The sequence below is a fragment of the Homo sapiens genome, chromosome 2, assembly GCF_000001405.40.
Source record: "Homo sapiens chromosome 2, GRCh38.p14 Primary Assembly".
In the NCBI taxonomy this organism is placed as follows: Eukaryota; Metazoa; Chordata; class Mammalia; order Primates; family Hominidae; genus Homo; species Homo sapiens.
In genome coordinates, this window is record NC_000002.12 from 207063289 (window position 1) to 207326608 (window position 263320).

At 41.0% G+C, this 263320-nt stretch overlaps 1 protein-coding gene, 4 long non-coding RNA genes and 3 other non-coding genes across 23 annotated transcripts, besides 20 other annotated features; 3 read left to right on the forward strand and 5 right to left on the reverse strand.

Annotated features, from left to right (window-relative positions):
• Window positions 8635–8704: an enhancer, noted in NCBI's record as "active region_17029". NCBI's record gives its function as "activates an Ori minimal core promoter by ATAC-STARR-seq in GM12878 lymphoblastoid cells {active_cell/tissue: GM12878}" and the evidence as "EXISTENCE:reporter gene assay evidence [ECO:0000049][PMID:35858748]".
• On the reverse strand, window positions 10849–110563 carry KLF7 (KLF transcription factor 7). Of its 16 annotated transcripts, XM_047446147.1 has the most exons (6): window positions 103706–103958; window positions 103469–103545; window positions 102179–102418; window positions 60486–61116; window positions 25170–25293; window positions 10849–17976 (listed from the first exon to the last, which is right to left on the reverse strand). In XM_047446147.1, the coding sequence occupies exons 3-6, from the start codon at window positions 102278–102280 to the stop codon at window positions 17925–17927; spliced, it is 909 nt and encodes a 302-aa protein (XP_047302103.1). In that variant the 5' UTR covers window positions 102281–102418; window positions 103469–103545; window positions 103706–103958; the 3' UTR covers window positions 10849–17924. The 16 variants fall into 16 exon arrangements, 14 of the variants coding, with proteins under 14 accessions (XP_047302103.1, XP_047302105.1, XP_047302102.1 ...); NR_073108.2 differs by lacking the exons at window positions 103469–103545; window positions 103706–103958 and adding an exon at window positions 102625–102660 and having other exon boundaries at window positions 61056–61116; XM_047446149.1 differs by lacking the exons at window positions 102179–102418; window positions 103469–103545 and adding an exon at window positions 110514–110563 and having other exon boundaries at window positions 103852–103918.
• MIR2355 (microRNA 2355) lies at window positions 46699–46785 on the reverse strand. The gene has a single exon (NR_036227.1). It is a non-coding gene; the product is annotated as a microRNA 2355 (primary transcript).
• Window positions 63417–63711: a silencer, noted in NCBI's record as "tiled region #11101; K562 Repressive non-DNase unmatched - State 24:Quies". NCBI's record gives its function as "represses a minimal TATA promoter and a strong SV40 promoter by Sharpr-MPRA in K562 cells {active_cell/tissue: K562}" and the evidence as "EXISTENCE:reporter gene assay evidence [ECO:0000049][PMID:27701403]".
• Window positions 78994–79495: an enhancer, noted in NCBI's record as "NANOG hESC enhancer chr2:208007006-208007507 (GRCh37/hg19 assembly coordinates)". NCBI's record gives its function as "activates a minimal SCP1, AML or CMV promoter by ChIP-STARR-seq in naive H9 embryonic stem cells {active_cell/tissue: H9 hESC(naive)}" and the evidence as "EXISTENCE:reporter gene assay evidence [ECO:0000049][PMID:30033119]".
• Window positions 85837–86338: an enhancer, noted in NCBI's record as "H3K27ac hESC enhancer chr2:208013849-208014350 (GRCh37/hg19 assembly coordinates)". NCBI's record gives its function as "activates a minimal SCP1, AML or CMV promoter by ChIP-STARR-seq in primed H9 embryonic stem cells {active_cell/tissue: H9 hESC(primed)}" and the evidence as "EXISTENCE:reporter gene assay evidence [ECO:0000049][PMID:30033119]".
• Window positions 93682–93861: a silencer, noted in NCBI's record as "silent region_12271". NCBI's record gives its function as "represses an Ori minimal core promoter by ATAC-STARR-seq in GM12878 lymphoblastoid cells {active_cell/tissue: GM12878}" and the evidence as "EXISTENCE:reporter gene assay evidence [ECO:0000049][PMID:35858748]".
• Window positions 100253–100961: an enhancer, noted in NCBI's record as "H3K27ac hESC enhancer chr2:208028265-208028973 (GRCh37/hg19 assembly coordinates)". NCBI's record gives its function as "activates a minimal SCP1, AML or CMV promoter by ChIP-STARR-seq in naive H9 embryonic stem cells {active_cell/tissue: H9 hESC(naive)}" and the evidence as "EXISTENCE:reporter gene assay evidence [ECO:0000049][PMID:30033119]".
• Window positions 100962–101670: an enhancer, noted in NCBI's record as "H3K27ac hESC enhancer chr2:208028974-208029682 (GRCh37/hg19 assembly coordinates)". NCBI's record gives its function as "activates a minimal SCP1, AML or CMV promoter by ChIP-STARR-seq in naive H9 embryonic stem cells {active_cell/tissue: H9 hESC(naive)}" and the evidence as "EXISTENCE:reporter gene assay evidence [ECO:0000049][PMID:30033119]".
• Window positions 102272–102371: an enhancer, noted in NCBI's record as "active region_17030". NCBI's record gives its function as "activates an Ori minimal core promoter by ATAC-STARR-seq in GM12878 lymphoblastoid cells {active_cell/tissue: GM12878}" and the evidence as "EXISTENCE:reporter gene assay evidence [ECO:0000049][PMID:35858748]".
• Window positions 102379–103087: an enhancer, noted in NCBI's record as "NANOG-H3K27ac-H3K4me1 hESC enhancer chr2:208030391-208031099 (GRCh37/hg19 assembly coordinates)". NCBI's record gives its function as "activates a minimal SCP1, AML or CMV promoter by ChIP-STARR-seq in primed H9 embryonic stem cells {active_cell/tissue: H9 hESC(primed)}" and the evidence as "EXISTENCE:reporter gene assay evidence [ECO:0000049][PMID:30033119]".
• Window positions 102379–103795: a biological region, named in NCBI's record as "NANOG-H3K27ac-H3K4me1 hESC enhancers GRCh37_chr2:208030391-208031099 and GRCh37_chr2:208031100-208031807".
• Window positions 102862–103501: a silencer, noted in NCBI's record as "silent region_12272". NCBI's record gives its function as "represses an Ori minimal core promoter by ATAC-STARR-seq in GM12878 lymphoblastoid cells {active_cell/tissue: GM12878}" and the evidence as "EXISTENCE:reporter gene assay evidence [ECO:0000049][PMID:35858748]".
• Window positions 103088–103795: an enhancer, noted in NCBI's record as "NANOG-H3K27ac-H3K4me1 hESC enhancer chr2:208031100-208031807 (GRCh37/hg19 assembly coordinates)". NCBI's record gives its function as "activates a minimal SCP1, AML or CMV promoter by ChIP-STARR-seq in naive H9 embryonic stem cells {active_cell/tissue: H9 hESC(naive)}" and the evidence as "EXISTENCE:reporter gene assay evidence [ECO:0000049][PMID:30033119]".
• Window positions 103112–103210, forward strand: MIR7845 (microRNA 7845). Its single transcript, NR_106999.1, has one exon. It is a non-coding gene; the product is annotated as a microRNA 7845 (primary transcript).
• Window positions 103796–104504: an enhancer, noted in NCBI's record as "NANOG-H3K27ac-H3K4me1 hESC enhancer chr2:208031808-208032516 (GRCh37/hg19 assembly coordinates)". NCBI's record gives its function as "activates a minimal SCP1, AML or CMV promoter by ChIP-STARR-seq in naive H9 embryonic stem cells {active_cell/tissue: H9 hESC(naive)}" and the evidence as "EXISTENCE:reporter gene assay evidence [ECO:0000049][PMID:30033119]".
• Window positions 104122–104171: a silencer, noted in NCBI's record as "silent region_12273". NCBI's record gives its function as "represses an Ori minimal core promoter by ATAC-STARR-seq in GM12878 lymphoblastoid cells {active_cell/tissue: GM12878}" and the evidence as "EXISTENCE:reporter gene assay evidence [ECO:0000049][PMID:35858748]".
• Window positions 123402–191028, reverse strand: MYOSLID-AS1 (MYOSLID antisense RNA 1). The gene is made up of 4 exons (NR_110283.1): window positions 190901–191028; window positions 176989–177050; window positions 174532–174643; window positions 123402–123700 (listed from the first exon to the last, which is right to left on the reverse strand). It is a non-coding gene; the product is annotated as an MYOSLID antisense RNA 1 (long non-coding RNA).
• Window positions 136802–137380: an enhancer, noted in NCBI's record as "NANOG hESC enhancer chr2:208064814-208065392 (GRCh37/hg19 assembly coordinates)". NCBI's record gives its function as "activates a minimal SCP1, AML or CMV promoter by ChIP-STARR-seq in naive H9 embryonic stem cells {active_cell/tissue: H9 hESC(naive)}" and the evidence as "EXISTENCE:reporter gene assay evidence [ECO:0000049][PMID:30033119]".
• Window positions 139494–139694: a silencer, noted in NCBI's record as "peak4025 fragment used in MPRA reporter construct". NCBI's record gives its function as "represses an SCP1 promoter by STARR-seq MPRAs in K562 erythroleukemia cells {active_cell/tissue: K562}" and the evidence as "EXISTENCE:reporter gene assay evidence [ECO:0000049][PMID:32103011]".
• LOC124907971 (uncharacterized) lies at window positions 155762–158949 on the reverse strand. Its single transcript, XR_007088061.1, has 2 exons — window positions 156811–158949; window positions 155762–156700 (listed from the first exon to the last, which is right to left on the reverse strand). It is a non-coding gene; the product is annotated as an uncharacterized LOC124907971 (long non-coding RNA).
• Window positions 162398–162507: an enhancer, noted in NCBI's record as "active region_17031". NCBI's record gives its function as "activates an Ori minimal core promoter by ATAC-STARR-seq in GM12878 lymphoblastoid cells {active_cell/tissue: GM12878}" and the evidence as "EXISTENCE:reporter gene assay evidence [ECO:0000049][PMID:35858748]".
• Window positions 162628–162737: an enhancer, noted in NCBI's record as "active region_17032". NCBI's record gives its function as "activates an Ori minimal core promoter by ATAC-STARR-seq in GM12878 lymphoblastoid cells {active_cell/tissue: GM12878}" and the evidence as "EXISTENCE:reporter gene assay evidence [ECO:0000049][PMID:35858748]".
• MYOSLID (myocardin-induced smooth muscle lncRNA, inducer of differentiation) lies at window positions 176523–182599 on the forward strand. Its single transcript, NR_146555.1, has 3 exons — window positions 176523–176798; window positions 176913–177011; window positions 182001–182599. It is a non-coding gene; the product is annotated as a myocardin-induced smooth muscle lncRNA, inducer of differentiation (long non-coding RNA).
• Window positions 191029–197156: 6128 nt separating the features above from the next.
• LINC01802 (long intergenic non-protein coding RNA 1802) lies at window positions 197157–207776 on the forward strand. The gene is made up of 3 exons (NR_146973.1): window positions 197157–197279; window positions 205413–205605; window positions 207196–207776. It is a non-coding gene; the product is annotated as a long intergenic non-protein coding RNA 1802 (long non-coding RNA).
• MIR1302-4 (microRNA 1302-4) lies at window positions 205987–206136 on the reverse strand. Its single transcript, NR_031633.1, has one exon. It is a non-coding gene; the product is annotated as a microRNA 1302-4 (primary transcript).
• Window positions 222165–222224: a silencer, noted in NCBI's record as "silent region_12274". NCBI's record gives its function as "represses an Ori minimal core promoter by ATAC-STARR-seq in GM12878 lymphoblastoid cells {active_cell/tissue: GM12878}" and the evidence as "EXISTENCE:reporter gene assay evidence [ECO:0000049][PMID:35858748]".
• Window positions 247068–247817: an enhancer, noted in NCBI's record as "H3K4me1 hESC enhancer chr2:208175080-208175829 (GRCh37/hg19 assembly coordinates)". NCBI's record gives its function as "activates a minimal SCP1, AML or CMV promoter by ChIP-STARR-seq in naive H9 embryonic stem cells {active_cell/tissue: H9 hESC(naive)}" and the evidence as "EXISTENCE:reporter gene assay evidence [ECO:0000049][PMID:30033119]".

Here is a 263320-nt window from a genome sequence, read left to right on the forward strand (position 1 = left end):
CACTAGTTAAATTAGTAAATTAATTAATCCTAATCCCAATTCCTGTGTCATACAGTTTTTACAATACTAAACAGAAATGCCTGACCTTATAAGTGACCAAACACAAAAATGTAGTTGTGTTTTTAGCTTTAAAAATGGACTTAAAAATATATTTCAACTTACCCTCTGAAAAAACCTTCAGGATATTTATAACTCAATTATAAATATAAGCATCTATTAAGTGAACCGAATATTTGGACATCCCATTACAGTAGGGTAAAAATTGCTTAATGAAATGCTGGTAGCACACAGTGGGTGAGAAAGAGAATGGACAGGAGAGTGATGTTTTGACCTTAGCCTTATAGCTTAGGACTGCTGGGACTGAACCTCCCTGGGCTTCAGTTTCCTCACTCAAAAAACAAAGAACAGATAAGATAGGGAGTTGGGCTTAGAGAAAATCTACCCTCCTGACCTCACAGATTTATTATGACTCTTAAATGAGGTAAGATGTTAAAGATCTTGGAGAGCTGTAACATAACAACCAAAATGGGTATAGCTTTCACTATTAATAGTTCACCATTATTGTCCTAGCTTTGCTAGTAATTACTTTGATAAATTGTTTTCTCTTTATTTTATGCCTGTTAGAGCTGTTATTAAAAATCTAAATAACCAAGTCAAATCAACCCAATCAGCTTTACTATTATAGTACTAGAAGTACTACCACCCGTGATTGGTTTGTGACAACCAATATAAAGGTCCCCTTAGAGAGAGATGGGGGACGGGTGGAAGAATGGCTCAGAATATTCTGCTGAAACACTCTTCGGTACCTTTCCCTTTTCTCTCAGCTTCTCTCTCTTTTCTTCAACTCTCACTGAGTGCTATTTCCCAAGACAGAAGTCTTTTATTATAATAATAGTATGTTAGACTTTCCTGATATTTTATTTTGAAGGAAATCCAAGTCATTGAACAAGCAAGTGTTGTCTCCTTTAAACGGCTGAAGAAACTGGCCCAGGGAGGCGATGCCCCCGGAAAGTCACACGGCTGGTGAGTGACAGAACCGAGGGGAAAGAGCTGAATCTTCTGCTCAGACCATCTAGAATACATGAACAATGCCATTGTTCTCTCTATACCAAAATAACTGAGGCAGGGAGGCCTAAATGGTCTTTGTTGCTGTTGGGAAGGAAAGGGGACAGAAATGAGCGGGCGCTTAATCACTGCGCCGCTGGCCCAATTTCCTCACCCTTCTTCCTCCCAGTGCTCTCCAAGAATTGCAGGAAATCAGACCTCTAATATGGAAAAACTAACACTTAGCAAAGAAAATGGCAAACATTCCCACCGGGGTTCTGTTTTCTGAGAGTGCATTGATTAGCTTTTCAAGGATGAAGTCTCCGGACAAAGAGCAGGATGGAACCTGGGAAACACCTGCCCCAGGCTCGCTGAGGATCCCCCTGTTAAGGGGCATCTTGGCTCTGTGTGGAGTGGGGGACACGGCACTTGGGGGGCTGCAGAAGAGGAAGGGAAAGAGAGAGGCCAAGTGCCACAAATGGAGATCCCCACCATTGTCTTTCTTGTCCTGAACCCCAAAGCTGAGGCCACAGTCCAAGCTTCGGGCTGAGCGTGAGCAGTGTGCGCATTTCTCCAAGAACCATGATTACCTTCAGATCCAGAAACACCCCGCCCCCGCCCCAGAATGATGAGAATTTCTGTTAGTAAAGATAATGACAGCCAGCACTTATCAAGCATGTTACATGTGCCAGGCCTGACTTCCCTCATTGTCCATGAATCAAATCGTGTAATTCTTAAAATCATCTCCAGGAGCTAATTAATACAGCTTGGATGGAAAACATGGCGGATAATTCATAATTAGTGTCTGGTTGTGCTTCACCATGTTTTTACATTTATCTTGCAATATAGGGCTTCTGATGTTTTTGGAAGTTATTCTAAACCAGAAGAGGAAGTCCTGTTGGAAAGATCTGACACAGAAGGATATGGAAAAGAGGCCCAGTGTCTCTCTCCAGCCATGTCCATGTTTCTCTGCAGCAGTTAGGGTGTTAGGGTTTCCAAGGGCTTCCCCAGGAGACTGAAGTCTGCAGTCACTTAGGGCAAGAAAAAGAGAAGCCACATGTCATCAGTTTTGTAGGAGAAAGCAGCATTAAATGTAAAACGAAGGCTTACCCCGGAGATACTACAATGTAGATGATAAAGATTTTCCTTCATGTGCTCAATTGTGCATTCTGTGGAAGATTGTATCTGTTGTCATTTGTGTACTCAGAGCCTAGCACAGAGATTGCCAGCATGTAAAACAGTCCTAATAAATATTTGTTGAATGAATGAAAAGAACGATGGAAAAGATAAACAGTTCTCTGGGACCATTCAAATTATTTTGCTGTTCTATAATTTTTATGTCAAATATTTCTGGAAATTATATTATCACAGAATTTATGAATAGAACTTTAAAATTCAGTTAATCCATTCTTTTTATGTTTTAGGAAAGAAAGAATGGGGCCCAGAAAGGCTAAGCAATGTGCCTCAGGTCACAAAGCTCACCAGAGGCACAGCTAGAGCTAGGACAATGCTTCCTGACTCCTCATCCACCATCATTTCTGCCTGTACACCATGTTGCCTCACACCTGGCAATAAGAAAACTCATCTTTGTCCTCACTGTAATGGAATAATGTGGGGTTTTTTCTTCATTATGCAGCTTTCCTCTTGATTTTCCTCTTAGTTCTCCTCTTGATTCTCTCTTGATTCACTGTCTTGAAAAGTGCTCTGAATTTTTTTACCCCTTAAGACTTTTGCAAGAAGATGCAGCAGAAGTATGGATGAGGAACAATTGGTAGTTCTGGAAAAGTGAGTGGGTCAATGCAAGAGTTGGCGTACACTGTAAATTATAAACACACAAAATAGAACTATTTGCAAGGCTGTGTTGAATATTCTGAGGGAGTTGACCCCAAAATAAATAGGAAGCCTCTTGCATTGCACTGAGGAAGCACACCTGAGCTGCCCATCTTTTCCTTCTTGCCTATGGTTCAGCCTTGGTTCTGGAAGGATAAACACATGTGCCTTGGCCTTGTCCCAGAGCAACAGCCAATTCAGCCACCTGGGAGCCTGGCCAATTAAATTCTTTCTCATGGGAAATTGGAATGGGGACCCAGAGACCGTGTCAGTGGGGAGCCAGGTAACAGGTTCTGTAGAGCCTGGGACTAAGGAAGTTTAGAGGCAGCTATGATAGAAGTGACATTAGGCCATATGCAATGGGTGAGGAGGCAAGGAAGTTCGTTTGTGGAAGGAAGAGAAAATATATAAAGAAAAGGAGAAATGAAATGAGAGAGAGGGAGAGGCCTGATAACTCTCAAATTCCCACAGCGATGATTTTTCCAACAGGGTTTCATCTAATCCCTCTACATCTTTTTTATTAATCTTTTTACCTTGATACAATTGTAGTACATTTTTGTTCTTTGCAAGGAGATGTTGACGTCTGAGTTGGAGCAGCCAATAGAGCAGAGGATACATTTTGCTTTTAAAGTGAACTGCTGCTGGAAAAGGAATGCAATTTTGAGAATGAGGATAGAAGAGAATAGAGCTGGCAGAAACAGGAAAGGGGACCCAAGAAGAACGAGGCATGGAGAATGCCACAGCAATGAGCCTGGGGAGGCTGAGGGGTGTGGGTGAATTGGCTGTCTTCCAGACACCCCGTTGACTTGGTGCCCAACCATTCACATTTTCTGTCCCCAAGAGCCAATCAGCTGCTCATCAGCACAGCACAGGGAAAGCATCAAAGGGATTTAATAATGGTTGGCAAATGTCAAATTACATTGAATCTAAACCAAATTCCAGACATTTAGGGCTGTGCAGTCATTAACAATCAATTAGTGCACTTGCTTTTCAGTCAAAGCATTTTTAATACCCTCTCCTTTCCATGACAAGGAGACACATGCTTCGCCTCCTTCTCCCCTCAGCAGCTGAGCAATGGATCCCTCCTCTAGCTTAGTCAGTAAAGGAACAATTTAGTTGCTGTTCTCATTGTGGTTTTCTCTCCTTGTTTGCACTTTCAGGAGTGGAAGGAAATGTTAAGTGGCATTTATACAGCCCATCCTGCAAATGTGGGCTAAGGAAGGAGAAATTGGTCATTTTTCTCTTTCTTAGGAATCATGAAATAATAAAAGTAAAGATGATGTAGAGAATCATCCAAAACCTTTTCTCTAGTCGGAATCATGAGACCATGGACTCTGGTACTCAGAGGAATGATGTATACCAACTATACAGGGAGGATGTTACGTGAACTCATTTCACCTCTAATAGCCCATGTTCTGATGCAGCAGGATTACATTCCAGCAACAGAGCCAGTAAACATTTACCACAAAACAAGACATCGTTCTATTGATTGCTGCGTATCTGCTCCATCCTTCCCTTTCCAAATTAGCTCAGATTTATGGCAATTCCCTTCCTGTTCCAAGAGCCAACCACATCCTCTCTGGGGTGCTGCAGGTCAGAGGAAGGAGATAAGCAGGGATCTGTCTCTGAGCATTCTCAGGAAGAGATTTCACAGGCGTTTTGAGAATTCCTCTTTTGCTCATATTTTTCCCTGCTAGGTCTTCCACAGGCCTATTCTTAGAATAACTTTCTCAGAATACACAAAAGCCCATTTTTGCAAACTGTGACATATATTCCTTCCTCCAATTTTGTTGATTAAAAAAATCTGGACATACAACTGGGCTTAGCTCAAAATGCTTTGTTGACAGACAACAGACTCATATGGGGTCTTCAAGCTCTCTCTCTCTCTCTCTCTCTCTCTCTCTCTCTCTCTCTCTCTCTCTCTCTCGGGGTCCTCAAGCTCTTAGTCCCAGGGAGCTTCTGCTTAAAAGCTGAGCTTCAGTGGCAAAAAATGGCAGTGAGGAAGAAGGCAAAATTTTAAAAAACGAAGAGGACTTGCAACGTAGACGGTGCCCATGGCTTCTGAGAAGCCAAGGGTAAGACACAGACTGTATAGTCTTACATCTTAAAGCAGGCAAGTTCTTCAGTCTTGGTAACAGGTATTTCTCTTCTTTTTCTTTTCTTTTCCTTTTCTTTTATCTTTTCTTTTTTTTTTTTTTAGACAGGAACTCGCTCTGTCTCCCAGGCTAGAGTACAGTGGTGCGATCTTGGCTCACTGCAACTTCTGCCTCCCAGGTTCAAGCGATTCTCCTGCCTCAGCCTCCTGAGTAGCTGGGATTACAGGCGTGCGCTACCACACCCAGTTAATTTGTATATTTTTCATAGAGATGGGGTTTTGCCATGCTGGACAGGCTGGTCTCGAACTCCTGGTCTCAAGTGATCCGCCCGCCTTGGCCTCCCAAATTACTGGGATTACAGACATGAGCCACTGCGCCTGGCCAGTAACAGATATTTCTATGCTCGGTTTGGGGCCTGGGCCAGAGATTATCTCAGCAAAGGGCGTGAGATGCCAAGTCCATATAAGAGGACTGAATCAAACCCAACCAAATACAAACTACTATCCCCAAAGAGTTACCACCATAGATGTCTTTTCTGGGAAAAGACCCAGGGATAGTCGATTTCAGTACATTTTCAAGAGTGGGTTCCTGGAACTTTACCTGAACAGCTGCCTTCTTGGAAGTCACCCCATAGTGACTGGTGGTAGCGCAGTTTTCTTTGTGACAGATCCCAAACATATGCAGTGCAATGAACAGACATACCATACTTTAAGCAAATCATAAGTACAGATGTTTAAAAATCCATATTTTTCAGAAAACTAGAGAAGGCTTATTTTCTTTGTAAAAATGTTGCTTTGCTTTGCTTCACAGAATGATCCTTCTCCCAAAGTGTTTCTGAGACTGAGGTGGTCTGGGATGACCCTGAGAGAGCCTGTTAAAATGCAGATGTCCAAGCCCCACCCTGCAGAGGGTATGATTCAGGTTTGGGGTGAAACTCAGAAAACTGAATTTTTTTAAAAACACCCTTGATGATTCTGATGCAGGTGGTCTTGGCCCACACATTAAGAAACATTGCACATAGTGGGTTTCTGCATGCATTTAAACAGAAGTCCATTTCTGTTTGGAAAATTATTATGTTGTGTAACTCGAAGCCCACCTTTATTGTAATGGAAAAGACTGGAACTAAGGGAGAAGGTTTATATTTGGTATTTTACAATCCTAACTCTCTAAGATTCATAAGATAGCTATTTTATTATTATAATTTTTTATTGCTCATGCGTCTTGTTAAGAAACATTCAAATTTGTAAGTATGTGATTAACACACCTTATACAACATGCATTCCTATGCTGACCTACTGTCTGGCATATCACAGTGTTTAACAAATAGACATGTGTTGGAATCCTCCATGTTAGCCTGCAGTTTCCTGTTTCTAATTCTCCCTAGGGGGATCAGCAAAACAACCCAAATCATTCTCTCAGTAGCACCATTCTAAATTAGGCTGAAAAATGAACACCCTCCAACTGGGAGATAATGACTTTATAAAGGTACAGAGGAAGAGGGGAGGAGGAAGAAGGATGACCTAGGGGAGATGGGGCCATGTCATTGGGGTGACACTAGAGAAGGAAGCCCAATGTGGGTTTGGGAGATGGTTTATCATTGTGATTTTTTTTTTTTTTTTTTTTTTTTTTTTTTTTTTTTGCAGCTATCAGAAGGTAGAGAGGCGAGAGAAAGGCAAAACGGGAAAAGAGAATAAATGGGAAGAAAAATGAAAACAAAGAAACCAAGATTGGGAACAGAAAGGCGTTACCAGCTCTCAGCATCAAAGACAAGATTTACATTTTGGCCATTCATTAATATTGTCATCATGTACTATATGTGCATTGGAGTATAGTTAGATATTTCTAAGGAAAGAGAGAAAATAATTTTTTACAAGTTTGAGACAGCATCAGTTCATTTAAGGTTTCCAGTGGTAAATCTTTTGGTTTTTGTTTCCATGAGTTCAGCAAACCATGTAAATAAGATCAGAGTTTTAAATTTTCTAATAGTCTGGGTGCTTTGACTAGCAATCCTATAATCCTAGTTCATGTACTTCTCAGAACAGTCTGCTGCAAACTTAACCCCAAGAACAGAATGTTGTCGAGCTGCAAAAAGGGTGTCATCATTGCTTAGGTTCTGATGTTAGAGTTCACAAATGATGTCCTTTAAATATACCCCCCAGTGACTCAAACACATCCTCGTTTTTATGAAGGACTGTTGACTTTCTGCTCACAGCAAAATAAGGATGCTGAAAGTTGTTGATTTAAAGAACAGAAGCAAGGCCAGCAAGTAGGGATGTGTAATTGCCATTATTATCTGACAAGAAGCTGCCCACTTGCTTCTTGGGTCTGCCCTGCAGACCCAGGTTCCTGTAGACTCTCATTTTGGTCATGTAGGAGACTTTGCCTGCCAGAGAATATTGCTTCAGTTCCTTTATGAAATGGCATGACTATCCTGGAGTTCTGCAGTGATGGGCAAAAAACTGCCTGCCTGATTACTTACACTTCCCACCTCCTGAATCCCCAAATTGGGCACTTGCTTCTATTTTTTTTCTATCCATTATCTCCCTACCTCTCATCCTCCTTGCACTTAAAAACTTTTCATATGAACGGATGGAATAAACGCATTAACTTTAAGGTCCATATGATAGATAGGGCATAAAGAATGATGTGTTCCTGATTAGTTGTAATTTAAAAATAAGGAAACTCTTAGGCTAAAACAATAAACATTTAATAGTAGAATATCAAGTGTTTGGGAGCTGGTTGGAAAAATATTTTGGGGGCTGAGTTGTGTGTTCATGTGCATGTATAGGCAGTGGCCTGGGCATCTCAGAACTGTGCCACGAAGGTGAGCACATTTTGAAGCTGTGCCTCACAGCATGCATTAGTTTCTGGGCATTGACTGTTGATTGGGAAACCTGGGGAAAGGCACAGTCAAGATCTAATGCTCAGGGCTCCAACCCCAGAACAATGGCAGGACGTGGCCACGAGCCCACCCACCGAAAGCGCCTGTACCTGAGGGAATGGGTGTTCCAAGCAGGGGAAAACGAGGCAGAGTATGTGCGTTCACTCCACTCACAGGCCACATTATCTTTTTCCTCTTAGGGGATCTCTGCATCCTTAAGTAACTTCCCAGTCATCAAATCAGTCTTTATTAAATTTTCACATGCACTTAGTTTTCGATTCAATTTGAAATGTGCTCCGAGGAGCATCATATGGACTAAATAATTAGCTAAAGAGAAATGGTACAGCATAGATTTTAGAGAATGGCACAGAACAGTGCCTCTTAAATACCACCAGTAGTAACTGAGGGCTTTTATGTAACACAAAGATGTGTACTTTTATTTTGAGTTATTTATTTTCATTTTTATTTAAAGGAAAAAATGGCTTATCAGACCAGTAGTTTTGGGGATATTTTTGCTGAGAACAAAGCTAAAACAGGTATTTGGGTTTTAAAAAGTGTGTCAATTTAAAAAACGATTGAAGAAGTAATAAATAGTGCAAGGATAATAAAAGAATCTTGAAGGCTGTGCTCAAGTAACTGCAGTTTAAGAAACACTGCCAAGTCCAGGAGAGCATCACCGCATATCAATAGCCCTGGATTTACTCCTGTTGTGCAAAGGACGTACTATATGACCCTGGACAAGTTGGAACCTCTCTGAACCTCAGTTGACTGAAGTAGAACGGTGACATTGAAGGAGATTGCCAAGATCGCCTCCCATGGTAGCATGTGGTGATGCTATTGATATTACAGGTTACCTTCTGTGTCTAGTGAGGTGGAAATGGGGAAATGATGTCAATCGTGATACTATGTCTGGAGACATCATGTACATAAGCATCAAGTTGACTCCTCCTCACCCTGAAGCAGTGAGGTATAGAGAAAAGTCTGCCACTTACTGTGTTCCCTGGGCCTTGATCAAGTCACTTACTCTCTTTGAAGCCCAGTTTCTCTACTTGTTTTTTGAATTATGTTTTTAATTGACAAATAAAAATCATATATATTTATTGTAAACAACCTGTTTTAAAATGTGTATACATTGTGGAATGGCTCAGTCAAGCCATAATTAACATATGCATTACCTCATATACTTACCATTTTTGTGGTGAGAACATTTAAAATTTATTCTCTTAGTGATTTTTGCACAAATACATTTCCAGTGATTATAGTGACCATGTAGTACAATAGATCCTTGTATTCCTCCTGTAGAACTGAAATTTTACATCCTTTGACCAACATCTCCCCAACCCCTCCTCACTTCAAAGCCCCTGGTAACCACGATTCTACTCTCTATGAGTTCAACTTTTTTAGATTCTGCATATAAGTGAGATAATGCAATATTTGTCTTTCTGTGCCCCCAGTTTTACCATTTGTGAGAGCAAATGGTCATGGTGATGAATAATACCTATTCAGTGTATGCAGTCTTATTGGACTACTCAAATGCAGTGTACGTAAAATGAAAAATTTCAGAAACATAAGTAAATGTTTATAAAACAAACATAAATTTTGTTCTTCCACCCTCCTGTAACTTTGTCATCACTTCCTCATTTTTAAATATAGTGTTGTTGTATGTATAGCTATATCATGATCAGGCAAAAAAGTTAATAGGTTAAGTTCAAGCCAGTAACTGTTGATAGTTTTTAAACTCTCAGATAAAATATTTAATGTTGGAGAAGGAATTAGGAATTGGCTCATGGATAAAACAGAAAACCATCACCTGCCAGTGACCTCAAAATCTTATTTTAGCTAAAAGTTTTAACCATCTCCTCTTCTAAACCTGTAAGTGGAAAATGAGCTACAAATAATAAATTATTTATCAATTCCACTGAACTCTGCTTTTTATGAGACTTCTTTCCATTACCCCAGCATTCCCAACTCCATATACAACCACAGATTATAGCTGGTACGCACCTTCTTCCCCCTAGGACATGCAGGTTACACTTTCAGACTACTGCCTGTTGGATTCAAATTATAGTTGTTTTTGCACTTAAGAATTCTTGTTACCAAGCTTGCCTAGTTGATCGTCTAGTTGACTAGGAGATAAATATTTCTAGAAGATGACACACAAAGAACTTGCAACTTCTAAATAGGGAGAACACAGAAGAGAAAGTAGAATCACCCAATATAAAGTATAGAGTCATTTTGTGCCAGGGCAAGCAACCCGGCAGTCTGGAGTCATCCCTGAATTTATATTATATTGTAAAAATGGATGCTCAAAAAGGTTGTAAAGTGGGCAATATATATATTTAGACCAGTCTTAAGCAAAAATTTCATTTCTAAATATGTAAGCTTAAGTCTTTTAGCATATTCACTTATGTAAACCATCTCATTTCCTTATGGCAGATAGATTAGACTTACCACCCTCTTGTCTGAACATTTCAGTACAGTGCAATTTGTCCTTCACCTAAAATGTTCAATGTGATATCTTTTTGTAAGTCAGGGAGTGGAATAATGAGCCTTCTTCTAGGTAATATTGCCAAGCTATCTTATCCTTCCTCACTCAGAGAAATTTCCAGGTAAATGATTTTGGTTATCAGAATGAAATTACTCATCTAGTCCCAGAGCTACTGAAGACACAGGGAGTAGGAGGCAGGTCTTCAGACTCCAGGGGCTGTGTTTTCCCCACTACACATGTGGTTTCTTCTCAGTCAGCTTTGAGCTGCCGTGTTGCCCAGCTCACTTGCCTGTTCGGGAGATGTGGCAGCTGATGCTTAACACTTCAAAACCATTTTCCCGGCCCCTGCAGCACCTACTGTTCTCTTCACCTTGAGTTTTATGAGAGCAAGAACTTGATCACTCAGCTTCCCTTCCAAACCCGCTGTTACACTCCTGACACCTGTTTCCTGTTCAGGGACATGAGAAATGTCTGTGTCCATGCAGCAAATTCAGTCACACTAGCCACGGTTTCTAAAGTAAACATTTATTGGAAAGTTTCTTGTCAGATTCATTTGATTAGGGATAGAGGTTATTCACCACCGTATCCACTTCTGTAAGTCCAAAGAATGCAAAGAAAGCTTGACTACTGCTGTGTCCCATGTGACAAATGTGTTTTACTGCTGTTTCCTGTGAATGACACCACTTCTCTCGGGGAATCGCTGAGCTCGGGATGCTGAGGCGACACCACCAGCTGGGTTCTCTACCTTCCTCCTTACTGGTGATGCTCTTTCCTGGAAGTCGTGTGTGGCAGAGATTTTAGTACTTTTCTTTTCAGTTCTGAGAATTTTCCCTGGGGCTTTCATCTCCCTCTCTTCTCTGGGTCTGAAGCTGCTTGTATTTCCATCTAGTTTTTTGTACTCTCCACAGCCAGCTGGATTTCCTGGCTTCCGGTTACCCATTTCCTCCCCACTCCAACCACCTCCTGTCATTTTACTGCCCCCTACCCCTCACCTAAATTATTCCCTCTGATCTTTACCCTTCCTCCTTCACAGACTGCTTCAAAGATCCTTTCCCAATAGGTTCCTATTAAACACCATCCCAGAACAAACTGCCTCCTTCTCTCGCCAAATAAACCGCTTTCAATAAGCCTCTCCCAACCCCCTAAACAAATAACATCTTGTAATCTCTATCATTCTAAAATATTGCTTTTCATAATCTCCAACAATTGGCTCCCTTTTTCCCCTTGAAGAAATAAACTCAGTGACCCTTATTTGGGCATTGAGCTGCCTCAATGAAACTATAAAATACACACATACGCACACACACACACAACTTCCCAAACGAAGATAACCTAATACAACCTTTTGCTTTCCCTTTCTCCAAGAAAGAAAACTTTCACGAAGTATGTAAGTACCCACTTGCGTCTTTCGAAGATTTTTTTCCCCAGTGAAACAAGCTAAGGAGAAATACAGTAAAGTATTCCAAGGCCAAACACATTCTACTGTTTATTACACATATTACATTCTTAAATAAAAATGCGTCACATAACATTTTTTGCATAGATATCTTACAATATACCAATTTAAAAAAGAATTATGAAACAGACCAGTAACAAAAATAAATTTTTTCTTCATTAATAATTTTGTAACATTAACATACCACCATCATATAATACAAATAATAGTTTTAAATCTTAAGACTTTTGTACAGCAAAAAAACTTGACAAAGTAATATATTTATATATATATATATATAAAAAGCTTAAAAAAAATAAAATGTCAAAAAAAGGCATAACCGAGGGCTATAAGACTGGGTACTTCTGTGATATATTATAAATACCAGAGAAGGCCTGAGAGAATGTGACGGGGGGAGGCGGGGAAGGAGACGGGGCTGGGAGTAGGTCTCTCCAAACACACTTGTTAGACACATCTGGCAAAAAGAAAATGTATAGTGCAAAAATAAATTTATTCAAGCAACTGTTAAGAGGATAATAGAGATTTGAAAGAAAAGTTTCAGTGGCTGGGAAGTTGTGTGGGAGTAGGAAGTGGGAGAAGGAGCTTGACGCGGGGGCGGGTGGGGGCTTGTGGAAAGGAAGGGGAGGCTTCAAAAACATTAGACATTTATTTTTGCCTCTGTGTTAGCAAGGAGATCTTGGCCATTAACAGGTGTATTTTTCCTCCCTGGAATGAAGCAGAAGTGAAAGATAAGGAAATTAAACTAAGTCTGGGTTTAGATAGGAAATGCATGCTGGGAAGAAAAAACAAAAAGGTTGAGAACCAGCCAATAAGCCCCAAAGCCTTCAGGACCTAGGTTTGCAGAAATCGTTCTGCCTCCAGTCCAAAGGCCTAGGTTTAAAATGTCCCCTCTGCCCACCCCCAACCCCTCCCCGCTATGTGGAACTCCCAGTGTGGTTTCGATATACTGGCAATTATAAGCATCCATCCCCCCCAAAAGATATTAGGCACTGGTGGCTACTCCTCCGAAACGTCAGTAGCCTGTTTTCCTTCCGTGAAGGTACGACAGGTACATATGCGCATGTCTAGGTGCGAGCATATATACCACCCTCATTATGCTGACGTGGGGTCCATCTTATGGCAGTAGACAGAAGCTGGACTCACAGCAAGTTACGATTCCAAAGCTCACAGTTGAAAAAAAATTGTATAAACAGTCCCCAACAAAGAACATTATCAACCTTCCCTCATGACCACTGAGAGGGAGCCCTGTTTGAAAAGAATATCTTGTTTGGGATATTTGTGAAGTGATGGCCCAGGATTTCTCTCTCTGTTTTTGACACCTGTTTCCCGAGGACTTTTATGTTAAATGCAAAACACCTGAAAAATACAGTACTCTATTGGAAGGATGCACATAAGAAAGTTAACTGCAGCTTTATTTTTCCCTTTTCTGGGATCTATTAGGAACCAACAGAGGAGATTTAAGAGTGTTAAAAGCAAGAAAAAACCCTGAAGCCTCAGGCAGTTCGTCGTGGGAGGTCACGTTATTTACAAGAAGTTTCTGCTTCCTTTCACACATTTCTGTTGTTCCATCTCAAGTATTCCCAAAGATCCTCACTGAGGAAAGTAGGCCATCAAAGAGACATTGATGTATACTCAGGATAGGCCCTCTAGTTTTCAAACTGAGATATCACCATGTTCACCGAAATTTAATCCAGACACCCTGAATTTGAGTCCTCCCCTCCTGCCCCCCAACTCTTGCGCTTGGCAGGTGGCCACTTCCCGAAAATGCAAAGGAAAGCTTCCAGGAGTAAATTTCAATCAGGTTCTATTTACTGAATGTTCATTTTGGCAATGTTCTGGGTGCAAAATTGTAGCCAGAAATGCTGGCCCTCTTAAGATTTCAAAAAAATTCTAATAAACTAAAAAATGAACCTGATTTTTGTAGTTAAATGTGTTGCATCTTTATCTTACTTTGCCTACCTTCTTCCTGCTCCTAAAAGCAACTCATGCAAAAGAGAAGACAGAAGCACTTCCCACTTTTTACTTAACATTTTATGAAGTGACTTCCATAAAGGAAACCATTTTGAACCATCAAAACGAGTCACTGGGTTTTGTTCTTGCAACTTGAGTTTCTTTTGGCTTTGCCATAAAATGCAGGAATAAAGGCAAGAGGCAATGTTCCGAATGCACTGGAAGAGCCATCCAAAAGCCCCATTTCTTTCCCCTTTGATGCAAATAGACATGGATAATCTGGAAAGCTTATCCCAAACAAAAGTCCTTATAAAATCTTCTCTGAAGCCAGAGAAGATTTTTTAAAACTAGGATTCAGTTCTGCTAATCAGGCATGAGGTTGGCTGTCCTTTTACCCTGTTATCATCAGGCAATCAAAGATGTACAAAGGGCACAAGAGGTGCAGGTGGAGAGGAGATGGCGTCGAGAGAAGAGGATATTTGAAGGGCTTTGCAAGGGAAAGCACACAGAGAGGAGGAAATGGTCAGCATGAAGTTCATTTTGGGGTCTCCAATATTTTTACAAAAATGCAGCTTTGTCATGGAATCTGAACATCTCTTTTTCTGGACATAATACTCATTACCACCAGGCATTGAGCTGAGCCATTAACCATGGGTGGGGCAGGAGGCCAGTAGCTAGGAGCAGCATTATAATTTCAGGTTTCCATGTCTATGACTTACAGTCATGTGGCAGGAGAAAGAAGTATAATTTGAAATTACAAAAAAAAAAAATTGTCAGTGGCTTAGAAACTCTTTTTCTACATGAACAAATCTGAACCCTGGATAAAAGCGTGCTTGTTAGGACACCACCAGAAACACCAGGCCGGGTTTTTCCTTTCAAATTTGGGATCCCCTGGAGGGTTAGGAGGTAACAACTGAAATGAGAAAGGGGTTTAATGTGTTTCAAATGTCCATTAATGCACTGTTTTAAATAACCAGTCCTCTTGGGAGCAAAATGTCTTCAGGTTACTTCTTGGAAAACCTGCTCGCTCTAGCGGCTCTTAGTAACCATCTCTGCCACTGCAGAGGTGATGGACGTTTTATTACAAATCCATTTCCAAAATGATCAGGACTGGTCATCATTCACAGGTGTCAACTCGGCTAAAGAAGAACAGTTTCAAAGCCATCCACTTAGCACCCACCAAATTCTTAGGCCAATTCTCACAGTCAACAAATGACTCTGAAGCAAGCAAGCACCACCATTGAGTTTCAATGCACCCTGCTCCAAGAAAGGTCAGGAGCAGATTACAAAGGACCTCACTGATACAAAAGAGAGAGAAATTACTGAACATTTCAGACACTGATGAGGACCAAAGGGCCTTTGTTCTGCCACATTCAAATGAGACCACAGATGAAAATAGGGAGCAAACAAGCAATGATTACTCTTTTGCATTTTTTAAACTTTCTTTTTAATAGAGCCTTGCATTGGTCAGTTCGAAAATTAAATTAAGTATTATAAACCCTTAATAATAGCATTCGAGAGGCAAGAGCAGCTCCAGCTTGGGAGAGAACATTTGCAAATCGTGGTGGCCATGGCTTAATGCCATCACTGGCGTGTGCGTGCATTCATGCTGGAGGCTGCTACATAAAGGAAAAGAAAGGAACCAACAGAATTCAGGGTGTCTAAAAGTTTCATCTAGTGCACTGACTGGAGGCGCTACAGTTTAATACAGCTGAGGTTCAAGGTCCCTCACACATCCTTCATCCAGGAAGGATGCACCACACATTCAAATATAATCCCATGGTACGCCCTGATGGACTGGCCACAAAATGCACTCAAATGCAGCAGAGAACTACGAGATTGTCAGCAAGCAGTGCTCCAGAAATTGTTTTTAAGTCATGTCTAGTTTTAAATCTTTGGAATAAAACTGATTTTTAATACCCTCCAACTAACATACATACAATTGCCTCCGGCAAATGGACAGATTTTGTGTGTGTGTGCGCGTGTGTGTTAACGGGTGTTCTTTCTTTTTTTTTCGTTTTGTATTATTTTGTTTTTTTTTTTGTTTTTGTTTTTGTTTTTTTTGGTCTAAATAGAAAAAAGGAAAAGGAGAAAGTAAATTCTTAGGGCCAGACCTCGAAATGCCCCAAGTGTCCAATTGGCAGCTATAGCATTTGTGAGGAGGTTCCTTTGCCCTCAGACGAGTAGTTTCAACATTTCAGTGAAAACAAAGGTTGCAGAAAGCTGAAAACCCAGATCTTGAAGGTTGCTGTCATATATGTGTTTGTGTTTCTTATATTATTTCCTTTTGACTTCAGTTTTGCATCCCAAATATGTATGGGGTGGCATTTTAACAGTCAATGAGTCAAACAGTCAAAGGAGGACAGGAGGGGAGCCAGCTGGTAGGAGGGAGCAGCAACCGTGTGTGGACCAAGCGCCATTTTTGTTTTATAGACGTGTCTTGAAGGGATGGTCCCAGAATATACAAAATATACAATCTGTCCTAATAACCACCCCGCTTGCTTGCATAGGCCATTTGATGGTCCTAAAGGCAGTCTTTGGAGTTGAGGCCAGTGCCAGCTAGCTAGGAATGCGGGTAGATAGAGACCACTACTGGATGTGTGAGTGTGGCATGACAAGTAAGGACTGTAGACTCCTTTGGAGTCAGCTTGCAGAGTAAATGTGAGGCCTCTGTTAATCCTGGGGGTTCTAGGTCACAAGTCATGGTGGGCCTAGCCAAAAAAAAAAGGAAAGAAAGAAACGTGTCTCTCCTTTTAGACAGCCCATGAGAGAAACACCTCAACCTTTTCCTTAAATGTCAACCCTTCACTCCCACAATGGCGTTTTAAATTGTGTATTGTAACACGTAGGGGAATAGGAGCTCAGTGGGCATGACAGAGAAGACAGGATGATCTTTTGTGAAGCCACTAGACTTGGGAGGCATCCTCAGTTTTCCCCACTCCTGGAAAGAGTGATATTTTTGGCTTTTTGTCAGGTCATAAACCAGAGTTAAATTAAATACGCAGCTGCCCTCTGAGACTAGCGACATCTATGCTGTAACTGGTTATGGGGTAGCAATGACACACAGCACAACGGTTGATCACTATGAGCTGAGGTCATCATGCCTCAAGGAGGATGAGAGAACTGTGATGTCCCATCTGACTGGCTGCTTCGAGAGCTGGACATCCAGGTGCCGAGAGAGTCCTGGAGAGGTTTAGTCCATGGAGAAAAGATAAAACATTTAAGCTTCCAAATAAGCTTTTCAAGTTTTCGTTAGCAAAAACGGAGAGATTAAAAAGAAAAAATCTAGCACTGGCAATAAGGTGAGGCTCAAGGGATATACTGTGATTTATCATCAAGGACTTTATTCTCTTGGCCACTTTGCAGTCATGCTAGAAGTTTCCAGAATCCCTAGTGCATATGGTGTGCAAAAGTCAAAACGTAAGAAAAGAAAACTCCTCCCTTGAGAGTGAAGTCTACAGAAATGCAGGCCAGAAAGGTGTAAGGTGTTATTCCAGTCTGCCGCCGCTAAGGCCGTTGGGATCGACGCGAAAGATCTCAATAGTACTAAGAACCAAAACCAGTCAACAGTTCTGTGAGGAAGTCTGACGCACGGAATAGTAGGACTTTTCACACACAAAGGACAAATAAACCAAGAGTTAATTTTGGCTACCAAACTGCAATTTGGTTTTCTAGGTCATTTTCCCCCAACTATTTAAAAAGAAACATTAGTGCTACACATATGCAACTTTAAGATGCTGGATTCTCCTATCAAGTTGCACTGAGAAGCAAGTGAAATAAGCCCCTCGGACTGCCGTCCACCTGCACAGACGTCACATCCATTTTCTTTGATTTCCATTGGCAACAGCGGGAAATAATTCCAATAGTGCTGAAGTAAGCAGCCAGTCTGCCTTGCTGAGTTCACCTGGTTTCCTTCTTCATCTTCTTCCATCTGGCTAGGGCAAGGCATAAAGAATAGACGTATATATTTTAAATATAGTTGAGTGCATGACAGTGTGTATGTGTGTGGGTCTGTGAGTGTGTGTATATGTGTGTGTGTGTGTGTGTGTGTACAGAGGTTTATAAGTGAGAACTTTCTTCTGCGAGGCAATGGGTCCCCGCCTGAAGTCCAGCCCCCTGCCTCATGGCGTTTCCTTTAGACACTAGCCGATGCCATGGCAACTCTGGCCTTTCGGTTTTTTAGATATGTCTCTTCATGTGGAGGGCAAGATGGTCAGACCTGGAAAAACACCTAGGAGATATAAACAACAAGGATATTAGAGAACTCCCAGCAAACAGCTTGACTTGCATCACTCCTTAGGAAATGATTTCCCTTACTTTAAACAGAGACAGTGCACATGCATTGAGAAACAGGGCCATGTGTTGGGAAGGTAAGTTTAAGGGACAAAATGTTTGGGTTTAAATCCTATCTCTTCCAATAGCTGTGTGACTCGGAGCACATTAACCTGTCTGTACTTTAATTCCTCCTCAGTAGAGTGGGGATAATTATAGCATTTACCTCATAGGTGGGTTGTGAGGATTAAATGAGATGATCTATGCAAGGTACTTAGAATACGGACTGGCACATCGTAGGATCTCAGTGCATGTTAACTGTTATGATCATAATTGTGATTATTAAAGAAGAATGGGAAAGTGCTTTTGAAACCTGTGTCATGCCTGCATACTGTAAATATAATAAAGAATAATTAGTCTATATCATCAAAGGGTGGAACTTTGAAATTTCAACACCCAGATTTCAACCCTAAACTTTACAATGAAAGCCTAGAAATACTGCTTGTGATACTACTTACAGGCTTATCAGACACTCTATATTCAAGTCAAAAAAAAAAAAAAAAAAGGATGAAGAAGGGTGCTCACAGTTATTGAGTATGTTACGATATGTAGGCACTATGCTAAGGGTTTTCCCAATATCACGCCATCCTCACCAACCCTCCATGGTAAGTATTCTCACGCTTTGTGTGTGTGTGTGTTGGGGGCAGAAAGGAGGGGGGTGAAGGAAACTGAGGCTAAGGTGTTTCTTGGAACCTAAGGCCCATAACTGAGTGCCTTCTTCATGTCAGAGTGGATCCAGTGGTCATCTTCTTTCCTCTTTCCTCTAACACCAGCTATTTGATATTCTCTTGGGTACCAACCCTTCTGCATTCTCATTTGTGTGAGGCTGAAGTTGTGGCCACAGTACTCTGCTAAACAACAGCCATGTGACCTGTAAAGGCCAATGAGAACCAGCCCTGGGACATCTGCTGAAATTATTGGAAGAGAGAAGCTCTCTTTCCACTGGGATCCTGGAGTGACTGGTGTCTATACTGCCCTTGTGGTAAAGAGTTGGCTGGAGAATGAAGTCAACAGAGAAAAAGGGGTTCTGGGGGATAGAAAGAGTCCAGATGATAATATCAGAGAAGCTGGATCCAACGAAGCCTAAAGACAAATCTAATTCTGTTCTTCTTAGTTACCTGAGCGCATAAATACCCTTGGAGGCTAACTGCAGTCTATAACATACAGAAACCTGACAGTATGGGTGTTTCCAAATCCCTGCAGGCTTCAATCTCAGGTTCTGAATGAAATCCCAGTGAAGTCAGCCTACATGACAGCAGTCATTCTGAGCTCTGAGTGTATGCTCTCCCCCTGGATCATTCGCCTGAAACTAGCTGCTTTCTAACCTATGAGAAAGTTCCCAGGCTCCCTGAAGCCTGAGACACCCCTACAGTCCAAAACTCCTGTCAGAATGTTAGCAAGCTACACTGTTCAGGTTAGCAGGGTTTCCTGTTCAGGGCAGGATTTCCCTATGTTTGTTCATTCTTAAAACAAACAAAAAATATCCACCCTTTCCCTTGACCGCAACATTCTCCACACCCCCTGTTTGTGTCCATTCCTTAAATAGGCACATGTGTAGGATAGAACTCCAAGGGAATGAAGTGAAATGGGACAAGAGTAAAACGAAAACCACATAAAAATGCGAAAAGTACAACTGAAAACAATCTAATCCAATAACATGCTGCATAATAACAATTCCAATTATACCCACTTACTTCCAGCCCTGACTTTGTATGAGGAAGATATTTAGATAATCCCTTAGCGATGCCTCTAAAGGGGGTTTGGTTTGCAATAAAACAGTGTCACTAAGTTTTCTTTAAAAACTAGTACTCCATGTCACTGGTACACAGAAAAATCAATACAGCCCGCAGGGAATTTAGCGTCTAACTGGCATAATTCATGTCCTGAGGGTACAACTCAGTATTGCCCACTGCCTGTTCTCTTTCCCTCTCTCCCTCTCTTTCTCCCTGCCTTCTTTCTTCCTTCTTTTTCTCTCTTTCCCTCCTTCTTTTATCCCAACAACCTGGAGAAAGAAGATCCAAGTTGGGACATTCTGTTTGTAGGTATTTCTTTTTTAAATGTAACATCCTTATAAGATCCCTATAAAGAAGGTACCATTCTTATTCCCACTACCAGATGAAACATTCATCAGAAAGAGGATTTGAACACAGGCAGTCTGACGCCAGAGCCCACACTCTTAGTCACATCTGCTTAACCACATTGAGGAGAAGAGAGAACTGGGCTGTCAATTTAAGGAGCTTCTGGTAGGCAGAATAATGCTCCCTCCAAAATGTCTACACTTCATGCCCAGACACTAGGACTATGTTTGGTTACATGATAAAGAATTAAAGTTGTGGATGGAATTAACTTATGAATCAGCTGACATTAAACAGGGAGATTATTCTGGATTGTCTGGTTGGGCTCAATGCCATCACAACGGTTCTTAAAAGTGGGAGAAGGAATTGATAGAACCAGAGAGATGTCAGCATGAGAAGGACTCAACAGCTTTAATGATGGAGGAATAGCATCATGAGCCAAGGAATGTGGGCAGCTTCTAGAAGCTGGAAAAGGAAAGGAAATGGATATTCCCCTAGAGCCTCCAGAACAAAAATGCAGCTCTGCCAAAACCTTGAGTTTAGCCCAGTGAGACTTGTGTTGGACTTCTAACCTAGAAGTTTCTAACCTACAGAACTGTAAGACCATAAACTTGAAAAGTATATAAACATGATACTAAATTTGTGGCAAGTGGTCAAGGCAGCAACTAGAAAATTAATCCTGAGGTTAGGCTGGTCAGGCCTGAGGAGGATGTACCTGTGAGAAGCAACAACGCAGACACCCAGAAGCCTGCCTGTCCAAGAGGAATGCTGGGATTTGAGATGGTAAGGAGTGAAGAGAGGGCCTGGCAGTGGGAAACCCCTTTCCTTTCCTTTCTATATCCTGGGAACTCTCGGGAAATGAGTATTCTTGATACAGAACTTTATTTGAAAGAACCATTCAGTAATATATGTGTTCGGCTTTATATCTGCCTTTACCAATTACTGGGTATTTAGCAATATATGTATAAGCATCTCCCTTTATCCTTCAAATTCAGGGAAAAAAAAGTGGAAAAAAGTAAACCAAACCTTTAACATGGTAGGAAATGTAACTGCACCCCTACTGAATCAAATGAGCATCATTATTTGTTCAAATTCCAAAAAAAAAATGTATGATGCTCAGGATTAGACCAGGTCCCTTACTATTGAGGTTTTTATTTAAATTCAATACCCCAGCAAGGTACTTAGTCATGATTAACTTATACTTATTAATTTATACTTACTGAATTCCACATAGGAATAGTAAAAGGTAATAGATAAACTTGGCATCTAGAAGTGCAGAATCAAATAATTTTAAGAGTAATATACCCCTAGAGGGTATTTATAACTTTACAGCAGCCAGGTGACCTTAAATAAGAAGGTCCTTAATTACTGAAATTTGTACATAATGGAGAACTAGTCAACCCCACAGTCATTTCTCTCGTTTATGAAAAAGGCACACTAGGCCAGGCGTCGTGGCTCGCGCCTGTAATCCCAGCACTTTGGGAGGCTGAGGTGGGTGGATCACTTGAGGTCAGGAGTTCAAGACCAGCCTGACCAACATGGCAAAACTCTGTCTTTACTAAAACTACAAAATTAGCCAGGCATGGTGGCAGGTACCTGTAATCCCAGCTTCTTAGGAGGCTGAGGCAGGAGAATCGCCTGAACCCCGGAGGCAGAGGTTGCAGTGAGCCGAGATCGCACCACTGCACTCCAGCCTGGGCAACAAAGCCAGACTGTCTCAAATGAAAAAAAAAAAAAAAAAAAAAAAAAAAAAGGCACACTAACGTCACATAGGGATTAAGTCAACAGCAATCTCCTAGGTGACCAAGAGGCTAAGATACGGGCTGGTATTTCTTACCACTTATAAGTGGGCTGACATAAAGATCAAAATGCACCCTCTAAACTGCCCAAGAACTGGAATGTACTATGCTAGTAGCTGTCTCCCTGGATTATAACTGCACTGAGTCAGTCGGTAGAATGAGGGCCTGCATGTTACCACTGATGGAAACTGAGCCCTATCTACCACCATCAGCAGCCTCCAACTCTGTGGGTTGAAAAACCACTTATCCCTCTAGCCACTGGTCACTCAGGGGGGCTGCACTGTCCAGTCAGATGGTGAAGAAATGGCACTACTACTGTGCTTTCTTTCCTAACCCAAACATGAAGCCAGAAGTCACAAAACCCAGTGTCTGCAAGGCCAGGCAGATAAAGTATGTGCCGTGGGTCAAGTGTAAGAAACACAGCACTCTTGGGCTATCTGTTTCCACTTCCGATAAGGCATGGATACAAAGAAGTATAGCTCTTCTTGTAAGAAGAAACAACAGAAAGCGGGACAATACTTGGCAACCAATGGCTTGCCTTTGAGTTGTGGAGCCACAGGGAGTGATGGGAACAGTGGAAACATAGTCATCACATGGCTATGGCAAATGGGTAATGATTGCTCTTCAGCTACATCCAATTACAGCCACATGGGAATGTGAGCCCACTGTGGCCAGATCTGATTTTTCCAGACAAAGCCAGAAATACAAACTTTTTTGTGTGACATTTAACGATTTTAAATGTTGGCCAAAAAAAAAAAAAAAACCAAACCAAAAACGTCATGAATTTTTTAAAACTACCCTATAGGCAAAATAAAAGCATACGTTAGACTTGGTACATGCTTAAGGAAAGGAAGTCTAAACCCTACTTAACTTCTAAATAGGGCAGTGTAATTGTTCAAATTTTAAGAGACAAGAGGTGGTGCACTCATATATACTGCGGTACCAACAGGATGCCATGTCCTGCCAAGGGCTACAGATGCCCTCTGTTTCTGAAGGTAAACATCTTCTAAGGAATGCCAACTCCCGGTCACTCCAGGCTTTCCTTTCATCTGCTTTGGGACCACTCCAGTTCCCCATGTTGCCTCCCAGGCCTGGCTATTCTTAGCACAGTCACCGTAATTGAAACGCCAAGGTGCTGCCTGTCATGAGACACTAATGGGAATACAAACTCTCATTTATGATGCTGTCGAAAATGCACTATTGGCCTGTGTCGCGGGACGCTGATCTACTCAATCTCCCACAAATACCATGTTGCAGAATTTGTACCATCTGCTCAGCAAATTTCTAGCTCCAGAAACTGTAGTGTATTTTAAAGAAGAAAACAAAGCAAAAGACTAACCAAATCACCCATCTCTGACATCTCTTTCAGTGAAATAACCAATCGGTTTGGAACATTTCTCCACGTAAATCATACAAAAGACCAGATTAAATCCAAATACATCAACTGCTGGAAGGTTGTAAATCAATAAGTCAGTTGATTTGAAGAGTGGAATACTAACTTTGGCAATTTCCCCATAAGAACTCTTTGTCCACATCCAATAATTACGGCTACCCATAATGCTCACAATCTCCAAGTAACAGCCTCCACACCCTTCAGAGCTGGGCAACTTGTGTGTACACGCTACCATCACACTCTGACCACTCACAAAGAATTCACCTTGGTCCCAGTTGATGTAACAGAACACTCTCCTTCAAAAGACTATGGACAGAGAGTCACCATCTGCAGGGCTTCTTTATTAGCCAGAGTGAGAGAGGCACAAAGCAGAGAAACTTGAGATGGAAATAGAAGGAAGATGGGGAATAAGGAGAAACTCTCCTGGAGCATACTCTGTAGAAGACAGCTGCTGATTCATGTAAATACAGGAGGACTTCTAGGTAATGGATGGAAATGTAATAATAACTTGTATTCTTGGGTAGCAGAACAGAGTTCCAAGGGAATGGGAGACAATAACTGCATAAAGTACACTTCCTCAGCCCTGGAGTGGGAGGTTATCTCTGGGCTCCAGGACGCATGGGGTCTTTATTTAGTACTTAGAGAATGAAGATAAGAGGAAAATAGCTTCCCAGGAAGAAGGAAAAAAAAAGGAAGAAAAACATAACTGCTCCTTTATAAGCATCCTAAGGGAGCACTAAGCCAACGTGACCAGTCTGGACACCCCTTCCCTATTCACCAAACACTACTACAGAGGAAGCCCTGGTGAGGGGGAGGTGTGGGACACAGGGACTGGGGGAGACAGGATGCAAAAGCGATCCCATTTCCTCCCAAGAAAAGCCAGGCCCCTGCTGCCATCCTGCAAGCTGGGGAACCCTGAGGCTTTCAGGGGCTTTTATCGTATTAGAAGCATTTTTCTCATCATAACCGAGACCTTTAGTATTGCATTAAAAAGATGGTTAATTTTCTTAAGCTTCCTTTTAAACACAGAAATAGGATTAGAAGGATAACACGCTCAGATGCAAGCCCATTATTTGATTATGTCTAAACCTAATCCTGCCTTCACCTTGGCCTGCAGAGTCTCCATTTTGGGGTTTATTGGTTGATAATGCCAGGGCTGTCAGATACTATTACTTGGGTAGTATCTGTTGCTACGTGCTCTTTCTTCTACTATTGAATGCAGAAGGCTTAAAATTGAATTACAGGAGGAGTTCTCAAAACCTTGTCATTTTTTGCACCCTTGTACCTATTTTCAAGGAAGAAAGAATGATCTGGGCCCCCAAAGAATGGGAACTCTGTTCAGTACAATTCATTTCCAATAATGGGTTCAGAGAAAAGCCTTATAGTGATAGGAACCCTAACCTTCCTTCCATTAAGCAAGCTTTCTACTCTTTCTTATTACTATAGATGAGGGAAAGTGGTACTGACATTGATACAAAGATCAGAAGTCCCTACAGATGACCATTCTCTGTCTCACTACTTTTCATATTATACTAAAGTTATCTGTCACATCTTGTTGATACCGAGTGATTAACACCATTTCTGGCTCAAAGCTAGTGTTCTGTAAATGCTTGTGTAACTGAACCAAGAATTCACACCACCTCTTGATTTCATGCAAGAGGGCACCCCCTCTTCTCACTGGTCCTCTCCATGGAGAAAAGGCATTCCCAGGTCCAAGTGTCTGTGAGTCAGACCTGTGATAAGTCCAAGCACACGGGTGCTGCTCACCCTCCAACCCACTTCCCCATCTCTCCTCCCTAGCCCATCAACTTCTACTTCTCTTTACCTGTCGCAGTGGTTGCATTTGAAGGGCTTTGCACCTGTGTGTTTCCTGTAGTGCCTCGTGAGCTCATCGCTTCGTGCAAAACGCCACTCACATCCCTCCCATGAGCACTTATAAGGCTTCTCACCTGCAAGAAGAGATGGAAGGACCGTGGTCAGCAGCAGGAACAAAAGGGATTACACCCAACCAGCCTGTGCTGCCTGCTGGTCAGGCTTGGGAAAGGGCTGTTTAACTCATTCCTGAAAGACTAGATTTCCTAACATAGTATACCACTGTCTTTTGGGTTTTTTTTCCAAATCTCCTGGTGTTTTGTTTTTTGTTTTCTTTTTTGTTAACCTTCAAAAGTGGTTTCACCAGATCCTCAAATCTGGAGCTGTCATTTTAGTTCCCAGAGTCAGAGCATTTCCTCTGACTGGTGAAGGATCAATTTTTATTTATTTTCGATTCCCCGGAGCACTTTCACCCCCACAGTCCAGGCAGAAAGGAAATGTGCTATTTTCATCTGAACCACAAATGCTTCTAATTCTATTTTTCTCCAGAACCTACACTCATTTGCCATTTCAGGCTTTTTAGTCTTCTCCCTCCCCTTCCCTCCTACCACAAGCTGCAGCCAGGTAGCTGACTGACAAAGCAAACAGCTTAGGTCTCCCAGAGCCACCGTTCCTTCCAGTAAATGTGATGGATGGACAATGAGGAGAAAGGTCTACAATTTCAGAGTAAAACAAAAATCACTTGACAATCCCTGGCATTTATGGAAAATACTATCACAAAAGTCTGAGTTAGGAAGCTCATAGCTTAACAACTGCAGAGTGTTCTTATTAGAGAATAATATACATTATTGTAAAATATTTTCAAAATCAATTTGGAGAGCAAGGTTTTAGCCACAGGGAAGCTGCTTATAAGCATGAAATTCAAACACTTGTGCTCAAGTGACCTTTTCACACAGTAAATACAGATGGAAGGATATGTAAGAGCAAGTACATGACTTTGCCTTAGACCTTTTTTTTAACTCATCATGTCTGTCACCAAACATGACAAATATTTACCCTTCCAACTGTATGGTGGACTGGTTCTAATTAAAAAGAAAAATAATCTTTGGAAACCTGTGAAATCATGAAGCTGAGTTACTGAGCCCCGTCACTGAGAGGCAGGTTAGTATGTGGTTAAGAGCTTTGAAGCCAAACTTCTTGGGATCAGCTTCTAGTTCTGTCCTTAATTGTCTGACCTTGGGCAGGTTAACAAACCTCTGTGTGTCTCTGTTTTCTTAGAGATAATAATAATAGGTACCTCAAAGGGTTTAGAGAAGATAAATCAATACACATGCATATTATATATTAATTAGAACAATGCCTGGCATATGTAAGAGTCACATAACTAATAAACATTAAAAACCGCCAAACTCAAAGTTTCAGGATACCTAGGTGCCAAAGTACTATGGCATCCCATTATTTCCCCAGTTTTAAAAGCTAAATCTTTACTAGGCAGCCCTGAAGGAGACATTACCCAGGTACTATACTTGACCTACTTTCTTCTTTCCACCTTTCCCCTTCCCTTTAAACCTGACTACAAAGCATTCACAATTCTTTATTTGTATCACCTAGAATCAAACCAAACATGCTTGAAAATTTTATTTCATTAAATTGGTGCCCTAGTGAGCCACTGCTCTGTAAGACCCACAGAGAAGGGGAACGAGAAACACGGGCATTTCTTTTAAAGGGAACCAAGAGGACATGAAGGAGGGCTGGAGGCACAGGAGGAAACCCATTCAGTTTTGGAAACCAGGAAAAAAAGAGGATGAATCACTGAGCAGTGTTAAAAGTTCACCTTCTGGCTCCTTTAAGCCAAAAGTTTAGAAAAGATGTGCTGGCTGAAGAAAAGGTAGCCAAGTGGAGGTGCCACATAACCTTTGGAGTCAGCCTACTTGGGATCTTGCTGCGTTCATTCCAGACTCTAGAACTCAGTGTATTTGTCTGTTAAACGAGGGTGAGCTTATTAATAAATCCATGTTTATAGTGAGGTTTCAATCAGTTGTGCGTAAGAAACGTTTGTTCAGCCTTGCATGCAGTCAGTATTCAGTTCCTGTCTCAACTCCCTTTCCTCTGCCTGTGTTCACAGAGGTTACTAGGAAGACAGGCCCTGAAATCGCTGTCAATAAAATCCTTCAGAGCTCATGGCTCCAGAAAGCCAAGTCTACAGACATGCTGGGTATCTGAAATATTAGAAACAGAGAGTCTTTTAAGTATTTTCTCAGCATATTGATGGAGAATGAATCCAAAACAGGGAGTGTTCTTTAGGACTGCTCTGAATGAGTAGGACACACAAAGGGAAGTAAGAGATCCCAGCACCCTGCAGGAGAGACATGTTAGCATCATGTATTTAATGCTGCTGATCACCCACTAGGCTCTGTTATCTCAAGGGGAAATCTGGCACAAACAAAAAAAGGAGAATGAGGCACCTAAGACTTTGGAAATTCAAAACGCCCTCCACCCATGAAGGCCTTCGAATGTAGTTAAAACTGGAGGTTCCTGGAACCTTGGGGACCAAACACACTTCCAATGCAATGAGGCACCTAGGAAATTCCATGAAATTCTACAGCAACAAGCAGAGACATCTAGTTCCCAGAATCAATCCCAAAATCGAACTGACTTGTCTATCACAGGCAACCACATTCTGAAGGACACAGGAAGGGCAGATAAAATGAAGAAGACTGAAGTGGACGTCTTTGGATATTTTTTCCCATTTCAAACTGTTTGCTTTTCCCCTTGCTGAATTCCTTTAACTAGTTTCATTTTGACAAATAATATCAAGGATATAGTTCTTTTCCAGAAAATGATAAGACTCTTAGTTACTTCCCAGTACAAACCAACTCTCCAACCCAGGAGCTATTTCAGTGTCCTCGTGGCTGTGTCCACTATTGAGAAACTGCAGATAGCTTGACTTAGCTCTGAATCTTATCACCTGACATTGTTTCCTGCTTGCGGCAAACACTACTCAGAATAATACTGAGGACAGGCTCCTTTGTGCCCTGATATTTTAGCCATGTTACTATTATAGTGATTTATCAAGCTATTTTTCCACCATCTGGCTAGTTTACTGACAAGTTGCCATTCCTGCAAATACTAATAAAAAATTTAAAATAATCAAGAATGCCCAATGAAGGAGCAGTGCCTGAAGGCAGAACTCAGAAATCAGAGAAGCAGAAAAAATATATATAAAGAATTGGGAATATGACTTTATATTTAGGGCACAGGAATTGTGGAGTTAGACTGGCCTTGTTTCCAGGTTCTATACCCACCTCTATAAACCAATTCCTACTGGAAAGGCAGGTCAGGGAAATTCTTCTGTCAGTATTTTCAGCATGGCCAAGACTGCATCTCCCTAAACACCAACAGCCACAGCTTGATCTTGGAGGGTGGACATATCTGTAGCCATGATACATTTGTTTTCATCCTTAAAAGCCTACCTGAAGATTTCTGCTCATTTCATCAAAGGCTGAATTTCTTTCTTTATAAAAGAAAAAAAGAAAGGCTTTCTTTATGAGAGAGAGGAAAACTGCACGTCAGTGGTACCAGAGCAGGTTTCATGCAAAATCAGCTCTTCTCTTTCACTCTCCCTTCTTTCACTTTCCCTTCTCTCCTTCCTCCACTCCAGATACTTCTCCTGGGTATAAAACAGAAACTGTCATGGCCTTGCACAACACTATGCTGTATCGCACTTGGAATGATGCACACTGTTCAGCTCACTGCACCTCTAGAGTGAACAAAAATGCTCAAGAGTGGTCTATGTGAGACAGGTAGATGGAAGAGAGACTTAAAAACCCAGGACTCCAGTCCAGGAAGGGCATGTGAGTGAAGGCAAGGACACCACCCAGAGGGTGGGTGAGGCAGTGAGGCTGTGCCCCCACAGCTCACAATGCTGGAGGCAGAGGACACCCTCAGGACCTCCTAAATGTCAGGGTGAATATCAAGAACCACTTTCTCTGTCTGGCAACAACCCTAGGATACTTGTTTCCCTGGGGGAGTAGTATATGCCACCTCAGAAGTGAGAGTAAGTCTCATGAGGTGAAAACAGACTTATAGCCAGATGAGGGCTCGTAAGGAGAGGTAAGGGTGCTTGAGAAACAGGACTGACATTTAGAGAGGTTAAATCACGTCAAGAACTCGCGTTCTCCCACAAAATTCATCTGAAATGAAATGTGGTCTAAACCAGTGTGGCATTTTGTTAGTTTCTTACAGGGTCACTCTCCCTATATCGTGATCATCAGAATTGACTGATCAAAAAACACTGCCATAAATACTTTTTGAGCATGCATCTATGATATATGTAGGCTTATTCATGAACCATACAGATGTACTAATGTTCTATTAGGATATTATAAAATATATATTCAATAGACCAATTAAAAATGAGAATAAATTAAATATAAATAGAAGTCATACATATTTCTTCTTGCCTTCAAAAAGACTGTGTTGCACAACCCTACTTCTGGCCACTGCCCTGTAGGATAAATAAAAATAGCTTTGCTCTCAGCCCCACCATCTCACTGGTCTTAGGCCTTCCATTCATGGCTCCTACAGTCTATTCTACTTATAACAGTCAAAGCAATCCTTTGAAAATGTAAATCAGAGCATAAGTGACTCTTACAGGGGGCCTTAGTCTATATATTTCCATATAAATGGTCTCTTTGACATCCACTGGATTTTATGCATTTAAAAACATTATTCTGCAAAGGGTTCCACAGGTTTTGCCAGACTGCCAAAGACATTCACCCAAAAAAAGGTTAAGATGAAATTAAAGTGTAAAAGTTCCAATGGTTTTCTATCGTTCTCAGAAAAAAAGTCAAAAGCCAGGCAAGGCTCTACAGTACAGCCTGCATGATCTGGCTCCTGGCTACCTCTCCAATATCATCTCCTACGCTCCCCTCCCCGATTCACCACATTGCTGCCCTGCCTGCAGGCTCCCACCTCGAGGCCTTTGCACTGGCTCCTCGCTCTGCCTGGAACACTCTTGCTCCCTCACTTCATTCCGGTCTCTGCCTGAATGTCTCCTCCTCTTAGAGAACTTCCTTCACTATCCTCTGTAAAACAGCAGATTCTGTCACTTTCTCCATAGCACTTAATTACTTTGAAATGCAGTTGCACATTGTTTGAGTGTATTATAGTCTGTTTCCCTCACCAGAGCATAAGCTTCATGCAGACATCCATTTTGTTCACTGTGATACCAACAGCACTAAAGCAGTGCTTGGCTCAATCCCGTCCGATACATTAGGTGAATTTAACAAAGCATCCTGATTTGCAACAAAAACCTGAATACACCTAGAGGGGCAGAACAGCCTGTGTGATTTCCAGTCCCTCACTTTCTAGGTATTAAACTGGTTTACGAGGGGAAATGTTTGCTTGGTTGCTTAAATCTGATATCCTTCTTTGACAAGGACTAAAATGTGGTAAGTTTTCCTTTACCATTAAATATCACTTCTACTTCTTCCCTATCTTCCACAGCCTAAAAGACGAGGATCCTGAAAACTTCCTGTAACTTAATCTCACACATAGGAACCTATCCTCCTGAGCAATATCCCCTCTGGGAAGCAAAGTGCGTCATTTTATGAAACTCATTTGTAATGTTTATCTCTGAAGATGTATTTGAGACAGCATAAGTGATATGTCAAATGTACTGTGCTATAAATTTGCCTTTAAGATAGAGAGTGTAGCATAAAATATGAACACGTGGCAGAATCTTGCACTCAAGGTTTAAAATCTGTTGAAAATAAACTCACTAATACAAATGTTCTGCATTCATTTCCTGATCTGCAAAATTTCAAATTCTTAATGCAAGTTCTAAAGAGATTAGGATTTTGACCTGCCTAGATTTCTGTTAAGACTAATTTTACCTGTTTCCTTTTATTTATTTATTTTTTTAATGTGGTTCTAGACATTTAGGTATGTCAAGGTCCTAGTCTCTTGAGGACTTGGATTAAGAATTTGGAAACTCTGCAGATCAGGAAATGGAAAAGAAAACTGGAAAAGAGGAATACTTTGCAATGAGTTAATACTGCTGCCTAATACATCTCGAAGAAATCAGCAAAGACCCATCAATTGCTTTCACATCACACTCAGTCGCACTAGAGAATTTAAGCAAGCTGGAGAATAAAGACATTGTAGAGAAAGTGTCACTAAGCTTTCTCAGCAATGGAAACAGAGTAACCGGTGAATTTCACTCCATAGCTTGTCAATGTCTTCTCAACCTGTAGGTGATGCAACTAAAAAATACCTATGCTAAGTCACTGTATCTGCTTTGGAAAATTGTCTCAGAGCCCCTCTTAGATTCCAGCTGGGTCTTAAATATTTTTTTTCAAGGTTTTTTGCGTATCTGATTGATGGAAAATAAAAATTCTTTTATAGAATTCCCAAAACATTTATAATAACTACTACATAAATTAAAATGTACTCATTGATGATCCATGTGGCTTTTTCATTCATCCATTACTTGCTTACTCAAACGAGGTCCAAGTACCTGAGTTTACACAGTGCACCAGTCACTTTACAGAGCATGCAAACATTTGCCCTATTTGTTTTTATTCTTTTTTTTTTTTTTTTTTTTTTTTTCTGAGACGGAGTCTCGCTCTGTTGCCCAGGCTGGAGTGCAGTGGCGCGATCTCGGCTCACTGCAAGCTCCGCCTCCTGGGTTCACGCCATTCTCCTGCCTCAGCCTCCCAAGTACCGAGTAGCTGGGACTACAGGCTCCAGCCACCACGTCCAGCTAATTTTTTTGTAATTTTAGTGGAGACAGGGTTTCACCGTGGTAGCCAGGATGGTCTTGATCTCCTGACCTCGTGATCCGCCCGCCTCGGCCTCCCAAAGTGCTGGGATTACAGGCGTGAGCCACCACGCCCGGCCTGTTTTTGTTCTTAAAACAACTAAAAAACAATAACTGGTCCTGGGTTAGGTTTACTCCTCACCACCTTAAAATGTTTGTTCAAAAATCTGTAATCCAAAATTTAAACCATATCCTCAATGAGGTACAGCTCCTACTTCAGAATACGGAGAGAGGTGAGAAAAGATTTTGACTGAATACTGCAACTGCTGACAACAATTGTGTTTGTGTTCAATATAGTAGCCAGTAGCCACACATAGCAACGAGCGCTTGAAATGTTGCTGAGGTAACTAAAAAACTGAACTTTTAATTTAACCTTGATTAAAATTCAGATTAAAAAATTGAAGCAGTGTAAAAATATTTCACACTCTTATTTTGGTAGAACTGCATTTAACTTTCACCATTGAAAATTTAGCATGAGATACCCTGGAAACATACAATACACACTGGATCTCAAGGAATTAGTATTAAAAAAGAATGTAAAATATTTCTCACTAATAACTGTTTAAATATTGATTTTATGTTGAAATGATTATATTTTAGATATATTAATTTAGGTAAAACATATTAAAATTAATTTTACCTTTTATTTAACTTTTTTAAAAATGAGATTACTAGAAAATTTAAAGTTACATATGTGGTTTGCATATATTTCTATTTTGGACAGCACTGGCTTAAAATATATTTTCTACGTAGAAACCCCATCGACTCAAGCTTAAAAGCTCATCCTTCCCGTATTTTTCTCCATGTCCAGCCCATAGCCTAGAATCCCAGTGTTCCCATTTTTACATTCCAACCCGTGGTAGAAGCACTCTCCCAGGCTCAAAATCTTAGAGTTATTTTTAACTGTGAGAAAGCTAGGGGAGGAAGGACTCAGTAAACAAGTCCAAGTACTCCACCTTTGTGGAATCTCTCCTCCCCACCCCTGGCTTTTATTCTCATTACTACCAACCTTGTCGTGTACAAGACCCTGAATGCTTCACCAAATGCAACCAACAGCAGCCCTTCTCTGTTTCGAGGGATCTCCTCCCTGTTGCTGCATCGCATCAGGATCACCTGAGGCACTTATTAAAAATGCAGATTCCGAGTTCCCATCTCAGACCTTGCGTATCAGAATCTGTTTTTAGCATCTCTGTTTATGGGTTCAGGAATCTGAAGAAATGACATTTAAGCTGAGATACGAAGGAGGAGTTAACCAGGTGCAGTGGGAAGAAAGCTCTGCAGATTTAAAAAGCAGCACATACCAAGGCCCTGGGAGCAGAAGCAGCTTGGTGCTTTTCAGAAACAGTCATAAAACCAAAAGGCTCAAAGAAGCCTTCTTCTCTGATCCCCACCCCACCCCCAAACTTAATAGAACGTTTGGAGCCTCTCTCACTGGCCAGGATGTGAATTTTGTGAGGGCAGGGGCCACATTTGACTTGTTCGCCACTTTATCCACAGTGGCTAGCACAAACGTTATACACAGTAGATGCTCAGATAATACACTTATTTACATATAGGACCCATAAAAGTGCCATTAAGAAACACAAAATAATATTTCTCTTTAAATTGTTCTCATCCCCTATATCCATCTCTCTTTCCATAAGCAGTCCTCTAGCAACAGTGGTTCTCAAACTTATTAGAATTCCCTAAAGGGCTTGTTTAAAACACAGGTTAGTGAACCCCACCCTGAGAAGTTCTGATTCAGTAGGTCTGATTCACAAGGGGAGGGCCCAAGAATCTGCATTTCTAACAAATTCCCAGCTGATGCTGATGCTGCTGCTCCAGAGACCATACCTCAAGAACCATTGCTGTAGTGGGGAAATAAAATGAACTCAGCATCAAAAAATAGATTATTCTAGTTCTGGCTCTGCCACATAATAGCAATGTGGCCTTGTAAAGGTATTTAATAACTTCTTTGGGGACTTATGGCTCTTAACTGTGTGGGGAAGGAATTAAAAAAAAAAAACTGTCCCACTTCCCTATACTCATGAAGATTCGATGGAACCTAGTACCTGAAAGTGACTGGTCAGTTACAAAGTCCCAAATGAATAAAAAGTGTTATTAACGGTGTTTGTTATTAAAGTTGCTATTCATAGTGGTGATATCAACAGGGAGTTTACAGACACACAGGAAGCCAGAGAGAGATGTGGAAACAGAGAACTTTGTCACCTGTATGTCCAGGGCAAAGGCACAGGGCTTCTCTATAAGACTCAAACTGGAGCCCAGCCTGCCCCGTGGAGCACAGCCATGGAAATACACGGGACTAAAGAAATCCTTTGGGGTCATGTGCCATTTTTAACAACTGTTAACTTTTTCTAAAATGTTTCTTTTGAGACAAAGTGTTAGATTCTTGGTGAATTTGTTTGAAATGTTGGAGGAAGACTGTGTTGGTCATGAAAATTACTTACCAACCCAGATGCTGAAACAAATTTAGCTGTTGAAAATTAAAGAATTTTTGTAATGTGTAATTTGTTATTCCAATACATGTGTTTTCAAATACTGTACCATGTTTCTCATAACCCAAGGAATGCCATAAAATTATTTTTTATTTAATTAAAAATGTATGCAGTCTTCTAGTAGTTTCTAGTGGGCTGAGTGAGGTTTAGCCAACAAACACCACTGCTCCCCACCACCCCGACACAAGGCAAAACAAAAACTCATAACTGTTTAGGTATTACTATAATTTTCAAAAGACTGTAAACTCACTTAAGAATTTAGACCTCAACAACACTTATACCTGAAGCTGTATGTTCTCAAGTTTTGAAACAGGTAAGCATGATCATTTGGGGAAACTATATTTATTATTTTTTTTAAGCAACAAGTTTAATTTGCTTGCCTTTTTTGTCCATTTTACTTTGTTTTTGTTCTTTTTGTTTTTCAAGGTTAACTTCAAAAATTATTTTTATCAGCTTTTTTGGAGTTAAATCCAAATAAAACTTAATGTCATCTTGGAAATTTAAATATATTTTGGTGATTACCAGTTACAATAAAGTTAAAAGCTAGGTATATACTAAATTTGAAGAAAAATGTTATTAAAACATTAATCTTTCCCTTTCAAGATGACAACTACACCAAGTGAATCTGTTTGAAACTCATTTGTAGAACATTTTCTTTCCATTTAGCAGCAATGTTATCACTCTGTAAGTCAAGTTCTCACAATTCAATTTGATGTATTAAATAGAAATTTGATTATTAAAAAACGTCAATTTTAAACTCACCTTTGGTCAACCTTTGCTTTTTGTTTTCAAATGTAAAGATCACCATACAGCAGAGAACGTATACAGGAACAGACTCTTACTACAATGACCAAGCTATTATTATTATTATTATTTTCCTTAGAGACAGAGTCTCACTCTGTTGCCCAGACTGGAGTGCAGGGGTGCAATCACAACTCACTGCAACTTTGAACTCCTGAGTTCAGCCTCCCAAAGTAGCTGGGACTACAGGCTCTGGTGCCACCACACTTGGCTAATTTTTTTTTTTTTTTTTTTTTTGTAGAGACGATGCCTCCCAATGCTGCACAGGCCGGTCTTGAACTCCTGGCCTGAAGTGATCCCCCGACCTCAGCCTCCCAAAGCACTAAGATTACAGATATGAGCCACTGTGTCTATTCCCAAACTATTAATTTTTGAATCACCTTAAAAGATTTTCAGAATGAAGAGAAAAAAAATCACTTTTACTCCAAACAACACGTTCCAAGCATGGGTAATATCAAGGCATCACTCTGAAAGTGATACCACTAAATCAGAAGTATACCCTGTAGAAGTAAACCAACAGAGAAAAGGAAACTTCCCCTAAAAATGCAGTCAATTCCAGAGGTTGGCAAAAGGTGTACAACTCCTAGTGAGTATAGCCAAGGAATTCATTTTTCTTGCAAGGAGGGTGGTACTAAGAAAAAGATAATCAGAGAGCACACAGCTTTGAGGGAGGGTAGGTCTGCATGACACCCTACTGGGGAGGCTTTTGGAAAGCCTGAGGGCAGGTGAGAGGACTGTGTGTCTGTGAACCACAGAAAATGCAGAGACATGGAGGGCCAGGACAGGTGGGGAGGGGAGACTAAACTAGGCCTTATCAGATCAGGGACCCATGGTGGTCACCCATTGGTACGTATCACATTAGTTGACAATGTCTAATTTACTTTCCTGGATACACTAAATTTTGCTTTTTTGCTAACCAAAAATTTAGAAAATATACACCTAAACCATTTATTATTTGGATAAAAGTTAACTTTCTGCTACATATGCGATATATATATATATATATATATGAAAAGAGATAGATCAATGGTATTAAAAAAAAAACCATAAGAAAGGATAATCCAAAAACCACCTAAGATCTGCTTCTGGAAGCTATAAAGTAAGTGGCTTCAGCATCCTAAATTTGTTTTAATTAAGCTAATGATAACAAAAATTGATATTCCTTGATGATATAAATACAGATGGTAGAGAAGTAGCTTAAGCATATCACTAGTTCATATGGTAATTTTCTCTAAACTTAAAAAAATAAAGGCAATGTTATCAATCTTCAAGAAGCCCAAATGAGATCAGATGTGGTGGCTCACACCTGTAATCCCAGCACTTTGGGAGGCCATAGCAGGCAGATCACCTGAGCCCAGGAGTTTGAGACCAGCCCAGGCAATGTGGTAGGTCCCTGTCTCTACAAAAAATTAAAAAATTAGCTGGGCATGGTGGTGCACGCCTGTAGTCCCAGCTACTTGGGAGACTGAGGTGAGAGGATCACTTGAGCAGGGGAGGCTGAGGCTGCAGTAAGCAGTAAGCTGTGGTTGCACCACTGCACTCTAGCCTGGGTGACAGAGCGAGACCATGTCTCAAAAAAAAGAAGAGCCCAAATTAGATAATTTATATCCAGATCATGGAGAGAAGGGCCCTCCCTGGGCCAGCTACCATTCATGTTGAATAGATATTAATCCGTTTTTTAGAGCTTTTTAGAGGCAAATTTCAAATCAGTGAAGATTTAAAACATCAATATGTCTACATAATTCTCTTCCAAGATGATTAAACATTTTTTTAGAGACTAAATTTCCCCATTAGCTAAAGCAACCCAAATATGTACCTTACTCAAATATAAAGTCTAAGAGTAACCCCAAAAGAAAATTTTCATTTGTTTGTTGTTTTGACACATAATAATCTAGGATAGACGCTCTTCACATACCACTGCCTATGTACTCAGGAAAAGATGTACACAAAGCCATGTCACTTATTTTTCTACCTTATCACCCATCACTTCTTACATAACCCTCTAGTCTCCAACATCCCTAGACAGCCCCCGCTCCCCAACTCCCGCCCAAGCCTTTCTCACTCGCTGGGATGTCCCCTGCTCAGAATGTGCCTATTCTCCACATGTCACCCCATCCGCAAGGATTTCTCCTCCTCAGAAAACTATACCCTTATCTAAGTTTTCACTCTTTGGCCAGTTATTTACTATTTCCTGTAGATATTTATCTTTTTATGCCTTGATCCCTTGCCCTGCTTCTCCCCACACACATTAAATGAAAAGTGCTTTTAAAACAAGGACACCTTATACCCCCAGTGGAATAAATGCTGATTAAATATCTAGTGTATGTCCAGGCACTGGGCTAGATGCTTTCTCATTGGCCTCTTTGTAATCACGCACAAAGTCTAGCACAGGCTCAGACACACTGTAACATGCACTGAATACAATGTTTGCTAACTGAGACATCAGACCATCAAAATCCAACAGCACGAAAAGTTTTGTTACCACCTTACCTTCCAGATTCATAAACCCTAACATGCATTATCTCCGAAACACTTCATCTCTGTCCATGGGTAAACAGGAAAAGTCAAATGCTTAGACTTCTGGTCTAACTCACCGGCAATGAAAGAAATAGTCTCTTCAGTGTGACAAGTTAGATTCAACCAGCATTAATTGTTGGTTCAAATATATGCCAACCAATGACACTGCTAGAGATTAAAGCTAAATGGAAAGGCTCTTCACGTTAGAGCTCAGCTCCCAGTTAGGAAAGCACCATGCATACATACAAAGAACATGAGACTCAATATGTTTGATAGATGTGTGTAATGTGGACATGTGAAACAGAAAATCCCTAAGACTTGGTAAGACTATTAGAGCAGGTGTCCCAGAGATGATCAGCCCCCCTGAAACTTGAAGGACACTAAGGACAAGGGCAAGAAGTATTTCCTGGAGAAGGAACAGCATGCACAAAGGCCCAGAGATAAGAGACAGTGGTTTATCATCCTGAGGTCAAGGGTAAGTATGTGAGGAGGACCCTTAAGAATGGACTGAAGAGGTGGTAATGCCAAACCCTGAGGAACCTTGATGACAAACTATCCCCTCAAGAGACTGACTCCCTTGAGGCCAGACCCCACATCTGTGCATAGTTGTGTCCTCAGGGCCTGGCACAATGTGTGGTCCTAGTACTTCCAAAGCATGTCCTGTGGGAAGTGGCTCTAGATGGACTCTGATAGAGTTGGGCACTCCTTTCTTCTGCTCGCCTAACTTCCTCTAGAAGAGACTATCATATTGTTTGAGTAAATTGTTTACATTCTATGTAGCTCCACAAAACCAAATGGTCCCTTTAAGGGCAGAGGCCAGGCTTATTCACCTTAGTATTCCCAAGACTTAGAATGCTGGACACATGTCAAAGACCCTCAATTAACCTGGCTGAATGAACATACCCATATACTATTGGTCCATCTCCATACCTTCCTTTAAGCAGTTACCTAGATCTTCCTACATCTTCTTTCTGCTGCTCCCTAATAGGAATCATTGGGAAGAAAACACAATGACTGAAACCACCCGTGAAAGCTACATTCACATTCACACACACACACACACACACACACACACACACCCTGCCCTCCCCCCCAATCTGCAAACAACTCAGCACAAACATATTGACACCCACATATGTAGAAACACCCCCACACAATCTGTCATCCTATATACCTCTAACCTCAAACAGCCTTAATTTTTGTCTGTACTGAACTCACAGCTACAAAATAATTTCTCTTCATTCTTCTACTGAAGAATGAAGGCATTCTGGGAGGAAAATGTCAATGTAATGTGACTTTATACTTTGGAAGGGGGAAAAAGAGGTGCAAGAAATATTAAGATGCAGTTAATTTGACTCCATATGCTTTTGTGCTTAAGTTATTAATTTCCCAGTCACTTCATATTACTCCAGTAATGTAATGTTCTCATGAAATGCAAAATGTAAATTATGTTTCCATTCAGAACTTAAGCCATTCCACAGAAACCTAGTTTTCATGCAATTATTTTGATCTTGCAATATGCCACAAACTACAATGTACTAGGATGTTACCCTTACCATTTCATACATTTAGAATTTCAGAACTCAAGTTTTCTGTTAAAATGTCTGCATTAAAGGCTTTTTAAAAAGAATTATTAAGACTAAAAGCATAGCAGCAACCGCCAGTTGTCCTCTATATTCATTCTCCCCTTATCCCTAGGTAAGAGTATCCCTTGGTTTTTGTTGAGCTTATGGCCACCCAGAACAAAGACTGTATTTCCAATCTCCTTTGCAATTGCTTGTTGACATATGACCAAGTTCTGGCTGATGAGACGTAAGTGGCAGTGGCAAGTGCAATGTCAAGCTGTACTTTTATTTATTTATTTTTGAGACAGAGTCTCGCTCTGTCACCCAGGTTGGAGTGCAGTGGCGTGATCTTAGCTCACCGCAACCTCCCCTCCCTGGTTCAAGTGATTCTCCTGCCTCAGCCTCCTGAGTAGCTGGGATTACAGGTGCCCGCCACCACACCCAGCTAATTTTTGTATTTTTAGTAGAGACAGGGTTTCACTATGTTGACCAGGCTGGTCTCAAACTCCTGACCTCAGGTGATCCACCTGTCTTGGCCTCCCAAACTGCTGGGATTACAGGTGTGAGCCATCACGGCCAATCAAGCTGTACTTTTAAAGGTAGGGACATCCCCTCCCCTTTTCACTTTCGAAATATCTGCATGAAAACTAGATTCCTGGAAAGCAGGCCTGGTGGCAGCCATCTTGAATTGCAGGGACCTGAGCAATACCTCAGGAATGGAAATCCTAGGGATAGGTGACCAACAGAACAAAAGGAGTTTGGGCTTCTGACAGTTCTCAGTGCAGACTTTATATTAAAGAGAAAAAAGAAATCTTACATCTTTAAGCTCCTGTTAGCTTGGGTCTTTGTCACAAAAGCTTCATTTAGGATCTAATTAATTCAAAGCTTAACATACATGAACAAAGGAAATCTCGCTTCTTTTCTCCAGAAAGGTTGTCAGAGTTCTGGAGATGTTGCCCCATGTGTACAAGTACAGTTTACGGGAAAACAGACACACACACACAACTCACCATCAGGAGACCTGTGCTCTAGTCCTAGCTGTTACCACTTATGATGTGCCCTCAGGAAAGTTACCTACTCTTTAAGTCTCACTTTCCTCCTCTGCAAAATAGAGCTAATCCCTTCTTCAGCACAGCCCTCGCAGGATTATCGTGAAATGTGAAGAGAGATGCTTTCTGTGCAGATGCTTCATATGCTGCAAAGCACCACACAGGCAGCGTAATTATTAAAACATTTTATCCCAAAATCCTTCTTTATGCAACGTGGGTCTTATTAACACCCAGTACCTGAATATACCTTTCTGGTGAATAAAGAGCCTGCAATCACCTGATTCTAGCTAAGATGGTTAGAGATCAGTTTGAGATGTTAGGAGCAGACCACCTCCAGAGGCTGGTGTTTCATTCAACCATCAAAGACGTCAAGCCCCAACTCCTCAACTTAAATGTGGCATTGATTAGAAAGTCAAAGGGTTTTACCCAAACAGTACAAACCCAATACCACATGGAGAGAAACTGCCCAGAGCCCATATACTACTAAAATATGGTGCATATCTTACTACATCTCATATCTCATCTGCTGTGATATATGTGGCTTTTTCTATTAGATGTATGAATATACGAGTGGCAGAATCAATCTCTGATGAAATGTCTATATTTTCCTTCCTCGTGTAGATACACATATAGCAGAAAACTAAGTGTAGGGGAAAGGTACAAAATGTTATACGTAAACAAACTAGACAATACATGCATCTCTGTGGAGAAAACACCTCAAATCATCAACATCAGCCAAGACTTGTGGTCCAATTCCACCCACCTTCAATGGGTGATAGGGTTTTTTAAATCCAAGTAAAATTAGCTGTTGGCTAGTATTTACTGGGCCCTCACTATATGCTGGGCACTACAGAACCTAAGGGCTTTATGTATATTCTGTCCTCTAATTCTCTCAATAGCCCTAATGCTATTATCCCTCCCCATTTTCTAGATGAGGAAATAGAGGGTTGGAGAAATAAAGCTGTTCCCCAAGTTCACCCAACTTATATGTGGTACAGTCAAGATTGAAACTCAGGCCATCTTACCTTCAGAATTCACATGCTTAACCACTACCTCACTCTGCCTTTCATATAAGCAGCAACAATTAAAGTGGAATCAATGCTCATATTCCCTTTGGAAATATTTTCTGATAAAACAAATGTTTCAACTGGAAAGAATGTCAGAACTATTTAGATGCACCTATATAATAGCTGTTCTAACTCTTTAAAAAGGAATAAGCAAAGGAATCGAATCTACTGAGACAGGAAGCCAGGAGTGCGAACTACAACTCATCTACCCTCCCCTAGAACCCATGGTCTCATTTTCAGCTCACAGAATGGTACTACTGACTACTAGAACTTAGTGTGGGTAGAAAAATTTTTTTTCAGAGAATACCTCATATTAACAACTTTACCAGCATTTTCATTTCATTCCGTCACCTTCTCAAAAAAATCGGTGTCACTTAACAAGTTCTACATAAACCAAAAATGGAAACCCCGAAGGCCAACAGCAAAGCAAGGATTTCATTCTTAACCCGCACCTCAGTGTGAGATGAGCTGAAGCTTCATTTCTACCTGCCGCCCCTTTCTGAAGGGTAGGTACTGACTGGGCTGGAGTGAAGGAGAAACACCAGGTGATAACATCACTGTTCCTGGCATGTTCTTTATGTATCAGGCAGCCCGATGGTGCTTTACCTGTGCTATTTCACAGAAGGCTTGCAAGGTAGGTGGTGATGTTTCCATCTTAGGGAGGGGAACATGGAAGCCCAGGGATAGACACCCAGCTAATAAGTGGCTGAGATGACTTTTTAAGTCTGGGTCTGACTCCAAAGCCTGTTCTCCTGCAGCATCATGCTGGGGTTTTCTAGAAGCCAAGAAAGGGACACAGAAGCAAAAGACCCCACCCTTCTTCCATCACAGTCCATCCTATTTGCTGTGCCAGAAAGCCCTGAAGAAGGGTAGAATGTGGATGGCTCCATGTTGGGCTGTTTCCTCCAATTCATTAGCAGGGGTGAGGTCCTCTCATCCCTCTGCTACATTCTCTCCCACACCTCACCAAGAAGCTGATCAAAGAGGAGTATCAGTTTGTGTGCTCTGCAGGGACTGAGAGAACAGGCAGTGGCCAGACTGTGAAAGGACTTAAACAGACCTGCACGATCCAGTCTCCTAGACCCTAGCACAGGTGGCTACTGAGTACCCAAAATGTGAGCACTCTGAACTGAATGTGCTCTAAGTGTAAAATACGCACCAGATTTTGAAGGCTTTCCAATAGAAGAAAGAGATAAGGAAATGTAAAACAGCTCATTAATAATTGTTTATCAATTATTTACATGTTGAAATGAGAATGTTTTGGATATTTTGAGCTAAATAAAATACAGTATTAGAACTAATTAGTATGATTAATTACTTTTTAAATGTGCATGCTAGAAAATATAAAATTATATATGTGGCTCACATTACATTTCTATTGGAAAGTGGTCTTAAGAGATCATGTTCAAGAATTTGTACTTTAAGAACAATGGCAGCCATTGTGAGCTTTTAAACGGGGGCATAACATGATCAGAATTGAACTTTAAAACATTACTCTAGCTACAAAATGGAGAATGGGCTGCCAAAGGCAATGAGCCAATGTGGGGAGAGTTCTACAACTTCTACGAGGTTCTACAACTGCCAAGGAGAAAGAAGATAGTGCCTGAAACACAAATGACTCTGCTTATTGCAGCAGAGATGGAGAAAAGCAAACAAATGTAAAACATATTTAGAAAGCAGTGCCCATGAGATGAAAAAAAATTGATTGAAAGGACATCTATCACAGATGCCTCCCAGGGTTTTGCTATGAGCTGAGTGGATGGGCCATTCAGCATTCATCGTCTGGTATTTATGCATCTACGAAAAAAAATGGTCAATCAAGTATCCTAGGGTCACAACAGCCTTTCTCCATGAAGTTCCCCTGCAAGAAGCGTGAATCATACATGCTCTGGGGACTTTGGAACTCGTGCATGCTGTTCCAAAGTGCTTTCCTTCTGAAGAGCTCCCAGAAGAAGTGCCTCAAGATTTTGCCAAGTCAAGAAACACTTTGGAAAGCTGTCGGAAATGATGGTAATGGATGCTAAGACCCGGAAATAGGCTGAAAGCACAGAGAGTGGGATGGAGTGGGGTGGAAGAAGGGTGGGGTCTGCTCCACTGTCCCTTTCTTGGCCTTTTCTCTAGGAAATGCCAGCATAATGCTGCAGGGGACAGGCTTTGGAGTCAGACCCAGACTCAAAAGCCAGCTTGGTCACTTATAAGCTGGGCATGTCTACTCTTGGGATCTTCTAGGCTTCCACGTTCTCATGCCTAAGATGGGAAAATCACCACCTACCTTGTAAGGATTTCACGAAATGGCTGTTATCATTCAGGCTTTCTCTTCCACTCCAGCCACGTCAATACCTGCCCCGTAGGAAGGGATATCGGGTGTAAACAAAACTTCAGGGCATCTCACCTCTCACAGGTGAAAGCATGACAAATCTCAAGAAAGACTAGGTGGGTTGTTTTGGTGTTAACTGCACAGAGAACCAAACAGCACCCCACAGCTGCTGTGGCATCGGAGGCCTGCTCCTTCCAGGGCAAGCATTATCATGAATAATTAAAGCCAAGCTCTGCTTATCAAAATAAATGAACAAAGGACGCCTCTGACACAGCAGTTCCCCCACCCCAATCTTTTTTGTTTTAGGAGCCACTTTTTCTCAGCTACTGCTCCTACCAATCTGATGATCTTCAGCGGCATCCCTATCAATTTGGGTAAATTAGCAAGCTTCTCCTCCATATGGAGCTGCGGCCGTAAATCACAAATATGAGTGTGTGTAAAATTATATAGCATAGGCCCAGTGTAATAATAAACACATTTATATTTTATAACTGCTGTTTTCTCCACCTTCAAGCCGCATCATTGCCTGGGCCCCAGAGGTTCCTAAGCACTCCCCACCGGCTCCTGTGTGCAGCCGTCTTGCTTTGTGTGCAATTTCCTTCCCCCTCGTCACAGACCGCTATCTGCCAAATGCCAGCCGGCTCTTCTTTGTGCTGCGGTGGGCAAGGAACCATACCAGCTCACAGTTCTCTCTGCAGCAGAACACAGACACAAATGAGCAGGTGACCTCTCAAACCGTGTCAAAACGGACCCTTGACCCAGAGACCTCAAAACTTCAGTGGGTTCGCTGTCTAAATCACCCAACTAAAAAGACCTATGTTTGCACAACGTGATTGTGTTTACACAAAGATTTAACGCCTCAATAGAGCAAAAGCTGTTCAGTTAATTTTAATTATTGCTTTACTCTTCTCGCAACAGATTTTTAAAAAAATGCTTAACGGTGAGCTTGTGGTAATTGATCCCACAAGCTTTGTACCTATGGTCCTTGTAGCTCATACAATGACAGGAGTGGGAAGGATGTATGAAAAGTTTTCCCTGGCTGCAAAGGATTCTTTCTGGCTTTGCTCATTAACTATTCTTTTTGGATAAGGTGCACACCAGGAAAACCACAAAAACAAAAATAAAAACAAAAACAAAAACTTTAACATCTAACCATGAGAGGGGGGAGAAAGATACACAGGTGGATTTGAAAGCATTCTAAATGCTTAGTAGCCAATTATCAGCAAGGAAAAGGCTATTATCAAATTGGGTTGGGGGCCCCGCCAATTCTAACGACTTATTAAGATTATTTCCACGGCAGGTAGAATGAAATAAAAAGGGGAAGTTTGAAAATACAAAGATGTACAGGAACACAGGATCACACACAAAAATATCTACAGACAAACAATCCTCAAAAGAGTGGAGCCCTCAGGGGTAATGTGTGTTATTCCTTCAGCCTTCCAGGAATTTGTCTTTTGGTGTTAATACCTTTTCTTTCCTCAGATCTCTGGATATAATATAAATGCCCATCACTCTGAGGTTCCTGTAGATCCTTTTGGCAGAATGCTAGAAAGCAGCTATTCTTCTTCACTGTGTGCTTTTCTGAATTCAGAGGAGAGACTGCTGCACATAACAAGCAAAATCATAACCTGAGTTTGGGATCTTTGCCAATGAATAGATTTACAATTCCTGTATTTACCAAGGGTTTTTATTCTTACGACTTCTAACCCATTATAAATATCCTCAACTGGGCAAAAACAAAGATAAAATAAAATTATCCTGAATTCCACACTTATCATACAAACAAAAATAAAGGCACATAAATCATTTCTTCAACCTCACCTAGCAAAGCTCTGGTGTAACTGAGAGGAGCATACAACTCATACACCAAGATCCACCCATCCATAGATTCCTTTGAATTCTTTAAGGCATCTCCATTTGGGTTTTCCAGCTTAGTAATAAAGAGGATTGCTAAGATGCATTCTTTCAAGGGGTTCAGAGAAAAGTTTCTATTTGCTATTTCTCATCAAGAATTATCTAAAATATGCAAATGCAGTAGTACTGAGATACCACTTCAAGAATCAATACCTTGCGTTTGTTTGCATCTTCAAAACCAGCTTTCTTTCTTAAAATAGGGGAAAACCAACTAAGATCAAGGATTCTTAAGTTCAACCAAAATAGACAGAATGTAGGAATATACAAGATAATCACTCAGTTTTCTTAGCTATTCTGAATTAGTAGTTATACTGAACAAGTAAAATAACAACAAATAGCCATTTATTTTTCTGAACCATAAACAAAACTGAATTCATTTATATTGTTTCAACTTAGGCCCCCAAAAGAAATAACTGATCTCTAAAGGAAAAACAGAGTAGGGCAGGCTCTGTGATGGTTCAGCAGTGAAATCTTTGAAAAATGATTCTTTCAGCCTCAGTTCCCTTATTTGTACAATGGGTATAATGAGAAGACTTACCTCATCGGTAAGTGAAGGTTAAATGGAAGGATGTATGTGAAACACTTGGCAACTGTAAAGATCAATACAAGTGATATTATTATTGCTTACTTGGGTAATGCACTAACATAGAAGCAGCCATTCCCAGGCTTGGTACCCAATTGCCTTCTTACTCCCAAAGCTGATCTGAGTAGGAACGCCTCAGCTTACCCTTTCTTTAGCACATCTGCTCTGGGAAGCTGACTAAGTAACCCACTGCATCTTCAGGCCATCAAGATAATATTACTAATTCCCTACTGGATCTAAAACTAAGGTCCGATAACAACTGTGATCCAAAACATGGCACTTAGCATGACCCCACAAGGCCAGCTCACTAATGGCAATCTCTTCAAGTGGCAAGGGATAAGCTAATACATGTAAAAGCCACAGATGTCACGTGCTCCCTACAGCCACATTCACATGTATGAGAGGAATAAAGTCAGCAGTATTATCTCCAAACAGCAAGGACAATGCCATACGATTATAATAGCATATTGTCCATTGTATCTGGGGATGACACGTCTGACAATGTTATTTTCTATGCACGTGAATGTAGCTGAAAGGGCCAATGCATAATTCACAGCTCCTGACAAAATGCAGACATAAAGTATGTGTCCATTAGATAAGGCAATTTAAATCCTTTTACCTGAAATAGCACCTTTCTCCCTAAGAACTCAGAAAGCTTCCAGTATGCTCCTCATGGTGCTGGTGCGAACCAGAACAGTGAATAGTAGGAAATGTACTGAGGCAGCAAATGCCAGCGCAATATACAGTTTTACCAATAAAAGTTTTATTTTCCCACGGAAAGCACGTCACTCTTATTTCTTCACTAACAGTTAATCTTCTTTTTGGTAACGAGGAAGCAACTGTTACATTTCAGCAAGGCCACTGTACCCAGGGGGAGAATGACAATACCATATGATGGTGTGGCTCTTCAGTGCGTGGTCAGCTAGGCCCATTTCCTGGCAAAGCACCTCCCTCCCACGTACCAGCCTGGCAGCTGATGTGATCAGACCTCTGCCTCAGCAAAATCTCAAATTATTACAGGTCAGGAGCCTTCTGCAAAAGGGGAGGGCATGAGGCTCAGGAAGAGTCACAATCACGAATCTTCAATCTAGAAGGTTAAGCATTTAGTGGAGGTAGGGAGATTTCTTTCTTACCATAAGGGGAAAAGCGGCACATCATCTAAATCCTGACAGAAATAATAAATAATGCAATATTTCCATTTAGTCAATATTGTTAAAGATCATAAAAGGGAAGAAGGCAAGACCTGGTGGGTAGGTCATCTTAAAAGGATTAGGAAACGTTTTGCAAGTGGATCAGAGCAACCTACAGAGAAGAAGACAGCTAAGGTTGCATTAGGCCAGGGTTTCTCAACCTTGGCACTGTTGACCCTTGGGCCCACATGATCCTTTGCTGTGGAAGTTGTCCTGGGCATTGTAGGATACTTAGCAGTATCCCTGCCCTCTACTTCCCAGATGCCAGTAGCATACCCCCAACCCCACATATGACCATGAAAAATGTCTCCAGACATTGCTAAATGTTCCCTGAGGGAAAAAATCTCCCCTGGTTGAGAACCACCACATTAGGCAACTAATGATCTCACATTTTGGGAGAGTGGCTGGACCAAAAGATTTGCTGTCACACATAATGGCCTCTTCAGACATTGACAGGATGTCCCGATACCCTCCTTGAACCATTGTGTGACTCTCCCATTCCTGCTATGCCCTTCTTAGCCTCAGAAGTTCTTAAAAGTTCAGGGAAGGCCCATCTGTGTGGAATGCTCTCCCAGTGCGCACAGGCCACATAAGGTTTTGAGCACAGGGTGTCCAGCTACAGGCTGAGAGGGGCTGAATCTGGCTCTGCTCCTCAAGCACAGGGAAGCTGCCCCACGCAAAGGGTACTTTTTCTAATTCACACAAAAGCATATTGTGGCTTAGCAGCAGCCCTGCTGGGGGACTAGCAGCCATCAGATTCGTCCTTTCCAATTCTGTCAACCGGTTTGCTTGATGTCAAAGCTAGCAGTTTTGTGTGGCCATGAGAATTAGCAAAGCAGGTTTTCAGGACTGAGGAGAACCAGGGGTTGAAGCAACTCCATGGAATACCTCCTTTCTTCATTCCCCAAAGCATGCTTGCTTGTATGCCTGCACTCTCACTATTGTTTTAAACATGGAGACATCAAAAGAAAAAAGATCTGCTCTCCAAGAAGAGTACGATGAGAGGAAGCCTCGGAAGTATGCACTGATGTTCATTTATCACTGGGTTAATAACCATGACCACCTTCAGTCTTCAAAGACCCCTGCCCTGGGTTTCCAGGGTCTTGCCAGACCACAGTGAGGCCGTATAACCACATCCAATCAACCGGTGAAGAGGGCTGGGTAAGACAAACTCCCCAGACTTCTTTGAACTTTTCAATCTGTATCCTGCTTAAGTCAAATAGGGACTATGCATAATATACTTGCAAAGTTGTTATTCTGACAGTCTGCTGTCAACAAAGATGAAATACTCAAACAAAACCACCTCCCTCTCAAAGTCAGAATATAAAACTTGTCAAGTGACAAAGGGATATTCTGACTTCTGATGGTTCTTCATAAGTAAATGGCTAATTCATTTAATGGGCAAATGCTTTTGAGTGATTAACAACTGGTCCTTTTAACAGAGATAGCAGAAATAATATTATACCCTCTCTGTAAGTTTTTCTTTGATAACAAGATTTTCTTTTGCAATTTGAGCACTACTAACGGCTAGCTGGTTTCCTTTAGACAGGTGTTAACACTGCGATCTTCTCGCGATCACCTAGCCTGGCTGGAGGCCTTCTGCCTATGCTAAGGGTACTTTAAGTAGAAATGATTCCATAAAGCCTGAATTTATCTTATGGTGGAAGGGCTTGTAGCTCAGCCTAGGCCTCCTCCTGCTTCAATTGTGATAGGGTATGGTGGATCTCATTAGTATGGGAAACCAGTAACAGCCATTAGTGTCAAATAAGAGTTGCCTTTGCTAACTATTTCTGTGCACAGTCACACAACATGCTCTGAGTTTTCTCAATAAAACAGCTCCTTCCCAGGGGAATAAAGCTGCCTCTTCAAGGGGCCCCAATTTACATACACTTTCTCAACCATTTAAAGTGAAATCTCCTTGGAGCATCACTTCACTTCTAAAGAATCTTCCTTGTCGCACTTCCAGTGAGAATTTCAATAATGATGAAACGGAAACTTCTACTTCAACAAGAGAGGACAACAATATATAAAGTAATTACCTTTTTACCTGTTTTTTAAATCACAAAATTGATTTTAGATTTTGCATCACATTTGTTCATTTGCCATGAGGAAAGCAGCTATGGTGCAAAATGTGTTATTGCCATGTAAATGCTATGTCCCAGTGAAAAGCACCAGGGCATGTGCTGTGCACATCAAAGGAATAAAACCCATAATAGGAAAGTCAAGGGTCTACAAGCCTCCCTTTACTCCTTCATAATAAAACAATCGGGAAAATCCCATAATGCGTTTAGTCCATTCTATTTCCTACTTTATACTCTGATATCAAGAAGAATGGCTACACAATAATTTGGTCCATTTAAGAAATAAGGTGGCACTATCCTTAAGATGTTAAAGATGCTGTCTTGTTATAAAGTATTTTTAATATCTGCACAAATTCTATTACTACTCATATCAAAATATAGGTATGTAATATTTTGCCAGTTTTTTTTTCCTGAAGACCAAAGCTGTCATTTGAGTTATGTCTTCAAATGTCTTGTTTCCTTTAAACTATATTTATAAAGTATGCCGAGAAAGAAAGATTTGAAGACTTTAATGTGTTTCCATAGCTAAAGGATTTAGTTGAGAAGGCAGGATGAGGGGCCGCAGGTGCCAGACATTGTGTAGAATTTGCACTTATGCTCCATTAATTGCCAGCATATCTTCCTCTCCCTTTTCCTCCCCTCCCCACTGACTAAATCCCTCTGGAAAACAGCAGAGCAGCAGGCCCAGACTGGTACCCAGCAGCAACACCAGGAGCAGAAGTAGCCAATTACCCTCCAGAATACAAAGTGGAATGGGGGGTGGGGGGGGGGGGGAAATGATGCAGTTACCTAGCAACCAGAAAGAGCAGAAACAGCTGTGTAGCAGGCCCAGGCTGGTACCCAGGAAGAAACAGGATAGCCAATTAGCACACTGTATTTAATGCTGATGTGGTTTCCTAGTAACAAGATGTACAAGTCTGTCTGTTGCATTTTCCCCCTCCCCTTCTCACATTTTCCTCAATCATGCACAGTATTACTATTTGCCCTAATTACTGTTTCTCCACTGCTTCCAGCGACCATTATTTTATCCCCAGAGAAATTGGAGGAACTCAGGAAAAATCTTCTGTAATGACAGTATTTAGTTTCAAATTCAGTTTAGTTGTAAGCCTTGAGACACTAAACAACAACAAAGAATGAAAAAAACAAAAAGCCAGCAAATTGCCCTCTGCCTAAATTTTTAAGTAGCCTATGATACCTTTTCTAAACGCTAATATTTACGTGCAAGTGAAACAAAAAAATTTAATACATACCGTCATTTTGCCACACATTACATTTTCAAATAGGGTGAATCCTCTGTGTACTTGAATTTATTCATATTGATTTTCTGACATTCTCTCCCGAACACTAGGAACATAAAATGTCTTATTACCTATATCAAGGAAGGAAGATGTATCTTTTGTTGCTCTTTTTAAAATACCAATACTAGTTTCAACAGGCTCATGACCAATTGAGAATTCAATATGAGGGATCATTATTTCCTTTCTGCAACAGAAGTTCAGTACAGGTGAAGGATGTTGCATATCCCATAGTAAGGGGATTCCAAACACCATGTGATAAGTTCATAACCAAGCAACGAATTCCATGAGATGACATTAAACTACATAAACACACGAAATGAAGACAGAAACCTTTTAAACAGGACTACTGCACAGTTATTCTAAAATATTTCCTACCATATCTTGGTGCTCTTCTACACTCAAATATGTACCAGAGTCAAGCTTTTTCTTGGTTCTATTCATTAAGACACAGATAGAATCCTGCATTTTTTAGGGCAACTGCTAGACTCCTAGAACCACTCTCATTTAACATTGGCTTCAATATTAGAGCAAACTATAGTCCTTATTACAAAACATCCCTGCTAGGAAAATAGCAAGGTCTCCAGAGAAAGATATTAGATACCCTAAGACACCTAACTAGGCAATACTCTACCATGGAGGTCAAGTTCTTTCTCAGCTAAGGATGGCTTCTGGTTTCCTGCCTGCAACAAAATGATTGATAGCTTTTATCATTTTTAGCTCATCTAGTGAAACAGATAAAACTATGCAGACCCAACAAAGTTGGGATTAAAACATCTTTTTACATTATTTGCCTGAAAACAATATGTACCACTTTACTGAATTCCATACATGTTATAGTAATGGAAACGGATACATTTTAAAGGCAGAAACAACAAAATAAGCCTAAGTATATGTTTTATAATACCAGATGAGTAGTTTAGAATATAAAAGGAGTTTTAATCTGTAAATGTATTTTATTTTGCAAACAAAATAAAAGGGGTCTTACATGAATGCAGATAACTTTTGAAGGGAAGAAAAAAAAAGATGTCAGTTGCAAAAAAAAAAAGGGGGGGTATGCCAAGGAAGTTTGGTTTAGGACAAAGCTGGACTGAGGCTCCATAAGGAACCAGCAATGGGGCATTCTGATCTTTCCTCCCCTACAAGATTATGGGGTCCAATCCCGGGTCAGTCCCCAGCTCACCTAGCTCCATAAACATACATGTTGAAGGAGAAGGTAGGGTGAACAGAAATATGGAACAAAGCATGCTAAGCTTATTCTCATTGCAGACATCCTTAAATAATTGAAGTGCTTTCACCTCCATTATTTCACCACCCATTGGTGACTGAACATGGGGACACTGCAGGAGTGAGAAGTAACTCCATCAGTGGTTGGCTGAATAACCAGCACATTAAAAAGTCACCAACTTTTAATTATTTTAAGTGATCTTGCCTCGACCAACATTTAGCTTAATAATGTCATGTCAATACATTAACAAATTGTTGAAAGGAAGCCACTTTTAGAAAATGTAGAAAATCCAGTAGCAGAGGAGGGGTAGATGGGATGGTGCTGGAGTAAAGTGGGGGAATGCCATCCCAGTTCCCAACACTCCCCCATCATGTCTCCCTACCTGTTTACAGACTACTGAAATTCTATTAAGTTTCCCCTAATTGAAGGTTAAAAAACTAATAATAGAAGATTAAAGTGTTATACACTGGTGGATGGACGTATAATCCACTGACCACAACAGTCTACAGTGTACCAACCACAACAGTCTACAGTGTATTGCTACCAGATCCTTTCTGCTGTGAAGGATAGAGGAAAGCTGCAGGGCAGAAAGTGACAGAGTACAGGAAGGGATCAGATATTAGGTACTTAGGTAGGGAATGCAGAAGAAAAAAACCCCATATTTTAGAAAACAAGTTTGGCCAGGGCTATCCAGTTTGCCTCCATCAGGGTGAAGACAAATAGAAACTGCCTGCCTGGAAAGGGTTAGGCGTTCTCCATTCGGTACCGGAGTCGTGCAGCAGAGCTTAGTGTCATCTGACACATTCTGCCCCTGGTGGACCAGATTCCCAAACAGCTGCATTTACTCATCAGAACTAATTTCCTTATATGAAGTTTGTTTCCTGAGGATCCGTTATCAAGGTTTCAACTGTAATTTCTACTACATTCAAGCTGAATATTTTTCAAAGAAAGACAGGTCACCTTACAATTATTTTTCATCTGTCCTTATATTTTAATTTTTTTAAAAAGAGGACCATTCAAAACCAATTTGTTTAAAAAAATTAACACGTGAGTTTCTTAAACTCCATTTCTTTCTAATTCAAACACAATCACTACATTATTATTTCAACTTCAGGAAACATAGAAAATCCCTGCCTACCATCAATTCTTATAACGTCATCTTAGCCTTCACTCTTTACAAAGCTCCACATAGCTTTCCTTGAACCTTCCTATATTATATGTACAGGATAACCATGATCATGACGGTAATTAACACTCATATTATAATAGAAACAGCCTCTGTACATTATCAATTTATTAAAAGGAACAGTTTTTCTAAAAGTTTACACTTGGCCTTCTCAATGTCATTTTTTCATTTACACAGACTTCTCATGACCCTCTTCTTTTCTTCTCTATCAAACAGAACTCGCCCACCCTTGAAACCTTTGAATTTATAAAATTCTATTACTTTCACTGCCTTTTCTGAAATGAGATTCCTCTTTTCTCTTCTCCTTCCTCCCAGTTCCCCCACATCCCCCATCCAAACTATATTCTGAGATCAAGTTCCAAATATAATGATTTTATGAAACCATATTTCAGGCTTTTGTGTCAAAAAGCGAGGTCCTCGGCAATAAAGAGGGACTAGTGTATGTACAGTGGGTGTTCGAAAATATTGTTTATGATGAAATACTCATTAATTTCATGCTTTTCTTTCTCCTCGATTCTTATTTTAACATACTTATTTGCTTTGTGACTATCAATTATCCATTAAAAGGACATCTGGAATAGGCGTCCCACAAAGCCTATATTTATTATCATAGTATAATGATAAAATAAATGTGCTTGCTGTGTATATGCTGAGTTTAGGCCATGCTTCCCAATATATGTTTACATTAATTTATCTTCATAAATGTTAGGAGTTATCATATTGCTAAATTACCATGTGGTAAAGTTTTAAGATTTTACTGAATCAGAAAATTCTCCCAGCGATTGTTTTTCACCACCTCATTTCATACCCTTTCTTTTCAAACTTCTCTTAAGCTCTTGAATATGCTAAATCCAAATTATCAAACCCTCCTATTCAGCTCTCTCCACCTTGTGAACTGAACATTTAACCCTTATTCTTGTTTCCATCCCATAATCGGGGTTTAATGAGTTTCTGCCTCAACACATGGATAAACTTCATTAGCAGCCATGTGTCTCGGCATATTAAAGGCCCTTTAATGTCTTAAAATCGCCCCATTTCAGTTGCTATTGTATAAATTCAAAGAATTCTTATCTATGGCACTAGCAGGTTGAAAGTGGTTGATGAACCCCCTACAGTTCCACACTGAGGTATTAAATTTTATCCTGCTGATATGCCTGACCTTGAATTAGGGCTTCTATTTATATAAATTACTATACTATCACATTGACATCATTTAAAAAGATGAACAGCATCAATAAACACTCTGTCCAGAAGGAGAGAAGCGACTTGTTATCTCCAAATCTTCCATGCTGCCTCTGACTGCTGCTGCAAGCCCCTGCTTTCATTTACTGCCCCATCACCACCCTTCAGCACTCCTTCCCAAATGGACCACCCTGTTCTCCTTTGCTGGTCACTCCATGGTACAGTGCCTGACATCTATGGGCACTTAATACCTGTTCGCAGAAAGACTGAAGAACACATACAGTAAATAAGAAGCAAAACAATCTACTGAGTAGGATGTAAGCCTATAGGTCAGGAGACATGGGTCCAATTTAATTTCTAACAACAGGGACTTGCATAGCCTGAACCAAGTTACTTTTTTGTTGTTGTGGTTCCTCAGTTTCTCCCATGTTGTGATAATACTGACCTTTCTTATTTGATAGGGACAGAATATTAACATTTGTCATTTTAATGCGTGAACTGAGACTGGCATGTCTCTCTTTAACACTAACATTAAAAAAAGTGAAAATAGTAACAACCATAAAATAGTAGCTTTATCAGTAACGATAATAGGCCTGGAAATGGAAGACCATTTCTTTGTAATTTCCTTGTACTGCTTCTCAGTCACCTGATGAGGCAATATGTTTAAGGACCCTCCTAATTCTCACCTATTTAGAGAGGATATTTAGTTTTCATCGTCCATTTGCATTTAAACTATACGTCTTTAATTTCCTCTTAATAACAGGTTACTTTTAAAAAATTCATTTGACTTGTTTCCCCTTTATTAGTAAGCTTGGAAGTTAAGAGAGCTCCCACTGGAGCAATACTGTTTGGTGCAAATCCTTGCCCAACCATCTATGATGAGCTGTGTGACGCCAGGCAAATTACTTGACTTCTCTGGGTCTCATTTTCCTCATCTATAAAATAAGATGGTACCTATGTCATTGGGTTAGTATAAGGATTAAAAGGGTTAATATTTGTAAAACATTTAGAACAATGTCTGGGACATAGCAAGTGCTTTATATGTATTTGTTGAATAAGTAAAATAAACTGTATTTCAAACTTTAAAGGCCTTTCATTACATGTGTGACATAACACTTCTGTTTGCCTTTTGAATGCTACACTGGTCTTTTTGTTTGTAGTATTTTTAGCCACCTTTTCATTTGAAAATAAACTATTTCCCTAAATTCTGATTAAACTTACAGATTGTGCCACTTTCTGATTCAATAAGATGGGCCCCAAAGAAAATGTAAAATGCTAAGCAAATTGCACACTTGTATTACTTTTCCACCTGAAACGTATCCTGTTATATTGTTCGGGACAAAATCTAGAGAATGCTTATCACCACCCATGGTTTAGGTGACAGCAACTTCAGTCTATAGAGAGAGTCCTCCAAGCAGCACGTTCAGAGAACATGGCTTCTTCACATCTCCCTTCACTGCAAACAAGAATCAAAGATCTAATGACAGGCCATTGTCCTGACTTCACCAATATGACTCACTCATAATAACATAAATGTGGACGTACCTTTATATGGATTTTCAAATTTGAAAAGTCTGTTTACTTAGCACAAAGCACCATTTCAATGAAAGGTTTTTTATCTCTTCTCAGAAGTAATTAAGAAGAAATGTAGAAAATCCTTCTTTTTTTACATAGAAACTATTAAGATTTTTAAAAATTGATTTTTGCTGAGAATGAGCATAGTTTTTTTTTTAATATTGGAAGTGAAGGTTACTTTTCATCAAAATATAAGGATTATTTAGCTGACTCAAGAAGATGAATACAACTATGATCATAATGGTAGAATTTGTGAGAAAGAAAAATATATGAAGACCAGAACACAGAGTAGGAGAGAAAGGTCTGCAATGACTTGGCTGCTAAGAACATTTTTACACTCATGCCAACACTAGGTGCTCTTCCCAATGAATAAACCATATGTCCATTTTTTTTAATTTTTATTGTTTTTGAGACGGTGTCTCACTCTGTCACCCAGGCTGGAGTGCAGTGACGCAATCTCGGCGCACTGCAACCTCCGCCTCCTGGGGTCAAGCGATTCTCCTGCCTCAGCCTCCTGAGTAGCTGGGACTACAGGCACGCGCCACACGCCCAGCTAATTTTTGTACTTTTAGTAGAGACGGGTGTTGGTCAGGCTGGTCTCGAACTCCTGACCTCAGGTGATCCACCTGCCTAGGCCTCCCAAAGTGCTAGGATTAGGGGCGTGAGCCACCGCACCTGGCCCTTATGTCCATTTTTATATGCTTCCTTTCACTAAATCCTGCTACTTCATAATATTCCCTTTGTCCCATTCCTCGCCTCGTTATCCTGCACCTCCAGCTCAGTACCCCCATCTCTAACTTTACTTCCTTGGGCAACCTGCGTTTGTGCCCTAGCTACCAATGTGAACATCTGCTACCTTAAAAAATAATAAATAAAAAATCACCTCATTGCCTAATATCCTCCAGGGCAAAAATTTTGAAGGATTCAGCATCCTCAAAAAACAGCCACAGAAGGAAAAAAATGCATATCTTTTTCAGCTCAGTAAATTCTGTCTATATAAAGATTAAATGAATAACACCTTAAAAATTCTTCAATGCAAGCAAATCCATGTTACCAACATGTATTGTCTTCCTTTATGCATATGAGAGGAAGACACACACATTTTATTTTACTTCATTTCTTCACTGTATCTCCTTTGCAATGTATTACCATATAGAAGAGATACAGCATATATCTGCAACTCTAGAGAACAAAATGCAAATACTTCTCTTCTTTCTCTGGGATGGTATTCTTATCTCCCTTTTTTTCCTGTCCCAAAACACCTCCCCAACTGGAAGATAAGAAATATTTTGACTGAATTAAAGTGAGTCCTGGGTTAAAATAGCTTGCCTGAATCCAACCAGCGCCCATTTTTAAAAAATCTTCATTTCCACATTTGGTCAGCAGCTCTCCCAACTCCAGTCCTTGTATCAGCAGCCTCTTTCCAACCTGAATTCCCATCTCCATACACCTTTGCCCTCGAGCTTTTACCAGTCCATTTCCTTTATATGTTTGCACTTAATTTGATTCCATCCTTCATGCTGTTTTCATTATTCTTAGTTCATCTACACCACATAAATTATCACCTTTGTTTTCAGTTCCCCATGTGCTCCAATTCACACCAATTCCAAATAAATACTTCTGATTCTCATCCATTTAATCCAAATTAATTCATATTCTCCCCACCCTCCATCCCTGTCTCTACCTCCCCTTTTATCTGTTTCTCTTTCTTGTAGCACCTACTTTCCGTGCATGTCTCTGAGGAAGGTTTTACAGGCAAAATGCTTCTGTGGATGCAAGGTAACTGCTTTCTATGTTGTGGGAGGAAAGCCATGATCTTTCTGCCTTATTGCCAACTTCTATGGGCTAATGCTTGCATGTCTGGTTTATCCTCCACAACTTGTATCCACAGGTGTCATCACCCCACATCCCATTGATCAACCACTGGGAGCGAGAGGGAAAAAGCTTCTTGCTGTTTTGTGGTAGTTAACTTTGGCTAACTGGCTTGTTTCTGGTTTACAAAGCTGTTTTATCACTCAGTCATCACTAATATCAACAACAACAGTAATAGCTACAATCAACCCCACTACTATCGGTAATGAGTTCTTACTATCTATCAGGTATTTGTTTTATCTTTTTTACAAGTATTTTACAAGTATCTGCTCATTTAATATTCAAAACAATCTAGGAGGTAGACACAATTGTCTCTACTTTAGAAATGAGGAAACTGAGGTCATAAATCTAGGAAGCGACAGTGCGAGGACATAAACCCAAGTCCACCCGATCACAAGGCTCAGCTCTTAAGTGCTCTGCGATACTGCTTTTCTAACAATGCCTGGTGCCTCCCTGAGTGAATTCCCAATAGGAGTCTTTCCACTTTAGTCCAACATGAGGCAAGTAGTTGCAGGTGCCAGGTAACATAATGAGCTCCACCTTGGTAATCACTCTGAGTAGACAATGCTCAAAAAAACAGAGCACCACATAATGTATCAACCCTAACAGTCACCCTTCTGACATCTCTATTGGAAAGAGGGGATAAGAAAGAAGAAAAAAATGCTCTGGACTCCCTAAAAAGAATCTCTGCTTTCCCAGAGCTGTCCAGCCTCCATGCTAAGCAGGATGTGCCCTTAGTGCCAATAATTCAGAAAGTGTCCATAATCATGAACTCCACAGCCCAAAGACAACACAACATTCTTGCCCTTTTCTGCCTTCTCCGGTTTCCTGGAGGGGCCAGGAGATGAGTCATGCACTCCAGCCTGGGAGCACTGCAATGTCTTTCCAATGTCTTGCCATAACTTTACTCATTGACTTTAGAAAGAAAGAAGTATCAATAAAAACTACCTTCAGAACAATATCAAAGAAGCAAAAACTGACAATAGCATGAATCATTAGCCTTGGTGTGTGTATGTGGAGTGGTGAACTGGAACCCAAATTCTGATGGGAAACCATGAGTGGGTCTCTATGCCTGAGCCACGGGATATAAACATTATGTTAGGAGACCGTCCCATGAACCAAGCAAGAGCCACACAGGAAATTAAGTTCAGAATTAGAGCAGTACAGGCCCAAGTCCTGGTGTGCAAGGAAGCAATGTCAGTCTTCATCCTCCCATGGGAATAACTCTAAGGTTCATAACAGTGATTTCCTCTGTCATATATTATATATTCGAACTTCAGGAAAGTTCTTCTCTACTACACAAAAACAGTTCATGGACCTCCAGAACACTAGAATTGAAAGGGGCCCTAAGAGCCAGATTGTTCAACAGATGTGGAAAATGAGGCCTGGTGAGGTAAAGGAACAGGCTCAAGGTCACAGAGCTGGATAGTGGCAGAGTTAGAACTAAAGCCCAGGTTGTTCTGATTTTCCAGCCAGCAATCTCTCCCCTGCACACTTCTTTGGAGGCACAGCCCAGAAGGCCCCCCAGAGCACCAAACACTTTTCCTAGCTCATATGCTATCACTGATTTCTCTCCAAGAATGCTTTTATACTTCCACTTACACCTTTGGGGATTTTCCCTATTCAGCTCGCAGTGTGCAAACAGTATGCAAAAACCATACAGGTAGCACACTGTTGGAGACTCACTTAAAAACCACCAATCACAGTAATTGCTACTAGCATCCTAGTAGCCCAGGAAGAGACACCACCCCTAAGCTCCAATCTCAAAGCAGAGAACAAAGACCAGTTCCAAGAAAAATAAGAGTTTCACGCTTTTCTGTGTAAACCCCACTTTTCCAAATTATCCCATTGCTCAAAAGATCAGTATGACTGGAACTTAGGGATGGTGTCTCTTCCTGGGCTACTAGGATGCCCTGAGTAAAATACACAATCCCCATCCCTCCCCCACCCGCTCTTGCCACACACATAGCAATGTAATCACTTTAGCAACTTCTCAGTAACAAGCTCATTAAAAAGCAATTCTGCCATCTCTCCATAAAGCACGCGCCAGAGAACAATGCAAAAGAGGAGATGCCAATTAATTATAGAATGATCACATCTAATGAACTCTGAAACCCTCCTGCTGTTGGTGACTTTGATGAAAAATCAGGATGCTGGGAAAAGAGTGAATAGGGACACCCTAGCTACCTTGTTTAACTGTGAATGCTTTCAAATGCATCCTCAGCTCCCAGTGTTGATCAAAACTGTGGAGCTACACTCATAAAACAATGCAAAGTGTCAGGAAAGCGACAAGTGTCTGTGTCACAAACAGCTATGAGTCACTGCCAGGGCCCCCTTCAGCCATCCTCAGAATTGTATGATTCTATGCTGTGGTTGGCACTGTAGGGACAAACCCGTCTGTGCTTGGGACATCTTGAGATCTTAAGGTAACAAGTGAGTCATTCTTTGTCCCTACCTGGGGCCTCCCGCCTGTCTATCACCTCCTCATCAGCAGGGGTGCCACTCCTCAGAACAAAGAGGAGCCCTCCCACATGACGAGGCTACAGGAGGGGAAAGAAGAAACCACGTGCGGCCAACTTGTACCACTACCTGTGTGAGTCCTCTGGTGGGCCTTTAAGTGGGAGCTTTTTGTATAAACTTTCCGGCACCCGTTAAACTGACAGCGGTGAACCCTCTTCTTGTTTTCGGGACATGCTTCAGCCCCCAGCCCTCCTTGGTCACTGTCGCTCTGTCCACTCTTAACGGCCCCCGCAGCCGTCACGGCTGCTGCAGCTGTTGCGACCCCTCCCACCTTTACGGAGCTGAGAGCAGCCTTCTTGGCCACCAGTTTCAACGTCACCGTGCCATCCACGGCAGAGAGAGTTTGTGAGGTTTTGACCAGATGGCGGCTGAGCTCAGGGGACGATGGGGGCGTTAATGAGGTCACTGCGTTGAGCTGGGCCTGGTTGACGGCTGTGTAGCTGTCTAGAGAAGAGCTGGCCGGCTGGAGGCTGAGGCAGGTCTCAGATAGCAACTTGTCCCGAGAGAGCAAGATGTCCACTGCCGAGCTCTTCTCACAGATGGCCGCTTCCACGGGGAGCAGCAGGGGGTCTAAGCGACGGAAGCTTTCCTCAATGCACGGGGGAGGGGAAGCGTGGAGGAAACAGTCCAAGTCCTCACCAAAGGTCTCTGAGATCCTCCGGGGCTCCGTCTGTAGGTAGCGTTCCAATTCAAGGCATGTCTGCAAGAGGAAGAAGGAGGGAGAGAAACAGCCATCAGAGGCACAGAACACCATGAGGCCACACGTTGACAGGCAGAGGGGGAAGGTGCAGAGAGAATGGTGTCATGGCTTGTATCAGAAATGCCTTAGTAGAAGGTCTGACCTTGTTATTTATTCTCTGAATACCTCTGAAAGGTTCATAAGGGTCACATCAGATGATTTCAATTACTCTAGCTGAAGGAGAACAAGAGCCCCAGAAGGACTATCTCATACCTTCGAGATTCCAGAGAACATCAAATGATGATCTCTTGCCCCTCAATCCAATTCAGCAGGTAAGATGCTCCAATTTCCCCTCTAGAAATTATCATGCAAGCAAGAAGCAAATAGAAACAGATAAGGTTTTCATACTAAGACAAGACTTCCCAGAGTCCAACTTCATTATTCAAAACAGACTTGAGCACATCACACAAGTAAGTCAGTTTTCCCACTTGCTCTGAAGAACAAGCCATGTTCACTCAAACTAAGAGGTGACCTCAGTAACAATCAAACAACAGCAAGCCCTGCCTTGGGGATGGATTCCATAACCAGCAGGAAAGAATACTGTTCTAAAGAATGTCTACCATAAAACTTTTGAGGCACAAGACAAAACCCTTGTTGTTTATAGCAAGTCATTTAAAATACAATGCTATATTACTTTGTGGCAAGGGGCATAAATCCCATTTCAATGGTTTAGCATCTCTGACTACATGATAAAAATAAATTCAAACATAGCTATTTAGACCACTTAAAGATAGGACCCAATATATTTCAACATAAAATTTTCACCCGATAAAGAAACAGGGGAGAAGAACAAAAAAGTTTAGTTTCAACAAATCTTCATCCATGGCACTCATAAGTTTTTGTAAGATGGGGGAGTGCTTTTATGGCAAAAGTCGATATTTAAGAAGTTTGTTCTAAAGCCCTCCTCACTCAAAAATCCTACAATTCCAGAATCTTGTATAAAACTATGTTGCTAACTTGCACTATCAGCTCAATTTGCTCTATCTTCTGGATTCAACAAAGACCCACTGATGGCAAATTTAAAATGTGACTAGTTCCAAATTTACTGCCCCCGTAAAGCTCCTATGTTTTCAACTGATGTTCTGATTCTAGGCATTTATTCTGTTAAGAATATATTTTAATGATATACCTAGTAGTGTTGTATCTGTCAAGGATTTTATTTTGGTGACATTTCAAAAGACTGGTTTTTAATCACACTTCTGGTAAAACTCTGCATTACTGAATAAGAAAATCAGATTTTTAACTATGAATCAGCTTTGGGTCTCACTGTTGATTTTCAATGGTAAGAACTAATGAATGGTTCCAGTCTTCATTCAACACTCATGTCACAAGTGTTCATGCAACTACTGTGCTCACAGCAAGGTACAAGGCTTTGTATGTGGTAGATGGAGAAGATATAGCAGTAGGTCCACATGATGCAGGTATAGAATAAACAACCACAAGCTAAAAATTACATAAACTCACATAGAAATGTGATACCAAAAAATAGTATAAAATGTGTTGATAAGTTCTTAGGGGCTGAGTGGACACCTAATTCTATACTCTATTAATGTAGTATTAATCAAGGAAAGCTTAGTGAAAAAGTAAGTTTTGATTCTGTTTTACTTATTGATTAAATAATAGCTCTGACTCAGTAGCTTCCCACTACTCTACATTAGAAACCAGTATGATGACCTTCTCAGGTCTAGAAATATGAATTATCCTCACTTGCTTCTTTTCTGAACTCCACTTCTCAAAAATTTCCCCTTCCTTATTCCATCTCATTGCTAGAAATTATCACTTACATCTCTCCAATATTGAAGCCCTCAGTCTTGGCTCCATTCAATTGATTTCTGAATTATAAGATTCTACTCCTGAAACCTCCCTTAAATTTCTTCTTCCCTTTCTGAATCATCACCTACCAAGCACAGTGCCTGGCACCTAACAGGTACATAATGTCTGTCAAAGACAAAGCCCACTTTATACTATTACTTTGATCATTCTACCTCTTCTACTCTTCAATAGCCATCTTTGAAACCCTACCCTGTACCATGCTGAGGGGGCAATTTTGGAAATGACCACTAATACATATCTCTGGGAATACAATTGCAATGCTTCTTGAGCTTTGCCCAAAGAGCAGTACCAGATCTTTGAGACACAGATATGTTTTAGGTAAAAATCAGTATGCCTGGGCAACACAAGACCCTGTCTCCACAAAAACTAAAAGAAAATTTGCCGGGCGCAGTGGCTTGTGCCTGTTATCCCAGCTACTCTGATGGCTGAGGCGGGAGAATCACTTAAGCCCGGGAGTTCAAGGTTGCAGTGAGCTATGGTCGTACCACTGCACTCCAGCCCTCTGGGCAAGACAGCGAGACCCTGTTTCTACCAAAAAAAAAAAAAAAAATCAGCTGACTCATGGGGTATCAGATGTCCTTGAGGTAGTTCTCTGCCTCCTCTACAATGACTTTCACATACTCAATCATCACTGCCTGTGAATAGAGTTTTTGTATGCCATTTATTTACATACTATCCAGCCCAAAGACTGAAAAGTCACTAAGATATTGTGATTATTAGAAGGCTCAGATCTCTTCATATTCAGAAGAGATCTGAATGCAGGGCTGAGATATTCTAAATACATTTACACACTCTTCTGGGAGGATTAAGTAACTTATGCAGTATGCCCTGGTGTGAACTGCAGGAGCACATGAGTCATATTTATGATCTAAAGATGAGAGACATCTGATCACTAAAATGTGGAAAAATCTGGACCATTTCAGAGTGGCTATAATTTGCAATCCTAATACAGGGCATTTTTACTCCTCCTGAAAATTGAAGAAGCATAAGTACCCATCGGGATGTGCTGGGACAGTCCTGTCAAATCATTATGAAATGATTGCTGTCTTAGGAAATACACTTCTTATATCTGCTGGAGATGAAGTTAAGGTAGAGGAGAAGATTTTGTCAATTCGAAACCCCAGTGAGGGGGTTAAAGACTTTTCTCATCAGGAGTATGGAGATTAAAATGTTAAGGATGAGGAGGATTCTAATATTAGATTATTTCCAAGCCAATGAGAACATTTACTTCCAACATTGTTTGTAAATGATTATGAGAACTCTCATAAGAAATGTCCATGACAGGCCGGGTGCAGTGGCTCATGCCTGTAATCCTAACACTTTGGGAGGTTGAGGCAGATGGATCAATTGAGGTCAGGAGTTTGAAACCAGCCTGGCCAATATGATGAAACCCCATCTCTACTAAAAATACAAAAAATTAGCCAGGTGTGGTGGTGCGCACCTGTAATCCCAGCTACTCGGGAGGCTGAGGCAGAAGAATCACTTGAACCCAGGAGGTGGAGGTTGCAGTGAGCCAAGATTGCACCACTGCACTCCAGCCTGGGTGACAGAGCAAGATTCTGTGTCAAAAAAAAAAATCCCTATGATGTTTGATGGGAACTGAGGTATTAGTATTTCCTCATGGATTTTAATATACACACACATACATACATAGAGAAATAAATGTGTATATCCATGTGTGAGTATACATACATATATTTCCTAACTCCATCCACTGAAAGAAGCTACAGGCAAAGATAACCCCAGGAGCAATGAGCACACTTAGCCCAGGGATCTTGGTTTCTAAATATCATTATCCAATAAAGGGAACCAGGACTCCCTAGAGAAATAGTTGTTGGAAGGGCTGGAACAATGAAAATAAAAGTTGAGCCTAGAATATCATTGTGGTACCAAAAGATAAGGAAGTGCTCATAAAGTGATGAAGTCATGTCAGAAAGACTCAGAAGCCAACTTAAAGGAGCTGTCAATGGCCAAATGAATAATAATAGGTTATAATTCATAAAATAAATATCCCTGAATCCATACTGATATAAATAAATGACTGAATAAATTAAAAGATGGAAGGAAAGGGTCAGCTCCTCATTACAGTAAAATTATGATTCAAAAACACAGAAGGAATGATGGAAATAGAAAATCACCATAGGCAAACAGCAAAGTAATAATGATTACAAGTTAAGAATTACCAATGGATGCTAAAACTAGTAGAAAGATCTATGATGAGAAACAAGGTATCTGCCTAGTTTCAAAGTATCCACCGAACAAAATATTTATTTGTTAATTATGAAGATAAAATATAATAACTCTACAGTGGAGAAACCTGGAAGAAACCACCTTAGCCATATGATCAAAATTAGCAGCACAAGGAACAAGTAATATTGATCACATGTACCCCTGATATGATAAGCTGACAAGGATACAATATTATTCTATGATATTTCTGTCAAAATGGTTAACCTCAATCTAATCATGAGAAAACAGACAAATTTAAATTGAGGACTATTCTACAAAGCAAATAGCCAGTTATTCTTTAAGTGCTGGGTCACAAAGAACAAAGAAAGACTGAGAAGTTGTCACAGACTGGAGAAGAATAAGGAGATATGGCAACTAAATGCAATGGATCCTGGCCTGGGTCCTGAACCAGTAAAAGGACTGGTGGAAAAAAATAATGTAATTCAAAGGAAGTGTTTAGATTAGTTAATGGTATTATATCAATGATAATTTCCTGGTTCTTATAATTGAACTATGGTTGCGTAACATTAGGGGAAGCTGGACAAACAATATTTGGTAACTCTATGTATGGTTTTTGCAACATTTCTGTAAGTCTAAACTAACTTCAAAAAACAGGGAGAGACGAAGACCATCAGCAGGCTAAAAGTGTCCCTAAACTGTAAATTTGGATAGAGAGTTCAAATGTTTTTCCACTAGAACCAGAGATTTTCTCTGTTCAAATGATACTCTTGCCAGCAAACTCCAAATCGGAGTCAGCGAATGTCAGTTTAATGACACAAATTATGCCTGTCTGGCACTCACCTCGGAGGTACAAGGCTTCCCTCAGCCTGACCTAACCATACAACTTAAGGCTTGAGCCACTGGATCAACCCCCAACCCCTAAAAAATTCATTACAGTCAGCAATGGGAAGAAAATATTCCCGAGTGCAAAGTGATTTTCCTCTATATTGATGAGTCACAGATGAGCTTTGTGAAGATTCTCTTGATATCTCAACTTTGAAATGCATGGCTTCTCCTAGCTTCCTAATAAATATCACCTGAAATTCATATTGAACTGCTCATCTTGAAACCTTTTTTAATACTCTCTTCATGCTTTTCATAGCATTCTCACTTGTTGCAACACACTTATTAAAAGTAATAATCCAAGACCTAGTTAAAAAATAATAGACTTTAAACCTATTACTGCCTACTACATCTATGATAATTTTCCTACAAGGAGGACCTGACTTTTCCTCTCCATGTTTATTTATTCAATCATTTGTTTGTATCAGTATGAATTCATTTTTATTTTATCCTATGGATTGTAATCCACTATTATCATTATTCATTTTTTGTTGCTCAGAGGCAGAATTTTCCAGAGACAGAAGTTGAAAGAAAACAGGATAATTCAAGTTTTGTGGCACATATTAAGTTTATCAAAAGCTCTCTGCTGCTGACAAGAGGTAGTTACTTTCACAGCCTTGAGAACAATATAAGACATTTGGTTATATATGGGCATGGTGCCAAGGTTACCAAATGGCTTCTGTTTAACCTGTCTTTATCTCATCACCAATTACGTGGAACTTGCCAGTCAGGATTGCACACATCTCCTGTCACATTGACTATTTCCCCTACGACCCTTACCTAAAGGGTTTCTTTCCTTCACCTATTTTTCTTGTCCTTACTTTCCCATGCCCATATGCTCGAAACAATCTTCCTTTCGCCTTCCCTCCCACTCATCATTCTTTCATTCAAAGTTCAACATAAAGTCTATCCCCTTCAGGGAGCCCAACCTAGAAAAAGATGGAGTCAAGAAAATACGCTGACTGTCAAGTGTTGAAAGACACTCCTCTTCAACCCTGGACAATTAAACGGTATTTCCAAAATGAATCTTAGAGTCCACAGATTGGTGGGATGTCTGGTTTATTAAGATCATGATTTTAAAAGCAATGATATTTCTTATACCATACGTTCCTAAACAGTAAAGTTAAGTGATTAGAGCTAAACCTGTACCTCTGTTTTCTCATATGGCAGATATGTCTAAGTGTTTGAAGTGATGGAGAGTTGGAAGAGCTAGAACTTTCTGAAAAAATGAGCTAGAATCGTCTCACAACTCCCATCCATTGCAACCACTATAACTACAACCATGTTTAGTTGGGGCAGACTGTAGTCCAGCCTCTTCAATACCATCACTTTTCAAACAAATCACCTGGAACATAAAAGGTTCAGTTTTTATTTCTGTGTCTTTTAATTTGAACATAAGACAAAACCATTGGTGCAATATTTTTGCTACTACCCAATAACTATGCCACTTTGGGTAATTATTGGGAGTCTCTGGATCCATGTATACTCAAGTTAGTAAGTAAAAAAACAAATTTAAAGAAATAAAGAAATTGCAATTTTCTAATGACTTTTTCTGGTACAGAGTCAACGAAATAAAAGGCCACCAACTACACTCAATGTTTCTAATCAATTTTCAGTCATTTGTGGTCCTTTAGCCAGCTGCCCTTAATCTCAGTCATTCCACCTATCTCGCCTAAAAGGGCCAAGAGTTAAAAGTACAAAGAGATTAAACAAATTGGGGACAGAATGTAGATATAAAAGCATGGGAAAGTGCAGCTTTCCACCATGTGGAAACTTGCAAAGTCATGCTTCCTCTGAGATCAGATCTGGATCTGAAGGATGATGATGATGGTGGTGAGAAGGATGATGCTTCTGGCGAGGAAGGGACAGACTTTGGTTCCCAGAAAGAATGTTCACCTAAGTAATTGCACAAGCAGGTAAACTGCACTTGGCTGCCCATGGGAGCCCTTTCTGACATTTATTGTGTGGTTTTTGTCACATGCTATTAACCATGGTGTCACAGTCCCCAAAGAGTTTCAAGTAAAGAAAGAGAGAAACAAACCCCTTGCCTTTCTCCTGGGAGGGTCCCAAAGTTTAATTAGCTTTTTTGTGCTTTGAAATCTTCAAACATCCCAGAATGGAAATTCAGAGTGACACAAAACAAGCTACTGTTAGGAGGGAAATGTGTGGCCTTCTTTCTTCAAGCCACCCTCTAAAATACTCATTCTTTTCTAACTTACTAGACGTGTTTACATATCACTTTTTAGCAAAAAAGGCAGATTCTCTGACTCCAGAAACCAACTTGAAAATCTGGATTGCAAAGACTGATACTGATGGGAACTTTGTGACTCTCTTTCTCTTCAAAGAATAATATGATGTAATGATTCTGACACATTCCTAGGCTTTCAAAATTAAGTCAGAATTGAAAGACAGGAAAAGATGTGGGAAGCATGGCCAGGGAGATCTGGTACATTTTTGACAGGAGTTGGAGGAGGAGGAAAAAGATGTACTATGCTTAATAAACTCAGGAAGTCCATGAGACAATCTCAGATGCCAAGCATCTGAACCTTGTTGCCTGCCTTCCTGGGTTTCAACATTATAAATAGGCTTGAGGAAGAAGACGGTAACACTGAATCTACCTCGTGGCAGAAAGGATGCATGAACCAGTGCAAGCATCCACCTTGGGAGACCTAGAGAGTGATTCCTAACAAGATATTAAGCATATGTTCACTTTTTCTTGCCTTTCATGACCAGGAAATATTAGGAGAGAAAGAATTTCATCTAGAAAATGTGGATAATCAAGTAGACAGTATGAGTGAAAATCTTACTGCATTTTTTTTAAGCTATTAGGTTAAAAGAAAACCCACAACAATAGCACACCCCAGAGGTACAATAGCATTACACATTACTGTCAGGATTGCTGAACTCCATGAAATAACCAGGGGACTACAACAAATGTTAAGACTGCATTGCTTTCCACTGTTTCTCACATCTACTGGTTGCTAGAGCTGAAACCAAGTTATATATTTCCCTCTGGTAATTTGTAAATTTTGAGAGACAATGCTGTGAAAACTAATTTAAATCTAAACAAACATGAAAGCTGAAAAATTTCTATCAAAACCTCTTCCATGTTTCTCTTCTCCTATTTTCAACAAACAAAGAAAATATTTGTTTGCATATGTTTCCTTGGGGAGGTGGGTGGTGAGGATGTTGGAGGGGGAGAAAGGAGACAAGATTAAAGGCCTGGGGAGAGGGTGATGTCTTTGAAATTACTTTCCCCAGGCACATGATGCAAAGCAGCCTCAAATACCCCTTTCATCTTCCAAGGATTCCTTAGTTGCAGTGCATAAAAGAAATTCCCAAAACAACTCAAATCTAAATTAACCATCAAAGTGAGCTTTAAAGTCACATAACCTGGGCAGAGCTGGTAGCTATGGCCCAGGCCTCACACCGCTTGAAGGAAGGCACTGGGTTCCCCTACACTTCCAACAACTTGGAAATGCATTTTCCTCATTCATTATGTCTGTGATCCTCAAAATTCAATGCGACCATTAGGGACATGATGGCCCATGCACAGAGAGGCTTCTCTAACTTGGTTTAGAGTTGTTTTTCCAGATGTTACTCTGCAGGACATACTGACTGGGAGTCTGTTGGCCTGGCCTCTACCCACAGTTGCAGAGAGCCCTTAAGAAGAATTGCTCACTATTACTTGGCCACTGGACTATAACTAAATTACAGCTTCTGAATAGTCAAGAGACAACACTGCTTATGCAGAGCTGGGGCCTAGAAGATGCTCCTGTATGCTATCCCCTCATCTCCTATGCCCTCATCTCCCAACCAGGCCCCTATTCAGGTTGGCACTCACTGGTGGAAATCCCACTTGTTACATACAGATTGAAAGCAAGTTCCATTAGATGGCCCTGCTTTGGTCATTACACTTCCACGGACAAAATGAAATTCACATCTTAAAGAGTCAATAAAAATAATCCTACCCATACTACTGGGAAGTGCAAAGGGCTGGATCTGCACTGAAAGTGAGATTTAAGAATGAGAAAATGCAGGAGAGACACTCCAATGGGAAAAACCCATCACATCCCATGACAATGGCAACCAGTCGGTCCCTGCTCCAAAAGGAGAGGACTCTAAGCAGTTCGTCAAGAGCCCAAGGACGTGGGAGGAGGCCTCTTTTCAGAGGAGTGATGGCTTCCTAAGAACAACAATGGCCCTGTCGCTTTTTCAGCTTCCCATTAATTTTCCATAAAGAGCAGTTTTCTTGACGAGCGCTTGTGTCAGGCAGGGCCTGATGCTTCAGAAACCTGTAATTATTCTTGGCTCCCCACCCCCTACAGCCTCTGCACCTGTGTCAGTTCAAGGCACCAGCTGGCCATGTCTTGCCTCCTGCCTCTTAAGAGGGGGAGGGGGGGAGCCATCATTGAAAACCCAAACTCACATTACTCGCCTCTTCTTCCAAAATGCAACAACAAAACAAAAATTTTAAACTCACCAATCTCATTCCTCCCCCCAGTGGATCTTGCCAAAGGAAACAAATAAACATTAATTGGCTAGAGAGCCCTCATTCAAACCAAAATTACTGAAAAACACAGTAACAGGGAAAGGTCTGACAAGGCATTATTAATCCTGTTTTACAGCCCGCTCTTATGCACCCCCACCCGCTCCTGTTAACTTTGCACACACACTCACACACCCTCCTCAAACTCCCTGGGCCCCTTTACACTCACTGGCCAAGACGGGAACATGCCGAACCAGTTACATCATCTCCCCTTCCTCTCCCAAATCACTTGCACAGGCTGACTCGGGCTACTGGGATTTTTTTTTTTTTTTTTTTTTAAAGCAAACTCATTTCATTGGCTCCTTCCTGGAACACAGTCATCTCCTTCTCAGTTGGGTTAATTAATATACCCTTCCCCTACCCCCATAAAAAACACACAGACACATACGATTACTTCTTGTACTCCAAAGCACAGCTGCACACGTGTACAACGTTCTCTCTCTCCCTCGCAGCTTGAATTTCCCAAGAATAACAGGTTCAAAGCCCATTGGGCCCTCGGTGGCAGATGCAATTTAGTGGCTGGTAATCATAGAGGATGCTTTCAAAACGGAGAGCTTTGAGGAACTTCCACTGCGGAATGTTAAAGACAAGGTGGGGGCGCTAGGAGGAATGTTTCTTCTACTCAGAATGCATAAAATGGCAGCCAAAACCATAATGAAGTCAAGCCCTAAGCTGTTTTTCCTGATATGGATTGTTGTACTGTTACTTGAGATACTTGGACTTGATTTCCCACAATGTTTAAGGTGGCTGTGTGGGTGTGCCAAGTGCCACTCACTCCAATTAAAGAAACAGACTGGCCATTCGCATACTGAGAGGCAGAAGAACAGGGACCCAAGCATTGGCCCTGGAGCCAGACTGCCTGGGTCCAATATCAGGTTACACTACTCACTAGCTCAATCCCCCTGGGAGAAGTTAACCCCTCTGTGCCTCAGTTTCCTCACCTGTAAAATGGGGTAATAGTAGTACCTACAACGCAGAAGCATTGTGAGAGTTCAATCAATTGACATGCCAAGTACTTGGAAGGGCTGGGCATGCACACTCTGTATGTTGTAGCTATTCAATAACTAGTGTTATTTTTCATTACACTTCCAGACAGACATAAAGAAACCTATCGAGGGCATGGAGATGGAAAATAAAAAATACCAAATAAGTTTCCAGGGGAAGTAAACCTGTTGGATATAAAAGTTTAAGTAAGCAGGGGACTCTGAGTTGGGAAGATCAACCCTGACTAGCTGGGTGACTTTAACTTCAATGGGCTCAGTTTTCTCATCTACCAGCTGAACTTCCAGGGGCCCACTAATCTGGAATTCTATGAGGAAGCAAAACAGTAATAGGAGAGTGAAGACTGAACAGTAAGAAAAGCTCATTCAGAACAAGTTCAGAGGAACTGATAGATAGCTCTGCTGTCATTGAGTGGTTAAAAAAAAAAAGGGTTTGGAGAACCTGGAAGAAAGTGGTCTTTGAACCCTCCTCTGACAGGGACCTCAAGGCCTTTATTAAAAGCCCTAAGACACTCAATAATCCATGTTTACAGGATGCTATGAAGGTTTAATTTCCTGCTTCACCATGGATACAAGCCTCACAACATCTAAAACGTAAACTTCACAAGAATGTGACTCTTCAAAGATACCAGACCTGTGCCTGACTTGCAGCCTGCCTCAAGCATTTGTCAAATGAATGAATGAATGAATGAGTAATTGAATCAACTCCCAAACAATCAAAGTGAAAGTCAACAGTGATCACAATCCTGGGTAGGAAGAGATTCAAGAGTATCATGAAAGCCAGAAATTCTTCCTTCTTCACCAAAGGAACATCAGAAGCAGTGTGCATGTGTTTATTACCAACATTTCTGGTAGAACACGTCAGTATTTTCAGATTTAACTATAGGTGTTATTTACTTGTCTCTAACGTTTTTCATTTGGAAAAAAAAAAAATTAAATGCTTACTGTCTGGGACAGATCCGGATTTCTAAACAGAGAGGCCAATTTAGCTTCACGGGGTAGCCCTGAGAGTATGCACCTGTGTTGGAAGTAAAAGCTGTCTCCTTGCCCTGGAGAATGCCCTCTCCCTCTGCCACTTCCTCTTTTCTCCTCTGGCCTCCAGAAACCACCAGGAAGAGAAGCAATTAGGATGAGTGAACAAAACGCTATTTTCAACTGTCATTTTTTATTGGTGAAAAGAACTCTGGCCTGGGAATCAGGTTCAGCGCCTGCCTTTCCCACACCACCCCTTCCCTTTCCAGCAAACTACTGAATCTGAGTAGAGAATTCACTTCCTTCCCTGAAAAAAATGGATGAACCACACTCTCAAAGACTCTTTCTGGCTCAAACTTCTTGCTGATAATCCTTCAGTGGCCTGTTGTCACTCTCAGTTCCTTACCACAGCAAACCAGACTCTACATGATCTGACCTTACTCTTTTCTACTCCTCTGCTTCTCCCCTTCAGACAGGACACTTCTCGCATAAATGCCCCCAGTTCATCCCTCTCTCAGAGCCCTAGTAACTCCGTCCGCATCCCAGAACGCAGACTCCCCAGGTCACTGCACATCTGTTTCCTTTTCATCGATTATGTCTTAGCTTCATTGTCACCTACTCAGAGAATCCTTCTTTGACCTGCCTAGAGAAACTAGGCCAAACAGCCCATTCATTCTTCATCATACTACCTCATTTTATTTGCTTTTTAGAACTTACCAAGTCCTGGAAAGGTCTAAATTATTTGCTTGCATGTTTATCGTTTATCTTTCCCTATTAACATAGAAGTTTCAGGAGAACAGGGATTTAGTGTATGTACCAGTGAATCCCCAGCACCCAGCACAGTACCTGGAAAAGACATCCAAAACATACTAGTTGAATCAATCAGTGAACCAATGAAGCCACTAATCAATCCCGGAATTCCAGGGAACACGTGAGCTGGTGTCTCCAGTCAGAAAATCTATCCTAAAATGCTCACCTTATTAGGTCAAAAGGCTCCCTCATCATTTCTCCTCAGTGCGAGTTTTTACACTGAGAAGGCACTTGCTGCTTCGTACTCATCAGACAGAAGCCAAATGGAGCCTCTTTTCAAGGTGGAGAGGTCAGTTGTGGGTGCTTGTGGCTGCCCATTTCAAATAGACACAAAGAGGGCTTTTCTCCTCAGCAGTCCATATTGCATCATGCATTCACTAACATGAACAAAACCCACCCCTCCCCTCTCCTCACCTGCATAATGACTGCTTATTAACTGGTATCCTGGGTGAACAGATCAAAGAGACAGGCTCAGCCCACTTTATTCCCATTTCTGTCACCTAACAGGATGTCCCTGAGAAAGGCAACTCCAGCCACCAGTCTCTGAAGCACTTGAGGGTCACAGGAATTCATTCCCTGACATTAGCAGCCCCACTTCTATCAGTCCTTACATGAAAGGTCCTTAAATGAAGAGGTCCATTCAAACCTAGCAGTTGGCGAGGACTCGTGTTTTCTGTAAGCCCCACACACCACTTACACAGGTGAGGTCCTTTAAAATTCCTATGTGGGCCCATCCTGGTATCTTTGCCATAAATTCCTAAACACAGAAGCTTTTCCTTCCCTCCCACTCCCTTTAAGAATTTTACATGAAAAGGTATCTCTACTGAGAAGTGCTATTTATTTCAGGATCATTATTTCACAGATACAGAACCCTCGAACACTGAACCTGGAAGTGAGCCAAAATCCAATTAAGAGGGTATGGAGTTTGAACTAGGCAAGAGTGGAGGATGGAAATATGGAATATAAGCAGTACAGGGTTCCTATGAGTGTGAGTGTGTGTGTGCATTCACATGTGCATAGTGTGCCACTGTTAATGAAGTGTAGATTCTCTTTAATGTATTTTGGATGCCTCTCTCTCTAAATCTTTCGTTGTCCCTAGAGTCACAAAGATGTTCTTTCTCTTATTCATTATGTCAGGCAATAGGAATCTTTCCCATCCTGGCTGGGGAAAGATGAGGGAGAGGGGAAGAGTTGATGTTCCATCATGTAAAGAAAAGTAAAATTGTGCTTTGCCCAATTCTGAACCCCATTGCAATGTTGCAGATTTCAAATTAACAATTCAACCCAACATGACAGGGAAAAAAATCAAGTGCTGAGACCCTGAAGTTTGGATTCCAGTAGCTCTGGCACCTCACTTAACCTTAGGTGGCTTGACTGATACCGAATGACATGCACTTTCAGGCACACCAGACTCTCATTGAGGAAGAGACATTAATTTGAATCATCACTGCCATCCCCTCTCCCCTTTGTTCCTGTCTGAACCAATTTCCATATAGTTTCAAAGAAATCATCAGCCCATGCAAAGGAGAAATCCCAGTGGAGCAAGAACTACATTAGCAGCATAAGGGGGAAAATCTAATTTCCAATCCAGTTGCTTTGTTGTTTCAACCTCCAAGGAAGGTTGCTACATATGCACAACACAAATTAAGTTTTAAAACACCATCATGATTTAAAATTAATAAACACTCTCATGGGAAAAAGGTGGTCCTTGATACAAATCTTCTCATACAATGAAGGTCAACTCCACCAGAGCTTGTGGGTGGTCTGGGTCTTTGAGGTCTCAATCATCTCAGCCAAAAAAATATTTAAGAACAGCATATATTCATTGAAACCACTGCATCTGCTACTTATAGTTAATGGTGAGTTCATTCTTAGTCTAAGGCAGTATCCACATTAAGAATTCTTAAACTACCTTGTTGACAGATCCCATGGAAATGTATTTTAGTGGTCCAAATTAAGAATTCTTTTTTGGCATGACAAGATATGCCAATACAATTTCCTAGTGCCCTACTTACTAGAATAAAACTCATGGCAAGACACCAGTGTGACTACATCATTAATTAACCTGAACCACATACCGGAACACTGCTGCTAATAAAACTCCTCTATAAAGAAAACATGTTTTCTCTGCTGAGAATCCTGGAATGTAGGCCCCAGCAGAGCTGCTGCCTTAAATAAGGAGATATTTCGATGTTTGTGTCTGTGTCTGCGATTGCCACGAAATTTGGTCATTTATTTGGCTTGATCTTCAATAACTTGAGTTCTTCCTTGCGTGTGCTTTTTTGGAAAAGAAAATGAAAATGGCGCCTACACTATCAGGATTTGCTAACAACTATGTGAATGAGAGGATCCTTTTTGCGAAGGTAGGGGATGCTTTATCCTCACTCTTTTGAAAGCACGCCCTGAGCTTTCAGCCCACGAGGTACTGAATCAGAGACCTGTAGAAACCATCCATCTTCTCTAGAAAACAGGCTGACAGAAACAGGAGCAAAGCTGTAACAGCTCTAACTCCCAGGTGAAACTGGGATTTTTCCAATCCATTCCATATGAAATGACATACATTTCTTTTTTCTTTTACAGAGAATTCTTTTGGGAAAAGCATCTGAAAATGCTTATCGATACTTATCTGGTAATCTTGTAACCTTGGAGTCCCCCTGTGAGACTGTAATAGGCAGCAAAGATTAAAATCCCCATCCTATTTATGGGGAACCTAACTTAGTAAAGAAAACTGAGTTTTTCACTGTTCTGTAACCATACTACCAAAAAGACCAGAAACAGAACGAAAAGTTTCTTGGCCACTAACAATTAGGTTTTTTTTTTTCTGGTCCAACCCTGAACTTTCCACCAAGGATCTCAAAACATTCTAAAAATCCAACAAACCATTATCTCTTAGTACCTTGGAAAAACAAGGATTCCTGATGAAGATTTTGGATCTTCTCAAGTTGGAAACCATCAGATCCCAAACTTCATTTCATAAGCTTTTCAACTACATTTCTCTACGTAATCTCTCCTGGTGAGACTGGGGCAAATAGTCTTGGTTTTGACAACACCCTTAATTATGCAATTTCCGAGTTCTCTCTGGTCATTGCAAGTCTTGGTTGAATTGTTAAAAGCAAATGGGATTTCAGACATTTCAACCTGTCAACATCAAGTGTAGTCATTGAGAGGAAAACAGATAGAATTAGAATCATTTTTTAAGATCTTTTTTTTCTTTTCTGAGACAAGAGTCTTTCTTTTTTGAGACAGTCGCCAGGCTGGAGTGCAGTGGCGCAATCTCAGTTCACTGCAACCTCTGCCTCCCAGGTTCAAGCGATTCTCCTGCCTCAGCCTTCCGAATAGCTGGGACTATAGGTGCCCGCCATCACACCCAGCTAATTTTTGTATTTTTAGTAGAGATGGGGTTTCACCATGTTGGCCAAGATGGTCTCAATCTCTTGACCTCGTGGTCCGCCCACCTCGGCCTCCCAAAGTGCTGGGATTACAGGCATGAGCCACTGGGCCTGGCCTGTTTTTTTAAGATTTGAATTGAGAAAACTTATAAACACAATTTATTGAAGACCTTATTTTGGTTATTTGATTAATACCAAATACATAGAAACTCAAATTTATATAATTTTTAAAGGGGGGATTTGAACCTGCTATCCAACATTTTAAAAAACATTTTCTAATTTTAATAAATATGAAAATACAAATTGGACTAAATAAGTCAACATTTTTCTCCCAGTCCTTAGAGACTAATGCATTTTCCAACACCAGTATCATATATCACCCATCCCTTTTGTTCAAAACAGAAAATGCAGTGAGGAAAAAAAAGCATGTAAGAAATAGAAGCAACAAGAGGAGTAAAAATAGGAGCAATGGAAAACAGATGAACAGTAAGCATCTCATTCTTGTATAAAAATCTTGGATGCCAGTAGCTGCTCCCATCAGTAACACACCTCTAACCAAGAGGATCATCAAACTCTGGGAAGCAGATCACCTCAAGGGCACAATTTACACTTGGCCCTGCTCCCTACATGGAGCCTAAACATTAAAGTAGTTGTGTCTATAATCACCTGTTAGTAACAGACTAAAAAGAAGGGTGGGCCAGTGGGTGAGGAAGACTATTGTGATTCAGAAATGTATGCTGGTAGAAGACCATCTCTGTTAAAAGCAGGCAATTAAGTATCTCATTGTAAAGGGTACCTGATCCGTCTTGGACACCAAATCCTTCAACTTTGAGACTTTTTGTAAGTATGTAAAATAAAAGACAATGTGGAGTCATGGAGAGAACACAGACAAAAGTCAGGATGACTTCTGCCTGCTCCTTCTACATAATTAGCTCTATGCGTTTCCTCAAGTCATCTCATCTTCAGTCTCTGGTTTCTTTATCAAGAAACCAAAAGTATTAGTATATATATAGAGATATATAAAATGGACTATATATATATCCTTCCCAATGGTATGAAAATCCTCCGTGAATATAATAAATTTCTCATGACCAAATCTTGTTTGCTTAGGGAACCAGGGTATGAGGAAAATGGAATTCCCTACTCTGATCCCTCTGCTTATAGCAGTGCCATGCTCCAGGTATCTCAATTTCAGACTCTGGACTGCAGTTTCTGCTCAGTCTCCTAGACAAGGTCCCATGATACAAGACCACATACTTGTCCTTAGGGTGCTGCAGTAGGTAGATGCTATTTCTGAGGATGCTTTCCTCTAAAAGGTAACACATCTTCCCATAAATCTAGGTTAGGAATCAAACTCAAACACATTCAGGGACTAGGAGCATAACATACATTAGTGAAACAGTCAAGGAATATGACAATAATGAGGGGTGGGGACTGTGGTAAACTGGATAGCACATGCCATCTAAAAGGGGAAGTTGGTACATAGCACCAGCTCATCGATATCATGTAGAAAACAGAGGTCCAGAGTTGGCAAGTGTTTTTAAAGGAAGCCCAAATCTTTTGGGGTTTATGTGGAATCTCTCCAATTGTTTCAATGTTGGCAATGAGTATTAAAAAGTTAGAGTGCGTGAGACAAGCAAAGGGCCCACAGCTGCCAGTCTGAGCCTTCTGTTTCAAATGAAAGCAGAGGCAAAAGAAAAAAACAGAGGCATATTTGGGCAGTTCTTTCTTCCCTGTGGATCCAAATTATGGTATAACTGTCTCTTAGGGTAGTTATCAGCTGGAGAACCTTAAGCCTCACGTCCCACAGTTTCCCTAAGAAATCCCTTATTTGAGGAGAGACCCAGCTGAAGGAAATAATGATGAGCTGCACTTTCATTCGGCCCTGCTCAGCTCCTCCTGCCCCGCAGTACTCGGCTGGAATCCCTGCTCTCAATAAGAATCTTGTCACAAGAATGAGAAATCTGTAGAGAAGGCACCATGAAATGTCAAGCAGGAAGAGGCAAGAGCTCTGACAAATCCAATGAGCCTTGAGGTCTGGCACCAAGCTTTAAACTTCTTTTGGGCATAATCAATAGCTGCTCAATAAATACTTCTTCAATGAATTTTTTAAAAATCTTGATTAGGAGCTACTATTATTTTTCATTGCATGCTCTTCACTGAGGTGACTGGGAGATTGGTAGATTTTGCCCAATAAGATAATGAATGCCTGGGGAGAAAAAGCTCTGCTAAGATAAACAGGTGACACCTGTTTGAACTCTGATGGCCTTTCAGGGCAGGGTCTGTTATCTTGTACTTCTTTCAAATTAATTCAACAGTTATTTACTGAGCTTCCACTTTATATAGGACATTGTGCTGGAGACTTCAAGCGATTCTAGAGCTCAATATCTGCCTACAAGGTGCTCATGGTATCACAGGAAGAGAGGGATAGAAATACATGCAATTCAAGATAACACAGCACATGCGACTAAGCACTAGGCTGAATGAAGTGGTATGGCAACACAGAGAAGGAACCCACTCACTCTCCCTGCAGAGGTCAGTGAAGGCCTTGTGAAGAAGTCACATTTGAAACAGACCTTGGCAAATGAGTGAACTTTTGCCAAGTGGAGAAAGGGAACAATGACATTCTAAAAAGTGCACACAGTGTGAGCAAGGGTGTAGAGAGGTGAAAGCCCCACTGTGTGTCTGGAAAAGGATGAGCAGTCTAGGATTCTGATGAATGGGGTACACATTACGGAGGAGCAAGAAATGCATGCCCTCGGGCCTAAAAAATGTCTTCTATTTTTGGCTGACAATTACATTGGTGGTTTGCTCTGGGTTAAGCTTTGCCAACGCACTTCTAAAAGGCAGTAGCTGTTTCTCTAGATCTTCAGTGATAACTCAGGGAAAGATTAAAGAGCTCAAAAGATATTAGTGAAACCCAGTAGCCGTATTAATGTTGCCCAGTGATATTCCTGAACCTAAATGTCAAAGAAATCATTCAAGGCATTTTCTTTTTCAGACTGATACTCCCAATTTAGAAAACAACACAACAACAAAAACATAACAAATCAAAATGAGGACAAAACCCAAAAAGATGGAAATAAATACTATCAAAAAAAATCTTAGCTAAAATACAATGCCACTGGATTAAGCACAGAATTAAACTCATCTCTGATTTGCCTGGTAGCTGAAGCAAAAAGATCAACAATGAGTTAGGAAATTCTCATCATCAAATAAAAGAAACGTCAGTTCCTCAGAGATCAGTTGATCTTCACACGTAAAGTTTAAAGTAAAAGGAGGAGGAGGAGAAGAAAATGAGGAAGAGGAACAAAAGAAATGACATGAAAAAAAAAAATCCCTCCATTTACCAAAAAAAAAAAAAAGTTAAACTGTTTCTATTTAAAACCCTCAAGTATTTTGTCAGTTGAGGGAACTGAAGGTTCGGAGTCTGGGTATGTTTTTCTGCTTTGTAGCCTCTCTCTGTTGATGTTTTTCTGGCTTTCTAAGCAAAAAGGAAACCTCACCCATTCCTGTAGACATGCATTTATGACCACATTCTCCTGGCCAGTAACCCTCAGTGGCTCGTGGAGGCTCTCTCAAGGGTGGCATGTCAGGCAAATGGATTTGGCTATGGAGCTACTGCTTCTGTGGCTACTACTCAGATTCAACGCAGGCGCCTTCAGCGAGGGCTCCAGGGCAAGGCTCACTCATTAAGGACAAAATGTGCAGGCACATTTGACCTTTGGAAATCCAGCCCTGGTCTGAAGCTTCCAGATTCAAAACAAAAGCTTCAGGGCCGGAAAGAGAGTTAGAGGAGGCACACTTCCTAGCTTGGGGCCCATCCCCCACACATTCCCCCTGTGACTGAGAGGCTCACAAAACCAATAGAGCAGCATTATTAACTCTGCAATATCATAAGAGAGGGCTTCGCTCTCTGCCTTGGTGGAGAGAGAGAGGCCAGGGGAGGGGCAGGCTGGCTCCAGGGGAAAGCATGCTTCATTAGAGTCTTAACTCAAGGGAGGCAACTGCTTGTGTAAGCGCAACAGATGAACGCAATGTAGAGAGGCTCCCATAAAAACCCTGGCCCTGGTCTAGGAGTCGTCACAGCGGGGGGGAGAAAAAAAAAAAAAAGCATAGCTAGACTGAGCAAAGGCTGGGTGGCAGAGAGCTGTCATTTGGCATAGACTTCCAAAATGCCAGCAAGTGAAAAGTCATGTCAAGGGACTAACCTAAGGCAGAAGTTTTAAATGTGTCATACAAATGGGATGCTCCTTCATCTGCAGTCACAAATTTTAAAGCATCCACTGTCAATCATTTTTCACTCTGTTTTCTTGGGTTACCGACAAGTACCCAAATGAACACTTATACATTTTTTCACCAGAACGAAATAATAGCTCTACTTCATGAAAATGACACCACCAACCCTATCCTTGTGTTCCTTCTGATTTGCCTAGGACTCCCACCCAGCTGGGTCACTGTTTCCCTCTCATAGGTCATATGACCCAAGCCAACTGCCTCTATCACCAACTCCCATGATACCCAATGAACACAGGGTGGCTCAGTCTTCCCCTTTCTTTGAAGATCTGTGCTGGTCTTTCGGTCATCCTGCCACTATCCCCAAGCAGCTTCCATATCTGTCATTTCAGGGCAGCAAATCTGCTGACATTAAAAGTAAACCAACTAAGTTTTCAAACACATCTTAGTCCCCAAATCCTTCCTCCAGTCATGCAGATCAAGTAAATGTCTTATCTTTATGAAGTCGTGGTTGGCTTCAGCTTCTCCAATTCTGGCGTTTGATTCTAGATAGAAGGTTAAGTACCCCCTGTTGCACATCAGACTTGCATCAATTCAATCCATTTGCTGTTAAAGAAGCATCACACTTCCCAGAAAGGTTTTTTTCCCCTTTAGCCACATACCAAGCCAGAATCAGACAAATGCAGCCTGAAGTATTTTTAGTTATTATTCACATTTGTCAACAGGGACAGTGACAACTCACCAGTCCGTTCTGGGGCAGAACTTAAGGAATGGAACTCTCGTATCTATATTGTAAAAACGAATTGCCACCACTGATGACCATAACTACCTGCTGCTTACATGTATACAGACTTTGTTAGGAAATACTGTGCAGTAACGTATCATTAAGACCTTACTGGCAGGCTCAGTCAAAATCTCTTATTTGACATGATTTAATATGTAACATGGAAAGACCCAATAACTTTTCCTATTCTTCACTCATTTTTTTCCAATGGAAGAAATACTACAAATACACTAAGAAAGAAGTTGAGAGTTTCTTTTAATGAACCTTTAAACAATAATACATCTATTCAACACTGGCAATATACCTACTATATAAAGTATGACAACTTTTTTGCTTAGCAAGATGAAAATTACAGGTAGATACATGGATGGGAAGTTATCAAACCCAAAAAGAGACTAATCATAAATGAAATACAGGTGTCAGTTGTAAGTGTTCTCAATGTCTGTTCCATTTTAGATTCCTTTTGAGTGGTAACTGTAAACTTTCAGGAAAAGTTTTTGAGAAGAATATTTTTGGGAAGATGAGTAGAAATATTCCTTCATTATGTCAGATGTGACTGTGAATGTCACTAAGGAGTATTCTTTCCTGGCACCCTAATCTTTCCCTTATTTCCCAATCACAATTTAAACTTCTGTGCCTATTTATCTTCCAGGTCCACCTCTAGACTTTAAGTTCCACAAGAGCATGGGCAATGTCAGGTTCACCACTGCATCCTCAGCACCTAGCACAGTGTGGGGCACACAGAAGGACCCCAGGAAAGGAAGAAAGAGATAAGGAATGAGGAAAGGAAGGAGAAGGGTGGAGAAATTAAGTGAATGAACTAAAGAAAGAGAACCAAAAAATCACCAAAGAGAAATAAATTATAGCGATGAAATTGAGCATTCTCTACTTCCTTCTCAAGAGTTGCAATGGTTTATTATGAACGAGTGTGACCATTCTAATGTCTTCATCCCTTGCTGATGGGTGATGGACCCTGCTCCAGCAAGGGCCAGTCAACTGCAGGACTACAAGTAAATAACATTCTGATATAAAGTGACCAACAGGCAAGTGGACAGGTGAATACATAAAGCACAAAGCCCTCTATGCAGCCAGGGTGTTTTTGAGATTCTCCTGTTCTCATCTCTTCATACATATCACCCTTCCTTCCATTGAAGCTACCATGTATATTCCCCACATTCTCTCCATTTTCTCTTGCAGGTTACTTTGGGGGAATTCAAGACACACTAGAATTAAGCATATCTTAGATCACTCCCCTCCCCTGAGGACTCCCAGTCACTTTCTGGCCTATGCTCTTCAAGTACCAAGGCCTGGAACAATATGGATTTGCCCCCTTCCCCTGAGTCAGACCAATATAAAGCTGTCACTGCTGCTTCCCGTCTTGCTTTCTGCACCAGACCCCTTTCCCTTGCTTTATGGGATCCTCCCCTTTACCTCCTCTGGAATATTCCCTTCTCTCAGTCTTCCTTCTCCTTAGGGGACCCTTTCTGTTGTCCTGTGTTTCCCTTGGGGATCTCCACTCCCACAAGTAAGTATCTTCCAGGATATCCTGGAAGTAAGGCTTCTGGACTTCCTTTCTTCCTTTTACTTATTCCTGCTCAAGAGAGAAAGTGGTAGCATTGGAAGAAAAAACAAAAAGAAGAAAAAAAAACCAGAAAAACGGAAGAAAGAGAAAACAGTGCATGGCCCATTTGTCTCTCATCCGGCCTCTTTCCTGGAGGGCTTTACTCTGCCCTCTTCCATGGGGGAAGCAGCTTGGGGCCAGAACATGAATGCCCCACTGATGCCCAGATAGGACAGGTAGGGCACGGACATTCCTGGCAACCTGCTATTCTATGCAACATATACTTTCCCATGGTATAAGTCAGCCCATGGGCTAGAAGGGGTTGGGCACAGGGAAGTATGGGGAAGCTAAATTGAGACTGCACTTGCCAATTGGGTATAAATCCAGTTTCATTAATAATAAAGCTGATATTTGACCTCTGTCTGGTTCCTATACCTATCTTCTCAAATAGGTTAAGAGAGGGGTGAAGTGTGGCAAATTTGTTGCTCCCATTAAAAGAACAGCAATTGTACTGTAATTATAGACAGTGGTTAGTGGTCCAAATTATTGGTCCTCTTAAGATGCCTGCTGTTTTTTCAGTTAACAAATAAAATTTCAAAAAACAGAAACACAGGATAACATAAGTGGTCCACCATTCCATCACCTAAATTGCTCTTAAAAAAATTAAAAGCAATGATCATATATGAAGGTCAAAAACATTGAAACAGAACAGAAAAGGTATAAAAAGTAAAAATCTGACTTTCTTTGCCCCCAGCACTCTCCCCTCCTTCTCCCTCAATTTGTCAAGTGCTTATATATCCTTTTATTTGAAGTGTTATGCATATCAGCATACATAATAGACACTTTTATTCCTTCTTTTTTTCCCTCATTTACAGAAGATAATTGGCTTTTCATTTTAACAGCTGAAAGGCCCCAGGTGCAGAGTGGCTGGGGCGGAGGAGTCTGAAGGCTTCTATCCCCCACTCCACCCTCTGCCATGGCTCCCCTGGCCCCATAAAGGTTTCACCCCTATTTTCTAGGTGTTCTTACGACCACACCCACCCAATTCCCTCTGAGAAAGTGGCTCAAAATAAAATACGTCTTAGGATAGCTACATGAGATGGCGCCATTGGGAGAAGCTGGCGAAGCTCCTGTGTAACACGATATGCCGGATACTAACACCAGCCCCTCGCCTCGGTGGCTTCGATGGGTTCTGCTGGCCAAAGTTGTAACATCAGCCAGTTCTTGAAATGTTTTAGGAAGCGTTTGATTTTCTTTAAAAGACAAAACCATGTTTTCCAATAAAGCTAACTGCAGTGAACTTGGAATGTTACCACTTGATCTGAAGCATTTTTTTTTTAATAGTTAAGCTTCTACCCGCTTTTTAAAAATCAAAACTAAACCTTAAAAGTACATAAATATTTAATTTCACAGAGAAAGGTATGGCTCTCCAGATGGGGAGTCTGTCCAATTCATGATCTCAAGCATTTTATGGCAACACTTCCCTGTAAATCAAATTGGTGGCAAAAATCCAGCTGCATACTCAAGTGTTTTGTCACATTCCTGATCCCAGAATTTAATTTCTCATGTGGAAGTTTGAGCCAAAGGTATGTCCCAACAAATCCCTACAGAGGTTGGTTGAGAGGCTGACATTCCTGTCCCTCTTCACCTTCACTTACTCATGGAAGTCTGGGGCCAGGGCAAATGGAAGCTGTGAGCTTCAGGGACCCGCTCGACTTGACCTAGGGTCTACCCAGTCAGGCACAGCAAGAGAGGCTCCTCCCAAGCCACCATGCGGTACTGCTTCCCATGGTCATTCTACATGCAAGCTTTTGCTTTGAATGGATGTATAAAGACAAAGCTACTCAACCCAAAAAGATAGTAATGAGCAAAAATCCTGGTAGCCTAGTGATCAGATCCAGCCCACAATGGTTTTTTGACATATATACTACTTTCATTTTGCCCATATTTTTTTAAAATCAGGGGACTTCAAATAAAAATTCAGATTTCTAGCTTCTCTTGAAAAACCAAAAGATCTGGCGACAGGTTCTGCAACTCTCTTGAGCAGTATTTGGCTGGAGATGAATGGCAACTGCCCCTTCAGATAGGGTCTATACTTTCTATGTCACCACAGTTCCCACCACTCTCTAGTGCCTTATACTGTGCCTTCCTCACTCACTGACATTACCAGGCTGACTCCCCGGGGCCATCTTTATGACTCCTGCTCTCTGACTTTTCCTTTGCCAACATCTGCTTTGGGGGCAGGGATCTCCTATCACCCCTCCACCCTCACCTGATTCCCCATTCTCTAAATTCTTGGTGCCCTTAATATATGATATACCCAGTCATTACCTGTGTCATCTACTGTCCTTCCTTTTGTTCAAGACAACAAAAACAAAGGAATGTCTCCTTACAGCCAACTCTGTGTTCCACCTAAAGGATGCAGTTTCCATCAGCTCTTAGGGACTGATAAATCTGTCTTTTCCCCAGTCCCACCCAGTCATGTTGATTTCATAGTCAATAATAAGAAACTGGTGTGTTTTCTTTTTGGAGATGATCTTCAATAATTTTCTGAGGAGAAAAAATTAAAAATCTGTTAAAAGCAACACCCCCACTCAGCGCTGTCACTCTCTCTCCAGGAGGCTCTGCCTTTGTCTTCTAGACTAGCCATACATTTTTCTAGCACTTATCACTGCTGAGGTTCAGCAGGGGTGCCAGACTAACATAGAGAAAGGGGCCTCCTGGGCCCATATCCCAGGCTTGCCCATATCTGCTCTACTGGCAGCACTGTTAGTAGTCCAAGAAATCTCTGATGATCCATCCCGGCTGACTCCTGTGCTCACACTCTGCTCAGCGGTGGTGCTGTCCACTGTTGATAAGGCACTCCTGCCACAGTTTTGGCAACAGGAAGACATCGGGAGAGCCTCTCACAGACAGAGCTGCAGATATGCCTTCATTTCAACCAGTACTCTAGGTAAGGCAGTATGAGAGTGCAGCTTTGTACCTGACACCTGGGCTCCCCAATCCTTGTCAGTATGGCACCTGTCTTAAGCAGGATGTAAATCTCAACATATTCATTTGAAGAGTTCACAGGGGCTTGGCCAACACAGTCAATGTGGTCCTCGGGTCTGAGTTCAACCTTCCTTCCAAGCTGCAGTAACCTTCTACCAACTTTATCCTGGGCTAGGACAAGAGTCTGCATCTCCAAGAGCAACATACTGCTCTGTCATTCTGACCCCAGTGTGCCATAAACTAGGAGGCTTCCATGGACGTAGACATATAGGTAAGTCCAGGACTTCCTATCCAGGTAAGTCCCCGTCTTCTTATTATCTAACAACATGTGACAGTGTATTGTTAATGAGTCACTGTAGCCACACAGATGTCTACTTTCAGAAGCAAATAGTCCCCAGAATTCTCAGTTTTACCCAAAACCCAGACTTCCTTCATCCCTGAATACCACTACCACCCTCCCCCACAACCACACACACATACAGACATATACAAATGCACATGATTGTTTCATGAATGTGGTAAAATACAATTGTTAAGAATGTATTTTAAAAACTAAAGAGAAGCATATTATATCTATCCAATAGTTATACAATACTGTATTCCACAGACTAAGTTTACTTTGCAAAATTTAGCTTAAAGCAAACACACATGAATACACACGAAATAAATTACAAAGTTTTACGTCCCCATTTAGACAACCAGTAGGAAATTTTTCAAAGTACCACAATTAAGGTTCAAGTAACAGCCCCACTGGAACAAATAAAAAGTCACTAAGTTCCTGCTCGGAAAACTGAATAGAAATCATAAAGAGGAAGAAAGCCAACAAGAAGCGATAGTTTAAGGCTTGAAACAAAAGCCTCCCCCACTGCAGAATAGAAAACAATTACACCGTACAGCATGTAACAGTTTACAAAGCACTCTCACATCCATATAGCATTTGATTAGAGCAATCCTACTATCATAAGCCCTGCACTTCATATGGGAAATATAATTTAATAATTTGCTTTGTTTTATACTGATAAAGTCAGGACTAAATTCCAGGTTTTCTGATGCCAAATCCCTTGAATTTTCCACGACACCGGTATTTTTCAAACTTCAATTTCATTTCACCTTCACGGATTTTTACCAAATCAGCATTCCATCTGTACAATCATTCCCCTATTGTTTTCATTTTTACTTGCCTCACTAAGGCATTATATATTAAGGCTGCATGTGTTTTAAATTCTTTTCCTGCAAATGTTCATTAATAGAAGATAATCATAAAATTAAAAACAACAAAATCAAAACAATATTACAAACTTTCAACTGGAGGTTTGCCTGTCAAAAGCTCTGAGTGTAAGACCTGTTCTCTTTATTAAAAAAAAAAAAAAAAAAAGGAAGAAAGGAAGGGAGGGAGGGAGGGTGAAAAGGAGGGGTGAGGAGAGTTTACCAAGCCTTAGAGAGGCGTTAAAGACATGGCACCTCAAAGCTGACTGTCTCCTTGAGTTAAAAGGACTGAAAGAAAACAGCAATGGGAATAAAACTGCCTCCCGAGGTAATTCTGTGTTATCAACACTGCGCTTATGAAGCCCTGTGGAACTCAGCCCACCCTTCGAGAAGCAGTTCCCTCAGCCATGTTGCACCATGCCTTGTGTTAACATGTGAATATGTTTAAAATATTGCAAGGAGGCTCACAATTCTTGAGGGTCCAATACTGGCTTGGGCTTAAATAATGATCTCTGAAGCTCAGGCCAGTTATCCGCAAATTGAGGAGGGCAGGGGGGAGGGATCGGAAAGAGATGTCTAATACTCCTCAAGTTCTGGTATTTGTGAAGTCCTAGTCTCTATAAATATGGGGCATAAAAAAGAGCTCCTGGGTGCAAAAGCTGGAGGAAAAAGGCAGGCGCATCTTGGGTAGGAGGACAACTGGTTTGCATTCTGGTTCTCTTTTGCAGGGAAAACTGTGCAAGGACATTCTATGACCACATAATGTCTGCCTTTCCCTTTCTTTTTCTCTCTCTTCCTTTTTAGAAATATTTTTCAGAAATATTTTAATAGTAGCTAATTCACACAGTCAAATAGTCATTGGTTTTGAAAAATTTTACACACACACACACACACACACACACACAAAATAGTAATAATCTTGGGCCTTTATTTGGCACTCAAAATTTTTTAAAAAGAAAAAAAAGTAATCGGAGATTGGAAAAATGGAGGAACACCCAGCAGCAAGTAATTTTTTTAAATGGCTTTTTTTAATCAGGAAAAGAATGACCCTAAAAATCACCATCTGGTCAACCTAAATGATATCCTTAGTAATGTAAGAAAGCCAATATAAAAGAAAACACTTTTTAAAAACACCCCTAATGTAGAATAGCATCCTAAAAGCATTAGAAAAGGAAGGCCAAGTGCCTTGCTGGCAGTATTTGAGTGCCAAGGGTAGGAAGAAAACACATTACTTGATTCTCAGGAAAGTACTTTATTATAATACCCTGGACTTTTTCACACAAAAAGCATCACTTCCTCAGTGAAACAAGTCATATAAAATCCACTTCCACAAAAAAATAAGCAGTTACAGCGGTTAATGGAATTCTCTACAACATGCTTCTATGTCAGACTAAGAAAACTAAGAACTGGTTACATGTTTTTCTTACACACACACACACACACACACACACACACACACACACGGAGTTTTTACTACAACTGACCAGCTGGGTCTCTGGGAGTGGCAAAAGAAACTGTGACAATAGCAGGCTTTTTTGTTAATGAGGGATGTCTGATGGGAAAAAAAAATTGTTTGGTATTGTCTCATTTTACTCCCACTTAGACCAAGAGGCTGCATGCTCAGGAAAATCAGTCAGTTTCCAAATTGGAAAATGTTACAAATACCAATAAGGAATGAACATGCTCTAGAGCAACTGCTAAGCCCAGGCAGGGGGAGGGGTGAACCAGATGGTCTTTTCCATCCCAGATTTCGATGATCTACAACAGAACCTGAATGACTAGGAAAAAGTGAGATGCGATTTGGAAATTGCTTTATAAAATAGAATCCCAAACAAAGACACTCAACAAGGCAGAGAAATCTAAAAGGAAATGAAAATGGTTCTGGGTGAGAGCAGAAAGCAAGCCAGTTTGAGACTGTGATTGATAAATAAAGCTTGTCCCCAAATCAGAACATTTTGGAGCGGAAGGTGCCTTAGAGAGATGCTAGTCACAAGCCCAAATGCATGCTCACTGGGCCAGAGATCAGAAATTAAGCGAGGTGGAAATAGTGGGGACAGGGTTAATTGAAGAGTGCACGATCTGTCTAAAAGCATTCAAATTAAAGGGAATTGAAATATGCATGCCGGCCAAATAAAACACATCTTCAAGCCAGTTCAGTCTAGGAGCTTACTGTTTGTATGTCTGATAATCTCACTGTTCCTAAATCTACCTACACTGTTCACATGAGGAAACTGAGGACTAGAGAAGTCACATCATTTGATGATAACCACAGAGCAGCGAGTGTATACAGCAAAGCCAAAGTGCTAGGATTATGTTACACACCGAGATGATGTTAAACAACAGCAAAAATAAAAATGACATTAACCCAAAGTCCTCCGCACACCTTTGGTTCAGGTATACTCAGTTCACATGGTTTATTCTTTTAAGAACAAATTAAATTATCATCTAGTTAAACACAAAGCTAGTGAGAACTGGGGGAAGAAATAGAGGGAGGTCGTACTAAAAAAGAAAAAACAACAACAATGAAAGGTTCAGAGTCAGACATTTTGTTTCTCAAAAACAATAGTTAAATTTATAGTTAAATTTACTGCCCTGAGTCAGACATGGCAAACAGAGCTGATTTTACAGAGAGGTAAAGTGAGACACTTACCATGGCTGTGTCATGGTTTATTTTGTAATATATTTTTTAAAGTTAGGTGTTCAAGTTTCCTTCTAGATGCTTCTCAAAGAGCAAAGTGAGAAAAATAACTTCCATTCCTGGTATTGGCTATTAAGAATCTTTTTTTTTTTCTTAAGTGTAATTCCAGGGGAAAAAAAAACCTCAGTGAGATATATCAAGTAGTGGAAAATCTTTGCAGGAAAATCATGAAGTAGAGAGAAAGATGAGAACATCCTCCCTTGGGGCAGCTGGAAAGAGACTAGACAAAGAACTGAAAAGTTCCTTTGGGGAGCCCACCTCCTGCTAGCCAATGGGACTTTCCTTCCCTGGTTTCTCTGTAGCTAAGAAAACACAAATATATAATCTACAGAAGGAGAGAATGCAGCCTTCACACAGGGCTGGCATCTCTGAAATAAATCTCTCCATAGGTGCTAGGCTAAACCTTAAATATGAAGATATAATCTTTTGAGTTTTATAGCAGCATATGCATGATTCTTCCCCTCCCCCATAAAACTCTCAACAGGAACAACCACATCAAATTATTGCTTTTCAGAGGCCAATTCAAAAACACCCTACTTTATCACAGAAAGAATATTCCTTATGTATGTGAGTGCTTCCATTATGTCTTATTTGAAGGGGGAAAATGAAATAAAAATCCGATCTGAGATATTTATAGATCTCATAAAACCTGATTCACTCTCATAAGCTGCAGTAAGCTCAGTCATCAGGTAAGGCAGAAATGGCAGGTGTAGTAACCGGCACTGTATTATGTTATATATGCCTAATTCTGGCTCTTAAAAAAAATAACTGCATGCTAGAAAAACATAAGATACGTAAGTCATAAGTCAGACTGGACAGAAAGAAAGGGGAAGAGATTGGACATTTGCATGAACAAGCCAAGCAAATTCCAAGGATGTCAAACTAGGCCCAGTTTCCGGGCACAAAGGGTATTGCTAGTCCTCCCCCAGTTCCAAGCACAAATTACTTAATGAAAGTTTCCCTTGTGGATGGATAAAAGGTATACCATATCCAATGCCCAGCATTCCGCTTTCCCCTGCCTTCCATCATTTATTGTCTCTTGGGCATTCCAGGCTCACTGGGATCTTCAAGACACGAAAGACACCACTGAGAGAAAGAGCATTGTGCCTCTGTGTATTATTATTGAGAGGAAAATGGGGAAGGAAAGAGCATTTGTTGAGTGGATGTTATGTGCCAGACACTAGGTCAGAGAGCTGATTCTTATCAGGAATTAAGAACTCCACAAATGACAAACAAGACTCAGAGATGTTAAGTGACTTTCTCAAGGTTCCACCTCTGCTTGATTTCAAATCCTTCATGTAATTTGTCTACTATGAAACACTGTGACCTTAAAAGTGCCTCGCACAGTCCAGTCCTTTTACAGATAAGAAAACCAAAGCCCAGAAAGAAGACAGACCAATGAACTACTGGAATCCATACTGGGCCACTGACTGCCAGGTCACGACCTTTGGCTTCTGCCCTAATGTCCCCTACCTAAAGAGCAGTCAGTATAGATGTAACAATTAAGAGTGCTGGGCCCTGCTGAGGCTTGGATCCCAGCTCAAATACTTCCAAGTTGTATGATTTTAAGCAAGCCATTCAATACCTCAAATCTCAGCTTTTCCATCTGTAAAATGGGGATAAATAGAATACGCATTTCATAGAGCTGTTGTGAGCATTCATTGAAATGATGGATACAGGTGCTCAAATGAGATCATCTTTAGGAAGTGTCTGATACATATGAGACAGTACTATGATGGTTATTTTTATGACAGGAAGATTAGCCAAGTGGAAAGAGGGAAGAGAAAATTTATTCCACCAATGGTTTTTTGCAACTCATTTGCTTTGCAGCCACAGTAAGACAACTTGCTTAAGCTTCCTGTGCCCCATTTTCTCACCCCTGAATGGGAAATTCTGTAATATCTGTCTGCTCCCTAGTTAAAGAAAGAATGTGCCAATGACAAAAGACCAGGAGCAAAACACCCTGAGCCCTTCAGAACAAAGGCTCAACACAGATGTTTGTTACATTCTCATATGCAAACATAAAAAGACCCATCACAGAGGAAATCATCTCTTGATCCGTATTAAAGAAAAGCAAGAACCTTGAGAAGGGGAGGAGAATGTACAAATTAGGGCTGAACAATCTTGGAAGAAATGAAGTCGACTCAGGTCTGACCTTAAGCAGCATCTCATCACTCTCAGGGGAATCAGTTCTGCATAGGGCCTCACAGAAGACATCCTTCAACACCATAGTCAGAAGCTGCACTTCACTAACATGGTCTGTAGTGCCCATATGAACAAAGGCTAAAAGCTCAAAAGGCAGGGGGTGTTGGGGTGGAAAGAATCTATTTCCACTCCTTTGTATGCTGAGCAAATTTGCCGCCTCTCCAAAAATAAGCACCAATGTTATGACCACTCCATTGAATTCCTGCTAACTCGGCTCTGGAAGGTGAATGTGAGAACGGCGTCAAGAGCAGGTGGGCACTCCCTTGCAGGGCAATTGCTCCACGGCTAATTGCCGTTTTCACAGCTGGGTTGAGCTTTCCAAAAGGCATCCTTCAACCCTGAGCTCTGAGCTCCTCTCCTGATGTTCTCTCTTGCCAACCATACCCCCATCAAAGACAGTTTACAGATGAAAGGATGTAGCTACAGGACATACAATTTTGCAAACATCACAGTTTGAAAAAGAGGCGTTTCTAAGGCTTCTTTGTGAAGATCACCACACGCCCACAGTCATTACCACAGGAGCTAAGCCTTCTATGGGTGTGAAGGCAGCCTCCTTGCCGGAATGTCCTCAGCAGCAATTCTTCCACAGTTTATTTTTGCTCCTCTTACTAGAAAGATGGATCCTCTGAAATTCTTTATAAACAGAGTCTACTTCCAAACACTGTGGTTGGTCAGTAAGAAAATGGAGAGCTGCTACCTAATGCCTCTCCAGCATCATCCAACAGATGTACATGCATGCATCCAGCCCTTTCAAACCATGGAGCAGGCTGAGGTGAGTGGAAAATCATGGCCAAGGGCCTACTGAGAATGAATTGTTTGAAACCCAGCAAGGCTGGAGTTTAAAGCCCAACACCACAAAGTTTCCAAATATGGAATTTGACCAGGTTAAGCAAATTCCTGATGGGTCACAGGAAATGTGAGCCAAACAGACTGCCTTAGACACTTTAGGGTGAGGGAAAGCAAAGCAAGAAGGATGAAACAACACTTGGGCAGCTGCTATTAACAAAAGTGCCAGATGAAGCACATCCACCAGCATGATCCTGTTTTACTATAAACCTCTGGTCCGTGTGGATTCCAAATTACACAAGTCATTAAATATTTCAATATAAGAAGCAGGTAACCCCAACTCTGACATATCATTAAACCCTCTATACACCAATGGCTCAATGCCTTGGCTGCATACTGGAATTGCCTGAAAGCTTTACAAACACTGATGCCCGGGTCCTTCCCAAAGAGATACTGATTTTATTGGTCTGGGGTGCAGCCACGATTGAGAACCACTGAAAAAGGCATAGTCAAATCTTAAGTCATAGTCATAACATGCTCCTCAAATAACTATCGAGTGCCCACAGTGTGCAAAGCTTTCTAAGAAGCAGGTGATACATTAAAAGTTGACTACCAAAACTATACGCAAGGCATCAACTCCTTAAAGCATAAACTTAACAAGAAAAATGACACAACAGAAAAGTAAAAAAAAAAAAAAAAAAAAAAGAAAAGCTTTATTATAACTCAAAACTGTAAAGCATCACGGGGAAGTAAAAAGCTCTGCACAAGAGTATGGAAATCATAGCAGTTACAGTTGGCTGGTAGCAAGGGAGGGAGTTTGGCACCCATTTGAAAGTTAAGGAATGGGTGGAACTTGGACAAAGAAAATCAGGAAGGGGAGAGGGAGGAAGAGGAAAAAGGCTAAAGGAAACAACAAAAATAAAGACAGAAGCAGGAAAAGCATAGTCACTTAATTTGGATGGCATTTACTACATGTGAAAAGGGGGGAACTTGCAAATATTGTGTAGACCCAGTCTTGGAACACCCTGACTCTTGGAAGTTTGGCCTCATGCTATGTATAAGAGGGAGCCATGAACAGTTTGAAAGCAGGCCACCTGGGGTGATGGTGGCAAAAAGGCAAGTCCAGGGAGGTGACAGGGATTGTGGCAAGGCAATGGCCAAGGGTGCCATCCATGACAGGCTGATGCTAAAGCACCTCAGAAGCCAAGTCAGTGGGATTTTTCAACTAATTTTAGACTTCCGCTAATTAGATCTTTTCACCTAATTTTTTATTAGATTCAAGAAAAAGAAAGGAGTTACAATGACTAGAATGTCAAACCTAGATCATGAGACGAATAATCACATTATTAAAAGAAATAGGGAAGCCAGGAAAAAGGAAGCAGTCCGTGGAAGAAGTTGATGAGTTAGGGGTTTAGGACATATTCAGCTGAAGTGATGGTAGAACAACCCCAAAGCCCATCTTGCTTGTTGCTTATTTCTGGTTAGAAAAAAATGAGGGCCTGAAACCCAGGGAAATATCTGGAGGTGGAGATGTAGAGTATAGCTGTGAGGAGATGAAGAAGCCCTGAACTGGGAAGGAGATTTTAACCTCTAAGATGTTAGAGGTGAAAGAGATCTGTGAGACACATTCTGGGAGAGAACTTTCACCATCATAACTACCAATTCAAGGAGGTAGGGAAGGGCAAAAAGTAACTGGGGAAAAACTGGGGCAAAAAAGTCAAGTGAGCCTTCCATTTTCCTTTCCTCATTAGGGACAATGGTAAAAATTAGGCCTACTTCATCCATCAGACCTCAAAAGACTTTTTGAAAAACCTCTCAGAGGTTGAGTTTCTTCACTACTGCTTATTACAACCCTCTCAAGAATTTAAAAACATTTAAAAAGATTTTCATCAACTGGTACATGGGTTGCTGGTAAAGTTTCGGGCACTCTCTTTGTTGGTGAGGTGCCAGAAACAAAGCAATTTCACGTTTGTTGCTTTCTACTTCCATCTAGTTCTATATTCCATCCAACCCCCTACCACATATGCCCCACTGCACACCCTTCATACTCCCACTCCATTTGTTATTATTTAAATGACAATAATTTTTATAAGACTCGAGTTATAATCTGGGGCTATTTTTTCGGTACAGTGTATATTTTCCAATTTAGCACACATTAAAAGTGGAAAAAGAATCAAATTACACAAGTAAGCCTTCTCCAAAATATTCGATAACTTGTTCTAGAACCTAGCCAATCCCAAAATTCCATGAACCAGTAGTCTTAAAAGTAAAAAGGGAATTTTCTTGCCTCCTTTGAAGGCAAAAAAGAAAGAGAAAAGAATCAGAAGTGAGTCAAGGTATATTCAGGTGACAGAAAGCAAGTAAACTGGTCTGGGCATCTGAGAGTCCTGGGCCCTGAAACCATCAGTGTTAATAAGCTGTGTGACCTTGGAGAGTGCAATGCCTCATCTGGCTTTAACAATCACTTAGTTCAACCCAGTATTTTAGAGTTGAGGAAACCAAGACCCTTTCAAGATTTGAAATTCTGAGATTCTATGTTCCTCGCTTTGGTACAAGGCTGAGAACCTGACTTTCAAAATGACCCTCAGGAAATGTCAATACACCCACATTCAAAAATAGATATCGCATATGGCTCTACGTTATTTTAATTACCTCTAATCATTTCCGAATGGCACAGACATGGGCACTGTTTCCTGGCCATTATGGATATGTGTATTCACATTGTATACTCATCTGCCCTAAAAGTATCCAGCCCACAACATGACATTGGCTGAAAGCTTTTTCACAACAGAACTTAGTAAATCTCAAGTATGTTTTATAAACAAGGTTGGAACTATGTGGGTAATACAGATAGGCACAGGTCAGTGTTCCAACACAGAACTGAATGTTTCTTTCTTTCTTTCCTTCTTTCTGGCACTCATGCTCTATTCTGTTTAACTTAATTTTGAACATGCTTTCTCTGCCTTACTACAGTCAAGCTCCTAGAGGGCAGATTCTATATCCAATTCAATTTTGCATTGCCCAAATACAGTATTATGCACATAAAAAGGGCTTAAGGAATGAAGTATTTACTGTGGAATATTTTCTATACTTGAATATAAACAACAAAAATCCCACAAAGTGTGACTAGGTCCATCTACCAGCTCAATGAAGAATGGTATCCCCCTGAAATCAGAAGTCACTCGCACCTCATTTGGGCTGATACTAGACTCAGATCTCAAGGCTACTGCAAACGCTCAGCTGTAACATTTATATATCAAGCATGTGGTACTGCTCGAATGGAGGGGGGATGGACATGAGTCGTTTAAACGGGACCAAGTTCTTAGGGTCACACCAAATACCCCGAGAAGGAAAACTAAAGGGATGTAGGGTGGTAGAAATAATTCTGCCAATTAGCAGGAACTAATCTGGGCAAGGTGGGGCACAGCAAAATCACAAACAATCTTAGGTAAAAGCATGTCCCAGTAATGGCAACATTTTGTTTATTTGGGGAATTTTAGATAGAATAAGGATATGTATATTCTACAATGAGTATACAGAGAGGAGTGTTTTTTAACTTGTCAATGTTACATGTAACATGAATAATTAGACACTATAATTTGTTTCACCAACTTTAACACCATTAGTAGTTGAGTTTTCTAATCACTGTACTTGGTAAGATTCGGCATTTTGGGGTTAAAACATTCCGCCCCCCTACCCCCAATCGTTTATGCTAAGCAAGCAGTCAGTTGATTTGGGAGAACAAAGGGACTACTGGACAGAGGAAATCTCTGCCCCTCACCCTCTGGCACCATTCAAGTTAAGTTGGGGAGCTGTCCTAAACTTTCAGCAAATCGCAGTTCTAACACATAGGCTAACTGATATATCGAGTGAACTGGAATCACAGAGCGATTTTCTGCATTTGCCAGTCGTGGGGTCCAGCAAAGATAATTAAAAGCCCATTGCACAATACTATAAAATGAAAAGATAAGGGGTATCCACCGACCCCGTCTGGAATCAGACCAGCTATCCTATCAACTTGAGCCAGATGGGACTGGCCAGAGGAAATTGTATTCTTCTTTCCTCAACAGGCACAGAGAGCAATTAAAGAAGATTGCAATGTCTTCTTGTACTCCAAAAGTTAAAACGCAAGAATTCTCTGAAGAGAGTACAATGTGAAGATTCATAAAAGAATGGCTATTAAAGGCCCCATTAGGACCCTCTCTGAACTATCTCCATTTAAGTAGAGAGGCAAATTAGCCCCCACTGGCATTTATGTTTAGAATGGGCTGGCAGAAAGAAGCAGCCCACATTTGGATGCTTAAGGTCTCTGACACACCCATACATAAATCATTTCAGGGCAAGGCTGTCATCTTGCATCTTCTGCTCTGCCTTTTAAATGGATGGGACCCCAACATCCCATTCTCCTCAGGGTAAGGAGTGGGGGTGGGAAGTTCATGGAGAACAAAGAATAGTGACCTCCTTTTCCCCCTACTAAGGACAGATGTAGTAAAAAATAACTGCATTATAATGTTTGCCCACTTTAAAATACCAAACTGCAAACAGGTAGACTGAATGATAATGTTTGAAGCCCCTAAATCTACACAAAGATGTGTCTGTTAAAGGAACATGGAAATGAATCTATTAAAGGCTAAGTGTGTGATTGATTGCAGTCACATGTGCTTTCATTTGTAGAGTTACATCTATTTAGTGATTGCATCTTCATAAAGATAAATTCTGGGTAACGGGCAGTTATATTTTTATTTCATCTACCAAGTTGCTGTTTCAAATAAAGAAACAGATTTACAGTAACTGAAGAACACACAAATCACATACCAAAAAAAAACAGTTATTTTATCCTTTCAGTGTGGCTAGCAAGGCTCCTTTGTGTCTACAAATTTCCCTGGGTGGTGCTGTTGCCAAGAAATTCTAATTCATGACAAGGCTATCTGCGAATTGGGGACTGAGGCAAACCTACGGATGGACAGACCCTACAGTTTGCTTTGTTTTCCTGGCTGATATAGCACCTGGCAGCCCAGGCCTGCAGAAGGAAGTGCAAAGGCAAGATCTTCACATAAAAGGAGAAGCAATGTGGCTCACAGACCAAATCCCATCCCTGGTACCATGAGGCTGTTCTTGGAATGCAACCATTTCTGTACGTTTTCCCCTAGAGATTCCTTATACCAAAGGCCCTCATAAAAAGTGTTTCAGGGTGCCTGAAACCAAGATGAAATTGCAGTGTTATGGGGACACTTTAGTCCTTACAGTAGCCAAGTATGCCATTAGTTTAAAACAATAGGGGAATGGGGGAGGAGAGAAGAATGTTCTATGATTTATTTATTTGTTTCCAGTAGCAGTGGAAAATTTTCTCTGAGCAAAGAGAGGCCTGAAACTGACCCCATCTGCCAATTATGAATCAGCATTAACAACAAACATAATTCCATAAGACTTTTCAAGCAAACATGCGATGCTCCTCAATGACACGACGCAAAGCTAAGTCCAAATAAGACTTAGATCATCACTGCTTGACCTGCACTCATGAAATAGCAGACTAGAGATAAAACATATAAAAGTTCTAAAAGTCTTTGTATATTCAAGAAGAAAATAAAAGCATTGTATCAAATTCTTTTTATTTTCCAAGTCAGCAGTGTGTCTAAAAAAAAAGATTATGATTTCTATTGGCAAAAAAAGTCATGAATGAGTTTCCCTTTACTCATAATCAAGTGGTACCCCATAAGAAACTCTGGTTTCTGTCCTACCCTTGACCTTTTCCTACTTTTGCTCAGACAGCTCTTGGAAATTTTCCTACAAGTTTTCAAAGCGCTTAAGGCTGGTAGTCTTAAGAATTGCGCGTCAGCTGAATTCTATAAAATAATAGACCACATAAGCACAGTGTAATTTACAGTTATATGACAGGCAGAAAGATGATGTTACTTGGGCCGAGTGCTTAAGTATGCAGTCAGAGCCCAGGAATGGAGAGCTGTTAATGTGTGATGTCCATTTGGATTTCAGAATTATACCAGCAACGATTATTTTCAGACTTGGAGCTATGTGGCTAAGGCATCATTGCCAGAAAATCCAATGTCAAAACGAGGATCTCCGTGACGAGAGGGAGCCCTGCCACAGTCAGTGACTTTGTCACAGGCTCACTGACTATTAAGCAGGACAATTATCCCATATCCTAAGTTTAAAATAAAATCCCCAAATTGTTTATCTTCAATTTTCAAACGTAAAAATGTTCTTGAGTTTATCATCGAAGCCACTCTTTCTCTAGAAACCAAGTCAGATTATCAGAGTCTCCACATTTTGCTCATCTCCATGAGCCCAGGTACATTGTTCACTTTAAGAAGAACATCTAATAATTACTCCTCATTTGACCTCTAAAATCTGATTACCCCAGAGCATAAAGAAACTTCTTCCTGTCTGGGGTTCTTTGCAGAAACCCTGTTGAGCTGTTTTGAGCAAAAGAGTCTCAAAATTTCATTATCCGATAGTTGATTTGGAACTAACAGTTGCATATCACCATCACCACCCCTTATACTCAGAAGCAGCAAGACGGTTTTGGGAGGGGGAAGAAGGAAGGGCTAGAGGTTAAAGGTTTTGTCATCAGTGTAAACCTATGGTCCTAGTCGCCTTTATATAGAGCAGTTGTGATTACGGAGTCCAGAACATAAAGCTCACTGGAGTGATATATTGTTTATTAGTGCTTCCCCACAAGCTATGCATCAGCATTGGCTATAAGCATGACGCTGAATAAGTTGGCTAAGGGTTTTAAGGTGAGAGTGGCTGGCAGTTGGAGAGGGTTAAGGCAAAAAATGAGGGGGTTCCGAGGGGTGAAAAATCCTTTGCCTGTAGAAACTAAACTAGAGCTTCCCTGAATGGGGAGGAGGCAGAGGAGCAGGGGGAGGAGGGGAGAAGGAAGAGCAGAGATGGCTTCTTAGGAAACAATAGATCTAATACATCCTCTAGTTGTCAAACCGATGATGTTTCTTTGCAGATCTAGAGTTTGTCCTGGATGGTCTAGCCAGATCTAGAAAAGCAGGTTTCCTGTGAAGAGACCTTCCTCCAAATCTGGCTTTACTACTCTGAAAACTTGAACCAAAACAAAGTTGCATGATTCATCAGTAGGGAACGTTCTAACAAATAAAGCCAACTTTCTTCCTTCTAACACTGCTTAACAGTTAGTCACAAACAAGGGCTGCCTTGGGCAGGCTGACTAAATCAACAGATTCCCTTCTCTAACCTGTCTAGACAGTTGTTAATATGCAACCGATTCCATACCAGTGGGCTGACAGTGTGAAATGAAGGCTATTTCAGAAGATTTTGGTTTAATTAGCATTGGAAATAAAAGGAAGAAAAAGATCCAGTGAGACCCTTCATGAGACACACTCTCGTTAAGGATAAGGAAAAGGATGCATTGAAGAAAGACTTTATTCTAAAAATATGTGAACTGTGTATGTGTTTACAGAGAGACAGAGTCAAGCATCTGCTAGCGTCCTTGGACAAGAATGCATGTGTGGACACAGAGACACCAGACGCCAATACCTGGAGGAAAACTCACAGCCTCTGACCAGAAGTGAACTAGCAACAATGGTACAGTTAAAGGATCCGCCTTGCCACTCGGCTCCTTATACCAAAAGCCAAACCTCTTTTGCTAAAGCAGAGACTGTTACATCTCAGCCTCAAGCTGGCAAATCCTGCTTTGGATCCCGGCAGAGGAAATTCAGCCGTTCATTAGCCTTAACAAGCTGCTGTCACTAAGCGAAGAAATTACACGAGCAGCCACACACCGAGCCTCTCACAGCCCTCCCCCCAAGGGCAAGCGGGTTTCTCCAGGACGGACTGTACAAGTTCACACTTCCTATGTGCAAATCCGGACTGTCTTCTTGGACTTTCCATGGTGCACACTGTACAATTTTTAAATACCCGTGTCCCCCCGCCCCCACCCACCATCTTTCCTGCAGAATGTCCCCTCAGCAGCTCCTAATCGCTGCTGAAAAAAACCACTGTTTCCGCAGCAGAGCCAGCACTTTCCACTGACCAGCACTTTCTTTATTCCACTTCACAAAGCCCAGTGAACTTGTCACCAGCCCCACTTCATCCTCCCTGGGACGGCTAGCCAACTTGGCATCGGTGCCCTTCAGCATCCTGGGAGTTTCTTAACTAGTCCTCTAAGACAAAGTCAAAGGCATGGAAGCACACATCAGCCTTTGTCCGAGGTTGTGCTGCCTAACTAGAGAAGGACCCTAAACAAAAAAGAGAAACAAGGACACGCATAGAGGGTGTTCTCTTTCTGGAGGGATCACACTGGGAAAACCTACAATTCATTGTCAGCCTCAGCTACATCTTCCCGTCCTCCTTGAGTATCTTTTGTCAGTGGGCTCTTCTCTCTTTTGCCTACCTTCTAATCTCAAAATCAAGCTCCTATTCTTTATTGACACTCGCTAATTACTGAAAAACACTCCGCTTTGCTCCTGCCCACCCTCCCCCGCCCCCCATCCGATGGTCATAAGCACCAGTTGAAACAGATGAACCTGATTTCAGGTATCAAGTGGGTAGAGCTCATGCATGCGAGAACGTGGTCCCTGTCAGCAATCGCTCCTAACACCCCAAACCACCTTCCCACCCGGCTCCTCCGAACCCCAGAAGTTCGGCAGGTCTCTGATAGGGGACAGCAAACCCGACAACGTGTGCGCAGGGATGTGTGTTGGCGACTGAAACGCAGGCAGCTCGCACCGGCTGCTCAGCTCGGCACTCTACGAGGTTAGGGGTGGGTGGAGAGGTAAGCGCAGATGACTGTTTCAGAAAACATTTTCAACAACAGACAGCCAAAAAGGAAGAAAAAAAAGTCAAACAAACAAACAAAAATTTCAACCCAGAGCCCACACCAACGCAGCCCCTGCGTCTCCGCCGCCACCACACGATTTACACAAGTAATTTAAATCATTCACCTGCTGCCAGGTCTCCTCCAGGGATGGTAAAGCTGAGAAGTAGCCGGTGTCGTGGACAAGTTGTAGCTCCTGGAATATACTATAACTAGCCAACACGTCCATGCTGCTGCTGCCGGGCAAAACGGGAGGCGAAACCCTCCCCCGAACACAGTTGGGGCTGTTTGTTTGTCAGTCTGTCTGGCTCACCCCCCAAGAAGGCAGACATCCAGTGGCCCTTTTGTTTTGTTTTGTTTCAGTCAACTAAAAAGGAAAAAAAAAAATCAATGCAGGAGAGGGAGAGAGGAGGTGAGAGAGGAGCGAGTGAGTGGGGTGGATGGAGAGAGGCATCCAGCGTGTACAGTGCAGACGACTGCCAGGAAAAGGGGACTTCTCCACGGGAGTAACAATTCCCTTCCAGGGCTCTAATCACTCCAGCTCGTGGATCAGGAAGGGGGATGCAAACTCACTGACACGAAGCTGCCATCTATTTCTGCAGCGCTGTTCGCTCCTAATGCAATCTTTGCTCTTTATTTTGGGAGGTTGCATTTTTTTCTCTCGCGATCGCTTCTCTTCCCCCCCCTTCCCTTCCCTCCCCACCCCCCACCCCATCCTTGCTAGTTTGTAGTCTTCCCCCTCCCTTTTCTCCTCCTCCTGCTCTTCCCCCTCCCCAAACTCCCTCCCTCCGTTCGGTTCTCCGCGCAGCCGTGGGATCTCGAGGAGGGCGTCCATTAGGCCGCGTGTGACCATGTAAGGTAAACAGGGGGCTCATGAAGTCACTGAGGACCAATGGGGAGCCCGGAGCAGAGCCTGGGGCGGGGCTTGGCCCTGGCGGCGGGCGCGGATTGGCACGCTGCGGATCTCCCTGCTGCCTTACAAGGCGGTGCGAGGCGAGCTATTTTTAGAGGGCTATATAAGGGGGCTGAGGCGGCCGCCCGGCGGCCGGGCAGCGCGAGCGCAAGGGACAGGGAGGGTCGTGGCGACACTCGCGCCAGCTCCCGGGACGGCTGGGCTCGGGCTGGTCGCCGACCTCCGACCCTCCACTAGATGCCTGGCAGAGCCCGGCGCGTCCGGAGCCCGCGCCCCTCAGAGGGAAGGGGTCGCGCGTCGCCGCGGCGGCCCTGAGGCTGACGGTCGGGAGGTGAAAGGCCGGAGTGCGGGGTCAGGACGCCTCCTGGAGGGGGCGCGGCGCAGGGGGCCGCGGGGAAGCCGCCGAGGGCGCGGAGCGGGAAGGAAGGACAGTGGCCACCCCGCCTCCGCCTGGGCACGGGGCAGGGACCCGCGCGAGGCGGTGCCGGGGAGGTCCTCACGTACTCAAAAACAAGCAGAAAAGGCATCCAGGGCCCCTTCCCGAACTCCCCACGGGCTGCCAGGGTGCAGAGAAGAAGCGCCTGAGGAGGAAGTGCCACACAATGGGAGAGAACAAAGGGGAGCGGAGCGAGACCGCGGCCTGCGCCCGCCCCCCGCTTGCGCACAGTCCCCGCCCCGCCCCGCGGGCGCCGCCGCCGCCGCCCTCCCTCCCGCGCCTCCTTCTGACCCCGAGCGAGAGACCTGGTCGGGAGTCCGGCGGCTAGAGTTGATTGCAAGGGGCCTGTTGCTCGACTGTGCGTTAAAGAGGCTAGAGGGAGCCTAGGTAGACGTGGGGCGCAAGCTGGAGCCGGCAGCTTGCGAGGGGGCCTTTACGTGATGAGGCTCACCATGGGGTCTCCAGCGAGGTGTCTGCAGAGCTTCGATGGTGAGAGGAGGAACTCGATTTCTCGTTTTCTGGAGTTGGGATGTAGACATAGAGAGATCTGTTACATCTGAGATGAAAACCCTGCACAATTCACGTTAGGGTTGGCCAATTGTTTGCTTGACCTTAAATGGTTAGTGTGGTTTAAGCTTCCCCAAAATGCGCTGTGAGCTGAGCTTCCACTTTTGGAATGATTGCAGAATTCGGTGCTTAAGAGATGAGAAACTTCGTTCTACCAGTAATGGAAGAAACGCTTCACCTTAATCACCCTCCTTGTCTTTCCCCTCCCTTTGACTATGTAGGACTCGATAACACAACATTTGAAAGATTCTACTCTATGAAATAAGCACAGATTGAAATTCAGTATTTGCCAAGGAATATTAAACATGAATTACTGGGATTGAGGAAAGCCTGATTTATTTACTTGTTAGTGTCTGGAATTCTGTTGGCCAGATTCATAGCATTCATTGTATGAGTATAATTGGAACATTTACTCTAATGTAGATGCAGATGCATCTGCAATTAGATGTGCAAGGACGCTGCCAGCTAACTAGCTGCACGACTTTGAGCGAATTACTGGGTCAGAACTTGTATCTACCCATCTCAGAAACAGAAATAGTGGGATCCGCGTTGTCTAGTTGTTATGAAGAGTCAAAATATCTTTGGTAACTCACCTAGCATAGTATCTGACACTATTAGGTGAATACTAAATATTAGCTATCATTGTCTCCCCACTTGAGCTATGTAAACTAATAGGACCTTTAGGAGAATATACTATTAATAGAATCTTGGAGATAGAGGAAAGGTAGAAACCCCTTGCTAGTTTGTTACAAGGTCTCCCCTTCTCCATGCTCTCCCCTGACCCCCATGCTATTTCAACTGGGGGGATGGGCAGGAACCATTGAGAAACACTAGGGCAAAAAACATGTTCATGAATAATAGGGGAAGGAAAGGAACTTGGGTATAGAAAACTAGAGGCAAAAGGTGAGGCAAGACCAACCATATAATTTGGTACTTGAGACTCAAGTGAACTTATTTTGTGTGTGTTACATTATAACAATTTTTGAATAAAATAGGACATATCGGTTAACGTGAGTTTGAAGATTTTACAAATAATAGTTCCCATTTATTAAGCACTTCGAATGTGCCGTATGCGCATAAACACTTTATATGCAATGTCTCATTTAATCTTAAGGACAGCCCCAAAGTATCCCCAACTTTATGGATGAAGATACCCACGCTTGGAAATACTAAGTAAGTTGGTCAAGGTCTCACAACCTGGAAGTGGTCAAGCAGGGGTTCAAATCCAAGAGCATCTGACTCCCCACACTGTTCTGTACTGAGCTTTGTATGGTGAAAAATGGGGTTCCTCAGCTTTAAGTCAGTGTGTGTTTACAAAAATTGCTTGGGTGGGGCCGGAGGAGGAGGCTTCCATTGAGACTTTTCCTATGTAACTATCAGCCGTCTGACTTGCAAAAGGACTCAACCAAAATTTTACAAAGCAAATACTGCAAACCTCATTATGGTCTTTGCTCCAAGCTTTGTAGAATATTTTAGATTCATTTTAAGAGATTTATGCAGCAAGGCATTCTGAAAGGCACATTTTCAATATTAGTTATATTTAGCTACTTTTTATACCCTAGAGACCCAAGATTCACATTGCAAAACACATGCAAGGTATCCAGATGTACAAAGTAATCAACAAATTAAGATCACAAGAGAACTTTGGCAGTTCAGCAAACCAAAATAAACTGCACTGTTGTAACTACCACTTACTGGTTGATTACCTTCTTTGTACCTAGCATTTTACACATACCTCTGATCTCCACAATCCTGTGAGGGAACTCTTAGTGCTCCATTTTTATAGATGAAGATACTGAAGTTTAGAGAGTGCATGTAATTTGCTCATTACCATGTGTCCAGTAAGTGGGTAAAAGCAGATTAGAATACAGGTCTGCCTCCAAATCGACTCCAAAATCTGTCTTCTCCACAAGTATTGCCTTGGGAGGTGTTCATTTTACTTCTAATAATGTCAATCTTTGGAAGTAATCCTATAGAAAACACCCTAGAGTAAATAATAAATTATCCCCCCACCCGGGGGGAGCTTAGAAATAAATGAGGATATTTTAAGAATAAAATAGTAAAAATTTAATATGTGAATACACACATTAAAGGCATCAGGCTGTTTCCACCAGTAAAGTTTTGCTTCATTAGTGTAGGAAGTCTTTATTATCCCAGTGTGATTAGTACTCCTCAAAGTAAATCTACTTAAAGCTGGGACCAAATTTCAGACCAATCAGTGAAGAAAGCTTTGCTTAAGACTTTATTTGAAAATAAAACTAAATGTTATTAAAATACATTCATTCTGTCCTATATGGGCATACCTCATTTTATTGTACATAGCTTTATTATGCCTTGCAGATACTGCTTTTTTATACAAATCGAAGGTTTGTGGCAACCCTGCTTGGAACAAGTCTTATCAGCACAATTTTCCCAACAACATGTACCCACTTTATGTCTCTGTGTAACATTTTGGTAATCCTCACAATAGTTCAAACTTTTTTTGTTATTATATCTGATATGGTGATCTGTGATCAGTTATTTCGGTTTTACCATTGTAATTGTTTTAAGGCACCATGAACTGTGCCCAAATAAGACATAGAACTTAACTAGTGTGTGTGTGCGTGCTAATTACTCCACCGACTGGCTCTTCCCCTCCTCTCCTCAGGCCTCCCTATTCGTTAAGACACAACAATAATGAAATTAGGCCAGTTAATATCCCCACTATGGCCTCTAAGTGTGCAAGTGAAAGGAAGAGTGACATATCTCTTTAAATCAAAATCTAGACATAAGCTTAGTGAAGAAGGTATATCAAACACCGAGATAGACCAAAAGCTAGGCCTTTACACCAAACAGTTGGCCACTCTGTGAATGGAAAGAAAAAGTTATTGAAGGAAATTAAAAATGCTACTCCAATAAACACACAGATGATAAGAAAGCAAAACAGCTTTATTGCTGATATGGAGAACGTTTTAGTGGTGTGGATGGAAGATCAAACCAGCAACAACATTCTTTTAAGCTAAAACCTAATCCAGAGCAAAACCCTGACTCTCTTCAATATTACGAAGGATGAGAGAGGTGAGGAAGTTGCAGAAGAAAAGTTGGAAGATAGCAGAGGTCGATTTATGAGGTTTAAGGGAAAAAGTCATCTCCATGACATTAAAGTACAAGGGAAGGAGCAAGTAGTAATGTAGAAGATGCAGCAAATTATCCAAAAGACTGAGCTAAAATCATTGATAAGGGTAGATGATGCAGCCTTCCATTGAAAGAAGATGCTCTCTAGGACTTTCATAGCTAGAGGAAGAAAGCAATGTCTGGCTTCAAAACTTCAAAGGACAGGTTGATTCTCTTGTTAGGATCTAATGCACCTGGTTCCTTTAACTTGAAGGCAATGCTCATTTACCATTTTGAAAGTTGTAGGGCCCTTAAGAATTATACTACATCTACTCTACCTGTGTTCTATAAATAGAAGAACAAAGCACATCTGTTTATATGATGGTTTACTAATATTTTAAGCTCACTGTTGAGACCTACTCTTTAGGAAAAAAGATTCCTTTCAAAATGTTACTGCTCATTGACAATGCACCTGGCCATCCAAGAGTTCTAATGGAGATATATAAGGAGTTGTACATGTTGTTGTCATGCCTAGCTAACACAACATCCATTATGCAGCCTGTGGATCAAGGAATAATTTCAGCTTTTAAATCTTATTATTAAGGAAATACATTTCATAAGACTATAATTGCCATAGATAGTGATTTTCTGATGGATCTGGGCAAAGTAAATTAACAACCTTCTGAAAAGAATTCACCATACTAGATGCTATTGAGAACATTTGTGATTCATTTGTGGAAGAGGTCAGAATATCAACATTAACAGGAGTTTAGAAGAAGTTGATCCCAACCCTTCTGGGTGACTTTGAGGGGTTCAAGACTTCAGTGGAGAAAGTAACTGCAGATCGGGTGAGAATAGCAAAAGAACTAGAAGTAGAGCCCAAAGAGGTGACAAAAATGCTGCAATCTCATGATAAAAATTACATGAATGAGGAGTTGCTTCTTACGGATTAGCAAAGAAAGTTCTTTTCTGAGATGGAATCTACTTCTGGTGAAGATGCTATGAACATTGTTGAAATAACAAACTACTTAGAATATTATTATACATAAAATGAGTTGATAAGGTAATCACAGGGTTTGAGAGGATTGACTCTAATTTTGAAAGAAGCTGTACTTTTGGTAACATGCTATCAAACAGCATTGCATGCTACAGAGAAACCTGTCATGAAAGGAAGCATCAGTGTGACCAAATTTATTGTTGTCTTTTTCTAAGAAATTGCCACAGCCCCTCCAGCCTTCAGCAACCCACTCTGATCAGTCAGCAGCCATTGACATTGAGGAAAGACCTTCTACCAGGAAAAAGATTATGACTTGCTGAAGGCTCAGATGATAGTTACCAATTTTTAGTAGCAAAATATTTTAAAATTAAGGTATGTACATTGTTTTTTCTTAGACACAATGCTATTGCACACTTACTATAGAGTATAGGGTAAATATAACTCATATGCACTGGGAAACAAAAAACTTGCATGACCCACTTTATTGTGATATTTGCTTTATTGCAGTGGGCTGTAACCAAAGTCAGCAATATTTTCATAGTATGCCTGTATTTAACAATATTTACGTTGTTAGTATGACTATGTGCTAATTGTAAAATGAATAAATCAAGAAAGTGATTGTTGGTTTAATTTTTCTACAAAAGGTAAAGCACCGGTTGGGGCCCAGAACACAATACCCCAATATGTATGGCACCCTGACATACTGAGTATTTTGAGCCAAAGGAGATTGGGAGAGCCACTAAAGCAGGAATTTCTCTCTGACCTTCCCCTACTCCTATTTTCTCTCCTGAAACAGATCATAGAAACTGAAATTTCTCTCCCTCAAAGCAAGCCATAAAACCTAAGAAGGTCACTCTCTGACCTCCTCCCTTTTGCCCTGAAGACCTTCGTGTGACAGGTGTTCTGCCCCTCCCTAGAGGCCAAAGAGAATCTGAACAAACAGGCCTTGTTAAGTTTCCAGTTTATTAACTTTAGGCCATACCTCCTTTTTATCCAATCCCACTTCAACACGACTGTTCATCCTTTATCCCACCTAAGCACTAAAATACAGTTTTCCCTGGGTCTTTGTGTCTTCATTTTTGAAGGCTCCCATGTCATGTAAAACTTTGATTAAATAGATTTGTGATACTTATCTCTTGTTAAACTGTCTTTTGTTATAGGAGTGTCAGCCATAAACCTTGTGATAAGGGAGGAAAAGTTATTACTTTTTCTCCCCAACTCAACTTACAATATGCCTTATTTCATATTTGACTTTTACAGGATAATCAAAAAGAGGGTCATTTTGTAAAAATGTTAGAGGGCTTCATCAGTTTCCCCAAGGGTCTCTATTAGTTTTTTGTATTCAAAGTATTCTCTTCTGAATCAGCAATATAGTCACCCTCCCTGTTGATTTTTACCTTCACTTGTTAGTTTAACTCTACAAATCTCTATTTGCCAGTGGCCTTATCAACCTTACTTTCATTGACATCATAAAATCTAACACTTTTGGCACGATTTGCAATTTTACTTTGCAGTATAATTGAATATATTGCATTGTATTGTAAATGTTTGCCACTATGAGAGCAGGAGAGAAGATTGTTAAGAAGGGATGTTTGAGTGGGGGACTAATTTATAAGTGGTCCTATCATTAATAAATATTTTTGTGTACTGACTTTTTCTTCCCTTCACCATCTTACTACAGTGGAGGAAAGTGTGAACTTGGGTTGTGTCGTAGAAAATGTGAGTGTCAGAGAGGCGGAGGTTGGTAAACAAGACTGCCTGAGAAACATGGTTTGAATTTGGAAGAACATGAGAACATGTATGTGGCCACTTGTGAGAGCTGTTTCATAATTGAGAAAAATGAAATGGTGGTCTCATCAGGCCTCTAGTGTCCTGGATAAAAATATTTCTTGAAAATACGTCTCTCTGTCTTCATTCTGTGCTCACTTTCTGCCCATAATTTGACTTCCCGCTTGTTCTGCCTACAGGAAAAAATGAACTGGTTACAACCACAGGAGCCTGGTCACCGCGGCAGTACTATTGCTATTGTCAATGCAAACATCCAAAGACATTTTAGTTAATATGTGTGTTTTTTGTGAGTTTAATTAGCATGGGTCTGACTTCCTAGGTTTGTTTAATTTTAAGACACTAACATATTGAGATTTCTAGACATGATATACTTTAAAAAATGGTCTCGGTGAATTAACCAAGAACTCTTATTATCTTCTTCAGAAGACATCCCAATCTTGCCACTAGCTTTTAGAATTCTGTGGGCATATTACAGTTTAACAAAACATTTATTTTTAAATAAAATGCCAAAGCCAACCCTGAATGTTACATCTTACATTGCAAGGGGTCATACAAAATGGATAAAAGAGGGACCTGGTAGATTGTGAGTTATGGGCGTGTGACCCAGGAGACAATTTGCTGCTTCCTTCTAACTCAGGTGATCTATTGCTTAACAAAAATTCACCTACCATCATGATAAAGGTAAGGAATTCACAAGTCCAGCAAAAGTTCACTGTCAAGAATGCTCTGTCCAACCTTAGAATGTTGGACTTTGAATGTCATTATGACCTGTGTTACAGGATTCCTGTGGAGATAAATATTAGTAGTCACTTTTCTAGCTTGAGCTGTCAGCACCTAAAGTGTCAGTATCCTCTATGAAGAACAAAATCATCATTTGAATTCAATCAGTCATTCAACATATATTATGTAAACCAGTCATTTAACATATATTATGCAAAGGACTTAGGTTGAAAATAAAATGGTAAACACAGACATATTACCAATATCAATTTCTGAGAGAGTAGTACTGTGTCTCAGAAGTTAGAAAAGGCATTTGAAGTGTCTAGTCCAACCTTCATCAGATCTACTGCTTCCCTTTGCAACACTGCTTTTCAGGAGATGCCCAGTTCCTCCAATGGTAGGGAGATCCCAGCAAGCACTAGGATAAGCTGCTATGATTGAACCTGATTGGATGATTTTCCCCATCTAAGAATAGCATCACAAGCTATTCAGGGGTCTCTGGACAAAGATTTTGGAAAAGAAGCCAGTAGGAAATGAGAAAAAAATTTAAAAAATAGTAAAAAGAATTAATTTTGCTGTGCAATGACGCAAATGCCCAGATAGTTGTGAAGCCAGTGAGAAATCAAGTTGCTAATGTTTTAGAGATTCTTAGCTTTTGTGGCATGTGAGGCACAATTTGTAAGAGTGTTGTGTTTCAACCTAAGCATTTTTTGTTGTGACATGTTGAATACAACAGTGTAATTATTAATATGTTAAATATCACTCTCAATGTTTTATCAGAATATTATCATTTTTCTTTTAAAAGTGCCATTTCCAAAGGGCTTGGTATGCAGTTAATGGGATTTAACAGCAGAATGCATCTTGGATTTTGTAATGGAAATCAATGGGAGAATAAGATTGATTTGATGGAAAGTCTCTGTACTGCAAACTTTGCTGACAATGACCATTCCTTTAAGTGAGAGATACCTATTCCACAAGTGCTCAATGATGAGTTTTTATGTATATGATAGATCTAGATAGTTTGGAAAATTAATAATGTCAGAAGCAGGTTTTGTTTTGTTTTGCTTTTTTTCTGACTAGTCTCTCATTTGAATCTGACTAAATTTCCTTTACCAGAAGGATGCTTACTTGAGTGCTTTGAAAACTCAGCTGAGTCATAGTTTTTAATGCTGGTCCCTGCTCTTCTCAGGAGTAAGTTATCACATGCTTTAAAATCCTCCATTTGGGCCGGCCGCGGTGGCTCACGCCTGTAGTCCCAGCACTTTGGGAGGCCGAGGCAGGCAGATCACGAGATCAGGAGATCGAGACCATCCTGGCTGACACGGTGAAACCCCGTCTCTACTAAAAAATGCAAAAAAAGTAGCCGGGCGTGGTGGCGGGCGCCTGTAGTCCCAGCTACTCCGGAGGCTGAGGCAGGAGAATGGCATGAACCCGGGAGGCGGAGCTTGCAGTGAGCCGAGATCGCACCAGTGTACTCCAGCCTGGGCGACAGAGCGAGACTCCGCCTCAAAAAAAAAAAAAAAAAAAAAAAAAAAAAAATTCCTCCATTTGTGCCATCTAAATGGGAGAAATAATGCTTCAATGCCCCTCTCAGAATGCTTCACAATTCCCCTAACTCTCTTCTCCTCCCGCTTTGCAATGCTCAAAGATTGTTTGAAGCAAATGTGGTCATGCTTTATACTGTGTCATTTCATTTTGGCTTCTCCCAAACTGGGCATCGTGGAAGGTATGCCCTTAGCTGCTCTGCCTCCCTTTGGTCATTATTTGGGAAGCCAGTGCAATCTCATTTGATGAAGACCAAAAGGTAGCATAACTCAGAGAGGCTTACTCCTCTTACCCAATTTGTCCAAATGGGAAATTCCACCCAGCTCTCGTTGTGCCACATATAAGCCCCAATCCTTTCCTTTTCTGTGATATCAATTTTCAATCTTTGAGGAATATTCATGTTAAAGCAATCCTCTTTTGTTTTGTCCTTTCTACATGTTCAAAACTATTATTTTAAAAAACAATTTATTAAAGAACATACAAAATATCTTTAATAAAATTTTAAAATAATATTGCTTTCTATAGTATTGTTTGGACACCATATTGTTCGTGCTGGATTCTGTCAGCTTGGCCTAAACAGGAGCAGATGATATTAGCTCAAATGATATCAAATGTGCTTGAAAGAATATAGAAGTTCTAACGCACGTAGAAAAATTTTCATAATTAAAATTACCAAAATCTACCCAAAGAATATGAGATGTTCTCAAAGAACCCACTTTACAGAGGGATTTAGAGTAATATATTTTTCAGAATTTAAGGCACTTCTCAATCTATTAAGAAACAGTTACTGTTACATTTATCACATTTTAAGGGAAACTATAATCTTGAATATTGTAACATTTCAAAAGGTGATATAATAACAGGCCTTTTTGTGAACTAGTAACAGCATTAGCCAAAGGAAAGCTAAAGAGTAAGGACTGGTTAAATATAACTTTCTTCCACACTGCCCTGGGGTAACTGTTGTCCTAAGTGACCTTTAAAGATAATTTAGAATGGAAACAGATCTACTTTAGTAGCTTTACTAAGTATTTGACAACCTAGAATTTCCCCTTTTTGATTTGTCTTTACCATAGCAACCTTCTGATCTGTGATTTCCTCTTTTGAATGAACTGACTTATATGAGATTTCCCTTTGTAAACACATAGTATCTATTTTTATTTATTTACATACTTGTTTCTTATTTCTTTTATTCCAGAGAGGAAGTATGAACAAATACAATAAAATACAGGAACTACAATACAAAAAAAAAGTATTAAATAAAAGACAGAAGTCAAATACCAGAGGATAAGGGAGAAAGAAATATAGTAGATATACATTGTTATTCTAGCTCCTTGTAACTTTGCTTAGTGTGAATCAATGCCCCTAGAGCACAGAATCTCACCTATTTATGGTTATTTACTGGAAAAAATTTTCAACATTGCTATATGTTTAAAAAGTTGATGATAAATTGTTAAAAAAATTAACTTTGAAGTCATAGAGAAAAGAGGTGGAGGAGGCAGCAGATAAAGGGGAGAAGGAGGAAAGGGAAAAGAAGTGTGAAAGTAAGACCAGTTTTGAGTGAGGGTGTGTGTGTGTGTGTGTGTGTGTCTGTGTGTCCACACAAATGAACCTTCTTTTCTCATTTTGATGTTCCTTCTGCAGGTATTGAAGGAAGCTAGTTTAGAATAATTTATTGAATGCTCACTAAGTGCTGAGTGCTGTACTAAATGCTCTTACATGATTCTCTCATTTAATCCTCCAAACAACATCAGGAAATAGATATTATTGGCATCATCCTTATTTTATTAAGCGGTTAAGTAAATTGCTCAAAATTACAGAGCACAGAAGGAGTACAGCCTGGATTTGAACCCAATGAGCCTGGATTTCAAATTTTAGAGTCCTAACTTTTAAGCTGAAACTAACAATAAGGGCAAAAGTAACAAGGTCCTCAGAACATGTCTGTGTTTTTTACTCCTTTTTTGCATCCCCTAAAACCTGGCACCATGCTTGACACAGAATACTTAATACACACTTATTACATGATCATATGTCACAGAAAGAAACAATAGTACTCATTTGGTTACATTTTTCTCTATGTTCTCCATCCTTCCTGCATGATTTCTATCCATTTGTCCATCCATCCATCAATAAATACAATGCAAGGATCCATGATGACTTATGAAGAATGGAACGGGTTCAAAGATTAGGGAGATATCAGCAAGAACCATATATATTTAGAACATGTAGATTGCAACCAAAATTCAAATAAAATTTTTTAATGTTTTTTGCTCCTTAATGTAGACTTAGCTTTAAACATTTGCTATGTCAGTGTTTTCTAAAACTTGCAGTTATTCTGTAACACATCCCCAGTCTCTACATGTATCTGAATTTTACCCACACTTCCACAGATTTAACTAATTTCTCCTAATGTTTGCAGGACAAAACTAAGGAAATGTCTAGACCCTCAGGGTAAGGGAAGCCCCTAGAGACCGGCATGTGAATCACAAACTCAAATGCTTATGGACCAGACAGGTAACCTCAATGAGTAAGGTGGGCCAGGTGAGGATGTTGGATAATTGGAGGACGCACATTCCATTTAAAGGTGATGGCTACTGCTCAACTCCAGCCATCTGTGACAATACAGATCCACCATGTGCTGCTAGATCATCTTATCTTTCAAAGAAAGCAAAAAAAAAGAAAAAGAATTTTTTTTGTGTGAAATCTCCTGATTTTTAAATTTTGACAAGGAATCCAGATATACAAGAAAAAAAAAATATTTCACATAGAACAAAAACTACACAATAGCAGACCAAATTTGGCCAATGGGCAACCAACATGTGACTTCTGTGGGAGTACCTACCCCTTCCTCAAAGCAGTAGGGATGCCTACTTGTTGGTCTGCTTGGCAACATCCTTCACCACGAATTATCCCACCAGCTATGGCTTAAGCATTTAGGTGAGCAGGGGCCCCCATGCAACCCACCTGAAGGAGGCCATTCCATTTCCAGGTGGCTCATAGTCATCTAAGACTGAGCTGTAGTCCAGCAGACCTCTACTTTATTCATATTGGGGATGTTCTGTCTTCTGTAGCATCCCCAAAATACATCTCTTTTCTTTTTCATATACCAGCCCTTAAAGAACGTGAAGGCAATTATCAATTTTCAGGGGCTGCTGTGAGGAATACTAGAAGGAAATCTATTATTTCAAGTGTGGTCCAACCAGTGCAGAGACAGAGTTGGGTTCTATTTTCCTTTGTTTCCAATACTGTGTTTCTATCAAGGCAACCTAAATCTAATTTTGTTTTGTAAGTGCATCTCATGGTTAACTTATATTAAATTTATAATAAACTAAAAACCTATAGGCCTCCCTCATTCTTGCTATTTTACCCCAAGACAGGACCTTTATGTGTACTTATTAAACTTCATCTTTTTATATTTGGCTCATTTCCTTTCTGTCAAAATCTTTTTTAGATTCTTGATTTTATGGTCTAAAACATTTGCTATCCTTCTCGATTCCATATCACTTATAAATTGGATAGGCCTGATAATAACAGCTAACATATATAAAGTTTGCTATGTGCCAGGCACTGTTCTGAATGCTTTACATATATTATTTCATGCTCACAACTGTCTCATTTAGCTACTAATCATATACCTATTATACACATATAAGAAAACTGTGGCACAGAGATGTTAAGTAACTGATCCTGGACCACACAACATCTAAGTGATAGGAACAGGTGAGGTGACTCCAAAGCCTGCAAGCTTAGTTGGTATCCTTTGCTTTACCCCATCAGATCTCAGAGGGCAGTGTAGATAGACAACACTAGAATGATAAACCCTTTTAAAAACTGCCCTCCTGTAATCCCAGCACTTTTGGAAGCCAAGGTGGGAGGATCACAACGTCAGGAGTTTGAGACCAGCCTGGCCAATATGGTGAAACCCCATCTCTACTAAAAATACAAAAATTAGCTGGGCGTGGTGGCAGGCACATATAGTCCCAGCTACTCATGAGGCTGAGGCAGGAGAATCACTTGAACCTGGGAGGCGGAGGTTGCAGTGAGCCAAGACTGTGCCACTGCACTCCAGCCTGGGCAACAGAGTGAGACTCCATCTCAAAAAAAAAAAAAAAAAAAAAAAAAAAAACCAAAAATAATAAAAATTGGCCGGGCACGGTGGCTCACATCTGTAATCCCAGCACTTTGAGAGGCCAAGGCAGGTGGATTACGAGGTCAAGAGATCGAGACTGTCGTGGCTAACATGATGAAACCCCGTCTCTACTAAAAATACAAAAATTAGCTGGGTATGGTGATGCGTGCCTGTAGTCTCAGCTACTCGGGAGGCTGAGGCAGGAGAACTGCTTGAATCCAGGAGGTGGAGGTTGCAGTGAGCCGAGATCGTGCCACTGCACTCCAGCCTGGTGACAGAGTGAGACTCCGTCTGGAAAAAAAAAAAAAAAAAAAAAAAAAAGCTCTATTAAAATGCTAAGAGCATAGATTATTAATCCCATTTATCAGATTAAAAAAGCTGAGGCTTGGAGGTTAAAGCAACTTGTGTGAAACCACGTAGGAAGTTGCGGCAAAGTGAGTGCTAGTCCCCAAACCCCTTGCACTCTTTCTACTGCCTAACTTTATCCCCAACATGCTGTTACTTCAAATCTGATTAGTGTTGGAGGGAGAGCTACCCATCCTGTGGCCACTCATTAAGTGCAAGCGTTTTCTCCCTGGTGGAAAATGCTCTTGATTATTTACGCCCTTCCCCCACTTTTTTTCTTTGCTACCAGAATCCTAATGCTCTGATTGAAATATGTTCAGTTAAATATATACTTGCCTGGCCTCCCTTGTAGTCAGGGAAGCCAGGGGCACAGTTCTGGCTAATAATGTATGAAAACAAGTCTTCTGGTATGCATTAGTTTTCTGGGGCTGCCATTGCAAAGTACCAAAACCTGGGTGGCTTCTGGAAAGGCAATGTATTGTCCCATAGTTCTGGAGGCTAGAAGTCTGAAATCAAGATGTTTGTAAGCTTGGCTCTGAGGGAAGGATCTACTCCAGGCCTCTCTCCCTGGCTTGTAGATGCATGCTTCTCATTCACATGGTTCTCTCCTAGTATGCATGTCTCTGTGTCCACATTTCCCTTTTTTATATTGGGTTAGGGTCCACCCCAATGACCGTCACCCTTTTAATTTGATTACCTCTGTAAAGACCTATCTCCAAGTAAGTTCAGATTCACAAAGAACAAAAACTATGCTGATTCAGAGGTACTGGAGGTTGGGAAAAACATATCTGGCTTTGGAGAGGACAACACTCAACCCATAATGAGGGGGGCTGGTATGGGTTGCTGGGGAAGCTTTTGCTTTCTTTGTAAAAGGGGACAACCATGGTGTGCCTTCCTTCCACTGCCCCTCCTTCTCTCTGCCTTATATACTGCCTCAGTAGTTGGAGCTACCCAGCCATGTCATTATTATGAGAGAATGACCCAGAGAACTAAGGAACTGAACCTATACCAGAAACTGCCTGAGTCTGGATATCTTGTTACATAAGAAAAATAAACCCCTATGCTAAAAGTCATGTAGTTGGGTTTTCTGTTACTCATAGCCAAACACATTCCTAACATATTACCATTCTCAAAAATCTAGCTTTGTATGATTTTATCAAATAATACCAATTAATCCAAAGTAATTATCAGGCTATGTTTACAAATGATTTAGATGGAGAATGGGGTTGAGCAAATCAAGCAATGAAATGTTTTGAAAACAATGTCTAAGAAAAATATGTTCACTGTGAAATACTATACAGCCATAAAAAGAATGCAATCATGTCTTTTACAACAACATAGATGCTGCTGGAGGCCACTATCCTAAGCAAGTTAATGCAGGAACAGAAAACCAAATACCACATGTTCTCACTTATAAGGGGGAGCTAAACATTGGCTGCTCATAGACTAAAGAGGGCAACAATAGTCAGTAGGGACTACTCGAATGGAGAGGAAGGGAGTGGAACAAGGGTTAAAAACAACCACCAATTGGCAACTATGCTCAGTACCTGGGTGATGGGATCAATCGTACCGCAAACCTCAGCATCATGCAATATACCCATGTAACAAACCCACACATGTACCTCCTAAATCTAAAATTTTTAAGTTGAAATTATTTTTTAAAAAGTGTGTATGTTGAAAGCTGTGCACCAACAGCTTCAAGCTTCCTATTGTTGCTTGTTTTTGAAGGTGACTGGTGTCTTCCAGGCCCCAATGTTGTTCTTGAAAAGCCAATAAAAAAGATCCTGTTTGCTATTCTTAGCATTTATATATACTAAGGCTGGTGTGAGAAAGAATAAGGTCATGGGTTGTTACCCTCAACGGTGGACATTTTAGCAAGTCCCTCTGTGTATTTTGATGATTGAACATGAAATCATCTCTGCGGTTAAATTTTATTGCTTTCAATGCACCTCGGTTTCCCTTCTCATGCTGGGTCCTGTAATGATCTTTCTGGAGTTTGTTTGGAAAGTCAAAGAAGTCTGACAATGGTGGCTGTTTTGTCTCCAGGTATTGCGAGTGTGAAAGAAACCATTGGGGACGGGGCAAGATATCCTGCCAATGAGCCAGGTAGGATGTCCTTTGAACAGGACAGGGCCTAGGGTAGGGCATGGAGTCGCACTCTCAGTGTTGTGCAAGCTCAGGCTTAGTGCCTGCAGGCCCTGAAGCTGGGTGCCTCTTAAGTGTTCACCCTGGATGCTTCTCTTGCCTCTCCCTAGTCCTAGCCCTGCCTCTGAGTAAGAATAATCTCTAATGGACACCATTATCCTCTTGCACTCATTTTAGTCGTTGTATGTCTGCTTCTAGGTTCTAACCTGGAAGTTTTAATTAGTTTTAGTTGAACAGCTATTTTTTAAAGCCATAATCCCGAGAACACATTGAGAGAGGAAGAGATTTTCATTCTTTCATACCCAGGCATTTAATATTTTACAATGGTAACTCTAAATAACTGAGTACCTAGGTTTGAGGCACTGTACTCATATTGCATAGGTGTGTTGCATATATAATGTGCAAAACTCACTAAGAAATTCTGCAACCTAGGCATTCATAGCCCAACCGAGAGATGAAATGCCAGGCCCAGGCCCCACAGAGGAGAGGGCCACTCTCCAACATAAGACTATCTTGCTCCACGTCGACTTGCTGCCTGTTTGACTCCCCTCCCTTCGGGCCTCAAAATCTCTGCTTTCTAAACTTTTCTGGTATTAACTGCCTCAATCACCACAAATACTATCTCTGTATCTCCTGGTCAAATTTTTCTTACTTGACTAAAAGATTTTATTATTGCTTTGCTTCTGTGGTTTCTTTCTCTTTTCCACTCAAAAAAAAGAAAATCATTGAGTTGAGAGTAGATCAGTATGTCAAGTTTTCTCAAAACATTCTTTAAAGCCATTTTCTGACTTAAATGTCTAGAAGGCAAAGCTAAATGGGGCCACCAGGTAAGAAAGCAGGACAGCTCCACACACTTAGGGGAATGAGGAGGGAGAAAATGGAAAGAAAAAATATCTTATTAGGTTTTGTAGGTCAGGGAAATCCTTTCTAGCCTGGATTTTAAAACTTCTGAATTTTAATTGAAAGTATTTCTCCAGGGTATTTACTTTAACATGACTGTGCACTCTCAAAAAAAATTCCCTATCCATGTAAGAAAAATAGTACAAATTCCAGGAAGGCAAAATTGCATTAGAAGGAAGAATTTGATGATGTGCCCTTTCTGCTTCGGACAGTAACCATGAAATTGCTGGCAGCCGCAAAAGCTTCCAGACTTCTATTGAGCATCTCTGCTGGGAAAAACATAATGCTTCAGGGTATGATACATGACTCCATACTCCCACCTAGGAATCACCATTAATTCTTAAAAGAAGTGAGCAATATTCCCCTCAAGATTTATGACCATCCACTAAAGAAAATGTCCCCAAATTTGACAGTAGAAGATTGGTTTAATCTGGGGGCTGTTGTTAGAAAGGTATGAAAGTTAATGAACAAAACTTGACGTCTCCCTGATTTCTCCAGTTTTGACCTCAAATGCAAAATAATGCTTGTTCCCTGTATAACACACACACACACACACACACACACACACACACACACACTCTCTCTCTCTCTCTCTCTCTCTCTCCAAAAGATAGAAATTCTCAGTTGCTCACTTATAACAAGCACAGAATCAAATGCTAAGTGTTAACCACTCATCTTTTAAAAATTCATGTCTACAGAGTACATCTTGGCCCAAACTAGAAATTACTTTATTCTCTTCTTTCTGCATGTTGACTTTTTATCATAACTGTTAACATCATTCTTAGTAATAATGAGGATTATAAGAATACACTGGTTTAAATAGTGTTATCTGTCTTTCTGACTCAATGTATATTTTTATATTGTATCTCCTTATCTTCATTGCATTCCTATAAAGCAGGTTGCTTATCATTTCTGATTTATAGATGTAAAAACCAGGGCATTGCAAAGCAAGATGATATGAAGTCAAATAGTAATGAAAAAATTGGTCCTTTTACCCACTCTCTATATTAGAATTAATTCACTCCCCCTGAAATTCAGGAAATGGGCTGGGGTGCGGTGGCTCACGCCTGTAATCCCAGCACTTTGGGAGGCCGAGGGAGGCAGATCACCTGAGGTCAGGAGTTCAAGAGCAGCCTGGCCAACATGACGAAACCCCATCTCTACTAAAAATACAAAAAGTCGCTGGGTGTGGTGGTGGGCGCCTATAATCCCAGCTACTCAGGAGGCTGAGGCAAGAGAATTGCTTGAACCTGGGAGGCAGAGGTGGCAGTGAGCCTAGATCGCGCCACTACACTCTAGCCTGGGGACAGAGCGAGACTCTGTCTCAAAAAAAAAAAAAAAAGAAAGAAAAAGAAAAAAGAAACAAATAACAACAACAACAAAAAACACAAGACAGAAAATGGAGTGTAACAATACATAAAAAAGAATTTTCAGTTGAAAAAGTGATTTAGCCTTAGCACATGTTTCCAAATTAGGGGTCTTTCTTTCAAATTGCCTTTAAACATAGTACAGAAAACGGGGTAATTTGGGTGCTTTCAAAGCTGACCCACCTGAACCAGGGCATTTTAGGACAACCTTGTAGGAACTCTGAGTCAAATTCTTGTGATGCTATGACTAAGTATCATGCTTTGGCTGCTTTCCCCCACCTCTTACTCAGATTCCCCCAGCCCCCTTCTTAAGGAGAATCCCTTTAACCCCTCCTAGGAAATATCCCTTCCCATAGCACTTCAGAGTCTTTGCGGCAACTCTGCTGCAATGTCCCCACTTGACACTGTGCTCCTTGTTGTGGTGTTAGGGCTAAGTTTCCCTTTCATGGGACTCCAAGCTAGAAGTTGGTCTCAGCACTAATGAAAGATGCACAGTATGTCCATTGCTCAGTCAGCCGTTCTGATCCACTGCTGAGGTTGCAGGTGTTCCTTGTCTCCAGGTTGCTGCTTGATTCGTGGGAACCACCCCCAATCCCCCTCCCACTTTCCACTCAGGTTCTGTTCTACAAGTCTCAGGGATCTCTGCACCACAGGAGACTCAGAGACAACAGGATATGGGTATGGTCATAACCTTCCACTGTCAGCATGTAGAACATAGGATGATTCAGCTCCACCATGAAATGAGAAGATAGAGGGAGGGAAACCATCCACTGTCTGCAACCTGAGAGACTGTTCACCTCCCCCCTCAGCAGCGGTAGGGTAGAAGTGGCACTAACCGATCTAATATTCAGGTAGTCAGGGTTCTAATTCTAGCTCGGGCACTTTCTTTGCCTCAATTTTTACATTTAGACCTAACAACTTTTTTTTCCTGGTAATGACTGTCCATCAGCCACATGTTCCTAGATTTTAGTATAATATTTTTACTGGGCAGTTATTGGATTTTGGTCATCTAGCATCTGTAACTGCTTGCTTTGATAACTGTACTCTGACTTTCCTCTGAGAACTCCGTCTGCTCTAGTCACAGCCCATGAGCTCCAGGATGGAGTTGATGTCTTCTCAGCTCCAGGTATGAAGCATGTGAACCGACCCTGACCCATCAGCAGTTCCTATTTCCTTGGGTTACGTGGTTGATTCAGAGATGGGCAGCCAATCAGAGTGAATTTCAGAACTTTCCTAGACGCTGCCTGAAGAGACTTGCTCTAGCTCCATCAATCTGAGTGTTGGGTGTTGTCATGCTTGGAGCCTAAAGCCACTGAACCATATCACGTACAGTCTGAGAATGAGCCAGCCTATGAGAAGCAATGAAGCAGAGCCAAGAAATGGATCCTGGTGGCTTTGTTGAGGGCTGAATCACACTGACCCGAAGCTGTACCTGTTCTTGTACCTTTAGAAACAAAACCCTTTTGCCAGGTGCGGTGGCTCACACCTGTAATCCCAGCAGTTTGGGAGGCTGAGGCAGGTGGATCACCTGAGGTCAGGAGTTTGAGACTAGCCTGGCCAACATGGTGAAACTCCATCTCTACTAAAAATACAAAAAATTAGCCGGACGCGGTGGCAGGCACCTGTGTTTCCAGCTACTCGGGAGGCTGAGGCAGGAGAATCACTTGAACCCAGGGGGCGGAGGTTGCAGTGAGCCGAGATCGTGCCATTGCACTCCAGCCTGGGCAACAAGAGCAAAACTCTGTCTCAAAAAAAAAAAAAAAAAAAAAAAAGCCAGTTTAAGTTGTGTCCTCTGTCACAATGTCCATAAAAAAATCTACTAACTGACATACTATCTTACTTTTTCTCACTGCTTATATTTTCATAAAAACTGGCTTAGCCAATACACAGTTTTACTGTGAACAGCAAATAAGATAATGCATACGAAGGAAATTTCAAGAAATTTGAAAGCATGAAAGATTAGTGTCATTCCACCATAAAGGTAAACTCCTCTTGCTGTTTTTTTTCTCTTCAGTTATGATATTTAAAATCTGATTCCTGTGAAGAAGTTGTGCAAACTGACTTATGAAAGAAGACTTAGTCCATTAAAGGTTATTTGGCTGGATTTTTCTTTCCTTCCTTTTGGAATTGACCTCAGTAAAACATAAGCCCAACTGAATGAGCCTCTCATCCTAAATTCCTGCTAGTCCCTAACTGCCCCACCTCCTATCACCAAGTTCTATCAAATACTTTTTAAATGTCCAGTTAATCCATTCATTTCTTGCCACTACCTTAAATAAGGTTCTCGTTTTTTCCTGAACTTGGATTGTAGTGTAGGCCACTGAGGGAGGAAATGCAGGAGGCATTTCAGCTTTAGTTGGAATATTGGTTATATAATTGCTGCATAACAAATTACCCCTAAACTTAGTGGCCCAAAATAACAATAAACATATATTATTTCACAGTTTATGTGGGGTAGAGTTTGAGAGTGGCTTAGAGGGTTCTGGTTCAGGGTCTTTTATGAGGTTATAGTCAGTATATTGGCTGAGGTTACTGTCATCTGAAGGCTTGATTGGGGCTGAAGATCTGCTTTCAGTTTAGCTTGTTCACATGCTTGGCAAGTTGGGGCTGGTTGTTGGCAGAAGGTATCTTTCATGCCACATAGTCCTCTGCACAGGGCTGTTGAGGGTCCTCATGACATAGCTGCAGGCTTCCCCTAGAGCAAATGCTGCAAGAAAGAACAAGAAAGAAGCCACAATGTCTTTATGAACAAGCCTCAGAAGACATGCTTCATCATTTCCACAATGTTCTTTTGGTTACACTGATCAGCCCCATCTAATATAGGAAGGGGTACACAAGGGCATAAATACCAAGAGACAGGGATGTCATCTTGGCTACCACAGTTAGGAAGTGGCTACCAAGACAAGTGTCATCTTGGCTACCACAGTTAGGAAGAATGAAAATGTCAGTTTGGGATGTTCAGTTTTGGATATAAACTAGTTCAACAGTGTCAAGGTAGAGATGGACAGTAAAGAGCTGGATTGATGGGTTGTAGTTCAGAAGAAAGATAGGCATTGGTGAAACCATGCCCCGGAGAGTTAAAGAAACCAACTAACTGACAGAAATTTTTGAGTTTGAGGGATGGCAGATAAGAAAAGAAACAACTTGTTGAAACACAGAAACTTCTTCCATTTATGAAATTTTAAAAACTGACTGAAATTCGGTTGAAACCAATATGGCCAACTGTACTGTGCACAGAACAAGCTTGCTGATGTTGCAGCCCAAATTTCCATTGCATGTTTCATACTAACTCCCCCCAAATTTGCACATGCAACCCACGAGGTAGCATAAAGAGATAACTGCACATGCCCCAGGACTTTCCAAACGTCCCCCTTCCTTCCAAAAATCACTCATGAATCCTAGAATCCACCCCTAGACCTTTTCTACTAAACATACTGCTTTAAACCAGCACAAGAAGACAGATTTGAGGCTGGACTCCTATCTCCTTATTGGTTGACCTGTGGTAAAAACTTTTCTTTTCTCACAAATCTGGTACCATAATTTTGGCTTCTAGTGTATCATGCAGTGAGCCCCTTGTGCTTGGTAACATGAGGATTCATCAGCACAAGGATAGCAGCTGAAGCCATGGGAGTGAGTAAGATCACCTGGGAAGAGTGAGAACATGAAGGACTGAATTATCAATATCTAAGGATGGATAGGGAAAGAAGAGCCTGCCCAGAAGACTAAGAACTATGTAGGGGTGGAGGGAAAGCCAATATACAGCAATATCATGGAAGGAAGGAAAATCTCCAAGTTCCCACTGAACTCTAGAATTCTATGATCCCAGTTGTCATCTATAATGATAGTGGGTTTTGCTAAGGGACCGATACAATTAAAATAAAATGGGGGAAAAAAACAAAGGTCCTTAAAAGTTGATATCTACTGGATTAAATGTCTCATTGTCTTTGAAACACAAATGGAGAATTATTTCATTTTTGGTGGAGGTGATAGATTTTGTTTTTTGTTTTTCTTCTTTTGCAAGTTGAATGTTTTGTTTCTCTATACATTCTTTCCATATATTTCCTCCAAATCTTTTCTGGTCATTAAAAGAATACTGATTATTATCTGAAATATCAGACTTGGTTATCAACCTGTCATACTTTCCTCCTGTCTGTTGAGGCAGTAATCATTCAATTATGTCCTCTGAGATTTTGAAGGTTCCAGAGTCTCTAGACCACCATGGGGTTTAGGGCACCAGGGAATAGCATAGTTTATAAGAATTCTTCCAGGCTTAGAGTTTTGGGTTGGTTGATTGGTGCTTTGGTGAGCTCTAATTGTGAAAATAAAGCTTTAGGAAACACACATTTAATAGAAATATGAATGAGTCACAAATACATTAGATTTTTTGTTTTGTTTGTTTTTTGCCTTTGAAAGCCTTCAGGTTGGGTCTGTGTGGCTTAGAGATTTGTTTTGTTTTGTTTAGGACTATTTTAGTCAGTCTGTGAGCTATTTATCCAGCACCTGACCAAATATATTTGCTCTGACCCATTTCATAGACAGCTGTTTTCTATTTACTTTCCAGGAAGAAAAGTGCTTGGTCAGCCAAGAAAAATACTGCAAATGTTAGCAAGGGAATCTGTGTGACAGCTTAGCAAACCAATTGTATTTTGACCCTCTTCTCTATATGCTGAAGGGTTCAAGTTCAAGTCCCTTCAGGTGGGATTGAATCGGGAGGAAAATAAACTAAATTTATGTTACTATATAAATCAAATTTTTTCCATGTAAATGAGACCTACAAATGGGATTAAAACTTGCACTCCTGAATATCTTATAATGGTAATTGACAATACTAGTATCACCAATTTTCTTCCCTCTCCTTCCTTCATTACTGAAAAGGCACAGGAAACACTTCATTCATTTCTGGAATATAGCCACCTCTGTCATGGAAAGCAACAAATGTTATTTAACAGCTACACAATAAAGCATTTCACAATAGTGTACAAAGATAGTCGAGGCCAAAGGAAGCTACTGTCCCATGTGAATTTATCTGACGCTTAGCTGAAATGCTGTTAGGATGGCTGTGCATTCATCACCTTGGGGAATGCCCTATTTATGGCTTGAATTGTACTCATGTCCCCCCACAACAAAATTTGTATGTCGAAGTCCTAACCCCCTAATGCCTCAGAATGTGACTATATTTGGGGATAGAGTTTTAAAAGAGGTAACTAAGTTAAAATGAGGTTATTAGGGTGGGCCCTAATTCAACGTGACTGGTGTCCTAATAAGAGATTAGGATACACACACACAGAGGGAAGATCATGTGAAGAAACAGGGAGAAGGTGACCATCTACAAGAAAGAGAGAAGGCTCAGAAAAAAACAACCCCACCAACACCTGGAACTCAGACTAATACAATTCTGTTGTTGAAGCCACCCAGTCTGTGGTACTTTCTTATGCCAGCCCCAGCAGAGTAATGCAGCTGCAATGTAAGGCAGAAAGAGCTCTGCTGCCTGGATTTATGACATGATTGGATCTCTAAGTCTCAGGAACCCAAGGTACATCGGGCAATGTGACTCCCTCCACTTCTGCCCTTGTCAGCCGATCAGCCCTCTACCCCTGAGTCTCATCTAAATCCGTTCTTGGATTTAGCTACTTTTTTAATCCAGGTGCAACATGTTGCAATCTAAATTAGCCCCAACAATAAGTAGCTAGAGAGCTTCATTCCTTTCAGTGCATGCACACACATGCAAACACACTTTCTGTGTTAATAACTAATAAATATTCTAATAAGTGTTCTAATGGCCACAAGAGGCAAATTCTTAGCAAGCCAAGGTACTCTTGTAAATGAGCTACATGGGAGAAATTCAGAGCCCATTTATGTTATGTCCCTTCAGCCATATATTAAGACACGAGGATTTAAAATGAATCTGTCAGGTGTGTAGTGAAAAGCCCCCTCTTAGACGGTTTTTTTTTTTTGGCTTCTTAATTTAATTTAGAATATATATTTGGGAGTATGCCCACAAACATGAATTAAACAAAGGAGATGGAGACCATTAACATAGGAAGTAAAATAAGTGCTAAAAAATCATTTTTAAAATCTGAATTACATTATCCTAATTAATGCATAATGTTTATGGAATTTTTGCTCTTTAGGGCAACACTGTTTTCTCTGGATCTCCTAACTTCCCTGGAAGGGAGGCAACAGAAAGAGAGGGGACAGGAGCTTCAGTTTACAAACGGAAAGGCAAAGGCACAGAGAAAAATCCCGTCAGGCTCTGCATCACCATTTAATGCAGGGGTTCTCAGTCTTGCCTGGGCACTCTTCCCTCTAAGAACATCTTATGCACACACCCTCAAAGTACATCTTTACTCATTTCTTTGTAAATGGTATACTTGTACTACTGTATAATGCAGCATGGACATTAAAAAGCATACACCAAAAATAGTGACTTTGTAAGGATGAGTTTAAAATTCATTTTCCTCTCGTGGATTATCTTGTGTTATCATTCTGCTTTGGAAATCACTGAATTATTAAAAAGGGTGTGGGAATGGAGGCAGATCCTTGGGCTTCCTCAAACACATGTATTTGATCATCCTGCCTCTCCAGCTTTAAAAAGTAAGTAATCTTGTGTGTGCAAAGGAGCATGTGCCATGCACTGCTTATACTCAGGGCCACAATATCATCTCTTTAGAAACTCCCTGTGGATCATACATGAAGCAGAAACATATGGTCTTTTTTTCTTTTCTGTTGGCAGTCCCTATGGCCATGGTATCATTGGTCCAAATACTCAAGTTTACCTGGAATTATACTCTAAGGTATGGTCATATGTTGCAATTAAACATCACAATGGAAGAAAACAATAGGGTGATGAGAATTAGCTGAGCACATTAAAGATTTTAGTCTCTTTGTCACTGTAAGTGAAGACAAATATGTAGGATAAATTAAGGCAAGCGTCTTCTCCCGGCAACAGATACGTGGAATCAAGCACTTATTTTAAGCCAGGCAATTTCTTTTGTTTTATTTCAACTTATTTTTCTTTGTATTAAGTTTGAGTTAAATTAAAATCCACTCTTATTGTTTAAAGCAGTGTGACATTACCTAGTATAATAAAAACATTTCTAGTTATCTAATCTCTCTTAAAGCAGCTTTTTCTGGGCAGTCAATGATTATGTCTGGGTTGTGGGATACAGTGTGGTTTTTGTTTGCTTGCTTTGTTTTTACTTCCTGCCTTTACTCTTCCATATTCAAAGTATCTTAGCCATGTAAATATATATATATAGAGAGAGACAGTTGAGAGTACAAAAACTATAAAGTAATTTTCCTTTTAAAAAAAGTCAGATATTTACATCTAAAGGAATGAATAAATAAATCTGAAAAGTTGTTTGCCTGCAATGTTGAAAGACTTTGTAGATCAGAGCAAAACAGAAGATATAGTTCTCTGGGGGTTAACTGCATATGTTGTCCCTATGGAAATGAAAATGTGGCCAGCTTTGATGTCCCTCCCACACTCCCGTCAAGTAGAGACAGGTTACACATCCCCACCTCTCCTGCACTGTCTATTTCATGATCAAAGGTACCCCCATCTGCAAGATAACTGGTTAGACTTTCAAGACACTACCTCAGCCCTAAAACCAATGTTTATATTTAGCTGAATAAATTATAAAAGTCCCAAGTCACAGGAACTTGAGATTTTAAAGCTGGATGATATTTCAGAAATCATCTAGTGATTCAGTCCCTGAACTTTCCAGCTGAAGACATCACAGCCCAGAGAAATGAAGTGTCTTACTCAAATTCACCAACATGTTAGGGACAGAGACTGGACTTGACCTTGTGCTTTTTTTTTTAACTTTTATTTTAAGTTCAGGGGTACATGTGCAGGATATGCAGGTTTGTTACATAGGTAAGCATGTGTCATGGGGGTTGTTGTACAGATTATTTCATCACCCAGGTATTAAGCCTAGTATTCATTAGTTATTTTTCCTGATTGTCTTCCTCCTCCCACCCTCCACCCTCCAACAAGCCTCAGTGTTTGTTGTTCCCCTCTATGTGTGTCTATGTCTTCTCTTCATTTAGCTCCCCCTTATAAGTGAGAACATGTGGTATTTGGTTTTCTGTTCCTGCATTAATTTCTAAGGGTAATGGGCTCCAGCTCCATTTATGTTCCTGAAAAGGACATGATTTCATTTTTTATGGCTGCATAGTATTCTATGGTATATATATTTCACATTTTCTTTATCCAGTCTATCATTGATGGGCATTTGGGTTGACTCCATGTCTTTGCTATTGTGAATAGTGCTGCAGTGAACATATGCATGCATGTGTCTAAGTGGCAAAGGACATGAACAGACACTTCTCAAAAGAAGACATATATGCAGCCAACACGCATATGCAAAAAAGCTCATCACTGATCATTAGAGAAATGAAAATCAAAACCACAATGAGATATCATCTCACACCAGTCAGAATGGCTATTATTAAAAAGTTAAAAAATAACAGATGCTGGTGAGGTTGTAGAGAAAAAGGAACGCTTATACATTGTTGGTGGGAGTGTAAATTAGTTCAAATATTGTGGAAGACGGTGTGGTGATTCCTCAAAGACCTAAAGACAGAAATATCATTCCACCCAGCAATCCTATTACTGGGTATATATCCAAAGTAATATAAGCCTTGTAATTCTTACTTGAAGCTCAACAACAGCCACTGTGTTGATCCTGGGCTTGGCACATTTCTGGTTCTCATTTCATTTGTCCTGGCTTATGACTTCTTTTTATGGCTTTATTATTGTTTTAGTATTCTTAAGTGGTCTCACACTATTTGGATAAGAGATGGAGGACTATATATTTATATTGTAAAGGTCAGGAGAGCTCTCCTAACTCCCAATCTAGTGCTCTTTCCAAAGAGGGAAAGGAGGACTGTGGACTTATTATTGTTCCTTCACTGTCGCTGACAATATCTGCTGTGTCTGTGGAGCCACGAAGGCTCGAAGTAGCAAGCAGCATATCATGCACACTCACAGACTTCCTTCCTAAGTGGAAATTCCTAAAAAGTGATTTTAAAATACGTTTGCAGGTAATAGAGAAAATTTACGTATCTATTCAATAACTTTTCTCATAATCATGAATATTCCATCTTTACCAAAGGTGAAAATAGAAATCCTTGTTAGAAATCTTTACAATGGAGAGCTTTAAAATGTAAAATAAGTGTCTATTTGGGAGAATTTAAATTTGTGCAAAGTAGTTTTGTATTTACTTAACGAACCAAGAGATAAAAGCTAAGAAAAGAAACATTTGTAAAGAATAGTTTGAGACAGCAACAGCAATAGATGTAGCAGTAGATGACGCTTAGAAGGTGAAAGATATTCTTTTCTGGGAAATACAGTTGATCTTCTATTACACTTCCTTTTCCATAGAAATACACTAGGGATGATGTCAGAAAGACAATGATGTGGAAAATCTTAAGGTCTTTGACTGACTACAGAATCAACGATTAAAATCTATTGTTTTAAAAAAGTATCTACGTAACATTTGAGTGATACAGGGAATAGGGAAAAAATGCATTGAATTTTTCTGACTTTGAAAACACAGCTAATTAGCAGTAATGCTGAAAGGAACAGTAAGTTGAGCTTCCAGGTCCAGTAGGAAATTAAATTAACAATGACTTTTAAAATTCAGTTATAATTCAATAACTTACCTCATGCTAGATGATTGCTCATGATTCTTGTCAATAACCTTTTAACAAAATCAAATCGTAAGGAGAAAATCACCTATTACATTACTATTTCATTCATTTATATTTTTATAATCTATCCATTTCCACTCTTTGTTTGACAAATTCATAACTAAGGTTGTGGATTTTATATCTTCTATAGAACATTATCATCCTCATAGAGAATGGTGGCCATTCTTTGAACAATCTGCCTTTAACTTACTGGTCTTCAATCGAGGCTGTCAATCATTGTTGGAACAAGACAGGGTGAGTCTGATGCAGTGAACACACATCCATCAAATTCAACTTAAGGAATATATACTCTATGAGGGTTTATATTCTGTTCTGAAACATCATACAAACCCCTCCATGGTCAAACACGGAAGCAGAGCTCTTAATTATTCACTCTCCTGGGGATGGGTTGAGGGGGTTACATACTATGGAAATTAGATGTGAAGAAATGCCAAATTCCAAAGCAAAACTTTTTAGACATAAGATTACATCAGGGAGTAGCCTAGTACCAGCTTTATTTTCTAGATTAATACAGAGAGGTATCCATCATCTTGTTTGAGGAATAAAAGCCAAATATGTAAATGTGTACTGATTTTATCTCAATAACAAGATTGATAGTAAAAATAATAATTAGGTAGCTGTGACATAAAAAATTAAAGGTTTTATATCCTGTTTATGTTAATGATAATAAAACCTCAAGGTATAGCAATAAAGAATTAACTTATTTTAAAACAATTATGTAGGAGGCAGCTAATAAAATTACATTGATGTTATATACACTTGTTCTTCCACGAGAACCACAGCAATCACATAAAATTAAATTTAAAATAATGCACTAAAATACTCACTACCCAAAGGTGATCAACAGATCTTCCTTAAGCATCTAACTGTGATAATTAGGAAGGGAATGTTTGATTTGCCCATAAAACTCATTATTTCTTTTTCTATTCCTGGGATTCATTTATCTCACTTACCTGTGACCTGTTTAGTATGGATCTGGGTCACTTTTAAATTAAAGATTATGCATTTTGGGGTAATAAGAAGGCCACAAAAGAATAGTGGATATAAATAAAATGCAGGCATTCCCTAAGTTACAAACAACCAACTTAAAATACATATACATGTGAGCCCAGCCCTGGAGAATGAAAAGTATAACCAGTCTTGCCAATCCTGATACCTCCAGGACCATGCAAGTAACATAAATGAATAGAGTGACCATGTGAATGGGAGGCAAACAACCACTACCAGGTCACTGAATTACTGCCACATAGGAATAAGGAGCAGCACATAATAACATTTCTGAATGTTTAAATGTTTGGACACACCAACTCAAAATTTTAAAAAATACTTCAGAGGTATGAGCCTGCTTCAGTGTAAACCCTCTGAATATTAAAGAGGGATAATTTGTAGACCTTCTTTATTCAAAATTTGTAAATCCAGTCTCCTGGGATTTTTTTTTTTTTTTTTTGAGACTGAGTCTCGCTCTTATTGCCCATGCTGGAGTGCAGTGGTGCAATTTTGGCTCACTGCAACCTCCGCCTCCGACTCCCTCTCCCAGGTTCAAGCCATTCTCCTGCCTCAGCCTCCTGAGTAGCTGGGATTATAGGTGCATGCCACCACACCCAGCTAATTTTTGTATTTTTAGTAGAGACAGGGTTTCGCCATGTTGGCCAGGCTAATCTCGAACTCCTGACCTTAGGTGATCCACCCGCCTAGGCCTCCCAAAGTGCTGGGATTACAGGCGTGAGCCACCGTGCCCAGCCTTCTAAACATGTTTCTAAAATGTGAAATAGCTCATCTATGATTGGTAAACAAGAGGAAGATGTTAATAGAACATAAATGACACACTGGTTCCCACAGTTTTTTTTGCCAGCACATTAGTGTTTGGTGTCTTGTAGTAATGGCTGCTGGATGCAAAGTACATTAGCCCAGCTCAATGCAGCAAACCACAGGGGAATACAGTATTGTCCTATTCATTCTGTTCTGTCTTAGAAGTGATTATTTACAGTTTCCCCCCAATCTTTGTGCATTTTGGCCTTGTCTCAATAATCTGCAGACACAATCTGTTATTTTTTAAACATTCCTTTAATCAAGCTACCTTCATTTTAAGTTTTCTATGTACTACAGTATATATTTAGTAAGAAATTAATATGACTTTGATTTCTAAACTACTAGAATTTAATTAAAATATTGTTTTTATTGATGCTGTATTTGCAGTGTTGCCTCAGTGTTAATTAGTCTGTCTCAATCTTATTTTTCCCAAAAGCACTGTTATTTTTGGCATAGGCTTTTGCAGAACACAATGTTTTGGGGTTTTTTTTCCCCCAGGAATACATTTATCACACTATAGCTAAAATGTTGCCACTTATTGAGATATGTATGTAGGGTTTCAAATTAGATCTGTTTACTAATTTGTTAGTATCCTTAAGCCAGCCTTTCAATATGTGGGATTCAATTTTAGCTAAGCCCTTTCCTTATATTATTTCATTTAAATTTCTCAACAACCTTATTCAATTAGCAGCATGTATTGATTGGAAGCTGGGTGCAAGGCAGCCTGCTAGACTCTGGGAATATAGTGGTGGACCAGACAGATCTGGCCCTTACGCTCATAGAGCTAAGCTCCTTTATCAAGTAGATACTCTAATAATCGCTATTATAAATTATCACTTGCTGTGGACTTCAGGGTTGCCTATGTCAATGGAGCATTCTAGTTCTTTGAGGCTGAGAAAGTGAGAGGAAGCCTCTTGTCACTGGATTCCCTGCCACTGCTCTCAGGAGGCAGCAGGTAGGTTCTCCCACACCACATACCTGCCAATCCACCCCTACCCCACCACCACCAAAGGAAGCCGGGAGCTCCCAGGGGCTCTTCATTGCTGACCTATTCTTGTCCCACTCTCAACTCTCAGCCACGTGACCCTGGCCCTCTGACTTCAGAACTTGTTGAGATTTAGTCTTTCTGGGGCTGGAACCTCAGCTTTCCCTGCAACTTTCTAGCTGAAATTGTTTCTCTGCTCAGGTTCTCAGCTTTCAGTCTTACCTGAGACAGCTATCTTCTATTCCTTCTCAGCCCTGCAGAACCAATATCCAATCATTTGGCCAACCTGGCTTCCCACAACGGGGGTTTGGATATTGGGCTCCATTCTTGCCATGTCTGGGACTTTTGCACAAACATTCTTCAATTCTCTATAATCTCTCCTTGCCACTCTGTGGAAACTACTGTCCCATGGAAACAACTTGTCTACATGTCCAGCTAGTTCTTTCAATAATATTCAATTTATGATCTAAAAAACTACAACTGTACTTAAAAGTCTCAATGGTGGCCCAGCATGGTGGCTCACACCTGTAATCCCAGCACTTTGGGAGGCCGAGGTGGGTGAATCACAAGGTCAAGAGATCGAGACCATCCTGGCCAACATGGTGAAACCCCATCTCTAATAAAAATACAAAAATTAGCCCGGTGTGGTGGTGCATGCCTGTAGTAACAGAGCAAGACTCCATCTCAAAAAAAAAAAAAAAAAAGTCTCAATGGCTTCCCATCACCTTTAAATTAAATCTGGACTCCTCTCAGAGGCCAAAGTCCTGTGTGACCTGGTATTTGCCTCCTCAAATCTTAGTTCTTGCCACCATCTCTCTTTACTTTCATGTTTACGCCACACTAGCCTTCTAGGCTCTTGAGCATAGCAAGTTATTTTCTATCTTAGGACTTTTTCACACTTGGTTCCTTCTGTCTGGTGCTCTTCCACTCTGCCCAAATGATTCTTTCCCATATTTTAAAGTCAGTATAAATGTCACCTCCTCACGGAAGCCTTCTGTGATCATCGCGTTACTTCCTATCCCTGCTTGCTGTAATTTACCTCTACAGCACGTATTTCCTAAAGAGGGTCCATATTTCACCACCATACACCCTGTGTTGGCTCAGGAAAAGTCCATAATACATAAAATTTGAATGAATAAGCTACTTACAGCATTATTAGGAATGATACAACAATAATATTAACTTAATGGGACTAATGCTATAGTATAAGCAAATAGACATTTGAAGGCTTGACAAGGAGCTTAAGCACCATTTTAAATTTTGTTCCTAAGGAAACAGTTCCAAATCTAAAATGTCAACTTAAAATATTTTAGAAAATATTCATGATTAGTTGGTGGTTGCCTGTAACTACTTTCAGGTTCAATAACAATACTGTATTCTGGTTGCTGTCAGGGGTGGAGTAGGGACAGGAACAGGTAAAAGAAATAGAAAAATGGCCCCTGTTACTAAGACCTTGCAATATAATTGAAGAACAAAACCCAGATGTAAAACACTTTATGTATGATTAGATGAACAAGTTCTATACTGACAAAAGAATACACTGTAAGGGTCACATTAAAATGTGAAGAAAGAAAGAATGATGCATTAAGGAACATATCCTAGAAAAGATAAATTTGAAGCTATGCTTTGCAGGATGTGGCTTGGATGAGTCCCTGGAGCTCTTTGTTGAGTGGGCCTTTTGAGCATTGGGGTATCTCATAGAAAACCACAGAAGCAGAATGAATGGCTTTTTCTTAGGAGATAGCAGAGAGTACAAAGGAAGGAGAAATGCTGGTGATAAAAGAGATTGAAAGAGGGGTTCGGTTGCAGTGAGAGGGAGTTTGTGAGGGACCTGGTCTTAGAGTGAAAAATTTTTACCTGAATTACCTATTTGAAACAATAGGTTTCCCACAGTTGAATTATCTGCTGGTTTGCACACAGTCGAATTATCTGCTGGTTTTAGAATGGATTGGACCAAAGAGAGATGAAAATTAGAACAATCATCTGAGAGGCTGCTGATATCTCTAGCTAGCTAGCTATCCATCCATCCATCTATCATCTATTAATCAATTTATCTGACAAAGAGAACTCAAACAAGCAGGGAACTATGGGAACTAAAAGGAGCTATAAATTCAAGGGACATCTTAAGGGATTTTAGGAAGGAATTAGACAGAAATTTGTCCGTCTAGATTATTACACCATCTTCAGAATGGAGACCTCAGTCTAGTAAACGTCCCAGCATTATCTGCCATTTTGAAGACATTCAGAGAGGAGTCACAGGGACAAAAGAATTGCCACAATGAACAAGACCCTCGGGCTCTTCCACTCATGTGCCACTGGCCACAGTAACCCTGGATGCCCTGAGAGTACCTGCTTCTCCTCCAGGAGTTCAGACACAGTATCAGAGGACCACCAAGCATCTATCTGTACACAAAAAGTCTCAGGCTATACAGCTGTAGAATGCAGGCTATGTCAGAATGCAGTTCAGAAAGGCATGTAAAATAAAGGACTCACATACCAGTGACAAAACTCCACCTGCAAATCACATAAATGTCTTTGCATCAGCTCTGTCTATGTTGAGCAGCACCCTTTCGGGAAGAAAATGGAGACCTGATTCTATGAGCTTGTGGGAAGATTGGTCCTCGCTGAAATCACTACCAATTCCTTTCACTTTCAGCATCTCATCCAAAATTCAATTAATCTAGAAAACTTTCTACGGTTACCACTAAACTTGTTGTTTTTCCAGTAGCCCAAAGTATCTAACCCACTTAAAGGGAAAGAATGTTCACAAAATTTAGAATCTTTAATATCAACAAATTAGACTATACAAGAAATCACTATTTACTTTATAAATAGCTAATTTTTTCAGTGCTTCACAAGATTCAGCCCTCACTCATCTTTTCAAGAACACAGCTATTGCACTAAGTGGCACACCTGTGTATTAATTTGGTACTTCCTGTTGTTTTATAATTATATTCTTTAATCATTTTTATGAGTGTCTTCTGTCTAACTATATTATAAACCTGGAGGTACAAACCTAATGTATTAAGTTTTTGGTATCGTCCTGTAGGTCCCACTGCTGTTTCTTTATACACAGTGGAAATTCAATAAATGCCCTTCCCATCAGACTGAGTTGTTAAGTCAGAAGAGAGGTCAATGTTTTATAGTTAGGTCTAAATCTTTTGTGACTGGAGAAGAAAGGAAATGGGCAGGTATTTTAGCCTTAAAATGGCATGGGAAATTTTTTTTTTTTCTCTGTAACAATTCGAGTAGATTACATTGGATTTACCATGTAGCAGGGATCATGGAAGCGCAATACAAAACTCAGATGACAGTATGAAATGTATTTTGTGTGTATTCACAAAATTCCACAGAATCAATCACCATCCCTTTGACCGAGTTAATATGAACTCCAGTGGCAGTAACCCACGGACCTCTAATAGAATTCACCGATGGGAAATAGTAACAGTTCCCGTGGAGGCATTACCTTCACTGCCAACTGTGATCTATGGATGACAGCCTCCCAGAAAACACATTGACACAATAGGCTGTAATGGCTCAGATGGGGCCTTTATGTGATATCAGGCCAGTGATCCGCAGACAATGTCTCGCCGGGAGGTTTCTCAATTGCCTTCACCAAGGCTTTCCCTCCTGCTTTCTGGCCTGTCCGGGTACTTTCCTGAGCTCAGGGATGTTTGCCTGTGCTCTCAGGCTATAGAAGCTTGCCTCACAGCATCTCCATTACACAAATGAGCCACTAAAAAGCCAATGAGAAAATGAAGAATACCTACAGATAAAATATTTTATTCAATCTGCAATGATGTTGGTGCAGATGCATTTGTTTATGAAGTGTAATCCAGCTCCCACAGCGAGATTTGGACTTTATTCCTTATCAAGCTCTGTTGACCAGTTTGAAAGCTCCTTTGTCCACAATAAAGAGGCTCTGCCACCCATGAACCAGTCAATCAGTCAATAAGTATCTGGTGAATATACTCATAATTGTACAATGGATTGTTGTATTTGTCAGAGAATAATTGGCTTCTGCCCTTAAGGAGTTTCTAATAGAGTTAAAAAAAAGGTGAAACTGACCCACGTGAACTCCCATGTAATTATGGGCTAAATTGCTAGGTTGGTGAGCTCTGTGTTCTGTGTTACTTGATGATTGTGCATTTAAAGATGTCTAATAACACCTAGTCTTCACACATCATTGTTTTAATTCAGTGACACAATGGGTACATGACTTGGCAATGGGCAATAACTCAGACAGTACAAGGAGAGGAAAGAGTGCATTCATCAGCAGATGCTGAAAAGGCTTGAATCTTACATTCTAGAATAAGTCAAGGGCATCTAGAAAGAAAAATTGGGAAGTAGGAGAGAGATAGGTGATTATTAACATTTGCAAATACTTATGCCCCAGACACTTGACAAGTGACCTCATTTTATCTTAACAACTGCCACAAGAGATAGAGATTAGCATCATTTTATACTTGAAGAAATAGAAGCTCAGAGAGATTTACTTGTCTTGCCTAGGTAATACAACCAGGAAATGACCCAGCCAGGCCTCAAACCCAGATCTGTCTGCTCCAAAGCCCATTCTCTTTCTACTGCACCATCCTAACTCCCTATCACACCTTCTATCTTCTTGAACAAAGCACATAGATAATGACTATCTCTTCTGTCCTGCCATGTGAATTGTCTTCATAATGTCCCCTTTAGGGTTGGGTAGGAAAAGAGAGATAGGAAAAGAGAGAAATCAAGCAAAAGACAACAAAAGTGAAGAACAGATTTAAGAGCGTGCCTTCTGCCAATTCACAAAGCCAAGGCCAGAGTTGATATTCTGCCAGGGTGCCCCAGTCCAGCATACCAACCAGCATCCATCCGGACTGGTCAGTGCAAAAGCCATGTAAGATGTGACATATTTTTAAAATATCATCTCCCATAATGTCCTTACTGGATCTCTGAAATTTGGGGATATTGACTATTGGTTTTGAGAAGAATAATGTCAAATGCAGCTCTAAGGTCAAAGGAAGGCCTATGAATTACATTTATTGCTGAGAGAAAATTTACACTGGGAAAAAAGCAGTTCTTTCAGTTATACATTTTACTTTTTTTTTCCAAATCTTAAGAGTGTGGGAAAGCAAGCACAAGGTCTTGTTTAAAGTTTTAAATACATATTATAATTGTTTGCTTTGGTCTAAAATTATGATACAGAAGAGATTTTATTTATTGTATAGATATTCAAAAGACATAATAATGATTATTCTAATTACCCAATCCATCTTCAATATTTAACTCCTCAGAGATAAGCACTTTCAACAATTTAGCATGTATCTAGCTGTTTTCTATCCATAGAGGAACATAAAATATATTTGAAATACATGTTTATTTTACAAAATTAAGTCACATAACCTACTCTGCAGCTTACTTCTTACACATAATGCATCAAGGGCATCTTTCCTCATCAATACATATAGATCCATTTTGTTCTTTTCAATAACTACATGGTATTTTGTGTATGGATATACCATAACTTCAAGTCTTATTGATATATACTTAGAGTGTTTTCAATATTTTGATATCTTAAATATGCTACCATAACATCTTTGTGCATTTTTGCACACTTGCATAAATATATTGGTAAGAAAAAGGTATCTTTTTAAATACATTGGTCTCCTTTTAGCAAATTGATGTCAGGTATTCATCTGTGTCTATTTTTTAGAAATTAATGCATATATTTATAATTACTCTATATAATTTACTCATGCGTCATCATACCAATATAATATGTTGGTATTAGAATTATATATTTCATGCATTCTTGATTAGATGCACTCCCCACATATAACATTGCATTGATAGTTTCATAGCAATTCACTTTCAGTCACAGTTGATAAGCCCCCGTTGCAGTGCAAATCAGGCACCATCCCAACAGGTTTTAAAGCACATTCAGAACCTCAGAATAGTAACTCAGTAAGGACCGGGATAATCAGAGAAGATTTCTTGAAAGAGCTCAAACTTCAGCTATGCCTTGAAAGGCATTAAGGCATAAGGAAGATTTGGATAGGCTAAAAGACAGAGACCCGATAATGTGAACCCAAGAAGTCAGGACCACGGACAGAGCAGAGGTAGACTGGATGGAAAAGTGCACTTTGAGAGGAGTCCTGAGGGAAAGAGTAGGAGACACAAAGTGAAGCTTTATAATGAAGGTTTTGAAAAACAGGTCAGAAGGTCTAGATCTGATATAGAACCAGATAAGGGCTAGTGAGCAATTTGAGAGAGTATTTAACAAAGCTGGAAACTATGTAAAGTAGGGCAACCTCACAAACAAAAATAGAAAATTAAGTGAGACATTCCACAGAAAAGATTAACATGGTCCACAATAACAGCTACTACCTATTTAGAGTTTACTCTGTGACAGGTCCCGTGATAAGTGCTTGGATTACACCATCTCAGTTAATCCTCCTCATGACCACTCTTTGAGCCTGTATGATTATTAATCTCATGAGTGAGATATGCTTAGGCTCAGAGAGGTTAAATGGCTTGCCCAACTTCACATAGCTTACCAATGACAGAGTTTGGATCCCAACCCATGTCCAAAGCCAGGAACCAGAGCTGAAATGCAGTTTTATATCACAAACATTATGGAGATTACATTTCACATGAACTCACAGCTTCCAAAAGGAAATGTTCCTTCCTTTTCCACTGTTTCCCTCCTTCCATGGAAAAGTATAAAAAGACAGTTTTATAAAAAAAATTACTGAGTTCAAATCACCCCTGTGATAGTTCCATCCAAGCTTATAAAGTCTTTGAGAAGTAAAGTGAGCTAAACCCTAATATTGTTTGTCAGCTCACTGAGTTACTTCACACAATGTCACCTAACCTCTAGGAATCTCACTCTCTTCACTCACAGTGAGGTAGAAGAGAGGATATTACAGATGCCTCCTAGATCCTAAATTACATGATGCTCTTAGTCTTTGCATTTTGATGCCAAATGATGCTGATTAAAGGAGGACTTAGCTAACAAAATCTAAATCTTACTTGGTCCCAAGAACTAGATTATAATCTCTTGTAATTTTCATATGCATTCATTAATTTGATCATTTATAAATACTTCTTGAGTACCTACTATATACCTACTTTTTTGGAAGATGTCCTACATTCCTTTGTGTGATTTAAGTTTTAAGCCATTTAATCTCTACACCAACCATATTAAATATTTTCTCATAAGAATGATACACAGATTAAGTCATCTGCCCTAGATTACACAGCTCTATAGCAGAATCAGGATTTAAACCCAGAGAGGCCCCAGAGCCCCAACTCAATCTTAATGCTTTGCTCAATAATCATTGCACCCTGTCTCCCAGGAAGTATCGCACTGCCTGATAGTAGAGTTAGTACTTGGCTGAGGCTGAAAAAATGAAGGCCTTTAAGAGAGGTTGTAGAACTCTATAGCTTGTGCTTTGAAATTATAAGACGAAGTTTGAATTCTAGTTTTAGTGCATGCTGAGTGATCTTACTTTTTCTGAACATTTTCTCATCTATAACATGGGGATAAAAATAGCGCCAAAAATTAGGTGGGCATGGTGGCAGTCGCCTGTAATCCCTGGAATACTTGGAAGGCTGAGGCAGGTGAATTGCTTGAACCCGGGAGGCGGAGGTTGCAGTGAGCCAAGATGACGCCATTGCACTCCAGCCTGGGCGACAGACCGCAACTCTGCCTCGAGAAAAAAAAAAAAATAGTGCCTATTCCATAGGGTTGCCATGAAGCATAAAGACAATGTCTAGTGCCACAAAAGGAGTCAGAAAAACACCTGAATTCCTTTAAGAAAATGTTCTAGAACTTTGGATATTGGGAGGCATTTATAAATACAGAATCCATCTTTACTGCAGCTACCTGATTAACTACTTTGAAGAAGCCACTAGAGTCTAAGATTTGCTAATTCAGAACTGCAGACATTTAAACATTAGAGTGCATTTTCACAGAAAACTAAATTCTTAGGGTTACCCATGTTTCCTACAAATAATCACTAGGAACGAGAGTGGACAATCACTGTGCAAAACCATGGCGCATTCCAGGAATACTCATACTGAAAGGAGGGTACATTTCCTCTCTGATGGGGGTATGCTTAATATTAAAGATGCCTTGTGTTTTGTTTACCATTGGTTGTATAATGGCATTCAACACCTCAGGATCATTGTGTTAGCACCAGAATAGCTCCACAAGGGAGATTAGCAGGACTGTTTGTATTCAATTGATTCCTTGATACATTTCCTAAATGAGGCCATTATTTGCATTTTCCATTTTCCAGATAGCTAATCCAAATGTAGAGCTTCTAGTAATTGCCATAAGATACATAATGAGTTTGTGGTTTTGAAAAGTAAAAAAAAAAAGAGTAATCACAATACCCATTCCCACTTCTCTAAGTATTAAACTCCTTTCTCTTCTGAATAACTGTGCCTACATAAATAATAAATATCTGAGCTCATGGACCTGTAATTTTAGAGTATGACAAAAATGCAACTAACCATACATGAAAAAGGTTATAGATGAGATATACTGAAAACTCATCATACTAGAATTATACAGTGCAAGGCAGAACCTAAATCACAGACATGACTAACACCTATAACTTAGTTTTTTAGTAATACAGGATTCAGAGTCAGCAGATTAGGGTTCAAGTCCATACTTCTTCACTTACTAACTGGAGAAATAACTTTAGCAAATTTCTTCTCCAACACTCAGTGTTTTAATCTGTAAAACAGGGAATAAAAATACTACTTACCTCACTGGGCAATTATAAGAATCAAATTATATAATGCATGTAAGCTGCTTAACATGTGGTCTGGAAGATAATAAGAACTCAATAAATGTGTTCTTACTGCAATTTCAAGGCACCTTGTACACATTGTTTCTGATCTTTTAAACAACCCTTCAAAATAAATGGCATTAACTCCATTGTACTGATAGGGCAGTGCAGCCTCAGACAAGCTATGTGACTTGTACCAAATTAAATAACTGCTAAGTGGCAGAGCCTGGTCTTTCTGACCCAGAGCTCAGGCATTTTGATCTGCTCCATTCTGCCCTTCAAAGTCACCTTTGTCCCCAAACAAACCACCATCCTGACTGAAATGTTAAAGCTACTCCATCCTAAGTCAGCTTCCCTGGCTGGCCCAGTACTCAAATCCAAGCACAATATTCCAGCAAGGCTCACCAACTAGACAAAGAAATGCCAACAAGAACATATTTACGATATGCCTTTCACCATAGAAACTGCACACTTTGACAGGCATATGTTAGCAGGAAACAAGGTAGCTTGCTTTCCAAAGTGCTAGCTCTTGCATCTCATAACCAAAGGAGTAGAGCAGCATCTTTTTTTTATTGGCCCATAAACTTTCAGTTGTGTGAGTTTGGCACAAAATAACAGTTGTTAACACAGCAGGCCACCTCTTGGCATTCCAGTGATGGCTATATTAGTGCCACCACAGGGCCCAGGGCTGCCATAAGCCTTTCATGAATCCAAGTGCCACTAATTTTCCCCTTATAAAAACCACAAGATGGTATTCAGGCTGTGCCTTACAATTGATATCGTTGCCATACAGCGAAAAGATCATTAATTTTAAATGCCTACTGTGATTTGGTCTTGTAACTGCACCATGGGCCCAATGCCATGACTAGGATAGTGGTGCAAAGTAAGCGTAATAGTATTTTTACAGTGAAATCTGATTGCAATGAATCCCAAGGACTGAGGAGAAATACAATTAAGGATTATCATTAAATACTAATTCCCCCTTTTCAGCCCTGCACTCACCCTAGCCTCTTGTACATTATATAAATTTTATCTTACAGGACTTAGAATAGGGCTAAAACAAGCATCTTACTGCCTTTCATAGATGCTGGTAATGAAGGGGAGAGATAGTGGGGATAAGATAGAGGAGAAAGAAAGGATAAAGAGCTGAAGGCCAGTGTTGATTGTAGCTTCATTAATAATTCATAATCTCCTCTCCGAAACAGAGTTTTCTCCTAAATTTCTTTCTCAACTGATGTTGCCATAATTCTCCTTTGACGTCCAGCCTCGAAGTTACAAAACCAGATCTTTGACTTGTCCTTGCTTTTTTGCTCACACTCAGTCACTAGGTCTGTGACAATATCTCTCACAACCAACCTCCATTTCCATTCCCACTGCTTTCATCCTAACAGAGTTCTTTAAATCTAAAAATGGAATTATTGCAACCATCAGTTTATCAGAAAGTATATAAGGAGAATTATTTTTATAGAGATAGGGTCTTGCCATGTTGGCCAGGCTGGTCTCAAACTCCTGGCCTCAAGAAATCCTCCTGCCTTGGCCTCCCAAAGTGCTGAAATCACAGGCATAAGCCACCATGCCCAGCCCAGAAAGTAGACAAAAATTCAACTCTAGCTGCAAACAAATCTAGGTTTAAGTTCTGGATCAGATATGTGCTAGCTATGTGACCTTGGACAAATTACTTAATATTTCCAAGCCTCATCTGAAAAACAGAGATAACAATAAGTAACTACCTCTAGGATGTTATAATGATCAAGATAATGCACGTCAAGTGCCATACTTTTTAAACTGTTTTTCATAATCAATTTCTTCCCTCTTTACTTCACTCTATACCTCTTTCAAGTTTCTCTTACTAAAGTAAAGCAACTATAAGAGTATCTTCTGTCCCCAAACATACACTAGGTCTCCAGTGTATAAGACAAATACCGAAATCCCTGGCCTCTTATTCAAGGCCTTTTACTATCAGACCCTAAGTTACCATCCCGACCTACCTCCCCCAACACTGCTCCTTGATAGGAATCCTCCCCGCACTACCAACGAAAGGCTTATGGCAGGATATAAGGATTTGTCCTCTCCTTATATACTTTCCAATAAACTGATGATTGCAATAATTCAGTTTTTAGATTTAAAGAACTCTGTTAAAGTGATAGTGAAATTTACCATTTCATCACTGTCACAGTTCATATTATTTTTCCACTTCATCTCCATCTCATCTCCATCATCTAGACATACACACATTTTAAGGCCTATGTCAAACTTAGCACCCTTTAGAAATGTCTTCTTGACACTTCAACCTGAACTACACTCCGTTCGCCACCAAACCCTGTAGTTTATACCTATTTCCTATGTCATTTATGTTACAAATCACACACTGCCAAACTTAAACTCCTTATTTCATGTATATGTTTTATTTTTGTAATTGAGGATGTTCTTTGGTTCCAAGCCAAGGAACCACCTTATGAGTGAAATTGCCTCAGAAGAAAGCCTTTTCATTCTTCAGTAACTACCTTCTTTTGGATGCAGTCCAAAATGTACACATCTTAAATGATACCTAGATTGACAACTTTTGGAAGATGGTGATTTTTAAACAATGAGAGCTTGGACCCAGAAAGGAATGAGAAAACAGCATCCCTGATGCTGGCTTGGTTGTAGCTGAAGTGAAGCCAATGGTATCTTAGATAGAGGCTCTTATTCAGTGCAGAGGAGGGGTCTTCCCCCAGATGCTTGAGGCAGGTACCTGGAAAGAGGGAAAGGGTTCCTTGGGCTACAGCTATATGTCAATGGATGGAGATAGAATCCTCGTCTCATGGGGCAGAGACCAAGGAGCCATAGACCACCCACCTGTGGAGGGATTCAGAGGAGGGAACCCATCCCAGATAACATCCATAGGTCTCCCATAGCATTCCTGTTTCTGACCATGGAATTCATACCACAAAGCCTGCTGTTTGAAAGGAGCTGTTTTATATACAAACAATCATAATAAATAAGAAATAAATAAGGTGCCAGTGTGTGAATGGATTCTACTTCACAAGGAGATAAATTGTCCTCACCCTCAGTGTCCTTCCATCCTTACTAAGCCAGCCAACTGTTTCTCCCAGCCAAATTGAACCACAAAGTGTTGGTCCTGATTCATTTGACAAGTATAAAGTCAAGTTTCTCATTCCCAGAAGCCAGTAATGGTTGAGCCCAGAGTACCAGAGGGTGAGCAAAATCAAAATCATGGGTGTATAGGCAGGTCAGTACCGGAAACTGGGAGAAAGTGTCAGGTGGCTCTCAGAAACTGTGTCACGATACAGGGTGGTCACGGGGAGATACAGATGCCAAATATCAAGAATTAAGTACCATAACCAGAAGAAAGGAGCAAGCTAATGACAGGCAAAGGTTTTGGGATTATCACCATCTTCATTACCATCTTCACGATCATCATCATTATCATTGGTTTAAAGCCCCTTCTCTGGACCCCTTTGCCCTAGATATGTTTTAGAATTCAGAATTTTGGGACTTCAAGTACACTAATTAAATCTGTCTTAATGCATTAATATCTCTGCAGCAAATTATGCTAAGTGGAGTTAGAGCCATTAAATAGCTTCTCATTGGTTCAAGTCAGGCTTTGCCACTGAATAAATTTTGACACCAACTTACAAACAAATGAAACAATTTTGTTATTTCAAATTTGGGGCATTTTAGAATTACAAATGAGGGACTATGGACTAAGAAAAGACTTATGAAGTGCCAGGCACTGTGTGAGGGCCTCCACATACCTGTTTGATTAAACCTTGGACAACAGGCATCATCTCTACTATGAAATGAGGAAACTAAGACCCCTGGAAGTTAACAGCTTTCTCACAGCCATCTGATAACTTGATTATAACCTGCAAACCACAAGTATAGGAAGGTGTAGGATTTGGCCATACAAGAATCAATGAAACCAAAAGTTTGTACTTTGAAAGGATAAACAAGATTGATAGACCACTAGCTAGATTACAAAAAAAAAAAAAAGACAGACGATCCAAATAAGCACAATCACAAATGACAAAGGTGACATTACAACCAATCCCACAGAAATACAAAAGATCCACAAAGACAATTATGAATACCTCTGTGCACACAAGCTAAACAGCTAGAGAAAATGGGTAAATTCCTAGAAACATAGTCTCCTAAGATTGAATCAGGAAGAAATCAAAACCCTGAGCAGACCAATATCGAGTTCCAAAATTGAACCAATAATTAAAAAACCGACCAACCAAAAAAAAAAAAGCCCCGGACCAGATGGCTCCACAGCCAAATTCTACCAGTCATACAAAGAAAAGATGGTACCAATTATACTGTAACTATTCCAACAAATCAAGGAGGAAGGACTCCTCCCTAACTCATTCTATGAAGCCAGCATCACCCTGATACCAAAACTTGGCAAAGACACAATGAAAAAAGAAAACTACAAGCCAATATCTCAGATGAACATATGCAAAAATCCTCAACAAAATACTAGCAAACTGAATCCAGCATTGCATCAAAAAGTCAATTCACCTTGATCAGGTAGGCTTCATTCCTAGGATACAAGCTTGGTTCAACATACACAAATCAATAAATGTGATTCACCACATAAACATAATTCAAAACAAAAATCACATGATCGTCTCAATAAATGTGGAAAAAGCTTTTTATAAAATACAATATCCTTTCATGATAAAAACCTTCAAGTAAGTAGGCACTGAAGTAACGTACCTCAAAATAATAACAGCCACTATGAAAATTCCAGAGCCAACATCATACTAAACAGGCCAAAACTGGAATGATTTCCCTTGAGAAATGGAACAAGACAAGGATGCCCACTCTCACCACTCCTATTCTACACAGTACTGGAAGTTCTTGCCAGAACTATCAGGCAAGAGAAAGAAATAAAAGCCATCAAAATAGGTAAAGAAGAACTACCTCTCTTTATTGACAATATGATTCTATACCTAGAAGACCCTAAATACTCCACCAAAAAGCTCCTGGAGCTAATCAATGACTTCAGTAAAGTTTCAATGCCTAGGTACATATATAACTAAAGAGGTGAAAGATCTCTACTAGTAGAACTGCAAAATACTGCTGGAAGAAATTATAGGTGACATCATACAACAAATGGAATAACATTCCATGCTCATGGATTAGAAGAATCAATATCATTAAAATGGCCATACTTCCCAAAGCAATCTACAGATTCAGTGCTATTCCTATCAAGCTACCAGCATCGTTTTTCACAGAATTATAAAAAAACTATTCTAAAATTCATATGGAAACAAAAAAGAGTCCAAATAGCCAAAACAATCCTAAGCAAAAAGAACAAAGCCAGAGACACCACATTACCTGACTTCAAACTACCCTATAAGGCTACAGTAACCAAAACAGTATAGTATTGGTACAAAAACAGACACATAGACCAATGGCAGAGAATAGAGAACCCAGAAATAAAGCTGCACACCTATAGCCATCTGATCTTTGACAAAGTTGACAAAAATAAACAATGAGTAAAAGATCCCCTGTTCAATAAATGGTGCTGGGATATCTGACTAGCCATATGCAGAAGAATGAAGTTTTTGTACCCCTACCTTTCACCATATACAAAAATGAACGGAAAATGAGCTAAAGATTTAAATCTAAGACCTTAAACTATATGAATCCTAGAAGAAAACCTAGGAGACACCATTCTGGACATTGGCCTTGGGAAATAATATATGACAAAGTCCTTAAAAGTAATTGCAATGAAAATAAAAATTGACAAGTGAGACCTAATTAAACTAAAGAGCTTCTGCACAGCAAAAGAAACTATTAACAGAGTAAACAGACAACTTACAGAATGGGAGGAAATATATGCAAACTATGCATTGACAAAGTCAAGAACCCCATTTAAAAAATGGGCAAAAGACTTGAGCAGATATTTCTCAAAAGAAGACATACAAGTGGCCAAGAAACATGAAAAAATGCTCAACATTGCTAATCATCAGAGAAATGTAAATCAAAACCACAATGAGATATCATTTCACACCAGTCAGAATGGCTATCCTAAACATGTCAAAAAACACCAGGCCAGGTGCAGGCTGTAAACCCACCACTTTGGGAGGCTGACGTGGGAGGATGGCTTGAAACCAGGAGTTTGAGATCAGCCTGGGCAACATAGTAAGATCCTGTCTCTACAAAAATAAAAAAATAAAAACAAAAACAGATGCTGCGAGGCTGCAGAAAAAAGGGAATGCTTTTAAGTGTTGGTGGGAATGTAAATTAGTTCAGCCACTGTAGAAAGCAGTTTGGAGATTTCTCAAAGAACTTAAAACAGAACTACCATTTGGCCCAGCAATCCCATTGCTGAGTATATATCCAAAAGAAAATAAATTGTTCTACCAAAAAGACACATGTACTCTTATATTTATTGCAGCACTATTCACAGTAGCAAAGATGTGGGATCAATCTAGGTGCCCATCAATGGTGGACTGGTTAAAGAAAATGTTGTACATATATAATTCATGGAATACTATGCAGCCATAAAGAAGAATGAAATCATGTCCTTTGCAGCAACTTGGATGTAGCTGGAGGCCATAATCCTAAGCAAGTTAACACAGGAACAGAAAATCAAATACCACATGTTCTCACTTATAAGTGGGAGCTAAAGAGTGAGTACTGTTTAAATGGTTCTGAATGGTTCCTGGTTACAGTTGTGAGGATTACAGAAGCGAGGGTGTCAAGGAGATGGTCCAAGGAGCTCAGTGAGTACATAAAGAAGGCAACAATAAACACTGGGGATTACTAGAGGGGAGAGGAAAGGGAGAAAAGGTTGAAAAATGAACTATTGGGTACCATGCTCAGTACCTGGGTGTTGGGATCAATTGTACCCTAAACCTCAGCATTACACAATGTATCCAGGAAACAAATCTCCATATGTACCCCCAAATCTAAAATAAAAGTTGAAATTGTTTTAAAAATATAAAATACAAAATAAAAATTAGCTGCGTATGGTGACAACTCCCTGTAGTCTCAGCTACTCAGGAGGCTAAAGTGGGAGGATCCCTTGAGCCCAGGAGGTTGCAGTGAGCTATGATTGCATAGCTCACTCTGGCCTGGTGATAGAGTGAGGCCCTGTCTAAAAAAGAGAGAGAGAGAATTATAAGCGAAGCCATGGACAGTTGGCAGGGAACCTAGATTTCTAAGAAAATTTCAATTTGATATGGATCTAATTTAACTATATTCTGGAGTCTATATTCATCTTATATTGCTGTTTTATTGAATACTCCCTTGATGAGTTTGGCTTGTATTGGAGTAAATTGGGCCCCTTACTCTGATATTGATCATTCACACCAATGACTCATTTTTCTTCTAATGACCAATTGACCAATTTAGGGAGTATATCTAAGTTTATTTTAAAAGTTATTTTGATTCCACAATATCACTAGCAATTACCTGGACCTGTGGTATCATGAGATCTGCAAGAGATAATATTATCTTTAAAAACTAGTTTTTTATTTAAAAAAAAAAAAAAAAACAGTACGAGTGAAGAAGAAAAAGAGATCATGTTATCCTCCCTTTGGTCTGTAGATCATACTTATGCGTAACTACAGAAGTAAAATCAGACATGACTACCCAGTGATGTAGGGGACAGCCTTCCCAACAAACATCTGTGTCCCTGGACATTGGCCCTGATCTTTCATCTGATACTCCCACCTGCAGCCACTCTCTAGGCAGGGTGCAGTTCCAAATTAGAAGCTCTTCTCTGTGGAGTTGTTAGGTCAGCGGCATTGGCTCCCACTCCCAGCACATCCTCCATTGTGCCTCTCATCCAGTCATTCTGTCATGATGACCAAGTGAGCTGGAACCATTTGGGAGGGACAAGAGAGCAGATAGAGGGGAAGCAGAAACCACCCACCTTCCCTACTTTTTCCCATGTGCCACCTTTTCTGAGCTCCTTGGACCATCTCCTTGACACCCTCGCTTCTGTAATCCTCACAACTGTAACCAGGAACCATTCAGAACCATTTAAACAGCAGTGATTCCTTGAGGATTTATCATCCAGAAACTTCTCCAAGTTCCAGGTGCCCAAACTCCCTCTCTCAAGTAGACAGACCCTTTTGGGAAATAAATAATATTCTTTGGCATTTGTTTTCCTCAAGCGTTGGTTTTCCAGAACATAGTTAAGTCACTTGCCACATTTATTTCCCTCTGGACTTTGGTGCCCTGGGAAATAAGGTGGTTTTTCATATTGAACCTGCTAAAATGCAGTTTGGAGCAAGTGAAGTGTAGTTAGGCTGGGAGAAGAAGGAGGAGTTCTCTAGCTAATGCATGTGAGGATTTTTACTTGACTCCTATTAATACTAATGCACAGGGATCTGCCAAAATCCCTGTACACAGAGATGAAAATATATGCTTTGGTGTAGAGATTTCCTGTTACACTGTTGATAATTCATTGTATGATGTGATCAACTTATACTATAAAAATGGCACTTATACATCACACTTTGAAGATGCTTTTTATTGACTTAATGTGAATATTATTGCCATCGTTTATTATAGAGAAGTATCTTGTAGTAATTGAAATACAACATGGTGTCATTAATCATTCTGAATACAAAATGTTAACTTTAAACTGGTCACACTGTATTAAATGCTCCTCTAACCATAAAGCAATTTGATTTGCAAGCCTGTAAAAAGCTGGATATTTGGGATGTCGTGTAACTAGCACTTACAACACATATCTGTATTAGATTTTTCAGCAGTTTGCTTTAACTGAAATCATATTGTTTTGTTTGGGTAGATCTTCTCTTTCAATGTGTATTTACTAAATAAAATGATTGTCTGAAGTCATTTTCACACAACCAGAGAGTAGGACTGTTTTCCTCATCTCTGTGTTGACTTTGAAAACTATTTTTAACTATCTTACCCATATTTCCAATATTTATCTTAATTAAAGATAAACTGGTATCCTAAATAAAGTGGTACTGTCAGACCAAAAAAAAAAGAAAACCCACTGAAAATGAGATGAAGGGCTGATGACAGCTTTCTGCCCACACGTCATTCTGTTCTGTGCTGTTCCAGAAGTCCCAGTTGTTATCAAGTAGAGACTGAGATTTTATAGGTCAAATTATTTTGGGGTCTTGTGTTTCTTCTCATGCAGCTGAATATGACTAATTACAAAAATCGCTTCTAACTTGCAAACCACAGGTACAGATAGAAAATTTTCTTTTCTCTATTTGGGCTGAGAGATATACGAAAGAAGAGTTATTCAGTTTGGGATATAATACTAACCATGTAGTGAAGAAAAATTTAAGTCTATCTTTAATCCATCTTTTATATCAGAAAATAATTCTTGGGCATATGACAGTTTATCTACATTCTTACATAGTTCAACTTTAAGAAGCTGCTTTCTTTATCTCAGTCATTTATAAAAATAACGCACTGGGTGGTATTTTCATATTTAAAACATTTATGCAATAATTTCACTTTTGTTAAAATAGTCTCCTTTTTGACTATAGAAGTAATACATGCTCATAACAGATAATCCTTAAAACACAAAGAAGAAATTAAGTCAACCATAATGCCTCAAGGCAATATTTTCAAAGGCTCACGTAACCATTTTAAATGATGCAGGGAAGTTTAAAACACTCATTGGAGACATTTCCTTTTCTTTTCATTTGGGATAAACTGATTAGCAATTTAGAACCCTTGATGTGATAGGTAACACAGTGATTCTATGTCATTTCAAATTCAACTTTTGTCAGTAGCATTTCTCTTCATAAGCACATTTATTTTTGCCCATTTTGCAAAGAAATTAAAATGAAAATGTATGAAGAGTCCCAGAAGGTAGTCTCTTTTGAAAAGCTGTTTACTTGCCTTGGGCATGGTTTGGGAGGGTAAAGGTCAAGGATGGGTCACAAGAGAGCCCCACAGGCTGTCCATTCAGACACGCTCAATACTCTTTCATCTCTTTCTGTTTTTGTTGACACCAGCTGTGCCTACCTTAATCCTCCCTGTGAGTTTACATCTTTTTTCTTAATAATCTATAAGCAAACCATAGAAAAGGGGCATGTGCTGACTAGAAAGTAATGGTTGGGGAGCAGGCGATGGAAAGAAAAGGCAAAGGAAAAAGAAGTGTAATGGGGAACAAATTCCTTTTATAAATGTCAGAAAACCAACAGTGGATTTGACAAGATTTGATTTGACTCAGAGCATCAGCGGAAGCTGTAATTCTTAAACATTATCCAACACCTGAAACAAAGGAATAATAATATGCTACATTTCTTACAAGAATCTCAAAATGCTTTCCACAAATAATCTTTTTTGAAAAGTATAATAGGCGACAAGTACATTTCATGATTTTGAAGATTTTGACAATCAGAAATGTTCAATACAACTAGCATTATAGATGATATGTAATGCTTGTATTTTGCATGTATGTTTCTAATAAGTAACACTACCTAAGTGAGATGCTATCCCTTAGTCACCCCCTTTCCTAAAACATAAAGATGGGGGTGAAGTGAGGTCTTAATGGATTTCTGAAACTCTCAGTGTGTGAAGAAAGGGAAGCAGGTGGTAGAAGGAAAATCAGTGCACCTTAGTCAAATTTATTGGCCAAAAAGAATATGAAAATGCATTGATTAGATAAGAGAGAAAGATTTTAGAAAGAAAAACAAGAACAATGAAAGTCCTGGAAATACACTGTGATGGCTACTATCTGCAAAATCCAATTAAGAACATGTTAATTGTTTGATGTTTATATTGCTACACTCATTGTTTGACAATGCCCAATTGTGACCCCACCTGTGGAGGGCCACAGGTTGGAACTGCGTGTTGACACTTACAGAAGAAGTGGTGCTGATGCTGTGATCTATGAGGAAAAATAGGAGGCAACAAAGGAATCAAAGGCAGATAATACCTTATGAAACATCTAGGGAATTTTTAGCATATTTATTACTTTGTTTCTGTTGAAAAGGAAAAAAAAATCTAATATGAACCACAAACGTGGGGGTGGAGTGGGAAAAGGAAGGAAGGAAGGGTCATCTCTTCAGAGAGATGGGAGCCCAGGCTGGATGTGATGGGTAAGGCTGAGATGCTAAGTGCCCTGCAGTAACCCGTGGCAACAGCCATTCCCAGAACAGCTGTCAAGCAGTGACTTAAATGGATGACCCAAGTGCTGGGTTTGTTTTTATTTGGTTGCTTGTTTTTTAACCCTGATGTATGGCTTTGAACACCTAGGGACTCTCTTTTGGAAGAAACAAGCTGGCAAATATTTGAGGTTCAGAATACATCTTTTCTTAAATACCCAAGGGAAACAACTTCACTGCCATGAACACCAAAGAACTGGTAAATATATTACCCTTAAAAGCCCAATTCCAAAATTTAGTGCATGCCTTGTACAAATTACTGTCATTCTAATTAATGCTTTCTGCTGGTTTTAAGAAAATAGTCCCACAAATGGAATTTCTTTCCTCCTATCCTATCGGAGTCAGAATACCCGGATCCAAACCCTAACTCTTCCACCATTCATTAGTGTGTAATGTAAGGCAACACTCCACACTTAGTTTATACTTCTACAAAATGAGGGTAACAATAGGACTTACCTCCTCACAATGCTTTGAGAACTAAATCAGTCGGCTCAGGTAAAGCATTTAGCACAGTGCATGGCGCATCATTAATGTCCAGAAAAAAGTTAGCTAGCCATTATTACTGTATTTTAGTAAATATAAAATGCTATCGATTGTATGATACATCATTATTTTATGTATCACTAAGAAAAATTTATGCCAATCAACTATAACACAATGCTTTCTTACTGGCAGTTTCTTATTTTATGCTTTGGTGAAAGTTCTTTTAAACTTACTACATATGTATTTTTTAATCATATATTATTCTTGTGTATACATTAAAAAAGAAATATCAGTTAAATAATTTATTCCTAAAACTTGTTAGAATTAGAGCCTGATTCTACTGATTTTTTTTTTTTTTTTTTTTGAGGTATCAAAGCTCTGTACCAAAACCACCAGGGAAAACTGCTGATCACAGAAAAACTGGGTTTATTAAACTTGCTGAGCAAAAGAAAGCACCACCTTAAGAGTTTCAGTATTCTCAAAAGGCGAGTCAGGGAAAGGTACTGCTCATGTTCCATGAGGTGTAGGGGTTGTCACAAGGTGATCTGGGGCAGAAATTATTAAGTCGGTGCAAAAGTAATTGGGGTTTTTGCAATAACTGCAAAAACCCCAATTACTTTTGCACCAACCTGGTAGTAAGTGAGAGCTGGGCAGGGATAGGTTGAAATTTGTAATGAGAAGTCAGTGGTCTTATCTTGGAACATATTAGTCTTAACCAGCTGGTATCAAAACCCCTTATGTTTAGTTTGCTATGCATGTCATGGTTTGTACAGTTTATCTGACCCATTGCCATCAACATCCACATTTTTCCACCCAACATCATGCTCTGTGCCATTAAGAGCATTGTTGATGCCCTGCTTCCATTGCCTACAGTTTTCCTTTGCAGTAGCTGGCTCCCATTTTGAAAGTTTCAACGTCCATGTGTGGTACATCATGACTGCTGCTTGGCTGATGGTGATTTTGATATGCCTCATGATTTCAGAATTGACAGAATGTGAAAAAATTGTGCAATTTAGAATCAATAAAATAGAGTAATAATTTGATAACAATAAAGTCTAATTCTCATCTCGGAGAGTAGAACCAATCAAATGTTTAAACTCCCATTAGAGAAGTAGTTAATTCTGGGAGATAAGTAAAAAAAGTATCATAAAACTACAGTGCAAAAATATTTACCCCCTTGTAGACAGATCCTGACGACCCCTCTTCAAACCTAAAGGGCAGTTTTTATTGTTTGTTTTGCTCTGATCCTTATAATTGTAGCATTAATTTTATTTCCTCAACTTAACAATTAACTACTTTTTCAAGTCTTTTTCTACTGGGAAAGTATCTTGTTCCCAAAGAAATAATCTAAACCATGTAAAGAGACAAAGCCTGAAGTGTTTTGCCTGTAGAATTGCTGTGCCACGGGATGAAATTAGAAAGGATTAAGATACTCAAAGGTACATTTTTAATTGGATTTTTTAATTGGATGGATTTGAACTTGGCTCCATTGTAACTTGCCCAATAAGCATAATGGTAGCTCCCAAGAAGTCAAGTCCAGCAGCAATCAGGACTGTGACTTTTGGACTCACTGATTTCCCAGAAATGGTGTGTGTGCCTATTCACATACTGTGTGGGGATGCGGAGGGAGAGAACCGAAAATCTATTTATATTGTTAATATTATGCTTTCCTCTGAAAGATTACCCAAAATGTCAGGCTTACAGATAATGGCCACATTGCCTTATGACTAGAATGGGTGAAGGAAGAAATTTCATATATTACCAGGCAAATGAAGAGTTTTAGAAGCCCCATACGGTGAACAGATGTTAGGGCTCCATTCCCTCTTGTGCCTGATAGTAATTCAAATTAAAATAATACTAAGTCAGAAAATGAGCTTTTATTTCTCCAACAACATTCTGATTTCTCCATGACTATTTTGACACTTTTTTTTTTGAGATATGAAAAATCTTGTTTCTTCTTTTTGAACAAAAGAAATGTCAGCCACCTGGCATTGCTAATGTCCTGAACATATGCTTTGTCTGCCTGCTGGGTAATCCACACTGGGTGGCATCTTGGTTTGCTTCTGGATCAGGAAATGCTCTCAGCTTTAGGCTGTGCAGAATGGAGACATTTGAATAAAATCATGAACGTTTTTTGTGTTCATTTGTGAGCAAAATCCCTCCCGTACCCCTTCCCTAACCCAGCATCAAATGGGTTGTTTCTCAAAGTACAATTCAGATTTTCTTTACTGCAGATTATTCACTCTGCTGGGTTTCTTTATCTGAAATTATCCTGGGGAACCTTTGTGTTTGAAGCTCAAAATGATATGAAAAGTCAAGTTAAAAAAAAAAAAAGGCAAACCTAAAAGCCGAAGGCGTGTGTTGGAAGCAGGAAAATCATTCCTTGAACTCCCCAGGAGTTGATCAAAGAGACAGCCATAAATTGCAACAAAGGCAGAGATCTACTCTGCTCTGAAAGCCAGCCAGAAACACTGGAAATGTTTCATTATTTATTTCATTAATTCTGTGATAGCAATCTCTACTGACAAGATTTGCAAATCTAATCATTTATTAATGAAACGTGTCTAGTAGATTGTGCCAAAGATCTTCCTGAGGTCCCAGCCTCTGAATGGCGGCAGCCCTTTGCGAACTACCAGCTTGCTCTCTTGCCACAATGTCACACGGAGGTTTCCAGGATCCTCACTAGAGGTATGTCTCTCCCTCTGAGCTCAGAGGATATTCAAAGATGGCTCCCAGGCACAGCCTGCTCTAAGGACCAGCAGGATGGCCACTTTCCAGGATGAGTATAGCAAACATGGTTTCTATTCAAAGAGAACATTTTCTGAGAATCACAACATGGTATGTATGGTTTTAAGTCATGGTACAGACAGGAATGGATCTTTTAAGCTGTATTTCCATTGTTCTTACTCACCTTGATGCAGATAAGGTTAACCTGACTCTTGACTAAGACATTGATTTTTTTCTGGAAATTTTTTCTGTGGTTTCAGATATTTCCAAAATCTCAGCCTGTTTCCTTGGCGACTGTCTAAGGCTTTATTCCCTATAAACCAATGTGGCATGATTCATCAGTAAACAGTGAAGCAGCAGCCACCCAACTTACAGGCTTCCTAAAGATTTCCTGGAAAGCGATCCCTGCCCTGAGCTATTTCGCAGGCTCTGTTGTTGATATTTCACAGAGCGCAGCTAAAAAAATAATAAAAGTCCTATAACCGTGTGCATGGGGAACAACAGCGTTTATGGAGCTAATGAAATGCAGAAATGAAAACCCCTCAGCAAAGCCCCTTTAGATGTGCCTAAGCTCTGTTCATTAATCTGTGATAATTAGACTTATTTGCAAAGGTTAACAGCAGTGGCACATGGTAATTAAGCACTCCTTCTCTACCAGAGGGATCGAAAATGCTTCTCATGTGACACGTTTCCAGTCTTCAGGACATTTTATGTCTACTTTATAGCTCAGGTTTCCTATAGGAGAAAGAAGTTTTCTATACAGCCATGACCACATATCACTTTCTATAGTGAGAGGTAAAATCATATTTTACTTGTAGATTCTGAACTGAGAGTAACCTAGGGTGAGAATCATCACCTCCCTCACTGACTGCTATGTGACCTTGGGCAAGTTATTGAATTCTTTTTGCCTCAGTTTCCTCATCTGTAAAATGGGGATGATAATGCCTTCTTCAGAGTGTTGTGATAATTTAACAATGACAATGATAATAGCTAACGTTCACTGAGCAATTAATATGCCATGTACTGTTCTAAGTCCCTCATATACACCCATTAAGTCTCATTTTAAAGTTGAGGAAATTCACACACAAGAGATTGAATAGCTTGCCCAAGACCAAGCTTTGGAAGCAAATAATTTAATTCACTTTAAGACATTCAAGTCCCTTGGGAGCAAACTTCCAGAAAGTGAGCACAGATTTACTGCTTTGAAGACGACATCTCCCACTTGCCTCTAGAATACAAATAATATTTACACATTGAAACAACCTTATCCTTGGCAGTAGTCATCATCTGGGCTTGGGCTAGGTATAGTGGCATATCTATGAAGGAATATTAATGAAGAATTACTGAAATACAGAAAGGAGAAGTTCCACTTTTCTTCAGTTTTAATAATTGCATTAAATGTGGTAATATATGCAGAGCTCATAGCACAATGCTCGGTGCATACTGAATGCTCAATAAATAGTAGCTATTATTATTATGATAGACATGAATGCGCAGAAAAGCTGCACAAAGGGTGCAGCTTGTCTCTAGACATACTCTAGACGCACATGTCTCTAGACATACTCAAGATTGCACTCATCCGGATTTTGATCCATTTCAGTCAAAAATAGCTAGGTAGTTTATTGTATTAAAAAGAAGGGAGGAAAAAGGGAAAGAAGGGAGGGAGGCGAGACGAAGTGAGGAAAGAATAGGAAACTTATTCTAAAAAGTAACCATACTTGCCAGTTCTTAAATCTTGGAAAGCAAGATTTAAAAGGTCATAGGTCCTAAAAAGAAGAAGGTAGTTTTGCTTGTATTTTAAGATGTTACCAGACCAAGTCAGGAAATAATAATGGGATACAATTGGCTTGCTCCAAGACAGTGCTCATTTTTAACTCATATTCCAGGAGAACCTCACTTTTATTAGTCTTGCTCTCTGTTCACATTGTGGTTGAAGCCATGCTCATGTTTCTCACAGGCAGTCTAGAGTCAGGATCTCAGCAGAGAAATGAAAGCCCAAAGCCTGAGCTTGGCTGATTTTTCATACACAGTTGGTACGTTCATTAGCAGTTCCTGACTCCTCTCTGCATGGGTGTGCAAATGGGCAGGATGGCACTTGGTTTTCAAGTCCTCTTTTTACTTTTTCTTGGGGGGTGGCAGGCGTGGGGGTGGTGCTTTTGAAAGACAAGCATTGACACTTTCCACAAAAAAAGAAAAATCCCTTGCAGCACCAAGGAAAGAATTAAAGGAGCTCTAAGCAATGATCTGGGAAGTTCCACCAGTGCTCATTCACATGGGGAATCATTCCCACGCCTTCCTGCAGCTGGGAGGAACACAAGGCAATCTCTAGTTTATTCTTGCATTTCCCGTATCTCACCTTTGTCAGTTCTGACCTGAATTTCCTCTGCAGGATCAACCTTTCCTTCAGCTTGTGGCATGCAGATACCGTTTTACGAGAGAGCATCCCTGAAACCAACACAGCTCTGTTTGCTTCAGCTTTCTTTTTGGAAGGGTGGGGAGGCTTCTAATTGGGCTAACTGGCAACAAATGGCATATTTTGGTGGAGTTTTCCATTCATATGTTAAAAGAAGACACAAGATTTAACCAAGTAATTGTTCAGGAGGAGGCACTCTGTTGCCACCATTCTGTGGTATTGAATGAACTCAACGTAGTGGAGCTTTAAAAAAAAAATGTGTAAATATCTTTAGGTTGTCCAGTTTGCAGCACCTGCAGTATTCTTTCCATTTTCCCTTCATTAATTGAACCAGACAGAATATGAGTCTGGTCTTTACCTGCCCTCTCTAACTCTTCTTCTCATTTAATAACCCTTTTACTTAAGATTTCTTTTTCCCTTAGCTTATGACAGTGGATCTGATGACGCAAAATAAGAGATCTCTGCACACTGAGCCTCAGAGATAAAGTTCAAAGTGTAATTATTGAAGTAGCTGTGTATCTTGGATTTGAATTCAGAGAAACTGAGCTTGAACGACGAAGATGGAAAGAGATAGAAAAAGATTCCTCTTGTTAAAGTAAATTAATTAGTTGGATTTATATGAGGAGACAGAAGGGAAGAAGTCAGGCTGTGTCCCATATTAATAACTCACTTGGGAGAAGCCAGATTGGATTGAAAGCAAAAGACAAAGAGGGAGGGGGCTATTGTGCTACCTTATAAAAGAAGTAGCCTCAGTTTTCCTGTCTTTGCACTCTATAACCCGTACATAGACAAACACACATCCTCATTCCTGACATGAAAATGATGTCATCTTTCTTTTTGACTCACCAACCAGACTACATTAATCCCCTGCAGCGTGTGGGCCAGCAGGAGGCTGCTTAAGGGACTTCAGGCCTGTGAATAAATGATGACCCAGTGGTTAGGGGCGGCAGCCTAGATACATTCAGGATGCATTAAAGCAATTAGCTGGAAGAGGAGTGAGAGCACAATTTCCAATCCCCAAGAAGGACCAGACCATGCTTGGAACAGGGTGAGGAACTCTACAGCCTACAGCTGGTAAGAGCCACTTAGCAAAATGGCTGCACATGAAAGGAGTTTACAGTCTCAGCCCCTTGGCCTTGTTTGATACTAGTGCCATTAAGGGGGCATTTCAGGATCATGGGAGCCATGAAGCTGATTACTTTTGCAAATCACTGCATTAGAACCAGGCTTGTCAGAGAGGTTTCCAAATCATGGTTTGTAGACTGGTGTCCCACTGGTTGAATCTGGCTCATGGCTGCTTTTTGCCTGGCCAGACCATCTACGTTGGGCCAATATTTTAAAAAATTAAGAGATTTCACAAAAATATGAATTTCTAGATTATCTCAAAAACCCAGCCCTGTGTGACACCAATCTGCTGAAGCTGAGTTCTAGTTTTTCTCTTGAACTGGCTGTATGCTCTCCACTTAGCCCCCATCCCTACTGCTTCCCATTACCTTACTCCCATCCCACTTCACTCATTTTCTTCAGTCATTGACATCTACCTGGGCCTCTGTAGGTATCTGAGTTTGTGACCTCTCTCTTTTTTTTTTTTTTTTTTTTTTTGAGACAGAGTCTTGCTCTGTCCCCAGGCTGGAGTGCAGTGGTGCGATCTTGGCTCACTGCAAGCTCCGCCTCCCAGGTTCAAGCGATTCTCCTGCCTCAGCCTCCCGAGTAGCTGGGACTACAGGCACACAGCACCAGGCCTGGCTAATTTTTGTATTTTTAGTAGAGACAGGGTTTCACCATGTTGGCCAGGATGGTCTCAATCTCCTGACCTCGTAATCCACCAATCTTGGCCTCCCAAAGTGCTGAGATTAAAGGCATGAGCCACCGTACCCGGCCGTGACCTGTACTTTAAATGGCTTCTGAGTTAGATTCAACCAGAAACATAAGGTTGCATTCTAGAACCGCCAAGCACATTTTGTGCATGGATACATCTCAGTTCCTGCATCTGAAAGGTTTACCACTAGCCTTGCATGGCAGCCTGCTGTAAACATGGCCACAACTCTTTGTGAGGCTTCCACCCTCACAAATGCAGAGATGCAGCACTGGAATATACACACTCCACTATTTCAACCTGGTCAGGGATGATGGCCATGGAGTAGTTATTAGAACAAAGGAGTAGTCTGAACATGAATTTCAATCCAACAGATTTGGGCAGTGTTGATGCCCACCAGAATAAGAACAGCCAAGAATGTCACAAGCTAAACAAAATGCCAGCCAAAGCAGCCTGAGATCCAGAAACTGCTTGGCATATTTTGTGATACTCACTTCACAGTGGGATGAGAGGCGAGAAATAGCCTCTAATATACAAGAACAACCTAGCCAAGGTCCACAGTTCTGATTTCTCTTAATATGTACTAGAATCTTTCTATGATGTTCCCTGCCTCTTTAAATCAATAGAGCTTTGTCTCTTTTTCTCTTGTTCAGATGAATTTCCAATTGGAAATGTCATTTAAAGACAAAGAAAGAGCTCTGATGACTTAAGGAAACCAAATCACGCCTCTTCTATGAAACTTCCTCCTCCTTCCTGCCCTCCTCCAAACCCTTAGATGCTTTTCTCACTTCTTGCTTTTAATCTTTCCTCTCCTCCTGCCCAATCACTTAGCGTAAATGGGATGGAAGTGCTAAGTGGCTGCTCCCTCCCTCCTCTCAGCTGTACCACATTTGGGTGCTCCTAAAAGGCATCTCCCAGGCTGCTGTTGGCACCAAAGTCCTATGTTCGCAACCCTTTGCTTAAAACTAAAAGACAAAGCATGTGTTTAAAAGATGGCTGAGACACATGTGTGACTACTCTGCCCCCAAAGAGACTATAGCAGTAAAAAGTACCTGGTACAGGGTCAGAAAATGAATAATTCAAACTTTCCTCACATGCTGAATTAACCTTGACTTATTTCATGCCTCCCCGCCCCCATCACACCGATTTTGCTTCTCTCTGGGCTGGAGTGGGCTGGAGTCATTCAGGTGTACATTTTAATCCCTCCTGGAAACTTCTGCTCTATTTGAATCACAGAAAGTGAGAGCGATTGAATAAGTGTGAGCTCACTGCCCTGCAGGAAGGGGTGTCGTGTGGAAGCCCACAGTGACCAGTGCTTGGGGCTTTAGCCACACCCGTGTAAAATGACCAGGGATGTCCTTTCACTAATATTGCCGGCCAGAGGCTAAGGTGACTTGGGATTTAGGAAATGTCCCTCTTTTCACAACACTCATTTTTCTTTAAAAAGTCTTTTTCCCAATTTCCTTATATTACCCCCAATAATAAAAACTGCCTCCTTCATTGCACCAAGAAAATAAAAACTCTTTTCTGACCCAGCTCTTGGAAGGCAGGCAGAGTAGGCACTCTTATCTGTTTTAAAGTCATCTCATATTCCACAATACAATTACAGAATGTGGTGGTATGTTTCTCCCTTTATGTTAGGCACAAAGCCATCCAGGGGAGCAAGGTCTATGAAATAGGAAAGCCCAATTTGCACCCACATTGTTTTCGTAGGGTCTTCCCCCGACCTGCTTGGCAGGGGGCGTAGAAGCTGGTCAGAAGACACATGTACAAGACCAGCTGAAAGGGGGATGTGAACACACCTGGGTACATAGTGTGGTTTTCTTGGTTAGGCTATGAAATAAATACTGTGTGTCTTAAAGGCAACGTCTTTAAAAGAAGACGACGCACTCTGAGGTGAAAGGAAATCTGGGTTTTGCTTTAAGAAGCTTGTTCTCATTGGTAGGGCAAGGCTCATTTCTGTAAGAATGCTCTCAGCACTGTCCCATAGAACTTTCTGGAATGATGGAAATGGTCTGTCTCTGTGTTGTCCAATATGAGAGCCACTACTCACATGTGGCCATTGAATGATTAACTTTTAGCTACATAACTGAGAATCTGCATTTTTAATTTTATTGAATTTTAATTAATTTTTATTTAAACAGCCACATGTGCAAGACAAGGTGACCAGACAGATCCTATTCTCTGCTCCCTTTGTTTGTTTGCTTGTTTATTTAGAGCCAGCCCTGAGTATATCTATTCCCAGATACTCCCACCAGAAATTCTTTCAGCATTATCAACAAGGAGGAAGGAAGGGAGCAGCTTCCTGGATTGGATTCAGCTTCCTGTAGGTGCCAGGCCTGGGAAAAGTGCTTCCACATATCAAACTCATTTATCTGTGGTTGAATCCTTACAACTCTGCTCTATGTGACACTCTGTCCTCATTTTATAGCTGAGGAATCTGGAGGTGACAAATTTTGGTAAGTGAACTAAGCAGAAATGGAGTTTGAGTCTTTGCATCCAATCAGATAACCTTTCCATTACAAAGAGATGGTGTTATTCCCAATGCTATCCCCATTTCACAAAGAGGGAAAACAAGTCACTAATTACAGAACAAAGACCAGGGAGAAGTGGTAGGCACATAAGTTTGTGGTCTTTGTGGCTATGCATATCTTTCAGATTCAAGTGTATGTTGAAAGTACTCAATGAAGGAGTGTCTAATAAACTTTCATTTCTTGGTATCCAAGGTGTGGCAGGCAGGCCTGAAATGACCAATTCAAAGTCCCTCTTGTTGCTACTGAAGCATGTTTGAGACCTGCGAGGAGGAGGAGGCCTCTATCAGAGCAAAGAATTTGGAGCTGCTTCCAATCTGAAACTTCCTTAGCGTTGTAAAAAGCACCCTTCATTCGAAATCGCTCAGTGCCTGGACTCAGAGAAAGTGGGAGAGTTACCAAGGCTCGGGTACGTCTAGCACCCCTAGCCACCACGGTGCTAACCAGGAGGGTGATGAGGAGAAAGCTTTTCTCTGCTGGTAGCCATTCATGCAAGAAGTTTCCTAGAAGGTGATGTTGATTGTAATTAGAGCCTCCTCTCTGGGCGGACGAGGGGGCGGGGCGGAGGGGGGGTGGTTGTCTCAAATCCCAGTCCCGCAAATGCAGCTGGTGGCTGGGAAGCTGCCGCCTGGCATTCTCTCCAGAGAGAGTCTCAGCTGCTCTTGCTGTCTAGAATGATCACTTGGTGTAGTTTCCCAGGGTATGAGGTGGGGGGAGGGGGAAGATGGCAGCTCGGCCATGACGCGGAAGGGGGCAGTGACCGTCATGCAGGCGGCTTTTCACAGCGTGTGTCTGCCCCTGCCCGGGCAGCAGACTTCAGTTCCTCCCTGGTCCCTTGCTGGCTGTTCACTTTCTACACCAATGGGCTCTGAGGTGACAAGTTCAATTCCCAGCTCTGTCAAACCTGCATTTTCTTCCCTGACCTACTTTCCCCACTCTGCAGTGTTGGAACAATGCCTCGCTCTGTTCCCTGTTTAGACCCATCTTTTGCCTGCGCTGGTGCAGAAGCCCAGGCCTTTGCCAGGCTTTTTGCCTTGAATCCCTGACAAGTGTTGATGGGAAAATAAAAAAAGAGAAGGGGGAAAAAAATCCTTGCTATAAAACAGTCCAGCTCTCCCACAGATGCCCAGACTCCGGAGGGAGTGAAAGCTTCTCAGCAGCAAGGAAAGAAATCAAAAGGTTGTGCTTCTCCTCTCATCACCTCTCCCCTCTCCCCAGCCCCCAAGGCACAGTGAGAAGAAACTGAGGCAATGCCAAGAACACCCCGACCTCATGAGCTTCAAAGAAGCTGCTGCTGCAGTTCCCGGTTCTGAGGCACCTCCAAGACCACTCTCATCCAAACTCTCAAAACACTCCCCTTGGGTGAGCTGTCCCTTAAAAGGAACAGGGCTGGGCCTTCACAAAGGCTCCTGTGAGACTTCTACCCCCTATGGGTCTGGTAGCACCAAGGGATTTCTCATGCTATGACCACAGACATCATCAAGAGGGTAGAGAGACCAAGTGGCCAGTGAATTGGCACACATGAAGATTCTTTGTGATCTGTAAAGAAAGTGTAAAATCTGCAACAAACTGTGGAATAATCTGACATAGGAAGAGGTGGATGGTACAGAAGAACAATAAAATAATAGCCAGCCTTTATTGACTGGTTGCTTCATGCCACTACTGCTCTGTGTGCTTTTACATGTATAAAATGCGTATTTGTCATAAGACCCTTTGAAACGGCCCTACTGTCACTCCTATTTTATAGATGATGAAGCCCAGGACAGCACAAGGCTAGTGAGTGGTGCTGCACCCACGGAGTCTCTCCAGAGCCTGCACCTCTTACCCTCAGCTCGCCCTCCCCTCTGCTCCATCTTACACTCCAAGAACAGCTTGGTGGGCTGTGTCCTCCACAGCATGCCAGCAGCCCCCTCCTCCCACTCCAGCAAACCCCAGCCAAGACCACTCTGGCCCTGTTCCTCCAAGTGAACCCGAAACAACAGCCTCCTCCAGAACATCCTCCCTACTTCAGTTACTCCATTAGTTTCCTAAGATAATGTGGGCAAACATTTCTCAAATAATCCCTGTGGACAGCTGCCCATGCTGGGCACAGATAGGGCCTTCCCTGAGCTCACCCCCTCCTAGACCCTCCCAGTCTGGGGTGCACACATAGTCAGTCTGTGCAGAGAGGTGTTAAGAGGAAATCTGCTGGGGGACAGCAGGGGATGATTTTCCTCCTGGATAAAAGGAAAGAGCTCTACAAGGAACATGTTTTTTGCATCCTCTTTTCTGTTTGGCCCGCTGCCACATGAGGACACAGAGTTTAGAGTTGAAGCATCTTTTTCAAAATTATGAGAGAAATCACCTCTGAGATATTAAGGATAAAAATGTGAAAAGTCCCAGGAACTTGATGTCATTGAGCTGCTCCACCAACCCTGGAACTGCTGACTTCCAGACTTATTGTTAGATTTTTAAAAATTAATTTATATGATTAGTCTACCACCAGTTAGGATTCTGTTACTTGTAGCCCAAAGCACCTAACTGATAGAGTTACCTAAAAGCAGGCCCCGAGAAAGGGTGTGAAATGACTTCTTCTTCTCAGCGTTGGCCCTGCCTACCCCACTGCTACTCACCTGACTTACTTATCTCCTGCTCCTCTCCCCAGATGCTCCAGGAAAGGCCAACCTGGACGTCATCCTGCCTCATTTCCTGGCCCCTGCAATCACTACTCCTTCTACTGGAAAATTCCTCCCCAGTCTTCCCAAGGCTGCTTTCTTCTCTCCACTGACTTCATCTTGTCAGAGAGAAGTCCCCTGAGCACCCAACTTTGAGTGGCCACCCAGCAACTCTGTCTCAGTCACAATTTCCTTCATAGAAGTTATGACTCTATATAAATATCTTCATTGTTTGTTTAATGTCTCTGCACTTGACAGTTTGTTTGTCTTACCCAGAACATTACTTGGCTCGTAGCAAAATTCTAGACATTGGTGGGCACCAGAATCCCCTGCAGTGTTTTTTTTAGGAGTTTCAGGGGGTCCTTCTCCTCCTCTTTTTCCACCCGCTACTTCTTCTCTTCCTTCTCTCCTCCTCTTCCTTTCTCTTCTTTCTTTCCTCCTTCATCTGCTCCTCCTTCAAATCTGAGTGATGCCCTTTGTGCCTCCATTGATGGTGTAGAAGACCTATGTCCCATACTATTCTTTACAAATCGTTAGAATCACGGTTAAAGTCCAAAAGCTGAAATCTCAGTTTGATCATCTCCAGTAAGGCTTGATTTTTAGGTATCATTCTAAACGGGGATTCTGTGATGGAATGACAATGTGAGGCTGTTTCTAAGCTTCTTGTGTTCGTTTTACTGTATCGCTATGGTGGTTTTTAGTCTTTCAGACATTTTAATCTATGCTTAATTATGCTCATTCCCAGAGGTTCCTTAAAAGCAAATGGCACAATTTCTAAAAAATCAAATAAATAATACACATGAGGCCTGCTAGGACTTGATAGGAGCCCATCTGAGCAGTTGAAGGAATGGCGGCCATCAGAGGGCCTGAGAACAAGGGTTTAGAGAATCATCGCCTTCCCTTTCAGCATTCACAGCCACTCAAGACAAATCTCCGAAACCTGGGGAGATAGAGTCTTTGCCAACTCTGTGCCCTAGCCTCTCCTCTCAAATTGGAATTGAGTCTGCTAAAATGGATTGGTTTTTGTGATCACTTTACCAAGAAGGATAACTGTAATTCATCTTTCTTCCAAAGGGGGCAACATGGAGTCCATCCCGGAGCACTGGGGAAAGGGACCCAGAGGCTGTCCTGCCACTCTGCACTAACAACAAGGAACAGTGTAAGGTTGGGGCATTGATGTCCCTTTCTAGGGCACCTGGAGCTCTTTTGGCTTGCGAATGGACATCTGCTGATTTTGCCTGTCTGGGACCTGGTCACTCTCTGCCACACTTTGGATCTTCCCTTGTGGCGGGCAGTCAAAGGGACCATCAGTTAAGGTTCCACACTCTTATCTAGCCAAGAGGTTGGAATGAAGCCCAAGCTGGGTCAGTCAGATTCGCATAGGAATTTTAACCTTGAACAGGAAAAGGAAAGAAATTGAAGATGACGTGAAACACTGGTACTTCCCTAAAGAGACTATTACTTCCTGCTACTTAAATTCTCTAGTTCCAGTACTTTCTGATACTTGATTTTCAGCATTGGCTTTTGCTAAATGACTACTACATATCCTTCAATTAACTCCTCTTTTCCCTTGTGAGTTGACAGAGTAAAATCTGTAACTTACAACAAAATGACTAAATTATAGACTTCTTAAGCAATGCAGTCCAGAGTTTGACACCTGCTCCCACCACTGAGGCCTCAGAATATGTTTATGTTATATGTCCTTGACTAACTCAGGTATTAACAAAAATAATGCCCAAACAATTATCTCTCATCCCCACCCCCCAAAAAAATCTGGGTCACTTCTCCCTCTGATTTGCCATGTAATTCTCAAGTAGACAACACAAATAGCAGTTGCAGAGGCTAAGGGGAAAAAAGTGTTAAAAAAAAAAAAAACTTATCTGTCTTAAAAGTCATGAATGAAATAAAGGAAACTGTGTTCATAGCACCTGACTCACATGATTACTGTGGGTGAGCCATCAATATGTAGATAGAAAGAAAATAATTGGCATAAGCTCCTTGAAATTTCTGCCTACAGCCTCCCCAAGGAGGCCTTGGGGAGAATTCAGATAGCATTTGAACAGCCAGGGTTCAGTAATGAGAACTGACATTCTAGTGTGTAGTACAAAAGGCACTTCCCTCCCGGAACCACGAAAAGTACTTTAATCAGCCAAAACGTTGCTACTGTTAAAAAAAAAGAAAAAGAAAAAAAAGGAGGGGGAGGGGATAAAACAGCCCCCTCGTTTATTGTTTCTCCACCACTGCTATGCCCAACTCCTACTGAATGGACGAGCCCCTTTGGCATCATCTTATGCCTACCTCATTAATGCCACTTGCTCACTGCTATGCCAGAAAACCCAGCTGATTCACAGGAAACCCTGAGCTGAAGGTTGCCTGGGTTTTGAGTTGCTTATGCACACAATTCACACTCCATGTGTCAGAAGCCCCCTCCATTCTGCAAATCACTCAGTGAGCCTGAAAAGTGGGAAACTGGCTTTGTACTGTCTCTGGCTCCCCCCTGAACAGTCAAACCCCAGGATGCCCACAAAATATTTGATTCCTTGTAAACTCAAAACAACCATCACAAAGAAGGAGAAAAGGTCAAATCCTCAAGTGAGGCACCCAGAGTGAACAGCCTGAGATATTGGAAAAGGTAAGCTGAGAAAATACTCAGACTCCTCTAGCAGAAGCTAAAGATAAAACATGGCTTGCTTCGTGCCCAAGGCAGACATTGAGCAGATTCCATTCTGAGAAGTTCATTGGAGGGTGAGGTCTCCTTCTCCATACGCACCCCCTCTGTCATCCTCTCTGGTATCCAGTCTTGCCTCCTGGCATGCTATGTTTTTCTTTGTCCCCTTCCTTCTAGCTGAAGCAAATACTCTGTTACTAATAATTGTGGTTACCCACGTCATTCACAGACAATATTTTCAAGGCAATAATCATAGAATACCTTAGTGAGGCATTAGATTCTGAGGACTTTGGATATATATGCAGATTGCTTTATACAAACAGCCAAACACGTCCTTTCACACATGTGCAGAATCTAAGAACTGAAATATGATTGAAGTCACACCCCCCTTTCCTGAGGGAATCCTGCATTGACTTACTGGTCTGTGTGGGTTATAAAGACCTAGTCCCCTTGCCCTGATTCAGGACATCTCTGAAAATCCGTTCCAGCTCCAGAGTGCCCCTTTAAGACATGGGAAAACAAAACAAAACAAAACAAACAAACAAAAAATGCCATGCTGCATCACAGTCCAACATCTCCCTATGCTCAGTCCTGCTTTACTTACTCCCTCAACAATGTTGACCCTGAGAACACTTCCCAATGAACTTATTGCATTAAATTAAAAAAAAAAAAAAAAAAGAAAAGCTAGAAAAGACTGAAGAGGTCTTAAAACCCAACCCCCTACGCAGTCCGCCCAGTAGGACTCGCTTCTGTGCTATCCTAGAGATAATCAAATGGCCTTCCCTTTAACCTTCCAAGTGTTTGGGGTTTCCAGATTCTTACACAGAAGTGAAGAGGAGAAAATGCTCTTTGGGGTAGGCAAATCTCTGACATCAGAGACGTTTGACACCATGAAATTCTGTAAGGTGATGAAGTAGGGTCCAGAAAGAGAAAACAGCTGCTTGGCCAAAGGGTGCTACATGAAATTATTAAAATGTGATGCTTGGTCAGGTGAGGTGGCTCATGCCTGTAATCCCAGCACTTTGAGAGGCTGAAGTGGGCAGATCACTTGAGGCCAGGAGTTCAAGACCAGTCTGGCTAACATGGTGAAACCGCATCTCTACTAAATATACAACAAATTAACTGGGCACAGTGTGGTGGTACATGCCTGTAATTCCAGCTACTCAGGAGGCTGAGGCAGGAGAATCACTTGAACCTGGGAGGCAGAGGTTGCAGTGAGCCAAGATTGTGCCACTGCACTCCAGCCTGGGTGACAGAGAGAGACTCTGTCTCAAAAAAAAAAAAAAAAAAAGTGTTGCTCCAGTATATGTGAGTATCAAAATGCTGACAGAGAGAAAACATCAAATAGTACTCTGGTATTGTAGGCTGAATGTTTGTGTCCCTCCAAAATTCATATGTTAAAAACTAATCTTCCATGCAGTAGTGTTAACAGGTGGGGACTTTTAGGAGATAATTAGGTCACAAGGGCTCCACCTTTATGAGTGGTATTAAGTAACTTTGTAAAAGAAGCCTGAGGGAGCTTGTTTGCCCCTTTTGCCATGTGAAGACACAGCAAGAAGGTGCCATCTATGAAGTAGAGGATGAGACCTTACCAGACACAAAATCTGTTGGTGCTTTGATCTTGGGCTTCCCAGCCTCCAGAAGCAAGAAAATTCTGTGATCAAGAAATTTCTGTTTATAAATGACACAGTCTAAGGTATTTTTATAGCAGCCCAAACAGACTAAGACACCTAGTGTCCTTTCCCTTATAAAACCAAGCTAATGAAGGAATACAGTGGGCAATCCTGCCAAGAGTGGTATATAAACAACACAGGGAATTTATGATAAAAGGCCAAGGAAATGGGCAAGAAAAAAGGAGCTGAGAAAACAAGGACACTGCAGAGAGAACCATTAAACAAGCATCATGCTCCTGGCTTATCTCCTTTGCACACTGAGCTCCCAGAGGCTTCCAACAGAGCTCAGCACAGTGAAGACCAACACAGAGAGAGTTTGGCTTGTCACATGTCTAGCACAGCAGAGAAAAGTTGAACGAGAGGCTGTAAAACATGGAGTCAGCCGATTTCTAATAGTGAATCTGGATATTAATTTTTGCAATTTTTGCGGTTACTGTCTACAGAGATGGTTATCAATGTTTTTGATATGGCCTAAACTAAAGATGGAGAAAAAGTGAGTTGATGATGAGTTGGTGTGGATCTTCTTTTGGTAGGAGAAGAAGTTTTATCTGAGATCAGACTCTAGATTGTAAAAGAAAACTCCCCACAAAGGGACAAGCAATTTGTATGAGTGTGTGTCAGGTCCAGAACAAGACATTAGGGGTGGTAAGACCTGTGGACCTTTGTAAAATATATTCCAAACACTTTGCTGGCTGAACAATTACGTTTGTGGCTAAATTTCACTGCTGGTCTGCCAGTTTGCAACTCCTGCTCTAAAAGGTGACTGTCTTCCCAGATAATCTGAAGCTATCATCTGCTGCTCACACTCAGAGGGTGAACTGATGGCCTTACAGTTAGGCTTCTGTTTTATTCCTCGTCAAAGAATAGCCTCCCCCCACCATCCCTACCCCCTCCGCCAACTCCTCTCTGGTGTTTGCAGCCACCATCCCTATCACCATTTCTAGATTAGAAAAGAAGGCCAGTGGAACTGCCAAAATGGAGAGGAAGAAGGAGACCAAATTGGGAAAGAATGTTGGACAACATTAGCAGAAAACTAAAGGCAGGGTGAACACTGTTCCTCCAAGGTTGCTCAGATATAATATCCCAGCTATTTATGTAGACTCCGACTTCAGCATCTGAAGACAACTTCCTCATTCTTGAAGAAAAGGAAAGCATGGACATCTATTCAATACCTGGACCATGTCAACCAAATACCAGCTACCTTACCCCGAGGGTCCCAGAAGAAAGCAGGGTGGAGATGTGACCAAACTCTACATTTTTCCTTTTAGCCCTGAAGATTCTGATTCTTAGGCTACAGTTCAGTTAATTTTCCTTATTTAACAAGTCAATATGCCTATGAAAGCAGGAATACAGGAACCAAAGGAATAATCCATACATTAAATGTTTGAAACCAATACTAATACAGACTAAAACTTAAAGAACTTAGGCTTAAACTGTGAACATGCAGACAAGAAAATTACTTCTGTTTTCAAAGCTCCTAAGCAAAGGCCCCACCTCCCAATGCCACACACTGTTCTATTTTCTGAGGCTGTGATCAAAAGCACATACCGGCACTAAGTACCTGAGATGAAAGTGGGAAGAAAGACAATAAATTCAAAACCAAAATCAAATGGAGTCATTTACAATGGGACCACCCAAACTTCACATTGGAAAGGAAATAGAAGAATTTGTTTTAAAGCAGAAACATCTTCTAGAATGATTTCTCTAACCCACTTACTTTACAGATAGAAAGACTAAGGTTAAAAGTGGTTACGTGATGAGACCATACCTCAGTCAGCTCGGTCTGCTAGAACAAATTACTGTAGAGTGGGTGGCTTACACAATGTTTGTTTCTCATGATTCTGCAGGTTGGGAGGTTCAAGAGCAAGGATCCATTGGCAGATATGAAGTGCAGTGAGGACTCTCTTTCTGGTTTGCAGACAGCTGTCTTCTCTCTGTATCCTCACAAAGTAGAGAACAGAAAAAGGAAAAAGCAAGCTCTCTCCTGATCCTTCATATGAGGGCACTAATCCCATTCATGAGTCCCCAACCTTGCGACCTAATGACCTCCCAAAGGCTCCACCTCCCAATGCCATCACATTGGGGGTTAGGATTTCAACATACCAATTTTGCAGGGAGCACAACACAAAGTCCATAACAGACCAACTTTATGTGCTAATTATTACTTCAGGGCTTGAGGATGTTGAGTCATGTCATAGTTTCCATTTCGAATTTCATCTCCAATTGGTTAAATAATTTCATCTCATTCCTGAGACTATTTGTGTCTCGGCTTCTCCCCATTTGAAAACACTCTTTAAACTCCTAAAACTTGACATTCAATTTGACAAATACGTATTAAGCACCTCATCATGTGTACCCAGCTCTATTCTAGGTGCTAGAGATCCAATGGAGAGGAGTCTGTGGAGAATAAGATGAGAAAGGAGCTTATGCTCTGAAGGGAAGATGTTTAGAAGCATTAGTTGACCAAGAATATCAAATGTATTAATATCATTTTGTTGCAGTTAATTTCTTCATGTAACTTAGATCATCTCATTCCTTTACATGGGTGTTCTTTCATAAAAAGAACTTGGGCTTTCTCAGAAACTAGATCCAAAGACATGACTTGTAATATGTGTCAGTACTATTGTTATCACAGGATTAAAAATAACAATGCTAAGGCAGGTTGCAGACATTGTTTACATCCACCCCATGACCTCTAGCACCAGTCTACATAAGAATACAGCAACTTCTGGAATGGATTACGGAGGGGCACTGGAAGAGTATTAGAAGTAGACTAGTAAAAAGGAAAAGAAAAAAAAAAAAGAAGAGAAAGAATGGAGAAAAACAACCAGGAGGGAGAAAAAATAACACTAATAAAAAGAAGGTGGAGCTAGAGAATGAAATAGAGAGAGGCAGAGAAAGCATACTGGGACTAGGTAGAGGCCAGGGAGGGACAACCTACGCACATCATTTAGGGAGGTGCTCATTCTTGAAGGGCCTAGATGTCTTGCTTTCCCCACCCTTGTCCCAGCCCTGGTACCAAGGGCCCCTTAGTGACCACATCAGTGCCACTGTTACCCAACACTGGCCAGTAACACATGTAATACCATCTGGGCATAGAGGAAGAAAAACTGCTGAATTAAGTTCTCTCTTTTATGCCACTCCTTCCCAAAGCTGCTCTTTCCTTCCAGGCCACACCAAGGTCTCTTCCTCTCTATTCAGGCTTGGTGAGCTGTTGAGCATTTAGGGATTGTTGCTTACTGCATGTAACTTTTGTGTCTCCAACTGGTGTGTGAGCAATCTGAAGACAGGCACCATGTCTAACTGTCCAGAAGGCCAAGGAAAGGATGGGTACACAGTAGCTTCTCATTAAATGACTGAATGAATAATTGATCAATTGGTTAGTTGTGATGATATTGCTCATCTGCAGAGCTGGAAACAGAGATAATGAACTTCAGTTCATTATTTGACCTTGGGCCATCCACTCATGCCTGCATCCCCTGAAATACAAGAGATCCCCTATCCTGTTCCCCTAAGCATCCACATCATCATACACAACAGGTATTATAAGAAGAGCTGATTGAGGGTGATACTACATTTGTATTAGAAGCCCTAGTGAACAACAGCAGAAAAAGCAGAATATAAAGCAATCCTCTCACTAAAAAATATTTAGTTTACTACTATCTTTACTTGAATAAGAGAATACCCAGATTGCCATACACTTTCATTTATAGGGGGAAAAAATCTACTGTGTATGCAGCTGGAATTCAAAAGAATGAAATTTCCATAGGAAATCCCCCATTTCCAATCCAGTTAGACTACTGTTAGTTGAGATTTTAATCCCAACATTACAAAGGAATGAAAGTCTTTGGGTCTTTTTACATTTTGTAAATAATCCTTTAAACACAAGGAGGAGCTTTAACCACTGTATAACACCTGTCTGGGGCATGTAATCTGCCCTGGTCCTTCAAACCAGCCTGGTCCATCCGCCTGGCAGACACAATCTGGCCTATACAGGTGAGTAGTGAACAATTGCAGGTGGTCAGGACAGCCACCCTCAAGGTGGCTCAAGATAAGGAATCTGACCTTATCTTGGCACCACTTCTAAACTACTAGATCTGCAACCCTCTTTTGGCCAACTTCTTTAGAGTCCTGTTTGGGCAAGGCCTACCTGGTGTTGGTCCTTAGTGTGCTCCTTCTCTGGACTCCCATGGGCAGCACAGCTCTTGCCCCATGCGACATGCCACATGGCTGGTATTCTGACTCAGCCAACCCCGGTGGCCCTGTGAACACAGTGACAGACACTGGGAAGCCATTCACAAACCAGAATGAAGCACTTGCTAAAGTCTCAGTTGGACTGAAACAAGGTCTGCACGTGGCTGGCAGGTGAAGCGAGGCAGAACCCCCATCCCTGCTGTTATTTACTTCAATGTTTGTACCTGGGGTCTGAGGGGCCTTCAAGGAAATACATGTTTTCTGTCTACTGATGGGGTTCAAATATGCACCCAGACAAGATGTCTCTGACAGACCAGGAAGGAAGGGAGAAGGGGAGGCAACTCAAGGCAGTTTGCAGGGAGGAAAGGTAGGCACCTGAAAAAGACCAGACCCAGACCGTGAGGAAAAGACCCTGGAGTGTGGACCAGACTCAGTAACAGACCCTGAAAAGCTGAGGGAAGTCGAGGTTCTGACTCAAGCTGGTGGCAGATATTCGAGCACTCCCCACTCAAGACACCTGACGTGGGTGCACCAGTGAGAGAAAGGATAGAGCGTGTGAGATGAAAGGGCTGGTCTTATTAAGCCCTACAATACTCTGGGGTCCAAGCAATCCTGCTGTGGGACCCTGCTAAGTGAACATAATGCCGAGGAAGAACAGCTCTCCTCTTTTTGCCAAAGCCTGCCAAGGTGTCAAGGCTTGAGAAAGAGTGGTGGGTGCCACAACAGAGATCAGGTTCAGCCATCAAGGCCAGCAACAGTGCAGCAGCTCAGCCCAGAAGACTGGGCTGACATGCAGGCCTATGTTAGACGTCTCTTGGGAACTCTTAGGCATATCTTTTGGTGAAAGGGTGCAGGGGATGGAGGGGAAAGTTGGCAAACTTTTACAGAATTGGTGGGGATGTGAGTACCAAATACAATGGGACCTTGCTCACCTGCTGGTAAAGCTTGAGGATCATTTAGTTACACCGGAGTTCTGAATATTCTAGTCCCTTTTAAAGGATGTCATGAGATGTCTGATCTACCAGGACCAGCCCTGCTATTCTGCTCTGTCCTAGTAATCAGAGGTCTCTAACCTCTGAACCACCAAGAACTTGAGCTTCCATGATTACAGAGAAGGGCTCTTTCTCCCATGTAGAGAACTAGGAAGTAGCTGGTGACCACTATGTCCACATGGGCTCCCTCACCCGATCATCAAGGTCCCCTGTGCTATCCATAGCCTTCCCTCACCCTGGCAAAGGTGATGCAAAGCCTTTACTCTACACACCCATCCAACCTGAGCCTTATCATCTAACATACTCACATGGGGTCTTATTGTACTCTATGCACCCCCAGTTCAAGAGGATGACAAGCGAACCTTACTGTAAATATCTTTTCATGTTTCTAATCCTCCCACACATGCCTCCGGTTTCCTCCCTGGCCCTCCAAGCTTACAGTCTGTTTCCTTCTGTGGTGAAGTTGGGCAAGTTCCGATGCTTGGGGTGGAGAGCCATGAATCATGAGTGAGAGGCTCTGGGAACACCAAGTCCACACTACTCTACTTACAAGTCCTAAACTGCCTAGTGGGATCCAACGCTGACCCCAGTGGAGTTCTTTACCCATGACTGGTGTCCTCAGGAATGTGTCTGTGGGAAGAAAAGTCTCAAATGCTGGGGAATGGAGCCATCGATAATTTCTTTCCTATGTTGGAGTGCAAGAGAGCCCCTAAGGCTGGAGCACTCCCCAAGTAAGCAGGCAGAGACAGAGACCTGAGTCCTACTGCTGAGTCATTTAAATCTGCTTTAGATCGGGTTTTCCCAGGGCATGGAAAGGACAGGGCTCCCAGTGGAGATATCATGTAGCTATAGGGCCTAGAAGTATTTTTTCAGTAGATGAAATTTAGAAATAATTTGAATATTTTATGCTGGGGAGGTAGCTTGTGGAGTGAAATGGTCGGGTAAAGGAAACACTGAGTTCAAGTGCTTCTTTATAAAGGACACTTAACTGATCTAAATATTTGTCAAGCTGAATCGCTACATCCACTCTCACCTGCCTGAAATCAATATGCTCAAGTCAAACGCATTTGCCTGCATCTGAATGTGGAGAATGAACTTCTTAAAGCTGAACTGGCAGCTGGAAGGGGAGAGAGAAGAGCTGGACAGGGAGCCAGGACACCGGAGTTCTTTTCCACTGTGGTGGGATCTGGAAGAAGCTGTTGAATCTCTGTAGAGTTAGCTTTTAAATGCTGTGAGTCTTTGGAAAGCTGTGCGAATAACTGCTAAACACCCAGGACAGCTTATGCATTTTTTGAAAAAGGTAAGTACTTATCTGTTGGAACAAAAGCTCCTCTTTTTGTTTTAGCCTTGAATTCTCAGGCAGTGAATGCACTACCGTGTGCAGAAGGCAAGGACATGGCTGAGCATGTTGTTTTCTTCACCTTATATGGAGCTTCCTTAACAGGTCTGTGCCAAGGTCTTTTCATTCTGAATCACTTGAGCTCTATTCAAAGAGGAGACAGATAAAAAATTAACTGAGTACAGTGGCACACACCCGTAGTCCCAGCTACTCGGGAGGCTGAGGTGGAAGGATCACTTGAGCCCGGGGGAGATTGAGTTTGCAGTGAGCTGTGATAGTGCCACTGCACTCCAGCCTGGACAATAGAGTGAGACCCCAATTCTAAGAGAGAGACAGAGAGGTTGGGAGGAGGGAGAGAGGAAGGGAGAGAACTTTGGGACTTTGATTTATCCTTGTTTTCTACCAGATACTTGCAAAATGGGAGCCATCTGGTGCTAAAAGAAGGCCTGGTGTTTGCTGCCTTCTCTGGGGGGTGTTCAACAGGGGTATTAGCACCTGTGTTAGGCCCCACCATGCACACACACATACATATGTTCAGTTATGTGCTGGCTCCTTGTGACTGAGTGAGTATCAGGAAGGACTGGGGATTCTGTGGCTTTCATTGGCCACAAATGAGTCCACACAGTTCTCCAGCAGTGGTGCATGCAGGGACCAGGTCCCCCGATTCCCCAGTCACCACAGCTGTGCAACCAAGAACACACTGTATCTTGTGGCCAGCCCTTTTCCTGTGGAGGAAAAGGTACTTCTGAGCCTGTACATGCCCTTTATGCCTTGGTCTGGGAGGGAGAATGTGGCAATGAAAAGTCACCACTTTTATTGCCATCCTTAATATGGTTGATTAATTGCAAAAATACCCTCAGCCCTTTGCCCCTGCCTGAGGCCACACCTTTGCAATGTGACTTTGCATTTGCACCCATCAATAAGTGGAGTCTATTTCTCCATCCCTTACATCTAAGCCTGCCTCGGAACTCACTTTGACCAACAGAATGTGGTATAAGCGATGATGTGCCAGTTCTGAGCCTCAGCCTCAACAGGTTTTGGGCACTTCTTCCCTCTCTCTCTCAGACCCCATGATTACCCTGCAAACAAGCTCACACTACTGGATGACAGAGACATACGGCCCAGTCATCCTGTCACCATCACTGTTTGTCAAACAGCTGCCTGACATATGAGTAAAGTCTTCCTAGACCAAGCAGCCCTCAGCCATCCTGCCAGCTGACCACAGATGCACGAGCAAGTCAAGCCAAAATCACTCAAACCTGGCACAAGTCAACAGGCTGGTGAGCAATAATAAATGCCTGTTGTTTTCAGTTACTGAGTTTTGGGGTGACTTGCTACACAGCAATACCTGACTGATACACTTACTCATGACAGGTTGGTGTAATACTAGCCGTTGGGCATTCAGATACTTTATTTCACAGATTGACTGGATTCCTGCCATATATATAACCAGGATTGTTCCAGGCTCTGTGGATACAATATCTCTGCCCTCCTAGAGTTTACATTCTAAAGGATGAAGACAAACCACAAATAAATAAATGAGCATGTAAATAACAACAATATCAGCATTAGTAAGCAACATACAGACCATTTAAAAGATTATATGATAAAGAATAACCGTGCATTACTGGTCTGGTGTCCAGGGAAGCCACACTGAAGAAACATTTAGACAGATCTGAATGTCAGTGTAGAGTGGGCCATGTAAAAATTGGAGAAGAGCACTCCAAGCAGAGGGAATTGCAAATGCCCAGGCCTCAAGGTTGGACTATGGTGTCTGAAAAAACAGAAAGAAGACTGTGCCTAAAGCACAGTGAGAAAGGGTATGTGGGGAGGGAATGGAGAGAACAGGTAGGGCGTTTAAGCCAACGTAAAGAATTTGGACTTTATGCTAAATGCACTGAGCAAGCTATTATCACTTTTAAAATAGGAGAGTAACATATCTGATTAATGTTTAAATGGATTCCTCTGGCTGATGGGCACAGAGTGGTTATTAAGGGGAAGACATGGAGGAACTGAATCAGTTAGGATAATGCAGACTGAGCCAGGTTTACAGCAATGGAGATTAAGAGATCAAATGTGTTTTGGAGGAAGAAGTGACAGGACTTGGGATGAATTGGATGTGGGAGTCAAAGGAGAGAGAGGAATCAGGATAACCCCTAGATCTTGGTCCAGTAACCGAATGAACTGAAATGCAAGAAACTCATAGAGGAGCAGGTTTAGGGGCTGGACATTCAAGTCTGTGGTGCCTGTTAGGACAAGGGGCAGGCCTGGTGTTTTGGGAAGGGGTCAGCACTGGAGGAACAGGTTGGATGTCACTGGCATAAATCTTAGACTGGATGAGGTCACTGGAGGACAGCAATTAGGAGTGACAAGAGCCCAGGACAAAGACCTGGACATTCCAACATTTATGGGTCGGGCAGTTGAGAATGAGCCAGCAAAGGAGATGAAGAAGAAACTGCCAGTAACGTGAGAGACAGATGTGGAGGTCTCCAAGACCAAGAGAGGAGAATGGGCAAGAAGACGGCCGTGGTCCATTGTGCTAAATGCTCCTGGCACATATAGGGGACAAGGACTTTGTTGCATTGAATCTGGCAAACATTCAAATGCATTGTGCCTTCCTTAGGGCAATAATGAATCACAGAACCTAAAGTGGATTGTAAAGTTATTATCTGGACTCTCTGTCCTACAGGCCTCTACTCTAGATAGCTGGGATTAGTTAATACCAACCCCTGCCCCTACTTAATCCTTGTTCCCATTGGTTCAGTTATTCCCCAAACTCCATGACTCTCTCTGCAGGCCCAGAAATATAATGACCCATCAGGTTCATCAATATCTAAATTCTCTGGAAACCATAAGCTCCCTGAGGGCAAAGATGGTGTCTGTCTTGTTCATGCTGTATCCCATCACCTAGGATATTACCTAGCCACAAATACATTCTTAATAAACATTGGGTACATGGAGCAATGTTGAATCCCATTTGCCTTCCTACCATCAGTGCTGGCCCCCGTGTCCATGCTGCCACTAACTTATCCCCTGTGGACAGACGTGAGGCATTTTTTTCAACATTCCCCAAACTCCAGTTTCTCTGGGTTGGGGTCCTATCTTGCTCTTCGGGGTCTTTATAGGGCAGTATGCTATGGCTATGGCTAGGGCCAGATCCCCGGACTGCAGCTGACTTCTCAGCTGTAGATATCTCACTTGTGGGCTGGTGAGCTGCTCTTTGGTACCTGTGCCATCCCTACAGTTGGGAAAAGCTTAACCTTCACTACATCCAATGGTCTCATCTCCCTCGACCTCACCTTTAAGATTTTTATAAGTGTTTATTGTTGTGAAATCTCCTAATTGCTTTGTATTCAATTCACACATCTGCAGGGTCTGTATGGCTGGGTGATAGGAGGGGTTTGTGTCAGCTTGACCCGAAATATTGTCTCTGTAAAAGTCAAGTTTATAATACCTGGCAGTGGCATCAGGGAAGGTGCATGTGACTTTTTGACCCCTAAAAAGGCATTTCAGTTAATCTGCAATGCTCACCAGGATGTTTGTGTGTGAATCAGTATCAAAAGTTTCACTTTCAGGATTCCATTTGAACCCTCTCTCAAAAGAGGGCATTTGGTAACCATTCCACAGGAATCTAAAACCACTCACTTGCTCATCTGAGTACAATTCTGTTTTCTGGGACATGGTCAGGTGTTACAAGGCAGAGCCCTGAAAATTTAACCTCATTTAACCTGAGTAAATATCATCCTTTAATCATAATAATGGGGTTTTTTTTTTTTTTCAATTAAAGGCTTTGGTAATTATACTGAGCTTAACTTGGTAACAATTCTGCTACTACCTTCTACTGTAAGGATCTCATATTTGCTTGGCCTGTGAAAGGAAATTATCACAGAAGCAAAATCAGATTTTGGTTGAAGTCAAGACACATATTAAATCTGATGCTTCACAGCTGAACACAAGCCTCTCCACCTCCAATGGACTCCTCCTGACTGTGTGCAGACAGACACTTAATAAACGCTTTTGATGAAGGTCTCTCTGTCTTAAAAGGAAATTAGATTGTTCTGACAGTATCTCCTCATCACTAAACTGCTGGTTGCTATCCAGCAGCCTGTGATCCTCTAGGTGTTTGCAAATTGACTGTTTAATGTTTTGCATTTCTCTATGTCCACCTTTTTGGGGTGAGCAGCCACCTGTATAATTTCTGATATAGGTGATGTGTTTGTCTTTTGGTGGTGGTCTTGGCCATTTCATTGACACACACACACACACACACACACATATTTTTGTTTCAGAACAGTTTCCTAAGCTCCTCATTCATTCACTTTGTACATATTGATACCAAACCTATGGAAGGACATTAGGCTAATCCCTGGGGACACACTGATTAGACAGCAGATTCTTGTCCTTTTGGGGCTTAAAATCTAGTGATTGTAATTTCAGATAGTAGTTAGGGCTATGGATAGAATAAATTGGCACCACAATGGAGACTAGATGGGGAGAACTCTCCAAATAGAAACATTTTAAGCTGTGACCTGACGAATAAAGGAGGGAGAAGTAGAGGAGGAAGGAAGTGACAAAAGCAAAGACCCTGGGGTGAGAAAGCTTAATTTGTTCCAGGATCTAATGGAAGGCAAAGGGGAGTGGACATTGGGAAGAGGCTGAAACACGGGTGAAAGGTGGCCATGTTATCAGATGCCTTGTAGGTAGGGTGAACATACATCCCAATTTGCCAAGAATAGTCCTGGTTTAGACCTTTGTCCTTGTACAATTATGGACAGGGCCTCCTCTCACTCTCAAAAGTGTCCTGGTTTGCACGATAAGTTATCTGGTCACCCTGCTTTAAAAGCATGTCAAAGAGCTGGGTTTTTATCCCATGTGAGATGGGAAATCATTGAAGGGTATGAGGCAGGGGTATGGCAGGACTAGATTTATGTTTTCAGATTGTTTCATCGTCAGTCTGAAGGGAGCCAGGTGTGGAAGTGGAGAGAACTGTAGGAAGGCTATTGTAGTGGCTCAGGGAAGAGCTGAAGGTCAACTGAGCGTCACATTTAAAAATAGATTACACTAAGCAACATTCTACCATCTTCTTTCTTTCAGGTTCCTGGTGCTGGTTCCAGCAGAATAGACACAGAGATGCATGGCCTAACTCCCACTCCCTCTTCAGGACTGAGCCACGCAGCCCCCCATCTGCCAGAAGTGTTAGCTGTTGACGGCTCACAGCTGAGTCCCTCTCCAGGCATTGCTGAAAAGAGCCACCTTGCTCTAGGATGTGCCCCCACCCTGGGGGCAGCATACATTCCAAGTGATTAGTCCATAGTGTGGTACAAAGGTTGTACCCATCTTGCCTGAATTCAGGATCTCTTGGAAAACCACCCCAGCTCTGCAGCTCCTGGTGGGGTGCTGAGGCCTCTGCTGCAGCTGCATCGCAGTTTACTTTCCCCTCTGCCTAGTCCTGCTGCCTTCACTCCCCAACAGGTATTGTTCCCCAGAGAACTCCCTGCCCCCAGTCACCTGTAAGCAAATCTCCACTGCAGTCTGTGGCCTGGGAAACCTGCTCTAGGATCCCAAAGTGAACACAGCTTCCCATTGAAATGTGTCTTTGGGTGTTAATCTGTCCTGCCATCTTTACATCTAATCAAGAGGTAGAGCTTCCCCTGGTGTTCCTGCTGGGTACATAAAGGATCTTTTCCATTGTCTTTTATGTCGTTTGTAAATTGAATCACCTCATTTGTTCTGACCTGGATAATTTTCTCCGTTAATGCTTGTGTTGGTTCGCAACACTGGGTCTCTGTAAGCAGACACCCTTACCACTTTTTATTGCATCCCAAGTACTTATTTCAGATATTGTAAAACAACAGCTCTCCTTTAAACACCTTGATTTTCTATTACCTAAATTTAGTTTCTTCTTTTGGTACTTGAATTATTTCCTTAGGGAATGTAAAGATCCCATAAATTCCTTTTTTATTTCTTTTATTCATGAGATTATTCCTAGTACTTCTAGATAGTAATTTGAAATTTATTGAAATAAATTACAACAGGACCCCATTCTTTATAGTTCATTATCACCAAGAATGCAATATATCATGGATTAAATCATGCTCTCCCCAAATGTAACTACAACCAACAAAAGACTGATGCAGGGCCATTAGAGGATAATAGGAAAGAGTTGGCAATCTTTTCAAAGTAACGTGTTGAGTCTTCGCTCCTTCACAGGCATAAGGGGAATGAATGTGCATGTAGGTGAGCGAGTAAGAACCAGGAAAGGGTGGGGGCGTTTCCTCACACTTTAAGCACCGGGGATTTGCCCATGCATCTGGTGGGAAGTCTTTTGCCTGGTTTCCAGCCGTCTAGCCACATGAAGTCGCCAGTCCCCACCTCTGCTAATAGTAAAGATGACATGGGAAGAGAGAAGGGATGTCTACATAGACTTATACTTTAATTCTCTCCATTCACTCATTCAACAAATATTTTTCAGTTCCTCCATAGTACCATGCCCAGGTGGCACCATGCGAGATACAGAGCATCTCTGTACGCACTCTGACTCCTGACTTGAAATGTGCCTCTTGGTGCTGAATCCCATAACAGGGTAATAAAAATATTCCAATTTTTTTCCTTTTGGTAACTTTTTTCATTAAAATTCAAATTTTCTTCTATTTCAGATCACCCGCTCTGAACATGCCATCTACTGTGGAAATCTTCAATCTTTAATTAATTTTTCCTGTTACAGGAAGATTAAGTCTAAAAGGGTATCTCCCCTAGTTGATCCAGAACTAAATAACATTGTTTTCAGTACTTCCAGTAACTTGCTTACACTCTTACTTCTAAAGCATTGAATGTATCATCTTATGTGCTTGTCACCCCCAGCTTGTGTCATAGGAGAAAGTATACGGAGATCAGGTACAACTTCAGTTCAACAGCTTATGAGCTATTGGATCAGTCTCCTTATTAATCTCTCAGAGCCTCAATTTCCTTGTTTAAAATGGGGGCAATACCTACCTTAAGGAATTTCTTGAGGATCAAAAGAAACCCTAGTAACAAAGCCTTGAACCATGTCTGACTTATAGTATATATTCTAACTGCAAGTTCTTTTCATGTCTTGTCCATGAATTCTTCATTCATTCATTCATTCATTCATCCAACAACCAAGCATTCACTGATGCTCCAATTGTGCAAGACACTGTTTTAGGCCTTGAGAATACAAACTGCACAAGCAGGACAATGTAACCAGTGTTATGCAGGGTCTGGTCTAGTGGGAGGAGAAGACAGTGACCATGGCCCATGATGAGTGACAGAATGAAAAGTAATCAGGAAGATATGATAGGAAATACAGGGAGAATGGGAGAGTCTGCTTTATGTTGCATAATCAGAGGGCAGCTCTGGACAGGCAAAATTTGAGCTGAGACCTAAATGACAAGGAGTGAAGCCAATGGAACATCTGAAAGAATAGTTTTCTAGAAAGAGAGCCCAGCTAGTGTGAGCCCTAAAGTAGGTAGAAAATGGGCTTGGAGGGTTTTATATGAGGAGCAGCGGGAAGTAGGCAGAGGCCTGGTCATTGTAGGTCATGTTGGCTAGAGTAAAGAGCTTGTGTTTGATTCTCAGGGCAATGAAGAGCCTTTGGAGAATTTAAAGCAAAGTGGGGAGGGGGAACAAGAGCTGATTTACATTATTCTGAACAGCACCAGGAGGGATAGTACTGGATAATAAGAGTGGTAAAAGGAGACCATTTAGGAGGTTATAGCAATTGTCCAGGGTGGCCTGGCCTGCCACGGTAGCCACAGAGACGGTGAGAGGTGAGGAGGTGCCAGGTACCGTCATGGGAGACATAATGACATTCGATCAATGCTGAACTACATATATGACGGTGGTACCATGAGATTATAATGGAGCTGAAAAATTCCCATCACCTAGTGACCTCGTAGCTGCTGGAACATTGCAGGGCAATGCATACACACATGTATGTGGTGATAGTGGTGCACACAAACCTACTATGCTGCCAGTCCTATAAAAGTGTAGCACACAGGATTATGTACAGTACATAACACTTGATAATGATAACAAATGACTAGGTTACTGGTTTATGCATTTACCATACTATACTTTTATCGTTATTTTAGAGAGTACTCCCTCTACTTATTTAATAAATATAGTTAACTGTAAAACAGCCTCAGGCAGGTCGTTCAGGAGGTATTCTAAAGAAGGCATTACTATCACAGGAGATGACAACTCCATGCGTGTTATTGCCCCTGAAGACCTTTCAGTGGGATACAGTGTGGAGGTGGAAGACAGTGATACTGATGATCCTGACCCTGTGTAGACCTATGCTAATGTGTGCTTGTGTCTTAGTTTTTCACAAAAAAGGTTTAAAAATAAAAATACAAAAGAATAAAAAAGGTTATAGAATAAGGATATAAAGAAAGAAAATACTTTTGTACAGCTGTATAAGTGTTTGTGTTTTAAATTAAGTGTTATTACAAAGGAGCAATAGAGTTTTCACAAATTAAAAAGTTAATAAATGTTAAAAGTCACTGTAAGCAAGCTAAGGTTAATTTATTTTTGAAGAAAGAAATTTTAAAAATAAATTTAGTATAGCCTAAGGATACAGTATTTATAAAATCTACAGTAGTCTACAGTAATGTTCTAGGCCCTCACCTTCACTCACCACTCACTCGCTGACTCACCCAGAGCAACTTCCTGTCCTGCAAGCTTCATTCATGGTATCTTTTAAAGGTATGCCATTTTTTATCTTTTATACCATATTTTTACTGTACCTTTTCTGTGTTTAAATACTCAAATACTTACTGTTGTGTTACACTTGCCTACAGCATTCATTCAGTACAGTGACATGCCATACAGGTTGTAGCCAAGGAGCCATAGGCTGCATACCATATAGCCCAGGTGTGTAGTAGGCTACACCATCTAAGTTTGTGTTAGTACACTCTGTGATGTACACACAACTAAATTGCCTAACAGTGCATTTCTCAGAACATGTCTCCAGCATTAAGCAATGCATGACTGTATATATATCTTAGAGTAAGAGCCAGCAGGATTTAAAGCTGGACTGAACATAGGAGGGAGCTGAGGAAAGCAAGGGATCAAGAAGGATTCGTAGGATTTGACTTGAGCCATGGAACGATGGAGGTGCCATTATACACTGAGATAGCGAACACTGGGAAGGTGCACATTAGAGGTCCAGCAGAGAATCCTAACAGAGACCAGTACAGAATAAAAACCAAGAAAGTGTGAAAATACAAAAGCCAAGAGAATGGTAAGCAATGAGGGTATGATTCACAATTTTTATAGCCACTGGACTTACTTCGCAAATATTCCATCATCAGCAAACAGCTTTAAGCCCCGTCACCAAACTGGCAACCCCAAAAATCATTTTGGTACTCACTTCTCAAATACGTCAGTGTTATTGGGTTAAACTGTGTCCTCCTCTCCCCTCAGATAAGACATGTTGAAGTTCTAACTCCCAGTACCTTAGAATGCACCCTTTTCGGAGATAGGGTCGTTACAGAGGTGATCAAATGAAGATGAGGCTATCAGGGTGTGTCCTAATCTTCTATGATGAATGTCCTTAAGGAAAGAGGAAATTTGGACAGAGACACATACACAGGGAGAACATGGCGTGAAAATGAAGGCAGAGATCAGAGTGATGGAGCAGTAGCCAAGGAAGTCAAAGATTGCCTGCAAACTACTAGAAGCCAGGAGAGAAGCACAGGACTGTCTCATCCTCACAGCCCTCAGAAGGAACCAATCCTTCTGTCACCTTGATCTCAGACTTCTAGCCTCTAGAACTGTGAGATGATACATTCCAGTTGTTTAAGCTGCCCAGTCTGTGGAACTTTTGCTAGACAGCCCTGGCCAACTCCTACAGTCAGTGTGTCAGGAGGGCAACCACAGGTCTTCCAAAAGACAAAATCGCTTTCTGGGACAATGTTAGCCACTGTGGGCCATCTCCATGGGCTTTGTTCTTGGTATTTCAACATGGAACTTTGTTGCCTATGCTTGTAAACACTTGCAACAAAATTACACGGGGTGAGTACTGCTGGGGAGTGGTGGGTGATGCAGAAATCCCACATTTGCCGAGAAATGGAGAGAAGACCTCAAGCCTCAGGGAATAAATGAAACAGAACACATCTGAGGAAAGCAAAACCTGAGTACATGCATTCAATACTGAAGCAGTGAGAAGAACCTTCCATAAAGGAAAACATTGCCTATGCAGCATTCAGCCCCAGGAAGTAGCCCTGGGGAAAGGCAAGGTGAAGCTGCCCCACCCTGTTTGCCCAAATTAGTGATAACTTGTTTTGACAATGTACACATTTGGAAAGTCTCTTCTTTTACTCTACTCATTTCTGTTCCCATAAGGCACATGCTTGGTTTCTCTTTTTATCCTAAATTTATAAAATTCAAAAGAAAATATGACTTTTTTTTACTTTCAAAAATTTAGGAAGTATTCTTGAAGTATTCTAGTTAAGCTGGTTTTGATCATAAGGAACAGATACCCACAAATGTACTCAATTTAAACTGGGGTTGGGGGTGGGGGCTATTATCAGGATTTATATGAGGTAGTAAGAGGGAGATTCTATTGAAACCAAGAACTTCAGTAGTAAAAATAGACCACGCTTATGTAGTGTGCCAGTTGTTTTTTTGTTTGGTGTGTGTGTGTGTGTGTGTGTGTGTGTGTGTGTGTGTGTGAGACAGGGTTTCACTCTACTGGCCAGGCTGGAGTACAGTGACATGATCTTGATCACTGCAGCCTCCACCTCCTGGGCTCGAGCAATCCTCCTGACTCAGCTTCCCCAGTAGCTACAACCACAGTTGCATACCACTATGCTCAGCTAATTTAAAAAAATTTTTTGTAGAGATGGAGTCTCACCATGTTGCCCAGGCTGGTCTTGAACTCCTGGGCTCAAGTGACCCGCCTCGGCCTCCCAAACTGCTGGGATTATAGGTGTGAGCCATGGTGCACCAAGCTGAGCCAAATGTTTTTGTAAGGGCTTTATGTGTGTTAACTTGTTTGTTCCTCACCATATCCCTAAGAGGCAGATACTGTACTGATCCCCATTTTACAGAGGAGGAAACTAAGGTACAGAGAGGTTAAGTGCCTTTGCCCAAGGTTACACAGCTAGTAAGTGATGAGCCGGGATTTGAATCAATGGCTGGTGTCAAGGAACGTTCCTTAAAGTACAAGTCAGCTACCCCAGGGGAACCTGAATGGAACTGCAGTAGATTAGGGATTCTCCCTATTGCCCTCCATCTTCCCACCCTTCTCCCTCTTCCTCTCTCCCTCCTTCCACATTTCTACCTTTCCTCCACCTCCCTCCGGCCCTCTCAGCATTTCTGTTTCCCCTTTTGTGTGTGTCGGCTCTGTTCTGTTTTGGCCACTGACTTACTTTTTCTCTCTTTATGCTCTGTGTAGCTTCTACTTACTCCTAGCTTCTCAGCCTGGATATGGCCCACTGTGACTGTTCCAACCTCCCACTGCTCATTAGCTCATTGAGATTTCTTAGTACAGAATCCCAGTGGACAAAATCCTACTGGACCAGCCCATGAGGTGCCCCCCGACTCCAGTCCAATCGGGTATGGCTACATGCTGAGTCACAGGAACTAAAAATGAACAGCCCCCGACCATGCAGGGCCAGGCCCAGGACAGCTGCTGCGAGTGATGCCTGGTAAGCATAGGATCATCTTTGTTTTTGCAGAAAAACTATCTACTGATTAATTCTGTCACATATAAGCCTGCCAGTCAAATCCCTACCCCTCTGTGGCCTGTGCCCCCACACATGACGTCCCTGGTGTAACGATACTCACACATGCTGTGTGCCTCTGTGAGATGGTAATAGCAGATAGTGAGTGAATAAATGAGAATCTTGTCTGGCTCCTCCAAGAGAAGACAAATGGGCCTGTGTTGCAAGGTATATCTGATCAAAGGGGAACCCAGGCATCAGGAGGAGGCTAGGGACAGGGGACCACGCCATTGCATGGTGACACTCAGCAGACATCTGCCTCTCAAATAAACCAGAATCCTCAATCTGTGTTGAGGGTAAAAGCTGGAAACTAGGAGAGAGAGACGCTGCCTGGGTAAAGAGACGGAAGGAACTCAGCCTAGGTCCAAGGGGGAGCTCATTCCACCTAGAAAGAGAATCCTGATCTCTCTGGAAAAAAAGGAGAGATGTTGAGCTACAAGGAGGCAAGGCTCACAGAGCCAGATGAAAACATCCTGCTTAGAGCACATGGAATGTCTCTGTTACATTTCTGCGGTCACTGAACTATAAACTAGGCTCCTGCAATATATATCTGCACTTGGTCACCTGAATATATAAAGGTGTTTAAAAAGCAAGTCTGCAAGCCATTTCTCTCTTTTTTTTTTAACTGACTCTCTTCCAAAAAAGTAACTAAATGACACATTACTATGTTTCCACATAATCTCTTATCAGATTTGAGCAGATTTGTCATAGTCCTAGACAGGTGTTAGTATCTTTGTTTATCCCAGCCTTCCACACCTTGCAAGATCATTCAGCCTTCCTTCTAGAAATTTTATTCCCTTCTTTGATACACTGGATTGACTGAAAACAGGTTTTGCATATACTTCAAGAGAATAAAAATATTTTTTGCATTAAAAATAGAATCACCACAGGCACAGAGATAGTTAGACATTTAAACAAAGGGTATATCAAATCTTCTATTCTTCTAGCTAATCTATTTTCAGTACTGCCAGAAACACCTAACAAACTACAGTCTCACAAAATCAGAATCTGTGGTACTAGTATCATGTGGTGATGATTAACCTTGTCAACTTATTTTTTAAATAATCCTCATCGTTTATACCATTGTAGTAAAGGGTTCCCCTCTCCCATGCAGCAAGTCCAGAATGAAAGTGGGTTGTTCCCATGGCAACAGAATACAAGGCAGAGAACTCCAGAGAAGGGGGGCGGGTGCATCTCTACACTCAAGGCCATAGCTGCAAGAAAGCCCCAGGCTCCAGGATGGTGGCAGCAAAGAGATGCAACCTGCCATGACATCACACTGCCAGATGGCCTGCTGTTGACATAGGGTTCCCCCCCAACTAATTATTTGCATAAATCTGGATCATTCATTCAAAGAAAAATAAAGGATTCACTCAAGTATACATTGACGTACTTATTAGACAGTTTTTCTCTTTGAACAACTTAGTATTACAAACATTCCCCAAACACCAAGCACATAGTTGCCTTACACATGGAAGCTGTTTAAGAAGCATGTATTTCACGATATATTGGACCCCTTCCTGAACCAGGTATTGCTCAAGATCCAGAGGAGAGTTCTCTCTCTCCAGAGAGTTCACTGTTTAGTGGGTGGACAAGCATGTATAAAGATCCATAGAACCTTACATATCAGCTTAATGATAGACTTGCCCAGGGTATCACAGGGGTGAGAATTCAGGAGAGGAGACCACAACCCTGGAGAAATACATAGGAGGGGAGAAAGGAGACAACGTACGTGTCACATGACCCCGAGGATGAATGAGGAGCTATTGATGCTCCATTGTTTGCTCTGTCTGCTTGCTTTGAGATTGTTGGCGGAGCAAACAGCACAAGCAAAGACCCAAAGGCAAAAAGTAGCACAGTCTAAGTAGGGGAAGCATATGCAGTTTGCTTGTGTTGAACACAAATCTGTAAGGCAGGGACTGGAGGGAGCTGAAGCTAGAGACACAGGGAGCTAAGATGTTAAGAGAACATGTAAGTCCCTCCATCTGGAGAGCTTGGACTATATTTTCTGGGCAATGATGGCACCAACGTGATAAAGCCTGCTTTCTGGATAGACTCAACAGCAGTGAGGAGAGTTGCTTAACAGATAAGATTGGAGTCCAGAGGACCCGTCCCAAGACTGCTTCAAACATCCAGGCAAGAGACAATAAGAGCCTGACTTAGATGGAGGACTAGGGATGGAAGGGTGAGGAGACATTCTAGAAATATTTAGTGAGTAAAGTCACATAGCTTCTCAGCATGACTCACCTTCCCAAATTCCTAAGACTCAAATCTCCATCCACGTCTCCATACCAATTTCGACACTGAAGAAAACCTGGAGGGAGGAAGGATAAGATTTGCAGCGGCTAAAGCTCCTTCAATAGTACATAGCTTATACGGTACATTCGTTGAGCCACTTAAAATGATCAGAGTCACTTTAAACCTTATTGGCTGAGTCGATGAACAGGCAAAATATTTCTTTCTTGAATAGTCCAGTACATTGTTTTCCACAATTAGCGGTCACTGGGGTCGGAAAAAGAACGGAGGTTTTTAGAAAGATTCTGAACAATGTATCAATGCCAACTGAGAGTGGCAGGCACAACAAAACTGATAATGCTTCATATTGAGATAGGATCATTCCTCTGTGGCTTTCCTAGTTTCACAGTGAATATTAATTTTTAGAGCATTCCTATGAAGTAGAAAAGTGGCAAAGCAAGTTGGCTCCATTTCCGTGTGTGGGGCGGGGGTGGTAAGATACTAGTGCAGAGAGATGAACTGACTCGTCAGAGGCAAGGCTAGTTGGAGGAAATCCAGAGGGCAGTTTGGGCTTCTTGGTTTCTTCTGGTTTTATCATCTAAACCCATCCTAATGAGGTTACTGTCTTTAACTCAGCCTGTCCAGATCTCATCTAAAAAGAGGAAGCAAAGACCTGGGTAATTTTCCAGATAATTTCTTTAAAAGAGAAAAAAGCAACCTCTCTTTCCTCCAAATTGTTTATAATTGATGCAATACAGGAAGTCTCACTGCTTGTTAATGAGCTCCCAAACTCAAATTTTGCTATTTAATTTCTTTTTGAAATCTGCGTTTGCCCGAAATATCTCAGTAATTCAAGTGGAAAGGGAAGTTTTGCCTAAATTATGAAAATGACCTCAATTTCCTTCTTTGCGTAGCTAAGGGAGAAGTGGGCAGAACATGGTATCTGAGCTGTAGGAATCAAACCCTTCCCCATGGCCTGGGGTACATGGATCCCCTCTTGGTGTTGGGGAAACCCCACACTCAAGTTCAACATTGTCATCCTGTTTTCCGTCGTCAATCTGTAAGTCTTCATCCTTTACTCATTTGTATCTCCCAGGACTGCAACAGACACCACCTGCTTTGTTTCATTTATGCATTAGTAAAAACGTAGGACTTATACTAATGATTGGAAGAAATGACTCATTTCAAGTTCTTGCTACAGGGTCAGTCTTGGACACAGTTTATTTTGTATGTATATAAAATGGGTAAATTGAGCTAGCAGTGATGAAGCAAGGAAATGACTGCCCTGCCTGCTTTTTTGCCAAAGCACACGTCCCAGTTCTTTGTCTGACTCTAGTCCCTGTCATCTGCCAGTCTGCTTTTGTCTTTCCCTCATTCGGCCACTCTTCCCTTACTCCTTTCTTCTTGTATCTCTCGGGATAGAGCCACATGCCTCTGGACGGCTTCCATTCAGTGAGAACCTTGGATAACAAGGTGGTCCACAGGCAGCAGTTCAGCTGAAAAGCAGCAGCCCTATCCTGAAGCTATTTTGGAGGCAGACTATGAGTCGATAGCAGGACACCAACAGTTTGCCTCTTCACTGGGGCTCACAGATAAAAGCCTCAGATCTTGATGATGAACAGCGGCAGCTCCTTTGGGCGGGCATGTGGGCTGTCCTGCTGCTCCCGGCAGTCAGAAGAGCCAAGAACAAAAGATGTCCGCCAGGCCGCCCTGGTACCCAGCCGGAGCACACTGGGTGTCTTGCACACTCACATCCACACACTGCCCGACTCCCTGAGGCATGGAGATTGCTCTCTTCTGGATTCACACATCTCCCAAAAGGAAGAGCCCCTTTCTGAGATAAAATCACTGCATTTTTACACCCTGAACAATTAGACAAGATTTCCCAAAATGTAAGAGCAGTTAGTAGTTAGTAGACTCCATCCAAGGCGGTGAAGGCAGGAGGAGAGAAAAGGAGGGAGGAGGGAGAGGGTGGGGGAAGGAGAGCAGCAGCTTTGGAGTCTTTGTTTCTCTCCCATCTGGCTGAAAGCCAGAGGCGAAGATCGAAGAGACCTATCCTTTGTCCACTGATCTGACAGTCATCCCATGTTACCACTCGGCAAAATCAAAGTGAAATGCGTTCACACATTCACGTCCATCGCTCAAAAGGTTGCTATGAAATCTGTCTTCCTGTGCCTAATGGCAGCAGGATTTCTATGCAACAGTCCTGTTTTCAAGGTCATAATAAAATGAAGAGAGCTCCACTTTTTCCACTATAGTCCATCATTCTTAGCATGCTCCTGTCCTCCCAAGGACCCAAGCATGTGCTCTGTGACTTTAAGGGAAGAGAGAGTTCTTCCCAGCCTCTCTCTATCACGTCAGGTTAGGCTGTAGCATGTAAAGTTCCAGGCCATAAATAATTCAAAAGGCATGAAGAAGATTTTCTTCATTCTCCATCTATCTCTGCACACAACATCCCTCCCTCCCTTTCTGGCTTATAACAAATGCTAATTTAATCAACTGGCAGTAGATTGTACTGGTTGCTGACTCATGCCAGACACAGCCCCTATGGACTAACAGAGCTATGCCATCTCATTTGGAAATGAACAATGAAGAAGTGTGGTCCTGAGCTGACCACCTTCCTGCATTTGTCCTTTGTTTCCTCATTTTTCTACCCTCCTCCCCTAAAAAAAGGTTATTTACAAATGTATCCCCTGACATACACGCAAGCAATTTACATGGCAGCCACACCGCCTGCAAGGGGCTGAGCTACATGCAAGCTATGTGGCCTCTCAACTGCCTGTAAGGACACATGGGACTTCCCTAGTGGTCCTGAAAGCCGTTCTCTAGAAAGACCCTGTGCATGTGGCAGGGGGAAGGGGAGAGCAGGCAGTGCCGAGGGTGGGAAGGGCGGGAGGCAGAGCCTTGTTATCCAAGCTGTGAAAGCGCGTGTGTCAGTGAGAAAGCATGTGTGTTCTGAAACCGACAGCACCGGATGGAAGCTGATTAAAAAGTGTAGGGGAGCAGCTCCCCCAGGAGAAGTCTTTTTCACCTTACCAAGCTGGGCGGGAGTGGGGACTCTCAGACCCCTGGGAACAGTGGAGAAAGGAGAGTGGGAGAAGGAACTTTCCCAAAGACAAGACAGTGGGTGCAGCAGGTAGAAGGGCAGTGGGTGGAGAGGATAGAACATAAAGAAACGCCTCCAAAAGAAAGGACCAAGAGATACGGAGATATTTCTGGGAAGCCTAGGGAGCCCCATGGCCTATTTCCTTTTCCTTCTGCTCTTTCACTGTAGCTATAAATATTTATCTTATGAAGAAGCATCCTCCCTCCCCACCCCAGAGGGATTTATTTAAAGCCCACACCATCACGATCATGCAAATATTTGCTGAGTGCTATTGTATAGGGTCCTCTGTGAGGACACAGAAGATCGTTTACCTTCTCACCTTCCAATGCCTTGTAAAACACTTATGGTGTGCCAAGCACCATGCTGCCCCTTATTTTGTTAGCTTTCTCCTTTTAGCCACCCCCTCAGGTACACAGAGCTGGTAGCATGAGGCCCATTCTACAGAGAGCTGGAGCTCCGGGAAAGGGCTAGCGGATGGCACAGTCATGGCTGACACTATTTCCACCAGACACCCTGCTCCCTGGGGGTTTACACACAGGAGGTCTAGCTGCTTAGACATTAGGTTATCACCTATTAAGCAAATGGAGAAGCAAAACTTCAGAATTTCTGGAAGGGTCTGACCCATCTGGTCACCAGACCCTGCCCACAGTGCTGACTATCCCTGCTATTCTTCTGGTCTTGAATTGTCAATGAACGCTTTTATGTGCAATTGTACACCTCCCCAGCCCACCACCACCACATCGGATTGCAACTCCTCCTGGCCAGGAGCTGAGTCTGGGGAGCTTTTGTGTTTCCTGACAAGGCTAAGAGGAAAGGCTTGCAGAGAACAAATTCAAATTTTCTGGTTGATTGCAAGCACACTTTCAGTCTCTTAAAACGAGAAACCCTACCCCAGCCACCTTTATTTCCAAATCCTCACGTTGAGGCTGGTGTCTGCCGTGGTGGTTCTCCCAGGATGGTAGCTGTGTCTGCATTCCTTTGGGTTGTTTTTTGGGCGTATGTGCATATGTGTGTGCACACATGTGTGTGTCTCAGACTGTATTGTTACATGCCCTTCTTCGAGGGTTTTTCTCTACGAGGCTCCCTGCTGACAAGCAGGACATGCACAATGGCAAAAGTGCTTTTTCTCTTAGACCAATGAGAATTCATAATCCACTTCCTACAGAAGCCCAGAAAGGGAACCAAACAAGCAGCCCTCTTCTCCCCCAGCATCCTGAGTCATGTCACAAATATTCTACACTCTTTTCTTCTAATTTATGTTGCTACAACTTCAAGGTCATTGGGAAGCTAGGAAAGAATTGGCCCTGCCTGGGGGAGGCTTTTGCACCCAGCACACAGCATTCTAACTGCCCCTGCTTCACTGCCAAGAAGGGAAGGTGTGGTTCACTTTGTCCTTATTTGACCAGAGGCTAGGCATGGAATGCTGCCTCAGTGCCTGGACTGTAAACTCCTGAGGCGGTCATAAATAGGCACTCGGCCTGGTATGGCTTCTTGGCTAAACATTTGCACAGTAACACAAATGAGGCAGCAGACATGAGTCAGGAGGGAGAAATCAGCTCAAGAAGGGGTGGGGGCTGGAGCTTAGGCTTCTCAAGCCTTTGAGATGATGCTTTAGCCAGAGATACTCAGCTGAGCCTCCAGGGACAGACTGCGGGCCCTCCCCCATGCACTGCACCACCTGCCAGATACATTTGCAAAGCAGCTTGTAAGACCAGCTAAGTAAAGAGCTACTTGTCCATACTCCATGCATGAGGCCAACAAGGACCTTGTGTGTTTCTGAAAGGGGCAATAAAAAGACATTAATTATTTTATCCAGATTGAACATTCACAGTTTCATCCAAGGTTATATACAAGCTGAGAACTTAAAGCTCAGGGATGATACTGACCCTGCAAGGTTAAGTCTGGTAGAAATATGAAAAGATAATAGTTATATCATTCCAGTGATCATTGTTAAGTGCTCAGTGATCAGTGGATCACCAGATTTATCCTTGCTTCCCAGAGACAGGGTGCCAGTGGCTGGTGGCCAGAAGTTTTTAAGCCCACACAGCATGTTTCCTATTCTCTGCTGGGGACAATGAAAGGGAGAGCCTCTCCCAGCTGCTACATGCCACCCTCTAAAGATCAGAAATAAAGTATGTGCTGAAGAAATGAATGGATTATTTCCTTTATTCATTCACAATAAAACACAGTGCTGCCCCGATATTGTGTTTCTCCATAGTAAGTCTGCCTCCCTCTGCTCCTGTTTAACAATTACGGTTTGCTAGGACTGCAAAGACCACAGATTGGGTGGCTTAAACAACAGAAATTTATTATCTCACAGTTCTGGAGGCTAGAAGCCCAAGATGAAGATGTCAGCAGGGGTGGTTGCTTCTAAGGGTGTCTCTCTTTGGCTTGCAGATGATCACCTTCCTGTGACATCTTCACAGGTCTTCCATCTTCACAGGTCTTCCCTCTGTGTCTGTCTACATCCTAACTTCTTCTTACAAGGACACCAGATATCATGGACACCATGGATTAGGGCCCACCCATATGAGATCATTTCATTTTCCCTCTTTAAAGACCCTATTTCTAAATGCAACCACATCTCGAGGTGCAGGGAGTTAGGACTTTAACACATAACACAATTCATTCCAATAACAACAATTATAATTTTTTGGTGTCACAGGGCCAAATAGCTTAGTCCCCTCCTCTCTGTGTCTGCATAAACATTTTGGCAAACGCAAATACTGCCCCTGACACAGACAGACACAGGATCTGCCCTTACCATGTCTGCCCACACCCTCTCTCCAAAAAAGGCTCTATCAAATAATTCCATGGCGTTTCAGGTTGTAACAACAGAAAAAAAGGTCTTTTTCTTTACGTATGAATTTTCTAGTCAGTCTTTCTACTGCTGAAGGAAAGGGGCAGTGACAATGCCTTGCCCTTTGTTCATTTATTCCTACCACCTGATTCACTTGTTTTGGTATGAAGGCAGCTTCTGTCTGGCTGTCTCATTATCAACATCACATGTGAGCAGTTTATTTTGGTAATAGAATGAGGTTTCATTTATTTTGAACATAAACTGAGATTCAGCATTTCACCAGCCCAAGTTGTAGGAAAAACTCCAAGTGGCAGGGTTATACCTGGTTCTCTTCATCCTGCGTCTTTCCTCCACCAGGTAACCCCAGATCCCATGAGGTGGCAGTGTCACCATTGCCCCAGCCCAGAGTCATTTCAAGGAGGAGCAGGTCACTTCCTGATTCCCAAAGCATCTGCCTGTACCATTGAAAACTTATTCCTGCTCAGGTAAGTCCTAACTATCCGTCCAGCCCCACACAGCCCTTTTCAAGAGCAGGAATGCTGAGCTCATGGGATGAATTTTGGTCCCATAACTACAGAATAGTTAAATGGGTAAGCATCAAGAAAGAACACACCTGTGATATTTTTGATGCTTTAAAAACTCTCATTTAAAATGTCCTGTCCCTCAACCCATGTTGAGTGTGTGTGTTTTGTTTTTTGAAATACTCCTCTGAGCTCAGCACACTAGAGACATGACAAATTTGGTGTTTTGAACCATATGCCCGTTTGAATTGTAGAGATGCACATTGGTTAGGTTTTTAGAGCACCTTCTGGTAAATTAAGTCAGAGGTAGATATCAATGCTGGTATATACTCAAGCAGACAAGGAAAATTAATTGCAAGAATGGGGCGGGAAAATATCTTCCATTTATCTTCTTCCTATTTCAAAATTCAAACCTACATTTCTAGAGATTTAAAGATATGACGATAAGGAAGTTTTAATTGGCCAAGATTTGAAGCTAAAGAGGCTAACCTCAAGGAATTAGTATTATTTGTTTATCTACTACTTATGGGGTATAGAGCTGTATACTGAGTCATAGTTAGACATGTAAATCTCTATCGTCCAGGATCACATCATCAGAGTAAAGAGACCAAAGATGCTTGAAACTGTAACAATGGAAAGCAGGAAAACCTGATCAGTTCCAACTGGGCAGGATGGACATTCCGTTTGGGGTTCAGAGTGGGAATGATCACTGCAGTGAAGGGGTCTCAGAGGAGGTGACATTTGAATTTGGATTAGGGGCTTGGAGTGGGAGAATGATATGCCAAAACTGTTGTCAGGGGTGAGTTCCCTAGCACAGGGCACAGGATGTGCGGGGGCAGGTGGGGAGCAAGCTTGGGAGGCAAGCTTATAGACCCTTGCCACGGCCCAGGCACAAGGCAATTCACACGGGAGCTGAGGTATGGCAGTGGTGAGTAGAGGCAGAGATGGGTGGGTAGAGGAAGAGACAGCATCTGTGAAGAAGAATAAGCAGAGCTTTGAGTCTACCGACTGTGAGGAACAGAGGACAGGGACCAGGGTCCTGACCACCGACCAGCTTTCAAAGGAAGACGGCTGCCCACGGGGAAGGTCTGGCTCCTAGACCTTCTTCCTAGCTGGGCAGCTGTCTCAGCTCCCTCTACTTCTCACATGCTCTTAAAATAGCAGAACTGTCCAGCATGCTGGGCTTTCCAGTGGAGTCCAGGCCACCCCAAGAATATAGCCCTGCCCTCTGAACAGGTAGGAAGAATGTTCAGGGCACAGGTATGAATTATCCAGGGGCAGTTGTCAAACAAAAAGTCCCAGAGCTCCCTCTGGCTTCAACCCCAAAGCAAGATCTCCATTCCAACTGTACTCAATCAAGTGGACATAGTCCAGCTATGACTGGGATCATTTGGACTTCATATCACATATCTTTGTCCCCTTTTGGATATTGTCGTGATTTTTTTTGTCGGCCCCTGTTACGCATCTATTGTCTTCATTCCCCTTTTCCAATATCCCTTATTTCTATTTGAATTTCTCATATGATCCTGGGACTTACGTGGTCTAGGTGAGGTTAATCAGGCATTCCATCCACCTGTTCTTGTTGACATATTTAAGCTTCTGGTTCAAATGTCACCTGAAGCCAGATACCTCTAAACTTTTCATTTATATGAAATAACTTCCCTTTATTGTTTGAGCTAGTTTGAGCTCGGTACCCTCTGCTTGCACGTAAAAAGTCCCTGACGTGGCCCAGTGTGGTGGCTCATGCTTGTAATTTAAGCACTTTGGGAGGCTGAGGTGGGTGGATCACCTGAGGTCAGGAGTTCAAGAACAGCCTGGCCAACAAGGTGAAACCCCATTTCTACTAAAAATACAAAATTAGCTGAGCATGGTGGTGCACACCTGTAATCCCAGCTACTTGGGAGGCTGAGGCAGGAGAATCACTTGAACCCTGGAGGCAGAGGTTACGTTGAGCCAAGATAGTGCCATTGCACTCCAGCCTGGGCAAAAAGAGTGAAACTCCGTCTCAAAAAGTCCCTGATGCAGGCTCCTTGTTTAATTATGTTATTGTAGAAAGGGCTCTGGGAAGGAAGACAGAACATGGTCACTCCAGGCCCTACTCTGGCATGAACCGGGCCTGTGTCCTTTGTCAAAGCTCTGTATCTCTCTGGGCTTCAGTTTCTTCATCTTAATGTGATGAGTTGTTCAAGCCAGTTGTTAGTGATCCTTCTAGCATTGGCATTCTGACTCACAACACCCCTGTATATTGAGACTCTAGTGAGTTTGGCCATGCACCTCATGATCTGCCTCAGTCTGACTCCACGCCGTGGCCTATGAATACCAGGTAGACTGCCACCACCAAAGACACTGAGGAATTAAATGTGGTACCAGATTTGAACACATGTAGACATGAATGGACAGTAGCATGCACATAGGTTGGATAGTTAGAGTGTTTTCTTTTCTTTTTTTAGGGCAGAGAGGACATTGGCAAGCATGAGAAAGGCATGGGCTGGGGTCAATATGTCTAAAATGTCACTTTTAGACATATTGATCTGGGCTGAATAAAAGATAACCAAAAAAGAAGGATCCAACTCACTGTGGGAGATTTCACACTTAAAGGGAGGTTCTCAAACTTGAATTAGCATCATAATAGCCAGGTAATTTTGAGATGGGTAAGGATAAACAGAGAGCCAGAAATAGAGAGAAAAACCTACCTGGAGATGTTCAGCTGGAGGCAGTGACACAGCTGTGAGAGCTGAAACTGGGGACCAAATTATATCCCTGGGGATGTGGGGAGGAAGAAGATTGGAGCCTTAGGGACTTGAATGTCAGAGACAACCACGTTTTGTAAGGAAGAGAAAAGGAAAAGGAAAGGCCATTAGAAGGTAAAGGAGGAGGTCAGGCATGGTGGCTCACGCCTGTAATCCCAGCTTTTAGGGAGGCAGAGGCGGGAGGATAGCTTAAGCCCAGGAGTTCAAGACCTGCCTGGACAATATAGTGAGACCCCCATTCTCTATGAAAAGGAAAAAAAAAAAAAAAGACAGAAGGTAAAGGAGGAAAGAGAAGGGAAGTAAGTTTTGCAGTTACTGCTCACACATGGAAACCCATGAGTGTGAGTGTTAGGAAAGCCAGGGAGGAAAAGAACAGTGTAGAAGAGGCATCCTTGGGCTGATATCATGGAGCAATTTTCCCATTGTCCAAGGAATGGGCAGAAGAGAGGTAAGAAAGCCAAGCTCAGGTCAGGGCAGCAGCACCCAGTCTGTGGCACTCCCAGGATGGACGGGTCCTTCCTGGATGGGTCTTTCACATTATAGACTGTAGTAGTTACTTTTGATGCCCTGCATGGTGCCACTTCCCTCAAGTCAGATCCACACTGCCAACACCTATCCCAAGCTTGCTACTAAAGTTCTCTGTTTTGCCGCCTCAGGGCTTCTCTGAAGCTCTGGGAGCTTCACACAGGGAAAACGCAGACAGCCAGAGAAGTTAAGTCAATTTCCTCCTGTCTCCAACCACTGAGAGTCAATGGATCGACACTCCACCCCCACTCTGTATGCCTACGGCAGAGATCTCCATGCACCTGTGTGTTAGTTTTTCCTCCTCCCCTGCCTCAGTTTCCCATGCCCTCACTTTTGCTTCCTAGGGTCACCTCCCAAATAAAACACCTGCATTCAGTTCTTGACTGAGGCTGTGTTTTCAGAAGAACCTAGACCAAGAGAGAGATGAGCTAGCCTCAGTGGTGGCAAACCAAGAAATGGTGGCAGAAGCATGAGTGCACATTCCCTTTAAAGCCCCAGAACACTAAGTAAATGGAAAAGATCTCTGCAATGACCAAAGACTGAGCTGTATCCAGTGGGGCAGACAGAGATGCTACTCTGGATAGGATCCAAAGGCCCTCAGCTGTAAATTTCCCTTGGCAGGGTGAACATGCAGTGCTAGTTCCAAGGACTCCGTGTTGAAAACACGAACAGGCATAAGCTCCATCCACATGATTGCAGAATCACACTCCTCCTTTAGAGGGTTACCTTCCCCAGTTCAGAGGCTGCAGTCTGGGAGCCTGGGGTAATATGAAACCCAAAAAGTTATTTTGTTTTACTGTTCAACACATCCCCACAATGTTTTAAAAGCCAAAGTAGGCCGGGTGCGGTGGCTCACGCCTGTAATTCCAGCACTTTGGGAGGCCAAGGCTGGCGGATCACGAGGTCAGGAGATCGAGACCATCCTGGCTAACACGGTGAAACCCCATCTCTACTAAAAATACAAAAAATTAGCAGGGCGTGGTGGCAGGCGCCTGTAGTCCCAGCTACTCAGGAGGCTGAGGCAGGAGAATGGCATGAACCCAGGAGGTGGAGCTTGCAGTAAGCCGAGATCGCGCCACTGCACTCCAGCCTGGGTGACAGAGCGAGACTCTGTCTCAAAAAAAAAAAGCCAAAGTAACTTAGTGGGTATGATGTTTAATTGTAGTAGAAGGAGCCTAGCACGAAGCTTATACTAAGCCTCTTCAACTATTCATGCTGTTGGCTGGCACCTGTAGCCATCTGAGTCAGCAACTCCGACTCCAGCATATTTAGGAGAAAGGACTTTCGTTTCAATCTACTCTTCCATTGGTTCCTGCAGCCATGTCCTCCACATTGCCTAGCTCCTAATTTCCTATCTCTGTTCGACCTTTAATTTCTCTGATGGTTTTGCTGCTGATCACGTCCTTGGACCTGCAACAACCATTTAATATACTGTTGTTTCTACTCTTTGGGGAAGAGTGGTCCTGGGAGGGTTGAGCCAACTCTCCTCATTTTTCCATTCCAGCTTGGATTCTGACCCCTTGCATAGTTTCCTACTCCCTAGGGATGTTTCTAGGTAACTGACTCTACCCAAGCCTCGAGAAGATCATAAGGGAATTTCCAAAGCCAGAAAAGGAAAACAAAAGTCAAGGCCTGATATCTCTGTTCCCCAAGAACATCAGCACTACCATATCATGGAGAGCCCATGGCTGGTCCTCTCTCTTGTCTGTGGCCCGCCATGTTGCTCAGGCTCTATTCCTCCTCAAAGCCTTTTCTCTTCTACCATCTCTCTCTCCTCAGAGTGCTACTTTTCAGACTCCAGTGTTGGCTGACAATGGAGAGGTCCTTCTGTTCCCTTTTGAAAACTAACTATCAGCTATCTTTTCACATAGGATTCTCCTATGCTAGGCTGCGTTTTACATTTTCCCTAAGTATTTAAGAAATTAGTTGCTTTACTACTTTAATCAAGCCATTTTAACCTTCATTCAGCCAACTTACTCCTTGTAGAGGAGACCTGGATCCTACCTTTACATATCCACTGACTTATCTACAGCTTCTTCTTAAAGAAAATAGAGTGAAGTGATATCATTTCACTTTACCCCTAACCTGGACCTGATGCGTTGCCGCTATTTCAATTACTCATCACGATGACGAACACATCCTTTACCATCTGTAAAAGCTGTCAAGGCTTAAGATTCAAGGGGAATAAAGTAAACCCTGTGGCCCAACAAGGATGTTTTGCGTTCTCCCCTCAGTGCTCTCTCAAAGCTGGGGATTTGGTATCTGCCTTAAAGGCAGAATGGTCTGAGGCCAGACATCTGCACATATGTTTCCTTCCTGTTTTTGTTCCTTTAATCTAGCGCAATGATTTTCAAATTTCACTGTGAATGAAAATTAGAACACAGGGATATATGTTTTAAGGGTGATGTAAGGGCTTTTCAAGGGTAATTCTGAGTTTATATGATGTTCACGTTAGGTGTTGATTATAGAACCTAAAAATACCACTCCTAAGATGTGACTCTTCTGTTTGGAAAACTTCCTTCAGTGTGAATTCTGCCAACAAACTAGAATTTCTAAGTGGCCACGAAATTTCAAATAGCACTTTTTTCTCTTTGGAAAGAGAACTCAGCCCTCAGGCCTAGAGGGGATGCTGAAAGCCACCCCTGACCCCCAAGTCACCACTTAGCAGCTTCTCTGCAGTGCAGTGCAGGGAGAGCAATAGAGAACAGGAGCTCGGCATTCTCACTGGTCAGCCGGTGACCTGGGGCTGCAAAACCCAATACCCATCCATTTCAGCTTCGCATTTCAAAGTGAAGATCTCCTTGGGCCCATCGTATGCTCCTGAATTTCCCAGCTTTTTTTCAAGCCCTATTTTATCTGTCGCTGCTTATACCTCTCCTCAGGTTCATGGTAAGTGGTCTGCTTCTGTCAATGACTTTTTCATCTATGTCAGGGAAAGGCCCATTAGACAAATCCAATGGGACAAGTTCAGAGAGTTTGTCAGTTCCCGTCACTTTCAGGTCTGGCTGTGCAGTGGAGCACAGACTCAAAACAGACTTGTCAAGATAGGCAGCTTCTTGTGGAAGAAGTTTATCTCAATGGAGAGAAACACACGATGGGTAAAAACAGCAAAACACCAGCACGTCAGCCTGGTGAGCTGAAAAGAGCTGCCGGTGAATAAATTAAATCAGACTCTCACTCCCCAAAGTGGGAGTGGGGAGACAATGGTATATATCCAAGAGCATTTGGGGGTGCTCAGTGAGAGCCTGATATCAACGAGGAAGCTAAATTTCTTGTCAATAATTATTTTTTCTATTTTCAGCTTGTCAATAATCAATAATTATTGATAAGAGAAGTGAAAGATAATACTTTATATTTTATTTCACTGAGACAGTAAAGAACCTCTACATCTTCCCATTGCCAAACTGAGCAAGCTCCCAACGTACCCACAGCCTCACATAGTTACCCTCCCCTCTTACTACAGAAAGTAAACCCTCCCCACTGCAGTCCAAGGCAAGCCCTTCTCTCATCCAGTGGAACCTCTTCCTCCACTGCCTTGTCAAGCACTCACTCCTAGAGTTGTCCTCTGCCTTCTATGTTATTAATTTCCCTCCACTTGGCCATTCCCTTCAGCTTACAAGCATGTTGTAACAAAAAAATAAAAAAATAAAAAAAAACAGCCGGGTATAGTGACTCCTGCCTATAATCCCAGCACTTTGAGAGGCCAAAGCCGAAGGATCACTTGAGGCCAGGAATTTCAAACCAGCCTGGGCAACATAGCAAGACCCTGTCTCTACAAAATTTTAAAAAAATACAAAAATTAGCCAGGCGTGGTGGTGTGCACCTATAGTCCCAAGTACTCAGGAGGCTGAGGTGGGAGGATTGCTTGAGGCTGGGAGGTCCAGGCTGTGTGAGCTGTGATGGCACCACCGCACTCCATCCTAGGCAACAGAGAGAGACACTGTCTCCGAAAAAATATAAATAAATAAAAATTTACAAACCAAAAAGCGCCGGGTGCAGTGGCTCACGCCTGTAATACCAGCATTTTGGGAGGCTGAGGCGGGCGGATCACAAGGTCAGGAGATCGAGAACATCTTGGCCAATATGGTGAAACCGCGTCTCTACTAAAAATACAAAAATTAGCTGGGCGTGGTGGTGCGCGCCTGTAGTCCCAGCTACTCTGGAGGCTAAGGTAGGAGAATCGCTTGAAACCAGGAGATGGAGGTTGAGGTGAGCCAAGATCGTGCCACTGCATTCCAGCCTGGGCGACAAGAGTGAAACTCTGTCTCAAAAACAAAAACAAAAACAACAAAAAAAAGAAAAGGTTTTTAACTCCATATCCCCTTTCAGTTGCCACTAATTTTCCTGCTCCCCTTTTTAGCAGAGTCTTCAACTTTCTCAACTTCCTCCTCCTCCCATTCTCTTGAACAATCTTCAGAGAACAAAAAGTTATTATTAAGGTCACCAATGATCTCCACATAACCAAATACTCAGTTTCACAACATTTGCTCTGATTGTTTGCTCCATATAATATAGTATCTTTGCTTGTGATAATTTGTTTACTATCGCCCCTGCCCCCACTATCATATAAGCAATTCTCAAGGTAAAATGGCAAGTTTGCTCTGTTTACCATGTATCCCCAACTCCCAGAACACCGTGTGCCTATCATATATTAGGTGCTCAATAAATACTTGTTGAATGAGTGATTCAATTAATTGATTAATCATCATCAGGGGTTATAAAAATGATGTGGCTCAGCTGGTACCTGTGTATCAGTAAGTAGTAAGAATCAATGTTTCTTTGAGACATATCTGTGTTACTTATTTAACCTAATATTTTGCAGTGGTCTAAAAAGCGATGCTGTCCATTCTCAGAAATGGAGCAGAAAGGCAAGAGAAAGGAAGCTGATATTTTGAATGTCCACTACCTGGCAAGTACTGGACCAGCCACTTGCATATACATTTTCTCAATTATTCCTCACAAAACCTGGATGAGATGGGTGCTAGCATCTCCATTTTGCTGATGAAGGAACGGAGGTAAAAAGAGAGATTAAATAGCTTGTCCAGGTTATCCCTAAGGTGATTTCACGATGAATGAGGAAGCCATGCTGTTTTCTAGTTACTTTGGGCTAGATATTAAATGCTGTGAATTCACAAAATTTCAGAAGAACTGGGCTGATAAAGATTAGTGTAGGTCAGAATTTCCAAAGTAGAATACATATTTAATTTGGTATATTTATGGTGCTGTTTTTATTGTCAAAGAATGTCAAAAGTCACTAAAGTAAATAAAACAATGAAGTTCAATGTGACTTTATTGTTTGTTTTCTTTTTTAAGCATACTCACTATCACGCGAGGCTTGTAACCTTTACCCAGAGGACACATGCTGTGGTATAGCTATCTGGCTAAAGGTGCCTGAGAAAATACAGGATGTCCAGTTGAATTTGAATTTCAGATGAAACACAAATAATATTTTAGCATAAGTATGTCCCAAATGTTGCATGGAGACATACTTATTCTAAGAAAAATTTGTTTATCTGAAATTCAAATTTTAGCTGTGCTTCTGCATTTTTATTTGCTAAATCTGGCAACCTACACCTGGCCAAATGCCCCACCACCCTCCACATACTTATCCTATCACTCTGCCAGACAGATTTTGTCAAGGAGGTCAAGACAGAAAAGAAGGGAGAGAGGACAACTTTGAAAATACCTTGAAAAGAGAAAAGCCTAATGACACACTGTCTTGCTTTCTGTAAGGGATGGCCAGTTTACCTCCAGACTCCTTTGAGCCCCATCCCACCTCTCAGGCCTTCTCTTTTTTACACAGAAATTGAATAACCATGAACAAATTCCATATGTTCTCTAGCCTCGGTTTCTCCATCTGCAAAACAGCAGCAGTCTTAGGTGTCAGAAAAAAACAGGTGATGTGAGATGACTGACTTCCATAGATAGTGTTTGGTCAAGACTTCTCTGCAGCTTCTAAACAGAAACCTAAATGATTAGAAGAAAGCAGCTACGTGAGGGGAAAGAGAGAGAGACAGAGAGCAAGAGCAATCTTGCGCTTGTATCTGTGCAACTGTAGATAAGATCAAGAAGACAGAGCCGGACAATGTGTACAAAATGTTTAATAGGGACAGCAGATTCTATACTGACCTGCTTTTCAACAAAAATAAAAGAAACCAGATTTTGAGTAAAGTAAAAACTTGACAACTGGGGCAAAAGTAGGACTAATCTATAAATCACTCTTCCTGAAGTGGGTTTAAGTGGTGACTTGAAATGCATGCTAAGTGAGGAAGAAAATATAAAGATTGGGCATAAACACAGCACGGAGTTACGATCAAATTAAAGTTGCAATGAAATTAACCCCATCAATACTTGCTACTGTGTATAATGGGCATCTTAAAATAGGGCAGTGTTATGGAATGAATAGTGCCTACCAAAATTCATATGTGGAAGCCCTATGTGACTGTATTTGGAGATAAGGTATTTAGAAGGTAATTAAGGTTAAATGAGGTTGTAAAGGCGGAGTCTAATCCAACAGGATTAGTGGCCTTGTAAGACGATGAAGAAATCTCTCTCTCTCTTTCTCTCTCTCCCTCTTTCTCTCTCTCCCCCTCTCTTTTTCTCAGCCCACACACTGAGGAAAGGCCATATGAGCACACAGGAAGAAGACTGCCATCTGCAAATCAGGAAGACAATCATCATCAAGAACTTACCATGCTGGCACCCCGAACTTGGGCTTCTGTTGTTTAAGCCACCCAGTCTGATATTTTCTTATAGCAGCCCAAGCTGACTAAGACAGGCAGTCAAGAATTAAAATCTGCTTGGAGGAGCACCAACATACCCATTTTAAAAACCTTATTATGTGAAATGGCTACAGTTATTTAAACTCAAGAAGAACATGGAACAAGAAAGAGAAATAAAGTCAGTGAGATGAATGGACTAAAATAACCTAGCAGTTAATGGAATAAATAGGAATGAAGCCCCTTTTCCAGTGTTAGGGTCAGCCTGGGATTTATCAAGGCTCTAAACAAAAGGAATTGATCATGAGAGGTTAGCAGAGACATACGGGAAGCACTGCGAGAGTATTCAGCACTAGTTGGAGATTTGAATTCTAACTTTAAAATTCTGAGACTTTTGATCTATTAATTTATCCATTTTCATTGTTCTTTTGCTTTGACTATAAAGAAACAAAATAAGGCACAATCAAGTGAAATCTCTTGTCCAAGGTTCATTCATTTAAGACATGTTAAGGTATGAGAGAATTTGAAGACATAGGAGTTCCTGCTCACAAGGACATAGAATGTGGTAGGAATGATGTTCAGAAAATCCAAGCAGTGAAAACCTGGGTTTGAAAAGACATTGGGTAAATAACTGTTATAAGATTGAATGAATGGGTGGATGTATTGATGGATGGACAGATGGATGGGTGAATGAATGAATAATACAGTGGTTGTTACAGAGGTTCACAGAAGGCTTGGGTCCTAAAGTGGCAGCCTCTGGCCAGGTTGAACCTATTTGACCATAGGCATTGACCATTCTCTGACAAACTGGTAGCACCCTGTGCCTGATGGCTCCACTATGAGCACCAGATAAATATAGACAATACTGTATCTGCCTTTGCTTTCCTAACAGCACAGCCTCAGCTCCAGAAATCAGGACCCTGACTGTCCCATTGACTCTTGGTGAACATTCTGAGCTCCATTCTATTCCCCTTGTCATTACTAGGGGCCTGTTTAATTTACCGATTTATTCACTTATTTATTCAAGAAATATTAAGTGCTTACTATATGCCAGGCACTGTTCTACCCTCCGAGGATACATTAGAAAGCAAATGTGCTTCAGCTTCTGCTGAGTACAGACAGAAAATAAACCAACAAACAAAGTAAGTACCTCAGTAGTAAGCACTATGCACAAAAGGCAGGAGAGAGGGATAGAGTAGGGTGAAGCTGAGAGCGCAAGGTTTAAAGGTGTGGCTGGGGAAGATTCCACAGGAAGGAGACCTTTGAGCAGAGATCTGAAGGAATTGGCAGAGAGGCCCATGCAGCTACCTGGAGGGAAGGTGCTCCAGCCAGAGGGAGGAGCAAGGTTCTGAGGTGGGAGTGTGCCTGGGATGATGGGGAAAGCAGTCGGTGGACCATCACATCAGGACCAAGGGAGTGACGGAGGAGGAGGACATGATGAAGAGGGAAGAGGGGAAGGACAGACCCGTGTAGGACCCTGGAGGCCCTAGGAAGGATGTGAGCTTTTACCTTCAGCCATTAAGTCTTGATAGGATTGCTCTGGCTGCTGGATTGAGATACTGAGAAGTGGGGGAGGCCCAAGCAGAAGCAAGGAAGCCAGGTAGGTAATAATTCAAGTAACAGAGGATGGTGGCTTGGCCCAGGTGTTTGTGGCAGAGGTGGTGAGGATATCAGCTTTTAAATACATTTGGGCAGTAGAGCCAATAGGATTTGCAGATGGTTTGGGTGTAGGGTTCACATGAAGAGACTCCTGTCAAGCACCCCTGGTATCTACTGACATTGCTGCATGGCATCTTCTGCTAAGGAACCTCCATGAACTGGTCGGCCCAGTTTGAACTGGGATTCTTCCAGCACCACCAGTCTCTCCCCTATCCTCCCCCATACCACTGTGGTTTGGATTGATGGTAACTCTGTTCCTAAGCCCTCCACTGACTCATCACCCCTTTCCCAAAGGCCAGCCCAAGCTCTAACCTATGATTCTCCATTTTTACCTCTTTCTATCTGCACTTTGGTTCCTATAGCATAGAAACTGTAGATTTTGAAGGAAGAAAATGGCCTACATGATAAGAGCAGGTCTGAGTAAGGAAAGCAATTCCAAGCCAGAGGAACTGTTAAGGGAAGGCGTTAGCCCATGTGTGGTAGCGCTGAGATGATCAGAACACCAGGGTCAGTGAAAATTAGCACCTTTCTAGTTTTCAACCCAGTCCCTGTTCCCAGATTTCAAGATATTTTAGGTCAGAACAAGATTTATACAGTTGCCATCTGAGAGCAAGAATAAATAGAAAATCTAAAGGCAGTGGCTCTTGCAAACTCATAGTCTTAGCTAGGATTGTTTAAGCAACAAAGAAAGGAATAAGGGAGAGAGAAGAAGGAACAAAAAAAGAGAGAGAAAGATTGATTGATTCTTTCCCATTAACTGTTTTATGAAAACCAGCAATAGGTTTTCTACCACATTCTATCTACACTGTTTACCTAACTTAAAAAAAAATCCAATCCATCAACCCCTATATATTACTTTATGATTTAAAGCAGGACTTTTACTTTTTTACTTTAGACCCAGGGGTACATGTGCAGATTTGTTACATGGGTATATTGCATGATGCTGAGGTTTGGGCTTCTAATGATCCCACTGCCCAAGTAGCAAACATAGTACCCAATGGGTAGTTTTTCAGTCCTTTCCCTCCTCCCTCCCTCCTTCCGAATCTCCCATATTTATGTCCCTCTGTTTTTCCCATCTTTGTGTCCCTCTGTATCCAATGTTTATCTCCCACTTATAAGTGAGAATATGCAGTATTTGGCTTTCTGCTTCTGCTTTAATTTGCTTAGGACAATGGCCTCCAGCAGCACCCATGTTGCTGCAAAAACATGATTCCATTCTTTTTCATGGATGCATAGTATTCCATGGTATATGTACCACATTTTCTTTTTTTTTTTTATTTTCTTTTTTTTTAATTATACTTTAAGTTTTAGGGTACATGTGCACATTGTGCAGGTTAGTTACATATGTATACATGTGCCATGCTGGTGCGCTGCACCCACTAACTCGTCATCTAGCATTAGGTATATCTCCCAATGCTATCCCTCCCCCCTCCCCCCACCCCACCACAGTCCCCAGAGTGTGATATTCCCCTTCCTGTGTCCATGTGATCTCATTGTTCAATTCCCACCTATGAGTGAGAATATGCAGTGTTTGGTTTTTTGTTCTTGCGATAGTTTACTGAGAATGATGATTTCCAATTTCATCCATGTCCCTACAAAGGACATGAACTCATCATTTTTTATGGCTGCATAGTATTCCATGGTGTATATATGCCACATTTTCTTAATCCAGTCTATCATTGTTGGACATTTGGGTTGGTTCCAAGTCTTTGCTATTGTGAATAATGCCGCAATAAACATACGTGTGCATGTGTCTTTATAGCAGCATGATTTATAGTCCTTTGGGTATATACCCAGTAATAGGATGGCTGGGTCAAATGGTATTTCTAGTTCTAGATCCCTGAGGAATCGCCACACTGACTTCCACAATGGTTGAACTAGTTTACAGTCCCACCAACAGTGTCAAAGTGTTCCTATTTCTCCACATCCTCTCTAGCACCTGTTGTTTCCTGACTTTTTAATGATTGCCATTCTAACTGGTGTGAGATGGTATCTCATTGTGGTTTTGATTTGCATTTCTCTGATGGCCAGTGATGATGAGCATTTTTTCATGTGTTTTTTGGCTGCATAAATGTCTTCTTTTGAGAAGTGTCTGTTCATGTCCTTCGCCCACTTTTTGATGGGGTTGTTTGTTTTTTTCTTGTAAATCTGTTTGAGTAACCAATCCACCATTGATAGGTACCTGGGTTGATTTCATGTCTTTGCTATTGTGAATGGTGTAAAGCAGAACTTTTTCACAGCAGCAATTAAGAAGAAATCCTCTCAGGAAATGAGACTAAGCATGTTAAGTCTAACCAAACAATTTTTTAGTATTAAAAAAACACACCGCATAAGTGCTTTCCAACACAATTGATGCAATAGATCCTGACTTCCTGCTTTTCAGAGTCATGATCAGGATTTCCAGACACAGAAATGTTGGGGGCTGTGTGTGCACATGTTGTTGTTTTAAAGGATTTAATACTATAATTCTCACATGTGGAAATTTTCCACTGACTTTAGTTTTACTAGTATGAGCCACCAAATCCACAAAAATTGTACTAGGGCAATTTGGAGGCATACTTCCAACCTCCTAGTGGAGTAAATTATAAGATGTGATGAAGTAGTTATTTTCTAGGGCTTGTTGTGTTTTTATTCCTCCCACAGACAAACCATCTCAAATTAAATAGATTCCACACGGTCCTAAGGAGGCTTCTCATGTTGTATTTTGTATATTCGGCCATAGTGTCGCAACAGATGTTAAAGGGCCAGCCGCAGGGTATTTTAGTGATAGGATGTGAATGGGAAGTGGAGAACTTGAGGGCCTTACCCTGAAGAGATTTTGATAGAGGGAAGTGAGTGGTGGGGGAGCACCAATTTCAGCCCCTTAAGAAGGGGCTCTGCATCTCTGGGGTCTTCCAGTTGCCTAATGTAGTAGGTTCTCCAAAATGCTGGATCCCTTGAACCTATCCACTCCCATCCCCCCTTAATTATGAAAATAATATTTTCAAACAGCTACTCTGATGATGGACTACTCCACCAGATGTAACTCTTCACCTATGTCCCTGATGATGATCTCTTAGCTGTTTGTTTGTTTTTTTCTCCCAGCAGAAACTGAAGGGGCCAGATTCACTGTCAACTAGAGTAGTTGGCACTGCCCCTGTTATTTTGAATTTGTACAACTGGAGACTTGGAACTCAGAACCTTTGAGACTGCATCTGAACAGCATCTCCATGCATGGCCAATGTAGCCATTGGCAACAGCAGCCACAGTGTGTAGGACCCACGAAAGTCACACTGTGATCTTGTCTCCACCTGCCTCCCTTTGCTGGCCTTCATTCACGAGCAAAAGATAGTATCCCTGATGCCCAAGTCTCCCTTCCTTCCACTGTGTATAATTCGGAAGCTACAGGAGTAGAGTGGTCCAGCGTAGCTCCTTCAAAGACAGGGAGCCACCCTCTGTACAGCTCTGTTCCTGACCCTCACTTTACACGGGCTGATCAGAAACACATAGTGCCGGTCGGCTTTGGGGGTGCAAGCCCACGCACAATCTTTTGCTAGGAACTGCCCCTGCCTAGGGTAACTGCCAGAGGGCCAGTTCTAGATGTCCACGTTTGGGCCAAAATGAGAATACAGATAACTTGTTCAAACCTAAAGTCTGGTTAACCTGACCACAGAATTTAATAGGTTCCATATTCTTTTAACATACCTCTGGCTTGAAATTATAACTGAAGCCAGGAGTTACAAGCTTCAGTGAGCAGATTAATGAGAAACTTTGAACTCTCGGGAGACAGTCAACACTGGTTGTTTGACTAGACAAATCTTTCTGTTAGAAATTTCCTTAATAGATAGTTAAGAAAATTATTACTGAATATTTACATACCAGTTAACAATATCTAAGTTGAATTAATCCCTTGTTTATATCTTAAAGTTGAGCTTCTAAGCCTGCTTCTTATGGGTAAGAGATTTCTTATGACATTAAAAGTGTATTTTAATCGTTCTAAGAACTTTTGTCTTATAACCTTGAAACTATAAGTGTTCTTTATGGAAAATGAAATATTTTAAAGTGCATTACAGGAATTTGTTACTGAACCTTGTGAGTTTTAGTAGAAAACAGCCTGTGTTGACTTGTTCTATGTTTGTTGTAGAATGTTGATATAAACAACCAATCTTGTGATAGTTAACTCAGTATTAGTTCACTGCTCTAGATCTAATCTACTCAACCACCATAAAAGGGCTGTGCACTGTCTCTTAAAATTAAGAACATAGCTAAAGGCATTCCTGCTCATAAAGATTTATTTTACAAGTATAATTAAAGTGATGATAACAATGAATCTTTTAAACACAATGAGAACTTATTTGCCATATTAGTAACAAGATTCTAGGGATTCCACTGTTTTCAGTTCAGAAAATGATGTCCTCTACATTTAGTTTTTAAACAAACAAGCAAGTTGAAAAATCAAAAGAAAATCATGCAAAGGGTAATTTTCATTACAAACTAATTAAGATGAGAGTATAGGCATGTAGGACCATACATCAAAATATCTAGCACAGGTGGCATATACTAGGCGCTCAATAAATGCATGCTGAATCTGATTTGCAACAATTAAAGTTCCTTTGTACTAAAGTTAGTCCATGGCGTGAGACAGAGGTAACAGACAAAAGTCAAGACATAATAGTATCCTCTGGGAAGTTATCTAACCCCACCTGATGCTTAAAATTCCCTCCCTCCTGCCTCCCTGAACCCCTTTCTCTTTCTGAATTGTGGATTACCAGTTCACAGGCATTCCCTACATTCCCCCTTCCCAAATCGGCATACCTGCAATATAGACCCCAGAGCTGCGCCCAGCTTCCTTTTCAAGGAATGACTTGATGTGGGAGTGCAGGTAGTGGACCTCCTCCAGCCTTCAGCTATTTCAGGCCCTGCCCTGGCTGCAGAGACATTCTCCACCTGAGGTCACACTCTTGCCTTCAGCTATTTCAGGCCATGTCCTGGCTGCAGAGAGACATTCTCCACCTGAGGTCACACTCTTCCCGGGATAGCCCACAACCTTGACTGAGGGAGATGCCCACAGGGAAACCAGGTGGATGGGCAATATTCAATCTGGCATTCCCGACCAGCTTGGCCAAGGCCTTTTCAGGCTCGTATCACAGGTCAGCTTTCTCCCTTCCCCAATCCTGGTTTTGTTTTCTTCCCTTCTCAGGTGTTGATCTGATGAGCCTCTCGCTTTGGAAACTCGGGCTCAGCATCTGCTCTGAAGAGACAATCTGAGACAGCTGTTTCACATTTCAGTCTCTATGGGATTACCGCCAAATGACCAATCTGACCAATACATCCAGGTGAAGAAAGAGGAATGGCTGGAAGCTCATTAGACTAAATCAGGGGTTCCCAGAGTTTAGCCTTTAGAAATAGAACTATTTCTTCAAATAAGGCCGTACAGCAGAATAAAGTGGCACAGTTCTATTGAAGCGTCTGAGGTAGGCCATGGAGCCTTAGAGGGATGAAAATCAATGGACCGAATAGATCAGTGGTTCTCACCCCACACCAGGCATGAGAATCCACTGGGGGCATTTGAAAAACACATATGTCTGAGTCTCACCCCACTGATTCAGTTTCAACATTATAAAAGTCCTTCAGGTGAATCTTATAGACATCCTGCACTGAGAGCCACTAAAATCATGAGCTCTAAGGCCCTTCCACCTTTCACGGTTCTCTGGTTCCATAATAACACAAGATTACCCTTACTCTAGTACAATGCAAACATTTAAAAAGAGGGCCTCTACCATCCAAGGTTAGGGAATCAACTCTGGCCTTTACACTAATGGAGGGCTTTAATTTTTATTATACACGTAGCACCACTAGCTACACTCTCTTCCAGAAATCAAACAAATGAAATTACAGATGTGCTAAAGTCCCTTTGATTTCCCTCCACCCCAATATTAAAGGACTCCTCCTAATGTTCCTGGATCCCTTCTCTCCTCTGCTGCTAAATTCAGCCCCCAGATTCCCCAAAACTTAATTATAGAGCCCATATAACTGCAAGGAGATCCCACAATGGCTTTCCCTGTGATTCCCAGGAGATTTCAGTAGGACAATTCATTGTTCTGACTTCTGTGGCTTCATTTCCTATATCTTATCGATAGAGGAAACAGCAGAGATTTAGGCAGTTCTCAAATATACATGTTGGCCCTCATATTTATTGTCTAGTCTCAAGCTACCTGAAAAATAAAATGATTAATTTTACTTTTTTTTTTTTTTTAAAGCAGAGTCTCACTCTGTTGCCCAGGCTGGAGTGCAGTGGCATGATCTCCGTTCACTGCAACCTCCACTTCCCAGGTTCAAGCACTTCTCCTGCCTCAGCCTCCTGAGTATCTGGGATTACAGACGTGTGCCCTCACACCCAGCTAAATTTTGTATTTTTAGTAGAGATGGGGTTTCGCCACGTTGGCCAGGCTGGCCTCATGTGATCCGCCCACCTCAGTCTCCCAAAGTGCCGGGATTACAGGTGTGAGCCACTGTGCCCAGCCAACTTTTCTCTACTTATTTGTAAAATTTTTTGGAATATGGTTGGTTCTCTTAATAGGTGCCCTTTTGAATACTTGCTTTTGAGTGATATTTTTTCTTAAAGTTGACAGCTAGTGTTAAGGCAGTTTGCACAGGGTTTGGGATTATTCATGGTCAACTGGTACTCAAAGACCTTTCAACTCTTGGTCAACAGCTCTATTTAAGTGTTAGAAAAACAGGAGCACCTGATTGCCCCTTTTGCTGAGACCCTCTGAGTAAACTTTAATCCACCTAATGATCTGATCTCCAATTCGACTGCCAAACTGATGCCAACAGAATTGTGATAATAGAGTCAAGTTAAATGTCTTCAATTTTAGAAAGCCAACATATGGTAACACCTGATATCCTTTCCAGAGATACATATGCATTTGTATATATGTTCATAAAGATAGGTGGTATTGGGCTGGGCATGGTTGCTCATACCCGTAATCCCAGCACTTTGGGAAGCCGAGGTGGGCGGATCACCTGAGGTGGGGAGTTCAAGACCAGCCTGGCCAACATGGAAAAACCCCATCTCTACTAAAAATACAAAATTAGCCAGGTGTGGTAGTACGTGCCTGTAATCCCAGCTACTTGGGAAACTGAGGCAGGAGAATTGCTTGAACCCAGGAGGTGGAGGTTGCGGTGAGCCGAGATTGTGCCACTGCACTCCAGCCTGGCGACAGAGCAAGACTCCATCTCAAAAAGAGAGAGAGAGTGAAAAGGCAAGCTACAAAAAATATTCACGATACATATACATAACAAAAAACACCTACCCACAATAGATTCTTTTAACAGCTGCGTATTATTCCACAGTATGTATGTATCATAGTTTATCTCTTAGTGATGATCATTTACTCTGTTTCTGATTGTTCACTATCTAAAACAATACAGCAATAAATACACTTGTACATCTTTGAGTGTTTTCTTAATGAATTACTCAGAAGTGGAGTGCTGAAGAGCATTTCAAACCACAGAGGCCAATGGAAAGATATTTCCACCCCATGGGTTTTCTCCCATCTTGCAAATCTCATTCTGAAACAAGCTGTCTGATCTCTCTTTGCCTGGGCCCTGCCCATTTTTACACCTTTTGGAGACCCTAACATAGCTTAACCAGAGTACACAGGCTTGAGAAGACTTAAGAATTCTAATGAGGGGGAATAAAAGGACATAAGAAAATGAGTAGACAAGAGAGCTCTCTAATATTCTTGGCTTCTCAGCTTTCTAAAAGAAATTGTATTTATGCCATAGTTATTGACTGGAGCCATATATCTTACATGCTGATGATAGGCAAATATCCTGGGGTCTTTTGAAAAAAGGAATGTATCAAGTACAAACTCAATTAACTGATTAAATTTTTTGATTACTAGAGAGAGATCAGACATCTCTGCATTTTTCAATCTTAGTTATTGAAAGTACTTTCAAATATACATTAATCAACTTTCCTGCTTTGGTAAGTACAATATCCTGAACCTCACTGACTATTTCTTCACAGGTTTAAAATCTTAAAATCCTGAGGGTCATAATTTGAACATCAATCTCATCATACCTGACATTAATATGGCAAGTGTCCCTGGCACATTTTGCCTTACAGTAGACTCTAAACTTCTTAAAGGCAAGAACCACATTCAAATTCTGATTCTACCAGGTGTCATGTTTGTGATATTCAGTGAGAGTGTCTAATTCTCAGTTTCCCCACCTAAGAACAGGAAGAGACAGCCTACCCCTCAGGTTGTTGGAAGAATACAAATTCCTAACATATAGTGAATAACACACAGTAGGACTTGGTGAATGTTCTTTCCTTCCTCCTTAATAATTTTTTCTTGAATCAAATTTAAATGAGTGGAGGAGGTGAGAATACATTTGTTCTAATACTAGGGCATAAAGAAAAAAAACCATGCCTCACTATATTTTGCTTTACAAATTGCATTTCTCATCAGAAAGTGGGGTGACAGAGAATTCCAGCACACTGAGATTTCTAATTATTTGGTTCCAATTAGTAATTGGGCATACACTTGACAACATGTATCACATGTCCTTTGCCCCAGCAATCCCACTCAGTCATTTATCCTAAGGAAGGAATTGAGAATGAACAAGAATGAATAAACAAGGATATTCACTGACCTGTTTTTTATAATATTAAAATATCAGAAACAACACAAATACTCATCAATAGGTGAATGGTAAAACATATTTCACATCAACCATACATCAGAATAATACAAAACCATTAGAAATTATAATTAGCTTTTTATTTATAGAGTTATAATGTGTCAATAAAATATTGTTAAGAGGACAAAGCACATTACAAGAGTATATATAAATTCGGTATTCTAGTTTTGTCAAAATTTATGTAGGTGTATGTATGTATTTATAAAAAAAAGTCTTGAAAAATACACACCAACATGCTCATATGTTTATGTCCAAGGGGTAGGATTATGAATGATTTCCTCTTCCTTTTTAATATATTTCTTTTGACCTGAATTCCTTTACAACAAGCATATATTACTTCTATAATCAACAAATAATAAAGCACTTTTATTTTAAGAATTAAAATTTTTTTGTTGCAAAAAATGCCAATCAACAATTCTGTACTACAAAATCCTGAAAAACCCAAGTTTTATGGACCTTTTCTCATTGATTCTCAAACAGAAGGGAGAAGTCTCATTATTGCTGTTTATAGATCGAAGTCACGCTTTCTAAACCTTGGCACTACTGGCATTTTTGGCTGGGTAATTCTTCGTTGTGGGGCATTGTCCCATGCACTATAAGATGTTTTGCAGCAGCTCTGACTCTTACTCACTAGAAGCCAGTAACACACACCCTTTCCCCAAGTTGTGACATCCAAAAATGTCTCTAAACATTGTCAAATGTCCCTGGTGTTCAGGGGGAGGAGGAGGGAGGAAATTGCCCAGTTGAAAACCACTGTTCTAAGAAAACTGGAGGGCTGGAATTAAAACTCACGTTTACCACTCATTGGGTGATTCGACCTCTCTGTGTTCCAGTTCCTCATCAACAGAATGACTATCTAACCTTACAGATATCTTTTGGTCCCGAAATCTAGAATTTTATGGGTTTGTAGAAAATCAACTGGGTTAAATAGAAAGTCTAGCGTCATGCAGAAAACCAAAAATACAGATAGAAATGTAGCTAGGTTTTCTGATTGCAATTTTGTACCTGTTCATTCACTTGTGTGGCAAATATTTATTGTCTATTATATCCCAGGCACCATGATAGGCACTGGGAAAGAGTAGTAAACCAAAAAATGAGATTCTTTCATGGAGCTTACCTTTGGCTGAGAAAAACAAACCAGAATCTTGTAGGGTTAATAAGTAAGAGTATTTTAGATGGTAGTAAGTGACATAAAGTAGGTAACATGTAATAGATAACTACTGGAACGGTATTGGGGGAAGTAAGTAACATAGGATAAGGTGGTCCAGGAAGCCCCCAGAGGAGTTGTTACTTGGACTAAGATCTGGGTGATAATGAGGACAGAGCCAAGCAAAGGTCAATGGGAAGAATGTCCCCATGACAGAGGGAATTGACGTGTATAAGCAGTGACATGGAAAAGAGCTTGGAACTGCATTCATGACAATACAATAGCAATATGTACATGGTTAGAGAGGTACCAAAAGAAATTGCGTCAATTTATATTATTAGTAGCATGGGGAAAATGCAAGTGGAAAAATAATCTCTGGTTTTTCCATAGGAGAGTGATTATAGTGGAAATTAGATCCAGAAAAAGCTCTCATATCATGGCCTTCATTCATAATGCAATTGAAAAATTGTGTTTGGGGAAATTCTGGAAACAAATGCCCCCAAAACTCATCAATGCCTTTCTATCATCATTTAGTACTAGGAGGGGGGTGCCAAGAAGATGTCTACTGAATTGCTAAAGCAATAAATTGAGGAGATAATCTTTTTCATGGTTGGTATGCTCAGGGGGAATAGGTCCAGCAGATAAAATGATAACTAGATTTAGTTGACAATTTGCTTTGAGTAAAATGTCGAGCTTGTAAATAATTTTAAAATAGCCTGTCATTCAATTGTGGTGTGTCCTTTAAGAAATTTTAATCGATGGAAAACACATTTCTCAAACACAGCTTCTAACCCCTGTGAAACCAGCTATTGGTTTAAACAAAAAGCTGTGACACAATCAGATCTGTGTGTGCAGTAGCTTACTAAGGAGAGTGAATTGAACTACAACCCCAGAATTTCATATTATAACAATATTCTGCAACCTAAGAATTAGCTATTGAGATGACATGTGATGTGGAAACACACAACTTGTTCAGCCCTTTTTGCTCAAGGGCACTGAGAAGCTGAGGTTTCCATCCACTCATCAGAAACAATCAACATACACATAAACTTTTGGCTGCAAATGGATTGTCTGTTTGGTATCTTTGCCAAAAGCTCAGCATTATAGAGAAAAAGAAAGTGAAAGGGAGAGAAAGGTGGAGGGAGAGGAAAGATATAGCAACTGTCTGAAATTAGGGTCTAGTGTCACCTTGAGAAGATGAACTCAAGAATAAAAATTCTACTACAGAATTTGGGGGTGGGGGAATCTCTCCTCACTCCCACAACTATCAGTAATCTAAGCTAAAATCCCTTTCTACAGTGACATCCATGTCAAAATGGGGAAGAATAGTGATCATTCTAAATGTAACATGAGCAATTTGTCGCCTTTTCCAGGCCCACTGCTTCCCCACTGTGGGTGCTGCAGAGGCAGTGGCTTTTCTTCCTCTTTCCCCTCTTCAACCCTGCCCAAGGCTGCACTGCTGGGGCACACAGCCTGGTGGCCTCCTCTGACTAAGCTGTTATTTTCCTGAAGAACTTTTTATCAAAGGAAACCAATCATTGTCCAGCCCCTGGTGTCAGGAGATGCAGCAGCAAAACCCCAAGGGCAATAGAAAGCTCTGGTTTTTTTAGGTTGAAACTCCTGGAGAAGATGTCTTGGGTTGTTTGTTTGTTTGTTTGTTTCTTGCTTGGATCTGGAGAACATTCTCTCTCTTTTTTTTCAACATTGACATGGATTATAAAGATATCATCCCAAATTGCTAGCATGGCAAATAAACCAATACAATTAGAGAATAAGGACACCTCCTGAGCATTTAACTGAGGCTGGCTAGGTGTTTATTTTTAATGAATTGATTGTCATCGATTATCAAAACATATATGTATTGATTTTATCCCTTATATCTTGGAGGCTAAATAATCTGCAAAGCTATTAATCCTGGATAGATTTAAAGATAATAGATAATGATGCATTATTCATAAATGTTGTACAGCAGGATATCCATTATACAACTGTTACTCTCTAGCAATATCACTTTCACATACATCTGTTATTATTTTATTTAAGCCAGATTGTCAGAAATTTTAGGAATGCTAATTTTTAACATTCAGCTTTATAACGAAATATCAATTCCTTTTTTTTCAGTCTAATGCAACCATGGAGACTGTATGAAGATGTTGCTTCCCTACCTGCACCTCTGGCCCGATTTACACATAAGCACACTCACAAAGATATGTCTACAGGCTGCATGGCTCTGTTATTGACTACTGAATGGTTTCCAGGCTGTCTTTGTCTCAAGGTCAATCAGACTCAAGTTCCACTTTTTTTTTTCCTCTTGTAGGAAGATTTCTTTATTGGTAAGCTGATTTAAATTCCTTTGCAGATATTGAACCAAATCTGCTCAGGCTGCAGCCTCCTGGGACCTTTCACTCTGGGCTAAATATAAATAAATACCCATATAGGACAGCTTTTGATGAAACATTAAAGATCACTCTGGTTATATGGCTTCTAGATTTTCTATTTTCTGTATGAAAAACCCATGGCGGTAAAAAGAACCTTCGCCACGGAAAGGAATAGATTTGTAAATTGCTGCCTATGGACCTCCTGGGACTTAATGGCACAGGGCAAAGAAGCAGCTGAGCTTGGCAAAGGAAGCAAGATAAATAAAATTAGCCACCAAATCAGCTCCTTTAAAAATACCAGCTGTCAACTCCCTCCAGCGTTTATGAATTTGGGGGCATGTTACTGTCACATTGTGTCTCACCCAGGACCAAGCAGCATTGCTCTTTTCAACTGGGAAAGGGTCCCTAACTCCCCTCACAGGGAAAGCTAATGCAAAAATTTGCCCTTTCTCTTTCACTCTGTCTCCCTTGTCATGTGTGCAAGGAAGAAACCAATCCAGGCCAACCAAGAGTTATTGCTATAATGATTATACTTGTCATTGTTTGTTCTTAAACTATTCACCAAGTAATCCCTTTAAAGGGTAGGGCTACTGGCTTTAGAAAGTAAATTTGCTAATGGAGATGAGAGATAAGGCTGGAAGAGCAGAAATAAGAGAAGGGCAGGAATCCTGCAATCTTTGTGGGGTGCTTGTCTCTCTATTGTAGCTCCCCAATGGGATCCAGCCTCTGCAGCTTTGGGAAAGAGCCTTGTACTACTTGACCAGGCATTGAAACTGAGGTACAGCCTCCTTCACAGGTGGAGATGGGAGACACACAACAATTTTAAAAGCTAACCTTAGCCAGGCCCTGCACTAATTGCTTTGTAAGCATTATCTCACTGAATGCTCCAAACAACCCACCAAGATGGGTAATATTATAACCCCATTTTAAAAATGAGCAAATTGAGTAGTTAAGCAGTTTGCCCACCCTCCTGGAAGACGCACCATGTAGCCTTTTATGATGTATGAGGCACCCTGCTCTTGCTGGGACTCAAGGGTGACCAGCAAACCACAGACACATTCTGGAGCCAATCAGTTATGCCCAAGCTGAAAGCATGTGCTTCCAGGTGCATGTAGATTCTTCTGGCCCGGTGAGAAATCTCTAAGCATTGCTGCATTGCTGGGCAAGTCATCCAGCGAGAATCAGCTGGAATCACACAGATCACATGGAGACCCTGGGGAAAAAAACACTGGGACAACTCCTTCTCCTTGTGTCTATTTGCAGCCAGGGGGAAGAACCGGAATGGGATCAGACACAGACTAACCATTTTAATCTTAATTTGCACCTAACTATGTACATCCTTTGGCTGGAGGCCAGGAGAATTTCCTGTTACAGTTTATAGAAGCAAAATCATTAAGTATATCTCTTATGTTGCTGTTGATTCTAAGGAAAAAAAAAGAAATCTTACAAAGCTCAGTCCATGGTTGGCACATAAAGACCATGTGTTGGCTCATTAAAATAGTAATTTTTTGTTATTGTTTATTTTTTAAAACACATGAAGCTTTTCTACTATGCTTGGATCAGAACTCTGTATAATTCACAGAAAACCACAATCATTGCACAAAAGAAAGCTTCCATTCCAAAACAGGCAGAATATCAGAATACAAACAGGCAAAATCCACACTCCACAAACTGAATGCAGGACCTGCAGTGAGTGAGCCAGAAGGGTTGGCACAATTCAGACTGGGGGGAAAAAAATCTATTTTTCCCTCAACCATAGTAAATATGAGAGTGCTTTACTCATAAAGAGCTTTCCAATGCTATTATTTTTGTTTGAGCTTCACAAGGCAATGAGGGAGATGTGGTCATCCCCCTTTCCAGATTTAGATCAGCTACGTGACTTATCCAAGGTCATGATCAGCAGTGGAGGGAACTCAGGCTACATGTGGCCAGTTATTTAGCTAGTCCAAGAAAATGGAAGTCATCGGGATTTTTCTGCCTGAATATTTAGCACAAGAGCTGGTCATGGACACCAATAAAAACACACACTCAAAAGTAACCTTTACCCTCGATGCTGTCTGGGCCCTATCCCTGGGAAGGAAGGTAAATGCCACATGTGCCTGCATTTCTCCCATCACATTCTCTGTTTCTACTAGGTGTAGTGGGGGGACAGGTTGGTGACAGTCTCTAACCCCCAAGTAACCCCTTAAAAGGGCTACTTGAAGAAAATCAGGGGAGACCAGCAACAAAGCAAGATGGGTTCCCTTTACCTTCCCATGCTGGAGTGAAAGCATTTGTCTCCCCTGATGTGGCTCCTCTCCTCACTAAATTATTATGTGAGGCACGTGGTGACAGCACAGAAGGGTTTTCCATAAATTTGAGTTTAAAGGGGATAATACTCGATGTTAAATCGTTAAATTAAATCATTCTTTACAAGACATTTTTACAATTTCAAGCCATGTTCCCAACTAGAGCTGCATAGTAAATTAATTACTGCATTAGTAGTTCATTGGTGACTATTGTAAACAATGTTTGTACTAAAAAAAATACACAGAAGTATGTTCCAAATATTTGTTCACATGTTTTGAATGCATTAAAAAGTACTTGTACTGTTTGAGGGGAGAGCATTCTTAGTAATTTTGTTGCCTGCCCCATTTTATCCTAGAAAGAGTTATATTCATCTCCCATTGGCATATAGGGTAATTTATCACAGTTGCTTATGGAGTTCTGGATAATATAACTGAGGACTTTTTAGAAGTTGAACCAGGTCAGAGAAAGTTAGTTATTAATCTAGTAAAAACGACTTTAATATGTTGGTTTATAGATATACCAAGAAGAAAGACAAACCATTTTTTCACCTCTAATGGCTAAAAATATGAAAGGTAAAAATCCCATGGTAGATAAACATACAACACAAGTCACATACGTTATATCTAGCCATGCCTGTTCCAAAAACATTTTGCTTTTATTTTTTGAATAAATGGTTAGTCTTATAAAATAATGTATAATAAAGAGAGTATACTTTAGCAAGGTGGTTCCAACTAAAGTGGGTAAGAAGTATAATTTGGGTAAAAACATTCCCTATGTTATCCATGTAAAAGTAAGCCATACTCAAATTGTATATGAATAACCTGGATTGGTTTTATATGTAATTTAAGTTTTTTCTAAACATACATACTTAATGCATAGCTGAAAGTCACAAGGAATCAACATAGTTCTATATGAAGAACGGGTTTTTGTAAGAAACATATTTACATGTCTTATATCTGCAGAAACCATTTTCTCCAAACTGAAACTTGGCATAACTCATTTGATAAGCTGAAGTACACTCATGGAACAATAAGTATATTTGAAATCAGGCCTGAGCCCCAAAATTGATCATCTCTGGCAGCTATATCTCTGCAGAGAATAAGATCACACCTAGGCACCCATTTATGTGACAGCTTGTGTACACTGTGTGTACACAGGGCAGAGACATATCAAAAGAGAGCTAAAATCCAAAGAAAAAAAAACCACCCAAATGTCCATCCGCAGTGAAATTGATAAAGAAGTTGTGCTACCTACATACAATGGAATACCAAGCGAAACGACAGGGCATGAACTATTACCATCCTTGCAACATGGATGAATGTCAAAACCATAATGTTGAGCAAAAGAAGCCAGACATGCGAGAAACATGATGTATAGTTTCATTTCTAAACATTTTCATTAATCTGTGATGTTGGAATTCGGGATAGTTGTCACCTTTTGAAGGGAGAAGTAGTGAACAGGAGGTGGCCCGAGGGGTCTTCTGGGGTCCTGATGTCTTCTATTTCTTCATGTTTAGACTGCTTACACAGTCTAGTCTCACTTTTGGAAAATTCATCTAGTTATACACTTATGATACATGCACTTTCTATATGTTAACTATACTTCAATAAGAAGCTACTTAAAAAATAAAAATAAGCTAGCAGCAGTGGCTCATGTCTGGAATTCCAGCTACTCAGGAGGCTGAGATGGGAGGACTGCTTGAGCCCAGGAGTTTGAGGCTGCAGTTGACTATGATCGTGCTACTCTAAAAAAGAAAATAAAATAAAAATTTAAAAAGATCACTAAGATAGTGAGCTCCCCCCCAAAGCATGGTTAGCCTAAAGTGCTATGCAGGGTTTGAACTCTCCCCATGCCCTATGCAAGGGAGCAGAGCTCCCAGAAGTTTTCAGACAGTCAAAGGAATAGGGACTCGAGATCGTAAGAAAAACCCTCATCTTCTCAGACCATTGCAGTAAACAAAAACTTCTCATTCCAAAAATAAAAAATAAAAAAATGAGGCAGCACAGGGGGGAAGCCTGTGGCCTCTGCAAGACAAATATCCCCTAGTGTGTGTTTATTCAGATCAGCCATAGCCTAGTCACACACAGCCAGGGATTCCCCGGAGGGGTTTCCCATGGTTCTAATTAGATGAACTATTTGCCAGAAGTGTAGACAGCCTCACTCCCTGGAAGAGACTATGTTAGCTTTTGGCAAAATAACCTAGTGGGGAAAGAGTGAATTCTATAAACTTCCTCCGAGCATCACCCAGATTTGAGAGGATATTGTAAAAGTAATATTACAGTTCTCCTGCCAAAATTAAGGAAGGGAGGCTTTCATTTGGTTTGAACTTTCTTCAAGAAATACACCAAAGCTAATGCATGATTCCATTTGGGCAATACGGGGCTCCGCCTTCCTCACCCAGAGCATTGCTCTGCTTGAAGCCCAGAACCTTCTCGGTAAACCATACAGGGAAGCTCACAAATGGGGAAACAAAGCTCAATGCTCCAAGTGAGATTAGGGAAACACCAAAATAAATACTGACAACCAAAAAAGACAATAGATAAATACCCTGTCATTCAGCAGGAGCAAGAGGGAGAACAGAACATCATTCTCCACTCTGGCTCTGCTGTCCCTTTATAGCCTTATGTAAATTACCTTACCTTCCTGAAAAAATTGATATGTAATGCTCTCTCCAAGTCTATGCAAAGCAGGTTGATGGTTGTGAGGGAAAACAGGATTTTCCTGCTTCTCTGGGCATGGATCCATATTGCCCCAGTGACAAACATCTTTCTCAAGCCTGACGTCATTCACCATAATCAAGACCCTCTCGTCTCTTGGGGAAAAAAATCCTGGATCTGTATAATCTTTGGTTCTTCTTCTAACCCTGTCACTTACTTGCAACATCATCTTCAGCTAATCATTTAACCTCTCTGGGCTGCAAATACTTTGCCAACTGCAATTGCCCTCATCATTCATCAAATACTCAGAAGAGCAGGATAAAGAATTGCTCTCTATTGCTTTTCACAAGCTTAAGTAACTGAACAGGAAAGCCAGTCTTGCTTGCTGTGCCCTCCCTTCCCATCTCCATGGGTAAGCCCTGCCCAGCTCAGCCATGGTGACTGAGTCCTGCTTTCTGCAAGAGGTGGGGTGGAGCATGTGAATCTCCTGAGTCAAGGAGAGGTGAAGTCTCTTACTGTCTTTCATTGTGAATTAGGAGCCTCTAACTGCTACCCAGGATCCTCCCAGGATTATTGACCCTCTGGTATTTTCCCTTTCCATGACTTAAAAAGAGACTTTTAAAATTCCCAATTCGGTAAATCTGGTTTTTAAAAGAGTGATCAATGCCAAATCATGATAAAGATAAATTTTATTATGGGGGGTTGGAAGGACAGTTATGACCATTGACAGTTTAGAAAGAACATACTTTATAGTAAAAGGTTAGAAGTTAGAGCTCCCAGAAGGCCAATGAGAAATAAAGTGAAAGCATTGCTGAGATTGAAATTTAAACAAAGGGGAAAGTGCCATTTGATTTCACCCCAAAAGAGTGATTTATATTCACATTTTTAGGGCACACATCTGCCGTGAAAGTGAGCAACAACACCTGTAGATTGAAGCCCTTCAGCACTTCCAGCAAAGCCAACACAGAATCAAGAAAACAAATGCTTCTCTTAGTCAAGCATGTAATCACATATTTCCAGATGAGAGGCACAAAAAATGATTAAAGGTTTGGGAAATTGGATCTATATAGAAATACTAATGGAACTGGCTTCCTATATCCTGGAGAAGAAAAGACTGGTAAGAGTAGAGGGCTCTCCACTTCCCTGTGTGTGAAGGAATGCATGTAACCAGTGACTCTGAGAAATACCTGAAGGGAAAAGCAAGATCATTAAAGAACAACCAGATACGTTTTACTTGCATTTGAACGAGATTTTTAAATCTTTGAGTTTTTAAGCTACAGAAATCCTTGGAACTATCTCTAATATCAAAAGAGGTCTTGGGGTCTGCCCAAACACACCGCAACAGAGTTACCCTTAACGTCCTTCCTCGGCTGGTTTGATGAGCAGCAGAAAGAAAGCTAGAGGAACTTTGGGGTACCTCTCAGAATTGTAGTTTTATGACCTTGACAACTACTAAGCTCAACAAGATGGCAGCAGTCTGATCAGAAATAATAGTGACATCAGTGCATCTTCCTCAATTATCATCCAATTACTGGCACAGGCCTACATCATTTTCCCAGACAACAGAGCTGTGCTGAACCCAAATGATGTCACCAATGTGTAGTCATCCAGGTGTGACACCTCAGTGTCATTTTAGACTCATCTCTCTCCCTCACTCCTCACTGACAGTCTATCAACAATGCCTTCAAGTCGTTTTTTTGTCTTTTGCGTCTCATGTCCATCACCTTCTTTCCTTTCCCAGGGCAAAATCCCAGTTCAGGCAATCATTAACACACTATTTAATTCCTGTCTCCTAAATTCAAGTTCTTTCTCAATGTTTCTCAAAAGGTGGTCAAAGATCACCTCCAACAAAATCACAAAGAGAGCTTGTTAGAAGTGCAGAATTCCCAGGCTCCAGACCACTCACCCTTGGAGAAGCCATAGCTGAGGTTGGCATTCCAGAATCTAAATTTTTAACAGGCTCTCCCCATGTGATATTTGTATACCCTAAAGTTTTAGAAACCCTTTTCTACCAATTCAATCCACCTGGAGATTATTCATTCATTTATCTAACAGTGCATGCCAGGAACAGTTCCTCTTTTCATCAAGCTGTTTCGTACATTAAAAAGTCTTAAGCGTGTTTATCAACAGTAGAAAGGATAAATAAAATGTGATGTGTTCATACAATGGGTTACTATATAGCACTAAAATGCACCAATTACCGCTACACAAAACAACAATATGGATAACTCACGGACCATGATGAGCAAAAAGAACTAAACGTATAACAGTACATACAATATGTTCCATTTATATGGAGTTTAACAGCAGGCTACTCTATGGTGATAGATGTGAGAACAGTGATTTCTAGGGGGTGATATTGACAGGGTAGAGACACAAAGCGTACCTTCTGAAGTGTCAGAATTGTTGTTTAATCCAGAGGTATTTACTTGTGTGTGTATGTGTGCATATGTATGTGTAAGTAAAAGTTTATTGGAGAATTGTGTACTTTGCTGTATGTGATTTATACTTCAATTAATACAATAAAAATAAATAAATGTAGTTCTGGGCTTTCGAAAGAGAAGAAGGAGTGAGAGAGAGAGAGAAACTTGAGTGACTTCACCATTGAGTGAAGAGTAAAATCCAAACTCCTTAGCATGTCTTTTAAGATCTTTCACAATATACTCATAACCTAACTTCAAACTGAAGTCCTACCACATCTCTTCTCCAATCAGGCTCACCCTCTTGTGTCTAATTTTATTGAATAGAACTCACGGTTCCTCAACTTCCTTTGCTTCTTCTCCTCCTTTCTTTGTGATCACATCTCATCAACTAGAGTATTATTCTTTCTCCATCCACATCTTAACCCTACTTGAAGCTCCAATTCTGTTTCCTCATGCCCTCTTTTCCTGACCACTTTTGGGTTGAATTGAGCTCCCCAAAAAGATATGTTGAGTTTTATCTCCTGGTACCTCATTTGGAAATTAGGGTCTTTGTAAATGTAATTAGTTAAATTAACATGAGGTGATACTGGATTAGGGTGGACACTAAATCCAATGACTTGTGTCCTTATAAGAAGGCTATGTGAAGACACACAAAGAGAAACATGTGAAGACAGACACAGAGATGGGAGTAATATGTCTGTAAGCCAAGGAATGCCAAGATTGGCCAGCAACCACCAAAAGCTAGGAAAGACACAAGCAAAGATTCCCTGCTAGAGTCTTCAGAAGGAACCCTGCAACACCTTGATTTTGGACTTCTATCCTCCAGAACTGTGAGAAAATAAATGTTATTTGTTTTAATCCATCTTGGATGGGGTAATTTCTTAAGACAGCCTGAGGAAACTAATACAACACTCCTACCCAAAGTTATCTCTCTTACTTCTTGACTTCTACAGCTCCTAAATTCTAAACATTTCACTTGACACCTATGGTAGACATCCTCTCACATGGCCCCCAGTTATTCCTACCTCATGGTATTAGTCCTTTTGTATACCCCCTTTCACATTGATAGGACTCACCCATGTCACTGATAGTATATTATGAAAATGATGCATTATTTCTAAGTGTGAGTCATAAAGGACATTGCAGCTTCTGCCTTGCTTGCTTGGACCATTCACTCTTCGAGAAGACATACACTTAGAACATTCAGGACACCCTGTGGAGAAGTCCACCTGGTAAGGAATGGAGAACTCCTGCCAACAGCCATCATGAACTCCCATTTATATAAGTGAACCACCCTGAAAGTGGCTTCTTCAATCCTAGTCAAGCCTTCAGATGACTTAAGCCTAGCTAAGATGACTCAAGTCTAGCTAAGGTCTTGACACTGCAATTTTGTAAGAGATCTTGAACCAGAACGACCACCTAAGCCACTCCTGGATTCCAGACCCACAAAAACTATGGAAGATAATAAATGTCTGTTGTTTTAAGACACTAGAGGGTTATGGAGTATTTTTTCTGCAGCAATAGATAAATAGTACGACCTCTATTATAATATACTGTCTCCCATTTCCTAACCCTTCTTGGGAAGATCTTGACTTCTCAACCAGATTACAAACTCAAGGGCAGGGGTCATTTCTTGTGTCTCTTTGCATATGTACACACACACATACACACACAAATACACATATATATGTGTGTGTATACATAGACCATGTGTCTGGTGAACATGTGTGAATGAATGAATAAGCACAGTATATCCCACTAGGTAAGCTTTCAGAATATTGCATTCAACCAACAAATGTATCTCTTATTTCAAAATTCAGCTTGTGAAAACTTCTCTCACAATGAAATATTTGAGAAAAGCTGTGTTTGAAGCCATTTTGAAACCAACCTTCTTTCTCTCCCACCCATTTCGCTGCCTCTCTGGTGTTGCTTGTTGGCTTCTGAAATGTAGGTCACCTCCAGTGGCATGACCTAATTAGGAGATGTAATTTAACAGAAAAAATAAAATAAAAGAAATCCTCTGAGATGGCAGATTTGAAAGAAAGAAGAGTGGTTCTTTCATTTTGTTTTTGGCAATAGCTTCCCTACTAAAGTTCTCCCCTTTCCACCCCCCCAAGCTACTTTGTAAAGCACAAAGAAGAAAGGTAGAAACGCATTCAGGAGCAGCTGGAAATGATGAATTTATAATGATCACAGAAGGACTAAGAGTAAGCTTTACTTCACTAAAGTGGCTCCACGGGGCTGCTTCTTGGCAGCACAATGAGTGAGACTTTGGAGGAAAACGTATTGATGATGCTGATACAAAGTACCACACGCTCTGAGGATAGAAGGCAACCTTATGGCTCATCTAATCCAACCCCTCAGGAAATGCTGTGACACCTGGTGTGTTTGTAACACAATAAAACTCCACACACAAATTATCCAAACAATAGATTTTTTTCTTTATACATTTGGCACTCTTGTTTTAGAAGAGAGAAAAATGGCAAGCAAGCTAAACAAATTTTAATAGTTCATCACAAAATTCACTTGCAGGGGATGTCATCAGGCCAGGTTGGATTCAATCCATCTCCCTCACCTCTTCCTCTCAGAGGCATGATGCTTGGTTACTGTAAAATGCTTAAGTGCTTTCTGAATCACCCCAGAAACACTTAACTACACTGATCATAATTGAATGCATTATTAATTCTTTATTTGAAACTGATATTTCATGTTTATCATTAGATAATTTCATTTATCCATCCAGCAAAACTCAAAAGCCTGCATAACCTGCCTAGTGGTTGACATTTATTCCCATTTTACAGAGGCACAGAAAGGCTAAGTACTCACATAAGGTCAAACAGCTGATAAAAGATGAAACCAAAAAGCAAACCCAGGCAATTTGACTACTATGTTCTTAATTCCTTACATTACTTTATTTATTTATTTATTTATTTATTTATTTATTTTTGCTTTCAAGTCTTTGTTTTTATTCAACTTTTATTTTAAGTTCTGGGGTACATGTGCAGAATGTGCAGGTTTGTTACACAGGTCAATGTGTGTCATGGTGGTTTCCTGCACAGATCAACCCATCACCTAGGTATTAAGCCCAGCATCCATTAGCTATTCTTCCTGATGCTCTCTCTCTCCCCTTTCCCCACCCCTAACAAGCCCCAGTATGTGTTGTTCCCTGCAATGTGTCCATGTGTTCTCATCATTCAGTTTCCTCTTACAAGTGAGAACAAGCGGCATTTGGTTTTCTGTTCCTGCGTTCGTTTTCTGAGGATACAGCTTCCAGCTCCATCCATGTCCCTGCAAAAGACAAGATCTTGTTCCTTGTTATGGCTGCATAGTATTCCATGGTGTATATGTACCACATTTTCTTTATCCAGTCTATCATTGATGGGCCTTTGGGTTGATTCCATGTCTTCACCATTGTAAATAGTGCTGCAATGAACATACGCATGCATGTATCTTTATAATAGAATGATGTATATCCCTTTGGGTATACAACCTGTAATGGGATTGCTGGGTCAAATGACATTTCTGCTTCTAGATCTTTGAGGAATTGCCACACTGTCTCCACAATCCTTGAACTAATTTACATTCCCATCAACAGTGTAAAGGTGTTCCTTTTTCTCCGCAGTCTTGTCAGCATCTGTTGTTTCTTGACTTTTTAATAATCACCATTCTGACTGGCGTGAGATGGTATCTCACTGTAGTTTTGACTTGCATTTCTCTAACGATCAGTAATGTTGAGCTTTTTTTCATGTTTCTTGGCCACATGAATGTCTTCTTTTGAGAAGTGTCTGTTCGTGTATTTTGCCCACTTTTTAATGGGGTTTTTTTTCTTGTAAATTTATTTACATTTCTCTTTTTTTTTTTTTTCTGAGATGGAGTCTCGCTCTGTCACCCAGGCTGGAGTGCAGTGGCACAAACTCAGCTCACTCCAGCCTAATTTTTTTAATTTTTTAGTACAGATATGGTTTCACCATGTTGCCAGGCTGGTCTCAAACTCCTGGCCTCAAGTGATCCACCCACCTCGGCCTCCCAAAGTGCTGGGATTCCAGGCATGAGCCACTGTGCCTGGCCTACATTACTTTAAATTAACTATAAAACTATTATTCTTTATCTACTTGGAATCTATGGGAGTTTTCTGTGTAGACAGTATATCCATTTATCCCTACAAGTAACTTCCTAACTGTAGGAAAGAACCCCAGTCATTTTTTGCCTTTTTTTTCATCCCATCACACTCATGGGAGATGTCCCACTACCACTGATACCCAAAGTTCATCCACCACTCTCCATGTTTCTGAACATGGGATTTTGATATGCTCTCCTCCTACCCACTTTCTATTAAGAATTCCTACCCTATCATTGGGAAGTTTCACTGAGCATGAGGAGCTCTGCAGATTCACTTCTCAGTGAAACTGATAAAAATTATTTTTGAAAACAATAATTTAAGGTCTCTGCAAATAGCCTTACCAAAATATAGTAAATGAAGAAACATTTATTCTTGAAAATCTACTAAAACTAAAAAGTACAAGTGTTAGTAATATTCGAACCAAGACCAACATACTTCCTTCCCTCTCCCAGCTCAGGAAGGTGGAGATTTCACTCCAAACTGCAGCTGAAAACAAAGGGCTTCTTCTCCCTCCTGCTACCAGTCTGAGGGCTATTTTCCTGGGAGGAGTAGGGCATTTGGTATTTCTCATCTTTACTCCAGCTTTCTGTTGCTGAGGCTAAGTTTTGGGTGAGTGTGGCCAAAAGGTGAGGGTTCCCTTCTGCCCAGCAGCCCCCACTGCTATGAGAATACTGACGCCCTATCTTGGGGATGCTGCTATGAGAGTACTAGGGCCCCAGTTGTGCTTATCTTGGCTTGTAACACTGGGATTCCATGCCAAAAGTGGCAGCCTGGTGCTGCACCCTTCTCATCCACTAAGCACTCAGCTTCTAAAGCAAGAATGTCACTCAGAGGAAAACACACTGTGATCCCTGCCCCCAACACCAGAACCTGGATCACAGATTTTGTTTGAGGGAAGAAGCAGGTCATAGAACAGAGAGCTCCAGATCTCTCCCCAAAGGAACTGACTTTAATTCAACAGCGTGTGAAAGAGTACAAGCCTAAAGGTGCTCTCGAAAGCAGTGGCAGTTGTGATGTAAGGCAATTTGAAGTTGATTGAGAGTTGCTGGACATTCAGACAAAGCTGTAGGACAGCTAGTTTGCTGGAAAGACATGAAGAAAGTGACATCTTACCTTCCTGAGGTAAGAACAAATTGCAAATATCTGGCCTCAGAACTTTTCCTTCAAAGGAGCCCAAATCTGATTGGATTAGGCTGTGAATCAATTTATGCCTGGGGCATTGTTGAAAACAGAGAAATCAAGCTGGAAATTAATAAAGTTTAAAGTTGTGTCTGGTCAAGGAAAGAGAAAAACAGTCAAAGTAAGCCCAGTTAAAACCACTATCATTGCAGGTGACTGTGGGCATATCTAACATTACACCCCTGAAGAGCAACATCAGAGACTTCACACTGCTAGAGGGATGAAATGGGAAGGAGAAATAGATTTTACTAAAGTAATTCAATCAATCATTAAAGAAGTAAACAAGCAAATAATAAAAATCCCCAGAGAGGCTGGCACTTAGGGTTGTTACAGTATATTATCCCAAATGTACAGTTTCCAACAACAAAAAAAGATACATGCAAAGAAATAATAAAGTACAATAATAATAATATAATAAAACATGACCTGTATACTGGGGTAAGGAGGGGAGAGGTGGCAACAAAAATTGACTATGAACGTGATCAGTTGTCAGTTTAACAGAAACAGGTTTCAAAGTGGCAATTATAAACATGCTCATAAAAACTAAAGGAAACCATTATTAAAGAAATAAAAGTAGATGCTTGGTTCAGCAGCTCATGTCTATAATCCTAACACTCTGGGAAGCTGGAGAAGGAGGACTGCTTGAGGAAATGAGTTAGAGATCAGCCTAGGCAACATAGTGAGACCCTGTCTCAAAAAAAAAAAAAAAAAAATTAAAATTTGCTGGGCTTAGTGGCATGCACTTGGAGTCCTAGCTACTCAGGAGGCTGAGGTAGGAAAATTGCTTTAGCATAGGAGTTCAAGGTTACTGTGAGCTATGATTGTATGATTGTGCCAGTACACTCCAGCCTGGGTGACAGAGTTAGACTCTGTCTCTAAAAAAAGAGAAAGAAAGATAGGTATGATGACAATTTTGCATCAAATGGTGAATATCAATTAAAAGATAGACATTCTATTTTTTTTAAAAAAAAGAACCAAATGGAAATTCTGGAGTTTATAAACACAATAACTAAAATGAACATTTCACTAGAGGGACTCAGTCTTAGATGTGAACTGGCAGGAGAAAGAAACAGCAAGCTCAAAGCTATATTGATAGAGTTTATGCAATCTGAAGAACAGCAGGGAAAAAATAATGAAAAATGAACTAAGCATCAGAGATATATAGAATGCCATTAACCATACTAAATGTGTATAATGAGACTACAAGGAGAGGAGAGGAAAAGCAGAAAAGATATTTGAAAAAATGAAAACCAGGTGCTATGGCTCAAGCCTGTAATCCCAGCACTTTGGGAGGTCAAAGCAGGAGGATCATTTGAGGCCAGGAGTTCAAGACCAGCCTCAGCAACATAGTGAAACCCATCTCTACAAAATACAAAAAAATAAGCTGGGTATGGTGGCATGTGCCTGTAGTCGCAGCTACATGGGAGGCTGAGGTAGGGGGATTGCTTGAGTCCTAGAGGTTGAGGCTGCAGTGAGCTGTAGTTGCACCACTGTACTCCAGCCTGGGTGATAGAGTGAGACCCTGTCTCAAAATAATAATAATAATGTCTGAAAAATATTAATCTACATATTCAGAAAGCTCAATGATCTCCAAGTAGGATAGACACAGAGAGATCCACAAATAGATGGTAAAAATATTGAAAGCTGAAGACAAGGAGAAAATCTTGAAAGCAGTAAGGAAAAAAAAAAAAAGACACATTACTCATAAGGAAACCCATATTAGGTTAACAGGTGTGTTCTTAACAGAAACAATGGAGGCCTGAAGGCAGTGGGATAACATTCAAAGTGTTCAAATAACCAGGAATCCTACAACCAGCAAGGCTGCCTTTCAAAAATGAAGGTAAAATAAAGAATAAACAAAACCTGAGAGAATCTGTTGCTAGCCAATCTGCCTCATAAGGAGTATTAAAGGAAGTTCTTTAGGCTGAAAGCAAGTGACTCCAGACAGTAACTCAAATCCACATTAGAAAATAAAGAGCACTGGAAAAAGTAATTATGTAATTATAAAAGACATTAGAAATGCATAGTTCTGGTTCTTTCTTCTTTAAGTGATTTAAAACACAATTGTCTAAAACAATATGCACATAATGTATTGTTGGGCCTATAACATGCAGAAAAGTAATATATTTACCCACAATGGCACAAAGAAGGTAGATGGGAAAAAAGCTTATTGGGCAAAGGAAATGACTCCAGATGGTAACTGGAATCCACAGGAACAAAAGAAGAGAAACAGAATGATGAATAAGAAGATGAATATAACAAAAGTTACAAATATATACTTGTTCTCCTTCTGTTAGCTGTTTTAAAAGACATAAAGTAAACAAATATAACAATGTATTATTGGGATTGTAACATTTATAAATGTAATATGTATGATAATAATACCAAAGGGGGAAAAGGAATACAATTATAAAGGAGTAACATTTCAATATTTCATGGGGATTAACTTAATATAAATCTGAAGCTATTTCTGATAAGTTAATATGTATATGGTCCCTAGAGCAACCAGTAAGGAAATAACTCAAAACATGAAAATACAAAAATCAGTAAAGCTGGATACATGACATTATGCATTTATTAAAACCCACAGAACAATACAATACAACACAGAGTAAATGCTAATATAAACTATAGACTTTAGTTAATAATTAGTATCAATATTGATTCATAAATTGTAATAAGTGTCCCCTAGAAATGCAAGATATTAATAACAGTGGAAATTATATGGTGGTGAAAGACAGGTTAAATGGGAACTCTTTTACTTTTGGCACAATTTTTCTGTAGACTTAAAACTACCTTACAAAATAAAAACCTATTAGAAAAAAAAAATCTCAAAGTCTCTGACCAATGATTTTTTAAAATTATTAAATAAATTTAAGTGGTATATTAGAAAATCTCTACTTAATGCTAATAAAAGCACTAAAAGACGAGTAGAAGAATGAAGAAGGCATGAGAAGGAAAACAAAAAACAGCAGATGTAAGCCCAACTATATTAATATTAATCTTAAATGTGAATGGATTAAACACCCCAATTAAATGTCAGAGATTGTCACACTAGAAAAGTCCAACCCTACACTGTCTATAGGAGACATATTTAAGATTCAAAGATTAAAATATATTGAATGTAAAAGGATGAAAAAATATTATGAAATAGTAACCACAAGAAAGCTGGAGTGGCTATACTAATATCAGGCAAGACAGACTTTAAAAGGAAAAAAAATTACTAGAGATAGAGAAGGTCATTTTATAATGATAAAAGGAGCAATCTATGAGGAAAATATAAAAATTAGGAACATACATACATTTAACAAGAGAGCAGCAAAACAAAAGGAGCGAAAACTGACAGAAATGAAGGGGGAAATGAACAATTAAAAAAGACAATAATAAAAGGAGAAATTCAATGATAATAAGAAACTTAAGTACCCCACTTTAAATAATGGATTTAAAAAACTGGGCAGAAGATCAACATTTCAACAACACTATAAACCAAATAGACCTAACAGACATCTGTGAATAACTCCACCCACCCCAAAACAGCAGACTATAGATGATTTTCAAGTGCTTAAGGAACATTCTCCAGGAGAGAACATAAGCTAGTCCATAAAACAAACCTCAACAGAGTTAGAGGAATAAGTATAGCCCAAACTACGTCCTCCAAATATGATGGAATGAAGTACAGAAATTAGTAACAGAAGAAATTTTGGAGACTCTGAAATATTTGGATATTAAATAACATACTCCTAAAAAACCAGTGGGTGAAAGATAAATCAAAAGGTAAATTAAAGAAGATTTTGAGATAAATGAAAATTAAAACATAGCAAAATCATGAAATATAGCTAAAGCAGTGTTCACAGGGAAATTTATAGCTTTAGATACTTAAAAAAGTAGGATCTCAAATCAATAACCTAACTTTCCACCTTATCGCACTGAAAAGAAAAGCAAATTTTCATGCCCAAAGACAGCAGAAGAAAGGAAATAATAAAGATCAGAGGAAAAATTAATGAGAGACAATGAGAAAAATAATAAAGAAAAATCAATAAAACCAAAATCTGCTTCTTTGAACACAACAAAATGGACAAACCTTTAGCTTTGTCAAGAAAACAGGAGAGAACACTCAAATTACTACAATCAGAAATGAAAGAGGGGACATTACTACCAACCATACAGAAGTAAAAAGATGTATCAAATAATACTATAAACAAATATATGCCAATAAACTGGACCACCTAGATGAAATAGACAAACTCCAAAAAGGAAACCGACTGAAGAACAAACAAACAACCTTAATAGACCAATAACAAGTAAAAAGATTGAATCGGTGACCAATAAACTACCCATAAAGAAAAGCCCAGGCTCAGATGGCTTCACCAGTGATTTTTATGACACACTTAAAGATTAATACCAATTCTTCACAACTCTTCCAGACAATAGAAGAGGAACACTTCCTAATCCATTCTGTGAGGCCAGGATTACCCTGATGCCAAAACCAGACAAAGGTATAACACAAAAAAAGAAAACTACAGACCAATATCTCTTATGAATATGGATTTAAAATTTCAACGAAATACTAGCAAACTGAATCCAGCAGTATAAAAAAAGAATTGTACACCTGTAATCCCAGCACTTTGGGAGGCCGAGGTGGGTGGATTGCTTGAGTCCAGGAGTTCAAGACCAGCCTAGGCAACATGACAAAACCCCGTCTCCACTAAAAATACAAAAATTAGCCTGGCACGGTGGTGTGCGCTTATAATTCTAGCTACTCAGGAGGCTGGGGCAGGAGAATTGCTTCAATCTGGGAGGCGGAGATTGCAGTGAGCTGAAATGGCACCACTGCACTCCAGCCTGGGTGACAGAGTGAGACTGTCTCAAAAAAAGAAAAAAAAAATGAATAGCATGACTAAGTAGCATTTATCCTAGGAATACAAGATTGGTTTAGCATCCAAAAATCAATAAATACAATGCACCTTATTGAAAACAAAAACAAAAACCATATGGTCTTTTTTTGTCAAAAAGCCATTTGACAAAATTCAGCATGCTTTCATGATAAAAAATATTTCACAGACTAGGAACGGAAGGAAACTTCCTCCACCTGATAAAAGGAACCTACAAAAACCCACAGCTAACATCATATTAATACTTAATAGTAAATGTCTACATACTTTCTCCTAAGATCAAGAAAAAGACAATGTCTGCTCTTGCCACTTCTATTCAATATTGAACTAGAGGTTCTAATCAAAGCAACTAGATGAGAAAAATAAATAAAATGCATCCAGATTGGGAAAGAATAAATAAGACTATGTCTATTCACAGATGACATGAACTCGTATTATAGAAAATCCTAAGGAATCCATGAAAAAAACTGCTGGAACAAACAAGTTCTGTAATGTTGTAAGATACAAAGCCAATATTCAAAAATCAACTGTATTTCTATACACTTGCAACAAAGTATCCAAAAGTGAAATAAAAAAAAACAATTCCACTTAAAATAGCATCGAAAATAATAAAACATGTAGGAATAAATTTAATGAAAGGAGTACAAAACTTACACACTGAAAACTATAAAATATTGTTGTAAGAAATTAAAGAAGATCTACATAAAATAGAAAAACATTTCACTTTGATGAATTGAAGGATTTAATATTGTTAAGTTGGTAATACTCCCCAAACTAAGCTACAGATTCAACAAAATCCCTATCAGAATCCCAACTGGCTTTTTTGTAGAAACTTGCAAGGCAATTCTAAAATTCATATGAAATTGGAAGGAGTCAGAATCACTAAATTCATCCTAAAAAGAGTAAAGTTGGAGGATACACACTCACCAATTTCAAAACTTACTACAAAACAACAGTAATCAAGACAGTATGATGCTGACATATAGTTACAAATAAACATGTACACCAATGGATTAGCACTGACTGTCCAGAAGTAAACCCATGTGTCTCAACTGTCTTTCTACAATGCCGAGACAATTCAATTGGAAAAAAATAATACTTTTAACAAATAGTGCTGGAACAAATGCATAGCTACAGGCAAAAGGATGAAATAGGACCCTTACCTTAAAAGTTAACTCAAAATGGATCAAAACCTAAGTATAAAAGCTAAATTTCTAAGACTTATAGAAGAAAATATAGGGGTAAATCTACCTGACCTCAGATTTGACAATGTATTCTTAGATACCACACCAAAAGCATGATCAACAAAAGAAAAAATAGGTAAGTTGGACTTCATCAAAATTTAAAACTTCTTTGCTTTAAAGAACACTGTCAACAAAATGAAAGGACAACCCACAGTATGGGAGAAAATATTTACAAATCACATATAAGGAACCTGTACACAAAATATATAAGAAGTCTTCCAACTCCTTAATAAAAAGGCAACTTGGTTTTAAAATGTGCAAAGGATTTGAATAAATGTTCTCCAAAGAAGATACACAAATGGCCAACAAACACATGAAAAGATGTCCATCTATTAGTCATCAGGTAAATGTAAATCAAAGCTACCAGATGTCACCACACACCAAGATGGCTAAAATCAAAAAGTTAGGTAATAACAAGTATTGGTGAGGAGATAAAGAAACCAGAACCCTCATATACTGCTGGTGGGAATGTAAAATGGTACTGCTGCTTTGGAAAACAGTCTGACTCTTCCTAAAATTGTTAAACATAGTTTGTCATACAATCCAGCAATTTTATTCTTAGGTATATACTAAGAAAAATGAAAATGTATGTCCATACAAAAACTTGTACATAAATGTTTATAGCAGTGTTATTCATAATAGCCAAAAGGTAGAAATAGCCCATACATCCATCAATTGACGAATGGATAAACAAAACGTGGTATATGTATACAATGGAATATTATTAGGCCACAAAAAGAAAGGAAGTATTGATACATACTACAACATGAATGAGCTTTGAAAACACCATGTTAAATGCAAGACGCTAGTCACAAAAGGCCACATATTATATGAGTCCATTTATATGAAATGTCCAGAGTAGGCAAATCTACAAAGACAGAAAGTAAATTAGTGGTTGCTTATGGCTGGGAGAAATGAGGAGTAGGGGAGGGTGACAGCTAAAGGGTAGAGGGTTTCTTTCTGAGGTGAAAAAATTATCCTAAAATTGACTGTGGTGATGGTTGCACACATCTGTGAATGTACCAAAAACCATTGAATTGTACAATTTAAATGCATGAATTCTATGGTATGTGAATTATATATCAATAAAATTATTGTAGAAAATTCAACGGCATTCTACAAAATGTCTGACCAGTATTCTTTAAAACTCAAAGTCATCCAAAACAAGAAAGGTCAGAGAAACTGTCACAAACCAGAGGAGGCTAAGAAAACACCATGCTCAAATGTCATGTGGTGTCTTGGATGGAATCCTGTAACAGAAAAGAGGCATTTGGGAAAAACTAATGACTCCTGTATAAAAGGTGGAGTTTAGTCAATAATAATGTACCAGTGAGGCATCTTTACTTGTGACAAATGCGCCCCCAGTAAGGTAAGATGGTAACAACATGGAAACTGGGCGAGGTGTATGCAGGAACTCTTGGTATTATTATTGCAACTTTTCTATAAATCTAAAGCTACCTCTAAAATAAAATGTTTATTTAAATTTCAAGGAAAGGAATCCCTACCCTAGCTCAGTGTTTCCCAACTCCTCTTATTTTTAGGAGTTAGCTATAGAAGACCACGAGCCTCCTTTGTGGAGGGGCCAATGAAAGGTTGTTAGGGGTGAATGCTGCTCGAAAGGGCAGGGAGGAGATGGATTACACTGCTGGACATCATTTAAAAGACAGAGAGGAAGTAGTAAAAAAAAAAAAAAAAAAAAAAAAAAAGCGTGGCAGAGGCTGTCACCTAATCCTGGTGGCCAAAGTTGAGCCTTGGCTGCAAACATTTAGGAGGTTAGAGAAGAGCAGCTGGAAAGGAGGAAGGGGTCTGGCTGACTGATGGAGGGGGCTAGGCCAGGATGTCGGGTGTCAGATGGGTTGTCAGCGCAGAAAAGGAGCAAAGAAGGCACAGGAGCCACAGCACCTGCTCCAGGTCATGTAGATTGTCATTTTCTCCTCACCAGATAATTATTTACAAGTGTCCATTTCTCACAAAGCACAAGAGCAGATAGAGATGACCATAGACACCTTTTCTCCTGGTAATTCCCACTGGACTAATGTCCTGAAAGGCATACGTACTTTGTGAAATGTTTTTTGAGGACACAGCCTTACAGGAATATCTTATAAACATAAGATTTCATTGCCAAAACAAGCAAATGTTCAGAATGTAGGACTCTAATAAAAATAGCAAGACGAGAATCTGATCAGAATATAGAAGAGAAATCACTTAGGCATTTTATTGGGCATTTACTACAAATTGTGTCCTAAGTTGGAGGCTGGGGTAGGGGGTAGAGGACAAAAATCATCTCTCCTGGCCCCTGAGAAACTCACAATCAAGGTGAGTCTGTATGAGAGGGGAGGAGATGAGGAAGACAGTGGTCCAGAAGAGAGATAATTTAAAAAGGAAGAAAGAAAAAGAAAAAGAAAAAATCACAATACAAAGCCAAAGGGCTAATCATAGAGATCTAAGCCGACCTCTCGCCCCTCCTGCAAAAACTCGAAGTCAGAAGAAAACCTACCCAGGGGGTATGAAGTGTAGAGGAGACATGAGAAGCAGTAATCTTGGCTGACCCTCACTGAGCATTCACTGTGTACCTGTAGGAACCATGCTAAGAACTTGACATGCCTTATGCCATCTAATGACACAACTCTACAGGAAAGCACATTTTAAATCCCCATTTTCTAAATTGTGAAATTAGAGTTCAGCAACATTCCATGACTTGCCCAAGGACACAGAGATAGGAAATATTGGAACTGAGGAAATCAGTCTTTCTCTAGATCTATGGGTTTAATGTCTAAATGACTTTGTCTAGGCAAAAGAATGCAAGCTAAAAATAACAGATTCTTTCCTCATATTAAAATGAAACTTTGCACAGGGATGAAAGAAAAAAAAATCAAGATCTAAGTCCTCCATCCTTAAGTCCAACCTTACAATCAGGGTCTGCCTCGGCCTGATGGAGGAAGATGGAAATAGGAACAAAAGAGAAATGGTAAATGCACAGGTGTTAGCCACACTCCAGGGAGCCCCTGCTGTTCTGCAAGGGGAAGGAGGAGATGGCCTCAGCTCCAGTTAGCACTTCCCATCCCAAGACTATTGATCCAGTGAGACAGTGACACAGAGACAGCAGAGAGAATTAATAAATAAGTACTTGGAGCCATTACTGCTTCAGAATTACATATGCAACCAGCTAGTGGCCATTTTAAGATGAGGGAGGGGAGTGCATAGAGACGGTAAGAAAAAAAGGCAGAAATGTCTGTTGAACAATGGCAAAGAGTCAGACAAGTTTATTTGTTTGTTAGAGCTGGGAGATCTCAACTCCCTCGGGCAGAAGCCTGTTAGCCTCATCGCTGCAAGGTTTTTCCAGTTAGAGGCATAAATGAATACTTACGGGTTCTTGAACATATTATACACAATATGTAAAAGCAGACCCATGTATAATAATGTGTGGAAATGTCTTGGCCATATTTCTGATGCCAGAAGGTCTTGTAGCCAAAGTAGGAGTAAGTGTGGCATCTGAGACACATTCCAAGAGCCCCCATTCAGTTTGGTATCACCCAGACATTTTGGTACAAGCAAGCCCTTTTCAACCCATACACTCAACTTCCAGACCTCAAATCTCTCCACCTTTACTCATTGTCCCCATTCTAAGATCTAAACCAGCCTTCCTAGTTGTCACTTTTGCCTGAGGCTAATGTGACTTCACATTCCATGAGTCTGAATATATGAATTTTAAGAAATTACATGAGTGACGTGAATATCTTTGTGTAGATGGAACCCACTTGAATAATGCTTTTTAAGGTCATATTTTCTTACATTTGCCAATAAGAAATTCATGATAGAGTTTTTTTTCTTAAATGCTTCCCTAGTACCTTCATTACATATTCTGAATCAGAAAAATATGACTCTACAGAAACATGTATGTCACGTAAATTGTAAGCTGCACCTATATTGAAGTAAAATATGGGAAGAAGTTGTGGGACTGGATGCTGCTTAGGAAAGACATAATCTGGGGATCTAGTTGTCAGTATGGATGATAACTGATACCTACAGTTCTCAGCTTATATTGGGGTATTCCTCCACCACTGATTACCAATGCCAGATTCTGTTTCAGTGGAAAAAGCATAGGATATTAGTGGCGGAGAGCCAACTAGAATACATTTTGTTGACCCTCTTACTTCACAGATGAAGAATCTAAAATCTACAATGTTGAGTGACTTATTCAAGATCATGGAGCTTTGCAAGTTTGTTAAACATCCCAGGTCTCATAAACATTTTTAAACTTGGGCTCAGCCTATGTGACCCAACCTGCTGAGGATATGAAGTCATTACAAAAATTTTCTCTCATTGCCAGGCTAGGAAATGAAGGCCATTGAATACTGTTACCCAAAAAGGATTAGGGTGTCAGGGGCAGGTACAGGTGTTATGGGACTTGAAGTTTATAAAACTTCAAAGCTTCTCTGAGGGAAAACAATGCTAAGCTAAAAATATAAATTGGGTACAAAAAGAGAATATTTATTTAGAATGAGGAAATAAAATGTAATTAATTTTTTAAATGGACATGAGTTGGGCATGGTGGCTTGCACCTGTAGTCCCAGCTACTCAGGAGGCTGAGGCAGGAAGATCACTTGAGCCCAGGAGTTTGAGGCTGCAGTGAGCTATGATGGCACCACTGCACTCCAACCTGTGCAAAAGAGCAAGACACTGTCTCTAAATATAAAATAATAAGGTGGGAAAATATCAAATACATCACAAATACCAAAAAAGTAATGTTTTTATTAATTAACATCCTCACATGCCTATAATACTTGTTCCTCTACAATCTTTGCTGCATGCTCTTTAGTAACTTCTTCACATGACAAGGATTTTGTAAATTCTTTCCTATAGGAAAAACTCAAAAGCAATTCAGTCTTTCCTCTAGCATCATTGACCAAAATTCACCTTCTATTATTGACGGTTTAGAAAAAATTTTTTATTTTTTTTAGTTCCAGAAGTCATTCTCATGTAAACTATTAGGATAGTTGTCAAATCTTGGGGAACTTATCAAATTTCTTTTATACATATGAAGTGTAAGATGTGGAATAATTTTCCAAAAGCTAACTTCTGGCTCTATTTGAAATATTGTTATTCCCTGTATACCCACATACTCCTAATCTCAGACATCGTATCGGGATACCATCAGAACCATCCAGGCAAGAGGGAACCTGTACTTCACAGGAATACATTCTGCTCCTCTGCCCTTGGTGTCTCTCTGCACAGGGCAAGAAATCTGCAGGGCTAGGAGACATGTCTGCTCAAAACCCATGCCCCCTACTTCTTGATCTCACTCCAAGTACACAGGACCCTGGAATTTATTGGTGAAACAGAGCCTACCTAGATCTCTTCCTGGAGTCTTTCCTCCCAAGGGCAAAATGTATCCTCAAGTGTGATTATTCTTTGGCCAGCTTCAGAGCCATGGACAGAGCCCATGGAAGTGAAAGGCCCTGAAGCTTAAAATGCACTAGCCTCATGGCAAATCCACCTCTATGCAGAGGCTCTGCGATGAAGTCTTCTGCATCTTGTACCACAACCCAATCTGGAAGCTACTCCACCCACCAAAAGTACAGTCTATAAAAACTTCACCACTGCCTCAGCATGGCAACCATGCAGAGGAAGCAGTTAGAAAGAGATCAAAGAGATAAAAATGTGTGTGGCTCTGAACACTGTGAAATCTTCCTAGATAATGATTAAATGGCAGCAGATATCTTGCCTGTCTGTCCTTCTGAACCAACATGGCTCCATCTTGGCATTTCTCAGAGGAAAGCCCATGGCCATGTAGTGCCTTCAATGTTCCCATCTGGCAGAAGTTGGGCAACATTTCCAAAAATCTAATCTTTTCACATTCTCTTCTTTCTTCTTAACCTCACGTAGCACACCAGGCACCTGGACCCCTTAACAGACCAGAAGACTGGTCAGATGACCCTCTCTGGACGCAGTCAATAGAGGGCAAACTCCCACTCTCTTCATGCAGTGTGCATTGGAGTGAGGCAAGGAAGGGAGTGTGGGAGGAGTGGCCAAGGAAGGTTGCCCACCCTGGTCTAAAATGAAGACTTTTCAAGAAAAAACTGACCACTTTGGGGGCCTCTCGTGCACTGAGCATTAATTTCTCAATGCTTCTCCTCCCCAGCTCCCCTCTAACTCTTTGGCCCCTGTGCCCATGGTTGTCTCCTCATGCCACCACGGCATCTGCTCAGAGGACACCCGCCTGATGACCAAGATGAATCATGCTTAGGAAAGCTCCTGGGCAACCCTAGGCAATCCAGCAAAGCCCCCTAGACTTTCTCTAGCATGCACCCCTCCTCCCCACAACCACGGGGTCTTCAGGAGTTCTGGCCATCTCTCCTGACCCTCTGAGGTCCAATTTTCAAGCACTTTTATTCACATTCAAGGTACGAGATTAATAACACCCCCTACCTTAAGGTATATGTTTTGAAAAAGAGGACAATGTCTTAAGCAGAAGATTCAAAGTGAATGAACTTTAATTAAATGTCCAATAAAGAGAGATATAGATATGGATTTTAAGAAAAACTTCTAGGCATCTTAAAATAGGGTAGTCCATTTAATCCCCACATTTAAGCTTCCCTGTAATGGGAAGAAATAAATAAACTGAGAGCTTTGGGGTAGGAAGACAGGGTCGAGGGGTAACCTGGGAGGGGGCTGGGTGACTTGTTGCAAAAGTCAGAAGACCATGAGTCAGGGTGGGATCAGTATAACACTGTCATGAATTCTATCTTGCTGGCTTCTGTGCATGTGCTCCTGCGTGCGCGCGCGCGCGCACACACACACACACACACACACACACACACACACACACACACACGGTACAAATGCCTTTGTGGGAGGTGCTATTACCAACACCAAGTCTAAATCTAAGCCTCTCATTTTGTATTCCCTGCACTGTAAGGGGCAGCCCAAGGGGGCCGGGGTGGAGGGCGGGTGGGAGGCACATCTAGAAGAAGAAGGACAGATTTAAAAGGAAAGATTATTTATGAGGCCATGAAGACGTTCTTCCCAGACTCCTGAGTGCAGGAGTATGACTTATTTATTTTATTTTCGTTTGTAACCAAAACCTTCCCCTGACTCCCATTGGCCCCAGCTGAGAGGGGAGAGAGGGCCGGCCCGTCAGGCGTTGATCACCGGGCCAACGGGAGACAGTGTGGCGTGATGCTGACGCAGCCCACTGACAAGCCAGGGAGGCCCAGGGGAGCAGCTCTGAGCAGAGCAGCCAGAGCCAAGCAGGTAGAGAGCTGACAGCCGGGGAATTGCTAAGAGGCGCCGGGCTGGTGGGGGCAGGATGGTGAAACAGTTGGACTCGAGAGAAGGTGTGATTTGTGATGCACAAACTGTCGTTTACCCACTCCCCTTGGAGTCCTCTCCACGTCCCTCAGCTCCATCAACCTCTCTCCAGTTTAAATTTCCTCTCTCCCTTCCCCCTCCTGCATGCTCACTCCGTGGGTCCCCGCATTTCTATTCAATAATGTTTCTCTCCCTGTCTCCTTTTGGGAGAAGGAAGGGAGCAGATGAACACACATTAATAACATCAAAATGTCACATAAGTGATCAGCTGGAGGGGGCAGTCTCTCTGATGTCCTCAAGGCATCCTATTTAGGAATTGATATCTGCAGAGCCAGAAGAAAGCACAGCTGCTCTGGGGTACAGGCTAGGGAGTTAAGGGGATGGCTGTGTCAGTGTTGGGAATTCGTGCACTTACGGTGCAAAAGCACAAGGTGCATGAATTACCAAAGGCCTCAAGAACTGCCTGGTCCCACTCTCCTCCCTGGAGAGAGGCATCGCTGAGAAAACAGGAGCTTGTGTCTCCAGACTGGAGTTCTCTTTTAAGAAAATGGAAGTTGGGAGGGAAAGGGAGAGAAAAGCTTCAAGCCTATGGATAAGTCCTGAATCCTCCTCAGAATAGTGACCCCCGACATATGCACTGACGTGCCCATTTATTGAGAATCTCAGAATTCTTCGCAAAGGTGTCCCATTTAAGAAAATCCTCCATCCTTTTCAGGCAAAAGCAACAAACAGTAACAGAATAAAACTTTACTCATCAGATGGTGGTTACCAGTCTTTCCCTGCCATTTTTCTGGATGATGTTTAAAACCATGAGACTCCTGCTGGCCTTTCCCTTGTTACTGCACATAACCACATAGCCCTCTTACACTGGATGAAGCACTTTCTCCATAATGTTCACTTCTTTAATGACAGGATAGATGTTGCTGTTCTGACGACTGGAGTATTCAGACTGATGAGAACCACTGGTGATTCTCAGCAGTCCCAACATCACATGCTTCCTGTCCTGATGACCTGTGAGTCACCACTCCACCACCTCCCTATATGGGTGAGAGGTTACATCAGTCCCAGTCTATAGATGGAACAACACAGGCCCAATTGAGCAGATGTGCTTTCATGAGTCTGTCTCATACTATCTATTGCCAGGAAACAGGGTACAGTTGGAGACATATTGTTGCGTCATCTGAAGGCCTCATATTACAAGACACGACTATGAAGCTAGGCTTCACTCTATCACAGGAGTGGGAGCCTCAGACTTTAGCCCCTGGTTCCAATTCTGACACCTGCTTAGTATAGAAATACTTAGGTCCAGGAGTCAGAGGTTTGAGTTCTAGACTTAGAATTACCACTTAGCAATCACTTTCATCATGTCGCTCACCTGCTAAAAATCTTCCTATGGCTCCCTATTGCCCTTAAAATAAAATCCTAACCCCTCATCATGGAATTCAAGATTGTATCATCTGGCTTTTGCCATCTCTCTTACCCCATCTCACACCTCTCTCCCTCTCACTTGCTACTCCCCAGACACATCAGCCTATCTTTCTGTTCCTTTAAGTCACTCAGGCTGGTTCATACTTCATTGTCTTTGTACATGCTGTTCCCTCTGCCTACAATGTCCTAAAAGTGTCTGTAGTCTGCTAATCATTTCACCCTTAACAAATACTGCATTACTCAATAGGGAACACTCTCCCAGAAAAAGGTTTTTTTGGGGGGTTGGGAGGAGAATTTGAAATTTGATATATATTTTTAAAATCCAAGTAGTCATCATGGGGAAAATAAGAATCTGTCATTTGTTCATTAATTCATTCATTTAGCAGATATTTACCAGGCACCTTCTATGTTGGACTTCATTACACAACATGGTACTGTTTCTATTCGAATTACAATACACAAGCAGGGATGGGGAACTATGAGTTTTTAGAGCCTCTAGAAGTTCTAACCTAGCCCTGGCGTCAGCTCATGTGTCACCTCTTCAGAAATGCTTGTCCTGATCACATTATAAATTAGCTCTCCTTGCCTTCCCTCCACTTTCTAACACAAAACCCTGTTGTATAGAATAGAATAATATAATTTACCACTGCCCTAATTTGTTGATTGATGTATTTACTTATGTACCATCTGTCTCCACCAATTCATATTTAAGTTTCATGAAGGCATAACCTTGTCTCTCTTAGTCACCACCAGCACATAGAACAGTGCCTGGCACACAGACAGTGTTTGAAAAATGTCTGCTAAATAAATGAAGTAATGAATGAATGAATGTAGTCTTGGGCTAGTCGCTTAAACTCTCTGGGCCTTAGCTTTTTCATCTCTAAAATATGATCAATAACAACAACAACAAAAATACCTGCCTGAGTCAAAATGTTGGCAAGAGTTTGAAATAAAATATGTATAGACTCAATTTCCTAGAAAACAGAGCCTGAGGCAGGGATCAAGTGCTGGTGCTTTAAGTAGGAGGTACAATCCCTAGGCATTGGGAATGAGGGAAAAGGGAAAGAAAAAAAAACAGAAAGAATGAGAAGAAATAAAACACGGGTGGGCTCCTACATTGACTACTGCTTCGTGTGAAGCCACAAAGGGACACATTGGTCACTTGACAAGAGCATCCATTGGACCACACAGGACATCTTACATGGAGAAACTCTACCCTGAAGCAATGTATCAAGAGAGAACAGAACATTGGTCAATATTCACCCATTGGAGATTTTACCGCCCCACGCTTCCATATTGCCTTATCTTTACCCATGTCTCCCCAGTCTCCCCTGAAATCAACTCCTCTGTCCTTTAGTATGACATTTCACCCAAGCCTGGGAGTGTCTGGAAGAGACAGAGTCTCCAGATTGACCATGAGTGGTGAAACCCTGCAGCCCCACCCAAAACCCTTTGGCTTCAAAAGTGACAGCTACTTCAGAACAAGCAACTTCAGCGCAAGCAGGGGACAGGGAAGGATGAGAGACTCTCAGGCAGATGAGAGAATCCCACGAGGAAGAGAGGATGCATGCGAGATAGATTTGATACAGCATGAGAAAGTGGTTTAGAAACTATAAAGCTGCAAACAATGAAAAGTGATGTTGTTTTATTGGTCTTCTTTGAAATGCAACTGTCTTTCCATCTCATAGTCTCTGCACTTGTATAAGTTTGATGAGCTTTCAACTAGACTGCACAAATGAAGCCTTCCTTGTTTCCACTGTTACTGTTGAAACAGTACCTCTCTGAAACAAGCCACTTCATCTCCTCATAAAAAATCCTTATATCCAAAATAGGATCTCTAAATGGATTCTGTTAAAGTGGGGTTTTTTGCTTGCTGTATTTAGTTTCTATCCTTGAGAGAATGCAGCTAATATGAGCAATCCATATGGAAGATACTTTTCAAGTTACCTCCTTATCTTTTGATTCTCCCTCCATCAGTCTGCTTTTATAACATCAGCTTCCTTGGGGCCATTCTTGTATCGTCTACACAGTGATAAATTTTAACGCACCTCCAACATGTCATTAAATGTTAATAGCACAGAACCCATGTAATGGAAAGAATGAAAAGATTTCCCAGCCTGAAATGCCTCTGTCAGCAATTACATAACTTGTTGACATGTGGCCCCTTCATCAGGTTTATCTACAAATCCAAGACCCATACAATTAGGGGTCAACCTGAATTGGGGTCAACTGGAATTGGGTTCAGCCTGAACTGAGGAGCCACATGTGTTCTGGACTTTGATTGCATTCCAGAGCTCAGCTGAATAAAATGCCAGGCACATAGTAAGATACATACACAAACATAAACATATCATGTATATAATTCATTAAATATGTTACCAAATGAATGACTGTAGTCAGTTTAGAATGGAAATGCAAAAATTAAAAGCAAAAGCACAGGCTCTAGAACCAAAGTGCGTGGGTTCAAATCCCAGGTTTATCATAAACCAGCTAGTGTGACATTAGACAGTTGGCTTGACCTTTTTGTGCCTCTGTTTGTGCCTTGGTTTTTTTCTCCTGTAAAATGGGGATAACAGTCATACCTACCTCACAGGTTTGTTGTGATAATTAAATGACGTCGGTATTATAAGTCTTTTAGCCTAGTAAGAGTGCCTAGCGCACAGTGAACAAGGGATGCAGGTTAGCCTGGATGATAATTTCAACAGTGCTGCTAGCCACCCACCTGCCCACCCAAATCAGGAGAAGGGTGTCTCTTCAATCATGCCATCTGTCTTCACTAGTTCAACCAGACCCAGGCTTACATATGTTTAAAATCCAGTGTAAAACCTGCCTTTTAAAATTTGTGTAGCCAAAAAGAATCTCACACTAGGCATGGCATTTTCTGTCCCTTGGTGATAGACTGTGTTTTTAAACATGGTGGTATCAATTGATTTAAGTATTTTATTGAATAATTTTACTGTTCCTGTGCCCAGAGGCTTTTTAAAGCAGGGACCAATTTTTTAAATCAAATAGATAAATGTGTAGTCGTTGCACTTGAAATAAAAGCAGCACAAGCAGTAGGGCTAGAATTTCCACTTGAGCTGTATAACTATTTGCCTAATAGCCTGGAGGGTTTCCTAAAATTTAGGGAAGAAGCAGTGGGGGCTGGTGGCTGAACTTCACCGACACCATCTTAAGCCTTTTACACACCGTCACCCAGGCCTGAAACCTGTGTTCTCAAAGTACCTACCAGGATCTGGGCCACATGGGAATCATCTTATCCTCCTGGGGAGAGGTAATCTGACCTTAACTATTTCTTAAGTCCCTTTAACATTCAGCTGTGTCTCTCCCCTCAATGGTAGAATAATGAATAATGAGTCATCATTTTAGACTATTCCTGCAAACTGTTGCCTGTAACTATTTTGCACACTGCAAATCACCTTAATTTTAGTACAAAATAGCTCTCTACTATCCAAAATACTAACTTTTTTTATGGAAATACTGAAATTAAACAAATTAAAAATCAGCATCATTAATAGTAGAGCATTCTAACATTATATACCTCCTAATGTGATGCAATATGAGTGTACAGCATCACTTTTGAAGGATGTTCAACCCAAATTGGACCAAGCCTAAGGGATAAAGAAAAATGCTATGACCCAATAAAACAAGAAACATCTAGAATGTGGGATGTTCTACAAAATAGCTGGCCTAGTCTCTCAAAAAACACAATGTTGTGAGAAAAAAAAAAAGAGAGAGAGGGTGGGGTCTATTCTAGATTAAAAGTGACTAGAAACACTGAATGGAATCCATGACCTTAATGAATCTTGGTTTGAAAAATAACAGGTATAAAAGATACTTTGGGGATAACTGGGGAAATTTGAGTTTATTGGATGATATTAGAGAATTACTGTTAATGATCCTAGAAGTGACTATACTAAAGAATGTTTTTATTTTTTAAATTCATATATGTCTTTACACATAACTGAAAGTGCTATTACAGTGCCTAAGTTATTTACAACTGTGCAATAATGTGTTGTGAAATAAATTATCTAAAAGGCAGCAGAAATACATTGTGAATGTATATAAAACTGTAGCGTGTTCACAGATATATTTTTTATATAATTACTGGTTCTATAGTGTTTCAAGTTATGTTCTCAGAAAGAGAAACAAAATGCCCAAGATTAAAGAGAAAATATATGAACCATGTCCCAGCACCAGTGTCCCCAGCATCCCCAGCCCCAGTCTGAGGCCGTCTGGGTCTGCAGCTCCATGGCAACAGGGCCGTGGCTGGGATGGCACTCTTCTGACCCTCCAAACTGCAGGTCACTAAAAAGCTCTTATTTTTAGAAGATGCATATTGAAGTATTTAAATCCGAAGTATTACATCCAAATGGTTAGTAAAATATTAGCTATTCCTGAATCTAAGTAGTTAGTATATGGGTAAATCATTGTAATATATTTTCAGCTATTGTGTATGTTTGAAATTTTTCATAATAAAGAACTTTTGAAAGTTTTTTAATGTGAAGTTCTGAAATTATTAACAATTTGGGCCCTTGGAACCCACGTTTCTACTTCATGAATTGAGGGCTGGAGGGTGAAGGAAAAATAAAGCCAGTCTTAAAACCTGGCTTCTAAGCCCTGTTCAGTGCCCTGTGTGCTTTCTCTGCACTCTTGGTCATCACATCAAAGGAAATATGCGATAATTACTCTTTACATGTGTCAACATAAATAACAAACAGAGAAAGGCTGTCTACAAGGAAAGACCTTTAAACTTGGGAATAAAGCATTGATTGCAATGGGAATTACACATACCACAGTAAATTATGTGTGTATTAAGGGAAGTAAAGAAAAAGAAAGGGTTTTAAAGGAAAAAATGAGGAGAAGTACATAAGTGTTTTGAAATAATTATCCTTGTCTACAAAGATCAATAACAGGGTGATGCTAGTCTGAAGTTGGTCAGACTGGTCAAGTGGCTGGGCAGATGTCCTTGGGGAAATCCTTTGTGCAAGGTTGTGGGTTTTGTAGAGTCTTTTTTGTTATAAAACATACAAGCATGAGACCCCTCTCTTCATGGCCTTCCTTGGCTCTGTTTGTCAGGGTTTTCTTAACATTAGTGACTCCATTTTGACTCTGACAACTTTCACACATGTAGTTTTTGCTATGCGTTTGATGAGCAAACAGATGAAGTACACAATATTTTATGCATACAGTGTATCTAGTCCATTATTTACTAGACTGAACCTCTCACCTCCCATGATCAAATGTCACGTTTCCATACCCTTCCATAATGCAGATTTTCAAGTCCTAGACCTGTTAAAACTGGGGTCATCTTCCTGTGTTTCTCATAAGAAGATTAGTTTCTAAATTCAAGATGATAAAATTCCTCAGTACAATAATTGACAAAGAAAACACCTCTTGGAACCAAATACATAGTTTAATCATTGTGGTGGAAGAAGGGACATTTATTTGATTATGAAATAGAGAGCAAAGAGGATTTGTTTAAATTGGCAAAGCCAGCGTTGTTTGGAGCTTCTGTGTCTTCTACGAGTCATAACCTTCAAAGTTATTGTTGCAATCACAAATACATGAGATTGACCATTGTGTTACTCATATTGCACCTCTTACTAGGTGTCATAACCAGAAGATAGTAAAAACGTACATGAAATTGTTCATAATCCGGGATCAAAGTAGAACTAAAAACAGGACCTGAACTGACTATATTTTGGACTGTTTTTATTTGGAGGATTTACTCCCCTGAAAAACACTTTAGTCTGCCAACTTCTACAAAGAATTATTCTACTAGGAAAATGAATTACCACATTGCAAGACATCATCATATAATCTCATCTAGACCCCTGCTTCTGAGATACCTCACAGTGACAGTATTTTATTCTTTCCTTTAAAACCTAAAAAGAAAACTGTGCACATTCATTCCATGTCATGTTTTCACTCTTTTGTGCTTTGGATTTATTACATTCTCACTGGATGACAAGCAGTGTTTTAAGTACCTAGAACAGAGCAGACAACATTGAAAATAAAGATTCCTGTTTCATGGATGTTACATTCTACTGGGGAATAGAGGCATCTCAATAATAAACACAAAACACTGAAGCCTGGGGGTGTGAAGAACCTACCTCAGATATTGTGGTCCAGAAAGGCCTCTCCAAGGAGTGACCTTGGAGTTGAGACCATTCCTCAGTTAACCACATAAAGAGCTGGACAAGGGCATTCCAGACAGAAGAACCAGCAAATGCAAAGCTCCCAGGGCAGCCACAAGCCTGTTGGGCTCGAAGGGCAGAAAGCAAGCCCAAGTGACTGGAGCATGGTCAGTGACAGAGTGAAATGAAATGTAGGTCTTGGCTAGAAGAGTGAACTTGACTCTAATTGCATTGGGCAGTTATTGGGGGTCTGGAATCAGGAGAGTGGCATGATCCGATTTATACTTGAAAAAGGCCTCTTGGGCTGACATTTATGATCAGTGACTATCTACTGACATTTAGCCCAAATTCCTCCCACTGCAATTAAAGTGGATTCTCTCTCCTCACAGCGAACAGATGTTATTTGCTGCTGATATCAGCTCACATGCCTAAGGAAACATCAGATGGCTAATATCAAGATCGCCAGAACACTAGAATGAATGTAGTAAGAAGACCGGAGTAATAATCATCTACCTGAATTACACTCAGAAGCGGCAGATGAAAATGAAACCCATTTCCTGCACCTCTTCCCCACTAATGACCATGCCAGTTCTTTCCTTAATCCTCAAAAATGACCTTACATTCTCATTGGTTCTCAAACTTCAACTCCCCACCAAGCAATCTGTGGCAACAGCAACCTTAATATCTCAGAAGACTGTCTCCAGTATTCATGGTAGAGATCATAATGATGTAAAAGGGTATTAAGATTGGATGGGGGCGGCCGGGCGTGGTGGCTCACACCTGTAATCCCAGCACTTTGGGAGGCCGAGGTTGGTAGATCAGGAGGTCAGGAGATTGACACCATCCTGGCTAACATGGTGAAACCCGTCTCTACTAAAAATATTTAAAAAATTAGCCAGGCGTTGTGGCAGGCGGCTGTAGTCCCAGCTACTCGGGAGGCTGAGGCAGGAGAATGGCGTGAACCCGGGAGGCGGAGCTTGCAGTGAGCGGAGATTGCGCCACTGCACTCCAGCCTGGGCAACGGAGCGAGACTCCATCTCAAAAAAAAAAAAAAAAAAGATTGGACAGGTAGGACTTCCGGTGAAACCTCTCCCCAGCAAAACAATTTAACTGGTGATAATTATAAAAATCAAAATACATCATTTAAAGTTTCTGGAAATTGTCCTAAGAACATAGGACAAATGGAAAAATATTCATTTAACATAATCTACCAAGTTTTATAAAAATGGCAAGTGTGTGGCATTTTAGCCATGACCTACTTCTTTAACCCTCCTCCCCACCCACTCAATTCCATGTCACAGAAACTGTACCCTGACCATGAACAGCCAAGAAGATAGGGACTTCCTCTCCCCACAGCACACAGTCTAGGGCTATGGTTTCACCCTGGGAGGGGCATGTTGCCAGTTGCATTACTGATTCTCTTCCTTCCAGCCTGATGTTGCAGAAGCTCTATTCAAGGCAGGCTTGGCCCTAGAGGACAGGGCTCCTTTACCCAGTCCTACACAATTGTAGCTCACTGAGAATCCTGGGGCTCTGATCACCCTTGCCCCAACTCACCCATAGGAGAAGTTCTATGTTAGAAAGGACAGGCTGAGAAGACCAGGGTCTGGCACTCCCTCCCACCTGCTTCCCCAGACGGCTCACAGAACTGGAGTATAACCCCTAGCTCTGGTGCAGTGGCACAGGGTACTGCCCAGGGGATGTGGTGACCCCAAGGATGTACAGCTCTGCAGCTCTGCCTGAAGGGGCTATTTGGAACAGAGAATGGAGAACTCCATGCCTAAGGATGTTGTCGAAAACAAGGGAAATCTTGGTGGAGAATAATTAAGAAGAAGCCAGTAGCTCCAGGATACAAGCAAAACAGCAGAGCGTTCAGAAGTTTAATAGACAGAATCGGACAAAGAGCAGCTGGAAAAGCCCTCCTGGGATCACAGTCAACACAAGGTAGATCCTCCCATGTAGAAGGGGCTTAAACACAACCTCTGACCAAACACTGGCTTGAATAATAAGCCTTCATGACCCACGGTGACTCCTAGGAAGCCAGGCTTAAAAATAAAATCACACTCACCCTGGGCAAACTGAAAGATATGGCATGCCCAAGACTAAGCCCTCTTGGGAGCAATCAAAGAAAGAAACTCCAAGCTACTAGTCCATGGCTGAATATGGGGGCAATAAACATAAATTCTCTGAATTATTAAGGCAGCCTGTAAGTCACACACACATCCAGAGATAAAGAGTAAAAATCTAACTGGCTAAGGGGGCTTAAGTACCACCTTTGGCCAACGAGTGGCTTATATGGACTCAGACCCAGGGGCAGCCCCTAGGTAGCCAGGCTAAAAGATAAAAACAAGGGGGAAAATATCTAAGCATGGACGTCAGAGGTTGCACACTGTGGTAGAAACAGACATCACAGGATTAGTTCAGTCAAATCATTAAACAAATAAACAAATGACAAAACATACAACAAACACCACCAGTCCTGGGGGTTGGGAAGGAAGGGAGTCAGTGTCCTGGGCTGCTGTAAACTATTATTACAGTGTCCAGTTTCAACACAAAATTGTGAGACCTGCAAAGAAACTGCAGTTGTGAGCACACATTTCCCAGACCTTGGTTTCAAATACCATCCTCCAATAAAAGGAAACAGGGTCTCTTGAAGAAATGACTGAAACTAGCACTTGGGCAGAAAATAGAAGATAAACCTGGAGCATCTTATAGTGCCAGAAAGTAAGGAAGTGCTAAAAGCAAACAAAACCCCTACATTGATAGGGGTTTGTCAAAGGGACACAGAAGCCAACTGAAAGAGCTCCCGGTGGCCGAAGCTGGAACAATTTGAGCAAAAAAAATGAACAAAATAGTATTAGATTATAACCCACAGTATAAAATAAATATTTATGGGTCCATACTAATCTAAAACAATGATTGAATAAATAAATAAATGGGGGAGAAGAGCCAAATCTCCTGGCAGGAGAATTTTAGATAATTTACGTAGATACTCTTCCTTTAATGAAAGGACCATAAAACCCCAATCCTTAAATACAGACTGTTCATAATGACTTTCTAATGACTTTCGTCCAAAGAGTACCAGAGAAGAGGGGTAACTTAATAGTGGAGAAACCTGACAAACACTATCTCAGCCAAGTGATCAAGGTAAATATCAACAGTGACAAATCATGTTGATACTATCTACCCTTCATACGATGTGATGAAAATGACATTTGACATCTATGGTTTTCCTTTAAACCCCTGTAACACCACTCTGAGTGTGAGAAAAACATTAGGCAAATTCCAAATTCCAATAGAAGAGCATCCTATAAAATACCTGACTGGTACTCCTTGATCTTGAAACCATCAAGGTTATCAAAAATGAGAAAAATCAGAAATTGTCACAGCCAAGGGGAGCCTAAGGAGACAGGCAAATTAAATGTAACGTATCATAAATCAGATCTTGGAACAAAAAAAAGACATTAAATAAAAACTAAGGAAATATGGGGTGTATACTCAAAAGAACTGAAATGAGGAACTCAAACAGATGTTTGCATGTCCACATTCAAGCAGCATTATTCACAATAGCCAAAATGGGGAAACAACCCAAATGTCCATTGACAGATGAATGGATAAACAAAATGTGGTACATACATACAATAGAATATGATTCTGTCTTTGAAAGGAAGGGAGTTCTGACACATGCAATAACATACATGAACCTTGACAGCATGACACAAAGTGAAATAAGCCATACACAAAAAGACAAATGTTATATGATTCCACTTACATGAGGTAGCTAAGCAGTCAAATTCATAGAGACAGAAAAGACAATGGCGATTGCCAGGAGCTGAAGGAAGAGAGAATGAGGACTTAGTGTTTAATAGGTACAGTGTTTAACAGGAAGATGAAAATGTTCTGGAGATGAATGGTGGTGATGGCTGCACAGCAATGTGAATGTACTAATATCACTGAACTTTACACTTAAAAATGGATAAAATCATAAATTTTATGTTATATACATTTTGCCACATTTTTTTTCAAAAACTAAGGAAATCTGAATAAACTATGTAATTTAGTGAATAATAATGTTTCTATACTGGTTCTTTCATTGTGACAATTGTCAACACCAATGCAAAATGTTAATAATAGAGGGAACTGGGGACAAGATATACATGACCCCCTGCTATCTTCTCAATTTTTCTGTAAATCCAAAAAATCCTAGAAATGAAGTCTATTTTTCAAAAGGAAACATAAAGGAGAAATAGAGGGGAAAAAAAAGACATGAACATGAAACACAGAAAATAAAAATTGCAAATGACAGATGTAAATCCAACCATACCAGTGATAACATTAAGCGTGACTAGATTAAACAATCCAATCAAAAGAAAGAGATATCAGATTGGATTTTTTACATGACAAGATACAACTATATGCTGTTTATGGGAGACATATTTTAGATTGAAAGATACAAATAGGTTGAAGGTGAAAGGATGGAAAAAAGATACACAAAACAGATATACAAACAGCAACCACAAGAGAAATGGAGTGGCTATACTAATATCAGACACAATAAATATTGTGGTTATCCTGTTTGCGGCACCAGTTATTATAAACCCCTTCTTCTGCAGAATGGACCGTCACTGAAAATCTGGTTCAGATGTCAAAACGGATACCAGACCTACACCAACGAGGTATAAAACGCTCCATTACTTCTGTAGTGAGGCGTTCTGAGGGCAGCAGGGCAGGCTTTCCAAGCTCATCCAAATGTGGGTTGAGTGAGTAGGGGAAAAAGACTGGCTTGGGGTTTCTATCGTGGCCAGGCAATTGGGGCAGGATGAGAGCTCCTGCGCACCACCATATTCACCAAGTGAATAGAGATCCATTCACTTGGGTTAAGGAAACTCCAGGCAAGAGTATCAGCAATGTCTTCAAAGAAGCCACAAAAGTGTCCAGAAGAGAGGCCAGGCACGGTGGCTTATGCTTGTAATCCCAGCACTTTGGGAGGCTGAGGCAGGTGGATCACTTGAGGTCAGGAGTTCAAGACCAGCCTGGCCATTATGGCAAAACCCCATCTTTACTAAAAGTACAAAAATTATCCAGGTGTGGTGATGTGTGCCTGTAGTCCCAGCTACTCAGGAGGCTGAGGCAGAAGAATTGTTTGAACCCGGGAGGCAGAGGTTGCAGTGAGCCGAGATCACACCACTGCACTCCAGCCTGGGCAACAGAGCAAGACTCCATCTCAAAAAAAAAAAAAAAAAAATTAAAAAAAAAAAAAAAGTCCAGAAGAGAAAGAGAATACATTAAAGATTTTCTAAGCCCTGCCTTGGCTTCAGTGCTTGAAGGGTCAGAAAGCCAGGTTAGCAATGTGGGAGAGGAAGAGTAGAAAGGAAGAAGAAAGCTGACCATGCCCCCTTCATTGACTGCTGGCCGCCCATCTGTAGCAGGTCTGAGCTGCCATGCACAAACTGCATGATTGACATGAATACAATTTCAATCCCTCTTTCTAAGAGCTCTCCCAGCCCAGCAGAAGGAGTGAATGTGTAATGCTTGAAGTGTGCAGAGAGCACTAAGGGAGCAACCAAGAAGATGACATTTGCACAGGCCCTTGATGAACAGACCATCTGCTGGTTGGAAGGAAGAGCACGTGCAAAGGCAAGGTAGCTGAGAAGGCAAGACGGACTTAGGAAATTACAAGACATTTCATATGCATCCTGTGTTCTTGTCCAGCTAAAAACTGTTAGGAAATGAGATGTCTGCAAATATCAGATTATGTAAGACCTGGTTAAAAAAAAAAAAAAGTCTTTACCTGCAAAGAAACAGGTAGCCATAAAAGAATAGTAAGCAGTATTAGTAAATGGCATTTGCATTTATTAAAATTTCTTTCTGGAAGAAGTATGGATGACTGGCAGGGACCAGAATGGAGACAGGGATAATAAATATGAGACTACTGTGATAGTCCAGGCAGAAGACAATGAAGGCCTGAATCAGAGCCAGCAATGATAGTAGATGGAGTGAGGGGGATAGTTTCAAAAGGAAGTGACATGTGAGGAGGAAGATGACCTAAAATGTCTGAGTCAGTGACTAGATAGATGGTGATACTGTTATCCAAGCATTGCCTGAAGAAGGAAAATGAACTGGAGTGAAAAATGATGAGATCAACTTTGGACCTGCTGAATCTGAAGAGTTGGTTGTAGCTGGGTAAAGCTGTCAGGTATCATGTTGGATATTTAGGAACGGGATCAGCATAGAGATCTGGTCTGGAGGTGTCCAGAGATTTGATTCACTTGGCGTGACTGCAAGAGGGGCAGTTGAAGCCACAGGCATTGATGATCCCTGTGACAGATCCTGTCATTTGGGTTGAATTTCTTAAATTCTTAAAGATATGCCCAGCATACATGTAGACAACAAATTTTGGCTTAGAAAATTCATCAAAAATATTCAAAATACTAAAATTAAACATATTATCTTACGTTAACAGCAATACAGATAATTGTTTCATATCCATGGAAGCGATTATATTGTTTGCATCTTTAGAATAGGTCTAGTTTTGCATCTTACTCTTTTGTTCAATTAAGAAAATCTGGCCAGGCGCAGTGGCTCAAGTCTATAATCCCAGCACTTTGGGAGGCCAAGGCAGGCGGATCACCTGAGGTCAGGAGTTTGAGACCAGCCTGACCAACATGGTGAAACCCCGTCTCTACTAAAAATACAAAAATTAGCCAGGCGTGGTGCAAGGCGCCTGAAAGCTGAGACAGGAGAATCACTTGAACCTGGGAGGCAGAGTTTGCAGTGAGCTGAGATAGCGCCATTGTACTCCAGCCTGGACTACAGAGCAAGACTCTGTCTCAAAAAAAAAAAAAAAAAGACAAAAGAAAAAGAGAAAGAAAATCCTGGCAGGGCATGGTAGCTCACACCTGTAATCCCAGCAGTTGGGGAGGCCAAGGTGGGCAGATCACTTGAGGCCAGGAGTTCGAGACTAGCCTGGCCAACATGGCAAAACCGCGTTTCTAAAAAAAACACATAAATTAGCCAGGCATGATGGTGTACACCTGTGGTCCCAGCTACTTGGGAGGCTGAGGCACGAAAATCACTCAAACCTAGGAGGCAGAGGTTGCAGTGAGCCTAGATCGTACCACTGCACTCCAGCCTGAGCAACAGAGCAAGATCTGGTCTAAGAAAAGAAAAGAAAAGAAAAGAAAAAAAAAGAAAAAAAGAAAAGAAAATCTTAACTAACAATTACAGGTTGTTGGTAATAGCAGCTGATAACTGATGGCTTTTCAGATAGTTCTGTAGACTCTGAACAATCATAGGTTCAAGATAACTTTGGAGAGTTATCTTGCTGAGAGATACCATCAGTGTTCTGCCAGATGCTAGATTGACAAGCATATCACTCTCAAAAGTGGAATGTTTGAATGTTTGAACTAGAGCTAATGGGAAATAAATTCTTAAGCCTCTTTTTGGTTGCACTTACCTCTTGAAAGCATTTGTTATTATTTTCTTGTACTCTTTTGCATGTGGTTTTGAAATATGTGCAATGATATATCAAGTTATTTTTCCAACAAGCCAAGAAAATTACCTGTTGGAAAAGAGTAAAAAACTCAATAATTAAGCCAGTTGCACCACAATTTAGTCTGCTAAAGAATATCCGACTCACGCCTGTAATCCCAGCACTTTGGGAGGCCGAGGCGGGTGGATCACGAGGTCAGGAGATCGAGACCATCCTGGTTAACACGGTGAAACCCCGTCTCTATTAAAAATACAAAAAATTAGCCAGGCGTGGTGGTGGGCGCCTGTAGTCCCAGCTACTCGGGAGGCTGAGGCAGGAGAATGGTGTGAACCTAGGAGGCGGAGGTTGCAGTGAGCTGAGATTGCGCCCCTGCACACCAGCCTGGGCAACAGAGCAAGACTCCGTCTCAAAAAAAAAAAACAAAAACAAAAAAAATAACAAAACAAAAAAAAAACAGAGTATCTGAGAGCTCATCTTTAACATTAAAATCCATGTAGGGTTTTTTTTACCCTGATGGACTTGGTTCTATCTATTCAAGATACTGAATATATACCACTGAAGATACATAATTTGAAAAAGCTACTTGAAATCATAGAAATTATGTTTGCTGGAATTATATGACATTAAAGAAAAATGGCAAGGCTTTTTTTTATACAACTTTAGGAAGCAATTTCATAATACCTGGTAAAATTGAAGTTGCACCTACCCTTGAATTCAGCAATTCCTCTTCTAGATATAAACTCTGCAGGAACTCCTACCACATGCAGGAGGAGACATGAACTATTCATTTCAGTGGCGTTTATGACAGAAAAAAACAAAGAGCCTAAATATCCATCAACAGGAGAATGGATGAATGAACTATAATAAATTTTCACTAAATGAACTTAAGCCTAAAAGTATCAACATGGATAAATCCCCAAAAATTCAACTATATTAGTGTATCATACCACTTATAGCATAT

What these genes read in the sequence shown, in the direction of transcription:
- KLF7 (XM_047446146.1), bottom strand. Translation starts at nt 102,280, where the DNA reads ATGGACGTGTTGGCTAGTTATAGTATATTCCAGGAGCTACAACTTGTC. An exon ending in CCACCAGAGGACTCACACAG is followed by an intron (nt 25,294 to 60,485) that starts GTAGTGGTACAA and finishes CTCTTCTTGCAG; the next exon opens with GTGAGAAGCCTTATAAGTGC. An exon ending in AAATGCAACCACTGCGACAG is followed by an intron (nt 17,977 to 25,169) that starts GTAAAGAGAAGT and finishes TATATCTCCTAG; the next exon opens with GTGTTTTTCCAGGTCTGACC.